The following is a 288,358-nucleotide window of genomic DNA, read 5'->3' as shown; positions in this document are numbered from 1 at the left end:
CTCTTTGCTGGAAAACAACCATTGATAGTATTGCTGCACTTATCTCTTATCGGCGTCTTCTGCTTTTGAACTTTTGCCAAGAGAAGCTTTTGACAGTTTGCCTAATTATACCAAGGTTGGTGATTAGACTGAAGAATTTGTGTTAAGGAGAATTTGCTTTGATTTAGTTTGGACTACACAGAGAATGAGTTAATTCTCAGCTGTTTTAATAAAGTCTGTTTGTTTTGGAACTGTTTGCATCGATTACTACCTACTTGGGCCTGGGTCACAACAGAAATGGTATATGGTTTTCTGCCTCAGCAGTGGGTTGGACTAGAAGGCTTCCCTTCCAACTCAGTTATTCTGTTATTTAATGAACAAATAACTTTCTTAAGAAAAGTTATTTGGGATAATTTTTGATACTGTTGGCAACCATTTTGTTGTTAGGGCGTCTGAAAATAACAAAGAAGGCCCAAACATAAGCAGAGTGCCTTTTAGTTTAGTTTAGTTTAGTTTAGTTTAGTTTAGTTTAGTTTAGTTTAGTTTAGTTTAGTTTAGTTTAGTTTAGTTTAGTTGATTTATATACCGTCCTACTCCCAAAGGACTCAGGGCGGTGAACAGCCACAAGATAAAAACACATAAATACAAAATTTAAAAACAGAATAAAACCGAATTAAACAATTTGGCCAAAGACAAATTTAAAACACCCCAATAAATTAAGAACGAATTAAAATTTGCGTTTTAAAAAGGGGAAAAGGGAAAAATTAGGCCAGGCCAGCCTGATGGAATAAAAAGGTCTTGAGAGTGCGGCAGAAGGTGCGCAGATCCGGGATCCTCTGTATCTCTGGGGGGAGCTCATTCCAGATAGTAGGTGCCCCCACAGAGAAGGCTCTTCCCCTGGGGACCGCCAGTCGACATTGTTTGGCCGACGGCACCCAGAGGAGCCCCTCTCTATGAGAGCATACCAGCCGGTGGGAGGCTACTGGTGGCAGCAGGCGGTCCCATAGATAACCAGGTCCTAAGCCATGGAGCACTCTAAAGGTGGTAACCAAGACCTTGAAGCGCACACAGAAGACCATCAGGAGCCAGTGCAGCTCGCGCAGGAGAGGTGTTACATGGGAATGCCATGTCGCTCCCATAACCACCCGCGCGGCCGCACTCTGCGCCAGTTGGAGCCTCCGGGTGCTCCTCAAGGGGAGCCCCATGTAGAGAGCGTTGCAGTAGTCCAGGCGGGAAGTGACGAGGGCATGAGTGACCGTGCGTAAGGAGTCCCGATCCAGAAAGGGGCGCAACTGGCGAATCAGGCGAACCTGATGAAAAATCCTCCTGGTCACGGCCGTCAAATGCTCTTCAAAAGACAGCCGTGAATCCAGGAGGATGCCCAAGTTGCGAGCCCTCTCTGTGGGGGCCAGCGATTCACCCCCAATAGTCAGTGATGGCACCAACTAACTATATCGGGACGTTGGAAACCACAGCCACTCGGTTTTGGATGGGTTGAGCCTGAGTCTGTTTCTCCCCATCCAGATCTGCATGGCCTCCAGGCACCAGGACATCACTTAAAGGGCATCGTTGGGGTGGTCCGGGGTGGAGATGTACAGCTGAGTATCGTCAGCATACTGATGGTACTTCACCCCAAAACCACAGATGATCTCACCCAGCAGCTTTACATAAATGTTGAACAGAAGGGGCGAGAGGACCGACCCTTGTGGCACCCCACATATGAGGCGCTTCGGGGTCGACCTCTGTCCCCCTGCCAACACAGACTGCAACCGGTTGGAGAGAAAGGAGGAGAACCACTGCAACACAGTGCCCATCCAGCCCTAACTCTTCCAACCGGTGCAGCATGATACCATGGTCGATGGTATCAAAAGCCGCTGAGAGATCTAATAGGACCAGGACAGAGGAGCAACCTCTGTCCCGAGCCCTCCAATGATCATCAACCAACGCGACCAATGCCATTTCCGTGCTGTACCCAGGCCTGAAGCCCGACTGGAACGGATCCAGATACATTTCATTTTTTTCATCTGTTCATTCATTAACAAAAACTACTCCCTTTGATGATGGATTTCCAAGCATATTTGAGCCAGTTTTTATATTAGAAATTAAGCACAATGCGAGAAGCCTAGGAAGAGATAGCAAGAGGAGGGTCGGAGATTACATCACCAATTAGCTAATTAAAGTCATTATGAAGTGGAATTGCACAGTGTTGTTGTTTTTATCAAATCTTCAGCTCCAAATGCATATGCATATAATTATAGCTATTTATATTCCTGCTATTTCCTTTTAATTTTCTCCGGGAGATATTAGTGAACGGCTTAGAAGCTGTGCCAACCCTACTCCGCTATTAGGTTGTACATTTTAATGGGCAGTGACACTAGTAGCAGAAGAACAATTTGAAGTTAGCTGCTAAAAAGCCTGTATTGCACATCAAAGCCAAAATGGCTTTGCCTGCTGAATTTTATTCTGCCATGCAAATATACTGTGTTTCCCCCAAAATAAGACATCCCCTGATAATAAGCCCAATCGGGCTTTTGAGTGCATGCACTAAAATAAGCCCCCCCAAAATACCCCCCTGAAAAATAAGCCCTCCCCCAAAAAAGCCCTCCCCGAAAATATTTAAACACATACGCAGCTGGTCTCCGCCATTTCCTCTGGTTAGGATTAGGGAGACAGAGCTGGAAATCAGGTAAAACAGCAAGAGGAGCCCCATCTTGCTCCACACGCCCCCAAATAATAAGACCTCCCTGAAAATAAGGCCAAGCGCTTATTTCGGGGCCAGTGGTGGGTTTCAAAATTTTTTACTACCGGTTCTGTGGGCGTGGCTTGGTGGGCATGGTGTGGCTTGGTGGGCGTGGCAGGGAAAGGATACTGTAAAATCTCCATTTCCTCCCAATCAGCTGGGACTTGGGAGGCAGAGAAGAGATGGGAGTGGGGCCAGTCAGAATTTTTACTACTGGTTCTCTGAACTACTCAACATTTCCACTACTGGTTCTCCAGAACTGGTCAGAACCTGCTGAAACCCACCTCTGTTCGGGGTTCAAAAAATATAAGACAGGGTCTTATTTTTGGGGAAACATAGGTAGAAGCCCTGTAGAAACCAATTTGATCCAATCTAGCAGCTATGGAGGATGGTGGGGAGGATGAATTTCTCCTCCAAACATAAGATTCCTCTACAAATTTTTAGATTTAATTTGCAAGCTACAGACCGCCTAACAACCCCATCCATTCTTAAAAAAAAATTAAGCAGGATGAAGTGTAGTTAATACGTGGCTGGCAAACTACTGTAGCATTTCAGGTATTAAACTAGATTAAGAAACTGAAAAAAATATTCCAGAAAAAAGAAAGGTTGTTATTATGAAACCTCCATGGTTCTATGCTCTATTTGAAATATATTTTTTTTTAATATGTGAGTTTTAAAAGAACTCTGATATTAATCAGCAGCACAGACAAGGAAGCAGGAGTGGGATTCAGCCGGTTTGGGAAAACCGGTAGTTGTGACTTGAGCTGCGGGTGGATGCACCCGCCCATCCGCCCTGGGGCTAAGCCGCCCTGTTTAGCTGCATTTTTTAAGCCGCACGCATGTGTGCAAGCGCGTATGCGAGCTAAGCGTATGCGCAGAAGGCTGCGTGTATACACGGAAAGTGTGTGAGCGAGTGAAGTGAGCGTGCATGCACATGCGTTCACATTTTTGGTTCTGGGGCGAACCGGTTGTTAAATTATGCGAAGCCCACTCTGCAAGGAAGGCATTGTATTTATGCCCAACCATGCACAATAATTTTTTTACCTCACGTACAGGTATTCCACATCCATATTTCCTTTAAATTTTCCTTGCGACAGTTGATATTCCTTGTCGAATATCATGTGCCCTAAATATTAACATTTCCTTTCTTTTTTTAAACAAATTGTAATTTTATTATAACATATATATAACATTCACAAAACATACAACATATACATATCTTAACTTTTTTAAACATTGTTTCTTCGTGGTCTTCTTTCTATTATTTTATTTTTCCTCCCCTGTATCTTCATTTCTTTCTTTCTTTTTTCTTTTTCCCATTATCCTTTTTTCTTTCCCCCTAACATGTACATGTATTCCACATCCATATTTCCTTTAAATTTTCCTTGCAACGGTTGATATTCCTTGCCGAATATCATGTGCCCTAAATATTAACATTTCCTTTCTTTCTTTCTTTTTTTTAAATTTGTAATTTTATTATAACATATATATGACATTCACATAACATACAACATATAACATATCTTATCTCTTTTAATCTTTGTTTCTTCGTGGTCTTCTTTCTATTATTTTATTTTTCCTCCCCTGTATCTTCATTTCTTTCTTTTTTTTCTTTTTTTCTTTCTCCCATTATCCTTTTTTCTTTCCCCCTAACATGTACATATATTCCACATCCATATTTCCTTTAAATTTTCCTTGCAACGGTTGATATTCCTTGCCGAATATCATGTGCCCTAAATATTAACATTTCCTTTCTTGATTGTGTTCAAAGTTTCTTTATTGTAGTCCATTGTTGGGAGAACTGTTTTATTTCGTACCCATCCAGCCTACAGATATTTAAAGTAATCTTCGACAAATCCAGGTTTCAAAGGGATCTTTTCTCCAGATTGTCATAGCTGTCATTATCCATGCTTCTCCTCTGAACAAAAGAACTAGCAAGACATAATGCCAACAAAATGCTAGTCTTGCAGCCAGATAGTAAACAAATTTACTCATTTGCATTTTTAGTAAATCCTGTTTTGTGTAACTTTAGAAAAATATTGGAGAAAATTGACACACCAAGTTTATCATACAGTGCTGATTTCCTTTTATTGAAATTTGCTTTAGGTAGAGCAAGAAATGGAGATATTAGCTGATTGTCTGAAGTAATCTGGGTATCATAAATTATAAGGAGGCTAAAGTCCTCCTTTAGCTTCATTTAGGTAGTATTTGTAGTTACAATGGTGCTGAAAAAGTACGTTTATACGACCAATCCTCACATTTACATCCTTCGCAGGTCTGTAAAGGAAAGCTGAGGTAAGATTTTAACCACAATTGTGGTTTCACTTTGTGACTGCTTTCCTTAACAACTGAGTTTCTGGTCCCAATTCTGGTTTCTAAATGTAGATCATCTGTTACTGAAAAATTTGGTTAAAATGTTTATCCCTGGTTTATTCATTATTTTTAATATTTCTGCCAAGATACTGTCATATCTCATTACCTTGCCATCCAGCAAGGTAATGTTGCTGGATGTTTGTATTACTATTTCTCTACGTAAGGTCCAATATCTATACTTGTATAATTATGAGGGAAAAAATTATATACTTTCCTTGTTTGTATGTGGTTTTCCATTTGTATCCACTATTCTTCTCAATTCTTCATCTATTAGTACATTGGCAGTTGAGTTCCCTGGGCAGCTATACAGATAGTCCTTGACTTACGACTACAATGTTGCTAGGCGAGAAATTTGTTCGGTGAGTTTTGCCCCGTTTTACGACTTTCCTTGCCGCATTTGTTAAGTGCATCACTGCAGCTGTTAAGTTAGTCACGTGGTTGTTAAGTGAATCTGGCTTCCCCCATTGACTTTGCTTATCGGAAGGTCGCAAAAGGGGGGACCCCGGGACATGTCTTCAAAGAAAAACATCCAGCTGCCTGCAATTACTGCGAGTTCAATTCTTACCAGGCTCAAGGTCGACTCAGCCTTCCATCCTTTCTAAGGTGGGTAAATTGAGGACCCAGTTTGTGGGGGCAATAAATTGACTTTGTATAAATATACAAAAGTATAAAGGCTATTGCTTAACGCATTGTAAGCCGCCCTGAGTCTCCAGAGAAGGGCGGCATATAAATCAAATTTTTTTAAAAAAACCAGAAAGTCCAGTTGCCGCTTGAAAAAGAGTATCTTTTGGGTTAGTCTATTAAAAAAAGAACCAAACTGATAGTGGATTTTTTAAAATTGAAGCCTACTAATGAAAATATTACCAGTGTGAATTTTCTAGAATTGTTTCATAAGCCTCGATTCAGTCACGATTAAAAGAAATGAAGGAGGCACATTTTGATGGTGACACATGAATCAGGGAAGAGTCTGCCACAAGAAGGCAGTCTCTACCAGGTTGAAAACAAAAGGGCACAAAAGTTCACTTATGGCAGAGGGGGAATAAAAAAACCCTCCATCAATGAGAAATGTCTGTTAAAAGTAAAACAGATTCCGTATGTTTGTTTACCCAAATGTCTCTAATCTGTCTCGGATATTAATATCTACATTTGCCAGGCTGACGCTATCTGGTTGTAGAACTGTCATAAAAGAAATCAACATTCAAACACCCCAATCCTGGGGAAGTTCCCTGAAATTAAATTCCATTTAACGGAGTCTTATTTCCAGGAAAATTGCTTTGGGAGGTTTGAGAGAACCTGTGAAAACACGCCTCATTTAGCCATTTTTCCAGAGGCAAAAAAGAGAAATAACCAGATCTTTCTGTGCTATCATGCTGACCTTTAACTGTGTACGGCAAAATAAAGAAATAAATACATTAAAAAATGGAATAAAGCAATCAAAAATGAAATAACGTTGGATGCTTACTCCAAACCCACTTAAAGCTATTTTTATTAGCCTTTCTTGAAGGTTTGTACAACAGAAAGATACCTGGGTCCTGCCCAATGGTGGGATGCAAATATTTTAACAACTGGTCCTCTGCCCTAATGACTGGATGGGTGGGCATGGCCATGGTATGTGACAAGCAGCACTCAGCCTCCTGCACCACTTTGGGAGCAAAAATGGGCCACGAGGGGCCCACGTCGCACCCCCCAGTGCCCCGTTTTGGGCCTAGTAGGCTTCCCTACAACCCCCTGGGAGCAAAAATGGGCCACGGAGGGGGGGGCATGCCACATACCCTCGCACCTTGTTTTTGGCCTAGTAGGCATCCCTGCAGCCTCCTGGGAGTAAAAACGGGCCGGGGGGCAGGCACACACACACCCCACCCTGTTTTGGGCCTAGTAGGCCTCCCTGCACTTACCTGGGAGCCAAAACGGGGCACGTGGGAACTTCTGGAAGGGGCAGGGAGAGGAGGGGTAGGGCCAGCCAGCAATTTCAGAACCGGTTTAGCCAAAGTGGTGCGAACTGGTTGAATCCCAGCACTGGTCCTGTCCCTGTAAAATAAATAAATAATTAAAAGCCAACTCATGTATCCAAGGAGTGGGGGAGGAATTGGTTATAAAAAGAGAAAATGAAAGATTCAGAGTCTTGGATGGTTGACGATGTTCTTTCCATGATTCTGATATACATTCTTGTCTGTGCTCCTGTCTCTGATGGGAGAAAATGTTGGTTTGATCCAGGGGTGAAATCTGCTTACCTGCCTTACCAGTTTGGAAGAACACCTGCCGACCCTCTGCGCATGCACAAACCCTTCCTGGTAATAAACAGGTTACTTCCTGTTAAAACCAGGAAGTAATGATGATTGGGTGGGCGGGTGGAGCCTCAAGCTGTCATCGCTACTGATTTTCCGAACCACCGGCCATCATTTCTACCGGTTTGGTCAAACCGGATTGAACCGGGAGCATTTCACCCCTGGTTTGATCCAGTGGTGGTATTCAGCCAGTTCGGATCGGTTCAGGCGAACCAGTAGTGGTGATCTGCTACAATAGGAATCGCCCAATGCCCCCTCATTGCATCACCCTCAGAAACTTCAATCAAACTTAAGCTCAGACAACCTCTTAGGATTTGTACATGGCCCCATGGAAGTCTGACAACAGCCAATAGAATACACATTCTTGCACAGGAACAGGAAGCTCAAGTGCAAAGCCCAAGAGAAGGTATAAATACCTCCCACTCTCAAGGCCATGTGGTCAGCTATTCAGAATCACACGTGCTTGGTGGTTCTGTTTATCATTAAACCCTCTTTCCAATCATCTTCCAGCTTCCATTTTGTGTCCAATGGCTTTCTCCAAGCTTGGAACTGAACCAGATATATATTTCTCCCAACAGTTAGAATGAAGTATTGTAGGCTAATTCTGCTGACTGCTAGCAGTTCAATTGTTGACCTCCCCCTTCCTTTCTGTGGATTGTCTACCACAATCAGTGTTGTGCTTCTAGTGGAGACCTCCCATTCGTACATACGGTAACATTTGCCAAGAAAACCTGCCCTACCTTCATGCAATCTGTCACTGGACAGATGTAAATGGCACTTGTGTTGATAATTACTTTTCAATTAGGCCTTGAAAAATAACGTTTCAAGCTGATGTTTAGCTGATGCGGTAAAGATCTGTATTTAATGGTTCCCGTTTTCATTTTTTTAAAAAATAAATTTTGCATCGGTCTTTGCTTTATTTTCTGCCGCTGGAAATGTCGAACAGCTTCTCTCGTTTTGTATTTTTAGATTGTGGATTTGTGGAGTGTTGGATAGGATCACGTTTTATCTTTTAATAAGCTCTGACTGCCTTTGGGAGACTTAATCCTGAAAAGTAACCTTAAAATATCACAAGAAATAAATATTAATTAACCTGCTGACCCATCAGCTCAGATCCTAGTGGGATTTCTAAAAGCGTGCCTTTTTAAAAAAGCATGTTAAGAACTGATAAATCTATATAATAAACGTATATTTGGTAGATGTCGAGATGTGTTTCGATGTAAAAGGATTTTGAATTGAATACTAACACAAAAGAAATAATTGAACACTTTTAAGGAAGTTCATACATTATTATTATTATTGTTTAGACTTCTATACCGCTTCATAGTGCTTTACAACCCTCTCTAAGTGGTTTACAAAGTTAGCATATTGCATATTGCATATTAATAATAATAATAATAATAATAATTTTATTTCTATACCGCCCTTCTCCCGAAGGACTCAGGGCGGTGTACAGCCTATTTAAAAACACAGACAAAACAACAATATAAAATTTAAAATAATTAAATAAAGTGGCTCAGATTTAAAACCCCAATAAATTTAAATACCCCAATTTAAAACTATTGTGTTGATAGTCCGGCCTGGCGGAACAACAGGGTCTTCAATGCGCAGCGAAACACCCGGAGGCCAGAGATCTTACGAATTTCCGGGGGCAGTATTAGCATATTGCATTAGCATTAGCATTAGCATATTGCCCCCAACAATCTGGGTCCTCATTTTACCCACCTCGGAAGGATGGAAGCAGTGGTGGGTTCCTCCCAGTTTGGTCCGGTTCGGCCGAGCCAGTAGCGGTGACGATATGAAGTCGCGCATGTGAATGCCGGCCATCTGATTTTCGGGCCTTCCGGACCCACTGGAAGTTGGGAAATGGGCCGTTTCCGACCTCTGGAGAGTCTCGGGGGGGGGGGAATGCCATTTTCACCCTCCTTAGGCTCCAAGAAAGCCTCTGGAGCCTAGGGAGGGTGAAAAACGGGCCCACCAGACCCACTGTGCCATCGCATGCCAAAAGCGGTGTGTGTGGGGGGGGGTCATGGATGCATGCGGGGAGGCACATTGAATTATGGGTGTGGGCATGTGCGACCCTCCCACACTCCCCCCACTTTTGTCATGCGACGCCAAAAAGGTTAGCCATCACTGATCTATATAATAAATGTATGTTTAGTAGATGTTGAGATGTGTTTTGATGTAATAGGAGTTAACGGAAGGAATAATGAGTACCCGTTACCCCATTAAGGGAGTTCATGCAGTTAACTCTAAATTTCTACGAATCTGTATTTTTGCTTTTGCTTTTTCTAAATTCCTAAAGAACAATAATCCATTTTGTGCTTTAGCATCAGAGCGGAAGCTTAAAAGATTGCTAGATAGAAGCGTAATGCCATAGAATGCTACAAGGAAGTAGGATCCAAAGGTTATTTTGCATTCCGTGAAAAATAATTGGTTTCTCATTGGGGAAATAAAGGGGATTTGATCTATAGAAAAATATGCAATATGTGCAAATGTTTATCTGATTATTTTCAAATCATCATCTAACCTGGTCCCCTAAAATTAGGTGAATCGTATTGATTGTAAGACTTAGCAGGAAGTATAATGGATTCCAAAGTTGTCAATTCTCACCCCTCCCAACCTAAATCTCATTTTCATAATATGTTGTAATTACAGATAGTCCTTGACTCACAATCACAACTGAGCCCAAAACTTCCGTTGCTAAGCAAGACATATGTTAAGTGAATTTTGCCCCAATTTACGACCTTTCTTGCCACAGTTGTTAAGTGACTCACTGCAGCTGTTAAGTGAGTCACATGGTTGTTAAGTGAATCTGGCTTCCCCATTGGCTTTGATGGTCGCAAAAGGGGATCACGTCATTCCAGGACACTGCAACCGTCATAACTATGAGTCAGTTGCCAGGTGTCTGAATTTTGATCACAAGACCATGGCGATGCTGCAATGGTCGTAAGTTTGAAAAATGGTCATAAGTCACTTTTTTTTCACTGCCATTGTAACTTCGAACAGTTACTAAATGAAATTTTGTAATTCGAGGATTTCCTGTACTTCCTTGTGATTGTTTTTCTATTTCTTTTTAGTAAGGCTTTTCTATAGCCACGCCCACCTAGCAATCTGGCAGAGAACCCCTTGCTAAAATTTTTGAAGCCCACTCCTAACTAAATCTCTGATCCTGGTGACCGACCCAGATTGGATCCTGCAGGGATCTGGATCTGCTTCAATTCAGACAAGGTTGGCTTTTGGGTTGCCAGTGATGACTATCTTAAGCCAGGAAGCAGAAATATAACCTTGTTAGTTCCCAGTGGCTTTTTGAGGCCACCGGTGATTATGTCCAGGTTAACTTTCTGGATAAGTTGGACTTTAAAGGCGCATGTTGAATTTTATTTGAGCGGGTGATCTCAGGAAATGAAATTGGAGACTTCTTGTTCCTGTTATTTAAAAACAAAATAGTGATCAACCTATTGAAAGTGAAGAAACCAACTAAAATCAAGAAGTGGAAAGCAGAAGTACATATTGTAGAGCCAAAACAGAGCAAGAACAAAAGGCATATAATTTAGCTTTGTAACCTCAATGAAAGGCTCAAATGTTTAAACACCTACAGTCAATATTTTCATCCAGGAAGACACTTGTGCTGATGGAGATAACCACAAAAATAGAGAACCAATGCGAGTAAAAGATATTTTAATTAAAAGTCATCTGAATTTTCTGCTAATCTGTTATTTGTTCAGTCAAGGCTGATTCCCATTCTTTTTAAAAGCCAGTGCCCTGAAGATGTATTTTAATTTTTCAGTGTTTTGCTAACTTCAGTAGCCTGCAACGACCATTGAACTAATTTCTTGCACTGCACATATTTCTTTCTCCTGGAAAAAAAAAAACGCGTAGTGAAACTGTGCCGCTGTCACTTTCACGAAGTTTTCACTCCCCAGCTTTTAAGGGAATTGATTCACATTGGCTTTTGATTGTCCTCCCCAAAATATGAAGATCTCATAAATTGAGCCAAAGCTTTCCCACCTTTTCTACCTTCTTCCTTCAGTTATGGTGGCTTTCCAAGAAATTTTGGAAAATGGTGATAGGTCTGGGAGAATGGCATGGTCAATACTATGAAATACTATGGGAAACAGCCTTGACTAAACAAATAACAGATTACATGAGCCACTGTGGTGCAGTGGTTAGAGTGCAGAACTGCAGGCTACTTCTGCTGAATGCCAGCTGCCTGCAATTTGGCAGTTCGAATCTCACCAGGCTCAAGGTTGTGTTGTGGTCCGCCAGCAGCCTGTGGAGGTGGCAGCGGAGTCGGACAGTGAGGAGACTGGGGAGGAACATGGGCCAGTCCTGGAGTCTGAGGAAGGCCCGGACGAGGGCTCTGCATCAGAGGCAGAGATGGGCCAGGGCCATCTGGAAGTGATGAGTGGGCTCCGGAGCCTCCAGAGTCAGACAGCAGAGAGGCCGAGGAATAGGAGGAGCCTGTTCCTAGTGCGCGCATGCGCAGAGCTGCCAGAAGGCAAGAACAGTTAAAACAAAAGGGACAACTAGGGAGTAAGGCCTGGAGATGATTGGCCCCTCCCATAAGGCTTAAAAGAGGAGCAAAGGCACATAGGCCCTTTGCAGGAAAGCAACGTTGTTAATTCTGTTCCCAGTTGGCATCTCTGTTTGATTCTGGAATCTGTGTGGCTTTGCCAAGTGGGTCTTTGGCAGAGTGTCAAGGGAGATAAAGGTTGGTGATTATCCTGAAAGACTTCTCCCGAAGGACTTTTTGCAATTAATTGGGACTCAGCTGGGAATGAACTTAATTCACAGCTGTTGCAATAAAAGAGGTTTTTGGGACTCTTCGTGTGTTTTAATGATTCAGGAAGCCTAGGTCACAACAGGTTGACTCAGCCCTTCCATTCTTCCGAGGTGGGTAAAATGAGGACCCAGATTGTTGGGAGCAATATGCTGACTCTGTAAACTGCTTAGAGAGGGCTGTAAAGCATTGTAAAGTGGTATATAAGTCTAAGTGCTATTGCTACAAATATTGAAAATCTATTACTAATATATTACAAATATTGAAAACAAATACTGAAGGTCCACTGAGAGGTAATAGCCAAGAAGATAGAACAAAGCAATCCTTTAGCCAAGGTTTGTCAAACTCCTGGCCCATGGACCGGATGCGTTGCCCACGCCTGGTTTAACAAAGGGGGGGGAGAGGAAAAGTCCGGATACATCACGTGACGCTGCCATGATGACGTGAGTTTGAGACCCCTGCTTTAGACTGTCCTTTCTCAACTCTGATGTTAAAGCAGCAAAACTATCTTTTTTCAGCATTTCCTCTTGAGTTTCAGCTGATTTGGAAGTTCATCAGATGAGCTGCAGGAAAGAGATGATGGAACGAAAACAATGCCAGCTTAGATTGATGCAAAGCAGTTATATGGAAGGGCCCTACAATTAACTATTGAAGGCTGTTGCAGGGTTTTCCATCTATCTCAAAATCTTTCATCCAAAATGATTAGCTACATGTGGACTTGCACCAGAAATGGCAACATGAATCGATCTTACAACTCCTCCCCAAATCTAGATTGATATTAATAAATTGCAATTTTAAGGCACAGCAGTGCCATTGATCTTTATTCTCAATTTTTGACTTGCCGGAGTAGTTTTTAAGTGAATTTTATATCCTAAAGAGTTCCAGCTGACTAAGTACAGTATATTCCTATCCCAAGACTTTTTCTCATACTTTTAAAAAGCTTTCAAGAGAATCTGTTTTACTTCATACTGGGGGTTTGTATAATTTTGAAGACATTCTTATTTCTAAATGATGTGGTTATATCTTTAAATGTTGTTAATAATCTTGGTTGAGAAGGTTTCATGAATTTAGGAAAGGATTGCTTGATATGAAACGAATTGAATTGCAGAATATGCTTAGGTTAGAATTAGAATTCTTTATGGGCCAAGTGTGATTGGACACACAAGGAATTTGTCTCTGGTGCATAAGCTCTCAGTGTACATACAAGCAACGAGTGATAAATCACAATCATAAAATACATTCATCATAAATCATAAGATACAACACTCAGTGATAGTCATAGGATACAAAATAAACCATCAACTTAAATCATATGATATAGGTTTCTCATAAATAACTATATATATAACTTTATTTTAGAAAATCGCATTTTTCCCATTCTTGAGCTGATCATACTAATCCTTGTTTAAACCTTGGATGATCAGGAATATGATGATCCAAGCTTTTCAAAAGCTTCCTGAACCTGGAAGAATGTATATGAAGCTCTTTTCTATATACAGTAGTGGCCAAAATTGTGGAAACCTTTTGGGAAAAGTGTGTTTTCTAAAACTAGCTAATAATACCACTCTTTTTTTTTGGAGTAGTACCATAAAATTATATATCAATGGAAAGATAATTTAATCAAGAATGTAATGCAATAACCTCATCAATTTTCCTCACATTGATGGATGTTTCAAGGCTTGCCACATCCCCTCTGAGGCAAGAGCAGCTAAAGCAAAAGGGACAACTTGGGAGTAAGGCCAGGAGATGATTGGCCCCTCCCATAAAGCTTAAAAGAGAAACAAAGGCACTTGTGCCTTTTTGCAGGAAAACAACTTTGCTAACTCGGTTTCCAGTCAGCATCTCTTGTTTGTTTCTGAACTTCATGGGGCTTTGCCAAGTAAGCCTTTGTCAGGGTGTCAAAGAAGATAAAGGTTGGTGATTATCCCAAAGGACTTCTTCCGAAGGACTTGTTTTGCAACTAATTGGGACTCAGCTGGGAATGAACGTAATTCTCAGCTGTTACAATAAAATAGGTTTGTTTGGGACTAATTGTGTCTCCGTAAGGCTAGATCACAACAGAGTGTGCTTCCTCATTGTAGTAGACATAATGAACGTGCTCCTTATATGCTCTAAAAACTTGAACTCTGTCCACCATCCTCAAAATGTCCACCATTCTTGATGTCATCCAATAACTCCTTTATTTCAGTCAATTGCATACACTACACCTCAGCTGCAATCTTGTTGGTGGATCGTAGGAGGAATAGTCAGGGAGGAAACATGAAACTACGACCAGAATTATCAAGCCAAGCTCAACTGTTCTGCCCATTTTTAAGCGTAGGTATGTATCAAAGTTGGAACTTTCTCTTGGTCTACCTATTTTCATCAGCTGACGTGATGCTGCCCCCACATATCTCATTGGCTCTTCCTAGCAAAGGAACTGAAACAACTTGGGTATCATCTGCCACCTTATGCTTGCTGTGCTTCACTGTTATTTGGTGACAGACTGCCAAGAACTGTGGGGAGGGGAAACGAGGAGAGGGCATGAGTGGGGAAATGGAAGTAAAGACTGTGCTACCTTGAGATGCTACTCCAAGGTCATCCAGCTGGAAGAAGAAGGGATCTGCATGCCAAGCTGCGCTGGGACTGACCATTATGAAAACTTCTTGCATGGACTTGATTGGTTACAGTGGAGTGGGTAGCGAGGGGCAGTTAAATGGGGAGGGGGGGGAAGGTAGAACTTAGGGACTTTGGCACACAATTCTCAGTTCTGGCTATGCAATACTGCAATACACTTGATCTCTAGTAGAATTATACCTTTCTCAACAAATGGAGCCCAGGATCATTTCTATTTAGAGGTTTACTTCGAGGCAGGTCTGACAGTGAAGCTAATTGTTGGTCTCGGATTTTTTTTTTTTTAATTTGATTTATATGCCGCCCTTCTCCGAAGACTCAGGGTGGCTTACAATGCGTTAAGCAATAGCCTTCATCCTTTTGTATATTTATACAAAGTCAGCTTATTGCCCCCACAAACTGGGTCCTCAATTTACCTACCTTAGAAAGGATGGAAGGCTGAGTCAACCTTGAGCCTTGGTGAGATTCGAACCCTGCAGTAATTGCAGGCAGCTGGTTTTAATAACCAGCTTAATAACAGGGTGCCTTAAACCACTGTACTACCAAGGCTCAATTAATAACTGCAAATTGGGAGACCAGAAGGAAACCTGAAAGTACAGCATTTTTTTAAAAAAAACTATTGGATCAATCCTAAGCAAAGTATTTTACACTCCCCTAGCTCAGGAACCGATAATTATTTTTAGCCATATATGTCTGATTTCTCGCTTTTAGTGTATTTTTTATTCTGTGGCCCATTTCGTTGCTGACAAATTGAAAAAAAAGTGTCATTTCTATACTGCTTTTGTTCACTTCCTTATCTGCCAAACCCATTTTTCTTATCTGTGGGATATTAGAATTGTTCTATAACAAACAACAAGAGTTGAAGGTTTTTTTTTTTTGTAATGCAAGTACCTGTCAGTGTGTTAAAAAATAGTGCTGGGTAGCATATATCTCCTAGATATTTCCTGTTCAATTTTGTGATTGCGTGATGTAAGAGAAATGCTTTGGATTTAGTTACAAGGTCATGGAGAAAGAGGGGTAATATTCTTTTTTCTATGTAGAATAATCTGTCTGCAAATTCTCCCTGGCTACTGTCTATAGTTATCAGTGGTTTTCAACTTTGGCAACCTTAAGACAAGTGGACTTCAATTCCCAGAATTCTGCAGCCTGCCACGATCTATATTTTAGCATTGTGGAGGAATTTTGTGAGTGAGATTTATTTATTTATTTATTATTTGGACTTATATGCCGCCCTATCTCCAAAAGGACTCAGGGCGGCTCACAACAATAAAACACATACAGTCCAATCCTTCCTTTAAAAGTACCCAATGAAACTATAAAACTATAAAACCATTAAAATCTCCTCTAAAACCCCTTCAGTCCAAGCCGGCCAGGCGGAATAACCATGTTTTAAGGCCACGGCGGAAAGAGCGAAGGTCAGGGGCCACCCGAAGCCACAGGGGGAGCTGTTTCCACAGGGTAGGTGCACCCACAGAGAAGGCCCGCTCCCTAGGGGGCGCCAGCCGACATTGTCTGGCCGACGGCACCCCAAGGAGGTCCTCCCTGTGGGAACGCACCGGGCGATGGGGAGCTGTCGCTGGCCGCAGATGGTCCGCCAAATACCCCGGGCCTAAACCATGGGCAGTCTCTAAACTAAAAATATAAATAAACTCCAATAGATGCTATTTAGATCAGAATGCACTGGGAAGCTCCAGGGCAATGGGGAAAAATTTATTAAGCCATCATATCCAACTAACAGCAGCAGCAGCAACAACCTTGACATCTCACAATAACATATATCAAAATAACTGTTAGGTTACTTAGGTTGTTTGAGATTATCTTCTCCCAGTTTATAAAATGAATTCTCAGTTTTGTGAATAAATCTTCCATATCTCTAGCACACCTGCATCACCTGGGCATGTGTGTGGAGAGAGAGAGATAGGGAAGGTGCATGGAGGTGAGTGGAACTGGTACCCAGTTGGAAAAAAAATCCCATTCCATTCCAGTTTCTAGTTTGCAGTAGGGCTAAAGATAAATTGAGAGCCATATTAACAGATTAACAGAGTTGAAAAGGACCTTATAGGTCATCTGGTCCAACTCTCCACTCAAGCAGGAGACCCTACACCAGTGATGGCTAACCTTTTTGCCATTGTGGGCCAAAAGCGGGGGGGAGCGCGGGAGGGTCATGCGTGAGCGCGCCCACACCCATAATTCTATGCGCCCTGCCCCCTTGCACATGCACGTGTGAAACCCCCTCCCGCGGTCCTCCTGCTTTCGGCACGTAATGGCACAGTTGCCATTTTTTTCGCAGGCCCGTTTTTCGCCCTCCCCAGGCTCCAGAGGCTTTCTAGGAGCCTGGGGAGGGCAAAAACGGCCTCCCCCCCCGAGGCCCTCCAGAGGCCGGAAATGGCCCGTTTGCTGACTTCCAGTGGGACCGGAAGGCCCGAAAATCAGCTGGCCGGTGCACGCATGCGTGCCAGAGCTGATCTCCCGTGCCCACCAATATGGCTCCGTGTGCCACCTGTGGCACGCGTGCCATAGGTTTGCCATCACGGCCCTATACCATTTCAGAAAAATGGCAGTCCAATCTTTTCTTGAATGTCTCAAGTGATGCAGCTCCTACCACTTTCGAAGGCAAAAGCTGTTCCATTGGGTGATTATTCTCGCTGTCAGAAAGTTCCTCCTCATTTCTAGGTTGAATCTCTCCTTGTTCAGTTTCCATCCATTATTCCTTGTCTGGCCTTCAGGTGCTTTGGAAAATAGTTTGCCCCCCCTCCTCTCTGTGGCAACCCCTCAAGTATTGGAAGACTGCTATCATGTCTCCCCTGGTCCTTCTCTTCACTAGACTAGCCACACCCAATTCCTGCAACCCTTCATCGTATGTTTTAGCCTCTGGTCCCCTAATCATCCTGGTTGCTCTTTTCTTCACTCTTTCTAGAGTCTCAACATCTTTTTTATAGTGTGGTGACCAAAACGGGATGCAGTACTCTGTGTAATGGTTAAGGCACCAGGCTAAAGACCAGAAGTTTGTCTGTCTTGGCCACAAAACCAGCTGGGTGACCTAGGGCCAGCCGCTGTCTCTCAGCCCCAGGAAGGAGGCAGTGACAAACTACTTCTGAAAAACCTTGCCGGAAAAACTGCAATGGACTAGTTCATACCGTCACCAGAACTCCAGGACACAAAATAAATAATAAAATAAAGAAAATATCATAAGTGTCCAGGATCAAACCACTATTTCACTCTTTGGCTTTGTGGTCATCCTCCAATTTATAACGAGAGAGGAGCCGTTTCGAGACCACAGGAACACTTTGAGGAATCTCGTCTCTGAAAAATGGCTTGATGAAACCTCGTCTCTACTTTTGGAAAATTATTTTCAACTCACCCGGGCAGCCACAGGGGAAACTGTTCTCGAGACAATGGATGTTCCCTACTTCATGTCTTTCCTCTGCTCCCTCATCAGTTAGAACAGTTAATCAGTGGAACAACTTGCCTCCAGAGGTTGTGAATGCTCCAACATTGGAAGTTTTTAAGAAGAGTTAGATAACCATTAGTCTGAAGTGGTGTAGGGTTTCCTTTCTGAGCAGGGGGTTGGACTAGAAGACCTCAATGGTCCCTTCCAAGTATTCTATTCTATTCTATTCTATTCTATTCTATTCTATTCTATTCTATTCTATTCTATTCTATTCTATTCTATTCTACTCTACTCTACTCTACTCTACTCTACTCTACTCTACATTCTATTCTATTCTATTCTATTCTATTCTATTCTATTCTATTCTACTCTACTCTACTCTACTCTACTCTACTCTACTCTACTCTACATTCTATTCTATTCTATTCTATTCTATTCTATTCTATTCTATTCTATTCTATTCTATTCTATTCTATTCTACCCTGTTTCCCCGAAAATAAGACATCCCCTGATAATAACCCTCCCTCTTTTGAGTGCATGCGCTAAAATAAGCCTCACTCTGAAAATAAGCCCTCCCCAAAAATATTTAAACGCAGAGTTGGAAACCAGGTAAGATAGCAAAAGGAGCCCCATCTTGCTCCATGTGCCCCAAAATAATAAGACCTCCCCGAAAATAAAGCCAAGCGCTTATTTCGGGGTTCAAAAAAATATAGGACAGGGTCTTATTTTCAGGGAAACACGGTATTCTATTCTATTCTATTCTATTCTATTCTATTCTATTCTATTCTATTCTATTCTATTCTATTCTATTCTATTCTATTCTACTCTACTCTACTCTACTCTACCCTACCCTACCCTACCCTACCCTACCCTACCCTACCCTACCCCACCCTATCCTATCCTATTTGGAAAAGGAGAGAATTGGGAGAACTCCTGGTGATTGGCACTCTCTGGTGAGCCAGAAGAATAAAGCTACAACATAGTTAAGCCAAATACGTCCCTCAGAAAGCAAGCATGACTTACTTAAAAAAAAAACAGTTTGAAGTTGAGTTAATCAGCTGCAACAAGAGCATATTGTCGAAAGCTTCCTCTTGGCTTTTCAAAACTTTGCTATTCAGACACCAGCAGGTGAAGCTTTCCATAGCAGTGAGCTGAACATTATTCTCTGCTAATTGCAGCAGAACAAATTGCTACTAAAAGAACATCTGCAGGTTTTTCAACAGTTGGCAACCTTAGCTTTCAAGGTCGAATACAGCCTCTCCCAACCTGGATATTTTCCAAGCATCTGATTTGAATTTCTCAGAATTTTCTCGACAAAACGAGGGCAGAATTCTGAGAATTTCAACTTACGTGCTCACGGAGTCCTCAAATCAGTCCTAGGGTTGGAGAATCCTTGTAGGTAATTTACTCCTACCATTTTGCTGCAAATAGGAAGTTCAGAGGTATTAGCAGGTGGCTGTTCAGTTTTTGCTAGAAGACATCCAGAAAGGGAGAACCTGTTTTCCATTGTCCAAACACTTCTTATAATACAGGTCGCCCTCGACTTACAACAGTTCCTTTAGTGACCCATCAAAGTTACAACAACATTGAAAAAACTGACTTATGACAATTTTTCACACTTAGACCGTTGCAGCACCCCATGGTCACGTGATCGAAATTCAGATGCTTGGCAACTGGTTGGTATTTATGATGGTTGCATCATCTTGGGAATCATGTGATCAGTTTTTGCGACCTTCTGACAGGATAGGTCAAAGGGGAACACCGATTCACTTAACAACCATGTTGTTAACTGAACAACGACAATGATTCACTTCACATATATGAGCCATGGTGGCGCAGTGGTTAGAATTCATACTGCAGGCTAATTCTGTCGACTGCCAGCAGTTCGATTTTGACCGGTTCAAAAGTTGACTCAGCTTTCTGTCCTTCTGTGGTCGGTAAAATGAGGACCCAGATTGTTGGGGACAATATGCTGATACTGTAAATCGATTAGAGGGGGCTATAAAGCACTATGAAGCAGTATATAAGTGTAATTGCTAGTGCTAGTGCTAATAACTCTGGCAAGAAAGATCATAAAACGAGGCAAAACTCACTTAACAAATATCTCACTTAGTAACATGAATTTTGGGCTCAATTGTGGTCGTATGTTTATTTAGACGAACAGCTAATGACTCTTCTGTGCAGCGGTGGGTTGCTCCTGGTTCAGACCGGTTTGCAAGAACCGGTAGTGAATCCGGCAGGAGGCCCCGCCTACTGCCCCGGATGTTGTCATCAGTGAACTGCGCATGCGCAGAAGCAAGGCACCCGCACGGACGAAATGAGCGCATGCACATGCACGCGATCCCATTGCGAACCAGTAGTAAAGGTTAAGTAGAACCCACCCCAGCTTCCATGGCTTCCTTATAGAAATTCTGAGACTCTGAGACGAATGGAGCCGTCTTGAAGTAAAGTGAGCCTGAGTGGCGTAGGAGGCTAATGCCTCCTACTAAGGCAGCATTTAACATCCAGCTGCCTGCAATTACTGCGAGTTCAATTCTCACCAGGCTCAAGGTCGACTCAGCCTTCCATCCTTTCTAAGGTGGGTAAAATGAGGACCCCGTTTTGTGGGGACAATAAGCTGACTTTGTATAAAATATGCAAAAGTATGAAGGCTATTGCTTAACGCATTGTAAGCCGCCCTGAGTCTCCGGAGAAGGGCGGCATATAAAAATAAATAAAAATAAAAAATAAAAATAAAATAAATAAATAATCATTAGGTCAATGGACCAACCAAGTTAGGACGTTATTCCTAATGCTGACTTTTCTCACAGCTGAGTACTAAAAATCAGAGGCTATAATTATTATTTTTGTTTACTTTAAAATGTGGAAAAATAGTGGATTATTTTCCTGGCCTCCGAGTTTATTCATTAATGGCTTGAAACGATGAGTCACCCTGGGCCATTCACAAGGAAAGGAATTCACAAGACTTCCACCTGCAGACTAAGGATTCTATTTTTTTTCCCCCCTTTATCTACACACATGTGCCAATTAAGGTTATTCATTGTTTCAGAATCTACAAGGAACAGTTAGCCTGTTGATGTCCACTGATTTAAAAAAAAAAAAAAAGGAAAGAAGTTAGGTAAATAAAGCCGCATACAAATTATCCCTCTTAGCAAACACCAGCTGCACAGGAAAGGGAAAACTGTTAGCCATTTCATACTGATTTGCTGTGCAGATCCAGTTGAAGCTTCTTAAGGAGCTGCGTTGCGCGGCTGCGACCACAGTAGGCAGCTTTGACAGGAAAGGACCGAGCAGGAAAACAAAGGAGACGAAACAATGGTGTGAAGTTGACCCTCACTTTATAATGCCAACATCTGGTCTCTCTGAGATTCATTCACAATAACACACACACACACACACACACAGATCTTCAACTCTTCAAAATGTGTGTGAGAGAGACGGGGGGACTCCACTAGCAGGTCAACGTCACGGGGTCTATGCAAGTACGCATAGACACCGTGAGGTTGGAGCAGAAGAATTCTAACTAGAGGAAGGAGACGCAAGTGGGATGGTTGATGTTTAAAAGTTGCCGGCCTGTTTTGCTTCTGCCTCGTGCAGGGGTGGGTTCTAATTTTTTTTTACTACCGGTTCTGTGGGCGTGGCTTATTTTGTGGGCATGGCTTGAGGGTCATGTGACAAGTATTTAGGATTTAGCAGAGGTACTGGTCTGCCAGGCTTTTAACTGCTTGCAGAGCTGTACCGATCTATCCATTTATATTTGCAGGCACTGGTCTACTCATGTATTTTTGCAGGCACTGATCTACTCATGTATTTTTGCAGGCACTGGTCTACTCATGTATTTTTGCAAGCACTGATCTACCCATTTATTTTTGCAGGCACTGATCTACTCATGTATTTTTGCAGGCACTGATCTACTCATGTATTTTTGCAGGCACTGGTCTAGCCATTTATTTTTGCAGGCACCGGTCTACTCATATATTTTTGCAGGCACTGATCTACTCATATATTTTTGCAGGCACCGGTCTACCCATTTATTTTTGCAGGCACTGGTCTAGCCATTTATTTTTGCAGGCACTGATCTACTCATGTATTTTTGCAGGCACTGATCTACTCATGTATTTTTGCAGGCACTGATCTACTCATGTATTTTTGCAAGCACTGGTCTACCCATTTATTTTTGCAGGCACTGATCTACTCATGTATTTTTGCAGGCACTGATCTACTCATGTATTTTTGCAGGCACTGGTCTAGCCATTTATTTTTGCAGGCACCGGTCTACTCATATATTTTTGCAGGCACTGATCTACTCATATATTTTTGCAGGCACCGGTCTACCCATTTATTTTTGCAGGCACCGGTCTACTCATTTGTTTTCTTTTAACACTGATCAGCTGTAGGGCGGCCCTTTGAAGCCCCGCGGCAAGAGTTTAAACAGTTTTTTTCCCCTCTAGCCATCAGCTGGGACTCAGGAGGCAGCAATAGATTGGGGGTGGGGCCAAATAAAAGGTAAGAATAACGCGGGGGGTGGGTGGGGGCCCAAGAACCAGTTCGGTGATGTCATATCGTCACCGCTACCGGCTCGACGGAACCGGGAGGAACCCACCGCTGGCCTCGTGCCTTTTTAAAATAATAATAATAATAATAATAATAATAATAATAATAATAATAATAATAATAATAATAATAATAATAATAATAATAATTTAGTCTACAAAAATCAGCAGGTAACAGAGACAAGGAGGCAGTAGAAGTTGTGAAACCAAGATCGGGGATGGTTTTGGAAGGGTAAAAAAAGAAGGGAACAAGCTGAAGTTCAATCTTGAATATGGGACAACCGTTAGTTGTATATTCTGATAGTATGGGACGCCAGCCAGTTTGGGATGGCAGAGGTAAATGAAAGATTATGGGTCTGTGGGCTTACGTGGTCATCTTTTAACTCTTATCTCATTCTGGCTGTTGGCAGAGCCTGGGGTGGCGAGGAAACGATAAAAGTAGCCTTGCACCATTGTGATATAATGTCTGCTCCTTTTGTGTCGTAACATTGCAGGCCCGAGCACTTTCGTTGTGACAGAATGATGCTTCTTGCAATGTTTTAACAAAAGCTTTCACACCCGTGGATGCCCTTGACTGTTGAACACTCTCTGTTAACTTCCATCAGAACAGAGCTGGAAGAGACCTTGGAGGTCTTCTAGTCCAGCCCCATGCTCAAGCAGGAGACCCCATACCATTTCAGACAAGTGGCTGTCCAGTCTGTTCTTAAAAAAAACCTCCAGTGATGGAGCACCCATGATTTCCGGTGGCAAGCTGTTCCACTGGTTAATTGTCCTCACAGTTAGGAAGTTTCTCCTTCATTCCAGGTTGCTTCTCTCCTTGATTAGTTTCCATCCATTGTTTCTTGTCTTCTCTGGTTCTTTGGAAAATAAGTTGACCCCCTCCTCTTTGTGGCAACTTCTCAAATACTGGAATGCTACTATCATGTCCTCCCCGGTCCTCCTTTTCTCTAGACTAGAGAAAACCCAAATCCTGCAACCGTTCTTTATATATATATATTTTTTTTGTCTCCAGGCCTTTCATTGTCTTAGTTCCTCTCCTTTGCACTTTTTCCAAAGTCTCAACATCTTTTTTTTGTAACGTGACGATCAAAACTGGATGCAGTATTCTAGGTGTGGCCTTACTAAGGCTTTTATGAGGAATTATTGTGCACTATACAAACTTCGTAAAGGAGTTTATAGGGCTTGAGTCTTGTTATTATACACCACCAAAGATTGGCTTACTCTGGTAACAAGATCCCCTTACCTTATTTATTTATTTAGCGTACGGCAAATACATGGACTTATAGTGGTTCAAATGTTAATGTCCATTCCACCCAGCCATTCAAGGACAGGATTCAAGGAAAATCCCTTTACCTATTGAACTGGGATAAATTCAACAAAGAATTTAGCTGTCAAGAAAAGAGAATCTGAATCCTAGATTTTTCATAGCTGTGATACAAATGCACATCTTGTTATATCGCATTGCAAAGAATCTTGAGCATTGATTGTTTAAGAATTCATTGATAAAGTTGCTTGGCCTTCATTATGGGCGAAAGAAACTAGTGGTTCTCCAATTAATGTTGAACTCCCAGGATCCAGGTCAGAGGTGGTATTTAGCAGGTTCTGACCAGTTCTGGAGAACCGGTAGCGGAAATTTTGAGTAGTTCGGAGAACCAGTAAATACCACCTCTGACTGGCCCCACCCCCATCTATTCTCTGCATCCCGAGTCCTAGCTGATCGGGAGGAAATGGGGATTTTGCAATAACCTTCTCCTGGAGTGGGGTGGGAATGGAGATTTTGCAGTATCCTTCCCCTGGAGTGGGGTGGGAATGGAGATTTTGCAGTATCCTTCCCCTGGAGTGGGGAAGGGATGGAGATTTTACAGTATCCTTCCCCTGGAGTGGGGAGGGAATGGAGATTTTTTTTTTAAATTTGATTTATATGCCGCCCTTCTCCGGAGACTCAAGGCGGTTTACAATGCGTTAAGCAATATTTTACAGTATCCTTCCCCTGCCACGTCCACCAAGCCATGCCACGCCCACCAAGCCACACCCACAGAACTGGTAGTAAAAAAATTTGAAACCCACCACTGATCCAGGTCTGGCGTTGTAGCCAGTTCCCAGAGTTGATGGAATATGAGATTGGTGGTAGACCAGACGTTTCTCATCTCTAAATAGGGCAAAGACGAATCCTATGATTTCTTGAGAACTGGGAAAGATAAAACGAGTTTATCCTTGTACTGCAATTGTGTTTTTAATCTCAACTTCTTGGGAAACTTAGAGGTTTTTTTAAAAAATTTTTTATAAAACCTGTTCTTTCTGATCGACATATGCTAAAGTTTTCTTCGCTGGAGGGCCAGTCAGCTGACTTCCAGGGGTGGAAAAATGAATCACGTTTTTTTGTAGCTGAGATAACAAAGCCTGGAAATATAATCATATTTTTTTCTCTTAAAAAAAAAAACAAAACCCTTGAAAACTTTTCTCAAACTGATTACGCTACTGAGGCTTAGGAACAACTTTAGTGTATGATTATAAAATGTTTACTGCCACAGATGCCAATGAATGGCTGAAAGTTTATTTTAACGATAAATCAGTTTATGCTTCTGGTAGGGTTTGCTTCCTCTTTGCATAGGGAAGGGATTAAGATCCTCTATTTCTGAGCATGTGGTCAGTTAACCCCTGGATAGCAGCCTTTAGTAAAAGGGTATCAGTCTGCAAAATGGATTTGAAAGCTTGTAAATATTAAAGTCAATGGGCCGCCATTGTATTTCCCTTTATTTGGCTTTAACAGGCCATTTGGGTGAAAGAGACAACAAAACTGTATTGAATTTCACGGGGCTTTAAATATATATATATATAAAGATTAGCTCAGTGTTTGAAGAGTTTCTCCTATTTAATCTTCTCTTCTTTCCAGCTGAGATTTCTTTGAAACTATTGTTTTTACCTACAATGGAAGAACATTTTAAAGCTTCCTTAAAGCTTCAAAACACGATGTGGCGTTTTTATTTTGAATGGCCGATCATCTATTTTTTTTCCATCACAAGCTTATATAGGAGGGATATATTACAATCTGTGGTCCTAAAACAGGGACCCGGTGTTTTCTTTCCCAAAGAAAAGAAAACACCGGGAGCCACAAAACCCTTCCCGTGCCTGACTATTTCTTGAGCGGCCACAAAACTAGCATATGTAGTTGAATTAAACGATCTGTTTTCTTCTGAAATATATCTTTTCTTGGATTTATCCATGGTTGGCCTACCAGGGGTTGAGAACCTCAATAAGTCACGTGCCGGCGGGTGTCGCACTTTGGTGGTTGTGGCGCATATTTTGAGTGACAGGGAGCCACAGCAGAGGAGTGAAAGAGCCACATGCGGCTCCAGAGCTGCAGGTTGCTGACCCCTATCCTAAAAAGTCTTCGTTCTTGCCTATAAAGCACCCCCAAGGCTCATGCTGAATTGTACTTCAAAATGTCAAATGAAGGACAAATTATTATCTGTAAAGGTAAAAAATCCTATCAACTTCATCTAACTCAATTTGATTTTATTAATGTTTACTTAGGCAGAATTAAAACCAATTTTCATCTTGGCATTTCATTTTCTTTGTTCTAATTGCCCACTTTTTGAATGGATGCTTCCAGAATACCTGGAGTATGTGCCACACTGAAGTGATTGAAAAAGACTGGAAACGTGAGTCTGCCCTTAAAACACTGAGCAGCCATGTATGTGTACATGTACGTGTATAGCTACATATATAGATGTTTATGTCTATATCTATCTATATCTATTTATATCTCTGTCTGTCTGTCTGTCTGTATATATATCTCTTATCTATCTCTTATCTATCTACCCTGTTTCCCTGAAAATAAGACATCCCCTGATAATAAGGCCAATTGGGCTTTTGAACACATGCGCTAAAATAAGCCCTCCCCGAAAATAAGCCCTCCCCGAAAATATTTAAATGCATGCACAGCTGGTCCCTGGCATTTTCTCTGGTTAGGGTTAGGGAGACAGAGCTGGAAATCAGATAAGACAGCAAGAGAAGCCCCATATTGCTCCATGCGCCCCAAAATAATAAGACCTCCCTGAAAATAAGGTGCTTATTTTGGGGTTCAAAAAATATAAGACAGGGTGTTATTTTTGGGGAAACACTATCTATCATCTATCTATCTCTTCTATCTTCTATCTTCTATTTCATCTATCATTTATCATCTATCTTTCTATCTGTCTGTCTGTCTATCTATCTATCTATCTATCTATCTATCTATCTATCTATCTATCCATCCATCCATCCATCCATCCATCCATCCATCATCTCTCACTCTCTCATCTCTCTCTCATCTATCTATCTATCTATCTATCTATCTATCTATCTATCTATCTATCTATCTATCTATCTATCTATCTATCTATCATCTATCATCTATCATCTATCTCTTCTATCTTCTATCTTCTATTTCATCTATCATTTATCATCTATCTTTCTATCTATCTATCTATCTATCTATCTATCTATCTATCTATCTATCTATCCATCATCTCTCACTCTCTCATCTATCTATCTATCTATCTATCTATCTATCTATCTATCTATCTATCTATCTATCTATCTATCTATCATCTATCTATCTATCTATCTATCATCTATCTATCCGTGTATATGTATGTCTGTATCTGTATCTGTGAAGCATTTTCTCCTAGATGTTGAATCTGGGCGTTCTTGCCACTCTTGCTGATTTTACGGGTTCAGATAATAATACACAAAAAAAGCAAAACTACGATATTGTAAATATTAATTGCAATTAACTCTCCTGTCCTTTGCATGCTGTTCCTGGGAGTATATATCCCTGTGAAAACAGTGGGCTTTACTTCTGAGAAACATACTCTGCAAATTCCACTAGCTTAATTAGCAACCAAGTCTCTTTTTCTGAATTCCCATCACGTATCTCAGAAAGGAGTACATTTCCAGCAATTTTTAAATATGCAGCACTTTTAGTTGGCATCTAGGGCAATGGAATATTCTTCCAGAACACATTACCACCGAGCATGTTGTATGTCACAGCTTTGCTTTGTTCTCTCAAAACCAATACAAATGACACAAAACACACCTTTTCATATCTCCTCCACCCCTACATGCCATTCACTTCGTAGAAAAAGGAGTGGAGAAAAAAGGAGAATGAAAGAAGAAAAGAATACAAAGGATGTAAGTAAAAAAAAAATAATAACCACAGGGCCAAACTTGTTTGTGTCTAAGCTTTGTCTATTGTATTCCCTTGCCAGCAACAAAATCTTCTTTTCCCAGTATTTCCATTTGGTGTATTATCTACTCCCTATATTAACTGACTCTGAAAATCAAGATGTGTCAGCCAGAGTTTGAGAGAAGCATTCAATTCAATTCAACCCTTTATTGTCAATGCACAACATGTGTACAATGAAATTGAATGAGCCTCCCTTGGTGGAGCCCCCACCCAAAAAACACAGAATACATCTCAATAACTCGATAAATAAAAGAAAAGAAATCCCTAAACCCGAATAAGTAATAACTAGCATACATTCCCATATACATATATGTATCTAATATTATATTACACCGGTATAAACATATTGCATCGTGAGCTGGTCCTGCAAGCCTATTATATAAAACTTGTTGTGGTGTTATGTTGTGTTCAAAAGTCTGACGGCCCATGGATGAAAGCTATTTTTCAGCCTGTTCGTTCGGCTGGCTATACTTCTATATCAGTGGTGGGTTCCTCCCGGTTCCGCCAAGCCGGTAGCGATGACGATATGACGTCACCGAACCGGTTCTGCCCCCCCGCCCCCCGCGTTATTCTTACTTTTTATTTGGCCCCACCCCCAATCTATTGCTGCCTCCCGAGTCCCAGCTGATCGGCTAGAAGTAAAAAGTTGTTTAAACTCTTGCTGTGGGGCTTCAAAGGGCCGCCCTACAGCTGATCAGTGTTAAAAGGCAGTGTGCTGGTAGACCAGTGCCTCCAAAAACAAATGAGTAGACCGGTGCCTGCAAAAATAAAAGGGTAGTGCAAAAATAAATGGGTAGACCAGTGCCTGCAAAAATAAATGGGTAAACCAGTGCCTGCAAAAATACATGAGTAGACCAGTGCCTGCAAAAATAAATGGGTAGACCAGTGCCTGCAAAAATAAATGGGTAGACCAGTGCCTCCAAAAACCAACGAGTAGACCGGTACAGCTCTGCAAGCAGTTAAAAGCCTGGTAGACCAGTACCTCTGCTAAATCCTAAAGAATTGTCACATGACCATCAAGCCATGCCCACAAAATAAGCCACGCCCACAGAACCAGTAGTAAAAAAATTTAGAACCCACCCCTGTTCTATATTTCCTGCCCGATGGTAGGAGAGTAAAGAAGTGCTGACCAGGGTGGGAATCATCCCTGAGGATTTTCCTCACTCTGCTAAGGCAACGGATCCTGGCGATTTCATCCGGGAGGGGTCAAGGGCAGCCCATGATTTTTTGTGCTGTGCTGTGCTGTGCTCATCGCCTTCTGTAATGCCTTTCTGTCCATGACTGTCAAGCCAGCATACCATACCGTAACACAATATGTGAGGACGCTTTCTATCGTAGTCCGATAAAAGGAGGTCATCAATCGTTGTTCCACTTGATTCTTCTGCAAGACTGTAAGGAAATGGAGTCTCTTTTGAGCCTTCCTGACCACCTGGGACATGTTATTTTTCCAGGTGAGATCTTGGCTAAGGTGGACTCCCAGGAATTTGAAAGAGGAGACCCTCCCCACACAGCCCCCCTTGATGTAGAGTGGGGCAGGTTCCTCGCTCTGCTTCCGGAAGTCCAGCACCACCTCCTTTGTCTTGCTGGTGTTTAGATGCAAGTTGCAAACATCTTGATGGCTGCAGCTGTGAAAGTATTCATTCATTAGTTGTCCCGCAGGCAACACAAAGACAGATTTGTGTGCATCGCTTGGGGATGAGAAGAAAGCTAGATGAATGGTGGAGGGTATAATTCAGAGAGGATGATGGACTTGGTGTTTTGTTTGCAGAGGGGCAATCCCTCACTGCTGACACGAAAGATCTTTGTGTGGGATCCTGCCAGGTGGAATAGACAACATTGGATTAGGTAAACCCAGAATCTGATTTGGTTTAAAACAACTTCCTGTATAAATAATGGGTAGATTAACATTTGTTGCCCTGTCTTGGTCAAGACTTCCAGGCCCTGAAATTTATTCTGTTTAATGTTTAGAATTCAGCCAAACTGCTAGATTTTAGGTTAGGACCCACATTTTTATATTTTTCTCAGAGACTAAAGTGTTTTTTCTGTTGAAGCACCTGATCTACCCCAATATGGGAGGGACCATACTGCTTCCCTTTCGCCTTTCAGCTCCAATCCAGGAGCCCTCAGGCAGTCGCTATCGCGACAAACTATTTTGTACCAAATTTATATTTGCTGATAAAGAAATAAAGGGAGACTAGAATAGATCTATTTCAAGCTATTTAGCTCTCATCAGCTAGCCATACCCTTTCTCGGATTCGAACTTGGGCTGCCTGTATATTAGGTAGTTGTATTAACCTCTGAGCCACAAGTTCTCCTCCCTTTATCAGCTGAGCCAGGGGAGAAATTAAGTTTGTCGTGATAGCGACTGCCTGAGGGCTCCTGGATTGGAGCTGAAAGGGGAAAGGGAAGCAATATGCTCCCTCTCATATTGGGGTAGACCAGGTGCTTCGACAGAAAAAACACTTAATCTCTTCCCTGGCTCAGCTGATAAAGGGAGGAGAGCTCTCTCTACTATATATATAGTACCAAATTTATATTTGCTGATAAAGAAATAAAGGGAGACTTATATATCTATATCTATCTATATCTATCTATATCTATCTATATCTATCTATCTATCTATCTATCTATCTATCTATCTATCTATCTATCTATCTATCATCTATCTATCTATCCATCCATCCATCCATCATCTCTCTCTCATCTATCTATCTATCTATCATCTATCTATCTATCTATCTATCTATCTATCTATCTATCTACATATATATATCTTATATAGATATATATCTATATATCTATCTATATCTATATCTATAAATTTATAAGCATTTTTGAATACAGTGTATGAATGCAGGGTATGTCAGTTACACAAACAAATACCAGAATTTTTAAAAAAAGATATTAACACATGAACTCATAACAGTAACTAATAACAGTAACAGTATCTATAATATGATAAGCCTTTTATTACATATAATTGTAATAGTATAGCCAAATAGTTTAAACTGGGGTTTCTTATATCTATTTACATTTTGTAGATTATCATACTTATAGTTGAAAAACCATCTCTGTTTTAATACAGACATTCATAGTCTTTTTTCCTCTAATTCCTACCCATTTTCTCTAGCCACTCATAAAAACTGTTCCATATTTGAGTCTTCTTTATCTACAAACACATTTCTTAATAAGTAAGTAATGGAAGTAGAGAACAGCGGAGAAGAAAATGGTCATTTTGGGCCAGTTTTCCCCCAATATTGGCAATTTCTAATTGTCAACTTCCATAATGGCTGGGTATTTTAGGAACTGAAGTTCACACACCTGGTAGATGTGAGGAAAGGCATATAAAACCATTTAGGGAAAGTCTCCATTCACAAACAGTGCTAAATTACAGTTCACAATCTCCATTAGCCTCCATTGGAGGCACGGCCAATGATTAATTTTCCTAAGAAAATTAGGAACCATCGTCAGGAAATATCAGCAAAGTCACTCGTTGCACACCGTAACTTGGAGAGAAAATAATAACTGACGCATCTCATGTGAGCGTTTTCCCTAAGTTACAAGAAAACAGCTCGATATCGGATTTGTCTGTGGCAACAAGAAGAATCAGATAGAACTTAAGCCTCTCACATGGCAAATCTCGACCAGGAGAAAGAGACACACAAAGTTAACCGATTATTTACTATAAATAGCACTCGCATTTAATACACAGCACTCACTGGAATGTTTTCCTAATGCTTTCTTTGCTTTTCTACAATTTGTATGGATGTTTACCGTATTTTTTGGAGTATAAGACCTTAGTTTTTGGGGAGGAAAATAAGAAAAAAGCTGATTGGTGGGTGGATCGGCCTCCCGGAATACTCCCAATCAGTTGCTCCCAGAGGTGAATTTTAGCAAGAAGTTCCTTGGTTTTGAACTCTGTGCCTTGCTTGTTTTTCAGCCTCTGAAACCTTTGTTCCAGAGGCTTTTTTTCCTGCCTCTGAAACTTCTGAAACAGAGCTTGAGAAAAAAAGGCTTTTTTCCCCTGAAGCTTCATTTCTGAGGCTTTTTTCGGAAGCTCTGTTTGGAGGCTTTTTTTTGGAAGCTTCATTTCTGAGGCTTTTTTTCTGAAGCTTCTTTCAGAGGCTTTTTTCAAATTCTGAAATCTCTGTTTGAGAGGCTGGGCAGGGCTACATTCGAAGTATAAGACGTACCCAGATTTTCATCCTCTTTTTTGGAGGAAAAAGGTGTGTTTTATATTCTGAAAAATATGGTAATTATTTCCAGAGAGAGAAAAGAATGAGCCTCCTTCAGAGTCACGTTCGAAAACGTAGTTCCATCTCAGTTGATTCCATAATAGTCACTGGCTTATAAGAACAACCATTCCTTAATTCCACCATCCTCTAGATTTAGTGAAAGCTTCAGCCCTCTGATGGCGTTTGCTGTTCCTTTACTGAACATTTTTCGAATGGTACAATTGGAACAAATCTTTTCCCTCTTCCACACTAGCCACCCATTTCTGGTAATATAAAAAAAAAATGGATGCAACTCCCCCAAAAGCCATTAGGAGTTTTTCCAAGTCCTTTCAGTAGGACTTGGATTGGACCTGAACTGAACGATTATCATTGGGCACCGAAGAGGATTTTTCGTGCCAAGTTTAGACAGACTAGGAAACAAATACCTGCTGTCAGTACTGGAGAACAATTCTGCACTAATGCGTATGCCTCAAGGAATAGCTTCTCTCCACAGTGGCAAGTGAATGCCAGCACACTTAAGAGCCGAGGTGGCGCAGTGGTTAGAGTACTGTACTGCAGCTAGTTCAGCTGACTGCTAGTTCAGCAGATCAGCGGATCAAATCTCACCGGCTCAAGGTCGACTCAGCCTTCCATCCTTCCGAGGTGGGTAAAATGAGGACCCAGATTGTTGGGGGCAATATGCTATTTAGTATACTGTCTTTGGTGTTCTTTTAGTATGTTGATGAATTGCTCTGGATCCCACATAAGCCTGATAGGCTTCCTTAGAAATGAAAAATGAAAGAGTTGGAGGTAGATGCCAAGGTTGACTCGCAAGGGGCTTCTTTCCACTCGCAACTTGACAAAAAACAATATGGGAGGAGGTATAGGTATGATTGGAATGTGTGGGGAGCTGGGAGTGTGGAGAGGGGGGAGGAATTTACGTGAGCCGTTTGCAGCCTGAGAAAATCTTGCAGCTTCAAGGTCAGGTGATGAAGACTTTCAGAAGGTGCAGACTGTTTCCCAAAACAAAATATTTCACCTGGATTGGTGGACAGTGTAACAATGGGCGGCCCGGGGAAGGAAAAGGGTTTTTTACTATGTTGTGTTTCGCGTCAGAACCTTAGAATTGGCTTTCCTTCTTCTGTGCCTATATGGATCTGTCAATAAAGTTATACTCTTGGTAAACAAAAATGTCTCAGGAGTTTCTTTTGCTATACATGCCAACGGGATGGCTGACAGTAGAGCAGTGTATTGCTTGCTTGGAAATTTATTTATTGTTTATTTATTTATCAGTTCGATTTATATGCCGCCCTTCTCCGGAGACTCAGGGGGGCTTACAATGCGTTAAGCAATAGCCTTCATACTTTTGTATATACCTGCTTAGTAGGGCTTTCGCCCCCCCCAAAGCGGTGTTCTTTTTTATACAAAGTCAGCTTATTGCCCCCACAATCCGGGTCCTCATTTTACCTACCTCGAAAGGATGGAAGGCTGAGTCAACCTTGAGCCTGGTGAGATTTGAACTTGCAGTAATTGCAGGCAGCTGGTGCTACTTAACAGCACTTTAGTCTGCTGCGCCACCAAGGCTCTTATTTAATGCGCTTTGTCTCCTGAAAAAAAAAGCCTTCTCACTTCTCTTCCACTCCCATTTACCATTTATCTCAGAGGACTACAGAAGGAGGCGGGAGGCAGATTGCTTTTGGTGAATGGGTTTTTTGTGAAGAGCAAGTTTCAATTATCTTTCAGTACCTCCAATAATGTTTTCTCTATCAAAGGTTGTTTCTCTCTGAATTAAAAAATGCCGTGCATGGTTCTGACAGTGCATCTGTCCCAAAAGTGGGTTGATCAGAGAGATTTGTTTGTTTCTTTAATAGAGATGGGAGAAATGGATTTTTAGGACAAGACCTTTTATTTATTTGTTTGTTTGTTTGTTTGTTTGTTTATGAGAAAACAAGTATAAGTATGAACATAACATATAAACATATAAGTATAAACAGGTATAAGTATATTCATAAGAAATGAGTACAAATAAATGAGGACAGTAGGACAGGGACGGAAGGCACGCTGGTGCGCTTATGCACACCCCCTTAGAGACCTCTTAGGAATGGGGTGAGGTCCACGGTAGACATTTAAGGTTGAAGTTATGGGGGGTTGAGGATGTAACAACAGAGTCAGGTAGTGCATTCCAGGCATTAACCACTCTGTTGCTGAAGTCGTATTTTCTGCAATTGAGTTTGGAGCGGTTTACTTTGAGTTTGTATCTATTGTTTGCCCGTGTATTATTGCGGTTGAAGCTGAAGTAGTCATTGACAGGTAGTACGTTGTAGCAGACAATTTTGTGTACTAAGCTTAGGTCAGACCGTAGGCGGAGTAGTTCTAAATTGTCTAAGCCCAAAATTTCAAGCCTGGTGGCATAAGATATTCTGTTGTGAGCAGAGGAGTGGAGGACTCTTCTCGTGAAATACCTCTGGACTCACTCAATTGTATTAATGTCCGTTATACAGTGTGGATTCCAGCCAGATGACCTGTATTCAAGAATTGGTCTGGCAAAGGTTTTGTAAGGCCTGGTTTGCAGTACAATGTTACCGGAGAAGAAGCTTCGCAAAATTAGGTTAACAACTCTTAATGCCTTTTTGGCAGTGCTGTTACAGTGAGCTCTGGGGCTTAGATCTTATGAAATGAGTACTCCTAGGACCTTTACCCAGCTTATCTAATTAGTTAGGAAAAATTCAGTGTTCCCAGATTTTATTTTATTTTTTTTTGTAATATTATACTCAAAACACATTTCAGACAATAATTTTGTACATTCATCTTACTTCTTTGTGCACTCATAATTATTGGTGGATTAATAGATGCGAATTAACAACCTATTCATTTCACACAGTGTTCTTTTCTCCTGACTCCTGCATATGACTGAAGTATCAGAAAACTTTGATCAAAATCCAAAGACATTTTTTTGCAAGATAAAAGTCCCACAATCTTAAAAGCATCACCAGTTTCATTGTTGGGAGATTCAGTGGGATTACTGGATGCCTTTTGAGAATGACTTCATGATAAAACCCTTTCCATGGCTTTTCTTACAAAAGTTAACTATATTCTGAATGAAATAAAATTAGGTTTAGGGAGAAGAAGAAATTTATAGAGCCGTGATGGAGAACCAATGGCACGCAGTGCCCTCTCTGATGGCACACGAGCCGTTGACCCAGTTCAGCTCTGCTGTGCATGAGTGCGCCTCCCGCTGGTCAGCTGGTCTTTGGGTCTCTGCCACGCATGCACGGCAGGTGGGGCGCATGTGCGGTGGGCACGTGTGCATTGCATTTTGGGGGTTCGGGTGAGCGCTTTGGGCGCTCGGTCTGGAAAAGGTTAGCCATCACTGTTATAGAGGGAAAAAGACAACAAAAACATTGGTGCACATAAAGGCATTGCATGCCCAAACAACTAGACACAAATATCATTTTTCCCCCTGTTCTGACCCAGGCCCAAGTAAGTGGTAGGAAAATCAGTCAGTGAAAAAATAAACAAGCTTTATTCGAATGAATTACTTCATTCCCTGCTGAACACCTAACTACCACAGCACTGTCTTATGTCTAAGGACATTTACCCTTGTAGTAGGACTATAATACTATCATCCTTCTCATCTTTTCTACTAGCGTCTCCTATTAGTACCTTATGATTATATTACTGTGTTGTTTGTATGTACACTGAGAGCTTATACACCGGAGACAAATTCCTTGTGTGTCCAATCACACTTGGCCAATAAAGTGTCCTATTGTATAAGACTATACAAGTCCAGACAATTGTAATGAAAACATTATAGATATGCACAGCATTGCACATCATAAAACTCCCTTCCTTCCCCCAACACATACACCTCCCCAAATTTACAACAGAGGTAGATGAGCTATATATCTTCCAGGTGTAGTTCACTCAAGCTCCCATCAATCCTTCCTATCAGGAAATGAAGAAGAATGATGGGAGATGCAGTACAAAATACTGACCTATCCATGATCCTCAAAGTATGAGCAAATGTTTGTATGTGCTACTATCTCCATGTTGGAGCTGATGTATATTTGAATAGTCTGGTCCAGTGTGATAAATAAATTCACAGCATTCATAATGTGATGTAGTATAAGAAGTTGGTGGATCAAATACTTATATTTTCCAAGAAAAGAGCATTTGGCTGTGTAGATGAGTTGAGAGATAGGAAAGACATCTGATGACCAAGTCATAACAAACATGACATCCTACATTTCTTTGCCTGACATCTGGTAATTGTCAACCAGCCCAAAACAAGGAAGTCAAAATATATAATATCTAAGTTATTAATTTATGTGTGGTTCCTAGACAGCAGACCTCCAAAATGCGAGTGAATGTTGTAAAAAAAAAGAAGAAGAATAGAAAACAATCAGGTCTCAAAATTCGGAAGTATGATTTTAAAAATATTAATCTACCTTAAAAATATACAGGTTAATAAAAATGTTTGACACGAGAATATTATAGTTTGATCTGAGGAAAAAAAAAAAAGTATTACTCCAGTCTATCTGCCTATGCCTGTCAAACTGAGACATGAATTATTAAGGAAATAATTAGATTTAAGAAAAGGATAAAAGAGAAACCGTTCTAGCTACCTGAAACACGAAAGCTCAATTTCCATCTTTTTTGTGTGGTTTAAATAGATCTGGTAAGCAGTTATTTTTATAAGCCTTGATGTAAAATTGTGTTCGTGATACGATCAGCAGAGTGCTATGCCATTTCATAATTTGGATAACTGCATAGGTTATTTTAATTTGTCTGAGGCTTTTGTTTTAATGAAAGAAACTCTTTGCCTGAAATTATTTCACAATAATAATAATAAAAAAAAGTTTAAGACATCAGGAGGCACAGACTCCAGGCAGATTTGACATATTCTAAATGGGTCCTGTTGTAAAAGTTTGTGTGAACGACCTTGGGAGAAAGGCAGTGGTGGGATTCAAATAATTTAACAACCGGTTCTCTGCTCTAATGACCAGCTGGGTAGGCTGGGCTCAGTGGTCATGTGACCATGTGGGCATGGCCAACTCAACGTCACTCAGGTCGATGGGCGCTTCGCCTTAGCTGTTACAATGTAATAAGGGTTAACCAGAGAGGCAGTTTCTGTAAGCAGGACAATAAAGATTAGGCTAGAAACACCAGCAGAATGTTCCCTTTCTGCCTTCCTTACAGGATTAGCCCTGTAAAGTGGAAAAAAACAAAATAAGATTTCTTCCAACAACCGACTCTCCGAACTGCTTAAAAAGTTAGCAACCGGTTCTCCCGAATAGGTGCGAACTGGCTGAATCCCACTACTGGAGAAAGGATAGGGGGAGTGAACAACAAGCATGAAAAAGATTTCTTCAGAAAGAGGGAGGGTGTGGGAAATGTTTCAGAAGGGACCTTTCCCAGTTCCCCAGAGAGTAAAAGAAAGGAGGGCAGGAATATTGTCAGTCTTGCGAGATTCTGTTAATGTCACAATATAATTAAGATAGATGTCTATGGGGATTCTTAGTCATCCAGGTCATAGCTGTCCCAAAGGTGCTTTTTCAAGAGGCAACTGGGCTTTATTTGTTTTGCTTGAAGCTTCTCATCCAAGGAGGTCCTTCAATATGTCTTCAATATGTGTCAGATTGGTCAAACAAGTGGCAACTTCAAATCTCAACCAACAAATGCTCTGTCTTACACATTGGCAAAAAAATAAATAAATCAGAATATAAAATACAAGCTTGATGGACATGACCTTGTAGATGATCCTCACCTCACTCTGTCAAGGACCTTGGAGTACTCATTTCTAAAGATCTAAGTGCCAGAGCTCACTGTAACAGATTTGCCAAAAAGGCATTAAGAGTTATTAACCTAATCCTGTGTAGCTTCTTCTCTGGTAATATTGTACTACTAACTACAGCATAGAAAACATTTGCTAGGCCAATTCTCGAATACAGCTCATCTGTCTGGAACCTGCATTGCATATCGGACATTAATACAATTGAGAGAGTCCAGAGATATTTCACGAGAAGAGTCCTCCACTTCTCTGCTCACAATAGAATACCTTATGCCACCAGATTTGACATTTTGCGCTTAGACAACTTAGAACTATGCTGCCTTCGGTCTGACCTAAGCATAGTACACACAATTATCCTACCTGTCAATGACTACTTCAGCTTCAACCACAACAATACACGAGCATACAATAGATACAAACTTAAGGTAAACCGCTCCAAACTCGATTGCAGAAAATATGACTTCAGCAACAGAGTGGTCAACGCCTGGAATGCACTACATGACTCTGTAGTTTCTTCCCCAAACCCCCAAAACTTTAACCTTAGACTGTCTACTGTAGACCTCACCCCATTCCTAAGAGGTCTGTAAGGGGCGTGCATAAGTGCACCAGTGTGCCTACTGACCAGGGATGGGTTCTATTTACCTTTACTACCAGTTTGCAATGGGACTGCCTGCTTGCTTCTGAGCATGTGCAGATCGTAATTTATGACATCTGGATGGGTGGGCGGAGCCTCCTGCCACTTTTAGTACCGGTTCTAAAGAACCAGACAGAACCGGGAGCAACCCACCACTGCTACCGTCCCTGTCCTACTGTCCCCATTTACTCATATCCATTTCATGTATTCAGAATCATGTTTATACTTTCATCTGTTCTCTTATATATGCTTGACAAAATAAATAAAATAAAATAAATAAAATGTTGGAAAAACAAACGGGATTCTTTTTTTTTTTTAAAGAAAACAGGAAAGAAGATACGTCATTACAAAACCTACGGGACACAGCGAAAGCATAGATGAGAGGCGTTGCTATATCATTTATAGCAAAGAAAAACAAAAGGAAGAAGCAACAACAACAAAGAACTTTAGAAGAAGAGTGTAGAAGACTCGAAGTAGAGTTACAAAAGGAACCACAGAAAATAAATTTAAAACGGCAAATGGAACTAACCGAACACAAATGGTGCATCCTTGAAAAAGAAGACCTGGCGCAACGTATAAAGAAAATGAAACAAACCCTTTTTGAGAATGCAAAAAATAAAGATGGCAGCTGCAATTGAAGTCCTCTCCATTTTACACGTATCTCACGTAGAAAAAAGGGTGTGGCTTCAATCATGGGTTTGTGCCACTATCTTTACTTTTTGGACATTGTCTCCCCTGCGTAGATGTCTCTAGGGTCCAGTAATTAGTAATCTAATGTTTTATCTAAAACAAAGGCACATTAGCATTTTTTTTCCTGCCAAATACAGTATGGAGCAATAATTCATAATAATAAGTAATGTAGGGCGATTCGCTGTTGAATAAAGGCCCAGTTGGGGCTCATCCAGTAAAAAACAATGAGAGAAAGTGACATTATGGGCTCATGCTTCCACTAAGTGGCTATACAGCATTCATCACCTCCTGTCCATCACCTCAGAGGGGAGAGGAATTTGTCACTTCCTAAAGGGACGCAGTGGCTCAGTGGCTAAGATCTTTTGTCGATCGAAAGGTCGGCAGTTCAGCGGTTCGAATCCCTAGTGCCGCGTAGCGGGGTGAGCTCCCGTTAGGTGCTTTCGAATCTATCAGTTCGAAAGCACGTAAAAATGCAAGTAGAAAAATAGGGACCACCTTTGGTGGGAAGGTAACAGCGTTCTGTGCCCCTTTGGTGTTTAGTCATGCCAGCCACATGACCACAGAGACGTCTTCGGACAGCGTTGGCTCTTCAGCTTTGAAACTGAGATGAGCACCGGCCCCTAGAGTCGGGAACAACTAGCACATATGTGCGAGGGGAACCTTTACCTTTACCTTAAAGCTCAATAATTGTGGGACTCAAATAATAAATTAGCTTTATCTTCTGGGCTCTTGCCATGTATTTCTGATGATAGCTGGTTTGAATTTAAGACACTCCATATAATACAAAGGAAGCCAAGAAGTTGGTTGAGACCATGATGCATCCTTCAGGCCAATCTAGATCATTCTAAACCTGCCCTCTGACGAATGCATCGAGACACTGGCTCTCAATTTTCTACAAGTATTCAGAAACTAACCAGAGGACATTAAATATGGGATAACTGCAGGGGTGGGTTCTAAATTTTTTTACTACCGGTTCTGTGGGTGTGGCTTATTTTGTGGGTGTGGCTTGGAGGTCATGTGACTAGGTGGGCATGGCTAGATGATCAGAGTCATTTCTGGAAGGTCCTCACACTTACGACCAGTCCTCGCACTTACGACCTGACTCATTTGTTTGCTTTGAACACTGATCAGCTGTAGGACGGCCCTTTGAAGCCCCGCGGCAAGAGTTTAAACAGTTTTTTTCCCTCTAGTCATCAGCTGGGACTCAGGAGGCAGCAATAGATCGGGGGTGGGACCAAATAAAAGGTAAGAATAACGTGGGAGGGCGGGGGGTGGGAGGGCGGGGGGGGGAGAACCGGTTCGGTGACGTCATATCGTCACCGCTACCGGCTCGGCCGAACCGGACTGAACCGGGAGGAACCCACCACTGGATAACTGATAGACTAGAACAGCGCCCCCCAACCAGTAGTGGGTTTCAATTTAGTTTACTACCGGTTCGCTTGTGCATGCACGCACTGCTTTTGCACATGCACAGAAGCTTCTACGCATGAGCAGAAATGTCCGGGTGTGTGGGCGGAGCCTCCTGCCACCGCCGCTACCAGTTCGCCCGATCCGGGAAGAACAGGTAGCAACTCACCATTGCCCCCAACCTTTTGAGCACCAGGGACCAGTTCTGTGGAGATAATTTTTTTCCGCACACTGGAGGGGGTGTGGTTTTGTGTCCTGCCTGCATCCCTATGGATAGGCGTTCGCTTGTTTGTGCAGCCCGGTTTCTAGCATGCCACGGACTGCTGCCAGTCCACGGACCAGGGGTTGGGGACCCCTGGTCTAGAAAGTAAGCAACCTGTTGTGGCTCCGTTGCCTGAGCCTGGGCTATCGACAGATGCAGACTCTGAGAGTGAGGGAGAGGAGTTGGCAAGTCCTCCCTCTCCAGGACCCTCCTCTCTGGCAATGCCTCCGGAGGACACCGAAGGCCAAGAGATAGGCCCAGAGCCAAGCACATTCCCGCAGCCACAAGTGGACAGCGACGAAGGAGATAAGTGCTGGCTGGATCCTCGACAGCGGCGCAGGGAGAAGCGTGCGCAGCAGAGGGGAAGGCATGCCAGAGATTAGCTGAGTCACTGGATCACACCCCACAGGGTATAAATGTGGGTGTGGTGGCCGGTTCAGTTTGTGACGTAAGTCTCTTGCTCACATGACGAACCCAGTGGTCTTTTCCTGTACTATTTTCCTGTACCTACCGAACAAGTACATTTTGGACAATAACAAACCATAGTTCACGGGTCTGGAACCTTAAACACTCAAAGAGCCATTTGGACCCATTTCACCACAGAAAAGAAAACACCAGGAGCCACAAAACCCTTCCCGTGCCTGACTATTTCTTGAGCGGTCACCAAACTAACATATGTAGTTGAATTAAACGTTCTGTTTTCTTCTGAAACATTTCTTTTCTTGGATAAATCCGTGGTTGACCTACCGGGGTTGAAAAACTCAATAAATTGCATGTCAGCGGGTGTTACACATTGGCGGTTGTGACATATATTTTGAGTGACAAGGAGCCGTAGCAGAGGGGTGAAAGAGCCACATGCAGCCCCAGAGCCGCAGGTTGCTGACCCATGCCATAGTTGCACTTTGTATACAGGAGTTACGTTTTGGCCATTTGCATGTAGCCAAGGTGGAGAAAAGCAACATGGACTTCCTTTTAACATCTGATCTTAGCCTTCTCTTGCCTCCATAAGATCTCCAAAGCTATAGTTTCAGGGTAGTCCCCAGAGCAAGCTAAAAAGTCCAAAATTGCAGCAATGTCCCCCAACTTGATTTTTATTTTTATTTTTTTTTTATCCTTGCAGATGTCCTGGTTATTCTTACTTTTTTCCCCCACACACTTAGAGGTTCAGAACCAATTTGGTTTTAAGGCACAAAAATAGAGTTTGAGAACTCTTGGCTTAAAGCAATAATACCCAGGAAAACCAATCTCCATGGAGTAAAATTAAGAGCGAAGGGTTTCATTTTTGAACCAACAGCACAATAGCAAACTTGGCTGAACATTCTTACCCTTTGGGAGAAATTAGCAACTTTGCAATTTAGTTGCTTTCTCCCCATTATTATTATTATTTTAATCAGCTTCCCCATTTGCTTGTTCCACCACGCTGGCTTAGGACAAAAGCTCATTTGCTCATTCACCTGGTTAGAAACTCTGGCATGCCTCTTCCAACCACATCAAATGAGGTCTCTTACTTCCCTGGCTGGGTAAGTCTGTTTTCTCCCCACCTCCCCCTCTTCTGAATTCATTGGAAGTCAATGAAAGAAAGTCACGTAGAGACTAATGGTGGGTAAGTACCGAACGACTCCTTGCCTCTGTGTCTTCTGAGGCTTGATGTGTCTTATCTGGGCTGCAAAATCGGAGATCGTCATTAGGGGGCAGCAAAGAGAAATGGAAACCGCAAATGTCTTCCTGCCCTCTGGAGGTTGTCCAATCTTTTGCAGGTCTTATTTGGTAGACTTGCCTCTCCACACAGCTGAAAATAGGACATAATTGGTTCATGTGCTGTTTTTTTCAATGGATGGACTGCTTCCCTCAACACGTGCCTGTGTCCCATAATGCTCTCCAACTCAACCGAGTCTTTGCGGCGCATTGGCAAAGTGCCACAACAAGAATGAAAACCAGTGACTGCCACTTATTTGCTTGGTCAGCAGCCAGTCCTGCGAAGGCTGAAGGGGGATTGAGCTGGCAAGAATCAGGAGCATGTAGAAGCGTTAAATATAGGCCTCCATAATCAGAAATTTGATTCTTTTGTCTTAGGCTCCTAGCATTTTGCTGACACCTGTTATGGACTTTGAGAAGTTTTTACACCAAACAGATAAAGATCGAAACAATCAGGATGTTCCAATGTCACAAACGTTTAATGAACTTGCCGGTATCTGCAGATCTGATAACTGACACTCGGACTCCGTTTTAAAATCTTGGCTTTTCTTTCTCGTTTTTGCAACCTCATGGAATCCTTGCGGCCCCCCCCCCCCAATAAATGCAAAAGCACAAATGAAATAGGCAAAAGTTCTTTCTTGTGTAGTACTAAAATAGGTTGACCAATAGCTTGAACCAGTAAAAGGCTGTGGGTATGCTGGTTAGGAAATCTGGGCACTTTGGAGACCATTCAGACTGACAAAAGGAAAAAATAGTACAACCTACAGTATCATAAGGAGCAGCACAAGAGACAGAACAGGAAGGTCAATGCAGGTCAAGATAGTCAAGGAATTAGTATCCACATTGGACAAGTTCAATCTCCAGGACAAGTTGGTTTACACCTCTGTGTTGTGAAGGAGTGTGTTCTGCCCCAGCTACGGACCCCAAAGAACGCAGCACACACAAAGTCTGTACAAACCTTAGTTTACTAAATTAAATCAGTCTTTTTCAAACAATTAACTTTCTTTACAGCCTACAAAAATCCAAAGCATAAATAATCGTAATCTTACTATGGTTGGCAGAAAGCCCAGAAGCAATTTGCAGGAAACTGATAAGAGAACTAAGATCCAGACGCGAAGGAGAGTGAACGAAGTTGTTCCCTGCAAATTGCCTCAGTCATCGTCCTTCCTTAAATAAGCTAAGGGAATGGCTAATTAGCCCAAGCCTTACTCTCGAGGAGGCCTCCTCCTGAGGAGCCACTCCTGCCTTTTGGCAGCTTTGCGCGCCTGTGCATCGAGAAGAGGCTCCTCCTCTTCTTACTCTTCACTTATGGGAGCTTTTGGAGGTTCTGAAGGCCCTGGCTGAATCCCCGCCTCTGGCACCACATCTTCTCCAGCCTCCTCATTGTCTGACTTGAGTGCCAGCTTCACAGGCTGCTGGCGCAGCACCACACCAGCCTCCTCGCTGTCGGAATCAGCTACTAGCTGCACAGGCCGCTGACGGGCCACAACAGAGTGGCAGATCTAATCTTGGAACCACAAAATGAAATCTTTTATTGCACAGCGGAACTGCCAGAGAATTGGAAAAGAGAGGAGGAGGAGGAGGAGGAGGAGGAGGAGGAGGAGGAGGAGGAGGAGGAGGAGGAGGAGGATAATCCGGGAAACTACCGACTAATCAGTTTGTCATCAATGCCTGCGAAAATCTGGAAAAGATAATCAAGCAGTGGATTTCTAAGTAGCTAAAATGAAGAAGCGATTACTAGAAGTCAGAATGGGCTTCTTAAAAAAAGGATCATGCCAAATGAACTGTACTGCCTCCTTTGATAAATTACTGGATCAAGGAAATGCTACAGCTAGAGTATATTTGGACTTTAGTAAGGTATTTGATCAGGGGTGGGTTCCACTTACCTTTACTACCAGTTTGCAACGGCATGCACATATCATCAGTGATGACGTTGGGGTGGGTGGGCGGAGCCTCCCGCCATTACTACCAGTTCTTGCGAACCGGACTGAACCGGGAGCAACCCATCACTGTATTTGCTACAGTAAATCATAGCCTATCCTTGGTAAAATAGAACAATGTGGGATTGACAGTATCCCTACCAGATGGATTTGTAGTTTGTTGACCAATTGCAATTGAATTAAGCCCCTTCGAGCAAACATATTCTCGGCATATCAGGTATATTTAAAAATATGTAAATATTTTGTGTGTGAGTCTAAAAGAGAAACATCTGTTGATTCTTTAAAAGCCATAGATATCCTTAGGGAACAGGATACGAATAACAATGAGTTATCTTATTTCAATTTCATCGTAAGTCTGTGAACCTCAAATTGAGAAATCACAAAAGCTTCTACATGAACCATCAAAAGGTGATGATTTTCCTGGAATAATCCTAGTTTGTTCATTGAAATTGAGTCCCACTCAGTTTGCACACACATAACCTTTGTGAGCAGATGTGGGTATTGTCCTATATTCTCTGCCTCTTTTTTTCCTTCTGACTCTTAATTCTATGTCTTACATTCCTTTTTTGTTTTTCCCCTAGGACAGCTTTCAAACTCTCAGGATTTCTGGCAAACGCAATGAGTTGTCATGAATGCAAATTCCCTCTGGGGTGTGGGAGGGGAGACAGTTTTTGAATGCCAGCTGACTGTCAGCTCCACCTTAGAAAAATTATTGGATGCCCCTGATTCAGGGGTGAAATCCAGCAGGTTCTGACAGGTTCTGGAGAACCGGTAGCGGAAATTTGGAGCAGTTCGGAGAACCGGCAAATACCACCTCTGGCTGGCTCCAGAGTGGGGTGAGAATGGAGATTTTGCAATATCCTTCCCCCCAGGAGTGGGGTGGGAATGAAGATTTTGCAGTATCCTTCCCCTGCCATGCCCACTAAGCCACGCCCACAGAACCAGTAGTAAAAAAATTGGATTTCACCGCTTCCCTGATTGCATTCAAGTGATTTTTAAAATTGTCCTTAGGAGTTCAGGGAATCCATCAAGTTCTCACCCTAAGGTTCTGTTCGAAAATCCCTGTTCTGATAGCTCAGAATCTTCCTACTGCAGGCAACATAATAAAAGTCTTCAGCCTATTAACACATGCATGTAATTAAAAAAAAACCTGAAATATATATATATATATATTTAAAGGTCCCTTTAATTTGTTGTGAGTCATCCAGAGTTGTTGAGAATTGGGCAGCGTAGAGGTTTAAATTATCGTTATGGTTGGTCGCACAGCCAGCCAGCCAGATGTTTAGACTGGATTTGGCATTTTTATCCATCTCTCTCTCGCACTTGCAAAATTCTGTTTGTGTAACCGACAATAAAGATAGAACCAGTTCTCCTCTTTTCTGGATTACCTCTCAAAATTGGTGTTAGGATGGAGAAAAGGCAAGGGGATAATTTCATCATGTTCCTTTTCCTAGGCCTTTTCAGATAATAAATGGTGACAACACTTAAGGTAGTCAAAAGATGGTAGCTCGAATCTTAGATCTTTGCTTGTGGTTGTTGTTAGTTGCAAAGTCATGTCCGACCCATCGCGAATCCATGGACAATGTTCCTCCAGGCCTTCCTGTCCTCTACCATCCTCTGGAGTCCATTTAAGCTCACGTCAACTACTTCAGTGACTCCATCCAGCCACCTCGTTCTCTGCCGTCCTCGTCTTCTTTTGCCCTCAATCTTTCCCAGCATTAGGCTCTTCTCCAGCGAGTCCTTCCTTATCATTAGGTGGCCAAAATATTTGAGTTTCATCTTCAGGATCTGGCCTTCTAAAGAGCAGTCAGGGTTGATCTCCTCTAGGACTGACCGGTTGGATCGCCTTGCAGTCCAAGGGACTCGCAGGAGTCTTCTCCAGCACCAGAGTTCAAAGGCCTCAATTCTTTGGTGCTCAGCCTTCCTTATGGTCCAACTTTCACAGCCATACATTGCAACTGGGAAAACCATAGCCTTGACTATACGCACTTTTGTTGGCAGGGTAATGTCTCTGCTTTTTAGTACGCTGTCTAGATTTGCCATAGCTTTTCTCCCCAGGATCAAGCATCTTTTAATTTCTTGGCTGCAGTCCCCATCTGTGGTGATCTTGGAGCCCAGGAAAATAAAATCTGTTACTACCTTCATTTCTTCCCCATCTATTTGTCAGGAATTGAGAGGGCCGGATGCCACCGGCCAATACGCTCTCACAGAGAGGGCCTCCTCGGGGTGCTGTCAGTCAGGCAATGTCAGCTGGCGGCCCCCAGGGGGTGAGCCTTCTCTGTGGGGGCACCCGCCCTGTGGAATGAACTGCCTCCTGGAATACGATTGATCCCGGACCTCCGGACCTTCCGTAAAGCCCTGAAGACATTTTTATTTCATCAAGCCGGCCTAGCCTAAATGGTTTTTAATTGAGATTTTAAATTTTATGGATTTGGGGTTTTAAATTGGGTAGCCAGTGATTTAATTCTTTTAATTATCTTAACTTTTGCATTTGTATGTTTTTTAATTTTGGCTGTTCACCGCCCTGAGTCCCTTCTGGGAGAAGGGCGGTATACAAATTAAATAAAATAAATAAAAATAATAAAATCTTAGTTTTCTTAATGTTGAGTTTCGAGCCAACTTTTGCACTCTCCTTCTTCTCCCGTATCAAGGGGCTCTTTAGTTCCTCTTCGCTTTCTGCCATTAGAGTGGTATCATCTGCATATCTGAGGTTGTGGATATTTCTCCCGGCAATCTTAATTCCAACTTTTGATTCATCTAGCCCCGCCTTTCTCATGATGTGCTTTGCATATAAGTTAAATAGGCAGGGCGACGGTATACAGCCTTGCCGGACTCCTTTCCCAATTTTGGACCAATCGGTGGTTCCGTGTCCAGTTTTCACTGTTGCTTCTTGACCCGCGTATAATTTTCTCAAGAGGCAAATAAGATGGTCTGGTACTCCCACCTCTTTAAGAATTTGCCACAATTTGTTGTGATCCACACAAAAGGTTTTTGCTACCTTTTATCAACGCCGGGATTTTTATCGGGTTGGAGGGGGGACCCATATCCTGTGCTTCCCCCGCTCTTCTCTAGCTGTCTTTTTAAAATGCTACCTCCCTTGCAAAAGGGAATATTTATCTGGCTCAAGTGAGAAAGGTTTCGCAGCTCGGAATGCTCTTGGGAGGGTTGAGAGAAACAAGGCAAGCAGAGGGTGGGAGGGAGCTTTCTGGCTGCTGAATGCTGCCTCGCCATGTGATTGAAACTGACTGACATGTGACACGGCATCCCCAAATTGGCAGGCCTGCCATATGCTCTGAAATCTGGTCTTTTCGGCACAAACAGTCCTTTTTTCGAAAAGACAAATTTTTGGCTCTTAGCGATTTCTTTCGCTGACAGTGACATTTGTCACCGTTGGCAACGCACGCGGCTGTGATCGGCTTTAAGTTCATACGTGTCTTGAAAATTGGGGAGGGGGGTGTATATGTGACCGGGATGAGGTTATTTAATTGATTAATTTGACATAGGCACTGCCTGACTCTTGAGAGAATAGAATAAAGCTGGAAGGGACCCTAGAGGTCTTCTAGTCCAGCCCCTTGCTCAAGCAGGAGATCCTATATCCATGATGGCGAACCTATGGCAACCAGTTCAGTGATGTCATATCATCATCGCTACCGGCTTGGTGGAACCGGACCGAGCCGGGAGGAACCCACCACTGCCCTAAATGAAACGAATCTGAATAACCGGCAAGAAAAATGAGATTGCTTAATTGTCCAGGTAAATGATTCAATTTGCTCTCCCTCGAGCCAAGAATAATGACTATGGAACATTATTGGGATTAACGTCAGAGCCGTGGTTGCAAATAAATGTACATTTAGAAAGTCACATGAAATCAATACACCTTTCCAATACGGGCTCAACAATTCTTTATCAAAAATTGCCCTGAGTTTTCGAATTAGATACAGGTGAAAAGGCATTCTTGGTATTCTGAACGCCAAAAACAGTCTCAATAGCCTAACATCTTGTTAGAAATGTGAATGTATAAGCTGGTTTAACATTTAAAAGCAGAAGAATATAGGAAAAATAAATAGGGAAGGAAACCATTTAATCTGAATGATGTAGGAATAGTACAGGGTCAGCTATATGAACACTGAAGGACCCTCTTTATTCACATTATTATAAGAAAGAAATGTGCCTGTTTAGAGATTACACTAAGTCAGCTAAATTCCATTCTTGGTAATATATATCTTCTGAGGGGCCTAGTTGTCAAGAGTGCAAGGACATCCATATGAAACAAAAGTTACTTATTATCCAAAGCAGCCATGAATCTACGCATCAGCGATCACAGAACTGAGGAAGGTTGTTTAGCTAAGATAATCTTATGAACTAGAAAATAATGTAGGAATTTAGTAATTTAGAAAGTATCAATTCTCATGTAACAAATGTATGTTAACCATATATGGAAAACTGCTGTGCTCACAAAATCCTTTGTCTTGGATATGTATAAAAGCAGTTGTATCAGAACTCTTCTTGGTTCAGAATTGCAGATACAAATCTGATTCTGAAACTGCGCAATAAACTGTCTCTGGCTGACCAGGAATGTTGTTTGGTCTCATCATTCCATAACACATTTATAACTTGCATGTACTTTTTGCTTTGTTTTTGTTGTTGTTAATTGCAAAGTCGTGTCCGACCCATCGCGACCCCATGGACAACGTTCCTCCAGGCCTTCCTGTCCTCTACCATTCGCCGGAGTCCATTTAAGCTCACACCGACTCCATGCAGTGACACCATGCAGTCACCTTGTTCTCTTTTTGCCTACATCTGCCAAAGTTAAAAACAAAGAGTCCTGTTTTTAAAAAGAGAATCCAGATTCCATTTGAATTCCTATCACTAAGTAATTAAAATGTCATTTTTAAAAAGTAATTTTTATCCTGCTTTTCTAACAGCTACTATTTCTTCCAAACTTCCTGAATATTAGAATGAAGGTCTACAGACAGTTACATTTTGATGCTAAAATTAGTATCTGTGTAGAGAAGACAAAGAAAGCCAAATTCCTTCAAAAGAGACAGAAGGAATTGGATAATTGTCTTCTCCAAATGCAATTTGTAAATTCCAACCCTGTCATTCCGAGGCCTTCTCGCTGAGTTTGTGAATGATGCTTTCCAGATTTTCTGGTTCACGGCTGCTTAAAATCAACCTTGGATTTTAAAAAGTCCACCTGATATCTCAGACCAGGATTTAGAAATGGAGAAAGGTTAGAAGCATTTCCCCCCTCTTTAAAGAAAAAAAAAATGTGTGTCCATTCTTATGAAACGTGGAAACTCTAAAAACAAAAAAGTCTTTATTTTTAATTTGTAGCATCTCCAAGTATAGCTGGACCACTAGACCTCCACCGAAGGCAAATCTGGAGGAAGCAGGTACCTAAATCAGTGCATGGTTCCATCTCTGGTCCTAACACTGCCAGCTAAAAACAAGGGGAGAATCACTTCCTACTGCCCAATGACCCTTATACTGGTTAGGGATAGAGTAGAGGTGGAGAACTATAGCCCCTTTATCAGCGGTAGGCTGCTGGAAGTTTGCAGGGGTTCTGGAGAACCTCTAGATAAGATTCTGTGCAGTTCAGAGAACCCCCAAATCTCACTCCTGGCTGGCTCCGCCCACCCCGCCGCTCCCAGGAGCCCCCACATGGTCCGTTTTGGATACAGGTAAGTGCAGAGAGTGCACAGAGGCTCAGGGAGGGTGAAAAAAAGCACCTACCGGAAGTTTGAGAAGGCCGGAAACGGGCCTGTTTCTGCCCTCCAGAGGGCCTCTGGAGCCTGGGGAGGCTGTTTTCGCTCACCTGGAGGCTTGAGGAAAGCCTCCGGAGCCCGGGGAGGGCAAACCCCACCCCCATGGTGCAGGAGGCTGACTAGGCCACGCCCACCATGGTCACGCCCACCCAGCAACCAGGCAGAGAACCCCTTGCTAAAATTTTTGAAGACCACTCCTGCCCTTTATAACTGGCTGACTCGGGAATTCTGAGAGTTGAAGTCCACAAGTCATAAAGGGGCCATAGCAAGGGTGAAATCCAGCAGGTTCTGACAGGTTCTGGAGAACCGGTAATGGACATTTTGAATAGTTCGGAGAACCGGTAGTGGAAATTTTGAGTAGTTTGGAGAACTGGCAAATACCACCTCTGGCTAGCCCCAGAATGGGGAGGGAATGGAGATTTTTCAATATCCTTCCCCTGGAGTTGGGGTGGGAATGGAGATTTTGCAGTATCCATCCCTTGCCACACCCACCAAACCAAACCACACCCACCAAGCCACACCCACAGAACCGGTAGTAAAAAAAAATGGATTTCATTACTGGACCATAGTTCTCCACCCCTGGTATAGAGGAAAGCTTAATTTATGGTGGGCTTTTGTTTTCCATGATTGCACTCATTGGAAGGCTGGATTTGGAAATAGCCTGAATATTCTTTGGCAATCATCCTGGAGAAAAATCTATCTGCATGGTCCCTCAGAGCTGATACCACTTTGAATAAATCCATTCGTTTCCAGAAAATGGAGAAGCTCAGGGTTTGCCAAAGTGGCACTACTCCATCTTTTCTTACTTGTCCCAAAGGGCCCCAAAGACCAGAGAAGACTTTGGGTGTGTTCTTAATTAGCTGTCACCAGTTTCCTCAAAATTGATCCGTAATTGCATAGCCCCGTGATGGCGAACCTATGGCACGCGTGCCACAGGTGGCACGCGGAGCCATATTAGTGGGCACTCCAGCTCAGCTTTGGGGCGCATGCGCATGCCGGCCAGCTGATTTTCGGGCCTTCTGGGGCCACCAGAAGTAGGGAAACAGGCTGTTTCCTGCCTCTGGAGGGCCTGGGAGCGGGGTAGGGAAGGCCCATTTTTCTTTCTTACCTGGTTCCAGATCCTCTCTGTGTATCTGGGAAGGGCAAAAACAGCCTTTCCCACTCCCTTGGAGGCCCTACGGAGGCTGAAAGGGCCCATTTCCTGACTCCCAGTGGGACAGGAAGTGACGTTTTTTCCTGTCCCCAGCCTCCAGAGACTCCTAGAGAGGCTCTTAGAGACTCCTAGAGAGGCTCCTAGAGACTCCTAGAGAGGTTCTGGAGGCTGGGGACAGCAAAAAATGTCACTTCCTGTCCCACCGAGAGTTGGGAAATGGGCCCTTTCAGCCTCCGTAGGGCCTCCAAGGGAGTGGGAAAGGCTGTTTTCGCCCTTCCCAGATACACAGAGAGGATCTGGAACCAGGTAAGAAAGAAAAACGGCCCTACCAGGCCATCATGTGCCAGGAGTGGGGGGGAGGGGGGAGGGGTTGCCCACGCATGCACGTGGGTACGTACGCGCGCGACCCTCCCCCCCTCTCCTGGCACGCGATGGCAAAAAGGTTAGCCATCACTGGCATAGCCCATTACTTCTTACCATACTGCTTGCTACTGCTTTGGTGCCAATCCCAGACCTCCTTCCAATGGTTTAGCAGTTGTTTCATTGGTTGCAATGACTTTAACAACCTTCTCTTTGATTGGTGAGTTCGTGATCAACAGTACCCAAATTTACAAAGGCTGGATTCACAGATTGCGCTAGTCGTAAGCCATTGTGGTCAAATTCAATAAATTCTGCAAAGCTAAGCCAAGCCAAGCCACATGATGGCTTAGTTTTAACAGTGAATCCAGCTAATGGCTATTAACTAAGGTTCTACATTTAGGCAAGAAAAACAAAATGCACAGGTACTGTATATGTGGTACCTTGCTCAATAGTAGTGACTGTGAGAGGGATATTGGAGTCCTAGTGGACAATCACTTAAATAGGAGCCAGCCATGTGCTGCAGCTGCCAAAAAAGCCAAGACACTCCTAGGCTGCATCAACAGAGGGATAGAATCAAGATCACGTGAAGTGTTAATACCACTTTATCATGCCTTGGTAAGGCCACACTTGGAATACTGCATTCAGTTTTGGTTTCCACTATGTAAAAAAAGATGTGGAGACTAGAAAGAGCACGGAGAAGAGCAACGAAGATGATTAGGGGACTGGAGGCTAAAAAATATAAAAAAACAGTTGCTGGAACTGGGTATGTCTAGTCTGATGAAAAGGAGGACCAGGGGAGATATGATAGCAGTGTTCCAATATCTCAGGGGCTGCCACAAAGAAGAGGGGATCAAGGTATTCTCCAAAGCACCTGAAAGCAGGACAAGAAGCAATGGGTGGAAACTAATCAAGGAGAGAAGCAACTTAGAACTAAGGAGAAAGTTCCTGATAGTTAGAACAATTAATCAGTGGAACAAGTTGCCTTCAGAAGTTGTGAATGCTCAAATACTGGAAGTTTATAAGAAGAGACTGGACAACCATTTGTCTGGAGTGGTGTAGGGCCTAAGCAGGGGGTTGGACTAGAAGAGCTCCAAGGTCCCTTCCAACTCTGTTATTCTATTCTATTCTATTCTATTCTATTCTATTCTATTCTATTCTATTCTATTCTATTCTATTCTATTCTATTCTATTCTATTCTATTCTAACTGCTACACAGAATAATCAGGACAAATGTTCAGTTGTCCATTTCCTATCCCTCAATCATAGCGTGGTTGGAAGGACTGTAATACTAGGAAGGAGCAGGTTCTTTTGGAGAAAATGTATCCATGTGCTGTTTTAAGAGTTGACCCGATACCAAATAATCAATCTGGGGTAGCTACCGAAATCTGAATGACAGTTAAGTGACAGAAAACAGGTAGCGTTTTCTACAGAATTGAACTCCTGGAGTGAGCAATGAGTTAGCCTGCAGTAGTGCATTCTAACCACTGTGCCACCATAGCCTTATTCTCGCTAAAGGTATAAAGGCAGTGGTGAAATCCAAACCGGTTTGCTATCGGATTGCTGGCTGCACATGCTGCCTGACTCCCGGTAGGCAGTTTACAAATTATTAAAAGTATTAAAAAAAACAAGAAACCAGCAGCGCAAAACAGAAACCAGCAGAGATTGGTAGAGGTAACAAACCAGGGATGGGTTCTAATTTTTTTTAACTATCGGTTCTGTGGGCGTGGCTTATTTTGTGGGCGTGGTTTGATGGTCATGTGACAAACAATTATTTAGGATTTAGCAGAGGTACTGGTCTACCAGGCTTTTGCAGTACCGGTCTACCTATTTGTTTTTGGAGCATGCTGGTCTACCACCACACTGCCTTTTATTGCCGATCAGCTGTAGAGTGGCCCTTTGAAGCGCCGCGGCAAGAGTTTAAACAGTTTTTTGCTGCTCTGCCACCACCGAGAGCATCGGAAACCACTTTCAGGCAGCCTGGCCTCAATTGCCAATCTACCACCACTGAGCGGTTTACAAGGAGCGGATCGGTTCTAGCCGATCAGTTGGGAGGCTTCTTGGCTTCTCAATTTAAAGCTACAGTGTCTTGTTTTTTTTCCCCTCTTCTTTGTCAAGTGAGCCCTGATTTTTTTTCCTTCTAGCCGATCAGCTGGGACTCGGGAGGCAGCAAATAAATTGGGGGCAGGGCCAGGTATTTACCGGTTCTCCGAACTACTCAAAATTTCCACTACCAGTTCGCAAGAACCGGGATAGAACCGGTAGCAACCCACCACTGTAACAAACCCAGATGGGACCAAATAAAAATTAAAAGCAAAACTGCATTTACTTTTACCCAAAGGCATTGTAACTTATAGCAGGCGGAGAAGCTGAATCTACTACCTGTGTGCAACGCCATGAAGCACTGGTATTTTTATGCTTATTAGATTATAATCAATACAAACTTAATACAACATAGAGCAAATGTCCACTGTAATTTTGCTGCAAAATGCTTATGAAATAGTATATAAGTATTTTAGGTAGGTAGGTAGGTAGATGAATGGGTTGTTAGATGATTAATTGATTGATTGATTGATTGGTTGGTTGATAAGTGATATCTGAAAGAAACCTCCAGTTGGGAATCCACATTTTTTACTACAATTCCCAAACCAGCGAAGTTTCCAAGTTGATTAAGGGTTGGGCTAAAATGTAAGTAGAGGATTGTAGAAAGGATTGTTCTATTCCTGTTGAGTGGTTGATATTTAAAAGGACATTGGAGTAGAAGGTGTGGTGTTTTCAAATTTAAAAAATAAAATCAGATCTTCTGGAATCTCATGAAGATGCTCAGTTGCATAAAGAATTTATTTCTAAGCATTGATATTTTCTTTTCAGCTTTGTAGGGCAGACCCGCTGATTAAGTCAAACGACTGCTAAAAGTAGATCATTGACCAGAATTTAGCTATATTTGGTCTCTCATAATTATGGTTCGCTTGGTGTGAAAGCTGTAGGATTTGAATACGTTAGGCAAAATGTTTAAATCGGTCATGGACGATTTGAGGAATGATGTTCTCCCTATCACTTTCCTCATTAAGGGAGGGGGGGAAAAACTGTTTACAACTTCTCTAACTGCATCTCTGACATGGAGAGGCAGTTACGCGCTGTTAATTATTTTATCCTTTCTTAAGATCCTCTGAGGTAAGTGGTTTGTTATGCAACAAAAAATCAACTTGCCGCATGTCACATGAGGGTCTAAGGAAACCAGGCGATGCCTGAGATAAACTGGAATTTTGCTGGGCTACGGTTGTTGTGAGGCACATGAGTAGTGAAACGGCCCACCCTCCTTTGCTGAAAGGACAATATATTAGTTCAGGAGTTCCGTATAAGTAACCCACACATGTGCCACATTTCCTGAGCATCTGTGCTTCATGACACCTCCAAACCTCCTGGATTTCCTTGTGAAGGCCTCTGGCTTCCTCTCTTGTCAATTAAAAACCTAGAAAATGACTTACGTTGTGCAACACTGCAGAGGCCCAGTGTGAAATTGGATGGTTGCTTCAGTTGGACTGCATTTCAATCTTGAGGTAAATAACTAACATTCAAAATGTTAGTCGGTGATAATGGTATAGGACAGTGATGGCTAACCTTTTTACCGTCACGTGCCAAAAGCGGGGGGAGTACGGGGAGGGGGGGTTGCATACCCATACTTCAATGCGCCCCCCCGGCGCATGCCTGCATGACCCTTCCTGCAGTCCCCCCACTTTTGGCATGCGATGGCTCGTTGGGCCTGGTAGGCCCGTTTTTTCACCCTCCCCAGGCTCCAGAGGTTTTCTAGGAGCCTGGGGAGGACAAAAACAGCCTTCCCAAACCCCCGGAGGCCCTCTGGAGGCCGGAAACGGCCCGTTTCCCAACTTCCAGTGGGCCCGGAAGACCAGAAAATCAGCTGGCTGGTGCACACAAATGAACTGGAGGTGAGCTAGGGCAACGCTTGCGTGCCCACAGATATAGCTCCGTGTGCCACCTGTGGCATGCGTGCCATAGGTTCGCCATCACGGGTATAGGAGGAACACTAGTGTTAGTACCGACTCATGAAGCTTGGGCAGTAATCTATGATTTAATCTACGATTAAATAATGTACGATAGAGCCACTTTGGTCTAGTGCAGGGGTCAGCAACCTGCGGCTCTGGAGCCGCATGTGGCTCTTTCACTCCTCTGCTGCGGCTCCCTGTCACTCAAAATATGCATCACAACCGCCAATGTGCGACACCCATCGGCATGCGATTTATTGAGCTTTTCAACCCCCGGTAGGCCAACCATGGATAAATCCAAGAAAAGAAAAGTTTCAGAACATTTAATTCAACTACATATACTAGTTTTGTGGCCACTCAAGAAATAGTCAGGCATGAGAAGGGTTTTGTGGCTCCTGGTGTTTTCTTTTCTGTGGGAAACGGGTCCAAATGGCTCTTTGAGTGTTTAAGGTTGCAGACCCGTGGTCTAGGGCTTTAAGGCATCGAGCTAGAAAACAGGAGATTGTGAGTTCAAGTCCCATCTGAGCCAGGGGTGACCTTGGGATCTCAGCACTCTCTTTCAGCTCAGCTCACTTCATGGGTTTGTTGTTGTGGGGAAAATAGGAGGAGGAAGGTGCATTGGATCCATTTGCTGCCTTGAGCTATATGTAAAAGTAATAAAGATGGAATAGAAATAAATACATAAATACATACGATAAAAGAAATGCCTTCAACTATGTGCAGAAGCAGCCCTACCATTAAATCAATTGATCAATAGCCCTGGAAGAGTAGCTGTTTGGGCCACAAATGGTAACAAGATATTGAAGACCACGTGTGTCTGTCTGTCTGTCTGTCTGTGTATGTGTTGTTGTTTTTTTTTAATTTGATTTATATGCCGCCCTTCTCCAGAGACTCAGGGCGGCTTACAATGCGTTAAGCAATAGCCTTCATACTTTTGTATATTTATTCAAAGTCAGCTTATTGCCCCCACAAATTGGGTCCTCATTTCACCTACCTTAGAAAGGATGGAAGGCTGAGTCAACCTTGAGCCTTGGAGAGATTCGAACCAGCAGTAAATTGCAGGCAGCTGTGTTAATGACAGGGTGCGTAGACCACTGTACTATCAAGGCTCGTCTGTTAGTTTCCCTCAAGTGTCATAGAGAATGCCGTCATTTTACAGAATTGGATTAAGAAATTACTGCCAGTCAATGCATTTGATCCTTATTTGTATGTATTTTATGTATTGTTAACTTACATGAATTCAGGCAGATACAAGTCAGGATTTACAAAGAAATGCCTCACAGGCTCACACCCGATGTGGCACTTTTAACAGGCCGTTGAAAGGCTATTTCTGAAAAATCAAGGAATCATCTCATGTGGCACTCAGCAAGAAGCTGAAGTTGGATCAGACGCCTCCCTGCTCATCATCTCTTAAGTAAACATTAGTTCTTTTGAGCCTGATCAGAGCATCATCTGATGGATGGATTATTGTAGCATGTTTAACTTATAGCAAAGCTGATCACTGAGTGACTTATGGAAAACGCTTTTTGATCGGTAAATGTCTACGGAGATTCTCTGTCATCTAGGTCATGGTTGTCCCAAAGGTGTTTTTTCAAGAGGCAACTGGACTTTCTTGTTCTTCTTTGAAGACTTTTCGCTTCTCATTCAAGAAGCTCCTTCAGCTCTGACTGGGTGGTGGGGAATGGAAGGATTTATACTCCTTGCAGACAGCTGGTCATTTCCATCTTTTTAGAGAGTTGTTGAGGCCACTTGGAGGTTTATCTGTGTCCAGATCCATTTGCACTATTGAGGTGACCGTGGGGACACAGATAAACCTCCAAATGGCCTCAACGACTCTCTAAAAGGATGTGGGCGTGGCTTGGTGGGTGTGGAGTGGCTTCATGGGCGTGGCTTGATGGGCGTGGCAGGGGAAGGATACTGTAAAATCTCCATTCCCTCCCCACCCCAGGGGAAGGATACTGCAAAATCCCCATTTCCTCCCGATCAGCTGGGACTCGGGAGGCAGAGAATAGATGGGGGCGGGGCCAGTCAGAGGCGGTATTTACTGGTTCTCCGAACTACTCAAAATTTCCGCTACCGGTTCTCCAGAACCTGCTGAATACCACCTCTGAACTGTACAGTATTCTTAGGAGCATAGTTTTGCAGCATTCTAGACTGTGGCTCTAGATGTATCGATGTAGAATCAAGAGGCAAAGTTCACATTCCAGATTTCTCACTAGGCCTGCTTGTTAAATGCATCTTCACATGACATAAATGTCATGTGAAGAACGTTAACTGAAGTCCACTTAGTCTTCCTGATGGGGAGGAGGTGGGACCCATGATATTTAAAGTTCTTTAGCCCAGGGGTGAAATGCTCCTGGTTCGGACCGGATCACATGATCCAGTAGCGATGGCTGCGGGTGGTTCCGAGAACCAGTAGCAAAAATCCCTGTCCCGCCCCCCCACATGCCCAGCTAAGCCATGCGATCATCAGAGGCTTTTTTTTAACTTTTAAAAGCATTTTTTCTACAACCTCTTCGACCGAAAAAACGCTTTTAAAAGAAAAAAAAAGCCTCTGATGATCTCGTGGCTCAGCTGGGATCGTCAGAGGCTTTTAAAAGCATTTTTTCTACAACCTCTTCGGCCGAAGTTGTAGAAAAAATGCTTTTAAAAGTAAAAAAAAAAAAAAGTTGGCCACACCCACCCAGTCACATTAACCTCCTCCCCACCAAACCACCCCCACAGAACTGGTAGTAACAAATTTTACATTTCACCACTGCTTTAGCCGGTTTTTTTTTTTTTTTTAATAACTTGAGCTTTCATTACAGATGTACTTTCAGAATTCAGAGACAAACGCAAAATTAAAAAAAGAAGCCCTCCAGCGTTGCATGTTTTTTCTCCTAAAGAAGCTCACCGTCATTTATTATAAAATCGTTTGCGTCACGTACGCGAGATTTCAAAGTAAAGCAAGAAGATAAAAGCCATTCGGCTTTAAGCCTCTGAAATGTTCACTTACAAATGAGACACTGGTAATAGGCAACATGTTACATTAACAGTCTGGTAGGTGTTAATTTTTTTAGACTGTTCTCGAAACAAATCTTGGCTTTCCAATGAAAGAAAAGCCTGGACAAGTATTGGATGTGGGAGATGAAGCAAGACAAGGACAAGTGAACAAATAGTATTTTTTTTTTTATTGAAAAAGTTTTACAAACATCAATTTTTCCCCCATTCCCCCCCCATCCCTCCCTACCGCCCCAAACCCTCCCTCCCCATGACTTCCCCAAGGTGAAATCCATCCACATTATATTATATCATACTTTACCACCCCTCTATCGTCCCCCCTGTGCACTATACATTTCTACATAGTAGTAAGCTATTTTGCCCCCTATAAACTATACATTTCTACACAACATTTAGCTAAAAGCTATTTGATACTTCCTAGTTTGGTATTTATTCTGCACATAATCTATCCATTTCTTCCACTCCCATACATAAGTCTCTTGAGTCCGGTCTTTTAAGTATGCTGATATCTTCGCCATTTCTGCAAAACTGGCCATCTTCAAAGTCCATTCTTGAATTGTAGGCTTTTCCAATATTGACCAATCAATAACCTAGCTGCTGTCACCATATACAATATCAATTTTGTTTCACCCACTGAAAAACCCTTAACTATACCCAGTAAAAACAGATGAGGAGAAAATTGAATTTTTTTCTTTAAAACATTTTGCATAACCCACCAAATTTTTATCCAAAAAGACTTGGCTTTCTTGCATGTCCACCATATATGATAATATGTAGCATCTAAGCAATCACATCTCCAACATTTCGGTTGAACATTAGGATACATGCATGACAATTTCTTAGGATCTAAATGCCACCTATAAAACATTTTATAAAAATTTTCCCTTAAATTCTGCGACTGTGTAAACTTAACATTCTGAACCCATATTTTTTCCCAAGTTTCCATCATAACTGGTTCTCCAAAAGAGAGCAAATAGTATTGACCAGCAGTGGGTTTCACATTTTGTTACCACCGGTTCGCCCCGTACGCACACGCTCGCTTCACATGCGCACCTTCCACACATGTGCCCGGCCTTCCGCACACGGACCCGGCCTCAAAAACGTGTCTAAATAGGACGACATAGCGTCCGGGCGGGTGAGGGGGCCCACCCGCGATCTCTGCTACCGGTTCGCCTGAATCAGTCTGAACCGGCTGAATACTACCTCTGGTATTGACCATCTCTGAAGAACATGGGCATGGTTTGAATAGGGCAGGGCTCTGCAACCTTAAGCACTCAAAGAGCCATTTGGACCCGTTTCCCACAGAAAAGAAAACACCAGGAGCCACAAAACCTGAGTGGGCGTGGCCAACTCGATGTCACTCACTTCCACCAGTCACATGACACCCCCCCAGCCACACCTACCCAGCCAGTCATTAGGGCAGAGAACCAGTTGTTAAAAAACACCAGGAGCCACAAAACCCTTTTGACATCTCTCCCTCCCTCCCTCTCTCTCTCTGTATCTCTCTATGTCTCTCTCTCTCCCCCTCTCTCTGTATCTCTCTGTCTCTGCCCTGGCTGCTTTTCCATCCCCCGCCGTCACCCTTACCTTCTCAGGCCAGGCGAGGAGTGACTGGGAGGGGAGGGTGAGGGGTGAGGTCAGCCAGTGGTGGTATCACCTGACAGGGAGCCACAGCAGAGGGCCCAAAGAGCCGCATGTGGCTCCGGAGCCTCAGGTTGCTGACCCCTGGAATAGGGTATGGGCAGCCTGTTGGCATCTGCTGGGGGGCAAGGTAGGCAAGAGGCATGATGCGCACAATGATGTGACAACTGCAAATATCATGGTGGTTTCTATTGGATGTCAACGCAACAGTTCCTATTAGAACAGCTTTTTTTCTAAAAGTTGGATTATTATTGAATTTCCATTCCCATCAGCCTCAGCTCACCCTAAATTGGTCAATGATTTGAGGATGCTCACAATAATGTTTAGAAAATCATAAATTCCGACCTATAATCTAAATCAGGAAAGACTAACTTTTGTTGGTCACACAAGATTATTTGCTGGGAGGACATCCATAGCAGGCAACATATTGGCACAATAAGTAAGTCTGTATTTTTTTGTTGTCCCCTGAAAAATTTTGGGGTGTGATCTTCTGCCAACCTAGCAGTTCGAAAGCACGTTAAAAAAGGCAAGTAGAAAAATAGGGACCACCTTTGATGGGAAGGTAACAGCGTTCCATGCGCCTTTGGGGTTTAGTCATGCCGGCCACATGACCATGGAGACGTCTTCGGACAGCGCTGGCTCTTCGGCTTTGAAACAGAGATGAACACCACCCCCTAGAGTCTGGAACGACTAACACATATGTGCGAGGGGAACCGTTACCTTTACTTTGGAACTTTCTTTTTAATCATGGCAAACCTATTTGGTCTATGGCAGGTAGGAGTACTTAGCGCTTGAAAAAAGGCCAACTTGATTAGTACTTTGACAGAAGGCCACCAGATAATTCCAAAGGTGTAGACTAGAGTAAGAAGTTGAAAAAGGACATTGGAAGAACACAGTGGCCGCTGATTTCCACCCTGTTGCCAAGAATATCCAGGATATCAGGCATGAAACTCGACTCAAGTGTGTTAGCTTTTAAGGGTTATTTAGGCTTTATACAATAGCTTTCTTGTATATCCAGTTTGAAAAGGAAGGTGGTCACCACCTTTAAAGCGCTCCATGGCTTAGGGCCGGGGTATCTGCGAGACCGCCTTCTGCCGCAAATAGCCTCCCACCGGCCAGTACGCTCGCACAGAGAGGGCCTCCTCAGGGTGCCGTCCGCCAGACAATGTCGGCTGGTGACCTCCAGGGGGAGAACCTTCTCTGTGGCGGCACTCGCCCTCTGGAACGACCTCCCCCTAGAGATACGCGTGATACCAGACCTCCGGACTTTTCGTCGGGCCCTGAAAACTCATTTATTTCACCTAGCCGGGCTGGCTTGATCCCATCGGTTTCGGTTTTAATTTGAAATTGGTTTTAATTGGGTTGTTTTAAATTGTGGGCCGAAATTATTTAATTACCTTTTAAACTGTTTTTTAAATTTTGTATGCTCTGTTTTATCTTGGCTGTTCACCGCCCTGAGTCCTGCTGGAGAAGGGCAGTATACAAATCAAATCAAATAAATAAAATAAATAAATCAGTTTTTAGTAACTAAAGATGGAATTAACAGCATCTGTAACAAATCACAATGAAGTGAAAATGATGACATGCATGTGAGGATGGGAATAGTTATGCAGCTGTTCCTGATGTGCAATGCAATTCCTTCTTTATGGCATTTGTACAATGATGTCATCATGCATGCATCATTATTTGCTCCCTTTCATAGCTGGAAGGGTCTCTGGAGCATCATATAGGTCAGTGTTGGTGAACTTTTTCAGCACCGAGTGCTGAAATGGGGGTGCATACACACACACACGTGCCAGAAACTGGAAGAGCCGCCGCCTGGTGTTCATGCGCATATCAGGAAGAAGATTTTGTGGTTTCTGCACCATCACCTGGTCTTTCTGATCGTCACCGCTCATTCCTGATGCAAAAACATTACTATGTCCATGATGGCGAACCTATGGCACATGTGCCACAGGTGGTACACAGAGCCATATCTGCGGGCACGCGAGCCGTTGCCCTAGCTCAGCTCCAGCGCGTATGCGTACACCAGCCAGCTGATTTTTGGCTGTCCCCTCCCACGCCACCCCTTCCCTCCCAGGAGCCTCCACATGGCCCATTATGGATGCCAGGTAAGTACAGGGCTCATGCAGAGGCTCTGGGAGGGCATTTTTGGCCTTGGAGGGCCTCCAGGGGGCGGTGGAGGCCGTTTTTGCCCTCCCCAGCCTCCAAGAAAGCCTCTGGAGCCAAGGGAGGGTGAAAAACGGGCCTTCTGGGCTCATTGGAAGTCAGGAAACGGGCTGTTTAAAGCTTCCAGAGGGCTTTGGGGGGGGGCAGGGAAGGCTGTTTTTGTCCTCCCCAGGCTCCAAGAAACCCTCTGGAGTCTTTGGAGGGCAAAAACAGGCCTTCCAGGCCCTCTGGAGGTCAGGAAACAAGCCATTTCCGGCCTCCAGAGGCTTCAGGGAGGCCTGCTAGGCCCAAAATGGCTCACGGGGGGGGGAGGTGTTTCGTGTGCGCATGCACGGGGTGTCAGGATTCAAGGTCGTCTCAAATAAATTGCATTTCAAACAAAGTCTTTGAAGAAAACTCCCATTTATTAAGCACGACATTCAAAGCCCGATTCATCGTAGCCAACACTGACTTCCAGACCGAAAACCCTCCCTTTCCGTTCCCCACTCCCCTGCACTCATTGGCCATCTTCCAAGTCACTCTACCCCTATCTACTGCTCCATTCAAAAGAATTTCCCCCTCCCATCCCATCTCCTAGGGGATATTATCTCCAGGGAAAATAAGTAGGTGAAAAGTCAAACGTCTCTTTCCAGACGCCTCCACTCCTCCTTCTTATGTCAGCACTAGAGTAAATGCAGCTTGAAGTGCTGACACGGGGGAGCGCAGGGGTGGGTTGTGGAAGGGCATTGAATTATGGGTGCGGGCACGTGTATGTATGACCCCCCCCGCGCTCCCCCACTTTTGGCATGCAATGGCAAAAAGGTTAGCTATCACTGATCCATGTCATTGAATCAATGGATAACATTTGCAGGAGTTCAACCCAGAGTTCTTCAGCCGTAAGGTTTCATCTAAGAAAAACACAAAGTTAAGATTCTCAAAAGCTTTGCCACTGAAAGAGCCATGTTGTCTATTATAATAATAAAAAAATTATACTAAGAAGCAGCATAAAAGCACTTGTGTGGCTTTCTGTAACCACTTCAAAGCATGATTTAATTGCATTTGACCCAAACCTTTTATTATTATCCTTTTTTCTTCTTCTTCTAGAATTAAGCTGCCTGGTTGGCAACGTTATGAAACTGATCGCCATTAAATCATGAAGTAAAACTTGGGCAGAAAGCTGCAATGCGTGTGAAAATGTATGTGCATTAAAGGGGCCCTTTGAAGATGATACTTAAGACACCCCAATGCTCAACAATGTGTACAGCTTGTGTTCTTCAAAGATCAAAGTCTGTGGTTTGGTTGGGTTTTGATTTTGTTGCCCTGAAGTGGGCATACATAGTCATCTGCCCATTAACTCAATAACCTCATATATCAATAAAGCAATTACACAGTTAAATGATGAAAGGCTAGAATTTACATTCCTGACGTTTCCCAGGCTAATTCAAACTGGTGATCTTCTTCCCATGATTGGAAAAAATGGGAATATGTTTGGTTTATTATTCAAATCGCTTTTCGTTTCTGAGCATGCTAAACAGATTCAGATTAGACCAGTCATGAGGCTGGTACAATGAATCAGATCGGGATGGGCACTCGATCAACAAACACCACAGAATGTAGGATGGGAAACAAATAATGCTAAAGACAAGGAGTGTCTATAGCGGTGATGGCTAACCTTTTTGCCGTCGCATGCCAAAAGCGGGGGGAGCGCGGGGGGGCAGTCTCTCGCGCGTGCCCACACCCATAATTCAATGCGCTCTACCCCGCCGTGCATGTGCGTGCGACCCCCCGGCGCTCCTCCCGCTTTTGGCACGTGATGGCACGGTGGGCCAGGTAGGCCTGTTTTTCACCCTCCCCAGGCTCCAGAGACTTTCTAGGAGCCTGGGGAGGGCAAAAACAGCCTCCCCTCCACCCAAGGTCCTCTGGAGGCTGGAAATGGCTCATTTCCTGACTTCCGGTAGGCCCGGAAGGCCCAAAAATCAGCTGGCTGGTGTGCACATGCCCGCTGGAGCTGAGCTAGGGAAACGCTCACGTGCCCACAGATATGGCTCTGCGTGCCACCTGTGGCATGCATGCCATAGGTTCGCCATCACAGGTGTATAGAGATTCTCAGTTATCCAGGTCATGGTTGTCCCAAAGGTGCTTTTTCAAGAGGCAACTGGACTTTCTTGTTTTTCTTTGAAGAAATTTTGCTTCTCATCCAAGAAGCATTTCAGCTCTGACTGGATGGTGGAGAATGGAAGGATTTATACTCCTTGCAGACAGCTGGTCATTTGCATTCTTTTAGAGAGTCGTTGAGGCCACCTGGAGGTTCATCTGTGTCCTCAGGGTCATCTGAGTAGTGCAAAGGGGTGTGGAACCTTCTTGGAACTATGTTGTAGACTGGAGATAGATGATGTCGTATCCCTCCCCCTCTGTTGAGAGAGGGCTGTTCAATTTTGACCTAGATGGCCTTTTGACTCCTCTTTCAAACCAGGGGTCCTCTCTGTCCAAAAGGTGGACTTTGCTGTCTTCAAAAGAGTGGCCTTTGTCTTTTGAATGCAGATGGACTGCTGAATCTTGTCCTGATGGGTTTGTTCTCCTATGTTGTACCATGTGTTTATGAAGTGGTTGTTTTGTTTCCCCAGTGTACAGATCTGCACGTGGCTCACTGCATTGTACTGCATATGCAAAATCAGAAAGTCCAGTTGCCTCTTGAAAAAGCACCTTTGGGATAAAGACAAGGAGGTGAACCCTGATACCAGTGGTGGGTTTCTACCGGTTCACCCCAGTTCGGGCGAACAGGTAGTGGCTGTGGCAGGAGGCTCTGCCCACCTGCCCAGATGTCATCACGGATGCTCTGGGCATGTGCAGAAGCGCCGTGCGCGAGTGAAGCAAGTGCATGTGCACGCTCCCGGTTCCGAACCATCATCTTGGTCTTCTTGGACCATCCCTGAACTGAGGCAAATATCTGAGCAGATTTTCAAACTATCTGGAACGAGCTCCCCCCGGAGCTCCCCCCGGAGATACGGAGGATCCCGGATCTGCGCACTTTCCGTCGTGCTTTGAAGACACTCCTATTCCAGCAGGCCGGCCTGGCCTAATTTTCTCCCCTTCTTTTAAATTTTTAAATTGAAATTTTAATTCATTTTAAATCATTGGGAGTTTTAAATTGTCTCGGGCAAAAATTATTTAATTGGGTTTTAATCATGTTTTAACTTTTGTATTTATGTGTTTTATTTTGTGCCTGTTCACCGCCCTGAGTCCTTCGGGAGTAGGGCGGTATACAAATTTAATAAAATGAAAATGAAATGAAATGGAACTATTCCCCTTTTTTTTTTGGTGGAAAGAAACAATGTATACAAAAATTAGGACAGATAATGTTATATACATTATATTGAAGTCTTAGAGCAGTGATGGCTAACCTTTTTGCTGTTACGTGCCAGAAGCAGGGGGGAGCACGAGGGAAGCATGCATGCATGCCTACACCCATAATTCAATGCCCCCGTGCACATGCGCACACGACCCCCCCCCATGCTCCCCCAGGTTTTGGCATGTGATAGCCAAAAGGTTACTAGTGGGCCCAGTAGGCCCGTTTTTCACCCTCCCCAGGCTCCAGAAGGTTTCTAGGAGCCTGGGGAGGGTGAAAATGGCCTTCCTCATCGCCCCAGAGGGCCTCCGGAGGCTGGAAACGGCTCGTTTCCCGACTTCTGGTGGGCCCAGAAGGCCCAAAAATCAGCTGCCCGGTGTGCTTATGCGTGCTGGAACTGAGCTAGGGCAACGCTTGCATGCCCACAGATATGGCTCCGTGTGCCACCTATGGCATGCGTGCCATAGGTTTGCCATCACGGTCCTAGAGGAAAGGCAAAATATAAAATCAATAGATCACTACATATTATACATAGAGCCTTGGTAGTACAGTGGTCTAAGGCACCCTGTTATTAAGACCAGCTGCCTGCAATTACTGCAGGTTCGAATCTCGCCAAGGCTCAAGGTTGACTCAGCCTTCCATCCTTTCTAAGGTAGGTAAATTGAGGACCCAGTTTGTGGGGGCAATAAGCTGACTTTGTATAAATATACAAAAGTATGAAGGCTATTGCTTAGCGCATTGTAAGCCGTCCTGAGTCTCCGGAGAAGGGCGGCATATAAATCTAAATTAAAAAAAAAATAGAGAGAGAGAGAGAGAGATTGTGTAACTGTATCTAAATCTATATCTCTCTATATATCATCTGTATCTATGGGGGTTTTTGTGTGTGCAAACATCTTTTCAAACAATGCTTTTAAACGGCTCTTTGTCATGAGAAAAGCTGAATTTAAGAGTGCAAAAAATGGGAAATAGGCCAAAGTAGCATAATCATTCCAATCCTAAGGAGACACGATGTTAGGGTAGAGCATTAGTTTGAGCAGTTGGAAAAAAACAAGGACATTTATACAGGCTCATGGGACATGCTTTCTACAACAATTCTCTATTAAAAAAAGGAAAGAGCGGCTGTTGCAATAAAACACTATAATAATTGGAGATTGGCACCATGGATAGTGACTCTAGCAATGGTATGTAAGAACATGTATAACCCATAAGAGTGTGTGTGTGTGTGTATCAGTATATATATATATATATATATATATATATATATATATATATATATATATATATATATATGTATATGTATATGTATATGTATATGTATATGTATATGTATATGTATATGTATATGTATATGTAATATGTATATGTATATGTATATGTATATGTATATATGCGTGTGTGTGTGTGTGTGTATATGCGTGTGTGTGTGTGTATACATATATATGTATATATATATATATATATGTATATATATATATATATATGCATATATATATATATATATATATATATATATATATATATATATATATATATATATATATATATATATATATATATATATATATATATATATATGTATGTATCAGTGGTGAAATTCTCTGCGGATTGCCACTGGTTCGCTGCCCACGCATACACTGTGCACGCCATGGTCTGATTTTGGACTTTGATAGGCTGGCTGTTGTTGCTGAGGCTTAGACCTTGGCTTTAAGTACTTTCAGTATGATGCACATTAGCTTCAATGTGGTTTGTTCAGATACTATCTGGAATCAGACCATGACTCAGAAATATCTGAACAAACAACACTCACCAATTTGCATCTCATAAAAAGGTATTTAAAGACCTGTGTTCTGACCGACGAGCACAACTCAAAACGCACTGACGACGTCTCCTCGAATGGTGACGAAATGTTTGCAACCAAATTGCCACGCTCTGAGCTCAAACCAACAGCCCATTGACTGCTCTCTTGAGGTAATAATCAGGAAATAGAAACTCACAAGGCTTGGGAATATGAAGCGAGTGCTGATGGACTAGAAAACAAAGTTACTGAACTTAGGCAAGGATGAGAAAAGCAATAGAAGTACAAGAGAAGGATAAGATGGATGGAGGAGTTCAAGGAGATCACTGAAGATCCAAGAATTACATATGATCACAGTGGAGGTGGGCCAGATTCAATGAGACATATGATGGCCAAAGATGGAAACTGACTTAGTAGCCTCTGACTGAATAACAAACTGATATTTCCTGCCCAGCAAACATAATGCTCGGTGAAAAGCTTTGAACTGGAATATTCATAATATACGTAAAGCTGGCCTGGAAATGCATGTAAATCTTGCATTGTGGTTTAATGCAGAGCTGTTCTTTCTCCCACACTTTCTTTCCCTCACATTCAAGGGGATTTTAAAGCCAAATAGGGCAACATGTGGTTCTCATGTAAATTCATATTTGAATCTGGTTTATCATATATGCCAGGAGGAAAAAAAAATGCTCTCAGAGATACTTGCCTCTCTTCCCCAAGGAATGAATATTAATAATGTATAACTATAATTTGAAGATAATGTAATAATTGCTTGCATGATTGTGGAGCCAAAAGAATCATTTCGGTGTAATGTTTGATTTCTACACGGTGACTGCTTTTTGTATAATTTGGCGTATCTGAAAAGTAAAGACTTGGAGAAATAAAAGCAGATGCTCATCTATTTGTAATGGTCCAGAAAGCAATCCTAAATTGAATCAGAATCACTTTAAATCTTCCCAAGCACCTAATTTTACTTTAAAAATAAGCAGCGTAAATAGTCTTATACGACTTGATGAAAATCTATATAATGTAACATTCATGGATGAACGGAACAATTTCCTCTACTTATCATTAAAGAATAACATGGATCAAAAAGGGGAGAAATTTCTAAAGTAACCAATTTCCTCTCTTCAGCACTTCTTTGCGGATCATATTAAATTTGTATTTAGTATAGAAGAAGGAAGAAGGAACCCGCAGCCCCAGAGGTATATAATGTGGCCCATCAAAATTGTAAACTTTTCTCCTAACCATGTTTAGCTAAAAGAGAGCATACCTTGAAGGAATATCCTATGCAAGAGCTGTATTTCCTAACTTAATCCAGTGTCCAGATTCATCCAGATTCATCCAGAATCATCCAGTAATCAAGGTATCCATTAAACCAGATTAATCCAGGGGTGAAATCCAGCAGGTTCTGACAGGTTCTGGAGAACCGGTAGCGGAAATTTTGAGTAGTTCGGAGAACCAGTAGCGGAAATTTTGAGTAGTTTGGAGAACCTGCAAATACCACCTCTGGCTGGCCCCAGAGTAGGGTGGGAATGGAGATTTTGCAATATCCTTCCCCCCAGGAGTGGGGAGGGAATGGGGATTTTGCAGGATCCTTCCTCTGCCACGCCCACCAAGCCACACCACGCCCACCAAGCCACGCCCACAGAACCAGTAGTAAAAATATTTGAATCCCACCACTGATGAGAAGCAAAACGTCTTCAGAGAAAAACAAGAAAAGTCCAGTTGCCTCCTGAAAAAGCACCTTTGGTCCAATTACATGTTGCCTTATGACCTTGGTTTCTATTATCTCCTTTCTCTTAGCAGCAGCAGCAGCATCAAAGTAGAATAAAGAGTTTCTTTTGTCTTTGCAGTCCGTTAGATATGAATTTACTGAACATGTTTTCTTCTAACCCAGCAGTAAAGAGTTTTCTATAGAACGTTCTCATTAAGGTACCTGGATCGGGATCAGTAAAGCTTTCGGTGGAATACCTCACGGCATTTTACCTCACACATTGGTAAAATCTAACGCAGCATTTTTCACACTTAGCAATTTTTTTTTTTTTTAATTTGATTTATATGCCGCCCTTCTCCGAAGACTCAGGGCGGCTTACAATGCGCTCAGCAATAGCCTTCATCCTTTTGTATATTTATACAAAGTCAGCTTATTGCCCCCACAAACTGGGTCCTCATTTCACCTACCTTAGAAAGGATGGAAGGCTGAGTCAACCTTGAGCCTTGGCGAGATTCGAACCCTGCAGTAATTGCAGGCAGCTGGTCTTAATAAGCTTAATAACAGGGTGCCTTAAACCCCTGTTTAAGCAGGGGTTTACATTTTTGCAATGTATGGGCTTCAACTTCCAAAATTCCCCAACCAATATGCTGGGCAATAAGTAATGAATTAATAATGGCGTACCCATTTTTTTTCAGTCTTTTAAAATCAGCTGCTTGGTGTTGGTGGTTCTGGTCTGGAGCCAGGCTTATATTTTCCTTTCTTTTTCCCCACTTCCTGAACCACAGACAAGTCACATTCACACAACCCTTGCCTCCCTTAGAGTCACTTCTGATTACTAACAAAAGAACAAAGGAGTTGGTATCAATTTTGCTACCCAAGGATTGTTCAAACCTCGTAATCCTTTGACTGCTTTTTGGCTGCTGAGAAAAACGAAAGAACGTGAGGGGTAGAAGATTAAAAGCATAATTAAAGATGCATAAAAGCTCTTTAGTAATGAAATTCAGAAACCGGGTGGGGAGGGGGGAGGAATGGCGATGTAAAAGAAAAATTAGTTACAGGAAGTGGCCAATTGAGTTTCGCGAAGGATAGTTTCAAGTCTGTTGCTAAAAAGGGACATGTGCTGGAAATGAGAAGGTAGATAAAGAAACAAGCAATGAATTATTGCTGAAGTTTGCAGGCTAAAGATAACATGTGTCAAAAAAAAAAAAAAGAGAGAGACAGAATTGATGCATCACAACCGAAATGATGTTTTGAAACACTGAAGCATTTCAGGAAGAGATGGTTAAGAGGAAGGCACTCTGATATTTTTATTATTTATTATTTATTATTTTTTTTATTATTTGATTTATATGCCGCCTTTCTCCAGAGACTCAGGGCGGCTTACAGTGCGTTAAGCAATAGCCTTCATACTTTTGTATATTTTATACAAAGTCAGCTTATTGCCCCCACAAACTGGGTCCTCAATTTACCTACCTTTGAAAGGATGGAAGGCTGAGTCAACCTTGAGCCTTGGCGAGATTCGATCTTACTTTAATTGCAGACAGCTGGTGTTAAATTACAGTCTGTTGAGCTAAACCAGGCTTCTGGTTTATTTCCTGGGGTGCTCCAAGTTCTCTTTGGAAACGCACCCACATACCCAGAAAATAGTAATCATTTTCTTGCTCATTTTTTCCTGCTTACGCTTTTTGCAGAATTGAGAGCCACACCAGGCTCTGTTAGAGAGCTGCCTTCCAAAAGAAAATGGCGCCAAGGGCCACTTGGGGAGGAAAGAACAAGTTAGCTACGCTACAAAACCAAGTTCAAAAAAAAACTTGGTTGGCCTCTTTAAGCGCCCCAAAGAAATAAGTCGCATTTTCAGCCCCATCAACTGTAGCCAAAGTTTTGGAGCCATGAAAAGGCTACTGATGGGCCACACTCTTCTGAAGACTTAGGCTACTACTCCTGTAGCCCAGTGGTGGGTTGCTCCCAATTCGGACCGGTTCCCCACTCCAGGGGAAGGATCCTGTAAAATCTTCATTCCCATCCCACTCCAGGGGGAGGATACTGTAAACTCTCAATTCCCACCCCACTCCAGGGGGAGGATACTGTAAACTCTCCATTCCCACCCACTCCAAGGGAAGGATACTGTAAAATCTCCATTCCCACCCCACTCCAGGGGAAGGTTACTGTAAAATCTCCATTCCCACCCCACTCCAGGGGAAGGATACTGTAAAATCTCTATTCCCTCCCCACTCCAGAGCAAGGATACTGTAAAATCTGCATTCCCACCCTATTCCCTGGGGAGGATACTGTAAAATCTCCATTCCCATCCCACTCCAGAGGAAGGAAACTGTAAAATCTTCATTCCCACCCTATTCCAGGGGGAGGATACTGTAAACTCTCCATTCCCACCCACTCCAGAGGAAGGATACTGTAAAATCTGCATTCCCACCCACTCCAGGGGAAGGATACAGTAAAATCTCCATTCCCACCCCATACATGGGGGAAGGATACTGCAAAATCTCCATTCCCACCCCACTCCAGGGGAAGGATACTGTAAAATCTCCATTCCCACCCACTCCAGGGGGAGGATACTGTAAACTCTCCATTCCCACCCCACTCCAGAGGAAGGATACTGTAAAATCTGCATTCCCACCCTATTCCAGGGGGAGGATACTGTAAACTCTCCATTCCCACCCACTCCAGAGGAAGGAAACTGTAAAATCTTCATTCCCACCCTATTCCAGGGGGAGGATACTGTAAAATCTCCATTCCCACCCCACTCCAGAGGAAGGATACTGTAAAATCTGCATTCCCACCCACTCCAGGGGAAGGATACAGTAAAATCTCCATTCCCACCCCATACATGGGGGAAGGATACTGCAAAATCTCCATTCCCACCCCACTCCAGGGGAAGGATACTGTAAAATCTCCATTCCCACCCACTCCAGGGGGAGGATACTGTAAACTCTCCATTCCCACCCCACTCCAGAGGAAGGATACTGTAAAATCTGCATTCCCACCCTATTCCAGGGGGAGGATACTGTAAACTCTCCATTCCCACCCACTCCAGAGGAAGGAAACTGTAAAATCTTCATTCCCACCCTATTCCAGGGGGAGGATACTGTAAAATCTCCATTCCCACCCCACTCCAGGGGAAGAATACTGTAAAATCTCTATTCCCTCCCCACTCCAAGAGAAGGATACAGTAAAATATCCTTTCCCTCCCCACTCCAGGGGGAGGATACTGTAAAATCTTCATTCCCTCCCCACTCCAGAGGAAGGTTACTATAAAATCTCCATTCCCACCCCACTCCAGGGGAAGTATACTGTAAAATCTCTATTCCCTCCCCACTCCAGGGGAAGGTTACTGTAAAATCTCCATTCCCTCCCAGTCAGCTGGGACTCGGGAGGCAGAGAATAGATGGGGGCAGGGCCAGTCAGAGGTGGTATTTACCGGTTCTTCGAACTACTCAAAATTTCCAGTACCGGTTCTCCAGAACTGCTGAATACCACCTTCGATGTAGGTCCTGCGCCAGACAAGCTAATGTCATTGAATAAGCAAGAATGGATGTTTTTGCTTCAGTTAGTTCTTACCTGGCCATGAACTTGTTAATTGGGTATCTTACCTATTTAAAGCAATATGTACTCATAGATCTTTTTCAGTTTGAAACATTCACGTGCTTCTCATTTTAAAAATATCAAAGTGGTTATTTGTTTCCTTTCGGTTTCCATGATGCTGCAGTCAGCAGAAGTAGCCTGTAGTACTTCACTCTAACCACTGCGCCACCACGGCTCTTATGTAGAGTAGAGATGAAGTCTACTCTTCTTAAAAGTCGCTGAGGTTGGGAAACACCGGACAGAATCTTTGACCTGCAAAATGGCAGCTAGTTAAGGGAAAGGGACAATTAAATAATAGAAGTTGGTGCTTGGACACACCATACCGCTTGACTCTTCTCCTAGCATCCCAACCTCTCTTTTGAATATGATCGGTGTCCTAAATCTGTTCCTCCCACTGATCTTATCTTCATCTGTGTTCTCCAAGTCAAATCTTCTTGCACGCTGGTGCTCTTATGCACGCCCCTTACAGACCTCTTAGGAATGGGGTGAGGTCAACAGAAGACAGTCTTAAGGGTAAAGTTTTGCGGGTTTTGGGATGAAACCACAGAGTCAGGTAGTGAGTTCCAGGCGTTGACCATTCTGTTGCTGAAGTCGTATTTTCTGCAGTCAAGTTTGCAGCGGTTTACCTTGAATTTGTATCTATTGTGTGTTTGTGTACTGTTGTCCATGGACTAGGGCTGTGATGGCGAACCGATGGCACATGTGCCACAAGTGGCTCACAGAGCCCTCTCTATGGGCACGCGAGTCGTCACCCCAGTTTGGTTCTGCCACGCATGTGCATGCACCTCCTGCTGGCTAGCTGGTTTTCAGGTCTCTGCTGCACATGCGCAGGGCGCGTACAGGGGTCATGTATGCATGAGGGGGTTGCATGTGCATTTGCATGGAAGCTGCATGTGGGGTCACACATGCATTCATGGGGGTCGCAGATGTTGGGGCTGTGAGGGGGGTCAGACACGCATGCGTGGGACGCATGTGGGGAGCACACGGGGAGGGGTCACATGCACATGCAGTGGGATCGGGGCATGCAGGAGGGTAGCGCGCACATTGCATTATGGGTGTGCACGTATACAGACACGCTTTCGACACTTGGTGCCGAAAAGATTAGCCATCATTGGACTAGGGATTAGAGTACCCTGAGCAAAGGGATCGAGGTATGTTTAGTCTAGGAAGCTTAGGGGAGATCTGATAACAGTCTTCTAATACTTAAAGGGCTATCGCAGGGAAGAGAGGGTCAATGTATTTCTCATAGAATATGTAGATGATGGGACTTCTAATACTTTCCTCACACTGATGTCCTGGGTTGCCTTTTACCTTGAAACCAAAATATATGTCCAGCTGGCATAGAAACGTACCTTGATCCAATCATCTATTTCCATTGGTTGCCAGCAAAACCAACACCATACAGGATTATGACTCTAACACAGGGGTGAAATGCTCCCGGTTCGGACCGGATCGCCCGATCCGGTAGCGATGGCGGCACGTGCTTCAGAGAACCGGTAGCAAAAATCCCTGCGCCCCCCCCACCATGCCCAGCTGAGCCGCACGATCATCAGAGTCTTTTTTTTTTTTTTACTTTTAAAAGCATTTTTTTTACAACTTCTTCCGACAAAAAAATGCTTTTAAAAGTAAAAAAAAAAAAAAAGCCTCTGCTGATCGTGCGGCTCAGCTGGGATCGTCAGAGGCTTTTCAAAGCATTTTTTTCTGCAATCTCTTGGCCGAAGAGGTGGTAAAAAAAATGCTTTGAAAAGTCTCTGACGATCCCAGCTGAGTTGCCTGATTGGCAGAGGCTTTTCAAAGCATTAAAAAAAATGCTTTGAAAAGTTAAAAAAAAAAAAGTTGGCCACGCCCACCCAGTCACATTACCCTCCACTACCAAGCCACGCCCACAAAACCGGTAGTAACAAATTTTACATTTCACCCCTGCTCTAACACAACACCCCCAAGCTTTGAAGTTGCCAAGCTGCAGTTACTTCTTGCACTTTTCCTATTTGCTAGTGCAACAGTTCGTAGAACTGAGCTGCCCGCTAATGGAATTAATCGATTGAACAAGGCTGATGAAAAGCACGGGAGAACTCCATTATTACAGCAACAGCAGCAGCAAAAGGAAGGAGGGAAAAAAAAGCAATTAGGATGGGCGCTATAGAAGAGAGGCAGACAATAATCACCAGATAATTATTTTCCAGTCACCTGTTAAAATTGACTTCACTACCAAATACAATCACAGAACGAATATTAAAATATCAATAAGCACATAGAGGGGAACAAAAAATTGGTTGCAAGGCGCAACATGTTGGACAGCAAACAAAAGGAACGTGATGGCAACAATCGAGCGTGAACTCCGTAGAGATTTTGTGCAGCTGGGCACCAAGGATTTTTATTATTAATGAGCTTAATTTGGTGTGATCTGGAAAAAAGAAAGCCCCCCCACACACATGGCCAGATATTATCGCTAGTAGCAGGAAATCATTTAAAATACACCGAAATATGGGAAATGTGTAAGCGTATTCATGTATCTTTACTCCAGTGGTGAAATCCAATTTTTTTTTTTACTACCGGTTCTGTGGGCATGGCTTGGTGGGTGTGGTGTGGCTTGGTGGCTTCTGCCACCAGTAGCCTCCCACCGGCCAATCCGCTCCCACAGAGAGGGTCTCCTCAGGGCGCCATCGGCCAAATTATGTCGGCTGGCGACACCCAGGGGGAGGGCCTTCTCTGTGGGGGCACCCGCCCTCTGGAATGAACTGCTCCCGGAAATGCGTAAGATCTCTGATCTCCGTGTATTTCGCTGTGCCCTCAAAACCATGTTGTTCCGCCAGGCTGGGCTATCAATGTAAAGATTTTAATTGGTTTTAAATGGGATTTTAAATTTGGGGTTTTATAAATTGGGCCTATTATTTAATAATTTTAATTATTTTTAAATGTTGTCTGTCTTTGTGTTTTTAATTAGGCTGTACACCGCCCTGAGTCCTTCGGGAGAAGGGCGGTATAGAAATAAAATAAATAAATAAATAAATAAATAAATAAATAAATAAATAAATAAATAAATGAATGAATGAATGAATGAATGAATGAACGAATAAATAAATAAATAAATAAATAAATAAATAAATAAATAAATAAATAAATAAAATCTCCATTCCCACCCCACTCCAGGGGAGAGATATTGCAAAATCCCCATTCCCTCCCTACTCCTGGGGGAAGGATACTGCAAAATCTCCATTCCCACCCCACTCTGGGGGCCAGCCAGAGGTGGCATTTGCCGGTTCTCTGAACTACTCAAAATTTCCGCTACCGCTTCTTGGGCCTGAGAACCTTGAAGGCTTCCCCAGAGTTGGAGTCCTTGTGATTAAGAAAGAGCATTTTTTTGGGGGGGGAAGTTGAAATAGAAAGAAGACGGAGTTGAAAGGAGGGTTCCCACAAGTAAGTAAGTTAGTAAGTAAGTAAGTAAGCTTTTATTGCGGTCAGAGACCAAATTAAAATAGGCAAAGAAAGGGAGCATATTTTACAAATATGGATAGATCATGGGACAGTACACCATCTACTGCCTCAAATACAATCTGTACTGTCAATACTAGTGATCCTCTCCCGTCGGGCTTACCCGTCTCTTTTCCCGTTTTTTCCCAGCCACGACTGCAGCAAATTTTTTTGCCACCTTTAGAGTTATATTGGGGTCTGCGTCCTGGAGTAGGAAATAAAGGCTGAACATAAGGCTGAACTCCAGCTGATCCAGAATGCACGGGTTGTTATGGGAGCCCCTCGTTACTCCCATATAACATCCCTCCTGCATGAGCTGCACTGGTTACTAGTGGTTCTCCGGGTCCGCTTCAAGGTGCTAGTCCTCACCTATAAGGCCCTTCATGACTTAGGTCTGGGATATTTGCAGGACCTTCTCCTGCCTGCCTCTCACCGTCCTGTTCGCTCACATAGGGCTGCTCTCCTCAGGGTTCCGACGGCGAGCCAATGTCACTTTGCTGTGCCCAGGGGTAGGGCGTTCTCTGTGGGTGCTCCCACCCTCTGGAATGAATTGCCTACTGAGCTCCGGACGGCTCCTGATCTCCGCTCCTTCCGTCAGGACTTGAAGACTTGGCTTTTCAAACAAATAGGCTGAGACTGATTCCGGGCTTTATTATTTACTACTAATTAATTATTTGGATTAAATTATGATTTTATTGTACTTGTTTCTTAACTTGTGTTCGCCGCCCTGAGTCCTTTGGGAGAATGGCGGCATATAAATACATTTAATAAATAATAAACAAATAATATCAGGTGAACCAGGGAATCTCTGGGAAATAGGAGAAATGAGTTTTAGTTTAGTTTAGTTTAGTTTATTAGATTTGTATACCGCCCTACTCCCGAAGGACTCAGGGCGGTGAACAGCCATGAAATAAAACATATCAATACAAAATTTAAAATAGAAATAAAACAAGTTAGATAAATTTGGCTGAACCATATTTAAAACCCCAATAATTTAAAACCAAATTTAAAATTCCCATTTAAAAGAGGAGAAGTTTAGGTCAGGCCGGCTTGCTGGAATAGGAACGTCTTCAGCGTGCGACGGAAGGTACGCAGATCCGGAATCCTCCGTATCTCGGGGGGGAGCTCGTTCCAGATAGTAGGTGCCCCCACAGAGAAGGCTCTCCCCCTGGGGGCCGCCAGTCGACATTGTTTGGCCGACGGCACCCGGAGGAGCCCCTCTCTATGGGAGCGTACTGGTCGGTGGGAGGCTATTGGTGGTAGCAGGCGGTCCCGTAGATAACCAGGTCCTGAGCCATGGAGCGCTCTAAAGGTGATGACCAAAACCTTGAAGCGCACTCGGAAGACCACCGGGAGCCAGTGCAGCTCGCGCAGGAGAGGCGTTACATGGGAGCGCCACGTCGCTCCCATCACCACCCGCGCGGCCGCACTCTGCGCCAGTTGGAGCCTCCGAGTGCTCCTCAAGCACTCCTCTTATATCCCGGTAGTGGGGGACATACGAATGTAATATGGAACAGGGATTCCGGGGATCGGCCGTCACATGTACAATGGATGGATTTTACACCACCACCCCCCGAGGACATTCGAGGGGATCACATTAAATCGTGCCTTCATAAATGCGAACCTGTGTTTGATAGGGGTTCACACAAGTAGGAATTAGTAAAAAAAAAGAAAAGACAAGCTCCAAGAACCTTTCACTGGGAAAAATCAAACCCGTGTCTGTGTTTGCTGGTTAAGCAAAGCCCTGAAGAGCAATATTTCATTACTTGCAATCATTATTTCTTTCATGTCGGTTTCTCAGCCGTTGCAGCGACAATACAGCTCCTCTCCTCATAGGATAGTCATGGGCATGATTATGAACGGGAGCGCTTTGATCTCCCGAAGCTGTTTTCTGTCCCTTCGTGGTGTCCGTGACTTTCCCTTGAAGCAGCTGGAGGCTGGGGGCTGATCATATGACTAATGGTCTTCTCATTAACCAACCCTTTCAAAGCCAACCATTAGCAAGATGCATTCCAGAAGCAACAGGAGAAGAAGAAGTTAACGAGGGAAGGAACGGAGAAGCGTGAACATGATTTTTAGTGAAAGATTCCATATTTGCTTCTTGCGTTTCTTTTTTATTATTGAAAAAGTTTTACAAACAACAATTTTTCCCCCCATTTTCCCCCCTCCCATCCCTCCCCAGCCCCCCCAAACCCTCCCTCCCCATGACTTCCCCAAGGTGAAATCCATCCACATTATATTATGTCATACTTTACCACCCCTCTATTCCCCTCCCTGTGCACTATAAATCTTTACATCACAATAAACTATTTTGCCCCCTATAAACTATACATTTCTACACAACATTTAGCTAAAAACTATCTGGTACTTCCTGGTTTGATATTTATTCTGCACATAATCTATCCAATTCTTCCACTCCCATACGTAACTCTCTTGAGTCCGGTCTTTTAAGTATGCTGATATCTTCGCCATTTCTGCGAAACTGGCCATCTTCAAGGTCCATTCTTGAATTGTAGGCACATCAACCCTTTTCCAATATTGACCAATCAGTAACCTGGCTGCGCTTCTTGCGTTTCTTGTTCCAAGATTTGAGGGGCTCCTACAAAGACAAAGACAAGGGGGTCAAACCAGTGATGAAATCCAATTTTTTTTTACTACTGGTTCTGTGGGCATGTCTTGGTGGGTGTGACTTCATGGGCATGGCAGGGGAAGGATACTGCAAAATCCCCATTGCCACCCCAATCCAGGGGAAGGATACTGCAAAATCCCCATTCCTGGGAGAAGGATATTGCAAAATCTCTATTCCCACCCCACTGTGGGGCCAGCCAGAGGTGGTATTTGCCGGTTCTCTGAACTACTCAAAATTTCCGCTACCAGTTCTCTGGAACCTGTCAGAACCTGCTGGATTTCACCCCTGGGTCAAACTATTTTCCAAAGCACCAAAAGACAAGGCAAGAAACTAACCAGGGGTGAAATCCAGCAGGTTCTGACAGGTTCTGGAGAACCGGTAGCGGAAATTTTGAGTAGTTCGGAGAAACGGCAAATACCACCTCTGGATGGCTCCAGAGTGGGGTGAGAATGGAGATTTTGCAATATCCTTCTCCCAGGAGTGGGGAAGGAATGGGGATTTTGCAATATCCTTCTCCCACGAGTGGGGACGGAATGGGGATTTTGCAATATCCTTCTCCCAGGAGTGGGGTGGGAATGGGGATTTTGCAATATCCTTCTCCCAGGAGTGGGGAAGGAATGGGGATTTTGCAATATCCTTCTCCCAAGAGTGGGGAAGGAATGGGGATTTTGCAATATCCTTCTCCCAGGAGTGGGGTGCGAATGGAAATTTTGCAATAACCTTCTCCCAGGAGTGGGGAAGGAATGGGGATTTTGCAATATCCTTCTCCCAGGAGTGGGGAGGGAATGGGGATTTTGCAGTATCCTTCCCCTGGAGTGGGGTGGGAATGGAGGTTTTGCAGTATCCTTCCCCTGCCATGCCCACCAAGCCACGCCCACCAAGCCACACAATGGCCACCAAGCCACGCCTACAGAACCGGCAGTAAAAAAAATTGGATTTCACCACTGAAACTAACCAAGGAGAGAAACAAGCTGGAATTAAGGAGAAATTTCCTAACTGTGAGAACAATAAACCAGTGAAACGGCTCATCTTCAGAAGTTTTTAGGTGTTCCATCACTGGTGGGTTTCAAAAAGAGACTGGATGACCCTTTGTCTGAAACGGTAAAGGCAGGGTCTCCTGCTCAAGCAGAAGTTTGGACTAGAAGATCTCCAAGGTGCTTCCAACTCTGTTATTCTATGTTCGATGTTTTCTTCTCCAACAACATATTTTGGGTTTTTTTTATTATTATTATTATTTTTCTAGTCTTTGCAGTATTGTATGCACAAAGATGTGAATCAAAATATATGTGTCGTTTGATGCTGGCTCCATGAGATATGAGCTATCGCCTTCACAAGGATGGGCAATAACATCTTTTGGTGGTCATATGTTAAGATTGGAGGACAGAACTACACACAGATAGAGCAAAGGTTTTCCGTTTTGGTTTGGGATCACTTTGTTCCTCCTTTTTGAACCATTCAAAATATATTTTAAAGCTTGTGACAATTAAAAAAAAAATAGTCTCCATATATGTACATCCACTTCTAGAATTCTCAGCAATCTCCATGTTGGCTCAGTGGTGAAATCTAAAATTTGTTACTACCGGTTCTGTGGGCGTGGCTTGGTTGTGGTGGTGGGGGTAATGTGACTGGGTGGGCGTGGCCATTAAAAAAAAACTTTTAAAACCATTTTTTCTACAACCTCTTCGGCGAAGAGGTTGTAAAAAAAATGCTTTCGAAAGGCTCTGACGATCCCAGCTGAGTTGCCTGATTGTCAGAGGCTTTTTTTCCTTTAAATGCCTCTGCCGATCAGGCAACTCAGCTTGGATCGTCAGGCATCGTCTTGGATCATCAGCTTGGATCGTCAAACTCAGCTTGACGATCAGGCAACTCAGCTTGGATTGTCAGAAGCATAAATGCCTCTGATGATCCCAGCTGAGTTGCTTGATCGTCAGAGGCTTTTTTTCTTTTAAATGCCTCTGAACGATCCAAGCTGAGTTGCCTGATCGTCAGAGGCTTTTTTTCTTTTAAATGCCTCTGCCGATCAGGCAACTCAGCTTGGATTGTCAGAGGCATAAATGCCTCTGATGATCCCAGCTGAGTTGCTTGATCGTCAGAGGCTTTTTTTCTTTTAAATGCCTCTGACGATCCAAGCTGAGTTGCCTGATCGTCAGAGGCTTTTTTTCTTTTAAATGCCTCTGACGATCCAAGCTGAGTTGCCTCTGCCGATCAGGCAACTCAGCTTGGATCGTCAGAGGCATTTAAAAGAAAAAAAGCTTCTGATGATCGCACAGCTCAGCTAGGCATGGGGAGGGGCAGGGATTTTTGCTACCAGTTCTCCGAACCACCCGCCTCCATCGCTACCGGATTGGGTGATCCGGTCCGAACTGGGAGCATTTCACCCCTGTGTTGGCTGGGAAATTCCAGAGTTGAAGTCCCTATATATTGGGATATTGGCCAATTGGGCAGTGGTGGGATCCTTTCGGTTTAACAACCGGTTCGGTGATCGTGCACTTCGCGCGCTGCGTGCGTGTGCACAGTTCAATTAAAAAATCACCTTCCGCGTTAGTGCTAGGGAAGTAAAACAGCTGAGGCATGGCAATCCGCTCTGCCGCACTGCGAAGATAAAGGTAAGTAAAGCACAGGAGTGGGCAGGCGGGACCAGGTGATCGTCGGAGCTACGAGTTCACTCAAACCGGTAGAATCCCACCCCTGCAATTGGGGCATAGGGGCTATGCTATAGTTTTGGGGGGTTTAAAAAAGATAGGAACCATTTTGAAATCTTTCCATTGTCCACCTTGAAAATGTTAAGTACTAGCTTCCGATCTTCACAAAGAGGGAAGAAAGGAACCTGGCACTTCCTATATTAGCTGTTCTCATATTGAATTGGTTTAATAGGAAGCTGACGGAACTTACAAAGATGCAGGTCTACAGAGCCTACGTCTTGAGTACACTCTTGTACTGCAGTGAGTCTTGGATCTTTTATGCACGGCAGGAGAGAAAGTTGAACTCCTTTCATATGCGCTGTCTCCGACGTATTCTTGGCATCACCTGGCAAGACAAAGTTCCAAATAGCGCAGTCTTGGAACGTGCTGGAATTTCTAGCATGTATACACTATCGAAACAGCGACGTCTACGCTGGCTGGGGCATGTCGTGAGAATGGCTGATGGTCGGATTCTGAAAGATCTCCTGTATGGAGAATTAGTGCAGGGAAAGCGCCTCGGAGGGAGACCACAGCTGCGATATAAGGATATCTGCAAGAGGGACCTAAAGGCCCTGGGAATGGACATTAGCAACTGGGAAACGTTGACCTCCGATCGTTCAGCTTGGAGGCTAAAGACGCAGCATGGCCTTCTCCAATTCGAAGAGACATTTATTCGGCAAGCTGAGGCAAAGAGGCCGTCCCGGAACCAGCGAAATCTGGGGGCTGGGCAGGGGACAGAATATATCTGCCCTCAGTGTGGAAGGGATTGCCACTCTCGAATTGGCCTTTTTAGTCACACCAGATGCTGTTTTAGGACCTCTTTCCAGAGCACGATACCATAGTCTTTTGACACTGAAGGATGCCAATGATATTGAAGAAGAGGGGAAATCTGACAAAACTCTTACGGCCTTCCTTACCCCCACCCCCACTCCCCAACTGCACTATTGAAATAATATTCCAATGCTGTCCAATTAGATCTTCCTTTATAGAACCAGACGGCGTCAAGAAAAAGGATGTGGCAAAAATTTCTTCTAATAGAAAAACCAAGCCACAGGCATTCTGGACAAAGGTTGAGATGTTGAGACTCTAGAAAAAGTGCAGAGAAGAGCAACCAAAATGATTAGGGGACTGGAGGCTAAAACATACGATGAACGGTTGCAGGAATTGGGTGTGGCTAGTCTAGTGAAGAGAAGGACCAGGGGAGACATGATAGCAATCTTCCAATATTTGAGGGGCTGCCACAGAGAGGAGGGGGTCAAGCTATTTTCCAAAGCACCTGAAGAACAGACAAGGAATAATGGATGGCAACTGATCAAGGAGAGATTCAACCTAGGAATAAGGAGACATTTTCTGACAGTGAGAACAATCAACCGATGGAACAGAAGTTGCCTTCAGAAGTTGTGGGAGCTTCATCACTGGAAGCTTTGAAGAAGAGACTGGACTGCCATCTATCAGAAATGGTGTAGGCTCTCCTGCTTTGGTGGGGGTGGGGGTTGGGCTAGAAAACCTACAAGGTCCCTTCCAACTTTCTTAATTTGTTAAATAGCTGTCCAATCTCTTCTTGAAAACCTCCACTGATGTAGCACCCACAACTTCTGAAGGCAACTCATTTCACTGATTAATTGTTCTGTTAGGAAATTCCTCCTTAGTTCTAGGTTGCTTATCTCCTTCATTAGTTTCTATCCGTTGCTTCTTCTCCTGCCTTCTGGTGCTTTGGAGAATAGGTTGACCCACTCTTCTTTGTTGCAGCCCGTCAAATATTGGAACTTGGTTCTAATGTCACCCCTAGTCCTTCTTTTCACTGGCCTAGACATACCCAATTCCTGTAATCATTCTTTATATTTATTTTATTTATTTATTTTTATTTTATTAAATTTCTATACCGCCTTTCTCCCGAAGGACTCAGGGCGGTGAACAGCCACAAGATAAAACACATAAATACAAAAATTTAAAATAAATTAAAAACGAATTAAATAATTTGGCTGAATTTAAAATACCCCATAATTTTAAAACAAATTAAAATTTACATTTAAAAAGGGGAGAAGATTTAGGCCAGGCCAGCTTGATGAAATAAAAAAGTCTTAAGCGCGCGACGGAAGGTGCGCAGATCCAGGATCCTCCGTATCTCCGGGGGGAGCTCGTTCCAGATCGTAGGTGCCCCCACAGAGAAGGCTCTCCCCCTAGGGGCCGCCAGTCGACATTGTTTGGCCGACGGCACCCGGAGGAGCCCCTCTCTATGGGAGCGTACTGGCTGGTGGGAGGCTATTGGTGGTAGCAGGCGGTCCCGTAGATAATCAGGTCCTAAGCCATGGAGCGCTTTAAAGGTGATAACCAGATAACCTATGCTTTAGGTGTTTGCTTCTAGGTGTTTGCAGACCTGTTGCTTCATGTCAGTGAAATTTACGAAATAACTTTTTAATGCTTCTCATCTTTAAACCCTCTCCACTCTTTTTTTAAAAAAAATATTATTTTTTTAAAAAAAACTTGTTAAGGAACCAGATATGTGAATCCTCACGGAAACCCCGTATGTTGGTAACAGAACGCAAAATGCAATTTGCAGCAGACAATAGCAACTCATTAGCTTTGTGAATCATTTGGAGTCAGGTTTATTACATTTTGTTTTTCAGAGCTTATGACAGCAACGCGTAACATCTGCGATGAAGAACGTGCAGCTCATAAAATCAGCAGACGAAATTTCAGTGTTGGAGCCGCCCGAACTCCTGCTATGCCTACGCAATCTGCTCTGGTTTTGGAAAGCCGCACAACTGGATGTGTCTTAGCATTCGTTGGACTTCGTTGTTGATTGCCTTGTATTGTACCACGCCTCCGTGGCAGTGAAATATCCACATTTGCTCCCAGAAAGCTCTAGAGGGGACCTTTTCCTCATCTTTCACCATTATTATTATTATTTTTTTTGGTCATTTTTTAAAAACCAAGTGACTGTTAACTACTGGAGATGGACTGGAGAAGTCCCTGCAGTCTTCCTGGCAGTTTTCCGCCCCCAAAAGTAGTTTGTCATTATCCTAGGACTGAGAGTGACTGGCCCCAAGTCTTATCACCCCCACTCACATAGTTTCGTAGCGAAGCACGGGTGTCCAGCTAGTTATTATATATACGCAAGCTTCTGGTAGGCCTTTGGTAATGTAGAAAAACAAGATTTCATTGTGAAGTTTGGCTGTGCTAAGTATTGGCAGTGTCATTAGTATATATAAGCATATATTATTCCACTTACATTTTAGTGAAGCCTAACATCCCTTTAATTATTATTGATATATTATTTAGTAAAGAAATTATTAAGTCCTCTAAAGTGAGAGATATCTTAGTTCTTCTGACATAATTGTAATTACAAGTGCTTGGTAGAAACGTTAGGTCATCACCTGGTATTGTCACACATCCCACAAACTGCACAATTCATGTCATTTGTGAATTATTTGTATGTTATCTATATTCACAATTCAGGGCAGGTATATGTCGACCTTAGCCCTTCCCCAGATACTCTGAAAGAACTGAAGGTTACCATGAAACTTGTAAATTACCACAATCTGTGCCAATAAGTGGCTGTTGATAAGGTTCCCTTATTTATTTATTTTATTTTATTTATTTGTGCAGAATCTGTAGCTTGGATTCTATGTATATTAAAATACCTCACAGAACTTGTCAATGGATATGTCTTATTTACACCTTTATTTAAACTTTTCAACAATACAACTTTCAAACATCCATGTATTTATACATACAGGCACTGTGCATATATTTATATTTATATATATATATATTTATATAAAAATATTTTTAACTCAAGAACCTAAGAGTTGAGAAGACTTTATTGCTACAGTTTAGCATTGACATGAGAATACAACCGAACAAAACAAATTTAAAAATCTGAAGCTGCTGCATAAACTACATTTGAACAAAAACAAAATTATAAAAATATAGCTTCTGAGACTCTTAAAAAGAAGAAAAAAAAATAAATCATCCAAGTGCCAATGAAGTACCGCTGTGCCTATAATTATTACAATTTTCCGAATAACCGCTATAAAAGCCAGAGAGCGTTTTTCTGGTAGCTTTAAAAGCTTTAGGAAGGTAAAAGTTTATGACTCAAGCCCTGTTTTCACCTTCTGTACAGAAATATACATCGAACTTGGGAAGCTCTCTTATCTCCTACCCATTCAACTAAAATGCTACTTCTCCTCAGATTTGCTTTTATGTGTGATGAGTATATCTGGGTAAAAAGAAGGATCTGCTCCTAATCTTTCTGACTTCTGGGAGGATTGTAAGGAAAGATGCATTTGCATCTTGAATAAATGTGGATTTTGCTCTGTATTGTAATTTGGGAATTTCAAGATAGGACTAGATCCTATTCAAATTGCGTAGGGCTCCCCCCCCCTTCCTTCCGATCTGGTCGAACGGGCAAAAGTCAGAGAAATAAGACAGCAGAATTCCATCTGTGCTCCCATTCTCTAGCCCAGGGGTCTCCAACCTTGGCAACTTGAGGACTTCAATTCCCAAAATTCCTCGGCTGGCTGAGGAATTCTGGGAATTGAAGTCCACAAGACCTAAAGTTGCCAAGGTTGGAGACCCTGCTCTAGTCTTACGGAGTGAGGAACATGGATGAAGAAACCTGTGCTGTGGTTCACCGAGGGAATAGGTAGATTCTTCTCATGCAACTGGGAATCTATTTTGCAAGGTTTCCAATCCTACATTTCCAAGCCTACCAGTGCTGATTTACATAAGGAGGAGGATCTCTTTCATACACTCTTGTACAGTGACACCCGTTGTGCCTTTTATGTGTACTGACTGTGAAAACAGGGCTAATGGCAGCCTTCTCCAATGGTGCCACCTAGGTAAGGTAGACCTTCAGCTCTCATAGCCCCCTCAGCTGGAACGGTCGGTCCAACGGCTCCACTGAGCAGGTAAGGTTTGGATGTACGCACAAATACTTTGCAGAATTTTCCCCTTGATCAGAATACGAAGGTATTCTACTGCGTGTTGCAAGGAGAAGATAGTACTCGTGTGAAGTCTGTTCCCTTCACAGAAGAGAATGGGAATCCTCTGCAGATAGGGAGCTTGGACTAAGCCATTCCCCTCCAAACCCTGGCAAAATTTGGAAAGGTGCAACAGTATAACATCTCCAGTGCAAGCGTCTATAAAACTGGCTGGCCCACTTCGGTCGTTTTAACTCTAAACAACGTAGAAGAATGCTAAATTATAGATCAGATTACTGACAAAAGGCTAATGGCACTTAAAATGCACATTAGGAGTGCATTTTAATTATCTTGCATTTGGAGAAGTATTTAATAACATTGCAATAGGTCAAATAATTGCTTTTATCAGAAATATATGTAAATGTAACCATACAGTAAGTGTAAATAACAGGTTGTGAGAGGCCTAGTGCAGTCTAAATGAATCAATACTTTAGAATTTGGTAGGAGGTTTATTCTGAAGTCTTCCCCGGATGTTTTGCACTTTCAGAAAAAACAAACAAACAATGGGTACACATAGCTGCTGTTTACCTGCCAATAACATGATTTTAACATGTTATTAGTTATTTTTCTCAATGCTGACATACCCAGATACCCAGTAACACAGGTAAGTAAGATGCTCCCAGGTGTAACTAAGAAATGCTTTACCTCTAATAATTTTTCAAAGTATAGGCAAATGCCCTCCTGATAAAAAATTTGTGGAGTTTTATCAAATATATTCGACTGGTTTAAATACACGCTGTCACACATATACACAAATTGAACAAGTGAGCCATCTTTTCACTCAATCTACAGGAGCTACACAAAGAATATATGGAGTTTACTTATTTTGAAACACAAGTAGACATGTGTCTTCACCAGGCTGAGAAATCCACCATAATTGATGTTACATTTTTTACACTCTCTTACAAATGAAGATACTTTGTTAATATGGAAACCATCATATGACAGTCTGGTTTTTTTTTTTTTTTTTTTCCTTTTTCTTCCCAATATATGCTGCGGGAAACCATCAGGACTACCGTATCTGAGCTGCAAGTTCTGAACCACCACTCAGTGGCAGCAAAGAGACATGGAAAACTCTTAAAACTCTCTGCTGACACCTAGTGGTTCCATCTGATAGTTGCAGGCCCAGCCCTGAACATAGACAAAAAAAGCAACGAGAAAACGGTACAGAAAATAGGTCTGTTGGAATATGAACCCTGTAGAAGAAATGAGGCAGGTAAATTCTTTTTTGTCCCTCTCATGTTATATATTTTCTGCTTAAGCGGTTTTTTTTCAATCTTGGCAACTTTGAGAGGTATGGATTTCAACTCCCAGAATTCCTCAGACAAGACAGCAAGCTGGCTGGAGAATTCTGAGAGCGGAGTCCACCCCTCTTAAAATTGCCAAGGTTGGGGAACTGGCCTAGAGTGAAACATTTGGAAATATTGAACAAGCAAGCAGTAACTCAAAGCTAGGGAATCTGTGGTTCTCCAAAAAGTTATAATTTTAACATCCATGACTACGAGCTTGCTTCACAGCCATAAGTCCCTCAACTTTCTACTAAAAATAAGTTCTGTTCCATGCTCATTCAAGATTTATTTCTCAACCAAGTGTTACCTCCTTGTTCTTGGAATTGGAATGTCAGTTTTTTTTTTTGTTTTGCTTTCACATCTAACCCTTTAAGATTTGGATAATGGAAATTTCTCAAATATTTCCTCTTCCACACTCAAGACATCAGCATTTTGGGCTCAGGTATTCTGGTGCCTTTTGTACGATGCTCTTTTTAAAACAACAACAACAACAATCCATACATTTTTGAAACTGCTATTTCCCACTCCCAAATCTGATTCTACATTACCATTGCCTATAACATAGCAATTATACAAATCCTAGCAAGCAGTGTTAACAATGGTGTAGCTGTCATGGGGCAGTCTAATTTTGTATGTGATTAAAAAGAAAGCAGCACAGAGCAACTCCTGCAGTACTTCTACTACCATTAGAGCAACAGATTGTCATTTTGAAACAGTACGTTCTCCAGCAAGATGAGTTGAGTCTGTTTTCAAACGTCCTCGTGTGTGAGTAACGGCTGAGTAGACGAAGCGCTGCTACCCACCGAGTTAATTCTTACGGAGTGATCTGTGGCATTTCCTTGACTACAAATGCCGTTTGAAACATTTGAGTAAATCTGGAAAAGACAGAAATTAGAATCAGTCTCTCGGACACAACGCCAAACAACCTATACAATTTTTTTTTTTTTGTATCTCATCCGCCGTCTAGCTTTCTACAATCTGATAAAAGTGTATTTTAAAAGCTCAAGCCACCGTAATTTTAGTGACTGCTTTTTGCTTGCTCGGAATATTGATTCTATTTATGATTTTTTTTTTTGCTTCATATCTACATTTTATGGAGATTTCAATTACCATATCGTGAGAGGCAATCAACAAACATATTCTCATTTTGATGGATGTATGCAATGCTAATCAATAAGTGATGTTGATTCATTCTGACTGTGATAAACTCAACATTGCTTGTTTTTTTTTACGGAGGTAATGATTTTACTTTAAGGATGTGTCCTCTTAGTTTTGAGAGAAGTACAGTTTCCATCTATAAAATTAATAGTGTTTAATTCAACCGTCAATTAAATGATATACAGAGTGAGAGAGAGGGGAGGAGAGAGAGATGCTCAGAGCTGCAGATATTAAAGGAACAGTTTTGTATTCACCTTTAAATACACCTGTTTAGATTTCAATGTCTGGATTGGGATCATGTGACCAGAGAAATGGCACAGTGGCCTGAACTTTGAAGAGCGGTCATTAAGTACCACTTCCTCAGCACTGTTTTAAGCCTGAAAGGTTGCTGAAGAAGTGGTTAAGTAATGACCACCTGCAGCTAAAAGTTGTTTGGAGAAAAAGAAAAATCCTGAATAATGAAGGTAATGTAGGCATCGAAACTGATTAAGTAGAAGAAAAAAAAAAGCAGTTAAGCAGTTGTTTAACTTTGATTTTTATTTTTCCCTTGTAAATTTATCCTTGTTTTTAACCACACTTTTAGGTTTGATTTTATATTCTGTACGTTATCTTGTTTGTTATCTTAGCTGAGATGGAGGGGTGTACAAATTTGATTGACTGATTCATAAATATGAATCAGTCAATTTGGATTGGAGCCGAGGTGGCGCAGTGGTTAGAGTGCAGTACTGCAGCTACTTCAGCTGACTGCTAGTTCAGCAGATCAGCGGATCAAATCTCACCGGCTCAAGGTTGACTCAGCCTTCCATCCTTCCGAGGTGGGTAAAATGAGGACCCAGATTATTGGGGGCAATATGCTATTTAGTATACTGTCTTTGGTGTAAGCCGCCCAGAGTCCTCGGAGAGTGGGCGGCATAGAAATATGACAAATAAATAAATAAATAAATAAATAAATAAATAAATAAATAATGGATAGACAGACAGACGATAGATAGATAGATGGATGGATGGATAGACAGATGATAGATTTGGATGGATGGATGGATGGATGGATGGATAGATAGATGACAGAGTAGATAGGTAGGTAGGTAGATAGATTTGGATGGATGGATGGACCGAGGGATGGGTGGTGGGTGGATGGATGGATGGATGGATAGATGACAGAGCTGATAGATTCAGATGATAGAGATAGCTAGATATAGACAGACAGACAGACAGACATGGATAGATATTGATGGGTGGAGTGGAGTGGAGTTGAATGGAATGGAATGGAATCAAATGGAATCGAAGCACATATTGGAAACAAAGCTGATATGACCAGGACAGTGAGTAACAGGGTAAATTGAGGATTCCCCTAAATGGGCTGTGTCAAATTCCTTAAAAAGTACCAGCAATGTTACAGACAACACGGAATACAGGTAGTCCTCGAGTTACGACCACAATTGAGCCCCAAATTGATGTGAGTTCGCCCCATTTTACGACCTTTCTTGCCACAGTTCTTGAGAGAATCATTGCATTTGTTAAGTTAATGACATGGCTATTAATTGAATTTGGATTTGCCATTGACTTTGCTCGTCAGAAGGTCGCAAAAGCTGATCATGTGACCCCGGAACATAAATATGAACCAGCTGCCGAGCATCTGAATTTTGATCATGTGACCATAGGGATGCTGCAATGGTCGTACGTGTGAAAAACGACCATGAGACTCTTTGTTAAGTCGAGGTCTATCTCTAAATAAAATAAAATCTTAGTGACTTGCAACAGTCTTTCTCATTCCCAAGTAAGTAATGATAGAAATGCTATTGGTCTAGATGTGGCCTATACCAACGGTCCCTAACCAGTGGTGGAATTCAAATTTTTTTACTACCGGTTCTGTGGGTGTGGCTTGGTGGGCATAGCTTGGTGGGTGTGGCAGGGGAAGGATACTGCAAAATCTCCATTCCCATCCCACTCCAGGGGAAGGATACTGCAAAATCCCCATTCCTGGGGGAAGGATATTGCAAAATCTCCATTCCCACCCCACTCTGGGGCCAGCCAGAGATGGTATTTGCTGGTTCTCCGAACTACTCAAAATTTCCGCTACCAGTTCGTCAGAACCTGCTGAATAGCACCCCTGTCCCCAACCTTTTCAGCTCTGCGGACTGACAATGGCGGGGTGTGTGTGTGTGTGGTGGTGGAGCGGGGATGGTTTCATCTTCACATGCACAAATGCAGCTTTGTATGCTTGCCCGTTGCCTGTGCGGCCCAGTTCCAAATGGGCCATAGCCCGGCACTGGGCCACAGACCAGGGGTTTGGGACCCATCAGCCTATACACTGATTGGAATCTACTTCACTGGCCATTTTCAGTCATGTTAAAAAAGCCATGTGACACATTGACACCAAAAGGAACTGTGAACACTGAACCCAAACAAAACAGTCACGATGGGAGCAAAATAACCACACGCTTTCAAAGGGATTCTACTTGTTTTAACACCCAGCTTTCACACTTCCTTCTTCCCTGAGGAACAAAGAGAAGACTTTCAAATGTGAAATGTGAAAAATCACAGATGCATCAAGGCAAAACGAAACAGCTGAACCCAGCTGAAATCTGTGCCTTCAAATGAGAATATGATCCTACCAGCATCAGACAAAACAGGAGCAAAAATAATCCTTGGTAAATCAGAGTATGACACCAATATGGACAATTTAGTATAGGATCCATCAAAAATTTACGTATTTATTAAATTTATATGGCTGTCCATTTCTCAAGAAGTCACTCTGGGTGGTATATGATGAAAAAATATTTTTTTAAAAAAGAACATGTCGGAAACAGTCCTATTAAAAAGCTAAACAAAAACCCAACCACGCAAGAGTTTAAAACAGCAAGGGAGCCACCTCAAGATATCAACGACGTCCTAGGCCGGATGACATAGCCAGATTTTGAGAGACTTCTAGAAAATCTATAGGGACAGAAATGATCTCACTTAGAGCGTGAGGAGAATTTTTCATAAAATGGATGCCGTGGCAGAGAAGGACCACCTTCTGGGCCCCAAATACAGTTCCCTGACAGATGGGACACGTAGCATGCATCTCATGCCAGATCGGATGGGACATTCAAGCCATCCGATTCAGTCACCAAGACTGAAGTAAAGTTGCTCATGGACAAAATTGAGTAGGAAAAGTCAGTACCAATCATGGATGATTAAGTCCCTATATCGCTATGGCCTGCCAAATATTGACAAACCAGAAGTCTGCAGTCAATTGGTGCAATCACTTGGTGGAACAATCCACCAAGTGGCAAAACATCTAGTCAATATACTAAAATTCACATCAGGAAAACACTGACATCTGCCATAAACAACTGCAAAATATTTACGGAAAGGATTAAAAGAAATATGATCAAGACTAGGTTAGTAGAATATCAAAATGCAGTAAGACCCCAATCAGTGGTGGGTTCCTCCCGGTTCCGCCGAGCCGGTAGCGGTGACGATATGACATCACCGAACCGGTTCTGCCCCCCCCCGTCCCATTCTTACCTTTTATTTGGCCCCACCCCCAATCTATTGCTGCCTCCTGAGTCCCAGCTGATTGGCTAGAAGGAAAAAAAACTATTTAAACTCTTGCCGCGGGGCTTCAAAGGGCCGCCCTACAGCTGATCAGTGGTAAAAGGCAGTTTGGTGGTAGACCGGTGCCTCCAAAAACAAATGAGTAGACGGGTGCCTGCAAAAATAAATGGGTAGACCAGTGCCTCCAAAAACAAATAAGTAAACCGGTACAGCTCTGTAAGCAGTTAAAAGCCTGGTAGACCAGTACCTCTGCTAAATCCTAAAGAATGGTCACATGACCATCAAGCCACGCCCACAAAATAAGCCACACCCACAGAACCGGTAGTAAAAAATTTTAGAACCCACCCCTGACCCCAATGTATTTAAAATAATGTATAGAGTAGATGAACGCTGCATAAAGTGCTACTGCACTGGGAAAACCATGACATTCCTAACTTTTGAAGAATATCCAGAAAACAATTTAAGTGGAAACAACTAGTTTCAAAAGGATTGAATTACAAAATTCCTTGGGCAATTAAAAAAAAAAAAAAAAGCAAGCATTAACAAGGATTAATGATATGATCTGTCCATAGGGAAATTAACCATTACTTTTAACTTCCTTGATGACTATTAGTTTATTGCAGAAATGATGCATTGTTCTATACTATTATTTGTGTTGTGCATTAAACAATTGCTTTTTTCGTGTGGCTGAAGTTGGCAATGAAATTAGTTCAAATAGAACAGCCAAGCATTTCATTATGTGAAGCACATTATTCAGTGTGACCCACACTGCGCTGAAACTACTCTAGGGGATAAAAGCTTAGAATTGTAGGTGCACAGTTGTTTTGCTGGAACTTTGCATAAATCATTCAATTTTTAATTCCACCTTTTAATTTGTAAAGTTCTATGTAGCTTATTGAAATTTGGCTGAAAATTGATTCCAGAATCCTTAGCATCTCACAATACTAGACTACACAGTATCAACAGTAGAGACCTTCACATTTCTAGGTTCTACCATACGCAAGATCTAAAATGGACAGCTAACATCAAAAGCGTCATCAAAAAAGCACAACAAAGAATGTTCTTTCTGAGCCAACTCAGAAAGCTCAAACTGCGCAAGGAGCTGCTGATCCAGTTCTCCAGAGGAATTATTGGCACACGATGGCAAAAAGGTTAGCCATCCCTGCCCTATGTCGACACCCTAGTCTCCCTTCGGAAGCTAAGCTGAAATACTCAATACTTACATGACTTGTGGTGTCGGAGATCTGCTGTTCAATCAGTTGTACAATTTGCTTAAAAGTTGGCCTCTTCACAGGATCAGAATCCCAGCAGCTCTTCATGATGTTAAAGCTACAGACAGTTAGAATGAGCCAAATGAAAAACATCCACCGTAATTTTGAAAACGTTTTTAGAAACTTTTAGAAAATTCACAGGCATGCAGTTTGGTTCATTTTTTCCCCAAAACAAACCATTAGTTTAATTGCCGAAAGCATGAAAATGCCTTCTCAAAAGAACTCTGAAAAATACAATGGGTGTCTAAAATCCCAGACTCCCCCATTTGTCATACAGCAGTAGATAAAGGATAATCGTTGTGCTTTTATATTACACTTCTTGGAAACTGAAAGAATTCTGCTATGGAGCATGCTGGAATTGTATATGCGTTTCTTTTTCTTTTTTAATTCTCAATGCAAATGAATGCTAGTATCACAGTCTGCATGGGTCTTGAAGTAAACTGTGAGGAACTCTGGAAGAGCTGAACTTATTTTATTACCATATTTTTCGGAGTATAAGACGTACCGGAGTATAAGACGCACCTCAGTTTTTGGGGAGGAAAATAAGAAAAAAGCTGATTGGCAGGTGGATCTGCCTCCCGGGATACCCCCAATCAGCTGTTCTCAGAGGTGAATTTTGGCAACAGGTTCCTTGGTTGTGAGCTCTGTGCCTTGCTTTTTTTTTCTGCCTTTGAAAGCCTCTGAAACTCCGTTTCAGAAAAAACCTTTTCCTGCCTCTGAAACAGAGCTTCAGAATAAAAGCATCTGAAGTTCTGTTTGGAGGCTTTTTTTCTGAAGCTCTGTTTGGAGGCTTTTTTTTTTCTGAAGCTCTGTTTGGAGGCTTTTTTTTTTTTTTTGTAACTCCATTTCTTTTCCCCGGTATCAATTCAAACGGAATTCTACAAAATTGGCAAATATATAAAAACGCGAGACGGGACCTACGGTTGAGTCTGCTACTGAAAGTTTTTGAAAAAACAGCATAAAATAAAACCAGTATTTCCACCAATATTGGATAATCGTGATCTGTCCCCGTCCACACACACACACACAAACACAGCCAGCTGAGGGTTAAGAAAGTGCTTGGCACGCACACAGGTTGTTATCTCAAACTTGGCAGCAATATAATCACCGTCTGCCAAGAGCTTTTACTGCAACAGATAACATAAAATTACATACGCATTGCAAATAGTCCAGCAAAACAATATCCCTTTCGGCAGCTTCAGATGTTGTTCAAGTGACTAGCCAAAGTTCGTTTTTGTTCGTCACGGAGTTTTACCAGCCACCACCCTCTCTTATATAGTCTCTGGGGTGTGGTCCAGTGACTCAGTTCTAATCCCTAGCACGCCTCCTTAACTGCTGCAACCGTTTATCACGCCTTCGTTGGCATGCATCCAGGAACGAGGGCTCTCCTTCCTCGCTCTCATCCGAGACACCTGGCTCCTGGCTAATCTCCTCTCCCTCGGCCGGCACCTGAGACAGTGCCAGAGGGGAGGGGCCTGGAGAGGGAGGCCTGGCTGACTCCACTTCCTCATGTTCGGAGCTTTCTTCCTCCGATGAGATAGGCTCAGAGGGCGGGGCCACAACAAATCGGCGTTTTTAAATTTTAAATAAATTTAGACTCACATTTCTGGAGGTGCATATTCTGGACTAAACATTCTGTATCCTTCCTTGATGTTTTTATAGAACTTGGAATCCACAGGCATTCCAGGATAGGGACTGCTTCCTGTTAAAAAAAGATGCTATTAATTAGTATATAATTTTAATTCCATGTTTACTTGTGTTTATTAACCACCCGTTCCAGCGGACTCTATTTTAAACGGATTTATGTTTTAAAAATGAGAGTGGTAAAACATCCAGGAAACGAATGCAGGTAATCCTTGATTTACGACCACAACTGAGCCCAAAATTTCTGTTGCTAAGTGAGACATTTGTTAAGTGAATTTTTCCCATTTTACCTTTCTTGCCACAGGTGTTAAGTGAATCATTGCAACTGTTAAGTTAGTAACACGGTTTGTTAAATGAATCTCACTTCCCCATGGACTTTACTTGTCAGAAGGGAACAAAAGAGGATCTCGTGACCCCAGGACACTGACCGTCATAAATAGGAATCAGTTGCCTAATGTCTCAATTTTGATCACGTGACCATGGGGATGCTACAACAGTCGTATGTGTGAAAAATGGTCGTAAGTCAGTTTTTCAGTGCTGTTGTAACTTAGCATGGTCACTAAGCAAACTGTTGTAAGTCAAGGACTACCTGTATAGGGATTGAGAATGGTCGCCATTTGTTTCTTTCCCCTTGACCTTCTTGAAGGATTAAAGCTGGAATTTTCTTGCCAACAGGACATGATAATATATGTATATATGCGTATACAGGTAGTCTTTGACTTAAAACCACAATTGAGCCCAAACATTTCTGTTGTTAAGTGAGTTTTTCCTCATTCTACGGCCTCAGTTGTTAAGTGAATCACTGCAATCGTTAGATTAGTAACCTGGTTGTTAAGTGAATCTTGCTTCCCCATTGAGTTGGCTTGTCAGTAGGGTGCAAAAGGGGAAATCACATGACCCTGGGACACTGAAACCATCAGTAACAGTCGTAAGTGTGAAAAACAGTCACGTCACTTCTTTCACAGTTGTAACTATGAATGGTCACTAAATGAACTGTTGTAAGTCGAGGTCTACCTGTTCTAACCCGGCTCCCAAATATGACAAATCCTCTGTAGTTAAATAAATGTTTCCTTTATTAGGAGCGCCAGCAGCCCTGGCAAAAAGTCTCTCTCACACAGCAGGCTATCAAGTCTATCCAACAGCGAGATGAATAGTTGTCCGCCACATCTATTCATCTCCGCCCCCTGCCTTTTATCCCCAGAGCTAGGGTGGGGCTTCGCTAGCAGCGGTGGCTCTTCCATTCCAAGGACCAGCCCATAGATTTCCACTCCTCTCCTCTCCTCTCCTCTCCTCTCCCTTCTGCGCATCAGGCATCGGATTCAGCTGTTCCTCCTCTTCCTCATCAGCCACCTCCAGACCTGGGGGCTGTTGACTCTCCATCTGAGGGCTGATGGACAGCCCCCCCCTCTCTCTCTCTCCCTCCTTCCCTCTCTCTCTCTCTGACAGCTCCATTCCCTCTTCCCCCTTGAAGCTCTCAGGTTGCCTTGATGCTGGCCTTGACTGACTCCCACACCTCTTCCTTCTCTGATTCGGCTGCTGGAGGGGCCGGTGGCCAACAGGCCACAACACTACCTGTATAAAGGACATACGTGATCACCAGGTGTATGTTACCTAAAGAGAAGAGTTCCCAAAGTAGAATTCCATAAGACCAAACATCGCTCTCAAAGGTGTACACACATTCAAAAATACTCTCAGGGGCCATCCACTTCACAGGAAGCCGTGCCTGGGGAGACGAAGGAAGAACTTGTTACAAAAAAAAATAAAAAAATAATCGATAAAAGATCTTATCCTGCGCAAGGTGAAAATCAAGAGTGATTTGATAGAGCTTTCAACGGATTAAACATTTAATCGAATGCCTCAGTTAGCTTTCAGTACATTAATTGTTAATTAATCTTGTTGTTATAAATTTGCATGTAATCACATATATCATAAAAACAGTCCCTCGTTGCCGGAAGGAAAATGACAAGAATACTAAAAATTAAACTGGATAGATTAACACTTAAAATAAAGGAGAAGGAAGGAACAGAATATTTTTTAACGTGGGATTTTGTTTTAACAATGGTTAGCTAATAGAAACAGAAGTTAGAAACTCAAAAGTTTAAGAGAATGATCAACTATACAATGAAGGTTTATTGGTATGGATAAGCAAATATTATCATTATGTGATTATCATTAATGCTATGAATATTAGTATTATTACTATTACTATTTTTCAAAATTAATTATACCCAAACAACTCACTGTTCATGTAGATATTGAGTTTCTATTTATTTTAAAGAATACAGTAGAACCTCTGGTCACGAACGCTTCTGAGCACGACCAAATCGGGTTCCGACCAAAAAATTCACAAGAATTTTTTTTTTTTTGCGACCGATTTCCCCTTCTGCACCATTTTTTTATGTAAGCGCCAAATTTCCAAAATTAGGTTTGGGTCACGACTGAATCGGGTTGCGACCAAAGTTATGGAACGAATTATGGGCATGACCAGAGGTTCTACTGTATATAACAAAGACTAAAAAGGAAGAATACTAAAAATTAAACTTTTTGTTGTTGTTGTTCCCATTCAACAATTAAAGAGACCAAATGCCCCTGAGAACTTATATTTGTTTTCCTTTGGGGAAGAGTATCAGCAATGGGTAGAACAGATTGAAACCATCTGTTGCGATACAAGAAATGGAAATTACTGTCTCTTTTTTACCCCCCTCCCCCTTTTCAGAACAAGCACATTTGATCCTGGACAGAAGGTCAGTAAATTAGTAAATTAAGGATAGTGTCTGAACTGTATAAATACTTTTAAACACGCTGTTAACTTCAAGCCCAGTGAATTAAAATTTAGCTTATTGGTTCGTCAGCTAAAGCTTCTACTGATGAGTAAGAAAAGTTATTTAATAAATTATGCAGTAAATTGATTCCTATCAGAGTGGAAAGTACAATAGAAACGGGCACTGATTGGCCATATAATACTAAATAATCCCACCAAGATACTAAAAGAAATGTTATTTCAAAGATTTTATGAAACTTCAATCTGTCTAATAGAAGTGACTAACAATCTGCTTTTCACGAATGAATGAATGAATGAATGAATGAATGAATGAATGAATGAATGAATGAATGAATTCCTTTCCTGGCTACTCTTGCAAATAATTTCCTTCGACTTGGACAATGTGATACCATCTCATTTGACCCCGATTGCAGTTGTATCTGAGCTACAATTCCCAATTGCGTGGCCTTGAATACATTGGATTTAATTTGCCACAATTCTCCAGTTAAACTGACCAAAGACTTTAAGGAAAACAACTTTCCTGTATCCTATGGTTATTGTTTTCATGAATCTCATACATTCTGTATCTTTATTCATTTAAAATTCATGTCTTCGTCCATTTGCAATTCCTTTCAAGTCAAAATCTTGTAAACTCAGCTTTACATTACTACCCAAGGAACCATGTAACCAGTTTTAAATAACCCAGCAAAAGTTGGATCTTGGATAGAAATTCTTTGGACTACATTAAAAAAAAAAAAAAACTCTGGAATTTGGATTGGTCTAATATAGATCCATGTTTTTTAATCGCTACTAACGATACAATTCATGTTCTTTGTTACAACTTCTATAGCAAAGCATTGATTATTATTGTAGACTTTGTTGCTGAAGTTAACACTTAGTTAAATCAGACTACTGTAATGGATCTCATACATTTCATCCAATGATAACCACTGCATGGTGCAAGAATCATAAATTTATTTTGAAGTTTCAGAAAGTAATCTGCATTACTGTTTCAATTAATCCTACGAAGTAAAGCCTGTAAATTAGAGTGGTAAATTCTATATCAAGAATGAATGGAATCATTATTGCTAAAAGCCAAATGAAATGTGACTCCTGTCACTTCAAAGAAGGATCAGTATTTCCTTAACATGTGCTTTAGGTTAGCCCAGATAGAGTGAAGGAACATCTTCTACCTTCTTGGGTCCAGTTACAAATACCCATTTTTCTAAATTATTCTGACCACAGGCAACTCAAATAGCAAAAACTCTTCATCCAGACAAATGGAATGCAATTTACCTATTGCCCACCTGCAAGCTTTTATCCTGCAATTTAAAACAACCGAGTTGTGGATAATTAGCCAGAGGCTAGAAGTTATATCTGATCTCACCATTCATTTCGTCAAGCACACACAGTCCCTATTAAGGGGCCTTCAGACACAAGTTTCTTGCTTGTGTAATAATATTTGTTTTATAAATATATAAAATATTTTATTTTATATATTTATAGATATAGAGAGAGAGATATTATATTTTATATATTTTATATTTTATATTATTTTATTAAAATAGATGGCGATGAAATGGAGATAGTGACAGATTTTATTTTCTTGGGCTCCAAGATCACCGCAGATGGGGACTGCAGCCAAGAAATTAAAAGACGTTTGCTCCTGGGGAGGAAAGCTATGGCAAATCTAGACAGCATACTAAAAAAGCAGAGACCTCACCGTGCCAACCAAGGTGCATATAGTTAAGGCTATGGTTTTCCCAGTTGCAATGTATGGCTGGGAAAGTTGGACCATAAGGAAGGCTGAGCGCCAAAGAATTGAGGACTTTGAACTCTGGTGCTGGAGAAGACTCCCGCGAGTCCCTTGGACTGCAAGGCCATCAAATCGGTCAGTCCTAGAGGAGATCAACCCTGACTGCTCTTTAGAAGGCCAGATCCTGAAGAGGAAACTCAAATGCTTTGGCCACCTAATGAGAAGGAAGGACTCACTGGAGAAGAGCCTAATGCTGGGAAAGATTGAGGGCAAAAGAAGAAGGGGACGACAGAGAACTAGGTGGCTGGATGGAGTCACTGAAGCAGTCGGTGTGAGCTTAAATGGTCTCCGGGGGATGGTAGAGGACAGGAAGGCCTGGAGGAACGTTGTCCATGGGTCGCGATGGATCGGACACGACTTCTCAACTAACAACAACAACAAACCGTGAAATGCCTACATCCCACTTCTAATTTAATAGGAAAAGCAGTGGCAGTAAAAATCTGTGCTAAAAGAAAGAAACACAAGCTTTTGTGTTCCAGCCTTAGATGAACTGAATCTTCATTATCATAGAAGTCTGCTTCAACTGCATCACCAATACACAGGAAGAGATTACAAGTTTAGAATAATAATAAGAATAACTAGAATAATAACTTTATTGTCATTCTGAATGTACACTAATCGGCATACATTAAAATGAAATTTCATTACATACAGCTCTCAAAGGGTCACCACTTCCAATATACACTACATAACCATGACATAATAAATAAATATACAATTATGCATATACCCACATATATTACATGACACAGCGAAACAACACAGTCTAGTTTGGATGTATACCTGTACATGGCGAGGAAAACTAATCTTGTGAGTTTACCAGATGGATGGCACAGGGAACAAAGCTGTTATAGAATCTGGTAGTCCGGCTAGAAATACTTCAAAACCTCATCCCAGAGGGGAGCAACAGAAACAGGCTGTAAAGTGGGTGTGTGGGGTCTCTAACAATGCTTCACACTCTAAGCACATAGCGCCTAGAAGCAGCATCCTGAACAATGGGAAGCGAGCTTCCTGTAATCTTCTCAGTTGTCCTTACCACTCTCTGTATGGACTTTCTATCTGAGGCACTATTGCCACCAAACCAAACAGTGATGGTTTTAACAGTTTGTTAAACAGTTCAAAGAAGAGATGAAGAAGTTTCTATCAAGGAAACTATATGAGAATAAGTTTCTATCAGGGAAGCCATTTGTAAAAACAGCTAATTTTGGGTGTTCCCTTTCCAAACTTTCGATCTTTAGAGAGAAGTATCACTTACTACGGAGCTAATTGGTATGATTTATGGTCCATAAACTGGAGTCTGATGCTACCACCGAGAGAGACATAGGTTGGATCAAACATACTTACATTTCCTTTGACCACATAATTTGAATCATTCCTGATGTCTCTTGCAAGGCCGAAATCACAGATTTTTGTTATCCGTCCATGCGTAAGTAATATATTCCTTGCTGCCAGGTCTCTGTGAATGCACTGAAAGAATACAATTGCAGAACGTACATGTAAGGTAAGTAAACCAAAATAATCATCAGCACTGCAAATGACTACATAGAGAATATGATGAGAGTTTCAATGATTTATAGCAGAAGTCAGGTTTTTGAAGATTAAGGGTATAAGAATCTAAGAAAATGCAAAGCAGCTACGTGTTGTCGCTATATATGCAAGATGATCCTATATCCGTGGTGAACCTATGGCCCGCGTGCCACAGGTGGCACGCATAGCCATATCACTGGGCATGTGAGCTCAGCTCTGGCGTACACTAGCTGATTTTCGGGCCTTCTGGGTCCACCAGAAGTAGAGAAACAGGCTGTTTCCTGCCTCCAGAGGGCTTTGGGGAGTGGTGGGGAAGGCCTGTTTTTTGCTGTCCTAGCCTCCAGAGCCTCTCTAGGAGGCACGCCCCTCCCCCCCCCGAGGCACTCCGGAGGCCAGAAACGGCCCGTTTGCCAACTTCCGGTGGGACCGGAAGGTCTGTTTTTTGTTGTCCCCAGCTTCCAGAGCCTCTCTAGGAGTCTGGAGAGAGCAAAAACAGCCTTTCCCCCCCACTCCCCAGGCCCTTGGTAGCCCATTTGCCAACTTCTGGTGGGAAGCCCCCCCCCTTTTTCCTGGCACGCGATGGCAAAAAAGTTAGCCATCACTGTCGTATATTAACGCAAAAAATACGAGTTTCAACCTTGTACAAATTTCCATTCACAAGTCATATCTATCAGCATTCTGAGTAATGCACACTAAGAAATCAGAACTCCGAGGCAGGACGGTTCCTCAGAGAACATGTTTATTGGATACATCATATCGGCACTATTAGTGAAAACCAACTCTAAAAAGTTCCCACGGTTACAGTATAATTAAAAGAGCAAACGTTTCCCTCCCCAAATGTCACAGGTTACACTGTCCAATCAAAACAGTTGGCGGGCTCCTTGGTCACTTCTGTTCCTCCTCCAACTGCCACCTGTTGGGATGACCTTGGTTCCCACGGGAGAACTCTTTATTATGTCTACGAGACGGTCTAGCTATTTCCCCTTCATCCTTCCTCCCATAGTACGTGGCAACTATGAAGCAGCAAAGGATGGCTTCAGCCAGGTTCGATTCAGAGTTGACAATATCATTAAGATTGCAACTGGTTATTTCCTTTCTTAACCCTCTTATAGGTCAAAACATGCTTCGGAAGAATATTCTGTAGAAACCAATGGCATATGCTTCTATGTAAACTTCAGGTTAGGAATGTGTTTGTTCACTCTTTCTAAATTAAAGTACAATCTTATTGCTTCTGGGACAGAAACTGTGGACCACAGTACTGGTGGTTTCTTCTTTCGGAGTCTGAAGAGAGGATTCTGTGTCACTGCGTTATTTTATTTCCCAGCTGAGCTTCATTATTTCTGGACTGTCAGACTCTCCGTAGCTTTGCCAACTTCTTATCAGTAAGCTACGTGTTTCCATATCCACCCACATTCCTTCACTTGCTCTTCACACTCTCTTTCCTTTGTTCTCTTTCCAGCAAGGTCCGGCTGAAAGATAGCCGGCCCGAATTACTTTCAAAAATGTAACAATTAACTTTTCTTAGTTAGTGAGGTGTTTTATTTTCTTTATAACAAATAAATGAGTTTTATTAGAAACCTTCCTTCGCGTTTCTTTTCGGAATATTGCAAACAAGGATAAGCCTCGATTCATCTCCTCTTCTAAACCAGGGTAATTAGTCCCAGAGCCAAACATGGTTTAGGTTTAGGTTTATTTGATTTGTATACCGCCCTACTCCCGAAGGACTCAGGGCGGTGAACAGCCAACAATAAAATACATAAATACACAAAATTTAAAAACCCGATAAAATCAAATTAAATTATTTGGCCCAGACAAATTAAAATGCCCCAATAATTTAAAAACAGATTAAAATTTACGTATTTAAAAAGGGAAGAGATGGGATTAATAAATGCCCTGACATTCTGACGTTGGAGAAGTTGGAGAAGTTACATCTGATTTCCCCCTTCTTTGTACACCAACCCACAAAGCTGGATCTTATTTAGATTTGGGCATTCTTAATTCAGAAACCATCACAGATGTCGGAGGAGGAGGAATAGAAGAAGCCATTCTCCAGGCGCCAATCCAAGACTATTGATATCGACAATTTTTGCTTATTTATTTCAAGTGACATAAGGGCTCTCACAGCAAAACATTGTATATTTGAGGCCAAACATGCAATATGTTATATAACTTGTTATATAACAGAGAACTGAATAACGTGCAGATTTCCTACCTATCTGCAATTGGAGATGCCTTACCCAAAAATTGATGCTACACACTGCCTATCTAATATAAAGGCAAAGACTAAAAAAAAGTGGGACCAGAGTTTCTTACTGATTGTACAGGATAATTCAGAGATTGTACTTCTCTAAAAGGTTTACTAACACTGAAAATGCAGAGAAGAACAGAATTCTTATATGAAAGGCTTCCCTCGGAGAATATATGTCAATCTAATATCATTCTGTACATATATTTTTAAAAAATCAATTTTCTTGATTTTCTACTTACATTTTTAGCTGAAAGAAAGCTCATCCCCTTTGCTACCTGGTAAGAAAAACTTAACAGATCTTCAACATCCAGAGCTAGTTCATCATCTTCTAAAATGGCAACAGTGACATCCTGATTAGCCAATGACCCTAAGCAGAACATGTGGGAACAATAAATGGAGAAATGATGTCACTTGGAAACAGAGCAGACATTTTATTAACAGAGCATGGCACCAAGGTTCCTACAGAAATGCTCTTCAAATAAATGCTATTTATTTGATGCTATTTAATGTTATTAAAGTATAAGACGCTCCGGAGTATAAGATGCACATTAGTTTTTGGAGAGGAAAACAAGAAAAAACAATTCTGCCTCTGCCTACCAGCATCCATCGATATTCATCTGGCTAGCCACCTGGAACTGGCCGAAAATGCGACACGCAGAGGCCAAAAATGGGGTATGCAGAGGCCAAAAACACAATGCACGGAGGCTGAAAATGTGACGTGCGGAGGCAGCGATATGCTATGGGGATCCCTGCAGCCTGGAACAGGTCTAAAACAGAGTGTGCGGAGGCTGAAAACATAACACGCGGAAGCCAAAAATGCGATGCGCGGAGGCAGCGATCGGTGGCGATGTGCTGTAGTGATCCCTGCATCCTGGAACGGGTCTAAAATGGAGCGTGCGGAGGCCAAAAACATGACACGCGGAGGCCGAAAATGGCCAAAGGGTGGGGGCTGGCAGGTGGGAGGGGCTTTGGCAAGATGTATAAGATGCACAGACATTTCCACTCACTTTTTTTGGGGAGGAAAGTACGTTTTATACTCCGAAAAGTACAGTAAATTCCCCCAGCCAACATAACATTGTAAAATTTTTACCTCTTTTTAACCTAACTTTTATTTTAAGTGGCTACGTTTAAACAAATACCAACAATTTCAGAACAAAAGTTCCCCCCCCCCTTTTTTTTTGCCAAATTACCTAGTCTTTTAGTGGTCTTGGCGTGGACGACTTGAGAAACTCCTGGTTTCATATCCATGTACTCATTGGTGGCATCACTGTGTGGAAAGAAGAGGGAATATGAGACTAATTCAAAATGGAGTTCAAAGAAAGAACATTTTTTACAAGAACAAAAGAAGCATGTAAAATCTCCGATTGCTAAATAACCACATTTCTTGAAAAGAAATGGAAATCTATTATTAATCTGATGAAAGGTGATGATACCTAACTACGGGACGGAAGATACCACTGTGAGTGTTATATTTGAATTCTGACGTTTTATGGGAAAGGATCTTAGAATTAATCATGAAAAGACAGTTTAAATAATAAGTTATTTGGGCTGAAGAAGGTTAATCTCCTTTACGGAGCCAAAAAGCTTTCCCCTTTGCCTAAAGCTATCTTGTTGTAGGAAATTCCCTTTGTTAATTGACTGACCTCCTGAGAAATGACTTATCACTGATTCTGTTTGAATAACACAAAGTAAATAAGAAAGCAGCAAGTTGTAATGTTAGAGGTCTTTTTGTGTGCAGATAATTTCTTGTTAGAAGGAATAGTTTATCTTGACCTGATAAATGTTTTATCTGATTATTTAAACCTCCTGAAAGAATTTCTACTTCATATTATATATACTTTGGGCAAAAATAATTTAAAAATTAAAAAGTTCTGTTCTCTTTTAGCTTGGAGCAGCTGACCATAGCTATCTGCATCTTGTCTAACTAGTTGACAGATCCAAGCCAAATATTAGTTGGAAGAGATGCCCAAAGGAAATGAACTGGACTATGATTCCTAAATAAATTTGTAAGTCTCAAGCTAAGCGGATTTGTCACAACGATCCACCTCAACAAGCTGCTTTGCTTTTAACCCATACAAGTTGCTTTGTTTTAATACAAGGCACCTGGCCATCACCAACACATCAAAGCTCATCTTCCTTGAATGACTGTTTCATTTTGCAAACTGGGGCTCTTTACAGGCACAGAAGTTCTTCTTCGCAAGCAAAGTAAAACACTGGGGCTTCTTTTCCACTTAGAAAGGATCTGTAGGACGCGGCCCCAACCTCTTGGGCAAGAGGGACCAGTTCCATGGAGAGGTTTTTCCACGGACTGGAGGGGGCGTGGTTTCATGTACTGCCATGGATGGGGCTACGCTTGTTTGCGCAGCCTGATTTCTGGCATAGCACGGACCGGGGGTTGGGTACTATAGCAGATGACCAGGTTGAGCCCAAGGGAGGAGTCAAATGCATCATCAGTCATGAGTCTTTTGTGCCCCCAAGAGATGTTAGGTCCAGCCCACCTTGAATTCCTGTGACTCTTATCTACCGCTAATTTGCTTGGGCCATTAGTAGTTCAGATTCTTGTAGAGAACTTGAGCTTGCAATACATCTTTATACCCATTTGAACTGCCTGGATCTCCCGATTTCCCTGGCGCTTCCAGAATCATTCTGAAAAAATGCTCCCCTGTAATTCCTGAGGATACTAAATGTCTTTAGAATCCCTATGTATTGCTATTAAACTCTGATTACTGTGCCCATTGTGTTAAAAATATAAATACTCCATGTCTGTATTACAAATATCTTAAATCAGTACTTTGTATGAAAAACTGATGCTTTCCTAGAAAGTTAACTTTCTACTCCAGAGCTTCTGTTTGCCCTATAATGCAGACATATCAGGAAACCAACTCCACAGGACTCTATAGGTTATACAACAGGAGTGGGCAATTTTTTCATGACAAAATAAAGACAAAAAACTGGTGTGTAAGTTTCCATTCAAGCTTAACACATCAAAGTTACTCAAAAATACATTCCACTCTCAATCCAGCTATTCAGAAGAAACCATTTATACAAGTATCTTGACCAGGGGTGAAATCCAGCAGGTTCTGACAGGTTCTGGAGAACCGGCAGCGGAAATTTTGAGTAGTGCAGAGAACCGGCAAACACTACCTCTGGCTGGCCCCAGAGTGGGGTGGGAATGGAGATTTTGCAGTATCTTTCCCCTGCCATGCCCACCAAGCCATGCCCACAGAACCGGTAGTAAAAAAATTTGGATTTCACCACTGATCTTGACCTACTGCCATTAGCTGGGCACTGTGGCTCTCTACCATTCTACCTCTCTTTTTGAAATATATAGCATGTAGACAACGAAATGTTGTCCAGCTCAAAATGAATGTATAGAAAACTTAACGATAACATCAAAAGAATAATTGAAACTCCCTCTTCAATAGAAGGTTGACTCAGCCTTCCATCCTTTCGAGGTAGGTAAAATGAGGACCCGGATTGTGGGGGCAATAAGCTGACTTTGTATAAAAAAGAACACCGCTTAGGGGAGGGGCAAAAGCCCTACTAAGCAGGTATATACAAAAGTATGAAGGCTATTGCTTAACGCATTGTAAGCCGCCCTGAGTCTTTGGAGAAGGGCGGCATATAAATCGAACCAATAGATAGATAGATAGATAGATAGATAGATAGATAGATAGATAGATAGATAGATAGATAGATAGATAGATAGATAGAAGACTACGTGCTGAAAACTTGCGCACCATTAATCCAGAATTTGCATCCTTGCATGGAAAGCAGCTTTTTGGGTGGATATGGACCCAGACTATTTAAAAAGCTTACATGAAAGACACACAGAGTATATACTGTACTGGACACAATTCTGAAGAATAGTGAATTGATAAATAAATAGAGTCAAAAAAAACCCTGCCACCTGTACACCGCTTGTAAAACAGGGACAAATTTCTAAAACCCAAAAGCATACAAAAATGCACTGTAATTTCCTGGGAATAACTGCCAATTCTGGCAACACAGCCTTACTACATGTGTTCTTTCTGATAGAGGAGGTTCTTGTAAACAGCAGTTTCTTCAGGCCTCTGGCAAATAAAGGAATCCCGTTTCCTCCTGAGGAAATTCAAAAGGTCGCCATAACAGCAATATTCAGTGATGACCAGAGTAGGACCTGCAGATGTAAAGGAAGTGTGAAGAGTGGGTGAATTCTGCATTCTGTCTGAGACTTTTTTTTTAACTAAATAAATAAAAAAAAAGATTATTTGTCTACGCGTACAAAAATGGGCCTTTTCAAGACGCACTATAGATTAGTGTTTTGGCTTGAAAAGTCAGAGCAAAATTACGTCAGCAACATCTCCATTCAGAAGCTGGGTTTTCATCCCGATTAAAATGCTGTCATTTCCAATTAATTATTCCCGCACATCAATAGGGCTGCAGTGCAGAAAGATACACACTAAGTAAATCCTGTGTTAATGGCGCAAACCAGATACATCTGCTTCATTTTAAAGACTCCTTCCTGAAGGAACATCTCCGTTCCAAATACAAGCTTTTAACATTTATTCTTTTGATTTAGCCCATTTATTATTCATATAGTAATGTTAGAAACAACATTAAATATTATAGTTCTTCGTGTAATAGGGGGGGTGGGGGGAAGCCAGATGCTTATGACTTTTAAAAAATATATAAAAAATGGCCGAATCAGATTGTCTATAGTACAAAATATTTTTATATCAAAGATGCGTGTTCCCAATGCTTGTCAGCTAATTAAAAAAAAATTGGAATATATATAATAATATTGTCTGGAATTTCAATTATTGAATGCTGGGCTGATGCGAGTAGATCATAATAATTCTCTTCACTATCCTAAAGCGCATTTTGCTAACTTAGCCTTCTAGAAGGTTTGTCAAAGTAAAATTATTACTTGTTTATGTTGCGATGGATATCATAAAAAGAACTTTTAACCACAAGTTGGAGCAGAAAGACAGACAGAGGCACAGATAAAGCCTTATTTACTATATAGTACAGTAGATAATCAACGAAATACGCAGTTTGAAGGCTCCTGATCGGTATTCTTGTAAGTCAAATGGATTCACTCTAAGAATACTCCACCCACAAAAGATAAGACTGTATTATATGTCTATTGGGAGCCTGTGGACTGTTTTCCCACAGAGTTTGCTCTAATTAGCATTTGAAGCTTTGCAAACTTTTGTGTTACCTGAACCGCTGATGGCCTCTTTTATATTTGGATTATGTCCATTCTGTCTTTATGACACTTCCCAGCCTTGGAGTAAGATGACCATCAGTACAGTATGCCGACTGGGTTCAAACGAAAAGATTATTTATTTATGAGATACACAGACATTATGAATTCCTCAGGGTGCCAGAACAACGAGTCCCAGAAGAAATAAAACAGCTTTCCGTCACTGCTTGGCTTCAAATACATAGCCAGCCCTTATTCTTAGAAACTCTGAAGTGTGAATGGCTATCCTTCCTTCTCTTCTGAATGCACTCAACAAATGCCGTCAGCATCTTACCTCCAATAGTACAGGCTCCGAGTAGGTTCACAATATTGATGTGATTGCCAAGGTAACTCAGCACCTTCAGTTCGGACATCAAGGCTTCTTTTTCGGTGAAATGAGCACTGGCTAGAAAAAGAAAAGATGGAACTCAGCAAATGGAAGTGAATTAAAAAAAAAAAAAGGAAGGAGGAAGAAGGAATATTAGATAGGTTTCCCGTTTTTGAGTTTACAGTATAAAAAACAGTAAAGATAGGATAAAAACCAACAACCTTATTACTTAGTGGCAATAGCAATTAGATTTATATACCGCTTTACAGTGCTTTACAGCCTTCTCTAAGCAGTTTACAGAGTCAGCATATTGGCCCCAATAATCTGGGTCCTCCTTTTACCCACTTCGGAAGGATGGAAGGCTGAGTCAACCTTGAGCCTGGTGAGATTTGAACTGCAAATTGCAGGCAGCCGGCAGCCAGCAGGAGTAGCCTGCAGTACTGCACTCTAACCACTGCGCCACCTCGGCTCTTAATATTCCAATATCAAACGACACTCAAGACACTTTCTGGTCCCATATTGCCTGTTAGCTGCTAAAAGTCCTACCTATATAATGTTAGGCTTGTTTTTTTTAATTTAAATAAATGATCGGGAAGCTAGGTTAATATACATGAATTCTTCTGAGCAAATAGAGGCCAGGAACATTCTTAGGAAATAAAATGGAGGGTCTAGCAGTATTTCATGTATTTCCTGGTATGAAGGTGGGAGGAGGGAAAGCAACCAGCTACAGCCACCAGTGTGAGTATTTTGTGAACGGCTCTAAGGTTGCTGTTGTGCCTGCCCTTTGGAACAACAAACCCCTGCAGATTTGTTTGGCCTCGACCCCTGCATCTGTTTCCTACCTCTTCAAAGGACATGGAGCCCGTAGGTTGGACGAGCCTATCACTGTGTTCTTTATTGACATGATGGTGATGGGTTCAGGTTTTTATTACACTTGAGTGCCATTATGTGCCATTATGCATTATTAATGCATCAGAGTTATTATTTTCGTGCTGTTGATTTGAATCTTATTTCTCTGTCCAGAGTTGCAATTGCAAGTTGGGTGGCTATATAAGATAATAAAGACATATACCAAGCTCTTAAAGAGCCGTAAGTGCCAGTAGGGACACCTGGTGCGTTGTATCAGATTCTTTCCTTCCATGATACAATGGTCTGTGGGAATATCCGAGAGAGAGAGAGAGAGAGAGAGAGAGAGAGAGGGAGGGAGAGAAAGAGGGAGAGAGAGAGGGAGAGAGAGAGATGGGGGGAGGGGGAGGGAGAGAGGAAGAGGAAGATTTGCAGCCAGGGTGACGGTTAGGTAAGAGGCATCTCAGCCCGCAAAGAGAATAGGGACATGCAGACATCTCAGGAGGAAACCTCCCTACTTCTCTGGAAAGTAAAGGCAAAGGGGGAGGGAGATGTCCTTTGAGACTTGCAAGATTGATGTCCGGCTTTCAAGTCAGCCCAGACAAGAAATCAAAGTCATAACACTAACTTTATTGTAAAGTTACAATAACAGAAAGGGACGCGGTGGCTCAGTGGCTAAGACGCTGACCTTGTCGATCGGGTCAGCAGTTCAGCGGTTCGAATCCCTAGCACCGCGTAACGGGGTGAGCTCCTGTTATTTGTCCCAGCTTCTGCCAACCTAGTAGTTTGAAAGCACATAAAAAATGCAAGTAGAAAAATAGGGACCACCTTTGGTGGGAAGGTAACAGTGTTCCATGCGCCTTTGGTGTTTAGTCATGCCGGCCACATGACCATGGAGACGTCTTCGGACAGTGCTGGCTCTTCGGCTTTGAAACGGAGATGAGCACCGCTCCCTAGAGTCTGGAATGACTAGCACATATGTGCGAGGGGAACCTTTACCTTACAGTAACAGAATCTTGCCGCCTCCTTTTGTAGAAGCTCAAAAACACCACAGACTGACCTTTATGTACCTTGAGAGGCATCACAACTTCAAAAAGCAACTTCACTTTGATATGTTAAGTATATTTGCTGGTTTTGAAAATGTCTTACTATATATTTTGATTTTGAAGCTTTTAAGGGTCAAACCCAATTCACTCCAACTGTCCCTCCAAAATAAGGCAATGTTACTAGGGTATTGTTGTGGCCCGCCAGCGGCCTGCGCGGATCGTGGCTGATCCTGACGATGAGGAGGCTGGTGTGGTGTCGTGGCAGCAGCCTGCGCAGCCGGCGCTCGCGTAGGACAGCGAGGAGGCTGAAGAGGATGTGGTGCCAGAGGCAGAGACTCAGTCAGGGCCTTCAGAACCTCCAGAGGCTCCTTCCAGTGGAGAGAGTGAAGTGGAGGAGCCTCTCCTCAATGCTCCAGCACGCAGGGCTGCCAAAAGGCAGGAGTGGCTACTCAGGAGGAGGAGGTCTCCTCGAGAGTAAGTCTTGAGGATAATTGGCCACTCCCTTAGCCTATTTACGTCACACGCAGTTAGTAAGTTTCTTGCTAGAAACAACTTGTAATTATCAACAGAGCATTTTTGGAAAAGTCTTATCTTGCTTTCTGGGCTGGTTGCCAACCTTTGCCAGACTTTGGTTTATTCTTGCTACTTAATAAATTTGATAAGGACCGTTGGTGTGTGTCTATATCCTCGGGAATCTGGAGCTGGGGCAGAACAGGTATTGACCTTACTGGGAAGACAATTTGGTTGTGCAAATTCGTCTCCAAAGAAGGTCTCCTCCTCTACTTTGTAATTTTACAGAATATTAATCGAGACCATCGTGATACTCAAGGTAAACTTCAGAGTTTTTTTTTTTTTAAAGGAACCTGAGTTTCAAATGGTTTCAAGAACAGTTGATATTTTACAGTAAATGCTGAGGGATGGTGGCAACTTTACTGTTTTCCCTTTCACAGGAAACGGAACATGAAAAAATTCTGGAAAATCTCTTTCCTCCTCAAAAAAATAAAAAGAACAATAAGGGTTTTAAATTAAATTTCTTTATTCTCTTAATGTAGAGCTTAAACACTCTACATTCAAACCACCCCAGTTTTGGCTTACTCATGCTTTCAATTTGGTTACCTGTGTCCAGACACGGCCACATATCATAGTAGACCACAATTTAGGGAATGAAACAGGTTTCATGTTTGTTTTCAGACTTCTATTAATTGGGAACTGTCAGAACTTTAACTGGCAAGAAAGGAATTCTCCATCCAAGAACAGGCTAGCTATTTCCTCAGGGAATTTTATTTCTGAACTCCAGCTGACCAGAATGGGAAAGTTTAGAGAAGCAACCTTCTTCCAATAGGGCCAATCTCTGGCCTACTTTCAGTCTGCTGTCATGATTTCCTATTTTTCTCTATTTTTTTCCTTGCCATCCAAGCTAGAGCCAGATGTTGTGGCCCACCAGCAGCCAGCAGAGCTGGCAGCAGATTCGGATAGTAAGGGAGTTGGGGAGGAACGTGGGCCAGTCCTGGAGTCTGGGGAAGGCTCGGACGAGAGCTCTGAGTCGGAGGCAGAGAGGGGGCCAAGGCCATCTGGTAGTTCTTTGCTGCCTCCGGAGTTTGACATCAGTGAGGCAGAAGAACAGTGTGAGACTGTTCCCGGTGTGCACATCCGCAGAACTGCCAAGAGACAGGAACAATTAAAGAAACAGGGTCGACTTGGGAGTAAGGCTTGGAGATGATTGGCCCCTCCCATAAGACATAAAAGAGAAGCGAACGGGACGTGAGCTTTTGCAGGGAGCAATTAGTTCATCTGGCCGATTCAAGAGTTGAAAATTCTGTTTGTGACTCTGTGCCAAGTTTGGCCTTGCCCTGCGTCTGGCAATTAGCTCTTCCCAGCGTTCCACGTGAGATAGGTGGGTGTTGATAACCTTCCCCTGAAAGACTGTTTATCAAGCCTTGCGGATTGTAAATGAAAGTAATTTACAGCCGTATGAATTAAAGGGGTTTGCCGGGACTAAATTTGTGCTGTTTACTTTCTAAGGAAGCTTAGATCAGAACACCAGATACCTCTCTTCATACGGCTGCCAAGTTCATCTTCAGTCTCTAAAATGAAGGTTCTAGATCAGGGGGCTGCGTCGGGATTTTGTTTGCCCTTGAGGGGCCGGCATAGGTCTGGCATGGCCGTCACAGCTGACTGGATGGCCATGGTCAGGACCAGGGTGGCAGGGGCTTTGCTGTCTCCGGGACAGCCTCGCAGGCAAACTCTGTGGCCTATCGCGGGCCGGATCCAGCCCGCATGTTTGAGCCCCATTCTAGTTTGCTGCTAGCAAGCAGACATCTATCTCTGATGTTGTCTGCAGTCAGAACTGAAGAAACTTCTTTGTGTCAGCACTTCAAGCTGCATTTACTCTAGTGCAATTTATTTGAGACGACCTCGAACCTGACACTTTGATAAGAAGTGAAATGTTTTCAAGGAAAAGCAAAGGAAGTCCAGTGGCCCCTTGAAAAAGCACTTTTGGGGACAACCACGACCTGGATGACTGAGAATCTCCATAGACAAATCTCTGATGTTGGTATCTGACTCAGTTGCTGATAATATGTCTGCTTTGGTTCAGATGGCAACCCCCCCTAAGAATACAGGGTTATATGAAGCTTTGGAAGCCCAAAGGAAGAAATTTTAAACCAAAAGGAATTCCAAGGAACTTACGCTTGAGCATTTTCACTGCCACTCTCGTTGCCCCATCAGGTTTGAAGAGACCATAGGCAGTAGCTTCAACGACTTTCCCGAAAGCTCCAGCTCCTAGAACCTTACCTAGAAATGTCCCAAAACACGTGAAAGGTAAGCACAAATCTTCCTCCAAACAGATTGTCAATAAAGTTAACCATGTATAAAATTGGGTGATTTGAAAGCAATCAGAGAGCTCTCTGGATTCCAAAGCAAATCACTAAGATTGGGTCTCACCATATCTGCACTAGAAAAGAGTCAGAAACCACTAGATAGCAGGAAAGTTTTTTGGGCAGCTCAGAATCAGTATGCCTAGCCTCTCTCCTCATTCCTTCATTAGTAGGAGCACAGTGGCCAGTAGTGATCTATGGGGACATCCTCCACCCCAGGCTTCTTAAGGGTTATTGTTTCTGCTGCTGAAGTTACAACTGACTTGCAAGCAGCAATGGAAAAGGAGTAAGCGGGAGGAGTAGCAATGCTTCTCCTTCTGCTACTATTTCTAGCAGCATAAAGTTTATTAATATTATTGTTACAAATTATGCAAAGAGTAGACATTCAGAAATCAACCAGATGTTTGTGCTGTTTTCACTATATTTATCCATTCATGTACCTTACTTTACTATGATAATAACTTTGTCTTTATTGTCATTGTACGTGTATACATAGTATACCCATACAACGAAATTCACTCAGCACCCAAAGACCATGTCAACACACATAACAATCCCCAAACACACTCCCAACCACCACAATTCTCCACCCCTAAGCCACCCAAACATCCACACAACAGACCAAGTAATCCTGTCCAACAGCTCACTGATGGTGGCCCTTTAGTTCATTGTTGAGTGCAATTATAGCTCTGGGATAAAAACTATTCAGAAATCGTGTGGTCCGAGTTTTAATTGTTCTGTATCTTCTGCCAGAAGGGAACAGTCCAAAAAGATAATACTAGTTATGATTCATGATGAATGTATTGATGATGACTATGAGCATGATTTATCACTTACACCTTTTATGCACGCTGAGAGCTTATGCACCGAAGACAAATTCCTTATGTGTCCAATCACACTTGGCCAAGAAAGAACTCTATTATAAAGAATTCTAGTTACTATCTAAAGCAAGGGTGTCCAACCTTGGCAACTTTAAGACTTGAGGACTTCAACTCCCAGAATTCACCAGCCAGCCATGGAAACATGGACAGTGTCCAGAATATTTATAGGGCCATATTTAACTTATTCCATAAGGGTGGGGGGAAGAAGGGCAGCAAATTTAGAGCAATCTTCCTCTAAATCCTTTATTTTTCACCGAACGTTTCATCTGCTTGAATCTAGGACCATGCACGAAATATAAACAAGCTGCCTATGATTCATTAAAAAGTGTGTCTTTTTCCAGGATCGCAGAGCTACAGTATGTCACAGAAGTGAGTACACGCCCTCACAATTTGTAAATATTTTAAGTATATCTTTTCATGGGACAACATTAAAGAAATGACACTTGGCTACAATGTAAAGTAGTGAGTATATACGGCTTGTACTCATTTTTGTTGCCAGCAGTTTAGACATTAATGGCTGTGTGTAGCATTATTTTGAGGGGACAGCACATTTACACTGTTATACAAGCTGTATACTCACTACTTTACATTGTAGCCAGGTGTCATTTCTTCAGTGTTGTCCCATGAAAAGATATACTTAAATAGTTGCAAAATGTGAAAGGGTTTACTCACTTCTGTGACATACTGTACATTGAGAGGCCCCATGACTCTGAAAAAAATATGACTCCTTATTGTAATAGAATTCTCTCTTAGAAGCAACTGTGATAGGAGCAGGAATACCCACAGACTGCAGTGCTTCCATCAAAATGACAGCTTCGCTCAAACACCTTTGCTGATTTCATACGTGCATACAACACTCAAGGTACAGCTACAGAAAGAAAGGAGCTGGCATTGTGTTGGCCCAATGGTGCCCTTGATCTAGGGGTGAAATGCTCCCGGTTCGGACTGGATCGGCCGATCCGTTAGCGATGGCAGCGAGTAGTTCGGAGAACCGGTAGCAAAAATCCCTGCCCCCCCACACCCGCCCATGCCCACTCAATCGCCCGGTCCCCATTTGGCAGTCTGCTGGTTCTTTCGGGCTCACTCGCTTTTCCTGCCTTCTTGTGGCTGCTGCAATCCATTGCATCGGCTAGCAAGTCAATCTGCCTGCCTGCAATCAATCCAATCGGTGAGCAAGTCAATCTGCCTACCTGCCTGCCTTGTGCCTTCAATTTGGTAAGTAACTGGGTTTTTAGTTTTTTTGAGGGGGAGCTTAAAAAAAATAGTTAATTGTGGGTTTTTTTAGGAGTTTTATTATTTTTTTTTAGACATAGCAATTTAAAGTTAAGGAAGTTTTAAATTTAGCTGCTTTTATCTAAAAATATAAATAAAATAATAAAATAAAATAAAATATTTGTGCAGCTTTCTGAGATTTGGTGTGTTTCTGTAGTGTTTGACTCTAACTACACAAACGCACAAAATCTCACAAAGCTGTATGTAGCATTTTGTGTGGAAAAAATGTGAAAGTTGATTTTTGAGCTTTTTGTGGCTGTGTGAGGTTCCTGCTTGTTGCAGGGACCAATTTGGGTGAAGTATGAGTCTGTTGTGTTGTGTTGTGTATGTGTAAAGTGTAAAAGTTGGTTTTTGATACTTCTTATTGTTTTGTGTATTTTGTTTATTATTTATTATTAATGGCCACGCCCTCCGGGTCACCTGACCACCAAGCCATGCCCACCAATTAAGCCACGCCCACAGAACCGGTAGGGAAAATTTTTTAGATTTCACCCCTGCCTTGAGCCTACCCCCTTGATCCTGCCTTTGTATTGATATACCGTAGTATGGATGCTCTTCTCTGGAATGAACTGGTAAATCAAAATCATAATCAAAATTAGGCTAGGAAGAGAAAATATTTTTAAACCACGTCATCACTGATGTAAGAAGGGTAGTAGAAGCATTATTGGATTGCCAGCGAGATTAAATATCTGCAAACTAACCGAAACTGAGGCAGTTTCTTGGAAACTCCCATTTCTCATCATATGGAAGCTGTGTTGGATCTATGTAGATATAGTTGTTTCCATTTATTTCATCAACTACCTTCCATTGTACCTCGTATTTGGGTTTCTGGAATACAAGACACAACTTTTTTAAGTACTTCAACTGGTAAAGCAGTGGCAGGAAAAAAAAAACTGGCATTCTAACGAGACACAATTACACACAATTCTTACCTGGAGGTATTTATAAACAAGGATTATGACTATAACACACATCAGTCCTGCTGCTACACCAAAGCCAATTAACAACGGAGTGAAAAGGCTGCGGTTATTTTCTTGTTCTAGAGAGACAGACACATGTAAAAACATGAAAACTTATTAGCAACTTGGTTTTTTAAAATTTTGATACACTTATTTATAAATTGCCTTCATTCCGGCAAGTCTACAAGACAGCTGGCAAACTTTAAAAACAAAAACAAAAGTAGAATATGAAAATTAGTCATATTAATTAAAGCTTACACTAAAATTGATATTCAAATACTTCAAAAGGCTGGTGAAAAAAGATGGGTCTTTACAGATTTATAAATGTTGAGGCAGCAGATGTCAAACAAAGGTACTGAAGGATTCTGTAGCAGGCATTCTCTATTTCAGCATTTTTAAGAGGCATCGACTTCAACCTCCCAGCCAGTATATACATTCTGGAAGCTGAAGTCCATGCATCTTAACACAGCTGAGGTTGAGAAACACTATTCTATAGTCTGGGGGTAACCTGCAGGAAAGACTCTCTCCAGTATCCAAAAAAATGTTAATGTTTCTTAGAATACTTAATATAACAAGCAAAAAACCCCCAAAAAACAAGTATTATGGAGAAAGTTGTGACAAAAATATATGCCTTTGGTTAACATCATCATGAAGGAACTTGGTGACTTTAAGTTTACAGATTTACAGATTAACAGAGTTGGAAGGGACCATTTCTGACAAAGTCCTTAGTGCTATTCCAAAAGCTTGCAGAATAAATACTGTATTCTGTTTCTGAAATACCGTATTTTTTGGGGTGTAAGATGCACCGGAGTATAAGACACACCTTAGTTTTTGGGGAGGAAAATAAGAAAAAAAGCTGATTGGCAGGTGGATCGGACTCCCGGAATACCCCCAATCAGCTGTTCCCAAAAGTGAATTTTAGCAACAGGTTCCTTGGTTGTGAGCTCTATGCCTTGCTTTTTTTTCTGCCTCTGAAACTCCGTTTCAGAAAAAACTTTTTTTCCTGCCTCTGAAAGCCTCCAAAACAAAGCTTCAGAAAAAAAGCCTCTGAAGCTCTGTTTGGGGGCTTCTTTTCTGAAGCTTCGTTTCTGATGCTTTTTTCAGCCTCTGAAACCTCCGTTTGAGAAGCTGGGTGGGGCTACATTTGGAGTATAAGACGCACCCAGATTTTCACCCTCTTTTTGGGGGGGGAAAGGTGTGTCTTATACTCCGAAAAATACAGTAAGTTACATAATTTACCTTTAATAGCAAAGTTAAAGAAAGCTGAACGTCTATCAATGGTATTGGAAGCCTCACAGGTGATTGTACTATTGCTCTTGAACATGCTGGTATCAATAGTACTCTCCACAATTATCTTTCCAAAGGAAGAAAATGTTGAATCTTTATATTTGGTTTTTACATTCACTGGAGAAACATTTGGTGAATCTGGACACCTGGGGGGGAAAAAAAACCCAATCATCTGGATGAAAAACAAAAGAAGAAATACTATTGGACGAGCATCCTAGGGCTAATAATTTGACATTTTACATCAAGCCTTTTCTCCTAACCAATGTCCAGTTATCCAGCCATTCTTGCTGACAAGAGAAGGCAAGTGACATGGTTAAGATACATCAACATTCCTGCTTGGAAATTCTTGGCAATTCTAATTTTAATGCTTATCCTAACGAAGCCACTGGAGATTTGGTTGCTTTTAATTCAGATTCACCGAAATAGTTTTATGTTAATCATAGCAATCTTAAATCTGATTAATTTCATTGAGTTTGCACTAATTATAATTAGATCTGGATCCAACTCGGTATACCTCAAAAGTCAACAAATCTGCTAACTTTTTTCATTTATATCTTGTGAATCTAACCTAATTTCTTTTCATTAATTTTCAAAATACAAAGTCCACTGCCTGTCAGAAATTGCTTAGGGCAGGGGTCTCCAACCTTGGCAACTTTAAGACTTGTGGACTTCAACTCCCAAAGTTCCTCGGCCAGCTTTGCTGGGAATTGAAGTCCACAAGTCTTAAAGTTGCGAAGGTTGGAGACTCCTGGTTTAAGGCATGTTGGTGAAAGTGAGATTAGAACTCCAGAATAACAGAGCTGGAAAAGACGTTGGAGATCATCTGGTCCAACTCCGTTCTCAGGCAACCTGCAGTTCCACTGCTCAGGAAACCTTGTAATATTTCAGACAAATGGTTATCCAATCTCTTCTTAAAAACGTCCAGTGTTGGAGCATTCACAACTTCTGGAGGCAAGTTGTTCCACTGATTAATTAGTTGTTCCACTGATTAGAGCCCTTCAAAGTGTACATTCGGTACCCCAAAGTATATATTAGCAAAATCTATTGTGGGGCCGAAAGACAGAAGACTCAGTGTTAGGCAATTATCTGATAAAAGGTCACAGTTGTATAACTGGTACAATTATTACGAACAGAATTGGGATCTTCTTAAAAACTGTTGTTTCTGGTGTAAACAGAATTTTGGTCAACATAGGCACAGAAGGGTCTTTATGGTACTCTGGATTATATACTACAAATATCACAACCAGAGATATTTACAACTAACTTGAGATAGATTTTTTTATTAATTAAAAAAAAAAAGGCATACTGTATTAAAATAACTTCTGAAAAATGTTTTGGATAGGAAAAACACTGTAAATTAGCAATAATGTTCAAAACATCATCAAAAATAGCAAGTATTTTGCAAATGAATTACCTGCAATGAAAATACAGGCAATCTTGTTAGAAAAGTGGATAATTACTTTGTAGTTAACTCTTTTCTTTCTTCCAATCCTACAAGTCGCACTTGCTATATAACAGCGATGGCTAACCTTTTTGCCGTTGTGTGCCAGAAGTGAGGGGCGGGAGTGCGAGGGTCATGCGCGCGTGCCCACACCCGTAATTCAATCCCCCCATGCCCTGCCCCCTGCACATGCATGTGTGACCCCCCTCGTGCCCTATTTTGGGCCTAGCAGGCCTCCCTGAAGCCTCTGGAAGCCGGAAACGGCCCGTTTCCTGACTTCCGGTGGAACCGGAAGGCCCGTTTTTTGCCGTCCCCAGGCTCCAGAAGCTTTCTTGGAGCCTGGGGAGGGCAAAGATGGCCTCCCCCACCCCCCAGAGGCCGATTCCTGGGAGGGGAGGCCGGCGCGCACATATATGCTGGAGCTGAACTAGGGCAACAGCTCGCGTGCCCACAGATATGGCTCCACATGCCACCTGTGGCACGTGTAGCATAGGTTCGCCATCACGGCTATATAATCTACTGTGTGTAGATGGAAACCTAATTAACCCATGTTGCCTAAAATTGTGTTACATTAGATGTTACACAATTATTAGAGTTTGATCTAGCGGTTAAGCACCAGTCTAGAAACCAGGAGACGGTGAGTTCTAGTTCTACTTTAGGCCTAGAGGCCAGCTGGTGACTTTGGGCCGCTCTCTCTCAGCCGAACCCACCTCACAGGGTTTTTGTTGTGGAGAAAATAGGAGTACAAGTAGTCTTCAATTTACATCAGTTCATTTAGTGACCGTTCAAAGTTACAACAGCACTGAAAAAAGGTGACCATTTTTTCACAGTTATGACCATTTCGGCATCCCCATGGTCATCTGATTTATATTCAGATGCTTGACAGCTGACTCACATTTATGACGGCTGCGGTGTCCCGAGGTCATGGGATCCCCTTTTGTGACCTTCTGACAAAGTCAATGGGGGGACCAGATTCACTTAAGGACCGTGTGACTAATTTAACAACTGCAGTGATTCAGTAAACAAGTGTAACAAGAAAAATCGTAAAATGGGGCAAAACTCACTTAACAAATTCCTATTAAAAAGTTTTGGGGCTCAATTGTGGTCGTAAGCTGAAGTGACCACAATGTAAGTACAGGATGCTGCAATCATTGTAAACGAGGACCAGTTGCTAAGAGCTCAAATGGCCATCAGGGGACACCCCCCCACCCCCATGGGTGGTACGATGGATCTAGTTTAGAAGACGGTTATAAATCACTTTTCTCAGTGCTATCGTAACTCTGAACTGTTGTTAAACAAATGGTCTCTAAGTCAAGGACTGCCTGTCCATACATTTAATGAACCACAAGCAGAACCACACTTTCTACTCCTGTATAGATTGTTTTTATTGATGTGTCTCCAATTCCCATGAATGCAATGCACATTTAAAAGGTCCTTCCTGTGTACGGTTTGCACCTGTTAAGCTTCTTCTGTTCTGACCTAGGCTTCCCAAGAGCACGAAGCAGACTCCTTGTCCCGACAAAAAACCCTTTTTATTAAGTTACTGTGAATTCCTCTCATTCACATCCAGCAAAGTCTTTCAAGGGAGAATTTACAGGCACAGACTTTATCTGGCTTGGACAGCTGCCAGGCCGATATCTTCAAAACAAGAAATCTCTGAGAGTCACGAACCAATAAGTGAACTAATTGTCTCCTGCAAACTCCACTCCCCTTTCGCTCCTTTTTTATTCCATCTGGGAGGGGCCATTCATCGTCCACCTGTGGTCTTACTCCCAAGTCGACCCTTGTTCTTCAGCTGTTCCCTTCATCTTGCAACTCTGTGCACACCAGGAACAGGCTCCAGCTGTTCATCTGCCTCACTGATGTCTGACTCCGAAGGCAACTGACAACTGGCATACGGCCCTGGCCCCCTCTCTACCTCCGACGCAGAGCCTTCCCCAGACTCCAGGACTGGCCCATGTTCCTCCCCAACCTCCTCACTGTCTGAATCTGCTAACCACTGGCGGGCCACAACATCTTCTTTCCAAATAGGTGTATAGTTATCAAGCAGGATTAGTGAACAGAAGTTCAGCCTTTTCTTCTATCTGCCGAACCTGTTTCTTTCATCCCATGAGGGGTGGAAATTATTTCTATGAAAACAGAATTTGCTGACCATGTGGCGTAGGGTGAATTTAGGCACTTCCTTCTCATCTCACTTCCAATGGAAACCCAAGAAATGTACTTTCTCATGAGGTTTAAGGCCATGAAAAGAACACACAATGGAACATTAGAGTGGATTGTATTGACTTCTCATCCTTTAATCCAAAATCAAAACAAATGTTTAGAATCTCTCACCTTTGCTCAGTGGCTGGGCAAACATACCAGCTAATAGTAGGAGCAGGATATCCACTTGCCACACAAAGTAGCATGCCATTGCTCAGTCTTTCTGAAGTGACAATCTCTGGTTTGGCTAGAGGATGAATGAATGAATAAAAAAAAGATAAAGAAAATAAATAAAGAGGACAGTTTATGAGAAGTAATTTCTATTTTGCCTACATTTCAGCACAATCCTATTAAAAATACTAGTATACCGTATCTATACCTGCAAAAGCTCTCAATTTATAAATCTGTTTTTAAATCTTTACTCCCACAATCTTTTCATCTCATTTTATGTCTCTATTCAGTGTTTCAAGAAGCAAAATCATCAGCAGAAGGGACAATGGGCAGCCTTGTCTCGTTCCTTTTTTATTTTTCTTTAACATGTTTCTGTTAGATCTCCACTAACAATTATTTATGCTTTCTGTGAAGTGTAAGTCAATTTTACCCATTATAAAATTCTCTCCAAAATTAATGTCTTCCAAAACTGTAAACAGGAAAGTCCAGCTCAAATTGTCAAAACCTTCTATGCATCTAAAAAAAATAATAATTAATGCACCTTCTTCTTCGTTATGTTGATTTAAATATTCCGAAATATCAACACAGTTGTTGATATTAAACATTAGTCTTTAACTATCTTATAGGTAAAAACACACATTGATCTCCATGAATAACATCTTGCAAAACTCCTGGAAGAACGTGTTCCTACTGGATTTTGGAATTAAACTAACACATGAAATCTTGGCTTTTGATCTGGTTTTGAGTCAGCAGAAATATCAAATAATATGATTCTATACAGATTATGTGCATATTGTTTAAACATAGAATTGCGATTTGTCTAAATTTTTTTTGATATGGTAGAAAACAATGAAATTATTCAAATACATATTCAATCATATTGCAATTATAGTGTATGATAAGATTTTTTTCTCTTGCATTCCCATTTCGACTTTTTTATTTGTATGATTTAGCTAACCCTATAGCTTTTCTTGTAAAATTTAAATCTATAACCTTTGTTCTCAATTGTTATTACACGCACTTAAAAAAAACATAATAAAATTATAATTAAAGAATTAAGGAACTGATGTTAGCCTAAACATGCATAATCATGCAAGCTGAGACTTAATCTTTTGCTTATCAAATTCACATTTTTCCCAGGGACTCAATGTGTTTGATACCCTTTTCCCCTCAGAAGCCTTCTTAATAGCACTTGAAAGACACAGTAACTTAATGCTGTGCAAAGTCACCTTGTGCACTGAAATCTTGTATGCTGCTCTCTATTATGTTGCAACAAAGAGAACCACTGAATCTCTCTTCCCTGCTCAGCATCAGAGGTTTTTACCTTAACTGGGGACCAGATACAAGTTTTCGGGATGTTTAGCATCCCGACAAAGGGAAATATGACTTGCAAAAGGGAATTACAGGATGGACAGAAGGATGAAGTGCACCCTATTGCCTTTTTCTTGCAAAACATCCCTTCTTGATCTCAACAGACTTTTAGCTATACAAATTTGGGATGAACACCCTTTGAATGGGGTGGGAATAGAAATGGATTTTGGATTTCCAGAGAAAAAAAAATTGCAAGTTATAGGAACCAGGAACATTCCTCAGGTGACCCTGAGGACACAGATAAACCTCCAAGTGCTTCAATGACCCTCTAAAACAGGGGTGGGCAACTGTGGCCCTTTTACAACCTGTGGACTTCAACTCCCAGAATTCCTGAGACTGGCTCAGGAATTCTGGGAGTTGAAGTCCACAGGTCATAAAGGGGCCATGTTTGTCCAACCCTGCTCTAAAAGGATGCAAATGACCAGCTGTCTGCAAGGAGTATAAATCCTTCCATTCCCCACTATCCTGTCAGAGCTGAAGAAGCTTCTTGGATGAGAAGCGAAACCTCTTCAAATAAAAAACAAGAAAATCCAGTTGCCTCCTGAAAAAAAACACCACTTTTGGTATCCCCTCTTGATATTACTTTCCAATGTAGAAGCTGCTGGGCTCCAGGACACAAGGCATTTATGAAACATATAGTCCAAGTCTAAAACGGGCTGATTTTATTTTCCCCATTTTAGAGTGTGTGGCTGAAAGACAAAAATCTTTCTAAGGTAGGATAGCAACATTCTCACAGCCCCTTTCCAAAATCCACTTCAACTTCAAGGATTTTTTTTTTCTAAACTCAAGATTTGCAATTACTGCAGTAAACCTTGCATGAAAATACTAAATTTTCAAGACTCCTAAAAGCTTTAAAAAGATTTAGTGATCTCACAATTTTTGAGACCTTACAATAATAATAAGCTCAGAATTTAATTTGATGCAGTTGCTGCTGGGACAGGAACAAATACTCTGACATCCTCAGCTACCAACCCAGTGGTGAAATCCAATTTTTTTTTTTGCTACTGGTTCTGTGGGTGTGGCTTGGTGGGCGTGGTGTGGCTTGGTGGGCATGGCAGGGGAAGGATACTGCAAAATCCCCATTCCCTCCCCACTCCTGGGGGAAGGATATTGCAAAATCTCCATTCCCACCCCACTCTGGGGCCAGCCAGAGGTGGTATTTGCCGGTTCTCTGAACTACTCAAAATTTCCGCTACCGGTTCTCTAGAACCTGTCAGAACCTGCTGGATTTCACCCCTGTACCAACCTGTTAGACTTCTGTCTTGAGGCCACTGAGCAGATCAAAATTCAGGTGGCTTTTGGGGCTCCCCCAACAATGGCATTGTGCTGGCTGTTTCTTCTCCGACTAAAGGGATCTGGGATCAGGTTGACATCTAAGCCGGCTAGCTCTGCTTACGCTTTAGCTTAAGTGGAGTTAAGGTTATTTAAAAGATTCCAGGACCATCATTCATTGTGCTGTTTTATTTAAAAGATGCTTCCCTTTAAATGGTAGGAAGACTGATGACTTATTATGCCGTTACATAGCTAAAACATATAACCGGATTTATTAAAGTTTATGCTATATTTTATTTCCGCCCCAAGACATGACACTTTCTTCTATTACATTTAAGAAACCCCAAACACTGTTGCATTTAGAAGATTATTATCTGAGCCCCCTGAGAAGACAGAGGCAATAAATAGGATTTGCAGACATCTACATCACCTGTCTTGAAACAGTGTTCAAAAAGAAACAGGTACGGCAAGAAAGGCTTTTGACAAATTTTGCCATAACATCCTGTGAGGATTTATTTAATGGAGCAGTTGGACAGCTGTAACAGGAATCAGGGCCAATAGAATTTATAAGTATCTAGGGCTATGCCTTGATATTCGGTGCCAAATCTCCTCAGGTGCAGAAAAACAAGCTTTTAACTGTAATTCCTGCACAGAACTACGTGATGAATGTTCTGTTATCTGCCTGAAAAGGCTTCAACGTCTTGTGGCTATCCCAGGGCAACAAGCCACGAATGCTGGCCTCTCAGGAATCACGACACCATATGGCCACAGTCTCTAGTGGAAGGTTTCTCAAACTGTGAGGGGTACCTGCCTTGAGAAGATATAGAGCAGTGATGGCTAACTTTTTTGCCATCACGTGCCAAAAGCGGAGGGAGGGCGGGAGGTCGCATGTGCACGTGCCCACATCCATAATTCTATGCGCCCCGCCTCCCCGCGCATGCAACCCCCCCACGATCCCCCCGCTTTTGACACGTGATGGCACGGTGGGCCTGTTGGCCCGTTTTTCGGTTTCCTCAGGCTCCAGAGCCTTTCTAGGAGCCTGGGGAGGGCGAAAACAGCCCCGCCCGCCGAGGCACTGCAGAGGCTGGAAACAGCGTGTTTCCTGACTTCCGATGGGCCCAGAAGGCCCGAAAATCAGCTGGCGCGCGCTGGAGCTGAGCTCGTGTGCCCACAGATATGGCTCCACAGGCCACCTGTGGCACGCATGCCATCATGGGTATAGAGTGTCTACAGGGGAGTTGCGAAGAACCTTTTACAGGTTCTTATAAGAGTTCATTTAGTGATCATTCAGTTACAACTTCAATGAAAAAGAGACTTATGACCATTTTCCACAGTTATGATGTGGCAGCATCCCCGTGAAGTGATTTACATTGGATACTTGACAACTGACTCACATTTATTGCAATGTTCCGGGGTCATATGATCATATTTTGCAACCTTCTGACAAGCCAAGTCAATGGGGAAGTCAGATTCACTTAACAACCGGCTTACTAACTTAACAACTGCAGTGATTCACTGAACATATGTGACAAGAAAAGTCTTAAAATGGGGCAACACACACTTAACCCATTTCTCACTTAGTAACATAAATGCTGGGCTCAATGGTGGTTGTAAGTTGAGAACCACTGGTAGTTGTATGCATCTGAATTAAAAATAAAGTTTTATTGCTTTGTTTTCATTGTTCATTTGTGTTCATTTTGGTGTGTGGATTTTTAAGGGATGTACATTAAGATTAGACTGAAGGGTGGTGTGATGGCAAAAGCTTTAGGAACTCCTCTTGTAGTGGAAGATTTTCTCTCATTAAGTAAACCAAAACTTCTAAGCAGAAAACATCCAAATATTGTACTCAAATAATTAATATTTGAGTTTCCTGAAGCAAAGCAACTAGATCCGGTGTCTCTTCTCTTTTCCTTTACCGGACATAACTGCTTATCTAGTAGGAACTGGGGAAAAAAACCATTCCTTTCTTTCTGCATCTATTATTTCTGTCAAAGCATCCAACTCTACAATCCAACCTTTTGCAAAATTGCCAGGACTGATTTGCAACATGACTCCACCGAGTGAAAAGGTCACACAGATCCTAGACAAGGGAGTGTCAGGTAAAACTGCCCCGGGCAAGTTTGACATCTTTTTATTTCACTCTCAAACAATCACAGTCCAAAACAAGTCACTCTCCCATTGCATATTTCCAGAGTTCTACTTTGACAGTCAAGTGTCTCTTGCAGCTGAATATGTTGATGCTACTTCAAAAGTAAGAAAAAAAGTAATATGGACCAGGAGTGTCAAACTGAATTTCTTCGAGGGCCAGATCAGCATTGCAGTTCTCTGTGGGCCGACCGGCCGGGGGGGGGGGGGGGCAGGGCAGGAGAGGGGGCAGATGGGACGGACGCCTCCTGCAGCACCCTGCCAGCCAAAACGGGGCGGGGGAGGGGCCGTGTGAGGGCCCCCCCCGTGCCTGTTTTGGCCAGCAAAGTGCTGCAAGAGGACCCCCGCACCCCATTTTGGCCAGCAGAGTGCTGCAGGAGGCCGTCCAGGCAAAAAACAGGGCTCGTTTTGGCTTCCAGAGGCATCGTTGGCCAGTCCTTTGCTATTTCCAGATTCAAGAACCCCATGGGGCAGATCCGGCCCGTGGGACTTGAGTTTGACACCCCTGATATAGACCGTGCTCAACATGGCATTATAAAACAGAATTCTACAATGTATAAGATGCGAAAAGTTGGAGTGATGGGTTGCATGCTTGTTGATAAGCCAACATTCTCCAAAATTATTTGATGTGAACATGACCACAATCGTTGTTTGTAAAAAAACAATGTCATGATGGGATGATCAACGTCTGTGGAGATTCTCAATCATCCAGGTCATGGTTGTCCCAAAAGACAATTGGACTTTCTTGATTTTTTTTCCCTGGAAAAATATTTCACTACTCATCCAAGAAGCTAAACGTTTTCAAGGGGGAAAAAACCCCCAAGAAAGTCCAGTTACCTTTTGGAAAAACACCCTTGGGATATTCTGTTCAATCTTTTCCTGCGTTTTTAAATATTTGAGGCAAGTCCTATTCTGCCCTCCAGGCCTGTTTCATAGATAAACACTCTTTGTTATTACCGAAACCAAACTGACCAACTGATCATTGACAACGTGCAAAATTCTGACAAGAGGCATCACATCAAATTTTACACACCAGTGTAATAATTCTGGACTATAACAATGCAAATACGGCAAGCATTTCTGCCTAAATTCAGAGTAAGCTGAATCCCTCCTTTGCTCTGCCTGCCTCTTAAATATTGGATCAAACCTTTTTCAAAAGTAAATACGTGATTTGCTATTAAATCCTGAGCCAGTCCAGAATCAGAGGTCTCATCCCTACACCTCATTATTACCCCACCGCAGCTCCAAACATTGAGAAATAAGTCTGAAAAAAATGGCAGGTCCAACGTAATGAGCTAAGATGGCGCAGTGGTTAGAGTGCAGTACTGCAACTACTTCAGCTGACTGCTAGTTCAGCAGATCAGCGGATCAAATCTCACCGACTCAAGGTTGACTCAGCCTTCCATCCTTCCGAGGTGGGTAAAATGAGGACCCAGATTGTTCGGGGGCAATATGCTATTTAGTATACTGTCAATTGTTGTAAGCTGCCCAGAGTCCTCAGAGAGTGGGCGGCATAGAAATATGAATAATGAAAAATAATAAATAATAAATTTGCTTTGAAAACTCTGCCTTAGACACAGAACAGATTTTAAAAGCCCATTTTAAAACTGCCGGCATTGTTACTGACCAATAATATTTACATGATCAATCATTCCTACATTGAAACATAAAATAGTGACCATCAAGAACAGACAAAAGAGACCTTGTTGGGTATTTCTGTAACTGTGGCCCAAGTCATGATATGCTGGAAAGAGATTGCCTCTCTATGTAATAGTCCAGCTGCCTAAACATTTCACGTTGAGGTGGAGGGGAATTTTGTTTAACGCCACTTTCAACTTCAGCCCATGTCTCTGGATCAATAATACCACAAACTGAAGTCATGTTGGAACCATTAGCCTTTTCATCAAACATTAATGGGCATCTTCATCTTTGAAAATAGATAAGTGGAGAGGGGAATTCCTTAATTAAAGGCTGCCGGAGAAGTTTAAGGTAAAGGTAAAGGTTATCCTCGCACATATTTGCTAGTCGTTCCAGACTCTAGGGGGCGGTGCTCATCTCTGTTTCAAAGCCAAAGAGCCAGCGCTGTCCAAAGACGTCTCTGTGGTCATGTGGCTGGCATGACTAAACGCCAAAGGCACACGGAACGCTGTTATCTTCCCACCAAAGATGGTCCCTATTTTTCTACTTGCATTTTTTACGTGCTTTCGAACTGCTAGGTTGGCAGAAGCTGGGACAAGTAACGGGAGCTCACCCCGTTACGCGGCAGTACTAGGGACTTGAACCGCTGAACTGCCGACCTTTCGATCGACAAGATCAACGTCTTAGCCACTGGGCCACCGCGTCCCACCTTTTTCTCTTTTTTCTCTAAAAAAAGCCTCCTTTTTCTCTAAACCAGACTGAAGTTCTTGTGGTGATTCTTGTTGGGGTGGAATAGCAATAGCAATAAGAAATAGAGAGCCTTGGTGGCCCAGCAGACTAAAGTGCTGTTAAGTAACACCAGCTGCCTGCAATTACTGCAAGTTCAAATCTCACCAGGCTCAAGGTTGACTCAGCCTTCCATCCTTTCGAGGTAGGTAAAATGAGGACCCGGATTGTGGGGGCAATAAGCTGACTTTGTATAAAAAAAGAACACCGCTTAAGGGAGGCCAAAAGCCCTACTAAGCAGGTATATACAAAAGTATGAAGGCTATTGCTTAACGCATTGTAAGCCACCCTGAGTCTCCAGAGAAGGGTGGCATATAAATCAAATCAATCAATCAATCAATCAATCAATCAATACCATTTCACAGTGCTTTACAGCCCTCTCTAAGTGGTTTACAGAGTCAGCATATTGTCCCCAACAATCTGGATCCTCATTGACTCTATTCATGGTCAAAGTAATATAATATATATTGTTGGCTCTCTATTCATAGCTAACCCTGGGAACAAATTCCCTCCGGTAGGCAATGATGATAAAATACATACTGCCTCCATATTTATTCGTTCTACTAATTAGCAAAAAAAGAAAAAAAGAAAAAAAGAAAAAAAAAGAATTAGGTAATAAACTAAATGCAAATCAACTCAATGACACGAAACTTGCAACTCCTAAGACAGAGAAATGCTAAAGCAATTAAAACCAAAAACCAAAAACTCCATTTAACCATGCTTCGAATCTGTCTCAGCGGCCTTTAATAAAACTAATGAAATTAGAAAATTTAAAGCATTTAATGGCAAATTATTGATAAGAGGATGGGAGTATGCAAAAGAGCTTAATGAAACCTTCAATAATGAGTTTGTTGTAGTCGAAGCAGGGTGCAATATATGGCCATTAGCATTTCTTTTTTCTCTCGACATAATAGAGATAATTAAAGACAATGGAGTGTATCAAGCCCACCCTTGCAAAATAGCTCCCAGGATGAGGGTTTGGGGGCTTCTGTTTACACTGTCTGGATCAGGTTGTATCGCATTCCTTTGTCTACAGTACAGATGAAGATGTCAACAGAGAAACAAAAAGTTGTAGGAAATAGCAGGTGAGAAGCATTCCCATTCAAAACATTGCTCATACCAAACTCTCATTGTGCACATCAGTGTATCTATCCTAGCCAAGCCTACCTCTCAGTGTCTTAAAACAGAATAACCTAGTTCTGGAAGGAAACGCAGTGGGGCAGCAGCTGAACAGAAATGGTCTAAATCAGGGGTGTCAAACTCAAGGCCCGCGGGATGCTTGGATCTGCCCTGCTGGACCGCCCTGGAAACAGCAAAGGACTGGCCTGTGGTGCCTCTGCCAGTAAAAGCAGAGCTCGTGAGGGCTGCGTGAGGCCTTCCTGAGCTCTGTTTTCGCTGGCAGAGGGTTGCAGGAAGCCGTCGCAGCCGAAAACGGAATTTGAGAGCCCGTTTTCAGTGGCAGAATCAGTGGTGGGTTGCCCCCGGTTCGGACCAGTTCACAAGAACCGATAGTAAAACCAGCAGGAGGCTCCGCCTACCGACCCGAACGTTATCAGGAAGTTTATGCATATGTGCAGAAGCGCGCATGTGTGAGCAAAGTGCAAGCGTGTGTGATCCCATTGCAAACCAGTAGTAAAGGTAAGTAGAACCCACCCCTAGGCAGAATGCTCGGGTCATGACAATTGCCCCTGACATGAGTGATGTCAAGCTGGCCACACCCACCCCAGCCCCCCAAAGTCAAACACAACCCTGATGTGGCCCTCAATGAAATCAAGTTTGACATCCCTAGTCTAAATGGTAGAAGGTGGTTTGAGTAGTCATAACACCATGGAATGGGACAAGTTCCCGTCATTCGCCTCTCGCTCCTGCCCTGTGTACCCAGCAATTCAAAAACATCATTGCGAGTAGATAAATGGGTACCACTCTGGGAGAAAGGTTAGCTAGGTGACAAAAAGAGGAGCTGGCTCTGGACCTGCCTGGAAAATGAGGTGAGATTGGTGGAAGAGGCCACAGAAAATGTCATCAATCCAAACACCGCTAGCCAGATGGTGCAAATTGGTTTGTCCCCTGTGGCGCACCGTAGATAAGTTCACAGGCGCGAAACTGAACAAACTAGCAATTAAGTTGTCAGGACTACTCTGTAAGCATAGCTCTCCCTGACAAATGTATGCCATATGAAATAAATAGATAAACCAAACACTTGCAAGAAACTGGAAATATAAAGGCAGCAATGAATTATAAATATATGAAGTTGGACATATTTTAAAGAATTATAAGGGGATGCAATTCTTTCATTTTTAAATATACCAAGCAATTTTTTTTCTTAATTGGAAAAAAAAAATCACCTTGTAATTGACAATCAGAGAAAATATTCTGAAAACACTGTAATTATGCAGTAATTCCAATTTATCACATATTTTATGTCAGGCACACTGGCACTGAGTATATAGTATATTTTCAGAAACTAAATAATATGATTGACATGTGAGTTAAAGTTTACAGTTTAAGGCCAAAATATACAACATAATATAATACAGTCAGCTAAAAAAATAACAGCAGGGGAGAGAAGTTGAAGAAATATTAAAATCAAAGTATGTTTTGAAATTATGATTATAGGATAAAGCATGGGAAACAAAACCAAGATACTGTTGTGTTAAAACAATCAGACAGTATTCTGTTTCAGTGTGAATACCGTACATTCCGTAAATGTAGGATTTTTTTTTATTATTGGAATTTTAAATAAGCAATATAGCTACTCAGTAGTAGCTTAATGGCTTAACCACTCATAATCTTGTCTTTCAAAGTGAGACATACAGTATACCTTCAGAGGTGGATATCAGCAGGTTCTGACCAGTTCTGGAGAACCGGTAGCGGAAATTTTGAGTAGTTCGGAGAACCGGTAGTAAAAATTCTGACTTGCCCTGCCCCCCTCTATTTTCTGCCTCCCAAGCTGATCGGGAGGAAATGGGGATTCTGCAGTAATCTTCCCCTGGAATGGGGCGGGAATGGAGATTTTACAGTATCCTTCCCCTGGAGTGGGGTGGGAATGGAGATTTTACAGTATCCTTCCCCTGCCATGCCCACCAAGCCATGCCATGCCACGCCCACCAAGCCACACCCACAGAACCAGTAGTAAAAAAATTTGAGCCCCACCACTGTATACCTTACATACAGTGCCACACAACTTATATAGAAAAATGTTTTTGTATGTTAAATTTTAACATTTAGTTCAAATTTAGTTCAAATGTTTAATTCAACCTGGCAAGTGCAGATTTAAGAGTGACTTTAGTATTTACAAACTAAATTATGTATGTGCTTTATTATTTACTCCCGATTTTTTGGGGGTGAGGGTATATTTGAAATAACAATTTAACTGCAAGTAACCTTGTTGAAACAAGAGATTGTCACAACATAAAGCAAGACTAATAATGACAAAAGAGGAGAGAGATTTTGGCAAACTTTGTTTTCTAATAATACAATTAACATGTCATTTATGTGCTAGCATATAACATTAAGACCTGGTTGATGCTAAGAAAGGAAAACATGAACTGAAAACCAATTTATGAAATTAAATACATAGCATTAAAAGTGAGCAGCTATTTTAGTATTTAATTAGGATCAGGGACAAAAAGTTGTCCCTGATCAGGGATATTTCCTGTATACGGTAACATTTCAGTGGCATAATATTGGGCTATTTCAGGGGCTGTAAGAAAGGAACTGGGGGTCACATCCATTTGAATGATGTTGAAGGCATCTGCATTCAAAGGAGTTGTCTTGGTGCAGCAGTTCGATTCTCATTGGCTCAAGATTGACTCAGCCTTCCATCCTTCCAAGGTCGGTAAAATGAGGACCTAGATTGCTGGGGGCAATAGGCTGACTGTAAACAGCTTAGAGAGAGCTATAAAACACTGTGAAGCGATACATAAAATCTAAGTACTATTCTTATTGCTATTCAGACACGAGGGGCTATCTCCTAATTTGCAAATCTAGCCACAATAGAAATAGCTCTTAGACTTATATACCACTCCACAGTGCTTTTACAGCCTCCTCTAAGCTCTTATGTGGCCTCCAACAATCTGGGTCCTTGTTTTACTGACCTCGGGAGGATGGGAGGCTGAGTCAACCTTGATATCAGTGTTCCGAGTAACACATCCAAGGAAATCAGAACTCCAAGGCAGGAAACGTTCCTCAGAGAACATGTTTATTGGACACATCATATCGGCACCGCTAGTGACAACCAACTCTGAAGTTTCCCGTGTTAATGGCATAAGTGTCCCAAGTCACATTGTCCAATTAAAACAGTTGGCAGGCTCCTCGGTCACTCCTTCCTCCTTCAACTGCAACCTGTTCGGGTGACCTTCGTTCCCATGGGAAGGCTTGTTGTTGTGTTTGAAGACAGTCTATCTATTCGCACCCCCTTAGAGTGTGTAGCAACTACGAAGCAGCAAAAGATGGCTTCAGCCAGGTTCGATTCAGAGTTGAAACTTGAGTCGATGAGAATCGAACTGCCAAACTGCTGGCAGCCAGCAGCCGGCAGAAGTAGCCTGCAGTACTGCATTCTAACCACTGCGCCACCGTGGCTCTATAATCTTACTTTATAGAATGCCCTTCATTTCAGCCATTAAATCCGTAGACGTGCAATTTGCTTTAGTTAAACGCAAGGCTTTGCGGCAAGGAAATGTCATAGGGGTTGTTACTTACTGTTTACATAGACATTAAATGTTATAGAGGAGTTGGCATCTGAGTTGGAGACGAAAAATGTATAAAGACCTCCTTCTGTTTCCTTTAGCCGTGTAAGGTGAAGCTCACTGGAATAGCTACGGGAGAAATAAAACAGCAACCTTCATTACTCACCTCATGACTGTCTAGGTCAGTGATGGCTAACCTTTTTGCTGTCACGTGCCAAAAGTAGCGGGAGCATGGGGGAAATTGTGCGTGCATGTGCCCATACCCATAATTCAATGTGCCCCACCCCCCATACATGCGTGCATGACCTGCGCTCCCGCAGCTTTTGCACAGGATAGTATGGTGGGCCCGGTAGGCCCATTTTTCGCCCTCCCCAGGCTCCAGAGCCTTTCTAGGGACCTGGGGAGGGCGAAAACAGCCTCGCCCCCCCCCCCCCCGCCGAGGCCCTCCGGAGGCCGGAAACTGCTGGTTTTCCGACTTCCAGTCCCACCGGAGCTGAGCTAGGGCAACGCTCGCGTGCCCACCGATATGACTTCGTGTGCCACCTGTGGCACGCGTGCCATAGGTTCCCCATCACGGGTCTAGGTGCTTTTTTATAATATACTACCGTGTTCCTCCAAAAAGACAACCCACCTTGAAAAGAAGCCCTATCACGTTTTTGAGTGCATGCAATCAAATTAAGCCCCACCCACAAAATTAGCCCTAATTAAGATCCCGCCTATCCAAGGGTGTAGGGGGTGGGGCGAGGCACACAGGTAAAAAAATAAAGCTAGAGTGGGGATGGGGGTGGTGGAACCGCCTTACTTACCAGGCCTTGCACACCCCGACACCTGCCTCACCTTCTGTGTCTGCTTCTTCTGCGGCCGCTTGCCGCAACTCGCATGCATTGCCTCGGCTTCCGTTCCATGTTCAGATAGGCATCTGAAGGCAAAACAGAGGCCGGGGCGGTGCGTGCGAGTAGTGGCAAGTGGCCGCAGAAGAAGTGAGCCAGCAGTGGGCTCCTGCTGGGCGGGGCTATCAGTACCACCACCGCGAGGTAAGTCAATAACGACAACCCTCCAAAAAGAAGACCTAGCCATTTTTTCGGGGAGCAAAAGAAAATAAGACCCGGCCTTCTTTTTGGAGAAACACGGAACAAAAATTAAACAGACAGCTTATGGGTTTAGACCAGGGGTTAGCAACCTGCAGCTCTGGAGCCACATGTGGCTCTTTCACCCCTCTGCTGCGGCTCCCTGTCACTCAAAATATGCGTCCCAACCGCCAATGCGTGACACGCAATTTATTTAGCTTTTTCAAGCCCTGGTAGGCCAACCATGGATAAATCCAAGAAAAGAAAAGTTTCAGAAGAAAACAGAATGTTAAATTCAACTACATAAGAAATAGTCAGGCACAGGAAGGGTTTTGTGGCTCCAGGTGTTTTCTTTTCTGTGGGAAACGGGTCCAAATGGCTCTTTGAATGTTTAAGGTTGCAGATACAGTGAGAGGTTCAGTTAGGGAAGGGAATGTTGGCAACCATTAGATTCCAAGAAAAGCAGGAAGATCTCATCCAAGCCAAGTCTGTACAGGTAGTTCTCGATTTATGACAGTTCATTTAGTGACCATTCAAAGTTACAATGGCACTGAAAATAGTGACTTATGACCATTTCCCACACTTACAACCACTGCAAGCATCTCAATGGCCAGGCGATGTACATTCAGATGCTTGACAACTGACTCATATTGACGACAGTTGCAGAGTTCAGGAGTCATTGTGCGACCTCCTGAAGAGCAAAGTCAATGGAGGACCTAGATTCACTTAACAACCGGGTTACTAATTTAACAACTGAAGTTCGCTTAAGTAATGTGGCAAGAAAAGTCGTAAAATGAGACAAGTTCAGTTAACAAGTTCACTTCACAACGTAAATTTGGGGCTCAATTGGAGTTGTACGTTGGGGACAACCTGTACAGCATATTCCTACAGAAAATTAACAGAATTATTCTGTGGTATTTGCCCTCCATCTCCATATATTGATACTTCCGATTCCGTGCCTTGCATTACCTGTTTTTGTCTATATTTGTGACTCTCACATAATGATCAGATGAATTCTGCAGTGTTTTATTCATGTATAGCCACAGTTCCTCTTCTGGTTTTGGATAGGCTTCATACGTTACTACCAAGCCCAGATTTTCCCCGTCATTGACGTAGAGTGTTGTATTTGTTGAAGTCGATAAGCTGACATATCCTTTACCTGGTGGAAAAATTTTAAGACCTCTCTTTAGAATCTTTGTATATTGACACTCATAAAATGCTAAAAACCAAGGTCAATGAATACAGAAGCCCAACTAAATTGCAACTTGCAGAAAAGCAAGCCTTATTAGCTAATGAGGGCTAATGACATTTTACTGAATGAAGTGAACAAAATAATGTTTTGCACACAGACCACGACTTTAGATACCATCTACACCAACAGGGTCACTACTGACTTCAAATCAATGTGTATTTATTTATTTTTTTCACCCCATTAAATACAGCCTACTATTTCCTTAGATCAGGGGTCAGCAACCTGCGGCTCTCGAGCTGCATGTGGCTCTTTCACCCCTCTGCTGCGGCTCCCTGTCACTCAAAATATGCATGACAACTGCCAATGTGTGACACCCGTCAGCACGTGATTTATTGAGCTTTTCAACCCCTGGTAGGCCAACCATGGATAAATCCAAGAAAAGAAAAGTTTCAGAAGAAAACAGAACGTTTAATTCAACTACATATGCTAGTTTTGTGGCCGCTCAAGAAATAGTCAGGCATGGGAAGGGTTTTGTGGCTCCCGGTGTTTTCTTTTCTGTGGGAAACAGGCCCAAATGGCTCTTTGAATGTTTAAGGTTGCAGACCCCTGCCCTAGATGGACTCCCAACAAAGTCGGCAGTGCAAAATGACCAATAAACATAAAACATAAGCCAGCAAAAACTACCATGTTTCCCTGAAAATAAGATCCTGTCTTATATTTTTTTGAACCCTGAAATAAGCGCTTGGTCTTATTGCCATGCACTCAAAAGCCCGATTGGGCTTATTATCAGGGGATGTCTTATTTTGGGGGAAACAAAGTAGTTACCAATTATAAAGATATATTAATATCCAAGAACAGTAAGTCATACTAGCTCCAGAACACCAGAAATTTCCCCATTGTTTCTTAAATAATACATGTCTACAGCAGATATTTCAAAACAAGTGACTCTGATTAATCTTCTCAAGCAAATCATAACAATGGGAACAATCACTCCGAAAGTATCTCCTTGTTTTAGTTACCAGCCTAGTTTTGAAGATTTTTAACGATGACGCATCTCTTTGTAGAAATGTGCCCATCATATTCACCATTGATAATGGCAAATATTATATCTTCATCGTCAGGAAGTTCTACAATATGACATCTAGGTTTTATTCATTTCCTATGTAAAATAATAGCATTTAAGCAGCAGAGCAAATGGGAGTGGGGAAAAGAAACCCCTTTTTGCCAATTACAGATAAAGACATGTTCAGAATACTCCTGCTAATTACACTACATGAATATGCTCCTAATCAGTTTAGCACTTATGGTAATTTTAATATTTAAAAAGTATTATGTGTCACAGCAATCTGAAACTCTAGGGTAGCTTTTCAGGAAAGCATGTTAATAAACAGCAGAGTGTAAGCATTTTTGATGGCTTCTGCAAGACACAGTGGACCCAGCTTTTTAGTGAGCTCTGGCAATCAAACCTTTCACACTAAAATGGAACTCTTTGGGGCATAATCCAGTATTGTTTGTAGAGCAGTTTCTCTGCTCAATTACCAGATGAGGCTTTATTTCACATGCTTGCCATTATGAAAGCATGTAAGAATATATGTTTTCACAGTAACCACCATTACAGTCCCTTCTCTCTCTCTCGTCTTCTCAAAAAATTGGTCCTTTCAAGTTGGGGAAATAGAAATTATAAATTAACAATGTCTACTGCATACAAAGAAAACGTATACAAAATGTTTTGCAGATGGCACTTCCCACCAGCAAGATTAGCTAAGATGTTTAAAGGTATGTCTGCTTAAATGTTCGGAGTGTAATCGTATTCTGGGCTCGTACTACTATATGTAGTACTGGACATGTAGTACTACAGTCAAGCATACTGGACAAAAATCCATACTTGGATAGAAAAAATGATAAAGGAACATACATAGATCTAAAACTAAAAATATTTCTGTTGGGTATCATACCAGAAAAATATAATAAAGGGACTATGTATCTAAATATTACATGTGTTAACAGCGGCTAGAATTGTATTTGCACAAATACAGGTATGTTTGTGGAAAGGTGTAGAGATCCCTACAGAAGAGAAGATAATTAAAATAAAATTATAGAATGTGCAGAAATGGGATAGATTAATACTTGAAATTAAAGAGAAGGAAGATACGCAATTTTTTGAAATGTGGGATTCGTTTTATCAACGGTAACTAACAGAAACAGAAGTTAGAATGGTTAAAATTATAAGAGGAGGGCTACCGTATTTTTCGGAATATAAGATGCACCGGAGTATAAGACGCAACTTAGTTTTTGGGGAGGAAAATAAGAAAAAAGGTTATTGGCAGGTGGATCGGCTTCCCGGAATACCCCCAATCAGCTGTTCCCAGAGGTGAATTTTAGCAAAAGGTTCCTTGGTTGTGAGTTCTGTGCCTTGCTTTTTTTTCTGCCTCTGAAACTTCTGAAACTCTGTTTCAGAAAAAACTTTTTCCTGCCTCTGATAGCCTCTGAAACAGATCTTCAGAAAAAAAGCCTCTGAAGCTCTGTTTGGAGGCTTCTTTTCTGAAGCTCTGTTTGGGGCCTTTTTTCTGAAGCTCTGTTTGGAGGTTTCTTTTCTGAAGCTCTGTTTGGGGGCTTCTTTTCTGAAGCTCTGTTTGGAGGCTTCTTTTCTGAAGCTCTGTTTGGAGGCTTCTTTTCTGAAGCTCTGTTTGGAAGCTTCTTTTCTGAAGCTCTGTTTGGAAGCTTCTTTTCTGAAGCTCTGTTTGGGGGCTTCTTTTCTGAAGCTTCGTTTCTGATGCTTTTTTCAGCCTCTGAAACCTCCATTTGAGAAGCCGGGTGGGGCTACATTCGGAGTATAAGAGGCACCCAGATTTTTACCCTCTTTTTGGGGGGAAAAAGGTGCGTCTTATACTCCGAAAAATACAGTAATTTTACTATGAGGGCTTATTACAATATGTTTATTATTAATATGAATTAGTTTCAACTCCCAGAACTCCTCAGCCAGCAGGATCTATAGTCTTGCCCCCAACCTTTTGGGTACAAGGACCGGTTCCAACCAGAAGGAGCGTGGTTTCGCATGCTGCCTGCATCCCACGGATGGGGCCTCGTTTGTTTCCGTGGCCGGGTTTCTGACATGCCGTGGCCTGGTGCCAGTCCACGGACTGGGGTTGGGGACCCCTGCTTTAGTTAGTATCATCTTCTTTTTTTTTTTTTTAATTCTTTTTTTCAATTCAAGGATTACACGATTATTATTAATTTTTTTGGAGTGATCTCATGCTTTAATGACAAGGCAGAATCCGGACAAAAGCAGTACTAGGGGTATGCCAAGGTCTGGATTTGAAGGGCAAAATGTGATTAAGTGCACATGTAGCATCTGTTGAGAATATGTGATACGTTTGATCTTGTTGAGAAAATATGTTTGATCTTCTTCTGGAGTCCCTTGTCCATTGCAGAAGGGAGCCACATGAGCCCAGGAAAAGGAACAGCTGGTTTCAGGCATTTATTATCGGGGCTACATGCAATACGCTACATGCTCCTAATCCCATTTTGCCTTTCAAATCTAATTCTTTGCACAACCTAAAAACTGTATTTAATATAGTATCTTAAGTATTTTAGAAGTATTTAACACTTCCTAACAATGAGAACAATTAACCAGTGGAAGAACTGGCCTTCAGAAGTTGTGGGTACTTCATCACTGGAGGTTTTTAAGAAGAGACTGGACAACCATTTGTCTGAAACGGTATAAGGCAGTGATGGCTAACCTTTTTGCCATCGCGTGCCAAAAGCGGGGGTAGCGCGGGGAGGCGTGCACGTGCATGCCCACACCCATAATTCTCTGCGCCCCAGCTCCGCGCATGCACGTGCACCCCTGCGCTCCCCCCACTTTTGGCACGCGATGGCCCGGTAGGCCCGTAAGCCAGAGGCTTTCTTGGAGCCTGGGGAGGGTAAAAACGGCCTTCCCCATCCCATCCCTGGAGGCCCTCCGAAGGCAGGAAACAGCCTGTTTCCCTACTTCCAGTGGGCCCAGAAGACCCGAAAATCAGCTGAGCTCACGTGCCCACCCATATGACTATGTGTGCCACCTGTGGCACGCATGCCATAGGTTCGCCATCATGGGTATAAGGTCTCCTGCTTGAGCAGGGGGTTGGACTAGAAGACCTCCAAGCTCCCTTCCAACTCTCTATTCTATTCTATTCTATTCTATTCTATTCTATTCTATTCTATTCTATTCTATTCTATTCTATTCTATTCTATTCTATTCTACCCTACCCTACCCTACCCTACCCTACCCTACCCTACCCTACCCTACCCTATTCTATATTCTCTATAAATTTAAATTTTACCAGCAAGATTTCTTTTCAGGTACTTTATATATTACAACAACTACTACTACTGCTACTACTGCTACTGCTACTGCTGCTACTACTACTACTACTTCTCCTTCTCCTTCTGCCATATCCGTCATCGGACATCGGTGATCATGTTGGCAATCCTATTTTTATCAGCAACTACACGAAAAAGTGCTGCTGATTTTTGTCCAAACCAGTCCCTTAGATTTCCCCCCCAACACATTCAAAATTTAATAACAACTTTTAGGGGGACTCGGGGCCTACTGGGATTAGATGCTATTTTGGAACAGTAAGGCAGTGATTCTTCAAAAAAAATTTTTAATAAATCTGTCTCAGTTTTAAACCTACTTCTTATGTCACACCACATTCTTCTTTTGTTGTGGAAACACAATGATACAGACATTAAGAGATACATAAGCAAACACCCAGGAGAAATTTCTTCACACAACCTGTTGTTCTGACACAGCTCACATTCATCTTAAGGTGAGTTTGAGATGTAAACATTCTTGACTGTACTCCACGACCAAATAAATAACAGGAAACTTTCATAATTTCACAGAAGACACAGTATGTTTCTAACATAATTACAGGTATTACTTTAGACAATACAAATTGGATGCCAAAGCCTGAAACAGTAAATAAACCTCGTGCTATCTCTGTGTCTATACTAGCATTTTATTGTATATTTACAGTGTTCCATCTAAGGATCTTTTTATTAAAGTAAAGTAGGCTTTGAATTTTCATGAGTCTTCATGCTTACCAAGTATCGTACAACACTGGAGAAACATTGGAGATGCACCACCCAAAGTCCTATTCTGCCAGCAGACTAACGGGGTGCTTTTGTGGATTACAATCAGACTCTTTATTTTTGATCTGCCAAGTCTGTTTTTGGTACATCCATGAGGCTAGCAATAATGTGATGAATTTTCACAGTGCACAAAGGTAAAGGCAATTGCCCAATGTCGCATCATTCTAGAAGTATTGATTAGGCCTTCAAAGGGACTTCAGCTAAAGGAATGCTTCTTTATGGACTTCAAAACCTTCAACTAGGTACAGGTAGGAGCACCTCTCAGAAGATCTGCAATGAACGGGGGCATGTCGTTCCTACTTCTCACTTTTCCATAATAGTGTTCTGTCCCCATTCCACTCACGCACCCCCACAGACGGCCCGGAGTTAATAAGCCACACGACAAAATTCTTTGAAAATAAAGCTGGCAGCAACCCAGTGGCTAGCTGCCAATTCAGACTTTACTCACACAAAACAAAGATTAGACTGCCAGCATTCCGATAAAACAGGCAGAGTTTTCAACAATACAAGGATTAATCCAAATGCAGTCCGATAAAGCAGGCAAAGTCCAGTAACGCAGAGATCATGGATTATTTCTAGTTTTTGCTCGTCAGAAACTGAACCGGCCACCACACCCACATTTATACCCTGTGGGATGTGGTCCAGTGACTCAGCTAATCTCTGGCCCGCCTTCCCCTCTGCTGCACACGCTTCTCCCTGCGCCTCTGGCGAGGGTCCAGCCAGCACTTATCTCCTTCGTCACTGTCCACCTGTGGCTGCGGGGACGTGCTTGGCTCTGAGCCTATCTTTTGGCCTTCGGTGTCCTCCGGAGGCATTGCCAGAGAGGAGGGTCCTGGAGAGGGAGGCCTTGCCAACTCCTCTTCCTCACTCTCAGAGTCTGCATCTGTCGATAGCCCAGGCTCAGGCAACGGAGCCACAACAAATAGAGTAAGAGTTGAAAGGCACCTTGGAGATGCTCTGCTCAAGCAGAAGACCCTATTCCACACAAATGGTTACCCAATCTCTTCTTTAAAACCTCCAGAAGTTGTAGGTGTACAACCTCCAGTTGTACACCTACAACTTCTGAAGGAAAGCCACTGATTCCATTGATGAATTTTTTTCACTACCGAGAAACTTCTCTTAATTGTAGGTCAGATCTCTCCTTGATATGTTTCCATTCATTACTTCTTGTCCTGCCCTCAGATGCTCGGGAGAATAGGTCAAACCCTTCTTCTCTGTAACAGTCCTATCAGAAGGTAAGTAAGATCACCTCTATTTAGACATTTGGGATGTGAACTTCCACTAGTCCCTATCAAAGGTTTGTGACAATGGCAGTCAAAACCATTTGGAAATCATAATCCTGGCCAATATGACCAAATTACTCTCAATTTCCCAAGAGTATGTATATGTAATTGGCACTGTCACATATTCATTTATAATTATGGCACCATGGAAATACAACTATTACTACCCTAGGACTACACACATGCACAAACTCAAGGAAATGTTCTTTTTACATGGACTTTTGTTTTTACAAAGAACTATCTCGGTATTGCAAAATAGGAAGTGGGAGGGTTAGAGTTAAAAACATATTGAAACATACATTTCAACATAGATTCCAACAATATACAGCGTGTAGCTTTTGCTCTAACCCTGGCATTATGTATATATGTCTGCGATATTAATATTTACCTATTACATTCAAGGTTAGCGTGACATTAGATGTTCCAAAAGCATTGGTTGCTTGGCATGTGAATGCTCCAGAATCATTAACTCCCACTGAACGGATGCTCAGCCTTAATTTTTTTTCATATTCATAATCACGCACATTCTTGCTTTTGCTGGAAAGGCTCTGTCGGCAAAGGAGGGGGGAAAAAATTAACATCTAAGATACAGTGTACATAGCATCATTCTCAAATAAATTAAAAATAGATGCAATTATAACTTCACCGTATTAATATTCATAGCTTAAAACCTGAATAATAACCCATCATGACAAACCTGTCACTGGCATCTATCCATAGAAAACATCTATATTCTTAAAGCTGTCTTGAGGGGACAAAAAAATGAAAGAACAAAAATGAAGAAGTCCTCCTTAGGATTGTTCTTTACTCCATTAGCTTTGCTCTACATCTTGCATTTTTGGTATTTGATGGTCTTTTTAGGTCAGGGGTCAGCAACCTGCAGCTCTGGAGCCGCATGTGGCTCTTTCCTCCCTCTGCTGCGGCTCCCTATCGCTGGTCGGCTCCACAATTGATAGGGCTTTCGGTTAGGGCAGGTAGAGGAAAAAGGATGCTGCGCTAGGAGGAGACTCTATGTTGGGGGAATTGGACTTCCGGTCAGTTCCAGAACTGAATGTGGGGCTTCCGGTTACGACCTTTGTGGCGCTTTGAGTGTTTAAGGTTGCCGACACCTGCTTTAGGTAATACACTCAGAATGAAATTTGCCCTAAAAACATTCACTATCACGAAGTGCTTTACAAATTAAGTTTGCATCATGGCAGTCGTCATAAGCTTTGTGTGTGTGAATGTGTCTGAATTTTAATACTGGTATGTGAGCTTCTTATAATTGATAATAAGTGGTATGGGAGAAAAACAGAGAAAGTCTAGTAGCTCCTACAACATTCCTGAGGTAAAAATTGAAGGAATTTCAGATTCTTGGGATTCCTGGTCAAGAAATCACAGCTGTCAAACAACTGTGATTATTTATTTTTTTAAAACTTGACGTGGACCAGGGAACCCCTGCTGTGGAGATAACAAAAGAAGGATGTTCTATTCAAGGAAGGAAAGATCCTATTGAGTTGGAATATCTATTTACAAACTAAGCCTTTTACTTCCTAACTGCATTTAGCAGGGAATCAGACGGTTACCAACATCGTGCTGAACGTAATTCTACTTTTTTTTTTTTTACACAATGCAAATTTCAACTGTCCAAATATTATGATAGCTTTTTTATTAACATGTGCTAAAGCAAATTTAGTTTTAAACAAAGCTAAAACTGAAAACTGTTTTTTGAATGTAATATTTAAAATGATATTGGAACTGCTTCAGAACTCCAGGAGTTCTTATCCAGTGGTGGGATTCAGCCGGTTTGCACCACTTCGGGAGAACCGGTTGTTAACTTTCTGAGCAGTTTGGCAAACTGGTTGTTGGAAGAAATCATTAGGGCAGAGAATCGGTTGTTAAATTACTTGAATCCCACCACTGATGTAAGCCCTGTATGGGCCACATACATTATATGTCTGCTTTACTTCAGAACGGGTGTTAGGATCAGTCAATAAATAAGCACTTAAAACACAAGAATTATGCCAGCACCAGAGGATTAGTAGAGAATGGCCGGTAACACTCCAGGGACATATTATCCAAATTGTACTTTCTTGAGACTGTATAATTTCTCCAACATTGCAACACTGCAACAGTCTTCCTATTTACATGAGCTCCTGATTACATATTTTAATCAGCGCCATTAACAGTTATCAATTAAGACTGAAATGGTTGTATTCAGCAACATTAGCTGAACTCTTTGGGGAAGTATTCCTATACAGTGAAATGTAACTATTTACATATTTTTAAGCTATATGAGTGATTTGAGTCTAATTCAATCCAGTCTTATTAATTTTAATTCATTTCTATGAAAATTGGAAACTAGAAAACTAGAAATTAACTGATTTCTAATTAAATCATTTCTATGCGCCCATATCGCTAATGCAGCGATTGTGGGCAACTTGCAATATAATAAAAAAAAAATTAGAAGTGTTTTTTTAAAAAAAACAATTAAAATTAGAATAAAAAGATTTTTAAAAGTGAGCAACCAAGATGGATGGGGGTGTGAGAGTCAAACAGGAGAGCCAAGTTTTTAGATTTTTCCAGAAGGCCAGGAATATGGGACACAGCTCAACCTCTGATAGGAGAATATTCCAGAAGGTGGAGGCCACAGCAGAAAGTTGTGGTTAAAATTTAGTAGCAAGAATGGCTGCTATTAAAAGTATTAAAAGTATTTATTCAAAAATGTATGCCTTTCATAGGTGCCATATTGAAACTGAACTCCTTATATAGGAGCCAAGAGCCTTGGTAGTACAGTGGTCTAAAGCACCCTGTTATTAAGACCAGCTGCCTGCAATTACTGCAGGTTCGAATCTCGCCAGGCTCAAGGTTGACTCAGCCTTCCATCCTTTCTAAGGTAGGTAAATTGAAGACCCAGTTGTGGGGGCAATAAGCTGACTTTGTATAAATATACAAAAGGATGAAGGCTATTGTTTAGCGTATTGTAAGCCGCCCTGAGTCTCCGGAGAAGGGCGGCATATAAATCAAAATTAAAAAATAAAATAAAATAAATTATACATAATTGACCTAAGCCAAAAGGCCAAGCAGCCTCATTCCCTTCTGAACCAACTCCAACCTAACCCACGTTTGACTTGAGCTTGGTTTAGATAACCAAATCTTTTCATTAAGAACTAGAAACGTACACATATAGACACACTACGTTTCAGTTGCCCACCCTAAGGTATTCAACAATCCAAAACAGCTTGTGTTTGTTTCTCTTGATCCACTCAACTCTCACTTCCAAACAACAACTGGACAGAATGCCCTCTATTATTTTCATTTAATTGAAACTGACCATATCCTTCTCAAAATTTATATCTTTGCTCTACTTTTCTGTCATTTATCATTTGGGTCCACAACATGACATTCACATATGTTCACATCCTCCCAAAGACACCTCTAATGTCACTTCAAACATTCCTTACCCATACATTCCTTATCCATAAATACAGAATACAGTGTGGGGGACATGGCATACCCTAATCTTACACCACATTCGCTGTTGAACCAATCACTAAGCAGGCCATTTATTTTTAATCATGCTTTACTTCCACTATATCTGGTCACTTATCCCATTCAGCAATCAACTTCCAACTCCCTCTTCACACAAAACATTCCATACTTCAAGCTTGCTAACTATATTGTATACTTTCTGTAACACACGCATGGTAAGCTTCCATTCTCATATTCATTGCACTTCCCAGTGACCTGGTGATGAGCAAAAATTTATGCTAAACAATTTGAGAATGGTATTTCTATACTCTTCTCAAATTGTGCTCGTTCTCATTTCTTGTACTCTTTCAATCATAATTCTATCAAATGCTATCTTAGGAACAGTTAGGAAAGTTATCCTTTCTTAGGCAGCCGAGAATCGTATCAGTGATGTGGGCAACATAGAACTTTAATTTCCCCCCCCCTCTTTTAACGATCCTTTAATCCCTTGAATCAGGGTGGAGTCGGGACAATGAAATGGAGCTGAGCATTTACTGGCCGGATGCCCTTCCTGACACCTACATGGAGCTCACAGCAGATATTTTTTCATTGCACCCAGAGAAATATCTGCCGCTACCTAGGCTCGAACTCACAACCTCCTGATTGTGGGGCAAGAGCAGCATCCCCAGGCCACCAGGCCATTCTCAGCATGGAACTTTAATAACAACAATAAATATTTCTTTTTAAAAATGCTGCTGCTGCTTTTGAATTCATTCTTGTTATCTTTCTCTTAACACAGGGAAACAAAAACATTCTTTCACTCACCAGGCACAGCTGCAATCTTCACATGCATTAAACACGTTGACAGCAACTCCACATAAACTACACCCAATGTTAACACTTCTTCAGTTGTACCAACTCTACCTGCATCTTTACAATTATTCAACATTCTCACAGTATTTAGGACTACATTTGTATTGTTTTTTTTCTTGAATGTTAACATGTGTAGCATTTGTTACAGTTCTACTCTTTGACATCAAATATCACTGACATTACATAAAAATTTCAACCATACTTTTCCACCAATCTGTTTGTTTCATTCAAAATCATTTTGAGCCTTAAAAAAAACTTATATATTTAATTCCACTTATTATGCCATAGATTCCTGCTATTAATTTCCATCAATACTTTTTCCCCCCGTTTTCTCTGTCTCTTTTAATCTTGATTATTCCCTGCTTTCTTGGATTACATTTTTTGTGATTGTATACCTTTGAGAATTGTATACCCATTATATTTTCTGCTCATCGTTTATTGCACCAATTGTTTTCTTAAATGCAGCTTTTTCACATTCATATCCTCTTTCATTTCCTCACTGTACCAAAACGTTTTTCGATTTCTTACTTCCCATTACCTTTTCTTTGTGCAGCTGTTTTACTTTCACTTCTATTCAAAATTTGTCAATGCTATCATTCCAACAATGATGCCTTCCATGAATATTACTTTATCACAGCTAATAATTTATATCTCAGACCTGTTCTTAAGTTATCTTTTCAGAAAGACTATTCTTTCAAGTACATTGGTACATATTAGGTATAATGAACTCACCGCATTGCCTTGAAAAATCCAATTAGCTTGAAGAGAACTATCTATATCCCTGATTGTACATGTAACTTCAAATTCTTCACCTTCTTTGAGAAGTTGGATTGTTTCGGACAAGGTGATGGATGGTAAGGACTTGTGAACTAAAAAACAATCCAGATGCACATTATTGTCATTATATGCAAAAAGGGGGCTGGAATTGAGTTCTTAATCTTCCAATAACGTATCAGATTTGCTAAACGTATTTTAAACATCAGGACATATCACAGTTGTATTTTATCCAAATAAAAATGTAAAAACATTTATAGGCACTACGTAACAAACACAGATAACAAGCCTGCCTTGTATTTAATCTTGCAAAAAGACTGAAAGTCAATTAGGAATCTTGTCTAATACCATTTTATAAGGTTACAATTCACATTTTTGAATCCATTGATGGGATATGAGAATATCTATTAGCATGAAAAAAATTTTCCTAATTATCTTGCCACAAAGAAGAAGGAGTCAAGCTATTCTCCAAAGCACCTGTGGGTAGAAAAAGAAGCAATGGGTGGAAACTAATCAAGGAGAGAAGCAACTTAGAACTAAGGAGAACTTTCCTGACAATTGAGGACTTTTCTTGACCCAGTTGTTAAGGGAATCACTGGAGTTGTTAAGTTAGTAACTCAGTTGTTAAGTCAATCTGGCTTCCCCATTGACTCTGCTTGTCCGAAGGTCACAAAAGGACCTTCGGAAGGTCGCAAAAAAACACTGCAACTGTCATAAATATGAGTCAATTTTTTTTTAATTTTTTTTTTTTATTTGATTTATATGCCGCCCTTCTCCGGAGACTCAGGGCGGCTTACAATGCGTTAAGCAATAGCCTTCATCCTTTTGTATATTTATACAAAGTCATCTTATTGCCCCCATAATCTAGGTCCTCATTTCACCTACCTTAGAAAGGATGGAAGGCTAAGTCAACCTTGAGCCTTGGAGAGATTCGAACCAGCAGAAATTGCAGGCAGCTGTGTTAATAACAGGGTGCACTAAACCACTGTACTATCAAGGCTCAATTGCCAAGCGTCTGACATTTGAACCATGGGGATGCTGCAACGAATGTGTGAAAATGGTCATAAGTCACTTTTTTCAGTGCTATTGTAACCTTGAAGTGGTCACTAAGCCAACTGTCAAATCGAGAACTACCTGTAAACTAGATACCGTCAGGGTTCCAAGAGCCTTGGTGGCGCAGCAGACTAAAGTGCTGTTAAGTAGCACCAGCTGCCTGCAATTACTGCAAGTTCAAATCCCACCAGGCTCAAGGTTGACTCAGCCTTCCATCCTTTCGAGGTAGGTAAAATGAGGACCTGGTTTGTGGGGGCAATAAACTGACTTTGTATAAAAGAGAACACCGCTGGGGGGGAGGGGCGAAAGCCCTACTAAGCAGGTATATACAAAAGTATGAAGGCTATTGCTTAACACATTGTAAGCCGCCCTGAGTCTCCGGAGAAGGGCGGCATATAAATCAAACCAATAAATAAATAAACACCCCTAACGAAAGAAGACTCCGAGGCCGACAGTTCCTCAAAGTTCCATTTTATTAGACATGTCATATTGGCACATCTGGGAAAACCCGAATCTGAAAGCTTCCAGGTTTTCCCCACCTAGAAGAAAGTCCAAGTCCCTGCCCCAGCACCCATATATCCATCACATGGTCCAATCAAGGCACCATCCCAACTGGAGATGCCTCCCAGTCACGCCACTCCAGGTGCAGGCAGGCAGAACGTCCTTGACTCTCAGAGAAAGGAATGTTATTATGGCTAGATATCTCTCCACTCCATACAATACCCCCTCCCAGTTTCCCACAGCATTAAATGTGGCAGCCCAGAAGATCCGAAGTAAAAGATGTCTTCTAGGACTGAGAGATACACTGTTTGCCTAGCTGTACAAGAAAAGGGATTGTACACATTATATGTACGGCTGTAACAGATATTTGAGTTCAGCTGAATGTATTTTTTTACCTGCTCTCACCATAAGTGTTATATCTTTTGATTGTTTTTCAACTCCATCTTGTTCTGCCACACACCAGTAACAACCTAGAAATGATCTCTGTACATGTTTTATGGTGATGCCCTTCTGAGGATCAGGAACCAATGTCATATTCTCAGGCAGAGGTTTGTGATGACATCTTTTCAAAGTGAAATTGGAAACATCTGGATCTGTCACTGGGCAGACAATGAGAGCATCGCTGTCTTCCCTTCCAAAGATTGTGGGTCTGTGAAAGAACAGAACCGTTGGATCTGTAATGAAAATTAAAAAGAAAAAGACATTAAAACAGAGGAATACCTACAAAGGTGTAACGAGCCACGTTTAAATTCGTGGGATATCTTGAATAGCATCTAACTTGGATCCGATATTGTTGTACACTTTCATGTTTCTTTTTTTCATCATGCAGTGATATTTGCATTAGAAGCTATTTTTTTATATGCACATATTTAATGTTTCCTCCATATGGAGCATCAATGAAATGTCAGAATTTTCTGGAAATTCTTCATTGACTCTGGTCTTGCTAAAAACATCTCCCAACTGGAAGTAATTCCAAGGAAGAGATAACTAAGTTTACCTTTGGCAGATGAGGAGAAATTAGGAAAGTCAGTATTTCAACAAAGGTAGCTATTAAAATTTAAAACAGTATGGCTAATGATGCTCCATCCAACTATCCACTCCTTTCATCCAGCAAGTATTATATCTTCCTCTTAGCCAGGCAGCCAGGACGTTCTTGAAGTTGAATCCCAAGGATATGTGAAATTGTCATAGAGTGATTCCTCAGCAAATTACTAAAAGCTTCCAGGAGCACATTTTGTTTCTAGAATTCATCAGAATTTTCCATCAGAATCTACCACTTGCAGTTTGAACCATCTGGTCTTTCCTGTGTCGCATCTTCACTGCAAAGCAGCATAGAATATTCTGATTTATAACTGAGATCACAAAGTGCCATTTCAACCATTCTTCGATTTCGAAGAAGTAACAGTCTATCAGGTGCTGCTTTGAGGTTAGATCGGATTCCCTTTTGGCACTTTGAAATACCACAGTTGTATACACTGTACAAATGTTAACCCCACTTGTTTCAACAGTGCTAATGGGACGTGCGTTGGTTAAGGCTGTTACAGCAGGGGTGAAAAAATATTTTTTTTTACATAGACAATAGGTAGGCAATTCAAATCTTTGCACACATACTTAACCAGTTGCACAATCCTTAACTAGTTTTTAATCCCAGTTAAGATGCTTCGTTTTCTACTTGGAAAATTAATAAGAAACAAAAATAACATGCTTTTTCTTACTCGGTCACCAATCTAGTGTAAGTGTAACGTAAGAATGTAGTGTCTGGGAGAAAATCTACAAATTATTTAAGAGCATGCTTCCCTAGTTCCCATAATCGCATACTCATTGGTAGTTGCACTGTCGCTGAGCAGACCTGGAGGCCTTAAGATGGAGAAGATCAAGAGGTTGTTAAGATCTTTAGAAAGAAGGCTCTGGATATCTTCTCCAACCCAACGCCTGCCCGTATAGGTAATAAACAACACAAATACGAATGAGAAAGCTGGCTGGAACTAAAGAATTTTATGGGTTTGTCTGATCCTAAAATATTTTGTTCTTTTAAAGTTATTGACTGATAAGTTTTGTTACAAAGGGCTCACATGTATGTATTTATTTATTTGTTTATTTGTTTATTTATTTAACTAATTAATGTATATTGCCACCCATCCCACCCTGGCAACAACACACATTCATACCTGCCATTTAATGGGCTCCATCCCGCTCTGGGTTCCCCAGGCCCGCTGGCAGGACCACTTCAGGGCCTTCTGAAAGAGTGCTAGAGTGGGGGCCATTCTAATCTCTGGGGGGATGATGTTCCAGAGAGAGGGAGCCACCACAGAAAAGGCTCTTCTTCTGAGTCCTGCCAGATATATCTCCTTAGCGGATGGGGACCCACAACATTCCTTGCCTCCCCACTCTAGTGGGTTGGGTAGATGTGACCTGCAAGAGATGGTCCCTTAACCAGATACATATATATGCTATGCATACTGTGTTTCCTCGAAAATAAGACCCTGTCTTACATTTTTTTTAACCCCAAAATGAGCGCTTGGCCTTATTTTTGGGGAGGACTTATTATTTTGGGGCGTGTGGACCAAGATGGGGCTCCTTTTGCCGTCTTATCTAATTTCCAACTCTGTGTTTAAATATTTTCGGGGAGGGCTTAATTTAGCACATGTGCACAAAAGCCTAATTGAGCTTATTATCAGGGGATGTGTTCTGTCCCCCTTCCACACACAGGCAAACGTAATACCAAGCACGCCTGCCAATATTTTATTAGATAAACAGATTAGAATTCTTGGCAGACCAAGAATGTCTGCCAAGACCGTATTCACTCCCATAAAGCAGAAGAGGACTTATCTTCAGTCCGTTCCAAGAGCAACACATTATCCACGAGACAAGAGTTCAGTCAATGTTCAGTCCAAAATATATCCAAGCCGAATTTCAGAGATCACGATTTGACTTTCAGGGTTTAACTTTGTCCATCACAAAGCCTGAAGAGCAATCCCACCCACTTTTATTCCTGGTGGGGCGTGGCTCCGTGACTCAGCTCAATCTCTGGCCCTCCCACGCCTCTTCCGTTGCTGCACACGCTTCTCCCTCCGACGCTGCCTGGGATCAAGCCAGGATTCATCATCCTCGCTCCCTATCAATTGGTGCTCCGATATGCCTTCCTCCTGGCACATCCCAGGCTGTTCCTCCTGGCCTTCGGATGGAACCTGAGGTTCCATCCATTGCCAGAAAGGAGGGTCCTGGAGAGGGAGGCCTTGTCAGTTCCTCCCCATCACCTTCTGAGTCCTCTTCCTCTGTTAGGACAGGCTCGGGAGTCGGGGTCACAACAGGATATCTTATTTTTGGGGAAACAGGGTATATGCCAGCATGGAAGGGAGAATGATACAAACAGCACTGAAATGTTGAGATGCAAACCTCACTCCTTTTCTACACATGCGCTAATGTCACAGCTGGCTTCCGAAGGGCGCTGCTCGTAGTACGATGCTGCCATGCTAGCAGCTATCATGATTCTAATAAAGCAGAAACACCCAGTAGAATACTACAGTGCACTGTCTCATAAATAAGTCAGCTCCCTTGTCTTAAGTCTGACAGTGTAATGATGAAAAGTCTCATGCAAATCTTTCAGTCACAATCAATCTTAAGCTCCATTCAGACATTAGACAAGGGATTAAAAGTCACCTGGGACTAGAGAAAATGTACCCTGTCCTACTGTGTTGAGCTGGTGATCTTTGATCATCAAAAGCATCCCTACTTTGAGCAGTGATGTCCGTCACAAGGAGACCCCATTCTGAACTCCTTTGCACGCACAGTTTTACACACAAAGGCTTCCTTGGGTCAGGTACTGAAGTTGAAAGGAAAGATGGTTTAGAAGGTGAGATCTCGTCTGTGTGACTTTCAAAGGATTAGGCTTATCACTGCTCTCCAAATCATGGCATTCACTCTATCTAATGCCTCAGTTCTCTCTCTCTCTCTCTCTCTCTCTCTCTCTCTCTCTTTCTCTCTTTTGTAGTCTGACAAGGGCTCTTCTTTCTCAAACCAGAGATCTGTCCACGTTTAGCAAAATGGGAGGAACTGAATGACGGCTTGTCCAGGTTCTGAGAAAGATTCCTACTAATGTTTTTTTTTTTTAAAAAAATCTATTAACGATTATGATCTCCGCTTTTGGATTTCAACAGAAATAAAAGTTTTAAGTAGAGAATGTCTTACGTTGTTGCTCATGCTACGCAAGATCAGAAGAAATATTACAACAGTAGACTTTCCTCTACTAGAAATCAATGAGCTGCTTTTAATTTCTGCAGGGACAAATATCACAGATGAAACGGTGTAGATCTGATACACATTCACGATCACAACAATTAATTTTTTTTGCTCCCGTTTTTCGTATCATCCTAACCTGTCTGGTAAGTGGTGGAAAATAAGGGCAGCATTTCCTACAAGGTTCAATTTCCTCCTGTTTGTTTAGACATTGGTTAGAAATGTACCTTACATGATAAAATTCACATTTCAGTAGATTGCTATGAATAGATTTTTCCATTTCCCAGATGTTTAATCCCTTCTTAATTGAGCAGAACATTAACAGAACTTAATTGGTAACAAAGTTGTATTCTATTTGCCAAATCACTCTCTTCCCAACTCACATCCTCAACTTTTTGATAAAGTGCTGAGATATCTTTCTTGTTTGCTTGTTTGTTTATTTGCCAGGAGATGGTACACATATGTGTGTTTGCTCCTCTTTTATTTTTTCCATCTAATTTACATGATGGGATTGTGGGATTTGTGGACAAGCAGTATAGAAATACTGTTAATAAATTTTTAAAAAATAGAATCCAGAATGGTAGCAAAATTCTTATACTCCTACATTTGTTTGGTGCAGGGATGAAATCCAGCAGATTCTGGAGAACCGGTAGTGGAAATTTTGAGTAGTTCAGAGAACAGGCAAATACCACCTCTGGCTGGCCCCAGAGTGCAGTGGGAATGGAAATTTTGCAATATCCTTCCCCCAGGAGTGGGGAGGGAATGGAGATTTTGCAGTATCCTTCCCCTGGAGTGGGGTGGGAATGGAGATTTTGCAGTATCCTTCTCCTGCCATGCCCACCAAGACACGCCCACAGAAACTGTAGTAAAAAAAAATTGGATTTCACCACTGGTTTGGTGGTAAAGTCTATAGACTCAGCATCACAGAAAAGAGTTTTCCCCCCTAGATTTTAAATTATTCAGTAAACTGAATGCTATACCCAAGGGCATTTTCCAATAGTGGTTTTTTTTTTTTTAAGGTAAAAAGCAGCATCAAAAAATATGGATTTCCAAGCAAAATATCATCAGGTTCCCATACCTAGGCCCTGCTAAACGATGTATTTACTTGTGAGGAAAAAAAGTCATCGATTGAAGTCTCCTAATAATTGTTCCAGATTATTTCATATCGGCAAAACAACTTTTTTTCAGTGCAATCCATTCATTCATTCAAATGCCAATTACTGGCTGATGAAGAAATGTAAAACTACACACACTTGTGTAGACCGGTCCTTAAAATATGCCAGCAGAAGATTATGGATGTTCTGGCAAAACACAGAACTTACTTTGGTTGATGCTTCCAAAAATCCCTTTAGAACTATAAAAGCCCACAGAACAGCTGCCCACTACCCCAGAGGACTCATCAGAAACCCATAATCTAAATCTTCTCATCTTTTATTTTCATTCTAGTCTCAAAAGCCTTTGGCTTCAACTGGGGCATAGTTCCAATCTGCATATATAGACAGACACAGTCTGAATATCAACAAGAAGAACAAGTCTCAACAGGATCTTTCTGGAGCCACACTGCTCAAGGCAAATTTCGAATAAAATTCTATGGACTGAATTCTTTACGGATGCTGCATCTCGTTTTCGCATGTATGGTAACAAATGGTAGCTATGTAGTAGTAGAAGACGTGCTACAGTGGGCATCTGTGGTACTTTTCTGTGGCCAAAACCCTTTTAGCCTTCTAGAAGGCCATCAAAACCTGTTTTGTTTTGTTTTTTACCCAGGGACTGGAACGGAGTGAGGAAGTTTGGGCTTGGTTGTTGGGGCTCCCAAGGGGTGAAGTTTTGGTTCTGTTTTATAGATTTGTGGTTTGTGGTTTTTATAGTACGGGAGTTTATTATTGTGGGCTGCCCAGACTTGGGTTTTAAAACAGGCAGCCATGCAAATATTTTAAAAGAAAGAAAGAAAGAAAAACACAGATCCCAGGATTCGGTCCTAAAATTTAACATCAAAATAACATCTTTCAACATTGATGTCAGAAAAGGATTGGGGGTGGGGTGGGGAATTGTGGAGACATTTTTCAGCTTTATTCTTCAACTGAATAAAGTTGCCTCACTAGACAGTCGGTACATGTGAGTCAGCCGTAAAAGATCTGCAGGATAAACCCATAATTATATTCAGCATCCTCTTGGCTTCAAATGCCATGCTATCCAACATGCCAGTTGAAAGGGATAGAGAAATCAAGTATTGCTGAGCATATTGTAAGCCGCCCTGAGTCTCCGGAGAAGGGCGGCATATAAATCAAATTAAAAATAAAAAATAAAAAAAAGTAGTAATCAGTTATCTAAATATTCCAAAATAATAATAAAAAAACAGTAGATATTTCTTCATTAATACAATGAGAAAAACTAGGCCTATTAATCTCCTAGTTCTCTGATCTCACAACAGAAGGCAGAAACGCCCTGCCCATATCTAACTGGAGTGGCTACAGGGCCAATTACGCTCACTCATTTTTTGACTAAATCAGAATAGAATGGAAACTCACCCAGCTAATGTCTGACCATTATCTATGCTCTCATTTTCCTGGCTAGTCTAGATAAACCATTAAATGCCAGTCAAGCATATCTTATGCCCTCATTTATTTATCGTCTATCGGGCATTGTCAGAAGCTGTAAGACAATCAGTTTTGCCACTCTGGGTAGAAAACAATCTGGAGCAGTGGCTATGTTGGGCTGAAGGAGAATAGAATAGAATAGAATAGAACAGAACAGAACAGAACAGAACAGAACAGAACAGAACAGAACAGAACAGAACAGAACAGAACAGAACAGAACAGAACAGAATAGAATAGAATAGAATAGAATAGAATAGAATAGAATTCTTTATTGGCCAAGTGTGATTGGACACACAAGGAATTTGTCTTTGGTGCATACGCTCTCAGTGTACATAAAAGAAAAGATAGATTTGTATCTTATCATAAGGTACAACACTTAATGATAGTCATAGGGAACAAATAAGCAATCAAATCATATTAGGAAACAGTCAATATAAATCTTAAGGATAAATCTTAAGTCTTCTGCAGGTTTAATCAGGAGTCATACTGGAGTCAATCAGGCTTACACCTTAGTAAATGGGTTTAGGTTTACTCTCTAGAAGCACCCTTTGATTATGGTTTTTGAAGCCAAAGTAATAAACAAGGCCTGTTCTAAAGACATCGTGTGATTTCCTGCCACAAACTTCCCTTTGAAGGGATGTGTCCTGAAAAAAAACAAGGACTCCTTATTTCAGAATAAACGAATTCTTGTCCTTTTTACATAATGCATCAGTCCATTTTGTTATTAATTGGGATAATACTACTACACATTTGGTAGGGTAGATATCAGGGGTGGGTTTTAATTTCTTTTACTACCGGTTCTGTGGGCGTGGCTTATTTTGTGGGCGTGGTTTGATGAACATGTGACAATTCTTTAGGATTTAGCAGAGGTACTGGTCGACCAGGCTTTTAACTGCTTGCAGTGCTGTACCGGTCTACCCATTTGTTCTTGGAGCGTTCCGGTCTACCCATTTGTTTTTGGAGGCACCGGTCTACCCATTTGTCTTTGGAGGCACCGGTCTACCCATTTGTCTTTGGAGGCACCGGTCTACCCATTTGCTTTTGGAGGCACCAGTCTATCCATTTGTCTTTGGAGGCACCGGTCTACCCATTTGTTTTTCGAGCACACTGGTCTACCACCACACTGCCTTTTAACACTGATCAGCTGTAGGGCGGCCCTTTGAAGCCCCGCAGCAAGAGTTTAAACAGTTTTTTTCCTTCTAGCCGATCAGCTGGGACTCAGGAGGCAGCGAATAGATTGGGGGCGGGGCTAAATAAAAGGTAAGAATAATGTGGGGCCCAGCTCCTGAACAAAGAGAACCGGTTCGGTGACGTCACCGCTATTTGCTCGGCCGAACCGGGCCAAACCAGGAGGAACCCACCACTGGTAGATATGTTCCAGGTCGTTTCTCTGACATAATGTTATCTTAGTAGGTGTGCCTTCTATATCAGGAGACCTGCCCCCTAATTTGGATGGCCCTGACTCTGTTGGCATTTTGGAACACCTTAAAAACTCTAGCTCTTTCCTGCAGGCTTTAGAATCAGGATATCAGTGCAATATAGTTTGACTAAGCGTTTAAATTGAGTTCAGCATTTTGCCTGGCATCTTGTATTGTTCAATTGTTTGCACGTCTGGTTTTTATAGCTTCGTTAGCTGCCTCAGAGTTCTTTGCTTAAGATGGGTGGCTATATAAATTTGCACAATCAATCAATCATTTGCAGAATCATCACCAGAATATCTTCGGTGCCTTTGTGTAGTTGCCTGCCCGAGAGGGGTTAGTGAGGACACAAATTGTTTACACCTGTATCATTTTATATTGTGCAAAATGGTAAAATACATGACTTGTGTGACGCTATCGTGCTTGCTCACGTGTCTGTTTTGAAATCGTCACGGCTCGCAAGATGTTTCATCTATGGTATGAACTTGCCTGGAGGACGGTAATCTTTCTCTAAGAATCTTTGAAACTTAAAAACAAGGCTGACTTGTGAGGCAGACTGAGAGCCTTATCTGAGATGGCAGATTCAGATTTGCAGACTGACTCACTTGTCACTGTTTACGTCCCTGGGCCCTCTCCCTAACATCAAGTGGCAGTTTCAGAAAAAGAAGATGTTTTCATTTTGTGCTAGGGTGCAGAGGGGAAAAAAATGAATCCGCTTTTCTTATGATCCTGAATACAGTCAGAACTCTTGGCTTCTAGAGTACATAAACATACGAAGAAGGGTTGCAGGAATTGGGTATGTCTAGTTTAATGAAAAGAAGGACTAGGGGTGATATGATAGCAGTCTTCCAATATCTCAGGGGCAGGGTGGATTTGATTTAAATCGAGTTGATTTAAATCACGATTTAAATCATGATTTAAATCACTAGTAAAAAGGCTTGATTTAAATCAACTCGATTTAAATCATAATTTTTAAAGAGCAACTGTCATCTCTGCTACTCCTTTGACCCACTGTTGACTCACCGATAGTCCCAGTGTTGCAGAATATACAGCCTCCTGCTACATAACTAAGCTCCATTTCACGCTGAATAAACTAAGTTATTTATGTATCTTAAATAGAAAACTGTTTTACGATAGATTTTTACCCCAAAAGTTTTTTATTAAAATAAATCCGATAAAAATCAAAAAAATCCGATTTAAATCAAAAAAATCCGATTTAAAATCTGATTTTTTTGATTTTTTTAAAAAAATCATTGATTTTTATCCACCCTGCTCAGGGGCTGCCACAAAGAAGAGGGAGTCAAGCTATTCTCCAAAGCACCTGAAGGCAGGACAAAAAGCAATGGATGGAAACTCATCAAGGAGAGAAGCAACCTAAAACTAAAGAGATAGTTAGAACAATTAATCATTGGAGTTGTGGACAACCATTTGTCTGAAACGTTATACGGTTTCCTGCCTAAGCAGAGGGTTAGAAGACTTCCAAGGTCCATTCCATTCCATAAGTTGGTGTCAGGATATTTAAAATAAATATTTAGTGTCAATCTATAATTTTCAACGTTATCTGTCTTTAATATCCAGAAAGAAGTCTGGTGATTATACCACATACAAAAATACTTTCCTCCAAACAGTACTTGGAAACTGATACCAACTTAGATCAACATTTTGCCAGTGACTTGCAGCTGTGCGAGAAGGCACGTATTGTGTTTTTAGAAGGGGGAGCTTCCACCAGAAGTAATGGCTTTCTATCTTTACCAACTCAGTGCTGTCCAAATGGATTGAACTGCTACGGCTGTATTCACTAGACCAGTGATGGCTAACCTTTTTGCCATTGCGTGCCAAAAGCGGGGGAGCGCTGGGGGTCGTGCGCATGCGTGCCCACATGCATAATTTAATGCCCCCCCCCTTGTGCATGCGACCCCCTCCCCCCGCGTTCCTCCCACTTTTGGTATGCGTTACCAGTGGGCCCAAGTAGGCCCATTTTTTGCCCTCCCCAGGCTCCAGAGGCTTCCTAAGAGCCTAGGGAAGGTGAAAACAGCCTTTCCCATCCCCCCAAAGGCCAGAAACAGGCCATTTCCCGACTTTCGGTAGGCCCAGAAGGCCCATTTTTTGCTCTCTCCAGGCTCCAGAGGCTTTCTTGGAGCCTGGGGAGGGTGAAACCGGCCTTCCCCACCCCTCCGGAGGCTGGAAACAGCTTGTTTCCTGACTTCTGGTGGGCCCGGAAGGCCCGTTTTTCACTTTCCCCAGGCTCCAGAGGCTTTCTTGGAGCCTGGGGAGGGTGAAAATGGCCTTCCCCACCCCCAGGAGGCCCTCTGGAGGCTGGAAACAACTCGTTTCCTGACTTCCAGAAGGCCCGAAAATCAACTGGCCAGTGCGCACATCCGTGTTGGAGCTGAGCTAGGGCAATGCTCGTGTGCCCACAGACATGGCTCCATGTGCCACCTCTGGCACACGTGCCATAGGTTTGCCATCACGGCACTAGACCATGATTAAAAACAAGTGGAATTGCAATCATGACCATGACTTGAATTTTTTGAGCATAACCTGTGCACCCCCCCCCAGGGGGGTATATATTAAAAAGGTAAAGGGGTCCCTGTGGATTTTATTCTGCTAATTGTTGCTGACTCTAGGAGGTGGTGCTCATTTCTATTTCAAGGCCATTGAGCTGGCTCTGTCCAAAGACATTTTCTGTGGTCACGTGGCCAGCATGACATCACAGACCGCTGTTACCCTCCCAGTGAAGTGGTACTTATTTATCTACTTGCATTTGCATGCTTTCGAACTGCTAGGTTGGCAGGAGCTGGAGCAAGGAACCCGTCATGTAGTGCTCGGGTCTCAAACCTGAGCTGCCGGTTTTCCAGCCCAGTGTCTTAACCGCTGAGCCACCGCACTGCCTGTAAGTGTAAATGAGTACTTACGAGACCACCTACTGCAACCGATAACCTCCCACCAACCAATACGCTCTCACAGAGTAGGCCTACTCATAGTACCATCATTAAAACAATGTCGTCTAGTAGTTCCAAGGGAGAGAGCCTTCTCTGTGGGGGCACCTACTCTTTGGAACAAAATACCCCCTGGAATACGAATAATCCCAGATCTTTGCACTTTCCGATGTGCCCTGAAGACCTTTCTGTTTCAACAAGCAGGGCTAGCATAAACACCTAAATTCTATGCCAAGGTCTTAGCAGATACACCAAGTTGACTCAATTTATTATTTACTGTTATATATAATATTATATGTATATGAAATCTTAATCTGTTCACCGCCCTGAGTCCTTCGGGAGAAGGGCGGTATAGAAATTAATTAATTAAATAAATAAATAAATAAATAAATAAATAAATAAATAAATAAATAAATAAATGGGATGGCCATAAATGCACACCGAATCTAGCCTTCATACGTAGTGCATTTTAGAAAATGTGTTATTTGTGACGGAGAAAGGAAAAGCGAAGAGATCAACATGAAATTACCTTTAACGAAAACATAAACGGAGCTGTTGGAGTTTCTTCTGTTCTTGCACAGATAGGTTCCTGTGTCTGTTGGTCTTGCCTGAATAACATGCACTTCTTTAGTTTTGAAATTCTTTAACTTCACGGATGGGTCAGCACTGTAAAAGACCCAGGTCACTGGGCCATCATCGGTACAGGCCAGCTTAAATTCTTGCCCGCTATTCACAACCAAAGGAGATCCTGATGGGGAAATGGATGGTGAACCACCTGCCCAAAAATAAATGAGATGGTTAGTGTTTTGTTATTCTCCACTGATTTTTTTTTTAAAAAAGATTGCAGATTTATGTACATTTAATCTCTTTACTTATTTTCTTGATTGTTCCAATACAGGTAGTCCTCAACTTACCCAAATTTATGTTGCTAAGTGAGACATATGCTAAGTGAGTTTTGTCCCATTTTATGACCTTTCTTGCCACAATTGTTAAATGAATCATTGCAGTTGTTAAGTTAATAACAGAATAGAATAGAATAGAATAGAATAGAATAGAATAGAATAGAATAGAATAGAATAGAATGGAATGGAATGGAATGGAATGGAATGGAATGGAATGGAATGGAATGGAATGGAATAGAATAACAGAGTTGGAAGGGATCTTGGAGGTCTTCTAGTCCAACCCCCTGCTTAGACAGGAAACCCTACACCACTTCAGACAAATGCTTATCCAATCTCTTCTTAAAAACTTCCAGTGTTGGAGCACTTGCAACTTCTGGAGGCAAGTTGTTCCACTGATTAATTGTTCTAGCTGTCAGGAAATTTCTCCTTAGTTCTAGGTTGCTTCTCTCCTTGATTAGTTTCCACTCGTTGCTTCATGTCCTGCCCTCAGGTGCTTTGGAGAATAGCTTGACTCCCTCTTCTTTGTGGCAGGTTGTTAATAAGTGAATCTGGCTTCCCCGTTAGCTCTGCATGTCAGAAGGTCACGAAACATGACCCTGAGACACAGCAGCCATTATAAATATGAGCCAATTGCCAAACATCTGAATTTACCAAGGGGATGCTGCAACAGTCATAAGTGTGAAAAACGGTCATAAGTCTCTTTTTTTCAGTGCCGTTGTAACTTTGAATGGTTCGCTTAAGCAAACTGTTGTAAGTCAAGGACTACCTGTATTTTTATTCTACCTGCTACTTTTCAGCCCAAACTGAAAAAGCACTATGCCTTTATGTGTGACACACTGACATACCATTATTGCTCTTATACAGATCTCTGAACTTCCTTCCACCACCTCAGCAGAATTCCAAAGCACATTATCACTTTTATTATTAATCCCATTTGCTCAATTAGAGAGAGCTTTTTTTACCTGTTCACCAATTTCAAAACATTTTGTTCTCTGTCTCTTTTAATATTAACTGTGCCTTCTTCTCTTTGACTATATTTTTCTTTACCCTGTGTGCAAAAACTTTCAACTTCTTTTTTTTTTGAAGCAATTGTTTTCTTGTATGCATTTTTTCTTATCCACAGACCCTTTCGATTCATCATTTGATCTAGCATCCTATTTTATAATTCAATTAGGATATAATGCAATTGTGTCATAGGATGCTATGACACAATTTCCATAGCCTTTTTTCATTCACCTGCTTTCCATTCAATGAGAGAATAATCTATCATCTAATGTTTTTGTACAGGATTCTGGTCCTGCTTTCACTTTCATTTCTTTCCCCTTTTTTATCTATTATGTTTCTTTCTCTTTCCCACTCTCTGAAACTATTATCTACCATATCTCACGACCTAAAATGGACACCCAAAACGTCATCAAAAAAGCACAACAAAGAATGTTCTTTCTGTACCAACTCAGGAAGCTCAAACTGCCCAAGGAGCTGCTGATCCAGTTCTACAGAGGAATTATTGACTCTGTCATCTGCACCTCCATAACTGTCTGATTTGGTTCTGCAACCCAACAAGACAGATACAGACTTCAGAGGATAATTAGAACTGCAGAAAAAAACAATGGCTACCAACCTGTCTTCCATGGAGGACCTGTATACTGCACGAGTCAAAAAGAGGGCTGTGAAAATATTTACAGACCCCTCGCATCCTGGACATAAACTGTTTCAACTCCTAGCCTCAAAACGACGCTATAGAGCACTGCACACCAGAACAACTAGACACAAGAACAGTTTTTTCCCAAACGCCATCACTCTGCTAAACAAGTATTTCCCTCAACACTGTCAAACTAGTTACTAAGTCTGCACTACTATTAATCTTCTCATCATTCCTATCACTCATCTCCTCCCACTTATGACTGTAACCTTGTTGCTGGTATCCTTAAGATTTATATTGACTGTTTCCCTATGACTATCATTAAGTGTTGTACCTTATGATTCTAGACGAATGTATCTTTTATTTTATGTACACCGAGAGTATATGCACCAAGACAAATTCCTTGTGTGTCCAATCACACTTGGCCAATAAAGAATTTTATTCTATTCTATTAAGAATTGTGCCATGTTCCAAAAACTAACAAAAACACATTGTGATTCTTCCTGGGGTTTTTTTATTGTTTGTCATCTAAACAGAATGTCCACACCCTCAACCAATGAAGACTTCAAGGCCGACAGTTCCTCAAAGTTCCATTTTATTAGAGATGTCATATTGGCACATCTGGGAAAACCCGAATCTGAAAGCTCTCGAGTTTTCCCCACCCAAAAGAAAGTCGAAGTCCCTTCCCCTGAACCCACATGTCCATCATATAGTCCAATCAATCCACCGTCCCAACTGGGGATGCCTGCCAGTCACACCACTCCAGGTGCAGGCTGAACGTCCTTGACTCTCAGAGAAAAGAATGTTGTTATGGCTAAATACTTCTACCAACTCCATACAACTCCCCCCTCCCAGTTTACCACAGACTAAGTGTGGCAGCCTTGAAGATCCAAAAGAAAAGTTGGACTCCAGGGCTGACACAGAATACTTTCAAAGTAAAGCATGCTGCCTCCCTCATAAAACCTACACTTAGGGAACTATTAGGGAAGGGACATCCCCATCCCTTTTCTCTCACACCATCCTGGGAATCCAGACAACGTTCCATCACATGATATGTCTCATGCTGGGAGCCTCAAGTACCGTACTTGAGGGTGGAAATGTTGGTGCATCTTATACACCGAATACAGCCATTTTTGGCATCCCAAAGCCCCACCCCACGCGTCCTGTTTTTGGCCTCCAAAACCCCTCATGCATTGCATTTTTGCCCTCCCCAGCCCCCAGGACCACTCTGCAGGCCTCCCAAAGCCTCTGCTCGCACCGTTTTTGTGAAAAACGGGATGCACAGAAGGTTTGGGAGGCCTGCAGAGTGCTCCTGGGGGCTGGAGAGGGCAAAAACTTTTTTTTCTTCTTACCTCTTCAAAATCTTGGTCTGTCTTAATACACCGGTGCGACTTATAGTCCCAAAAATACAGTACCCCTTTCATGAACACATCTTTCATCATAAACAATCAAATAAATCCTGGCTTTTATATACATTATTACATTGTTTGTCGTGTACACAGGTGGTCTTCAATGTAGGACCACAATCGAGCCCAACATTTCTGTTGCTAAGTGAGACCTACGTTAAGCAAACTTTGTCCCCATTTTATGACCTTCTTTGCCACACCCGTTAAGCGAATCACTGCCGTTGTTAAGTTTGTAACACGGTTGTTAAATGAATCTGGCTTGCCAGAAGGTCGCCAAAGGGCATCACATGACCCCAGGACTCTGCAACTGTCATAAATATGAGTCAGTCACCAAGCATCTGTATTGTGATCACAGGACCATGGGGATGCTGAAATGGTTGTAAGTGTGAAAAACGGTCATAAGCCTTCCATCCTTCCGGTAAAATGAGGACCCAGATTGTTGGAGGCAAGACGCTGACTCTGTTAATCGCTTACAGAGTGCTATAAAACATTATGAAGCATTATATAAGTCTAAGTGTTCAAAGTTACAAGACATTGGAATAAGTGACTTATAGTAATAGCAGTAAGTCACTTTTCCCAATGCAGTTGTAACTTTGAATTGTCATTAAATGAACTGTTGTAAGTCAAGGACTACCTGTATTGACACTTAAACCACAAATCTGAAAGAAAAAATACTTTTTTTTTTTAACTGAACACTCACCAAACACTCCGAATTCTGATTTATTGTTAGGCCTCTGAGTAGCTAGATCATTTTTTCCCTACCTTCTCCTCTGATTTCGAGCCATCCGTCCATCCATCCATCCATCCATGTATACATGCATGGGAGACACCTAACAGAATAACTTTTCCTCCTGGATCCCATTCATTTCGAAAGCTGTACAATTATTCCCAAACTCAGTTTTTGTTCTTCCATTACCACATTCACTGCAGCACAATATATAATTCTCACTAATCTATGAATTCTTCATTTCTATAGATTTCCCCAAGGGCCAAAGTGATGCCAATTCATACTTACTGACAGGGTGGATTAGATTTAAATTAAGTTGATTTAAATCACAGTTTAAATCGTGATTTAAATCACTAATAAAAAGGCTTGATTTAAATCAACTCGATTTAAATCATAATTTTTAAAGAGCAACTGTTATCTCTGCCCCACAGCAGTTCCTCCTCTGACCTGCTGTTGACTCAACCAACCGTCCCAATCTTGCAGAATATACAGCCTCATGCTATATAACTAAGCTCCATTTCATGCTGAATAAACTAAATTATTAATGTATCTTAAATAGAAAACTATCTTTAGATAGATTTTTACTCCAAAAGCATTTTATTAAAATAAATTTGATAAAAATAAAAAAAATCCTATTTAAATAAAAAAAATCTGATTTAAATTTTTAAAAAATCCTATTTTTTTTTAAAAAAGCATCGATTTTTATCCACCCTGCTTACTGAGGTACGTACACCTTAGCTTTTTCATTCATAGTTAATGCTTTCCTTTCCATGCAAATATTTCCATGCAAATAATGCTTTCCTTTCCATGCAAATTTCCATGTAAAGCGCAAACTGGTTATATATCATCAAACATCATTTAACCTGCTTATGTGTTATGTATTCGTAGTTACTTCCTACAAACACCAAACACCTATCAGCACAAACTCAATTATGCACATCCCAACTTTCTTTATTCCAACTGTCTGTGACTCAATATTTTTCGAAGTCTGTTGTTGTTAGTTGCGAAGTCGTGACCCTATGGACAACGTTCCTCCAGGCCTTCCTGTCCTCTACCAACCTCTGGAGTCCATTTAAGCTCACGCCGACTGCTTCAGTGACTCCATCCAGCCGCCTCATTCTCTGTTGTCTCTTCTTCTTTTGCCCTCAATCTTTCCCAGCATTAGGCTCTTCTCCAGTGAGTCCTTCCTTCTCATTAGCTGGCCAAAGTATTTGAGTTTCATCTTCAGGATCTGGCCTTCTAAAGAACAGTCAGGGTTGATCTCCTCTAGGACTGACTGGATGGATCGTCTTGCAGTCCAAGGGACTCACAGGAATCTTCTCCAGCACCACAGTTCAAAGGCCTCAATTCTTTGGTGCTCAGCCTTTCTTACGGTCTAGATATTTCTTATGGTCTAGATATACCATATTCCTCCTTGGTTACAATGAAGACAATAGAGAAGCAGCATAATCCAATAACTGCTTACCATTTACTGACATCCAGTGAGAACAGATATTTCTCAATGAATAATAGCTTAACTACTAGCTAGTGTATGAGTCACATTGACAAACCAATCCATTTCAAGTAAACAAACCCAACATTAAAGGAAATACCATGTAGGGCTTTTATTTCCCTGCAATGATAGGCTGCCATTATGGCATGTATGATATTATCTCCCCTTTCCTTAGCAGGATAAAAGAACATGGGAGGTGGGCAGGCCAGGCAGCTTCTCTATTGATAGACTGCAAAGACCACCTTGTATGAAACACTGTGGAAATTTATTTCCACGTCTGCAACAACATTGCGCCAGCCATGTGCAGCGGCAGCCGAAAAAGCCAATGCAATCCCAAATTGCATTAAAAGTGGGATACAATCAAGATCAAGTGAGGTACTAATACTACTCTATAAAGCCTTAGTAGGACCACACCTAGAGTACTGCATCCAGTTTTAGTCACCACACTATAAAAAAGATGTTGAGACTCTAGAAAAAGTGCAGAAGAGAGCAACCAGGATGATTAGGGGACTGGAGACTAAAACATATGAAGAACGGTTACAGGAACTGAGCATTTTCCAAAGCACCGGAAGGCCAGACAAGGAATAATGGATGGAAACTGACCAAGGAGAGATTCAACCTAGAAATGAGGAGGAACTTTTCTGACAGTGAGAACAATCAACCAATGGAACAGAAGTTGCCTTCGGAAGTGGTGGGAGCTTCATCACTTGAGACTTTCATGAAAAGTTTGGACTGCCATTTGTCAAAAATTGTGTGTGGGGGGGGTTGGACTAGATGACCTATAAGGTCCCTTCCAACTCTTGTTAATTTGACCAATATTCAAAACCTCACAACAGCAGGAAGAGGAAGCTAGGCCCAAGCCTCACTGGAAGTCCCTAACAAAATGCCCACTGGGGGAATTGAGTAGCTTTATAAATGGATTTTAGCTCGTGTCCAATCATTTGTTTGTCCAGCACAGACAGAACACGTCGATTAATTATTTCTTTCCAGAGATGATTTTTCTCACAATGGGAGACAATGTCTACAAATGGAATTTGTAGAGACAATAACCCGGAGACAATAACTCCGATGCATTCGCTTACCATCTCGGCAGATCTTAAATGACCAGAAGTATTAAAAGGATGTCAGGTAAATATTTTGGATGGTGGGAAATCCAATGAAAGTAAATTACAGTAAGTCTCAGCGGGAGGATCAGATTCTTAAAGCAATTTAATCAACCCAGTCAATAAAGAGCTTTTCAAATCAACAATCGAGCATGGCAGCGTAATATTGATTGAATTTGGGAGGTCAGAATTTAAATTCCAGTACAGACATGAAATGCAAGAAGGCCCGTAATGTATCAGGTCCAAATGGAAAAATACCCACTGCGAGAAAAAGATTACAAATAATGCCATTTCAGTAAGCAAACCAATGTAAGACCTGGTTAGTACTTGGACACGAATCAATCAAGAAATGCAGTGTGTTGTTGTTGTTGTTGTTGTTGTTGTTATTATTATATTTAAATTTGTATACCGCCCTTCTCCCGAAGGACTCAGGGCAGTGCACAGCCAGATTAAAATACATACAATACAAAATTTAAAATAATTTAAAACAGAATTAAATCCAATTGGATTTAATGCATGCAGCATTGGATAATAGAATAATTTAAAAAAAGATAGAAATATAGCTATTTAGGTCTGTAGGCTAGACAGAGAAGTAGAAAAAAAAAACAAGAACCTTGAAGGTAAGCAATGACAGTTATGTTTATTTATTTGTTTATTTATTTATTATATTTCTATACCGCCTTTCTCCTGTAGGATTCAAGGCGGTGTACAGTCAAGAAAATTATAGATACACAAACATCATAAAATTGCTAATTAAAATTATTATAACAACATAGTTTGGCCCAATTAAATAGAACCTAAAATTAGATAACATTTTAGATAACATATCATTATTCTAATTTTTATCATCGACATTGGTAGTCTATTTCTTGCTTGAAATACCATCTTCTCAGCAACATTATGGAAGTGAATTCTTCCAGGAATTTTTTTTCAACTTTCCATTCTATCCTACAATTCTTTTATTATCTTGAAGTCTGCACCAAGTCAGGCCCAACTTTTCTCAACGGCCCAGCCAGTCGTGAGATTCAATTTTTTTTTACTACCGATTCTGTGGGTGTGGCTTGGTGGACATGGCTTGGTGGGCGTGGCAGGGGAAGGATACTGTAAAATCTCCATTCCCTCCCCACTCCAGGGGAAGGTGACTGTAAAATCCTCATTTCCTCCCAATCAGCTGGGACTCAGGAAGCAGAGAATAGATGGGGGCGGGGCCAGTCAGAGGTGATATTTACCGGTTCTCTGAACTACTCAAAATTTCCGCTACCGGTTCTCCAGAACTGGTCAGAACCTGCTGAAACCCACCTCTGCGCCCAGGTACTCCCAGCTACCGTAACTGAGATAAATGCACCAGAGAAATACATTAAAACAAAATTACTACACTGTTTTATAGTTTCAAGTTGGTGTCACTCAAGCATGTCCCTCGCTTGTGACGTCTCCATTAATATTAAAAAACTTCTTCTAAAGAACTGAGTAGTTTGCCTGAAATGTGCCACTGACTTCTCGATAAGCAGTACAGGCAGTCCTCGTCTTACAACAGTTCACTTACTGACCATTCGAAGTTACAACAGCTACTTCTGCTGAATGCCAGCTGCCAATAGTTCGGCAGATCGATACTCGCCAGTTTAAGGTTGACTCATCCTTCCGAGGTCAGTAAAATGAGGAGCCAGATTGTTGCGGGCAACAGGCTGACTCTGTAAACCACTTAGAAAGGGCTGTAAAGCACTGTGAAGCGGCATATAAGTCTAAGTGCTATTGCTATTTACATTTGGATACTTGGCAACCGGTTCACATTTATGACGGTTGCAGAGTCCTGGGGTCACGCGATCCCCTTTTGCAACCTTCTGACAAGCAAAGTCAAGGGGGAAGCCAGATTCAGTTAACAACTAGGTTAGTAACTTATCAATTATAGTGACTCGCTTAACAAACTGTGGCAAGAAAAGTCGTAAAATGGACCAAAACCCACTTAGCAGATTTTTCGCTTAGCAACAGTTGGGCTCAGTTGTGGTCGTACATTGAGGGCTACCTGTACAAACTATTCAATTCCATTGGGTTTTTCATACTGCTTATATTGTTCAATATTTTAATGCCCCTCTTGGATTTTACTTAATGGAGTCTGTTTTGTTTTGCTTTGTTGGGGAGAAGTTATAATACTGTGCTTTGCCCTTAGTCCATGGAAAGGCTGCAATAAAAGAAATAATGTATTTTTCGGAGTATAAGACGCACCTACCTTTTTTGGTAGGGCAAACAAGAAAAAGAAATCTGCCTCTGCCTCCCAGCAATTTTGCCTCGTTGCAGCAAACAGCAAATAGCCTGCTTTACTTTCATTTTCGTTTTCAGCATAGCTTGATTAGCACAAGGAAAAAAAAAAAATCTGCTCCAGCAATTTACCTCCTTGCAGCAAGCAGCAGAGCCCTGCGCAAAACAGCTGAGAGTCGGGAGGCCGATCCAACAGACAATCAACTTGTGCTAATTAGGCTGTGCTGAAGCTGAAACGGGCTGTTTCTTCTTGCTGTTTGCTGCAAGGAGGTAAATTGCTGGGAGGCAGAGGCCAAAGGGTGGGGGCCAGCGGGTGAGCGGGACTACATTTGGTGTATAAGACGCACCTAAATTTTCGGGGGGGAGGGGGAAGGTGCATCTTACACTCCGAAAAATACGGTAAATGCGTGGATGAAACACCACACTGTTTTCTCCTATTTCTACATATTTATTATATCTGATGCTTTAAAAACTCACATGGAACCAGAGTCTTTTTTTACTGTCTAATTTTCAACTGACACATTCAAAGATTACTGTTTTGTCGACAACAAATCCTCTCCTCCAAGTGAAAGTGTATTTCTAACAAGCTGCTCAATATAAACAACATTCTCCTAGCAATTGTGAATCACAAGAATGGTCTTTGTGTCTGCTACAAATCATGAATACATTTATATTGCTTAAAAGAAATACTTTTAAACCACTTAAAGTAACTGTGGAAAATTGCCCTGTTGAAACAGATTTTTGCAATCTGTGATTTAACAGGAATAACCTATTTGCTAGGCATGCAACATGCTACTTCAAGCAACTCCCCAAAACCAGAAAGAAATTAATTCCTTGTTCTGAATTAGCAGGATCAGACCTAAGCAGACACGTGTTACAGGGAGTCCTCGACTTACAACAGTTCATTTAGTGACCGTTACAACAGCACTGAAAAAAGGGACTCGTGACCCTTTTTCACTCTTACGACCTTCATCCCCATAAATCAGGTGAACAAAATTCAGATGCTTGGCAACTGGTTCGTACTTATGACCGTTGCTGTGTCCCAAAGGTCACGTGATTGGTTTTTGCAACCTTTTGACCAATGGATAAGCCAGATCCACTTAACAACCATGTCACTTAACGGCTGCAGTCATTCACTTAACAACTGTGGCAGGAGAGGTCGTAAAATGGGGCAAAACTTGCTCAACAAATGTCTCACGTAACAACAGAATTCTGGGGCTCAATTGTGATCGTAAGTCGAGAACTACCTGTACTAGTGTTGAGTAGATAACCAAATTCACCTGACATTCGTTGTAGTGTGTCACAGCTGGTTGCTGGACCTCAAAATATAGACTTCCCTCTTTTTTTTCCCTTTAAGTATTTTTCAATTTTCTGCTAAGGGCTAACCAGCATCAGGGTGGGTAAGTTTGCAAGGATGAACATCTTCCATTGATTTAAAAGACTACATCATGCTTGGTGTAGCATGTTGACAATTACATTTCAGCTCACTGGATGCAATTTAAAGATGATTTGATAGTCTCTGGATCAAATTGATTTTCTGAATTTTTAATTTGGATCAAATCATGTCTAAAATATCCCATCATTAGACGGCTTCATGTGCATTTGCAAAATGTTTTTTTTTTTTATCGTATCTGAATTTAATCACTGCAATCATCCGAAACAAAATTTAAATTGAACTGATTTGCGAAGCCAAATCAATAATCTGAAATTGGGGCCAATCTAATCAATGGTGAAAAAAAGTAAACTTCTACATTTAGGCAACAAAAAAAATCAAATGCACAGGTGTAAGAGGTATATGAGCCGAGGTGGCGCAGTGGTTAGGGTGCAGTACTGCAGCTACTTCAGCTGACTGCTAGTTCAGCAGATCAGCGGATCAAATCTCACCGGCTCAAGGTTGACTCAGCCTTCCATCCTTCCGAGGTGGGTAAAATGAGGACACAGATTGTTGGGGGCAATATGCTATTTAGTATACTGTCTTTGGTGTAAGCCGCCCAGAGTCCTCGGAGAGTGGGCAGCATAGAAATATGAATAATAAAAATAATTTAAAAAATAATATAATATAGGTCGTACCAGGCTCAGTAGTAGTAACTGCAAGAGGGATCTTAGAGTCCTATTGGACAATCATACTTAAAAAACCAAAAAAAACCCAAGTATGCAGTCCTAGGCTGCATCAATAGAGGGATAGAATCAAGATTGCATGAAGTGTTAATACCACTTTATCATGCCTTGATAAGGCCACACTTGGAATACTGCATCCAGTTTTGGTCACCACAAGGTAAAGAAGATGTTGAGACTCTAGAAAGAGTACAGAGAAAAGCAACAAAGATGATTAGGGGACTGGAGGCTAAAACATATAAAGAACGGTTGCTAGAATTGGGTATGTCTAGTTTAATGAAAAGAAGGTTTACGGGTGACATGATAGCAGTGTCCCAACATCTAAGGGGCTGCCACAAAGAAGAGGGAGTCAAGCTATTCTCCAAAGCACTTGAAGGCAAGACAAGAAGCAATGGATGGAAACCAATCAAGGAGAGGACCAACCTAGAACTAAAGAGAAATTTCTTGACAGTGAGAAATTAATTTGTTCTAACGACTTGTCTCCCGAAGTTTTAGGTGCAGCAATACTGGAAGTTTTTAACAAGAGATTGGACAACCATTTGTCTGAAATGGTACAGGGCAGGGGTGCTATTCAGCAGGTTCTAACAGGTTCTGGAGAACCGGTAGCAGAAATTTTGAATAGTACAGAGATGCAGCAAATACCACCTCTGGCTGGTAGTGGGGTGGGAATGGAATAGAATAAATACTTTATTACGGTCATCGGCCAGCAATAGACATACAATAAATTAAAAATAATACTTACATTAATCGTCAATAATAACTTCCCTGTTATAAAAATACATGATCTCAAACCATTAGGGTTACTCCCTAATTTACATGAATGGAGAGCCGATAAGTATGTGAGTAAATGTATTTTGCCAATCATTGTTATAGATATCTCCCAAAAATTGGCACCAGTTGACATCTATAATTCTGTAACCAATTTTTTTCTTGTGGACATTGCCGCGACACAGAATTTTGCCACTGCACGCGTGGTAGCCGGGTTTGAGTCTTGGAGGAGAAAGCCTACATAAAAGTCGTCTGTCCTCCCTGGCAATCCCTCTAGTGGGGTGGGAATGGAGATTTTGCAATATCCTCCCCCCAGGAGTGAGTGGGTAGGGAATGGGGATTTTGCAGTATCCTTCCCCCAGGAGTGGGGTGGGAATGGAGATTTTGCAGTATCCTTCCCCCAGGAGTGGGTAGGGGGAATGGGGATTTTGCAGTATCCTTCCCCTGGAGTGGGGTGGGAATGGAGATTTTGCAGTATCCTTCCCCCAGGAGTGGGTAGGGGGAATGGGGATTTTGCAGTATCCTTCCCCCTGGAGTGGGGTGGGAATGGAGATTTTGCAGTATCCTTCCTACATGCCCACCAAGCCACACCATGCCCACCAAGCCAGGCCCACAGAACCGGTAGTAAAAAAAATTCGATTCCACTACTGGTATAGGGTTTCCTGCCTGAACAAGGAGGTGGACTAGAAGACCTCCAAGATCCCTTCCAATTCTGTTATTCTGTTAATCTGTGCATCCCTAATGACTACTGTTTAGTTTTAAAGTGGGGGGGGAGAGGGAAGGAGGTGAATCATCAATTGTGATGCAGCAAGAGACATACCAGAGAAATATTCATTTACACAATAATGCTACTAGTAGGAGTGGGCTTACAACTCAACCAAAGATATCTAAATCTAGAATATATTTTCTCACTCACAACTAACTCAAAGAAGAGAAGAATGGAATTCTTTATTGGCCAAGTCTGATTGGACACACAAGGAATTTGTCTCGGTGCATAAGTTCTCCGTGTACATAAAAGAAAAGATACATTTGTCAAGAATCATAAGGTACAACACTTAATGATAGTCATAGGGAACAAATAAGCAATCAAATCCTATTAGGAAACAGTCAATATCAATCGTAAGGATACCAGCAACAAGGTTACAGTCATAGAGTCATAAGTGGGAGGAGATGGGCGATAGGAACGATGAGAAGATTAATAGTAGTGCAGACTTAGTGAATAGTTTGACAGTGTTGAGGGAATTATTTGTTTAGCAGAATGATGGCGTTGGGGAAAAAATTGTCCTTGTGTCTAGATGTTCTGGTGTGCAGTGCTCTATAGTGTCGCTTTGAGGAGTTGAAGCAGTTTGTGTCCAGGATGTCTGTAAATATTTTCACAGCCCTCTTTTTGACTCGTGTAGTATACAGGTCCTCAAAGGGAGGCATTGTTTTTTCTCCGAGTGTTGTCTTTCCAGACCGCAAGAAGAAAGGGAAGGTCACCAGAACTGGCAAAGGTATTTTAAGGCTGGGAATGAGCAATGAACGGTCTTGACAGTTTCCAAAAATAATGTCCAAATTTATGTTCAACACTAAAATGAACTAAGTGGAGCCCAGCATTTGTTCTCATACTTTCAACTTGGAGATGACCAAAAATTAAGCCATCAACACTTTGGCTCTTCTTAAAAGAAAAAAAAAAAAGGAAACAAAGAAACAAACACCTGAGCCCATAGTACCTAATACCTGCAGAAAAGTTGCCCACAGCGATTATTAACTGAATCCTGCGGTTAGAAATCTACAAAACTGCAATATATGCAAAACAGCGGTAACGTTTGTTGCAACTTTGATTGAGGCATTATTCCTTTAAAACAGGGAGGATTTGATTTAAATCGAGTTGATTTAAATCACTAGTAAAAAGGCTTGATTTAAATCAACTCGATTTAAATCATAATTTTTAAAGAGCAACTGTCATCTCTGCTACTCCTTTGACCCACTGTTGACTCACCGATAGTCCCAGTGTTGCAGAATATACAGCCTCCTGCTACATAACTAAGCTCCATTTCATGCTGAATAAACTAAGTTATTTATGTATCTTAAATAGAAAACTATCTGACGATAGATTTTTACCCCAAAAGTTTTTTATTAAAATAAATTCGATAAAAATCAAAAAAATCCGATTTAAATCAAAAAAATCCGATTTAAATAAAAAAATCTGATTTTTTTGATTTTTTTAAAAAAATCATTGATTTTTATCCACCCTGCTTTAAAAGTATATGTTCTATTGCATCATAGAAATAAGAGGCACTCCATCTCTGATGGGGCTAAGATAGTGAGTCATAAATGCACACGCTCTCGTGCCAACGTAAACATAGTCCTCTATCGATCAAATAACACGGGGACTTCCACGAAACCAACTCCTCAATGCCACATGTTGGCCCAGTTCTCCTTTCCTCTGTTGTAGTGTTTGTTGCACCTGTGCTGCATTTTGCACATGACTAACCAAACACAATGTTATCAGAGAGCGATTGTCGCCCATATTTCTCTCTTGAGCCAACCGAGGGGAGCTCCAAAGATCTGAGCTTTGATAGCCCTTCATACATTCTCCATCCTGATGAAGGGGGTACAACAAAGACCACAATACCTCTTCACTGTTTATTGGGACATGCACTCTACAAAGTCTTCCCTGAGAACAAAGCACTCTGTTGCTGACGGTAAATAAGTCAGGTAAATTATCCTTCACAACTACTGTCCCTAACTATCCTAACATTTGCAGATCAATAGTGCTTTCTTTGGCAATTCTTCAGCAGGAAGAAGATAAAGAGACGGAATCAACAAAAGCTCCCTTGTTTACCAGATGGGGATGTTTACACCATTTGTGAAGTTAATGTGATCATAATTTCTGTTCCCCCCCCCCCGTTCTTTTAACGAACCCCTTTATCTTTAAAACCCCCGAAGCACAAAACTACCCTATAGCAAACTACAAAGAGCTGAAGAGACAAATGGAAAATCGCCATGCTTTTAGAATGCCGATTTTGCCGACGAAGCTAAATAAAAATGAAGACAACCTAAAGTGAAATCATCTTTTTTTTTTTTTTTTTTTGGAGAACTTTTTCAGCCCTCCTAATGTGTTGGATTAAATATCTCATCATGCGCCTTGGTGGCGCAGCGGACTAAAACGGCTGTTAAAGTAGCACTTAGCTGCCAGCTGCCTGCAATTTCTGCGAGTTCAATTCTAACCAGGCTCAAGGTTGACTCAGCCTTCCATCCTTCCGAGGTAGGTAAAATGAGGACCCGGTTTGTGGCGGCAATAAGCTGACTTTGTATAAAAAAGAACACCGCTTGGGGGGGCCAAAAAGCCCTACTAAGCAGGTATATACAAAAGTATGAAGGCTATTGCTTAATGCATTGTAAGCCGCCCGGAGTCTCCGGAGAAGGGCGGCATATAAATCGAACTAATAAATAAATAAATAAACAAACAAATAAATAAATGTTTGATTGGTGTGCCAGGTTGTTGCCTTCATTATCTTGCTTGAGGTAAAGGTTTCCCTCACACATATGTGCTAGTCGTTCCTGACTCTAGGGGGCGGTGCTCAACTACGTTTCAAAGCCGAAGAGCCAGCGCTGTCCGAAGATGTCTCCGTGGTCATGTGGCTGGCATGACTAAATGCCAAAGGCGTACGGAGTGCTGTTACCTTCCCACCAAAGGTGGTCCCTATTTTTCTACTTGCATTTTTTTACGTGCTTTCGAACTGCTAGGTTGGCAGAAGCTGGGATAGGTAACGGGAGCTCACCCCATTACGCGGCACTAGGGATTTGAACCACTGAACTGCCGACCTTCCTGATCAGCAAGCTCAGTGTCTTAGCCACTGAGCCACTGCGTCCCGTTACTCACTTTACTACTCATTACTTAACACACTAACTTAACTCTAAGACGGAAGCTCAGCGTCTTAGCCACCGAGCCACCACATCCCTGTTATTTGCTTAGATGGTGGCATAAGAGACTTTTCGTGTAACCACGCACATGTAGAGATAGGAACAGGAGGCAGGCAGGACCAAGCAGCATGAAGAGGTAAAAGGGTTAGGTAGCCAAAAATGCTACAGAACAGGAGGAGGAATGACAAAATGATAGGAGCTGGGGTCTCAATCCCTCAGACTGGCTCTGATGAAAACAGCTGTCTAAAGTCATGGACCCCCTATAAATTAAATAAAACTCCCAAGTAACTAATCAACGAACTAAAAAGAGAACTGATTTTACTATGTCTTGGAGATTCTCAATCATCCAGGTCATGGTTGTCCCAAAGATGCTTTTTTAAAAGACAACTGAACTTTGTTTTTCCTTGAAGACGTTTCGCTTCTCCTCCAAGAAGCTTCTTTAGTTCTTCGTAAAGCTTCTTCAGCTTCTTGGAGGAGAAGCGAAACGTCTTCAAGGAAAAACAAAGCCCAGTGGCCTTTTGAAATAACACTTTGTGACTACTACTATGTCAACAGCTGAGATGACCGATATATACACAATGTAGATTCTAGTTAAGAGTATTTCTGCTGAACGGAAAGCCTCCCCATCTGTAGAGAAGGAACAGTTTCAGACTGATCACTGCCTTAAGATTTCATTATATCAATCTCCATCTCTTCCACATTTTGAAAGCACGCTACCACATTTATACAGTTGAGAAGTTAAAAAAAGAACTGCAGATAGTTAATAAAGTGGATAGTTAATAAACTGATGGGTGTCCAGGAATCCTTTGTATCCTACGATTAGTTCAGCATCTCTTAAATTGTATAAAATGGCAGCATGTGATTTGATCAATTTAAGGGACATTCAGACATTATGTGATACCTTCCGTCGCGCGCTTAAGACTTTTTTATTTCATCAAGCTGGCCTGGCCTAAATCTTCTCCCCTTTTTAAATGTAGATTTTAATTTGTTTTAAATTATGGGGTATTTTAAATTCAGCCAAATTATTTAATTCGTTTTTAATTTATTTTAAATTTTTTGTATTTATGTGTTTTATCTTGTGGCTGTTCACCGCCCTGAGTCCTTCGGGAGAAGGGCGGTATAGATATTTAATAAAATAAATAAAATAAATAAATATAATAGCAACAGCACTTATATACCGCTTCACAGCCCTCTCTAAGCGGTTTACAGAGTCAGCCTGTGGCCCCCAACAATCTGGGTCCTCATTTTACCCACCTCGGAAGGATGGAAGGTTGAGTCAACCTTGAGCCTGGTGAGATTTGAACTGCCAAGCTGCAGGCAGCTGGCAGTCAGCAAAAGTAGCCTGCAGTACTGCATTATAACCACTGCGCCACCACATCATAATATAAAGCAGTGATGGCTAACCTTTTTGCCATCGTGTGCCAAAAGCGGGTGGAGCGTAGGGGGGTTGCGCCCACGCATGCCCACACCCATAATTCAGTGCATCCCGCCCCCCACGCATGCACGCACGACACCCCTGCGCTCCCCCCGCTTTTGGCACAGTGGTCCCAGTAGGCCCGTTTTTTGCCCTCCCCAGGCTCCAGAGCCTTTCTAGGAGCCTGGGGAGGGTGAAAACGGCCTTCCCCACCCCCCTGGAGGCCTGAAATAGCCTGTTTCCCAACTTCCGGTGGGCCCGGAAGGCCCGAAAATCAGCTGGCCGGCGCTGAGCTAGGGCAACACTCACGTGGCAACCGATATGGCTCCATGTGGCACGTGTGCCATAGGTTCGCCATCACAGATATAAAGGTTCTAACCTGGTACATTGTTTAAAAACCAGATGCAGCCTCTGGTCTCACCAAATCTACACATTTGGCATTACACAGAGGTTTACTGCAGATATATAACATCTGGTTGAAAATTTTTGTTTATTTTAATGAGAGGAGCTGTGCGCTGGCATGAAACCAGAGCTTTATTTTATTAAAAGAAGCCCAAATTTAGAAATGCAGATTTGTTGCAGGGATATCTTAATAAACACCGTGTATTTAACACTGTGGCATGGAACGGACTGCCATTTGTCAGAAATGGTACAGGATCTCCTGCTTGGGCAGGAGGTTGGACTAGATGTCCTATAAAGTCCCTTCCAACTCTGTTAATCTGATAAAGAATAGAATAGAATAGAATAGAATAGAATAGAATAGAATAGAATAGAATAGAATAGAATAGAATAGAATAGAATAGAATAGAATAGAATAGAATAGAATAGAATAGAATAGAATAATTGGAAGGGATCTTGGAGGTCTTCTAGTCCAACCCCCTGCTTAGGCAGGAAACCTACACCACGTCAGACAAATGGTTATCCAACATCTTCTTAAAAACTTCCAGTGTTGGAGCATTCACAACTTCTGGAGGCAAGTTGTTCCACGGACTGATTCTTTTAACTGTCAGGAAATTTCTCCTTAGTTTTAGGTTGCTTCTCTCCTTGATTAGTTTCCATCCATTGCTTCTTGTCCTACCTTCAGGTGCTTTGGAGAATAGGTTGACCCCATCTTCTTTCTGGAAACCCCTTTCTGGAAACCCCTGTCACCCCTAGTCCTTCTTTTCATTAAACTAGACATACCCAATTCCAGTAAAATTAAAAGAAAAGAACACCCTAATCTGTTTTAGAAAGCAGCCTGAACTTCTACCCAGGCAGTTATCTATATATAGGTTTTCTATATTTAAATATATAATATAAAAATAATTCTGTTATATTTATATTCTGTATTTAAGCATAGAAAGCCTCAAGTAATTAAAGTAGAACAAATAAAATAGGCACACGAATGCAAAGTTCAATAAGCAAATATATTTGCTTTTTTTCCATTCATTGTAATCTTTACTGGACATTTTGATTAACATTTCTTTATTCCCTACCCTCTTCTTAGGAAGCGCTTTTCAAAGTGCTTTTTTTTTTAATTTGGTTTTTATTTATTTCAGTGAATGCACCAGGTGGAAATGAAGTTAAATTTGTTACGTTTTTATAAGAAACCTGGCATTTTGCCAGCAATGCCACCATTTGAATCCCAAGCCCTTAAAAAACATGGAACCAAAAAATGAAATGCGGCTTTTTTAGTAATATGAATGCTAATTATTTCACGGGCTGGCAGCAATTTAACCGAGATATTGAAGTTTCATTAAAGATGGTCTGATAAGTCTCCTAGATAAAGCCTTTATAAGAAGGAAAAATAGCAATAACTACATAATTATTGTACTGTTGCTATTTTGCTATCTCTTGGATTTTTTTCCCTTCCCGCGGCAGTATCTCATTTTGAGAAAAACGGGACAATGAATAATACATGCAGATTAAAATAATCTACACAGCTAAATTGGGGACAAAAGAACACTAATATTGGATCCCAAGTAAAATTGACAATGGGCGGCCTCAGAGGAGGCAACTATATCATTCAGGCTTTCACCGCAGTAAGAATTCAGAAGTGGGAGAGCTATTAATGGCTGAACGGTGCTTCAGATTTAATTCCTGGCAGAGTTCAGGGGGCCGTGAACGTAAGACCTGCCCCTAGCACCTGAAAGCTGAGCATACGCGGTCCTGAAAAAAGGATACAGCTGCTCTAAACAGCTGTACACAGGTGGTGTGTTGGTGCTGCCCATTTTGGGAGCCCATTTTCTCTGGCAGAGTGTTTGGCCCACCACAGGTGCCCCCGACACGAGTGACGTCGAGCTGACCATGCCCCCCTGGCCACGCCCCCTCTGTCCCTCCAAGGTTAAACACAACCCTGATGTCGCCCTCAATGAAATTGAGTTTGTCACCCCTGCTTTAGAAGTATGTTTCCGGCTAGGAATATTGGACATAATATCGAACTAGAGGATTGGAAAATAATTTGGAACAAAAATTATAAATTAATCAGATTGGCAAAATATAAAGAAAATCAATATAAAATGTTTTACCGTTGGTACTTGGCACCCTCTAGACTGGCAAAAATATATCCAAATTTAAACCCCAATTGTTGGAAATGTAGACAAAAGCAAGGTACCTTCTTTCACACATGGTGGTTATGCTCCGAAACAAAAAAAAAATATTGGATGAAAATACATAGTCGGATACAGGAAGTAACAGGTTTCCAGATAGAATATACAACAGAATTGTTTCTTCTAGGAATAATGAAAAAGAAATATGAAAAAATGACAACATATATTATTCTACATATGACAACGGCAGCAAGATTGGCATTTGCACAATGTTGGAGAAGTTCAAACATACCGTCCGAAGTTTTAATGATTAGAAAGATATTAGATTGCGCTGAGATGGATAAAATGACATTGGAACTGAAAGGACTGATGGATTCGGACTTTTACGTAATATGGGAGAAATGGTATAATTGGATTGAAGCTAGAAAAAAAGGGAAATTAACAGATAGTAGATTTTGTAAAATTATATAGAGTATAGCAGAACATTAGTGTGATGATATGTAAATGGTCACAGTCATGCACAAGAGTTGAATAAGAATTGTTTAATTGTTAAAACCCAATTAAAAAAAAAAGAAGTATGTTTCCAACTATCTTTCTGAAATATCAAACCACTTCAGTTCTTTCTACATTCAAGAGGTACTTTTATTTATAGTAGTATTGGCTTCAATTTCATTTGGGATTCACCAAAACATACAATCCAAGCAGGGACACCTTAAGTTATGCATGCAACTGAACTATATTCAGGATTTAACATGGCTTCATGGTTATCATTTAGTTAAAAAAACATTATTTTTTCAGAGACCTATATTCAAATGGGAGGCATGTTAAAAAATGCATAATGCTTTTCTTCTGCTCTTACTCAATCTCTTTTAGCAGGGAAAAAAAACCTTTTGTAAAAAAAAAAAATTGCAATATTTACAACCTAAACTGGAACATGGAATTTGGCATAGCTGATTTCAAGTTTTGAAAGCCTAATTACTGAGAATTAAGCACGCCGAAGATGAATTTGACTCCTTCGATATGAAAGCCTCTATAAACAGTTTAAGACTAATTTATAACATTTTTTTAAAAAAAATAGGCCGTTGTAAGTCAATTGATCAAAGTGGGAAAAAAAAGTTGGAGTTCATAGTTTGTTTTACAAAATAAATATAACCTGTTTTTCACTGATTTCCTCACTGAAGTAACTAATGAAGCAGGTGATTTTGTGCCAATCTATAAAGCACTTAACATGCACAGGAACCATTTTTTTCACCCCTATTTTCCCTGGAACAGCCAAAAACTTTTTGTGTCTATGAAGACCCAAGGAAACACAATTAATTGAAATAGTATTTCAGCCAATCCCTGAGAACATTTCTCCTCATCTGATCGGCTTTTGTCACATAGTCAAAGGCTCTACTCTTATTTTGGGAAACTGACAAGCCATTATTTCTAGACACAGCCAAGATAGTTCATGGCTCATTCCCAACTTCGCTGCACATCTGCAAGCTCCAACACTACTTCACACAATATATATATTGTGGGCCGTTTCCTAGACACAAACTAGAATAAATCTGGAGATCTCCAGAGATGAGTAGCTTACTTGAGGCACCAGGATCAAATGGGCTTTGAGACAGAATGGCAGCGACCGAAAGCAATTTCCAAGCTTGTATTTTTATGGAAATCCCAAATTACCTTCTCTGTCTTCCGGCCGAAGACAGACACCCCCATTAATGTAACAGCCTCAATTAAGAATAAATAGCACTCCTCTCTTCCTCTCAAAAACCTTGGCCAGAAACACAATCACTCTGTTCCATTTGCCCCGAGTCTGCCATGAATTCTGAAATCTGCAGATTTCTTTTTGCAGAGGTTGTTTTGTAAGGTAAAAGCTTAATGAAGTATGGGATTGGCAGTCCAGTCTCTTTTTATTTTTTTTATTTTTTTTATTTTATATTAAATTTGTATACCGCCCTACTCCCGAAGGACTCAGGGCGGTGAACAGCCATGAAATAAAACATATAAATACAAAATTTAAAATAGAAATAAAACAAGTTAGATAAATTTGGCTGAACCATATTTAAAACCCCAATAATTTAAAACCAAATTTAAAATTCCCATTTAAAAGAGGAGAAGTTTAGGTCAGGCCGGCTTGCTGGAATAGGAACGTCTTCAGCGTGCGACGGAAGGTACGCAGATCCGGAATCCTCCGTATCTCGGGGGGGAGCTCGTTCCAGATAGTAGGTGCCCCCACAGAGAAGGCTCTCCCCCTGGGGGCCGCCAGTCGACATTGTTTGGCCGACGGCACCCGGAGGAGCCCCTCTCTATGGGAGCGTACTGGTCGGTGGGAGGCTATTGGTGGTAGCAGGCGGTCCCGTAGATAACCAGGTCCTAAGCCATGGAGCGCTCTAAAGGTGATGACCAAAACCTTGAAGCGCACTCGGAAGACCACCGGGAGCCAGTGCAGCTCGCGCAGGAGAGGCGTTACATGGGAGCACCACGTTGCTCCCATCACCACCCGCGCGGCCGCACTCTGCGCCAGTTGGAGCCTCCGAGTGCTCCTCAAGGGGAGCCCCATGTAGAGAGCGTTACAATAGTCCAGACGGGAGGTGACGAGGGCATGAGTGACTGTGCGTAACGAGTCCCGATCCAGAAAGGGACGCAACTGGCGAATCAGGCGAACCTGATGAAAAATCCTCCCGGTCACGGCCGTCAAGTGCTCTTCTAAAGACAGCCGTGAATCCAGGAGGACACCCAAGTTGCGAGCCCTCTCCGTGGGGGCCAATACTTCGCCCCCAATAGTCAGCGATGGCACCAGCTGACTATATCGGGATGTCGGAAACCACAGCCACTCGGTCTTGGATGGGTTGAGTCTGAGCCTCTTCTTGAAAGCCTCGAGTGATGAAGCTCCCACAACTTCCGAAGGCAACTTCTGTTCCGTTGGTTGATTGTTCTCACTGTCAGAAAATTTCTCCTTATTTCCAGGTTTATTATTTATTTATTTTATTTATTATATTTCTATACCGCCTTTCTCCCGTAGGACTCAAGGCGGTGTACAGTCAAGAAAAATATAGACACACAAACATCATAAAATTGCTAATTAAAATTATTACTTAGTTTGGTCAATTAAATAAAACCCAGAATTAGATAACATTTAAAAAAATCATTCGCATGTTCATATGTTTAGCCCTGCCTGTTGGAACATCAGGGTCTTGAGGGCACGGCGGAAAGCACGGAGATCAGGGATATTCCGTATCTCCGGGGGCAGTTCATTCCAAAGGGTTGGAGCCCTCACAGAGAAGGCCCTCCCCCTCGGAGTCGCCAGTCGGCATAATTTGACTGACGGTACCCTGAGTAGTCCCTCCCTGTGAGAACAAACTGGTCGGTGGGAGGCTATTGGTGGCAAAAGACGGTCTCATAGGTTGAATTTCTCCTTGTTCAGTTTCCATCCATTATTCCTTGTCTGGCCTTCAGGTGCTTTGGAAAATAACTTGACCCCTTCCTCTCTGTGGCAGCCCCTCAAATATTGGAAGACTGCTATCATGTCTCCCCTGGTCCTTCTCTTCACTAGACTAGCCATGCCAATGACTAGACTAGACTAGCCATTCAGGTCCAGGATGCATTAGGAGCATCTCCCATTGCCATAACCTCACAGCTCAACAGGTAAAGCTGTGGTAAGCTATAGTGCTGCTGAGTCAAGATAGTTCTCACCTTTGGGCCATTTATGAGAAAAGCCCAGAATTTACCAACTAATTCAGAAAGAATATAGGAAGACAAAAATAAGCATTAAATGCAAAGTTAGCAACATAATATATCAATAGCATTTAGACATATACTGCTTCATAGCGCTTTACAGCAGGGATCCCCAACCTGTGGGCTGTGGCCCATTATCGGTTCACTGCCTATTTGCAACCATGCCACGCAAGTGGACGGCTCGTGCACCACATGCATCCATGTGCAACTATTCGTGCAAGCGCTCAGGGCCTCACTTCTGTGAGCGTCACCAGTGTTTGGGACCTCACTTGCGCGAGTGTCGCGGGCACTCAGGCCCCCACTTATGAGAGGGTTGTGGGCGCTTGCGGCCCCACTCCTGCAAGCAATAGTTGCTCATGTGCACACACGCCTGCTCCTCCCACAAAACCATCCCAGTTCCCTCCTCCTCCCCCCCCCCCCGGTTCTGGGCCACCAACTCAGGAAGGTTGGGGAACTCTGCCTTATAGCCCTCTCTAAGCAGTTTACAGAGTCAGCCTCTTGCCTCCCAATAATCTGGGTCCTCATTTTATTTATTTATTATTTATTAGTTAGACTTCTATACCGCTTCAAAGTGCTTTACAAAGCGGTTTACAAAGTTAGCATATAGCATATTGCATATTAACATATTGCATTAGCATATTGCCCCTAACAATCTGGGTCCTCATTTTCCCCACCTCGGAAGGATGGAAGGCTGAGTCAACCTTGAGCCGGTGAGATTTGATCTGCTGATCTGCTGAACTAGCAGTCAGCTGAAGTAGCTGCAGTACTGCACTCTAAGCACTGCGCCACCTCGGCTCATTTTACCGACCTCGGAAGGATGGAAAGCTGAGTCAACCTTTGAGGCAGTCAGAATCAAACTGCTGGCAATGAGCAGAGTTAGCCTGCAATGCTGCATTCTAACCACTGCGCCACACCGCATGTAGGTCACTTTCAAGGAGGGGCATCGAATTTTAATTTAGATCATTATTATTTCACTGTCAGAAAGAAACAGGGTGCCTTATACTTAATTTGATCACTGGTGGTCCATCTAGTTCAGTGCTGTTAAAACTAACCAGTAATGGTTGTTCTGGACTCCAGATAATGGCTTTACCAAGCCCACCAGTAGACGGATCCTGTTTGTCAATACACCGCACCTACCTCCTAGTTCAGGGGTGTCAAACTGGATTTCTTTGAGGGCCAGATCAGCATTGTAATTCTCCTCAGCAAGCCAGGCAGTGGGGAAGTGACTGGACGGACGCCTCCTGCAGCAGCCTTCCAGCCAAAACAGGACGTGGGAAGGGGGGTTTGCAGAGAAGCTTATAGGGCCTAAATTACACAGATTAGTACAAACGTACTTTGAGTAAAATTGGGCTCTAGTTGTACATGTGGCAAATGTGTCCCAAACTGTCCTCAGTGTAAGCAATTGCAAGCGATTGTGTGGAAATGAACAGCACACAATCACAAGCTGTCAAAGAGATAATGGGTTGAGTCCGTTGACCGCTTATCTCACGAACGGGAACTCGGTACAGGTGAAGAGAAAGCTGAAAAGAAGCCTTTCAAAGCATTCAGAGAGAATCTGCCTCAATTAATCCTTTATAAATGAGGTTGGGAAATACCCATTACAGTTTCCAAAAGTTTGCATTCACCCCAAACTAATGGTAAAGATAATGAAAACGATATAGTTTGTGCTTCCTTGACTTTACCTAATAACGTAAGTTTTACTATCAGTAAGGAATGCGGCATATGTACAATATAGTCTACACCAGACTGTAGGGCAGTGATGGCTAACCTTTTTGCCATCGCGTGCCAGGAACGGGGGGAGGGCAGTCACGCGCACATGTGCCCACACCCATAATTCTATGCGCCCCACCCCCACACATGTGACCCCCCCCCGCTCCCGGCACGCGAATACACAGTGGGCTCGTTTCTTTCTCTCCCAAGGCTCCAGAGCCTTTCTAGGAGCTTGGGGAGGGTGAAAACGGCCTTCCCCACCCCCCTGGAGGCCCTCCGGAGGCCGGAAACGGCCCATTTGCCAACTTCCGGTGGGACCGGAAGGCCCGTTTTTTGCTCTTCCCCAGGCCCCAGAGCCTTTCTAGGAGCTTGGGGAGGGCAAAAATGGCCTTCCCCACCATCACCCGAGGCCCTCCGGAGGCAGGAAACATCCTGTTTCCCTACTTCCAGTGGACTCTTCTCTATCTTAGTAAAAAGCATGATGTGACAGCAATTAGCTGATCCCATTCCCTTGATCTGAAAGCCATCCCGTCTCCAATTTGTGAGCAACATCTTTGACAGCTATACACAGCCTGTAATCTGACATATCCATTTACAGAACTGCTCTGACTAATCAATCAATCTGATTCAACATTTGGAAATGATTGCCTTATTTAATTATCCTTTAGCTTTCTTTCTTTTTTTTTTTTAAAGTCAAATCATGTTGTGACTGGCACCGTTCATGGTAGTTATTTACACTCCCATGGGTTCCTCATGAGCATCCTTTCGTAATTTTGTTCTGAAATAACAATAACTTAGGCAGGAGGGTAGTAGGCATGCCTTTTCATGAGGAAATGTTCTTTGATTCATAAATGCTGCCCAAACGGATGGAAAACCTCAGCACCAGTTTTTTTACATTAAAAGCAAAGCTTTATTCCACCTGTTACTAATATGCAGAAATTTCAAAAGCAGAAATCTTAAAAGAGACTGAGAGAGCTATTAGAAGGAAAGCATTGATTTTTGGCAAAACATGTAACAAATCCATGACTGAAAATTTCATTTCAACCATGCAAGAGTGACAACAACCTTTGTTCTATACAAAATTTAAACTCCAGCAATTTTTTCGCCAATATTCTTTTTTTTTTTTCCAGTTCCTATTTTCACATACGTATGAAAACAGTATGGGTCCAAAACAACTATTATTCAGCTTTTGGCTGTTATTTTGTTTATTTGTATCCCGTCTTTTATTATTTTTACAGATAACTCAAGGTGGCAAAAATATTCAATACAACTTCCTCTTAGTTTTCTCTCACAAAAGCTCTGTGAGGTGGGCTGGACTGAGAGAAAGGGATTGGCCCAAAATCACTCAAATTGGATTTTAAGGCAGCATTTGAACTCATGGTTTCCTCCTTTTCTAGCCTGGTGCCTTAATCAGTAGACCCAACTGGCTGTTTGTAAAAAACAGAAAACAAAGTGGTTTTTAGATATGACAGTCAAACTTGGTTTTATGCCTTCAGCTCTGTGTTTCCATTGAGTCTTTGTTTGCAATAGTATCAAGCCAGCTATGAGGAACATCCGTTCTCAGTCACAAGTTGAAGTGCCAAGTTGCAATTACTACCCACAGGAAAGAAAAAGGCCCAGCACATCCGAATACCTTTGTTATCTCCCCTTCCAAACAGCACAATCAATCTGTCATGTTTCCAAATCGAAATGTTTAATAGAAAGGAAGAAAAAAAAAAGCCTTGAAGTTACTAAGACGCAAAGCTAAATTCTTTTATCAGAGAACTCTAAATGCCTAATAAAATTGTAAAACTAAGTACAACAAAGAAACGATCCATGAATAGTGCGTTCATCACAGCTTTATTCTTCAAAAGTAAACTCCAGATGTATCTATGAGATCAACGGAAGGACATTGTCCTCCTGTCAAGTACGTAGTTCAAACAAAGGCTCAAGTGAAGAAACGGAATAGACAGGACATTTGTCCAGTCTCATCGGACCAAGTTCCTGTTGCATTCTAAACAATCACACTGATTATATTACAATTCAGAGATGGAAACGCCAACCTTGTTTTTAATGACATAAACGCAATCACAATTATGTTCACAATCAGTTCCCGTTACTAAAAGAATCCAATAAAATCGCCATATCGATTTTAGATTTACATCTAAATAAAAGTTCTCTAAAAAAAATATTCTCTATCCTTCCTCTCCTTTACAAAAAGTCGCCACCAAAATCACTTTAGAAAAAGAGGAATAATTCCTTGGTGTTTATCGTGCAACCATATTTTGTGTAACCAGAAAGGATAAACCTACAATCTTTCTTAAGACTTGGATTCAAATCCTAACCACATTTATAAAATAGTCCTATTGAGTTCAGAAAATCCCTCTTTCAAGTTAAAGCTCAAAAATCACAGCACACTAGAATAGGCAAGTGTCTTAAAAGCCATCCATCCATCCATCCATCCATCCATCCATCCATCCATCCATCCATCCATCCATCATCTATCTATCAAATTTATTGCCTGCCCATCTTACTACAGGCTTTAGTTAACTCCTATTCAGTGTAACATTTAACAGAACATCCCTGTCCAGGCCTTGTTTGAAGACTTCTGGCGAAAGAGATCCCATCCCTACATGTGGGAGCCTGTTCCACTGGCTGACAGGTCATACAGTCAGGAGAGTCCTTATGAGCTCCAGCCTCATCCTCTAACTGCGTTGTAGTTTTAAGCCAATAGTTCTGCTCCTGCCTCTGGGACAACAGAGACTGTCCAGGTCTTCTTCTAAGTGGCATCCCCTCCAGTTCTTTATGTAGGCTAAACACGCCCAGATAATTTAACCGTTCCTCATAGGGCTTGGTTTCCAGATCCTTCACCATTTTGGTAGCCCTGTTTTTGTCACTATCTTTTTGGAACTGTAGTACCCAAGAAGGAACCATTTGCACTTCAGTTGGAGACACAGACAACACAGACTCATCCAGGGGTGGGATTCAAAATTTTTAGCAACCTGTTCTCTGCCTGGTTGCTGGGTCGCCATGGCCATAGTGGGTGTGGTCTACTCAGCCTCCTGCACCACAGTGGGGGCGGTGGCGTTTTCACCAGGGGTGAAATCCAGCAGGTTCTGGAAAACCGGTAGCGGAAATTTTGAGCAGATCGGAGAACCGGTAAATACCACCTCTGGCTGGCCCCCGAGTGGGGTGGGAATGGGGATTTTGAAGTATCCTTCCCCTGGAGTGGGGTGGGAATGGAGATTTGGCAGTATCCTTCCCCTGCCACGCCCACTAAGCCACGCCCAAAGAACTGGTAGTAAAGAAATTTGGATTTCACCCCTGATTTTCGCCCTCCCCAAGCTCCAGAGCTTTCTTCAAGCCTCCGGGAGGGCAAAAACAGCCCCCCCTGGGCTCCAGAAGCCCTCCGGAGGCCAGAAACAGGCCCATTTCCAGGCTTCCAGAACTTCTGGTAGGCCCGTTTTTCGCCCTCCCAGAGCCTCTGCACGGATGCTGCCCTCACCTGGCATCCAAAACGGGCCATGTGAAGCTCTGGGAGGAGCAGGGTGTGGTGGGCGGGGCCAGCCAGTCCTTGCAACTACTGGTTCGGCGAATCAGATGTAAAATTAGCATCCGATTCGCCCAAACTGGTCCAAACCGGCTGAATCCCATCCCTGGACTCATCCCCAACAGCCTGCGCTTGTCTTCAACAGTGAAGGGACACAGGGCAGAAAACATCCTGCAGCCAAGAAGGTTCCACACCCATTTCCACTACTCAGGCGACCCTGAGGAAACAGACAAACTTCCAAGTGGCCTCAACGACTCTCTAAAAGAGGGGTGTCGAACTCAAGGCCCACAGGCCGCATCCGGTCTACAGGGTGTTTAAATCTGGCCTGTAGGGCCAGGCTGGAAATAGCAAAGGATTGGCCTGCAGTGCCTCTGCCAGCCAAAATGGAGTGTGGGAGGAGTGGCGTGCCCCATTTTCAGCCTGGATGGCCCCCTGCAGCGCTTTGCTGGCCAAAACAGGGGGGGGTTAGATGCCCCGTTTTGCCCGGCAGGGCACTGCAGGAGATGTCCGTCCTATTTCCCACACACACACACACACTCCTGGCCAGCCTGCGGAGAACTATAATGCTGATCCGGCCTTCGGAGAAATCCAGTTTGACACCCCTGCTCTAAAAGGATGCAAATGACCAGCTGTCTGCAAGGAGTATCAATCTTTCCGTTCCCCACCATTCTGTCAGAGCTGAAGAAGCTTCTTGGATGAGAAGCGAAACATCTTCAAAGAAAAAAACAAGAATGTCCAATTGCCTCCTGAAAAAGCACCTTTGGGACAACCACGACCTGGATGATTGAGAATCTCCGATTCTGAGATTCTGAGATTCTGAGACTGAGAAATGGACACCACGTTCTAAGTATGTTTCATTTGTGCTCAGCTAAAATACCCAGATCCTTTTCCATCTACACTGCTGCTAAAACCGGATCTCTCTCTTCTTCCACTTGTGTCTTTCAGACGAAGAACTTTACATTTTACTTACTAAATGACATTCTATTCATTTCAGCTTAGTGACCAATTTTTCTGAATTTTCTATTTTTCTAAAGCTTTACCTAAACCTCTCAGTTTTGGGTCATCTGCAACCTCTTCAAGTTAAACTCAAATCTTGGCAATTTCAATTCTATATCATTTTCTTGGCTTCTCATCACCTTCCTCCAGGATATTTGTTTTGTTTTATTCCCGGTCTATCATATAAACCTAGGACTCCTTACTGTAATCATCACATTTCGAAAGCCAGACAGATGCTGCTACCCATTAAATATGAAGGATCATTTTTTTTATATTGTCAGCCTGTAATAATCCTCCTTGTGTGTTTTCTACAGACTTGACAAGTCTTTCAAAAGACATGTTTCCGCGCACAAGTATTCTCAATAGTCAAGTGATTTGGGTACTTCTGAGAAAGCGTACACAAAAGATAAATATTATTGGCAGATTATGTTAAAGGAAAGCATAACACAGATAACTCTGTTATCAGTGACACAACCGCAGAGTTTGTAACGTAAGAGTTTGCCAGAAGATATGGTACAGGATCATATGACATCTGTATCCTAGATTCAGTGGTCTAATTCTGCAACCGTGGAAAAAAAACTCGGATATGTGCAATTAATGTTTGTGTTGCTGCAGAGAGTCTCCCCCTTCTGGGTCTTTTTGTGCGGGTCGGAGGGGGGGCAGAAATTCTGACTTGGGGTCTGCTTCAGCCTCCTGGTGTGGGGCTTTGGGCGAAGGCTGGAGAGAAGTGCCGCTGGTGGCAAAGAGGACCATGTTCCAGTGGGACAGCATCATGGTTGGAACTGGCCGACCATCTCAGCCTGCTGAGCCTCCAGGTGCCGATACCTGGCCTTGCACTCCTGCAGGTCTTCCCTCTGCTTGGAAAGCCTATGCTCCTAGTCCTCAGTGAGGTGCTTCTGCTGGAGCCTCCTTCGCAGTCAGATCCAATTTTAACTGAGCCAGCTGTTTTGCCAACTCTTTCTCATGGTGGCTGCTTAACTCCAGCAACGGCTTCCTGTTGGGGCCCTAGGAAGCCCAGGCAGGCAGGCAGGCAAGGAGTGGCAAGTAGAGGCTGGCAAGGCGCCCCTCGATATGACATTGAGTTGGCCACACCCACCCAGTCACATGACCACCTTGCCACGCCCACCCAGGCGGTCATTAGGCAGATCATATTAGTGGTCAGCAGGATTTAAAATTATGAATTAAGTGGTCCCTGAGGTCCAAAAAGTTGGTGACCCCTGTTCTGGAGAAGGACAAAATCATCCCAGCATGACAAGAAGCTCTATTGAATAGAGAAGATATGCAGTATATTGGAGGAGCACATGGGTCCATTCCCGTCTGAAATTCTGAAGAACTGACATATCATGCAGAATAGAGAGGGATGATCTGATGCCCTTGTTTTGCATTTTATCTCACATCAGCAAGCCTAAAGGCGGAAGATTGTGAAGTTATGAGGTAAAACATCTGGAGAACATCCCATTACATATATAAGCAACACTGATGTAGACGGATCAATGTTTCTCACATGCACTGCGGTACTGACAGGATCTCAAGAAGCTATCTAAATCTACGTGATTCATATAAAGGACTCCCATTTCAGACAAACAAAAACGAGAGGAATAAAACTTTTTAGACTCCAAAAACCAGGTTGTTTCATAGCTTTCACTTGAGGAAACAAGTCAAGGGAAATGCTTTTGAGGTCACGTATCTCTGTATCAATCAGAGTAGAGAGATTTCACCACAGTCATTCATGTAGGATGATTTTGTATCCATTTTGTGTCATTCCCCAGTCAGAAGAAAATAAAAATACAACATAAAAGTAGTAACATGAATTTGGGGTAGCTCTTAAGTCTATCATAAGAGTCATAGCAGCACGGTGGTTAGAATGCAGTATTGGAATCAGGGTGGATAAAAATCAATGGTTTTTTTAAAAAAAATCAAAAAAATCAGATTTTTTTGATTTAAATCGGATTTTTTTTTTATTTTTATTGAATTTATTTTAATAAAAAACTTTTGGGGTAAAAATCTATCGTAAGATAGTTTTCTATTTAAGATACATAAATAATTTAGTTTATTCAGCATGAAATGGAGCTTAGTTATGTAGCAGGAGGCTGTATATTCTGCAACACTGGGACTATCGGTGAGTCAACAGTGGGTCAAAGGAGTAGCAGAGATGACAGTTGCTCTTTAAAAATTATGATTTAAATCGGGTTGATTTAAATCAAGCCTTTTTACTAGTGATTTAAATCATGATTTAAATTGTGATTTAAATCAACTCGATTTAAATCAAATCCACCCGGATTGCAATCAAATTCTGCCGACTGCCAGCAGTTCGACTCTCCCAGGCTCAAGGTTGACTCAGCCTTCCATCCTTCCGAGGTGGGTAAAATGAGGATCCAGATTGTTGGGAGCAATATGCTGACTCTGTAAACTGCTTAGAGAGGGCTGTAAAAGCACTGTGGATATACACCTAGGTCCGTGATGGCGAACCTCTGGCACGTGTGCCCGAAAAGGCGCACAGAGCCATGTTGTCTGGCACATGTGGCGTCGCTCGTTCCTCTTCCAGGTTTCTAGCGCGCATGCACGGATTACGATCTACTGGCCTTTATGCGTGTGGCAGTGCTGGAAACCGGAAGAGCTGGTCTTCCGTTATCCAGCGTGAGCATGTGTGCCGGCCAGCTGATCGGGGCGCGATCATGTGCGGCAGTAACTGGAAGACTTGCTGGCCGGAACCCAGAAGCACCTTATCCAGTGTGCGCATGCCCCTTGGGAAGCTCTTCTTCCTGGTCGCGGCCGACTGGTTCGCCATCACTGGTCTAAGTGATATTGCTATTGCTATCATTTTATGACAATGAACTATTTAGAAAGTTGTGAATGATTACACTCTTCCAGGGGTGGGATCTACTTACTTTTACTACCGGTTTGCAATGGGAGCGCGCATGCTTCTGCGCATGCACAGATCACCCATGATGACATCATGGTGGGTGGGCGGAGCCCCCCACCGGTTTTATTACCGGTTCTATAGAACCGGACCGAACCGGGACCAACTCACCACTGCACTCTTCGATTACAATTCTACAATTCTAGTACTACCACAGTTCTACAGGACATCCATTTACCACTGTTAAGATAGCAGAACAAAAACACAGAGAGAAATTGTATTTACATTTTTAAAAATTTGTAATTAAACTTCAATGCAACATAAAGTAGATCAAATGTATGGTTTCTTTTCAATTCACTTGTGTCTCAGTTTTATACACAAGACCCAAATATAATATGGCCCTAGAATCAAAACGGATTGCGTCTTCTTTTTTTTCAAAAATACCAGTTTTTTAATCCAATTCTCAGCAGAATCAGAAACGTAAACTGAGTAGAATTCAGAGGATTAAAAAGTGGGAAACATCATTTTGGAAAAAAAGAAAACCTTGACAATGATGTGAGAATAACTTCGTTTCAATAAACCATGAACTGCATATTTTGTGTGTGTGTGTGTATGTGTATGTTTTTTTTTTTTTAAAAAAGAAAGGTTCCTTTCAGGATATTGGAGATAATTTCCTCTTGTCCTTTCAGAATTGCTAAAAGAGACTTGAGGAAGTGAGTCAAAGTCCTGGAAGATGTTTGTACTATATTATAAAGAAAAACAACATCTGTAAAATGGTATGCAAATATAAAGAATCAAGCTGCATGGGATGGAGAACTGAAAATTACAAAAGTAGAAGGAAAAGATCTACTTTAAGTAGTTTATCACACAATATTAATCACAGCTATCTGAAAAAAAAATTCAGGGGAGCTCTGAATTTGTAGACAGATTCTTCACTCTTGAGATATGAACATTTCCATTTATAAAATGTTTTCTGCGAATAGTCCTTTGATCTATAAATTAATATTCCAGTATGAAATTACCTGGAATGTAATCTCCTTGACTTAGAGCTGGAAGCCAAAAGAGAAGAATGTAAACTTCATTTTTCAATAAAAGGGATGAAAAATGCCAGATTTGATTTAAATGATTCCAAGTATTTTGGTACAGCTGAAGCTTTTACTATTTATTTCTGAAAGTACTTGTGCTGTGATTTCTGATTCTACATCTGCACAGATCTTAATAAATTGCACTGAATTCAGTAGCACTGACTTTTGAGCTGGGCAAGATAATATAGCAGTTTTTAATCACACACACACATAAATGGAGGAAGGAGAGAGTGCGTGTCCATGCTTTTATAGGACTCACAAGAAAAGCAGACTCTACAGATCAGCGATAGCCAACCATTTTTTGTCAATGTGACAAAATGTCACATTGTCACAAAATGTCAATGTGAAACCACATTGCTTTGCTTCTTCAGGTGTCTTGACTCTGATCACTGAACTGAAGCGGTGTCAGGATGTAGAAATGTGTACAGGTGTAGGGATAGACACCGTGTTTTCCCCAAAATAAGACCCTGTCTTATATTTTTTTGAACCCTGAAATAAGCGCTTGGCCTTATTGCCATGCGCTCAAAAGCCCGATTGGACTTATTATCAGGGGATGTCTTATTTTGGGGAAAACAGGCTATCTATCTATCTATCTATCTATCTATCTATCTATCTATCATCTATCTATCTATCTATCTCTACCGTGTTTCCCTGAAAATAAGACCCTGTCTTATATTTTTTTGAACCCTGAAATAAGCCCTCGGCCTTATTGCCATGCGCTCAAACGCCCGATTGGGCTTATTATCAGGCGATGTCTTATTTTGGGGGAAACAGGCTATCTATCTATCTATCTATCTATCTATCTATCTATCTATCTATCTATCTATCTATCTATCTATCTATCTATCTCTACCGTGTTTCCCTGAAAATAAGACCCTGTCTTATATTTTTTTGAACCCTGAAATAAGTGCTCGGCTTTATTGCCATGTGCTCAAAAATCCGATTGGGCTTATTATCAGGGGATGTCTTATTTTGGGGGAAACAGGGTCTCTCTCTCTCTCTCTCTCTCTCTCTCTCTCTCTACCGTGTTTCCCTGAAAATAAGACCCTGTCTTATATTTTTTTGAACCCTGAAATAAGTGCTTGGCCTTATTGCCATGCGCTCAAAAACCCGATTGGGCTTATTATCAGGGGATCTTTTATTTTGGGGAAAACAAGGTAGATTAGATAGATGGATAGATGGATAGATGGATGGATGGATGGATGGATGGATGGATGGATGGACGGACGGGTGGGTGGATGGATGGATAGACGGGTGGGTGGGTGGGTGGGTGGATGGATGGATGGACCGGCGGATGGACGGACAGACAAACAGAGAGAGAGACATGTCTTCTAAGACACTTGCCTATTCTAGTGTTCTGTGGTTCAGATTTATTTATTTATTTATTTATTTATTTATTTATTTATTTATTTATTTATTTTTATGTAATTTATATGCCACCCTTCTCCCGAAGGACTCAGGGCAGCTTACAAAGAAAACATTCAACAATTTGAAAATTACATAAAAATTAAAATCCAATTTAAATTTATTAAAACTATTTCAATGTAAAAATCCCCCAACGGATCAGCCCATTTGATAAAAGAGCCACGTCTTCAGTTCGCGGGGGAAGGAGAGGAGGTCGGGCGCTGTCCTAAGCCCGGTGGGCAAACTGTTCCAGAGGGTCGGTGCTCCCACAGAGAACGCTCTCCCCCTGGGGTCCGCCAGCCGACATTGTCTGGCTGACGGCACCCTGAGGAGGCCCGCTCTGTGGGAGCGCACGGGACGATGGCAGGATGGCAGGAGATGATCCTGCAAGTACCCCGGGCCTAAGCCATGAAGGGCTTTATAGGTGAGCACCTGCACCTTGAAACGGACCCGTAACCTGAAAGAGGACTTTTCTGAGATCAATAGGATTATTGGATGGATGGATGGATGGATGGATGGATATAGCATGTGTATATATCTGTTATGTATGTGTACAGGTAGAATATATACTTTCTTCTGAGATCAGCCAACATAATTTCATTTTTAATGCGTGCCAGTGTGCTCACAGTAAAAAATGACAATAAAGGTTATCTTATCTTAACTGTTCAGCCGCTTCATATCAGCAGAAATGGCTTTGGTATGGAAGCCAACAAAGAAGGCACTCTTGAGGCCATAGCTACAAAGGAGAGCATCGTTTTGCGTGGCATCGCCGCAGCATCTTGTTAAGGATCAATGAAGCGTCAACTTTCCTAGAGAGTTTAAGATGCACCTGAAAGTCAGTAGCACTTTATTCCGCAGAATTGTACTGGAGGGGTGATCGATGAAAGCAAAGGTCCCCTTGGACAGGCTTCTCACAGGCTTACTATAGGTGTAACCACATTTTAAAAACACTGACTTGAAACAATCGCATCCATCATTTCTCTGCTAAGAAGACCTTGACTTCTCTCAGTTCTGAATTTTGGATTGTTTAGCCCCTTGATCAAGACTCTTGTATTCTATAACATGCCATGCACTTACTTGCTCAAACTTTGTATAAATACAGGTCATCAACTTAACCACCACAATTGAGCCAAAATATATGTGGCTAAACGAGGACGGTTGTTAAGTGAATTCTGCCCCATTTTATGATCTTTCTTGCCACGGTTGTTAACTGAATTATTGTAGCTGTTAAATTGGTAACTTCCCCGTTGACTTTACTTGTAAGAAGTTTGCAAAAGGAGGTCGTGTGACCCTGGATCAGTTGCCAAGCATTTGAATTTTAATCACATAACCATGGAGATACTGCAATGGTCATAAGTGTGAAAAAGTGGTCATAAGTCCCTTTTTTCAGTGTCATTGTAACGTTGAATGGTCACTAAATGCTGGCAGGTTAACAGTAACAGAGTTGGAAGGGACCTTGGAGGTCATCAAGTCCAACCCCCTGCTCACGCAGGAGACCTGTACTAGGGATTCGAACCGCTGAACTGCCGACCTTTCTGATCAACAAGCTCAGTGTCTTAGCCACTGAGCCACCTAGTCAGGTAAGAGGTGAGAGGTGGGAAGGAAGAAATAGTGCCAGGAAGATAAGATGATTTGAGGGGAGTATGCCACACTGTGAACTATGTGGGACAGAGAAGGTACAATGTACATCCATATCTATCCCACCTGGATTTTGGTTCTGGCAACCATACTGTGTTTCCCCTAAAATAAGACCCTGTCTTATATTTTTTTGAACCCTAAAATAAGCTCTTGGCCTTATTTTCGGGGAGGTCTTACTATTTTGAGGCACGTGGAACAAGACGGGGCTTCTCTTGCCATCTTACCTGATTGCCAGCTCTGTCTCCCTAACCCTAACTAGAGAAAATGGCGGGGACAGGCTGCACATGCGTTTAAATATTTTCAGGGAGGGCTTATTTTCAGGGTGGGATTATTTTAGCGCATGCGCTCAAAAGCCCGATTGGTCTTATTATCAGAGGATGTCTTATTTTAGGGGAAACAGGGTAGCTACCTGAAATGAGCCTGGTAGCGCAGCAGACTAATAGCCTGTTATTATCATTCAGCTGCCTGCAATTACTGCTAGTTCGAATCTCCCCAGGCTCAAGGTTGACTCAGCCTTCCATCCTTTCTAAGGTAGGTAAATTGAGGACCCAGTTTGTGGGGGCAATAAGCTGACTTTGTATAAATATACAAAAGTATGAAAGCTATTGCTTAACGCATTGTAAGCCGTCCTGAGTCTCCGGAGAAGGGCGGCATTTAAATCAAATTTTTAAAAAAAATGGTTCAGCAGAATATATGAAATAGAATGATTTATTATGAGTTGGGTATTCTCCCATTTCGCACATACCTTAACCAAAGCTAGGCTAACTACTTAGGCAATAATTACAGAGTTTGCGCTTTGTTGTGCATTCTATCAGATGCCAATTCTCCTCTATTAGCAAGAGTGAAGCCAAACAGTAAACCAAGAACCTAAACTTCACGTAAATGTCTGCCTTATATGTGCTTAGGTAGAGATCTATTAGAGCAGTGCATTTCTCTCAAATCCACGCTTCCCAGTATTCACAAATTAATCCCATGTGTCTCTCTCAGCAAAAACAAACAGTGGTACTCAAAAGTCATCCAATGTCGATATGCAAGTAAACAAAGAATAGAAGGGCAGGAATAACCACCCCAATAATCTCCAGTATAGTACAATAATGAGTACATTAATGAGTTTTGATCTTCCAAAGAAGCTATTAAGTCTGGACATGGTTTCCCAAGTTTTCCTTAGATATTATTCTATCAAGAAATTATCAGGCAGCTAATCTTCCTCTGGAAAATAAATCAGATGTCTCTAACGTGTCCAAACTAAAAGACTCGATTCAATCTTTCTAATAGGCTATTATCAGTGGACATAGCAGTAATAATGTTCTTAAGAGAAAATATTCTGAAACGCATTAAAAACAGATTTCAGGAGAACCTCTGGAGGTTTCACCATAAAGAAGGAATGAAAGACCAAATTGAAAGAATCATCTATATATCTCATTTTCTTTCATAAATAGGCACAAAATGTTGCAAGTATAGACAAAGAAACACTGGGCTAAAGGAATCAATGAATAAGAAACACAACATAAACAGGATGTTTTGATTGCATGTGTAAACAGAAGAAAAATAATGTGGATTTAGATTTGCCTAAATCATGGAAATTGCCTCAGTCTGTTACATCACCAGCAAATTTAATTTATTTTTTTATTCTTTCTTTCTTTCTTTCTTTCTTTCTTTCTTTCTTTCTTTCTTTCTTTATTTATTTATTTATTTATTTATTTATTTTATTCAATTTGTATCCCGCCCTTCTCCTAGTGGACTCAGGGCGGTGCACAGCCAGAACTAAAACACATACCAATACAAAATTTAATTTTTTTAAAAAGAATTATATGACTTTGGTCCAAAATTTAAAACATTCAAACTAAAACCCATTGACAATTTAAAAGGCTAAAAAAAGTCGGAGGGGGGGGGTCACGCCAGTCCTGCTTGATGGAAAAGAAAAGTTTTTAGGGCACGGAGAAAGACCTGGAGATCCGATATCCTTCGTATCTCTGGGGGCAAATCGTTCCAGAGGGCAGGAGCTGCCACAGAGAAGGCCCTCCCCCTGGGGATCACCAGCCTACATTGCCTGGCTGACGGCACCCTGAGGAGTCCCTCTCTGTGGGAGCGTACTGGTCGGTGGGTGGCTATTGGCGGCGGAAGGCGGTCCCGCAAATACCCAGATCCTATGCCATGGAGCGCTTTAAAGGTGGTAACCAACACCTTGAAGCGCACCCGGAAGACCACTGGAAGCCAATGCAGCTCACGCAGGAGAGGTGTCACATGGGAGCCCCCCCTCGCTCCCATAATCCCCCGCGCGGCCGCATTCTGCACCAGTTGGAGCCTCCGGGTGCAGATATATTTATATCATCAGCATGCTTAAAATAAACTCCTGGACAAGAAACGTTATCGTTTTCCCCTAGTTTGCATTTGAAAGACAGAAAGGGGGATTTATCCTACATGTTTACAACAGGAAGCTGCACAGCTACTGGATATGATATCCCAAAAAGGGCTTTTTGGTTAGGTCCCAATGAAAGTTGTGTAACAGTTCAATGTTGTTGGACTTCGCCACTTTAGAAACAAAAAGTGGGGTTGCGTGTCCTTTCCTTGCTCAGTTTTCAGAGGTGCTAAGATAGGAAAGGATCCTCATGGATTGCATTCTATACTTTTTATCCTAACCTTTTGTATTTGACATATTGTTATACTGGATGCTGTCAAACGCTTTTGGGTTTCTATTTTCTTTCTCAGCATGTACCAAGGACTTTACCATGAAAGCTATTTTGCACTAAAAAAAAAAAAGGAAGAGACTGGACAGCCATTTGTCTGAAATGGAATAGGGCAGTGATGCCATCGTGTGCCAAAAGCGGGGGGGAGCGCGGGAGGGTCGTGCGTGCGCGTGCCCATACCCATAATTCTTTGCGCCCTGCCCCCCCCGCACATGCACGCGTGACCCACCCACCCCGCACTCCCCCTGCTTTTGGCACGCAATAGCACAGTGGGCCCGGTAGGCCGGTTTTTCACCCTCCCCAGGCTCCAGAGGTGTTTCTAGGAGCCTCGGGAGGGCAAAAACGGCCTTCCCCACTCCCTCGGAGGCCCTCCGGAGGCCGGAAATGGCCCATATGCTGACTTCCGGTGGGACCGGAAGGCCCAAAAATCAGCTGGCTGGTGCACGCATGCGTGCCAGAGCTGAGTCCTGTGCCCACCAATATAGCTCCACATGCCATAGGTTTGCCATCACGGGAATAGGGTCTCCTGCTTGTGCAGGGGGCTGGACTAGAACACTGTTGGCGAGCCTTTTCAGCACCGAGTGCCGAAACGGGAGCGGGCAGGCATGTATGTGCATGTCTCAGAAACTGGAAGAGCAACTGCCTCACGCGCATGTGTGCACCGGGAAAATGATCTTCCGGTTTACAGCACACGCATGTGCACTGGCCACCTGCTCTTCATGTGCCCATGCGTGCCAGAAACCGGAAAACCAGGTGGACAGAGCGCATGCGCTTACCGGAAACAAGATCATCATTTTCCCAGTGCGTGCTTGCGCACCGGGTGACTACTCTTCTGGTTTCCAGTGCTCCCATGTACGTGAAGACCAGCTGGAACCCAGAAGGGCAAAGGGCAATGGCTCGCGTGCCCAGAGAGATGGCTCTACGTGCCACATCTGGCATGTGTGCCATAGGTTCGCCATTACGGGACTAGAAGATCTCTAAAATCCCTTCCAGCTCTCTTATTCTGTTCTGTTATTATGTCAACATCAGGACTCTTAGACAAAGGCCATGGAAGGATTCCAGAAATTTTAGTCCGAACACACCCTGAAAGGCTTAAGTTGGAGAAGTGGAATCTAAGTCCTAATTGATATAATTTCATGCATGTCTCTCAAACAATATCCAAGCTTTCAAACAGGGTGGATAAAAATCAATGATTTTTTTTAAAAAAAAATCAAAAAAATCAGATTTTTTAAAATTTAAATCGGATTTTTTTTATTTTTATCGAATTTATTTTAATAAAAAACTTTTGGGGTAAAAATCTATCGTAAGATAGTTTTCTATTTAAGATACATAAATAATTTAGTTTATTCAGCATGAAACGGAGCTTAGTTATGTAGCAGGAGGCTGTATATTCTGCAACACTGGGACTATCGGTGAGTCAACAGTGGGTCAAAGGAGTAGCAGAGATGACAGTTGCTCTTTAAAAATTACGATTTAAATCGAGTTGATTTAAATCAAGCCTTTTTACTAGTGATTTAAATCATGATTTAAATTGTGATTTAAATCAACTCGATTTAAATCAAATCCACCCTGCTTTCAAATAACCCTAAACCATAATTTGGTATGCTGTTTTAACACAAATACATGAATTCCACTATTGTGGCTTATTAAACAAATGCACTCTGAGTTAGTACTGTGTATGAACTCAGCTACTCAGGTAGTACTAGACCTGAATCAAAATTTGGTACAACTTGTTGCACTGAGGAGCCTGCAGATCAGAGGTGGGTTTCAGCAGGTTCTGACCAGTTCTGGAGAACCAGTAGCAGAAATTTTGAGGAGAACCGGTAGTAAAAATTCTGACTGGCTCCGATCTATTCCCCCATCTCTTCTCTGCCTCCCAAGTCCCAGCTGATTGGGAGGAAATGGGGATTTTGCAGTATCCTTCCCCTGCCACGCCCACCAAGCCACGCCCACAGAACCGGTAGTAAAAAATTTTGAAACCCACCCCTGCTGCAGATGTAAAAGGAGACCTAGAGACACACACACAGAGACACAGAGAAATTATGTACAATAGGAAGATTTTCAGAGCTTCTATTGTTCAAGGCGAGGAAAACATTGCACTCCAAGCTCAGAAAAGTGCAAATGTCTTTAAAAATACCTAGGTGATTAACTATGTTTTGATGAACGCCTGACTTCAACTGGACTTAACGTAGGTTTAACCCCTTCAGGTTCTTATTCTCGTTTTGACTTCCACCAGCAGTTGCTATAGCAGCCTCCTTTGAAAGACCAGATGTCAATTGTAATCTAGTAATAGCAGCTTGCTCTAGTACACCAGATTTTCACGGCTCACCTAACTGGGGAAAAAAAAAAACCCTGTTTCTAAAGACTTTCAAGATGCAACCTAGGGATGATGTTCACTTTATCTGTGGACTCCATTATCACTAACCCCACATTTCTCCAGCTACTCTGGATGTCACAGATACTTTGTTCGTTGCCATTTTTTTTTTTCTAAAGGAGCATAACACTTGTCTTCGGTTGCACCCTGGAAGCTAATAGCAGAGCATGATTGAGATTGTCTTCTGCCCCACAGAGATAGAATGGCTCATAAAGTTATTTGGACTCCATCCAAACAATGGCTGCTGTTGTTGTTAGTTGTGAAGTCGTGTCCGACCCATTGCGACCCCATGGACAACGTTCCTCCAGGCCTTCCTGTCCTCTACCATCCTCCGGAGTCCATTTAAGCTCACGCCGACTGCTTCAGTGACTCCATCCAGCCACCTCGTTCTCTGCCGTCCCCTTCTTCTTTTGCCCTCGATCGTTCCCAGCATTAGGCTCTTCTCCAGTGAGTCCTTCCTTCTCATTAGGTGGCCAAAGTGTTTGAGTTGCATCTTCAGGATCTGGCCTTCTAAAGAGCAGTCAGGGTTGATCTCCTCTAGAATTGATCGGTTTGATTAACTTGCAGTCCAAGGGAGATCAAACAATGTTTAGCACTGCTCAATACACCTTTGCCTGCAACTAGTATCAATCTCAAGATATCCTTACACAGATCCGAAAGGTTTCCACTAACAGGCACAAGAATCAAGGTTCTTGACAAAGATTCTCTCTCCATTGTAGACCCAATGTGTGTATAATTTACACCTACTGAGGATCCTTTGATTCAATCTTGGATCAAATGAGGGCGTGAGTAATACTTTTTTTTCTTCAAATCTGAAGCACCGGGCAAGCCCTGATTTTCTTCAGATTTGAAGGAAAAAAGCACTTTAGAACATGTGGAGCTCTCAGGAAGCACCTGCCTGCAATTCCTTCAAGCAGCTGCAACTATTCCTGTCCCCCCTCCGATGATGCGGCACAATCCTGGGAAAGGATGCATTTGGCTTAAAGAGTTGGAGACGTTTAGCATATCCACATCCTATCACTCCAAAACCTTTTGACCAAAAGCCATTGTGCGTATCAATGCATTCACTGCCTTAACAAGTATCTTGATACTTTCTGTAGCTCGAACTTTGTGATACCACAATTGCTAAAACGATAAATGAATTGGTGTGATCCCCCGACATCAGGGGTTCCCAATCCCCTGGTCCGTGGACTGGTCCCAGGCCACGACATGCCAGAAACTGGACCACACAAACAAACAAAACCCCATCCGTGGGATGCAGGCAGCACACAAAACTATGCCCCCCTCCAGTCCGCAGGAAAACCTCTGTCCACGGAACCGGTCCCTGGTACCCCAAAGGTTGGGGGACGCTTCCCTACATGAATTAAATTAACAATGTTACTGTTGCAAAAGTTAGGCAGTAAATAAGTACACCGCTTCCATTTAATAATTACATTTTAATCTATTTAATCCTCAAAACTTTGCACTACAGCAACTACTCACAACTATTCTGCCCAAGCAAAATGAAGTGCAAAGCCCTGGACAAGTTTTGGCAGTGTTCTTATTTTCTCTGCGCAAGCCAGTTTTAAAAAGTTGTGGCCCAAGTCATCCCAACTCTCATTTGTAAGCCCTGTTATAATGGAATGGAAGCAAGTTTAATTCTGGAAGAAAAATGATCCTTGTCCCAAAGGTGCTTTTTCAAGAGGACTTTCTGGTTTTTCGTTGAAGATGTTTCGCTTCTCATCCAAGAAGCTTCTTCAGCTCTCTTGGATGAGAAGCGAAATGTCTTCAAAGAAAAACCAGAAAGTCCAGTTGCCTCTTGAAAAAGCACCTTTGGGATAACCATGACCTGCATGACTGAACATCTCCATAGACAATAATGATCATTACTGCTAATTTAATTGATTGATTGATCTTTGAAACTGCTTGCACTAATGCTGCAATTAGGCAAACAGTGGTGTTGTACTAGGGCAGTGGTCTCTGCACCCAGAGCTATCATAAATTACTTTCAAACTAATATCCCATAATTCTATCTGTACTCTAGAACATAGTTGTCCAACCTTTTGGCTTGCTGGGCTGCACTGAATGAAGGAAAATCGCTTTCAGCTACATATTTATTTTATTTATTGAAGAAAATTTATATGGCTGCCCAACGCATTCTCAATTATTCCGGTCACCTTACAAAGATAAAATATATAATATAGTTATTTATTTATTTATTTATTTATTCAATTTATATACCGCCCTTCTCCTATTGGACTCAGGGCGGTGCACAGCCAAGGATAAAAACATACCAATACAAAATTTAAAATCAATTAAAAGAATTATACAGCTTTGGCCCACAATTTAAAACAATCCAATTAAAACCCAATTTACACTTAAAAAGCTAAAAAGCGCTAAAAAGGGGGGGGGGTTTCACGCCAGCCCTGCTTGATGGAAAAGTTTTAGGGCACGGCGAAAGGCCCGGAGATCTGGTATCCTTCGTATCTCCGGGGGCAAATCATTCCAGAGGGCGGGAGCTGCCACAGAGAAGGCCCTCCCCCTGGGGGTCGCCAGCCGACATTGCCTGGCTGACGGCACCCTGAGGAGTCCCTCTCTGTGGGACCGTACTGGTTGGTGGGAGGCAATTGGCGGCAGAAGGCGGTCTCGCAAATACCCAGGTCCGATGCCATGGAGCGCTTTAAAGGTGGTGACCAACACCTTGAAGCGCATCCGGAAGACCACTGGAAGCCAATGCAGCTCACGCAGGATAGACATCACATGGGAGCGCCCTCTTGCTCCTATAATCCCCCGCGCGGCCACATTCTGCACTAATTGGAGCCTCCGGGTGCTCCTCAAGGGGAGCCCCATGTAGAGAGCATTGCAGTAGTCCATACATTGCAGTTAATGTATATAAAAAACAAACTTCCTTGACTCTTTTTATATTTAAAAAAGCCAATGCATTTTTGTGCTAAAAATCAGTTCTAACCCAAATAATGAAATAATAACATTTGGCTAGTAGAACACAAAATGACATCTCCATAAAGGCAAGTTTGACTTTTGACTCAAAGTTGTTCTTAAATTATGTATACATAAATTAAATATAGAACAATAATAGCGTTAGAATGAACCTCTTCTAGTCCAACCCCTTGGTCAACCAGTAGGCCTTCTACCATTTCAGACAAATGTCTGTCCAGTCTCTTCTTAAAAGCCACAACTTCTGAAGGCAAGCCATTCCACTGTTAACTGTTCTCACTGTCAGGAAACATCTTAGTTCTAAGTTGCTTCTCTCCTTGATTAATTTCCATCCATTCCTTCTCGTCCTGCCCTCAGGTGCTTTGGAGAATAGGTTGACTTCCTCTTCTTTGTGGGAGCTCCTCAAACATTGGAACTATGCTATCATGTCACCCCTAATCCTTCTTTTCACTAGACCAGACATACCCGATTCCTGCAGCCATTCTTCATATGTTTTAGCCTCCAGTCCCGTAATCATCTTTGTTGCTCTTCTCTGCACTCTTTTTTGCACTGTGGTGACTCATAATAAATAGCAGTTTTAGTATCTCTTCCCAACCTACATAAAGAAAGCATCATGCAAACTAGCTTCATGTAAGGTTTCCAAAAGTGGGTACTCAATTCACTGCTCCAAATGAACTGAGCAGAAAAGTCTTTGTAAGCCGAGACCAACCTGAGGCCAGGTAAATCCCCAGAACCATTAATGCATCTTTCAATATTGGAAATGCAGAATGAAGAAAATCAGTTACAAATAGCCTCCATTATGTGCGTTTTCATGGCTGTTAAAAACTGTTTTTGCACTCACTTAGACCACAAAAATTTGATGTAATGATATGTGGGCCACAAGCACAGTCCTGGGCAAAGAGATTGGTACTTCTGCCATCTGAAGACGCATAAATCAGCCCACCAAGCGGAAAAGGAGAAAGAGAACTTGCAAAGGCTTATTAGCATAAGCAACTTTACAACAGCATAGGAGAGGCAAATGAGAATAATTATGATTAACATCTCCTCTCAGTGGCAAATTCTGAAACTGCAGTTACATATCCTATAACCCACTCACCGTCCATGAAAAACTATACAATTTTTTGCAGCTACAAATTTTCAGAATTTCAGTCACAAATTGACTTCCGTGGACCTTACATCATATTTAAATGGTCAGTAGAGGGGGCATGCATAAGTGCACTACACTGAGTGCGCCTAGGAGTTGTTGCTATGTTGCATATATGTCCAAAGCCATTCCGATTATTTTTTTTATTATTTCTATCACTGAATTTTATTTGCAGTGATTGTTGAAGGAAGTTAATTACTGGAGGGGAAAAAACCCCAATAATTTGACTGCACTGCAACTAAAATATTTGTGCTTTGTGGGGCTTGTGCCAACATACAGCACAGTTTTTTTTTAAAAAAAAAAAGTTAGATTGGATATGGTTAAAGAGCAACATAGATAACCAATCTATCAAATATGATTTTAAAAATAACTGAGAGGAAGAGTGGTCTAATCTATCAAGCCAGGGAGCAGTAAAAACGATTTAAACATATTGCGCTTTGGCCCCCAGCAGTGAGTAGCACACAACTATTGTCCTATGTAGGGGTTCCCTTTCAGCCTACACTGGAAATAAGTTTGAGACAAGCTCTTCTCGTGTGAAACAGTTAATGTGCAGGATTAATTGTGCATGGTGCGAACAAGATTTTTAAACAGCAGCCAGAAGGGTAGTGTAAATCCACTCAAATTACTACCTCCATTCCCTAAAGACAGTGTCAGTGTAACTGATCATTTTGCAAAGGTTAATACAAAAAAAACTTGCAAAAATCAAGAGAGATGGAGTAGCCCACCTCAATTTTTCACGGCGGTCTCTCTGGAACTTTTAAAGCAAAGTTTTTTTTTCCCTGCATCCATTCTCTCTTAAATAATGCCATCCCATTTTCCAGCTGGGACTACCCAACAGACTTTGGAAATATTGCTGCTTATTTCAAACCATCTCAGCTTAAAATTGTGCAGTGCAATCCTATACAAGTCTCAAGAATTCAGTTTTACTGAATTACACGGAGCACGCTCCCCATTAAGGGAGGACCAGATTGCAAAAATAAAGGCTTGTGTATTTGAAAGAGAGTTTTAGCAGGGCAGTCAAGCTATGCACTTTATATTTGGGTGAAAATAGCACAAAATTCAGCTGCAGCTAAACTTCTGATCGTCAATGAAATAAAGGGAACGTGGAGTTTAATAGACACGCATAGATTGAAGGGACAGGATGGAACTACGCAATCCCTACACATTTTCCGTGTAAATTGTGTGTGTTTATGGGGGGGGGATTCCTCCTCGTTTTCAGATCACTGGGAAACAGCGATTCAAGGAGGCGCCGATTTCACTCCTCCAAACACCGACTACGCCTATCCAATCTCCCTCGAAGCCGGTGGTGGAAATTCACTTTTAAAAAGTAACGCACTAGCGGCGGATCGTGAGAGAACGCAAACTTCCACCTCTGGGCAATCGCAATCGCTTAAGGGATTTTTGGGGAGCGGAACGTAAAAAGCAACGCGCATCCCGAGAGTGGAGCTGGGAACTTCGCTTCCTAGTTAAGACCTAGCTTAAAAGCACTGCATTTGTGAATGGAGGGGAGGGGGGGAGAGGGAGGGAGGGAGAGAAAAAAAGGGGAGAGAGAGAAAGAAAGAGGGGGAAAGAGAGGGAGAGAGAAAAAAAGGAATGGGGGGAGAGGAAAAGCGAGAAAGAAAGAGGGGAAGAGAGAAAGGGAGAGCGAGAAAGAGGGAGGGAGAGAGAAAGGGGGAGAGAGAGGAGAGAGAGAGAGAAAGGGGGAGAGGGAAAGGGGGAGAGGGAAAGAGGGAGAGGAGGGAAAGAGGGAGAGAGAAGAGAAAGAGGGAGAGAGGGAAAGAGAGAAAGAAAGGGAAAGAGAGAAAGGGAGAGACAGAAAGAGGGAGGGAGAGAGAAAGAAAGGGGGAGAGAGGGAGAGAGGGAGAGAGAGAAAGAAATGGGGGGAGAGGAAAAGCGAGAAAGAAAGAGGGGAAGAGAGAAAGAGGGAGGGAGAGAAAAAGAAAGGGGGAGAGAGAGAGGAGAGAGAGAAAGAAATGGGGAGAGAGGAAAAGCGAGAAAGAAAGAGGAGAAGAGAGAGAGGGAGGGAGAGAGAAAGAAAGGGGGAGAGAGAGAGGAGAGAGAGAGAAAGGGGGAGGGAGAGAGAAAGGGGGAGAGGAAGAGAGAGGGAAAGAGGGAGAGAGAGGGAAAGGGAGAGGAGAGAAATAGGGAGAGAGGGAGAGAGAAAGAAAGGGGAAGAGAGAAAGAGGGAGGGGGAGAGAGAGAGGAGAGAGAGAGAAAGAAACGGGAGAAAGAGGGAGAAAGGGAGAGAGGAGAGAAAGAGGGAGAAAGGGAGAGAGGAGAGAAAGAGGGAGAGAGGGAAAGAGAAAGAAAGGGGAAGAGAGAAAGGGAGAGAGAGAAAGAAAGGGGGAGAGAGAGAGGAGAGAGAGAGAAAGAAAGAGGGGAGAAAGAGGGAGAGAGGAGAGAAAGAGGGAAAGGGAGAGAGGAAAGAAAGAGGGAGAGAGGGAAAGAGAAAAAGGGGGAGAGAGAAAGGGAGAGAGTAGAGAGAAAGAAAGAGGGAGAGAGGAGAAAGAGAGAAAGAGGGTAGGAGAGAAAATGGGGAGAGAAAGGAAGAGGGGGAGAAAGAGGGGGAGAGACAGAAAGAGAGAGATAGAGAACAGCTACGCAACGGCGAATCCACCGAAATCCCGCAGAAGAACCGACCGATTTCCAGCTTAAACTCGCGCGGAAAAATTCGCCGTTTTCCCAGCCGCACTGCCCCCGCCTCTCTCCAATTCCCCCTCTACCTCCGCCGCCCCCCTTTCCCCCCCCCTTTTTTTTCCATTGCTCCTCAGGCTGGCTGTTCCCGGGGTCGTTCCGTTCATCCCTCCGGGGAGAAGCGCCAAACCGTGCGCGGGTCTCTCTCCTCCCGGTTCGCCGGTTCCCAGGTAGCGCCTTCTCCGCCCGCCCGAGAAAGGAGACGCCGCGCCGCCGCTCCGTGCCCACCTGTTGATGCGCCCAGAAGCGCCAGCAAAGCCAGTCTGAGCGCCCAGCGGCTTCCCATAGCGGGGCTGTCCGAGCGGGGAGTGGGGTCCCTCCGCGCTGACCTCCTCAGGCGAAGCCTCCCGCCTCACCTAAAGGAGCCCAGGCGCAACACGCGCGTCTCAGCCCCGCGCGCGAAGAGTTCCCACTCCCGCCCCCCTCCTCCTCCTCCTCCTCCTCCGGCCACGCCTCTGCCCCTCCCTCACCGGCAGCCCACTGGCTCCGCCAGACCAGATTCACGCCGTGGGGGGTGTAGAGAGGAGGGGGAGGCTTTGCGCGCGCGGGAGGGGGAGGCTTTGGGGAGGGGGGAGGGGTTTCCCGGGAACCCACCCATCCCCCCCCGGAGGTGCCGCTTTGAGCTTCGATTGTCTGAAACGGGTTAAGCGAACTTCCCTCGTTTTGTTTCCTCGGGGCGAGTATTGGGGGGGGGCGGCGAGGGGGGAGCAAGAAATAAGAGTTGTATTCCACATGGTCCTCGACTGACAACCGTTCATTTAGTGACCGTTCGAAGCAGTTACCACATCCCTTGGGAAAAAGGGGGACTTCTGGAAAATTTTTCACACTTAATGGCCAACATTCCTCAAAAAAAGGGACTTTTGGAAATTTTTTCACACTTAATGGCCAACGTCCCTCAAAAAAGGGACTTTTGGAAATTTTTTCACACTTAATGGCCAATATTCCTCGGAAAAAAGGGACTTCTGGACATTTTTTTCACACCTAATGGCCAACATCCCTCAAAAAAAGGGACTTTTGGAAATTTTTTCACCCTTAATGGCCAACATCCTTCGGAAAAAGTCACTTCTGGACATTTTTTCACCCTTAATGGCCAACATCCTTCGGAAAAAGTCACTTCTGGCCATTTTTTTCACACTTAATGGCCAACATCCCTTGGAAAAAGTCACTTCTGGGCATTTTTTTCACACTTAATGGCCAACATCCCTCGAAAAAAGGGACTTCTGGCCATTTTTTTCACACTTAATGGCCAACATCCCTCGAAAAAAGGGACTTCTGGCCATTTTTTCACCCTTAATGGCCAACATCCTTCGGAAAAAGTCACTTCTGGCCATTTTTTTCACACTTAATGGCCAACATCCCTTGGAAAAAGTCACTTCTGGCCATTTTTTTCACACTTAATGGCCAACATCCCTTGGAAAAAGTCACTTCTGGCCATTTTTTTCACACTTAATGGCCAACATCCCTTGGAAAAAAGGGACTTCTGGTCATTTTTCCCCACTTAATGGACATTTTAGACACATTTTCTACAACCTTTGATGCTCACCGTTGGTGATCACTGTTCTGATCACCTTTGGTGATCGAAGTTCAGATGCTTGGCATCTGACTTATGTTTATGACGGTCACAGTGTCCCGGGCAGTGGTGGGTTGCTACCGGTTCGGTCCGGATCTTGCGAACCGGTAGTAACGGCGGCAGGAGGCTCCGCCCACCCGCCCGGATGTTATCGCAGATGCTCTGCACGCGGAGAAGCACTGCGAGTGAAGCGAGAGCACACGGACTCCCATTGCGAACCGGTAGCAAAGGTAACTGGAACCCACCCTTGGGGTAAATCGTGATCCCCTTTTGACAAACAAAGTCGATGGGGAAGCCAGATTCACTTCACAACTGTGCTAATGTCACAACTGCAGTGATTCACTTAACAATCGGGGCGAAAAAGGTCGTAAAATGGGGCAAAGCTACCCTTAACAAATGCCTTGCTTAGCAACATAAATTTTGGGCTCACTTGTGGTCGTACGTCGAGAACTAGTCGTCCTAGTTATTGTTGTTTTTAATGGGGAGGCCGAAAGAGCCATAACGTTCAAGGGCTTCTACAGGTAGTCCTCGACTTACAACAGTTCGTTTAGTGACGGTTCGAAGTGACAACAAAGTAATTCATGATCGTTTTCCACACTTACGACCCTTGTAGCATCTCCGTGGTCACAGACAATCAAAATTCAGAATGCTTGGCAATTGACTCATATTTATGACTGTTGCAGTGTCCCGGGGTCACGTGTTCCCATTTTGCGACCTTCCGACAAGCCAAGTCAGTGGGGGGGAGGGGGGAAAGCCAGATTGACTTAACAACCATGTTACTAATTTAGCAATCGTGGTGATTCACTTAACAACTTTGGCGAGAAAGGTCATAAAATGAGGCAAAACTCACTTAAACATCTCCCTTAGCAACAGGAATTTGGCACTCAGCTGTGGTCATAAGTCAAGGACTACCTCTACTGTATTACAGCCTTTTAATGGAAAAAAAAAAACCTACCTGTGCTTAAGACTACCACGTCAATTTGCCAATAATGCCTGGGAAACAGCGAAGTGGATATTTATTTATTTATTTATTTATTATATTTCTATACCGCCTTTCTCCCGTAGGACTCAAGGCGGTGTACAGTCAAGAAAAATATAGACACACAAACATCATAAAATTGCTAATTAAAATTATTACTTAGTTTGGTCAATTAGTTTGGTTGTGGGTTGCAGTTTTCCTCTTGGAGTCTTTTTTTCTCCTTGCCAACGAAATGCAAGCAAGACCAAAATTTGACCTCACCTTCTCTTCCGCAGGCGGTTTGAGCAAGGAAACATCAAGGAAAACCAAGAGAATCCATGGCTCTCTTTTTTGCAGGATTGTTTATGAAATTCGGCTAATTTGGCTCTTTGGCAGGATTCACCCAACATGAATTGCACTAAAATTTGCATTGACTAATTTGTGGCTTGATGCCCAGAGTATGGAAACTCCACTTAAAGACTATATGAAAATTTATAATAATCCAAAGTGCTTATTAATAAAACAAATCTGAGTGTGGGCAACTAAGGCTTATTGTACACCTAAATACGGTCTACTTAATTGTATCCCGGTGTAATTTCATAATGTACATCATCATTTCAGTGTGGACACTTCAGGCTACACTTTCATTGTCCTTGAGTTCTGAGCTTTGCTTCCAAAATAAAATAATGAAAAGGAAGTTGGAGAAAGAGTAACAGAAGCGGGCAAGATTAAACCTTTTTTTTATCGTTACTGGTTTTTAAAACTTATAGATTTGTAGGTGGTAAACAGGCAGCACAATTTTACATTTACCAGCCCTGTGATTCTATGATTTCATGCTTCTGTTTTTTCCTCCCTAACTGTTCTGTACAGAAGTAGGCTTCTTAGAAGGTTGCAGCCATAATCAATTATAATGTGGTTTTCAAACTGTATGTCTAGGAATAGTAAAGGAAATATGACAGATTAGCTGACATGATTGTGGATCTTCCCTTCCCAACTTGTTGCTGTTTCCTTACAATTTATATTGTTTCCCAGTATGATTCGATTGCTTATTTGTACCCTATGACTATCATTAAGTGTTGTACCTTATGATTCTTAACGAATGTATCTTGTCTTTTTATGTACACTGAGAGCGTATGCACCAAAGACAAATTCTTGTGTGTCTAATCACACTTGGCCAATAAAGAATTCTGTTCTGTTCTGTTCTGTTCTGTTCTATTCTATTCTATTCTATTCTATTCTATTCTATTCTATTCTATTCTATTCTATTCTATTCTATTCTATTCTATGACTGTCTTTAAGTGTTGTACCTTATGATTCTTAACGAATGTATCTTGTCTTTTTATGTACACTGAGAGCGTATGCACCAAAGACAAATTCCTTGTGTGTCCAATCACACTTGGCCAATAAAGAATTCTATTCTATTCTGTTCTGTTCTGTTCTGTTCTGTTCTATTCTACGACTGTCATTAAGTGTTGTACCTTATGATTCTTAACGAATGTATCTTGTCTTTTTATGTACACTGAGAGCGTATGCACCAAAGACAAATTCCTTGTGTGTCCAATCACACTTGGCCAATAAAAATTCTATTTGTCTGTCTCTGCCTGTCTGTCTCTCTGTCTGTCTATCACGTGCAGTACAGCAGGATTGTGTAGTCACACTGCTATATGATTCACTTTTCAATAAAAGGAGGCTCAACGCCACTAAAACTGATGCACCATGTGATTGCAAGCTAGGGTGAGTATTCTAAGCCCCTGGGCCTAATTTTATACGGCTGTCAGCGTGTGAATGGTTCACTTTTCTAACGAGAACAATCTGTCACTCCCACAGCAGCGTGCTGGTAAGGAGGAAGAAGGAATGAGAAAACAGATGGCCCAATGCAGGGAGAAGTGGAAGAGCATGGCTCATATCACGGATGGGCCACCTTTGTTCTGTGGATAAGTGCAACCCTTCAGGCATAATCTTATTTTGGGAGGGTCACGTAATGGATAAGCCTGAAACCGGATCCAAAAGTTGATGAGGACGTTTATTGTCTTGTCTGACCTACTCCTTTTCCTCTTTCTAACATCCTCTTTTAAGAGAGAGCTGACTTCCTTTAAGGTGTTTCAAAATTGTATCAAGGAGGCCCACGTGAAGCCAACTTGAGAACTTCTCATGGCCCACTCTCTAGGCGTACTTTCTTTTTCCCCTTTCGAGATGGCACAAATTGTGAGATGGGCCAAGATTTTTGGCAGCGTTCCAGTTTTTGAGGGAATGGGTGTTCCAAGTTTGTAATGTTAGGAATCAGAACTAAAGGATGAAGTAACATTGCTAATTAAAAGACGGCTGTGGCTCCCTCAATCAAAATGCAACTCCTGACACCCCTAAGCGGTGTTCTTTTTTATACAAAGTCAGTTTATTGCCCCCACAACCCGGATGTCAGCGTCTCACCGCTGACATAGAAAGGAAGATTGTACAATTGCAATTACAAGATAAGCCCTGGACTTTTGCCTGCTAAATCCCTTTGAAGCTCGGTCACCGTGGAAATGAAGGGAGTGTGGACATTCCTGTGAAATGACGGGACAAGAAGTCAGGAGAGTGACTTGGAAGATAGCCAATGAGAAGCAGATAATTGGGGATCGGAAAGGGAGGGATTGGGGGGCAAAAGGTCAGTCTTGTCCGCATCGAGTCATGATCCGGTTGCTGTGCTCGAATAAAGAAAAGATTTCCTTAAAGATTGGCAGTTTGGAAATTCATTTATTTTGAGATAGCATCGAAGTCTGACACCGGGTCCTCATTTTACCTACCTCAAAAGGATGGAAGGCTGAGTCAACCTTGAGCCTGGTGAGATTTGAACTTGCAGTAATTGCAGGCAGCTGGTGCTATTTAACAGTACTTTAGTCTGCTGCACCACCAAGGCTCTGTTATATATCCCTGTTTCCCCAAAAATAAGACATCCCCTGATAATAAGCCCAATCGGGCTTTTAAGTCCATGCGTTAAAATAAGACCACCCCCTGAAAATAAGCTCTCCCCCAAAAATAAGCCCTCCCAAAAATATTCAGTTGCATGTGCAGCTGGTCCCCCTCATTTCCTCTTCTTATGGTTAGAGAGACAGAGCTGGAAATCAGGTAAGACGGCAAGAGGAGCCCCGTCTTGCTCCACGTGCCCCATAATAATAAGACCTCCCCGAAAATAAGGCCAAGCACTTATTTCGGGGTTCAAAAAAATAAAAAACAGGGTCTTATTTTCGGGGAAACACGGTACTGCTGCCAGGATGTTTTCGGGGTGGGGGAGAATTGGGTGAGCTTGTCACCTGGCTTTCTTCTTTTTTTTAACAGAGTTGGAAGGGACCTTGGAGGTCATATAGTCCAACCCCCTGCTCACGCAGGAGACCTGTACTAGGGATTCGAACTGCCGAACTGCCGACCTTTCCGATCGGCAAGCTCAGTGTCTTAGCCACTGAGCCACCTAGTCAGGCACATGATGGTGACCTCTGACTTCCTGCCGCTTCTCCACTGACTTTGCTTGTGGGAAGCCAGCTGAGAATGTCAGAACTCATAATCCCGTGACTGCATGTTGCTGGGACATTGTAATGTGCGTGCCAAGTGCCCAGATGGCAATCTTGGTTACAACCACAGGTACATCTGGAGCTCCAAGGACTGGCTGTAAGTACTATTGATTCTTCTTGTGCCATATCCATCATTGGAAGTCGGCGATCATGTTGGCGATCCTATTTTTATCAACAACCTCACGAAAAAGGGCTGCTGAGTTTTGTCCAAACCAGTCCCTTAGATTTTGAAGCCATGTTCTTCCTCTTCTGCCTGAACCTTGTTTGCTGTTGTGGGCTGTCAGCGGCCTGTGCAGCTAGTAGCTGATTCCAACAGCGAGGAGGCTGGTGTGGTGCTGCGCCAGCAGCCTGTGCAGCTGGCACTCGAGTCAGACAATGAGGAGGCTGGAGAAGATGTGGTGTCAGGCGGAGATTCAGCCAGGGCCTTCAGAACCTCCAGAAGCTCCCATAAGTGAAGAGGAAGAAGAGGAGGAGCCTCTTCTTGATGCACGGGCGTGCAGAGCTGCCAAAAGGCAGGAGTGGCTCCTCAGGAGGAGGTCTCCTCGAGAGTAAGGCTTGGGGCTAATTGGCCACTCCCTTAGCCTATTTAAGGAAGGACGACGACTGAGGCAATTTGCAGGGAACAACTTCGTTCACTCTCCTTCGTGTCTTGATCTTAGTTCTCTTATCAGTTTCCTGCAAATTGCTTCTGGGATTTCTGCCAACCATAGTAAGATTACGATTATTTATTCTTTGGATTCTTGTAGGCTGTTAAGAAAGTTAATTAACAGCCTTTGTTTGAAAAAGACTGATTTAATTTAGTAAACTAAGGTTTGTACAGACTTTGTGTGTGCTGCGGTCTTTTGGGTCCGTAGCTGGGGCAGAACATTTGCCTTGTTTCCCTTTACAGCAGAGCTGGTATTCAGCAGTTCTGACCACTTCTCCAGTAGCAGAAATTTTGATTAGCTTGGAGAACCAGTAAATACCACCTCTGATTGGCCCTGCCCCCATCTATTCTCTGCCTCCCGAACCCCAGCTGATCAGGAGGAAATGGGGATTTTGCAGTAACCTTCCCCAGGAGTGGGGAGGGAATGGAGATTTTACAATATCTTTCCCCTGGAGGGGGGAGGGAATGGAGATTTTGCAGTATCCTTCCCCTGCCATGCCCACCAAGCCATGCCCACAGAACCAGTAGTAAAAAAATTTGAATCCCCCGACTGCTTTACAGCCACTATATTTGGGTAATATCATGCATTCAGTTTGTGACTGACAGGTGACACTCTGAGTAATTTAGTATAGGGTAATGAGTTAAGTTAGTGAGTTAAGTAGTGAGTAGTAAAGTGAGTAACGGGACGCGGTGGCTCAGTGGCTAAGACGCTGGGCTTGCTGATCAGGAAGGTCGGCAGTTCAGCGGTTCGAATCCCTAGTGCCGCGTAACGGGGTGAGCTCCCGTTACCTATCCCAGCTTCTGCCAACCTAGCAGTTCGAAAGCACGTAAAAAAGGCAAGTAGAAAAATAGGGATCACCTTTGGTGGGAAAGTAACAGCGTTTCGTGCACCTTTGGCATTGAGTCATGCCGGCCACATGACCACAGAGACGTCTTCAGACAGCGCTGGCTCTTCGGCTTTGAAACAAAGATGAGCACCACCCCCTAGAGTTGGGAACAATTAGCACATATGTGCGAGGGGAACCTTTACCTTTACCTTAGTAAAGTGAGTAGGATCACTTAAGGCCATGAAGAGCAAAGTAAATCAAACCAATCTGATGTCTAAGTTAAGTAGGCTTTTTAAATATAAAGTGTAAGTTAATACAAATATTGTTCATTCATTCATTCGTTTGTTCGACTGGAAGATCTCTTCCCTAAGGATTTTCTTCCCATTCCTTAATAGAATTCATTATTATTATTATTATTATTATTATTATTATTATTATTATTATTATTATTATTATTATTATTATTGACCAAGTGTGATAGGACACACAAGGAATTTGTCTCTGGTGCATATGCTCTCAGGGTACATAAAGAAAAAATAAAATATATTTGTCAAGAATCATAAGCTACAACACTTAGTGATAGTCATAGGATACTAATAAGCAATCAAATCATACTAGGAAACAATAAAAACAATATAAGTTGTAAAGATACAAGCAGCATGGTTATAGTTATAAGTGGGAAGAGATAGGTACTAGTAAAGATGAGAAGAAGAATAGTAATACAGTAATAATATTTTATATATAGGAAAAAGCCCAAGTTAATTAAATGTAATGGAAGAGTTGGGAGAAGGAGAAACAAACTCAACTTGTTTTGATACAGCACAGAAATTACATTTATCCCAAAATGAGAGCTGATTTTTTAAAATTGTGGTTTCCTTTTTCTAGATATTCTTTCATAATGCATTCATATTTTTCTTACTTCTTTATTCAGACTGATAGCCAACAACTAACTTAATTGGGAATGATTATGAACAAGCATATGCCAGGGCACCTTCCATTGGCTGAAGTGGATTTATAATAACTTAATCATATTTGTCACCGAGCCACGGGGCACCATGTTAGATAGAGCTGCCATATGCAAGGGGTCCTCGAGTTACGACCGCAACTGAGCCCGAAATTTATGTTGCTAAGTGAAACATTTGTTAAGTGAGTTTGCCCCATTTTAGGACTTTCCTTGCCAGCGTTGTTAAGGGAATCATTGTATTTGTTAAGTTAGGAGCACGGTTGTAAAAGGGAATCTGACTTCCCCGTTGATTTTGCTCGTCAGATGGTCGCAAGAGCGGATCACATGACCCCCTGGGATCACATGACCCCCCCGGGACACTGCAACCGTCCTAAATATAGACCACTTGCCATCTGAATTTTAATCACATACGTGTGGAAAACAGTCATAAGACACATTTTTCAGTGCCGTTGTAACTCGGAACGGACACTAAATGACCTGTAGTAAACAAATAAATCCATAATTTCCCCAGTTCGTGGAGAATCCCAGTTATCACTTTTGTTTCTGAGATTTCGTGTGAGCAGTCCTAATTAAACTGCTTCAGTTATTCATCTAAACATACCCTGTTTCCCTGAAAATAAGGCATCCCCTGATAATAAGCCCAATCGGGCTTTTGAGCGCATTTATTATTTATTTATTTATTATATTTCTATACCGCCTTTTTCCCGAAGGACTCAAGGCGGTGTACAGCCAAGAAAAATATAGACACACAAACATCATAAAATTGCTAATTAAAATTATTACTTAGTTTGGCCAATTAAATAAAACCCAGAATTAGATAACATTTAAAAAATCATTCACATGTTCATATGTTTAGCCCCGCCTGTTGGAACATCAGGGTCTTGAGGGCACGGCGGAAAGCACGGAGATCAGGGATATTCCGTATCTCCGGGGACAGTTCATTCCAAAGGGTTGGAGCCCTCACAGAGAAGGCCCTCCCCCTGGGAGTCGCCAGTCGGCATAATTTGACTGACGGTACCCTGAGTAGTCCCTCCCTGTGAGAGCGAACTGTTCGGTGGGAGGCTATTGGTGGCAAAAGACGGTCTTGTAGGTACCCAGGTCCTAAGCCATGGAGCGCTTTAAAGGTGATGACTAACACCTTGAATCATACCCGGAAGACCACCGGGAGCCAGTGCAGCTCGCACAGGAGAGGTGTTACATGGGCGCAACGAGCTGCGCCCATAATCACCCGCGCGGCTACATTCTGGACCAGCTGGAGCCTCCGGGTGCTCTTCAAGGGGAGCCCCATGTAGAGAGCATTACAGTAGTCCATACGGGAGGTGACTAGGGCATGAGTGACTGTGCGCAAGGCGTCCCGATCCAGAAAGGGACATAACTGGCGGATCAGGCAAACCTGATAAAAGGCCCCCCTGGGCACGGCCGTCATGCATGCGCTATAATAAGCCTCCCCCTGAAAATAAGCCCTCCCCGAAAATATTTAAACGCAGAGCTGGAAATAAGGTAAGACAGCAAGAGGAGCCCCATTTTACTCCACGCGCCCCAAAATAATAAGACCTCCCCGAAAATAAGGCCAAGCGCTTATTTTGGGGTTCAAAAAAATATAAGACAGGGTCTTATTTTCGGGGAAACACGGTATATAAAGCTCAAATTCAGGTAGGAATAAATTCTATATGTTATGCTGCCCCTTTCTCTTTCCAATTTCTATAAACTTCATCAGGAGGCCTGCTCTCCTGCTTTATTGGGGTCTCATAAGATGGACAGATGTTCCCACATACAAGGCCTGGTGAGTACAGGTAGTCCTCCTCTTACAACCATTCGTTTAGTGACGCTTTGAAGTTACAACCGCACTGAAAAAAGTGACTTAGGAGCATTTTTCACACTTACGACCGTGGCAGCATCCCCATGTACATTCAGATGCTTGACAGTTGGCTCACATTTATGACGGTTGCCGTATCCCCCGGGGTCACGGGGTCCCCTTTTGGCAAGCAAAGTCAATGAGGAAGCCAGATTCGCTGAATGGCCCTGTTATTAAATTAATAACGGAAGCCATTCGCTTAAGAAACGGGGCAAGAAAAGTCGTAAAGCGGGGGCAAAACTCACTTAACAAATGTCTCGCGTAGCAACACAAAACGTGTGCCACAGGTTCGCCATCACGGCCCTACATCATTTCTGACAAACGGCAGCCCAGTCTCTTCTTGAAAGCTTCCAGTGATGAATTTGATTCCCACAATTTCCGAAGGCAACTTCTGTTCCATCGATTGATTGTTCTCACTGTCAGAAAATTTCTCCTTATTTCTAAGTTGAATCTCTCCGTGATCAATTTCCATCCATTATTCCTTGTCTGGCCTTCAGGTGCTTTGAAAAATAGCTTGACCCCCTTCCTCTCTGTGGCAGCCCCTCAAATATTGAAACACTGCTATCCTGTCTCCCCTGGTCCTTCTCTTCACTAGACTAGCCATTCCCAGTTCCTGTAACTATTCTTCATATGTTTTAGTCTCCAGTCCCCTAATCATCTTGGTTGCTCTTCTCTGCACTTTTTCTAGTGTCTCAACATCTTTTTTATAGTGTGACCAAAACTGGATGCAGTATTCTAGGTGTGGTCTTACTAAGGCTTTATAGAGTGGTATTAGTACCTCATGTGATCTTGATTGTATCCCTCTGTTGATGCAATTTAGGATTGCATTGGCTTTTTTGACTGATGCCACACACTGTTGGCTCATATTTAATTGGTTGGTCCACTAAGACTCCAAGATCCCTCTCTCAGTTACTGCTATTAAGCCTGGTTTCACCCAGTCTATACGTGTAACTTTTGGTTTTTCTTGCCTAAGTGTAAGAATTTATTTTTCTCTAAAGCTTTTTAGTAGTATATGGATACCTAAAGTTATGGAGCAAGAAGAAAATGAAGTTAAGATTAAACTGACAACAACACTTGATCTTAGCCAAAAAGCCGAGAAATGTATATAAGTGTATATTAAGACCCCAGGTGCAAAGGATCATAACTCTGTATGCTGCTTGCAGACACTAATCCTGCTACTACAATCCAGAAACTGTGCCTCAAATCAGCTTTAACGAGCATTTAATTTGTAGTTAAGAGTGCTTTGTATAGTGATAGATTTAGTTAGCTATATATATTAACTTTTATGTTCCCCTGCATTCCTCTAGATTTTTTTTAGACTTGTGCTTTGTCACACACACACAACACACACACACACACACACACACACAAACACATAAATACCAGAGGTGAAATCCAGCAGGTTCTGACAGGTTCTGGAGAACCGGTAGCAGAAATTTTGAGTAGTTCGGAGAACCGGCAAATACCACCTCTGGCTGGCCCCAGAGTGGAGTGGGAATGGGGATTTTGCAATATCCTTCTCCTGGAGTGGGGTGGGAATGGAGATTTTGCAGTATCCTTCCCCTGCCATTCCCACCAAGCCACACCATGCCCACCAAGCCACGCCCACAGAACTGGTAGTAAAAAAAATTGGATTTCACCACTGTATGTATGTATGATACATACATCATCATCATTTTAGCCATTGTCTATTGACTTCAGGATGAAAGGCCTCTTCCTTCCACATGTTTCCAGTCCGTATGGTCCTGAACTTTCTTTTGCCAATTGGGCCCACAATACTTGTTGATGTAGCTAGAAACAACACCAGAATGTTGTAATTCCTTACAGGATTAGCCTTGTTAAGTGGAAAAAAACAAAATAAGATTTCTTCCAACAACCAGTTCTCCAAACTGCTTAGAAAGTTAGCAACCGGTTCTCCCGAATAGGTGCAAACTGGCTGAATCCCACCTCTGAGGTTGTTCTTGAAAATTATGCTTAGCTTGCCAAATGCCTGCCAACCACATTTAACATGCCATTCAATTTTCTAACTAATATATATATCAGGGGTGGGTTCTACTTACCTTTCGTACCAATTCACATCGTGCCCCCGCGCACACTTGCTTTGCTCGCTTGTGCACACGCTCTCTCCTGCACATGCACAGAAGCTTCTGCACATGCGCAGATCGCCTATGTTGATGTCCGGGTCAGTAGGCGGAGCCTCCCACTGGTTTTACTACCAGTTCCTGCGAACCGGTCTGAACCAGGAGCAACCCACCACATAGATAGATAGATAGATAGTTAGATAGATAGATAGATAGATAGATAGATAGATAGATAGATAGATAGATAGATAGATATTAGTTTTATAAAATTTATTTTTATGCTTTCTGACCTTGTGTGACTTTTGTTTTTATATCTTTTAGCTTTTTAAAAGTGAATCATTGTTTGCGTCCTATTTTCCTTATGCTGGTCTATGACCATAATAAAGATTTGATTGGAATTAAGTTTAGCATCACTTTGTCTATTAAACTAAGACATTCGCATGTAGATGAGTGCACGAAGCTAATTACTAGTTCTTCTCTAAACAGGAAATTTCCAAACAGATTGAACTTCTAGTGACTTCCTGGATATTTTGATATAGTTTTCTTGGTGAGAAAACAGAAGTTTGCTTTCTTCCGAACTTGTGTTTTGCCAACACAGCCTAGAATTCTGTTTTGTTTTTTTCTGGTGATCTCTCTTCCATTTATTAATCTGCTTATGTTTTTTAAAACAGTCAAAGTAGACAAAATTTTGGGCATATATTCAGCAAACTTTAAAACAGATCATCCTATCCCCATAGGAAAATTGTAGGATATTTCCACTGCAAACAGAAAAACTGCGATGAGCAAAGTTTTTGTTTTGTTTTTTACTCTGGTGTAGCCACTAATGGAAAAATGGGGGAAAAAATATTCTCAAATCTATTGTTTTGCACTTGTTTCTGCTTAACATAAAGTGTGAAATCAGCATGATAGCTCTCTTGGAATTTGCAGACAAAAGTAAATTTATAAGAACTGTAGAAAGGATTCTTGTAAATTGATTCACGTATGCATGTAAGTCACTGGTAACTTTTGCTCATGATAAAACAAGCTTTCCTCATAAGCAGAAAGAAAAAGAATGAAAAAGAATTTTTGGCTGCTTATTTGCTTAGCTAAATGACACTGGTAACTGCAACTGTGAGGAAGCAACATCACAGTCCTAATATCAATTAAAGCAAATAGAAGGGACAATCACAGAACAATTGATTTAAAAACCCACTGAGAGAGTGCTATAAAGCCCAGAGAGTGCCATAAAGCATTATGGAGCGGTATATAAATCTAAGTACTATTGCTATGGCTAAGTGCTATTAAAAAACTATTGTTATTCAGCTGCAAAGATGCATCAGACTAGTTTTCATGAATGCACAAACTTGTGTGCTTGTTTGTTTGCAAGCTGTCCTGCAATCTGAAAACAACTGTAGGAAGCACTCCCCTCCCCAGATTAAAATATTCTTTATTCTTAATATTAGAAAGAGGCAGGATAGAATATTTCCCCAAAGGAGAAACAGAGAAACATGTTCTTAAAGGCAGAAAGCAGCCCCAGCCTTCCTGCCATAGGAAAACAGCCTCAAGCAGAAGAGACTGGTCTTTTGGAATGGAGATTTGGTATCCATTCAGAAAAACTGGGCCCATCTTTTTTATTGTTATTATTTGTCAAGAACATATTAGGTAATAAGTATAAACATAGATTGGATACATAAAATAGATACAAATAGAGGAAACATTAGGACAGGGACTGTAGGCACGCTGGTGCTCTTATGCACATCCCTTACAGACCTCTTAGGAATGGGGTGAGATCTTTTTATAAATAAAAAAATTATCTATTCATAAACAAAATGCCTTGAGCCACAAGCTCCCACAGAAGGCTGGAGCTGATGGGATTAAGAATTTATATTCCCCCACTCAAATTCTAAGGATAGCACAGGACCTTTAGGACATAATAGGATTTACCTACCACCATTAGAATAGCAAAAGGCACAAGGCTCACTACATTGCACAACCCCCTGGAGCATCTCAAACACAAAACCCCAGAACCCTATAAAAATCCATCCACTCACTCAGCCATTTTTTCAGTCACCCTAGAATAGAATAGAATAGAATAGAATAGAATAGAATAGAATAGAATAGAATAGAATAGAATAGAATAGAATAGAATAGAATAGAATAACAGAGTTGGAAGGGACCTTGAAGGTCTTCTAGTCCAACCCACTGCGTAGGCAGGAAACCCTAGACCACTTCAGACAAATGGTTATCCAATCTCTTTTTAAAAACTTCCAGTGTAGGAGCATTCACAACTTCTGGAGACAACTTGTTCCACTGATCAATTGTTCTAACTATCAGGAAATTTCTCCTAAGTTCTAAATTGCTTCTCTCCTTGATTAGTTTCCACCCATTACTTCTTGTCCTGCCTTTAGATGCCTTGGAGAATAGCTTGACTCCCTCTTTTTCGTGGCAGCCCCTGAGATATTGGAACACTGCTATCATGTCTCCCCTAGTCCTTCTTTTCATCAAACTAGACATACCCAGTTCCTGCAACCGCTCTTTATATGCTTTAGCCCCCTAATCATCTTTGTTGCTCTTCTCTTTCTAACATGCTGCTAACATGCAGAAACACGCTGCTGTCGCTAAAATTTCTGGAAACCAAATAAACCTTCTTTTCTTGTAGCCAGCCTCCATTTTATTTCCAGAATTTTTTTTTTTCATCTGGCTTGGAACCAGACTGGATTTTTCTTCCAACACAACTAAGATTCCAGGAAGCCAAAAATGCCGAGACCACTGGCGCTTGCAGACGGAGGAAAAGAAAAAATCAAATGATATGATGGAAGTTTGCAATATGACATTATGCAATGCTTTTCAATTTTGCCATTTGGATTTGCTGAGGATTTTTGGTGTATACCAAGGGGTGAAATCCAGCAGGTTCCGACAGTGGAAATTTTAAGTAGTCCGGAGAACCGGCAAATACCACCTCTGGCTGGCCCCAGAGTGGGGTGGGAATGGGGATTTTGCAGTAACCTTCCCCTGACATGCCCACCAAGCCACACCCACCGAGCCACGCCCACAGAACCGGTAGTAAAAAAATTTGGATTTCACCACTGGTGTATACATTTAAATTGTCCCTCCCTCCCTCCCTCCCTCCCTCCCTCCCTCTCTCTCTCTCTCTCTCTCTCTCTCTCTCTCGTTAATAGTAGCTCTTTGGTTGGAATAAGTAATCATTTAACCTTGAGCTTCTAATTTTTTTTCCAGTTGCTAAATGTTGGCAGAATAATCACCCTAGAACAGCCTACTACAGCTAGACCACGCAAAGGAATTATCTTGAGAAAGTCTTTTCTGTAGTCTCTTAATCACATTTCCCTTTATGATACTGGTACACACAATGAAGCTATAATGAGTAGTTGGTACCAGATCTGGTCAGACTGAAATGAGGAAATACCTGCAGTTCCCAAACAGCAGTTTGTATATATAATTTTCTGGAAGCTGTGATTCCTGAAAACTACAACATGCATTTTGAGACAGGAAACCATAAAAATGGTACAGTAATGTTGCCTACGGTACAGCAGTTTTAGCAAAAGAAAGAAACCAATGGACCTTTTTCTCTAAAACCCAGGAGAAACTAGGCAATTCTGGAGCTACCTGCAGGATGAATTGTGCTCCATACTCTTGTCTCAAGTTTGTGCTAGCCTGATCTGTCCCCGTCCACACACACACACAAACACAGCCAGCCGAGGGTTAAGAAAGTACTTGGCACGCACACAGGTCGTTATCTCAAACTTGGCAGCAATATAATCACCATCTGCCCAGAGCTTTTACTGCAACAGATAACATAAAATTACATACGCATTGCAAATAGTCCAGCAAAACAATATCCCTTTCGGCAGCTTCAGACGTTGTTCAAGTGACTAGCCAGAGTTCGTTTTTGTTCGTCACGGAGTTTTACCAGCCACCACCCTCTCTTATATAGTCTCTGGGGTGTGGTCCAGTGACTCAGTTCTAATCCCTAGCACGCCTCCTTAACTGCTGCAACCGTTTATCACGCCTTCGTTGGCGTGCATCCAGGAATGACGGCTCTCCTTCGCTCTCATCCGAGACACCTGGCTCCTGGCTAATCTCCTCTCCCTCGGCCGGCACCTGAGACAGTGCCAGAGGGGAGGGGCCTGGAGAGGGAGGCCTGGCTGACTCCTCTTCCTCATGTTCGGAGCTTTCTTCCTCTGATGAGATAGGCTCAGAGGGCGGGGCCACAACATAGCCAGAATGTCAACTTGCAAAGCATCCTTGGCCTGCTCTCGAGTTGCCATAGGCAAGGGAAATGGGAAACTGACGAAACAGCACAGCATCCAAAGACAGATGCACATTCCAGACATATCTCTCTCAAGGCTGTCTCCCAGGTTTACCCACAGTGGCCGGAGGGGAGTGATCTCTACAACCCGTGAAATTGCTCTGTTGGCAAATGTGATTGATGACACATCCTGGGGGAGGGGGGAGGGAGAAAACAGGGTCATGATTGGGATGTAAATTTACGTGAGGTCAGAGCTGGCTTCACTTGGGAACATGCGGACATGAAGCTCCTAATAAATAACTGGATTTCTTTTGAAGCTTGGCTCAAGGCTCATGATTTAATTAGGGCATTCGTCGGAACCCTGACATAGAACAGAAAAGGCTCCCAACAAATTTTTTGTCTGAAGGGTGCTTGTTCTTGGTGCCACTGAGAAAGAGTTTTTGATAAGTTGGGCTTTGCAGTCTGCTAAATCAGATTAGTCCTTTGTTTCATCCTCTTTCTTAGAGGATGAAAGCCACTTCTGTGGGACTTCTTCCCAGGTCCTTTTAGTACCTTGTCCCATCTCAGAACTATGTGGATAAGAGAAATAATATTACCAGGTTGATCAGTATAAAAAAATGTTATAGCAATAGCAACAGCACTTAGACTTATATACTGCTTCATAATGCTTTATGGACCTCTCTAAGCGATTTACAGAGTCAGTGTGATGCCGCCCAACAATCTGGCTCCTCATTTTACCAACCTCGGAAGGATGGAAGGCTGAGTCAATCTTGAATTGGTGAGATTCGAACTGCTGGCAGCCGGCAGTCAGTAGAAGTAGCCTGAAGTATTGCATTCTAACTACTGCGCCACCACAGTTATAAGGTTGACACAAAGGGGTCACCACATAGATTATTCATACGTGATTTAATTAATTAAATTTATGTGAATGAAGTCAAATAAAACTAAAAATGACATTAAATACGAAAGGATCATATGGGTCAAGTTATTGTCAATTCTATGTATGATATTCTAAGGAAGGAAACATGGCAAAATCTATTGGCCAGAATCTAGAACTCATTGACTCATTAGACAACCATCATGCGTTATATCAAATTTCTTTGGTCAAATTCAGTCAATTTAATGCTACCTTGGTCTTCACTTTTCACTGTATTGTATAACAAATTTGGTTTATGGTGCTTGGTAGCTTGCTTTACAAATAACTTAATTCAAGATATGATTTGAATTGTATGATTTGCTGGGATCTCATAAAAAACAAATATGTACCATAAAATGCTTACCCCTATACTGAACGGAGATTTCATTAATGTCTAAGGAGAGGAAACCAAAATACGTTTGTGATAAAAATGTTTATCGCTAATATCAAAATGGCTCTCAGCTTTTCATATTGCTTGGTTTGGTTAAATAGCAGAAATAATTTGCAGTTCATGGCTAAGACTTAAAGGTTCAAAGGAGATAAGTATTTTTATGGTGTGACATCCACACTGAATGGCTTTTTTAATTATCCCAAGAAGCAGTTTAAAAACATTTTAAGAAATCTTGATGCGTCTAATTCCTGTGTCCAATCAAACCAGACAGCACTGGAGATTTTATGCCTTTAAAATAAAAGAACACTCCATGTGATCATGCCCATGAAAACAACACAGACTCTTAAGATAGAGCTCTGAAAAATCAGATTACTGCAAGACATGAACGCACAATCCAGGAAATTCAGCTATATGCTTCTTTCAACAACTGCTAGGTCCATTTTTATATTTTATGTGCTTGTAAATATTAGCTGTGCTTACTTATTAGGTAGAGGGAAGGGATCCATACTGAAAAACATCACTTTTTTTTTTAATTTCCTGACTTTGGTGATATTAAATGTTCAATTTTTATATTTCAGATACACCATGTTCCCTTGCAGTAATCTGGAATTTAAAAGCAACTAGGAGCCTGAGTGGCGTAGGAGGCTAATGCCTCCTAAGGCAGCATTTAACATCCAGCTGCCTGCAATTACTGCGAGTTCAATTCTCCCCAGGCTCAAGGTCGACTCAGCCTTCCATCCTTTCTAAGGTGGGTAAATTGAGGACCCAGTTGTGGGGGCAATAAGATGACTTTGTATAAATATACAAAAGGATGAAGGCTATTGCTTAGCACATTGTAAGTCGTCCTGAGTCTCCGGAGAAGGGCGGCATATAAATCAAATTTAAAAAAAAAAACCTTGCAAAAGGGTATATCAGCCATCTTTAGAGTCATTCTATGTATTTGTGTAAGGGCTGGGCCAGTGAATTTACTCAGTCACGTCTGAGTAACCGGTAAAGTCAGGATATACATTAATCAGAGAAAAAGCAAGACTTTGGCTTGATGTAAAAAATACTACTTGGTTTCTTCTACTCCTCCTCCTTCCAATCTACCTTTCTTGGTGTTTTCCACTCATGAACAAATATCGGACCTGCAAAAGTGATTATTATGTCTGTCTGTCTGTCCATCTGATGCAGCCGTAGCAATGAACACAAAGAACAATTTCACAAAAAGCATGTTTTGAATGACACCAAGGCATTTTCTGATATCAGGCACAGACTTAGTGGATTTTGAATAAATTAGAAGCAGAGCAAGACATTTTATCCAAAGTCAGAATAACCAGAGAATGCTCTCGTGCAATATATTTTAAAGGCAGATGCACTGTGCTAATTTAGAGACTTGAAGTCAAAGTACGCATATTAAATAAAGTTCCGATGGACATTATTTTGGTTTTGATCCTTAGGGCAAGGTAACATGGTGTCATCACCTTCTCTTCCTTGATAGCATCAACGCCAAGGTGTTGTTGACAAGTACTACTAATGATAAACAGAAGGGGATCATCCTGTTCTTCCAACTTCTTTTGTTTTTGTTTAAGAAACTTGTATCCAGTGGCTTCGGGGAAAATTAAATGGTCTTATTTCTTCCTTTTGACCTGCCTGGAAAAAAACAGTTTCTTAAAAGAAACCTGTTGGAAAGGACAAGGAGGTTTATCGGATCTTAAGTTTACTTTGAATGATGTAAGGAATAAAAAGATCCTTACACAAATACTAAATAAAGGTAGATCTTCTTACTTCTGAGCTCAAGATATTTAGCAAACTAAGGCTGTCCTTTTTTTAAAGAAACTTCATGACCAGTCCTTTCTGTGGAAACTAAAGTTGTTCAGGTGTTGGAGGGATGTGGTGGCTCAGTGGCTAAGACGCCGAGCTTGTCGATCGAAAGGTCGGCAGTTCAGCGGTTCGAATCCCTAGTGCCGCGTAATGGGGTGAACTGTTAGTTGTTCCAGCTTCTGACAACCTAGCAGTTCAAAAGCACGTAAAAAATGCAAGTAGAAAAATAGGGACCACCTTTGGTGGGAAGGTAACAGCGTTCCGTGTGCCTTTGGCGTTGAGTCATGCCAGACACATGACTACAGAGACATCTTCGGACAGCGCTGGCTCTTCGGCTTTGAAACGGAGATGAGCACCGCCCCCTAGAGTCAGGAACGACTAGCACATATGTGCGAGGGGAACCTTTACATTTTAGACAGACTCAAATTTACTCTTCACCTTGGAAGTTCACTAAGTGATTTTGAACAAGTCATTATCTCTCAATCCATTTACCTCATCATATTTGGTGGGGAGAAAAAAATGGGAGGACGGCTACCTGTGGAAATCTGAGGAGAGGCAAGATATAAATTTAGCAAATAAATAAGAAGTAATTAAAATGCGATGTAGAGTTATTTCATTGAGATCAACAGATTTACTGGTTTTCTTGCTAACTTTTTTTTTTTTTAAACCCATCACATTGTTTCTAAAATAAATTTGTTATGTTTATATTTGCTGGAGGTGAAAAAAGTTAAACGTATTATAGGCTTCCATCCATTGTTTCTTGTGTTGCCTTCTGGTGCTTTGGAAAGTAGGTTGACCCCCTCTTCTTTGTGGCAGCCCCCCCAAATACTGGATTACCGCTCTCATGTCCCCCCTAGTCCTTCTTTTCTCTAGATTAGCCATACCCAAATTTGCAACCGTTCTTCATATGTCCCTAATAATTTTTGTTGATAGGTATAATATAAGAAAATATAATATGGTCAGATGATTCTTTACATGATGGTAAAAGAATTTTAAGTATATTGTTATTCCTCAGCTTTTATCAGAACGTGTTTGGATCTGGTATTCTACCAGCTTCTCCAAGCTTCTAATGTGGTCATTTCTAAACCAGATAAAAGTTTATACATGCTGTGCTCATTATACTTATTTCACTAATGAAAGTCAATGTTAAAATAACATCTGGGATTCTTGCTAACCTATTCCAGAAGCAGTAATAAATTCACTAATTACATGATCCTACAGGATTTATTCACCATAAGTAAGCAGGTGAGAATGTGAGATTATGAATACATTTTGCAGCTTAAATAACAGTAAGGTAAATCTTGCTAATATCATTTCACCGGCTACAGAGAAGGCCTTTGATAAAATCTATTGGCAATGATTTATTCTGTATTTATTTTCTCTTCAGAAATGTTTTAAAGGAGTACAATTTTATTCTTCTCCAAAAAGACAAGAAAGAGCAAATGGGACTTGATCGAAACCTTTTTTTTTTTTTACTGAATCTACAGTATATTTATTGTCAAAATGATTGGGATCTAATTGTGGGATTGATGTCACACTGCACATGTGTCATCCTTTTTGCTGTCATGGAGATTTGCTGCATATCTTGCTGGATTGTCTTCTCCCACCCTTTCATTTGGGTTTGGATCTTTAGCCTCAATATTAGGAAAAGTAATCAGGTTCATGGTTTGGTATAAAATATAATCCTGTTTGTAGATGACATGTTTGGCATTTCTTGATAAACCTGAATCTTCTACATTAATTATATTAATTGAAGGGTTTAGAGGCCTCGTTAACCTCTAATGTTAATTGTATTATTTGTGTCTATGTCATCCTCAGCCTGAGGATATATGAGATTGCTTTACGAAAATTTCGGTCTTATTACTCATCTTCTTAATGCCAAGAAGTCTGTTGTGATCTAATCTCAAACCCAGTTTTTGTGCCTTTAGATCCATCTGCGCTCATATATTTACAAATATCATATATTCTGCCACTTGCTAGACAGAAAACACAGATCTACAATTAGAATGCTAATGGATGGAGAATTTAGCAGGGTGCCCTGGCTGAGAAACTGCTGAGGAATTTATTTATTATAATAAATAAAAATAAATAAACTCGCGTCTGAATAGCAAGTCCATTTGGAGTCGTGTTTGGTCATGAGTTCACTAGATGCCTGTGAAATGAAGTACAGCCTCTCGTTCTCAATTTCTCCATCTACAGGAGGGTGAAAACACTGGCAGGATTGTTATAAAGATTACATCTGTTGAGTATTATTGGAGGTGTTATTTTTTTTCTCAAATATGTTGGGTGGGGGGCAGAAGAGAGATTAAGGTAAGAATATAAATGCAAACATTTTCTTGGAAGATACTTCGAACCTATTAGCATAAAAGAAAAAAACCAGGAAAATAAGACTAGAGACTTTTCCAAATGGCAGCCTTAATTAAGCTCCTTGTCTGTAGCACCAAAATTGGTTGGAAATGAAGCTGGCTTAAGAGATTGCTGTCCTCTTTGAAATACATTCTTCAGCTTTGGAAGCAACGCTGACCAGGACTTCTGTCCAGATGGCACTTCTGGTTTGTGAACAAGCTTGTAAAAAAGCAAGCAACAATAAGAGCCTTGGTAGTACAGGGGTTTAAGGCACCCTGTTATTAAGCTGATTATTAAGACCAGCTGCCTGCAATTACTGCAGGGTTCGAATCTCGCCAAGGCTCAAGGTTGACTCAGCCTTCCATCCTTTCTAAGGTAGGTAAATTGAGGACCCAGTTTGTGGGGGCAATAAGCTGACTTTGTATAAATATACAAAAGGATGAAGGCTATTGCTGAGCACATTGTAAGCTGCCCTGAGTCTTCGGAGAAGGGCGGCATATAAATCAAATTAAAAAACAAAACAAAACCAACAACCATGGATGGATCTTTGAATGGACAGACTTTCCATGGACAGACAGTTGTGTGAGGCCTACTTTTGAAACCTTCTTGACTTGATATCTTTCTGTCTGGCACGTCTATCCATAGACCAGCAGAGAGAGAAAGAAAAAAAAAATCATTCCGGAGAAGAAAATTATATTAAACAGATTCTTCAGCTGACACACAGATTAGAAAAATGCGAGTTTTTCAAAGCTGGTATCAACGTAAGGACCACATTTTTCTTATCTAAAAATGATGTGGAGATCAGAATGTTCTAGTGAAATCTGCATAGCGAGTATCCAAGCTGGGTACTAAAAATTGTGAAGATCCTGAAAAAGATTTAGGTGAATAATGCGTCGCTCTTCGCAGCTTAATATTTCGGCTGCCCTTTTTCATTATTTCTGCCCATTTCTTATATATATGAAGGTGTTCCGTTTCATAATAACTGTAGCAAATATTGTACAGAAATATTCATTTGTTCCTGTATCATTTATAAGCGGCATTGCAACTATTAAAGCTGTTTCAGATTGTGTACATTTCAAAATATGGTTGATCATCTCACGGAACTGGGTTTGACCCCAGAAAAACAAAAACAAGCTTAAGAAACAGACAAATAAAGAGCCTCGGTGGTGCAGCGGACTAAAGTGCTGTTAAGTGCTAGCACTTAGCCTCCAGCTGCCTGCAATTAGTGCAAGTTCGAATCTCACCAGGCTCAAGGTTGACTCAGCCTTCCATCCTTTCGAGGTAGGTAAATTGAGGACCTGGATTGTGGGGGCAATAAGCCAACTTTGTATAGAACAACACCGCTTGGGGGTGTCGAAAGCCCTAATAAGCAGGTATATACAAAAAAAGTATGCAGGCTATTGCTATAATGCATTGTAAGCCGCCCTGAGTCTACGGAGAAGGGTGGCATATAAATTGGACTAATAATAATAATAATAATAATAATAATAATAATAATAATAATAATAATAATAATAATAATAATAATAATAATTTCACTGGAAATTGTGCCAGAAGTTTGGATTTGAGTACAGCAAAAACCACTGGGAACATTAGATTGAGAAAGTTTTAGAGAATGAGAAACTCAAGATCTTGTGGGACTTTAGGATTCAGTCTGACAGGCACTTGGTCCACAACACACCTGACATAACAATAGTTGAAAAGAAAAAAAGTATGGTTCATTGACATTGCAATACCTGGTGATGCACGGATTGAAGATAAGCAGCAAGAAAAAATCACAAAGTACCGGGACTTACAAATTGAAGTTGAGCGACTGTGGAAAAAGAAATCGTGTGTTGTCCTGATTGTAATTGGAGCCCTTGGAGCAATACCCAAAGGGCTACCCCACTATTTAGAAATTCTAAAATTGCCGGACTTGAACATTTTGACTCTACAAAAAACCACCTTACTCGGAACAGCTTACATCCTCCGACGATACCTTAACAGTTCCTAGATCCTTGGTTAGGACTCGAGCTGCTGAGCTATTAACCAGCCTCAAAGGCTGTGAATCTCACTAAAGATTAAATAATAATAATAATAATAATAATAATAATAATAATAATAATAATAATAATAATAATAATAATAATAATAATATAAAATAAGAATATTGGAGGTTGTAGTGAATTTTAGGACATCCTTAGACCTTCAACTTTGAAAGAAAAATAGGCGATGAAGAACTGTTTCCTCTCCTTAAAACACTGGTGGCTCGTTTAAATTTACACATTATATGTACTCAAATGAGTCCAGATCCCAGATCAAATTTGCAAAATTTCCCCTCAAAATCCATATATCTGCAACACTGGTATCCATTTTGATCAAGTTTAAAGCCAGCACCGGCTGCCATTTGTGTTCTGGCATAATTAACAAATGTATGTATCACTTGAGCCATTAGGACACAGATGGATTATCTCTATGGCATATTTGTGAGTGTGATTACATGAATGGCATTCACGATGCTGAGCAAAAATCAAAGTTACTTTTTTTATTTCCATGTGAGATGCATGACTTTCCAAAGTATGACCCTCCAGATCAGCGGTGACCAACTGGTGGTCCGTGGACCACTGGTTGTCTGTGAGAAAATTTTGGTGGTCCGCAGAAAAATTATTTGCATTTTTTATATTGCACTAAATCAGGGGTCCTCAAACTACGGACCTTGGGCTGGATACATGCAATGAATGCTTGTGTTGCTGCAGAGAGTCTCCCCCTTTGGGGTCTTTTTGTGTGGGTCGGAAGGGGGCAGAAATTCCGACTTGGGGTCTGCTTTAGCCTCCTGGTGTGGGGCTTTGGATGAAGGCTGGAGGGAAGCGTCACTGGTGGCGAAAAACCGGAGGGCCTCGTTCCAGTGGGACTGCATCATGGCCTGGAACTGGCTGACCATCTCAGCCCGCTGAGCCTCCAGTTGCTGGTATTTGGCCTAGCACCCCCGCAGGTCTTCCCTCTGCTTGGAAAGCCTATGCTCGTAGTCCTCAGTGAGGTGCTTCTGCTGAGCCTCCTTCTCGGTCAGATCCAATTTGAACTGAGCTGTTTTGCCAACTCTTTCTCATGGTGGCTGCTTAGCGTCAACAACTGCTTCCTGTTGGGGCCCTAAGGAGCCCGGACGGGGAGGCAAGGAGTGGCTGGGAGGGGAGGGGCGAGTAGAGACCAGCAAGGCGCTCCTCGATGTGAGTGACATCGAGCTGACCATGCCCACCCAGTCACATGACCACCTAGCCACGCCCACCCAGCCGGTCATTAGGGAGATCGTATTAGTGGTCCATGGGATTTAAAATTATGAATTTAGGGGTCCCTGAGGTCCGAAAGGTTGATGACCCCTGCTCCAAATGATATTAAACTACAGCTCCCAGCATTCATGCTACCTGAATCTAGAGGGCCTATGCGGAATGAGAAGCCCTCGGCCACCACCATTGCTCTGCGTTTTGCCCTCCCTTCTTTCACTCATCCACCCAGCTCGCCCTCCGGTAGGAAGCCCCCTGATCACCACCGTTGCTCCATGCTCTGCCCACCTGCTCGCTTGCCCACCCACCAGTGGTGGGTTGCTCCCGGTTTGGTCCGGTTCTTGCGAACCGGTAGTAATGGCGACGGGAGGCTCCGCCCACCCGCCCGAATGTCATCACTGACGATCTGCACATGCGCAGAAGCGCGCACGCGTGCTCCCGTTGCGAACCGATAGTAAAGGTAAGTGGAACCCACCCCTGCCACCCACCCACTCAGCTTTCCCTCCAGCTGACCACAGTGAGTTTTCCCCATGGCCAATTGGCCATGTTGAGTTGTCCTACGGTGACTTGGCAGTGGCAAGCTAACCACAGTGACCTGGCCATGCCAAGTTGTCCCATTCTGAGGTTCATGGTTTCTAGGTCAATGGATTTATGAACACGTTCTCACTCCAGAACATGTAATTTGCATACGACTTTATTTCCCTTGTTCCTCACAAAATATCCATCATTAATTCCTCCCCAAATGTTCATTGTTAACAGCTACTTTTGTTCCTCTTCTTGTTTGAAACTTAGGAAGCAAAAATCCATGGGTGGTTCCACAAATTACCCAAAGGTTCTGAAACTACCTTCTGTCCACTTCTGGTGTATTACTGAACTGCATTATAATAAGTGCCTTCAAAATTAAAGCGTTAATTGTCAACAGATGTTTTTAGTAAGATATCAGGAAGTCATAGAAATGAAATTGCTCTAAATTCCAAATGGAGGCATTATTAGCCATTAATAGTCTTTTTTCTTCATTAGGCATGATGTCATATAATTTGATGCAAGATTTGCTCTGTTTCCTACAATATCTTCGGTTCCTGTGGAATTGTAGTCCATACTGCAGTCCATATTTCCATGACTTATTTCGCCAAGATGGCTTCCTGCCTATCACTGTAAGAAATAATACACAAATGTACTAAGCGTAAAGCATGTTAAAGATAATGTTTCATAACATAATGTTGTATTGTGGAGTCTTTGGTGCTCTCTGAGCTTGGCTGTTTTCTTACAGATGTTTCATTACTCAACCATGTTGTATTCTCATTTCTATTCTAATTATCCAACTAAGTTGTATTCTCTGAAAATCTATTTGGTTCTAAAAACAAATTAACCAAGAGGCATAACCTGACTTCCATTATCTTTGGATGCTCAGTGGATCATATGAATAAATCTTGCTCCTGCTTGCCTCATTTACCATAGAACATGTTTTCTTCAATCTATTCAGTTCATTTTTAATAACATAGAAAATATTTTACTGGAAAATGGTTGAAACATATGGAGAAGCGAGAGGGGCATCCATCTCAATTAGAATCCTGGTGTTCTTGTATTTTATGGTCCCATTTCCTAAGATCCAGGGAATTTCCAAATATCTAGCTCATTCTATTTCCAAGATTTGGAAGAGAAAAACGATTAGTTATTAGATGCCCTTTTTGCTAAAACTGTCTTATTTCCACAGGAATGGAGGCTGTTTCTGGAGGAAGAGAAGGAGGACGAGTCTGCCCATCCACACATCTCTTTGTCTTATAAATTCGGCACAGGCTCTTTGGAAACTATCGAGCTAAGCATCTTGAAATCATGGAATCCTGTATGAACTACTCCATCTACAACTGACTTGTCCCATCCAGGCCCCATTGATAACTCTGCACTGAGGAGAAGGCAATCACTATTGGATCTAGAGGACTTAGAGCAGTGGTGAAATCCAAATTTTTTTACTACCGGTTCTGTGGGCATGGCTTGGTGGGCGTGGCAGGGGAAAGATACTGCAAAATCCCCATTCCCTCTCCACTCCTGGGGGAAGGATATTGCAAAATCTCCATTCCCACCCCACTCTGGGACCAGCCAGAGGCGGTATTTGCCAGTTCTCCGGACTGCTCAAAATATCCACTACCAGTTCTCCAGAACCTGCTGGATTTCACCCCTGACTTAGAGGGATCTTGGTGTCCCAGTGGATCATCACTTAAGTATGAGTCAGCTGTGTGCTGCAGTTGCCAAAAAAGCCAATGAAGTCCTACCCTGCATCAACAGAGGGCTAGCATCAAGATCATGGGAAGTGATAGTACCACTCTATACTATACTAGTGAGGCCACACCTGGAACACTCCATCCATCTGGTCACAACCATGAAAAGAAGATGTTGAGACCCTATAAAGAGTGCTCTCTAGCAACAAAGATGATAAGGGGTTTGGAAGCTAACTCACAAAATTAACAGCTAAGGCACCTAGGTATGTTTAGCCTAACAAAGAGATGGATTAGGGGGTAAAATTATTATTATTATTATTATTACATGTATTTATATGCCGCCATTCTCCCGAAGGACCCAGGGCGGCGAACACAAGTTAAGAAACAAGTACAATAAAATCCCATTTTAAACTAAATAACTAATTAATAGTAAATAAAAAAAAAATCAGAATCAGGATCAGCTTATTTGTTTGAACAGCCAAGTCTTCAGGTCCTGACGGAAGGAACGGAGATCAGGAGCCGTCCGGAGCTCGGTAGGTAATTCATTCCAGAGGGTGGGAGCACCCACAGAGAACGCCCTACCCCTGGGTATAGCAAGACGGCATTGGTTCGCCGTCGGAACCCTGAGGAGAGCAGCCCTATGTGAGCGAACAGGACGGTGAGAGGCAGGCAGGAGAAGGTCCTGCAAATATCCCAGACCTAAGTCATGTAGGGCTTTATAGGTGAGGACTAGCACCTTGAAGCGGACCCAGAGAACCACTGGTAACCAGTGCAGCTCACGCAGGAGGGGTGTTATATGGGAGTAATGAGGGGCTTCCGTAACAACCCGTGCAGCTGCATTCTGGATCAGCTGGAGTCTCCGGGTGCATCTCAGGGGCAGGCCCATGTAGAGGGAATTGCAGTAATCCAAGCGGGAAGTAACCAGGGCATGAGTGACTGTGCGAATGTCATCTCGGTCCAGGAAAGGGCGCAACTGGCGCACCAGGCGAACCTGTGCGAAGGCCCCCCCTGGTCACGGCCGTTAGATGGTCTTCTAGGGACAGCCGAGCATCCAGGAGGACACCCAAGTTGCGAGCCCTATCAACGGGGGCACGTTTTTCCCCATCCATCAAAAGTGATGGGGCCTCTGAAACCCGAGATGCCGGCATCCACAGCCACTCAATCTTGGAGGAGTAACATGATAGCTGTCTTCCAATACTTGGAAGAAGCAGGGGGGTTGATTTATTCTCCATAGCACCTGAGGGCAGGACAAGAAGCAATGGGTGGAAGTTTATCAAGGGAGATCCACTCTAGAACTAAGGAGAGATTTCCTGACAGTGAGAACAATCAATCAGTGGAACAGCTTGCCTCCAGAAGTTATGGGTCCTCCATCACTGGAGTTTTCAGAAAAGATTTGACAACCAGTTGTCTAGGACAGTGGTGGGTTTCCAAAAAATTTACTACCAGTTCTGTGAGCGTGGCTTGGTGGTCGTGGCATGGCTTGGTGGGTGTGGCAGGGGAGGGATACTGTAAAATCTCCACTCCCACTCCAGTCCAGGGGAAGGTTACTGCAAAATCCCCATTTCCTCCCAATCAGCTGGGACTTGGGAGGCAAAGAAGAGATGGAGGCGGGCCCAGTCAGAATTTACTACCGGTTCTCTGAACTACTCAAGATTTCGGCTACCGGTTCTCCATGTTTCTATGGTTCTAAGCACACTAAGCACACACACCTATCCATGGCATAGGACCCGGGTACCTTCAGGACCGACTTCTGCCACCAATAGCCTCCCACCGGCCAGTTCGCTCCCACAGAGAGGGTCTCCTCAGGGTGCCATCAACCAAGTTATGTCGGCTGGTGACACCCAGGGGGAGGGCCTTCTCTGTGGGAGCCCCAGCCCTGTGGAATGAACTGCCCCCGGAAATGCGTAAAATCTCCGACCTCCGGGTATTTCGCTGCGCACTGAAGACCCTGTTGTTCTTCCAGGCCGGGCTATCAACATAATAATTTTAAATTGGGGTATTTGAAATTTCTGGGGTTTTAAATTGAGCCGAATTTATTTAATAATTTTTAATTTTTAATTGATGTTTGTCTTGTGTTTTTAAATAGGCTGTACACTGCCCTGAGTCCTTCGGGAGAAGGGCGGTATAGAAATAAAATTATACTTATAATTAATATGCAGCCCCAATCAACTTTTGTTCCATCCCAATGCATTATCTTTGGTTTGAACAGAGAACAAATCAATATGTCTTACCCACGAGAGCCTTTTAGATACCTGTCGACCTCTACTTGATCAACCTTCTCTTTGGTACCTTAAACGGGCTCATCCCTTTAACCATTCTTCACAGGGCTGAGTTTCTACATCTCTTTGCTCCCTGGTAAACCTGCTCTAACTTCTCCATACGGCCTGTTTGGTATCCAGAAACATTTGTTCTCGATGATGCAGGGAAAGAGTAGATTTCTGAGGGAAAAAGCAGCAGAGAAATACTCAAAGGATGGCTTCATAAAATAGTCATCCAGAAAAGTTCTCAAACTTTCTTGGAGAGCCCTGTGATTGCATTCAGCTAAATATCACAAACCTGCCCCCCCCCACCCATTTTTCCTTGGAAATTTTCAGAATATGAGACAGGACACACACAGAGACATATAATATGCTACAAAAAAAGAAAAAAATCCTTTAAAAACCCAAATAGAATCTTCTACTGCTGGGTGTGACCATTTCTTAATGTTATTCAAATTATTAGCATGTTTTATGCACATATTAAATAAACTGCTTTATTCGGACATGTTTTAACTAAATTCATTTTTCAGCAAACCTCCATAATGTAAGGTTTATTAGAGTGGCTTGGCTTAAACCTTTGATATGTCAAAGAGGATTTGATAATTCTACCTTTATAATACGTAGGAAAACAAAGGTCAAATGGTTACTTCTTTTGAATTCCATACTGTAATTTTAATCTCCAAATACTTTTTTCCAAAGAGAGCAAACCAGGTAGACAGGGGGGAAAACCAAGCTAATAGGGGAAAATCTTACCAATGTTTTTTTTTTTTTAATTTGATTTATATGCCGCCCTTCTCCGGAGACTCAGGGCAGCTTACAATGCGCTAAGCAATAGCCTTCATCCTTTTGTATATTTATACAAAGTCAGCTTATTGCCCCCACGAACTGGGTCCTCAATTTACCTACCTTAGAAAGGATGGAAGGCTGAGTCAACCTTGAGCCTGGCGAGATTCGAACCTGCAGTAATTGCAGGCAGCTGGTCTTAATAACAGGGTGCTTTAGACCACTGTACTACCAAGGCTCTTTTAAAGCCAGCCTCAGAATAGAAGGAAATATTATTTTTTTCTCCTCTAGGCAAGCTGCTTTAACACTGTACGATTGTGATATCCTATTGAATGCACATTATCCCAAGTACTGACAAATTTACACATGCTTACGGTTCTGTTCATATAAAATTACGATTATTATGCCCATTAGCATATGAACCAAAAGATCATCAAAAAAGATCATCAAAAAAGATCATCAAACATCTGAAGAAACAGATGTTTGCCAGGCTACAAATTTCGTGGCATAATCAGTTCAAGTCCAATTTAAAGGTAACCCGCGTGAAAAAAAAGCATATTTTTTTCCCATTGTTTTGTCTTCCTTGTCAAATATATTCTCAATGGATTGTAACTGCATCATATTTCTATTGTAACTGTACAAATTGCAGGTTGCCTGTAATCCTAGGAATGATCATATGGTATTTATATACTCTTTAAAAGAAGGGAAGCTTATAAATAAAATGAATCTTTCCCTGTAATGTTAGAAAAATATTCCCAATCCGGTTCCGTGCTTACCGTAACCCTCAGCCTATAATATTACGTTATTCAGCATGGTTGAGAAAGCACTAAACAGGGTTAATCACTGGCCCAGTTGTATATACAAGGATTCCTAACACATAGCATTTAATCTCCTTTGAGGCAACGTACTTCATAGCAACAAACATGAATCCTCAACTGAAGTTGTGATCGCTCTCTAAAAAAATGTATGTTTTTAGCTGTTTGGTGCTGATAGCAATAGCACTTAGACTTATATACCGCTTCACAGGGCTTTTACAGCCCTCTCTAAGCGGTTTACAGAGTCAGCATCTTGCCCCCCCAACAATCTGGGTCCTCATTTTACCCACCTCAGAAAGATGGAAGGCTGAGTCAACCTTGAGCCTGGTGAGATTTGAACTGCCAAATTGCAGGCAGCCATCAGTCAGCAGAAGTAGCCTGCAAATTGTTTGGGGCAATATGCTGACTCTGTAAACCGCTTAGAGAGGGCTGTAAAGCAGTATATAAGTCTAAGCGCTATTGCTATAGCTACTGGATTAAGTTGGGGTGGCATTACTAGAAACTTATTTCGAGGCCTAATTCATGTATACATCAGTGGTGGGTTTCAAAATTTTTTTACTACTGGTTCTGTGGGTGTGGCATGGCATGGCTTGGTGGGTGTGGCTTGGTGGGCGTGGCATGGGAAGGCTACTGTAAAATCTCCATTCCCTCCCCACTCCAGGGGAAGGATACTGCAAAATCCCCATTTCCTCCTGATCAGCTGGGACTTGGGAGGCAGAGAATAGATGAGGGCGGGGCCAGTCAGAATTTTTACTACTGGTTCTCCGAACTACTCAAAATTTCCGCTACCGGTTCTCCAGAACTGGTCAGAACCTGCTGAAAACCCACCTCTGGTATACATGTGTTATGCCTGTGACAACAAAATAATTTTTCTCTTCCCACTCCTATTGGCCACCTGGCCTCTTTCCCCATAGAAAAATTACTCAGCCTTGCAAACTCATATGTGCTGAGCCAATTGAGGGGGAATCACACAGGTATGCTAAACTTTCCCAGCCAACAGGTTGTGCAGAGAAAGCTGGAACTGTGTGAAAACGCCGTTTCTCTCTGCCTGGTTATGTTGGCACAGTGACCTTGTGATCATCCAGTTTCATGAAGCGAATGCGCCCCAAATCGTAACCCTCCCTCCCGTTTGTTTTCAGTCATTCCCATGCTTGCAGTTATCCTCATTTAAGAAGCTCCGGTTTTAAGGCAGGAGAAATAACAATAGCATTGTGGATAATGTTGTCTCGAGATCAGTTTGTGCCGGATAATATTTGCATAAGTCAGGTAGGGTTTAAAGACAGCAGGATACTGTTGGATATCGGCGGTTTGCAAAACCAGCTATGCAAATATAGTTAGGTCCTGTCAACAGTTAAATGAGGGCCAGTAACGGGTAAGTCTTTGTTTAACCTTTCTTTTCTTGGCATAGTTTCTGTTAAGATGTCACCTGTGGCATTGTGCTCCAAAACAAATAGATTTGTGTTCATCTGTTGCATTTCTGCGATACGTTTCAGCTGCAGTAAAATTATTACAAATGCAGTTCTTTATTATTTATTGGGTGGGATAAAAACCTTACGTTGCGAGTGGGAAAATAAAAGGATTGTCTTTCTTACTGCCTATTCTGAGATCGATTAATCTCCAAAAAATGAGAGAGAGAGGGGGGAGGGAGGAGGGAGGGAGGGGGGAGAGAGAGACAGAGGGAGGGAGAGTCAGAGGGAGGGAGGGAGAGAGAGACAGAGGGAAGGAGGAAGAGACAGAGGGAGGGAGGGAGGGAGGGAGGGAGAGACAGAGGGAGGGAGGGAGAGACAGGGAAGTAGGGAGAGAGAGACAAAGGGAGGGAGAGACGGAGGGAGGGAGGGAGAAACAGAGGGAGGGAGGAAGAGACAGAGGGAGGAAGAGATAGGGAGGGAGAGACGGAGGGAGAGAGAGACAGAGGGAGGGAGAGACAGAGGGAGGGAGGGAGAGACAGAGGGAGGGAGGGAGAGACAGGGAGGGAGAGACAGGGAGGGAGAGATGGAGGGAGAGAGAGACAGAGGGAAGGAGAGACAGAGGGAGGGAGAGAGAGACGGAGGGAGGGAGAGAGAGAGAGGGAGGGAGGGAGAGACAGAAGGAGGGAGAGACAGAGGGAAGGAGAGACAGAGGGAGGGAGAGAGAGACGGAGGGAGGGAGAGAGAGAGAGGGAGGGAGGGAGAGACAGAAGGAGGGAGAGACAGAGGGAAGGAGAGACAGAGGGAGGGAGGGAGAGACAGAGGGAGGGAGAGACGGAGGGAGGGAGGGAGAGACAGAAGGAGGGAGAGACAGAGGGAAGGAGAGACAGAGGGAGGGAGGGAGAGACAGAGGGAGGGAGAGACGGAGGGAGGGAGGGAGAGACAGAAGGAGGGAGAGACAGAGGGAAGGAGAGACAGAGGGAGGGAGGGAGAGACAGAGGGAGGGAGAGACGGAGGGAGGGAGAGAGAGACAGAGGGAGGGAGGGAGGGAGAGACAGAAGGAGGGAGGGAGGGAGAGACAGGGAGGGAGGGAGAGACAGAGGGAGGGAGGGAGGGAGAGACAGAAGGAGGGAGGGAGGGAGAGACAGAGGGAGGGAGGGAGGGAGAGACAGAGGGAGGGAGAGACGGAGGGAGGGAGAGAGAGACAGAGGGAGGGAGGGAGGGAGAGACAGAAGGAGGGAGGGAGGGAGAGACAGGGAGGGAGGGAGAGACAGAGGGAGGGAGGGAGGGAGAGACAGAAGGAGGGAGAGACAGAGGGAAGGAGAGACAGAGGGAGGGAGGGAGAGACAGAGGGAGGGAGAGACGAAGGGAGGGAGGGAGAGACAGAGGGAGGGAGAGACGGAGGGAGGGAGAGAGAGACAGAGGGAGGGAGGGAGAGAGAGACAGAGGGAGGGAGGGAGGGAGAGACAGGGAGGGAGGGAGAGACAGAGGGAGGGAGGGAGGGAGAGAAAGAAAGATTACACCCCCACACACCTATATTTATGTTTGTATGTATAATGTGTTTTATTAATGTTGCACATCAGTGATTGCATGACCTCTGTAGATGCCGTAGGCTAAATAACTAAAACAAATAAAAGCATGCCAGAAATCAAAACCTCCTTTTAAAAGGAAGGCTCCCCGGATAGAAAATTTGCTCTGCGTTTAAGTGACTCCTCCAGCAAACAAAAAAGCCACTCATTTTCACTGTTGTAAGCCGAGGACTACCTGTATTAAATTATTACTTATTTTTAAACTCCCACATCACTCTGGCATCCCTAAACAGCGTGTCCTGTTAGGAATGGTTTTTTTTTTCCGTCTGTCTGTCTGTCTGTCTTCTGCCTTCCTTCCTGCTGATGCCAAAGCCATCTTAAATGATTTTAAATTCGTTTGTCTTTTTAAATTTTGGGCCAAATTGAGATATTTCCTTTTAATCTGTTCTTAATCTATGTATGATGTATTTATGTGTTTTTACTTGGCTGTACACACCGCCCTGAGTCCCTAGGGAGAAGGGCGGTATATAAATCTAAAGTAAAATAAAAAAATAAAATAAAAAAATCTTCATCCAAGTACTAACCATCCTTTTGTTTGCCAGATCAGGCAAGATTGCTTCAGTGCTGCCCCCTGCTGGGGCAAAAAAAAATCACATTTTATTTATTTAATTTTATTTTATGTACTCTACAGCCCCTCTAAATCAATATTCTGCCTTGCTTCATTTTCTTTCCTATGGAAACAAACTGTCCATTTTCTATTTGACCTAAGGACTGTGGGGGGAAAACCCCCCATAAATTCTAAACAATTTCTGCATTTCCTTGAAAATGGGATCTTGCGTATCTCAATCCTCTTCCATGGTCTATAAAATTGGCTTCAAAGCAGTGGTGAAATCCAATTTTTTTTACTACCGGTTCTGTGAGAGTGGCTTGGTGGGCATGGCAGGGGAAGGATACTGCAAAATCCCCACTCCCTCCCCACTCCTGGGGGAAGGATATTGCAAAATCCCCATTCCCTCCCCACTCCTGGGGGAAGGATATTGCAAAATCCCCATTCCCTTCCCACTCCTGGGGGAAGGATATTGCAAAATCTCCTTTCCCACCCCACTCCTGGGGGAAGGATATTGCAAAATCCCCATTCCCTCCCCACTCCTGGGGGAAGGATATTGCAAAATCCCCATTCCCTCCCCGCTCCTGGGGGAAGGATATTGCAAAATCTCCATTCCCTCCCCACTCCTAGGGGAAGGATACTGCAAAATCTCCTTTCCCACCCCGCTCCTGGGGGAAGGATATTGCAAAATCCCCATTCCCTTCCCACTCCTGGGGGAAGGATATTGCAAAATCTCCTTTCCCACCCCGCTCCTGGGGGAAGGCTATTGCAAAATCCCCATTCCCTCCCCACTCCTGGGGGAAGGATATTGCAAAATCCCCATTCCCTCCCCGCTCCTGGGGGAAGGATATTGCAAAATCTCCATTCCCTCCCCACTCCTGGGAGAAGGATATCACAAAATCCCCATTCCCTCCCCGCTCCTGGGGGAAGGATATTGCAAAATCTCCACTCCCACCCCACTCTGGGGCCAGCCAGAAGTGGTATTTGCCGGTTCTCTGAACTGCTCAAAATTTCCGCTACCTGTTCGCCAGAACCTGTCAGAACCTGCTGGATTTCACCCCTGCTTCAAACTTCTGATAATTAAAGAACTGAATCTATGGGTCGACTTACCATACCAAGCATGTCAGGGTGATGTGGAAGTTAACAGATAATTTAATACAGGTAGTCCTTGACTTACAACAGTTGGTTTAGTGACCGCTGAAAGCTACAACAACATTGAAAAAAGTGACATTACTATTTTTCACGCTTACGATCATTGCGGCATTCCCATGGTCACGTGATTAAAATTCAGAGGCATGGCAACTGGCTCATATTTATGACTGGTTGCTGTATCCCAAGTTGTAGTGAATTTTAGGACATCCTTAGACCTTCAGCTTTGGAAAAAAATAGGTGATGAAGAATCAGAAACTGTTTCCTCTCCTTAAAACACTGGTGGTTCGTTTAAATTTACACATTATATGGGTGTAATCAATGAGTCCAGATCCCAGATCAAATTTGCAAAAATCTCCACTTAAAATCCATATATCTGCAACATTCGTATCAATTTTGATCAAGCTTTGAGGAGCCTGAGTGGCGTAGGAGGCTAATGCCTTCCACTAAGGCAGTATTTAACATCCAGCTGCCTGCAATTACTGCGAGTTCAATTCTCACCAGTCTCAAGGTTGACTCAGCCTTCCATCCTTTCAAATAGCCTTGGTAGTACAGTGGTTTAAAGCACCCTGTTATTAACACAGTTGCCTGCAATTACTGCAGGTTCGAATCTCGCCAAGGCTCAAGGTTGACTCAGCCTTCCATCCTTTCTAAGGTAGGTAAATTGAGGACCCAGTTGTGGGGGCAATAAGCTGACTTTGTATAAATATACAAAAGGATGAAGGCTATTGCTTAACGCATTGTAAGCCGCCCTGAGTCTCCGGAGAAAGGCGGCATATAAAAATAAATAAATAAATGAATAAATAAATAAATAAAGCTTAAAGCCAGCAGCTACTACCATTAGTGCTCTGAAATAATTAACAAATGGAAGAATGTATGCATCTCTCTTGGGCCAATGTTGACCATTTTTCACACTTAATGACCGTTGTGGCAACTGGCTCATATTAATGACAGTCGCAATGACTCAGAGTCATTTGATTCCCCATTTGTGACCTTCTGACAAACAAAGTCAATTGGGAAGCCAGATTCACTTAACAACTGGGTTACTAACTTAACTGCAGTTATTCCCTTAATTGTGTCAAAGTAAGGTTGCAAAATTCACTTAACAAATGTCTCATTTAGCAATTGGGCTCAATTATGGTCGTAATTTGAGGACTACCTGTATATGATTCAAATAACAATGAAACATTAATGGTCATAGTCAGTAGTGGGATTCAAATAATTTAACAACCGGTTCTCTGCCCTAATGACCAGCTGGGGAGGCGTGGCTTGGTGGACATGTGACCGTGTGGGCGTGGCCAAGTCAACATCACTCACGCCGATGGGCGCTTCACCTTAGCTGTTACAATGTAACAAGGCTTAACCAGAGAGGCAGTTTCTGTAAGCAGGACAATAAAGATTAGGCTAGAAATAACACCAGAATGTTTCCTTCCTGCCTTCCTTACAGGATTAGCCCTGTAAAGTGGAAAAAAAATGAAATAAGATTTCTTCCAAACGCCGGTTCTCCGAACTGCTTAGAAAGTTAACAACCGGTTCTCCCGAATAGGTGCAAACTGGCTGAATCCCACCACTAGTCATAGTGCAATCCTAGACTTCACCTACCTTTAGAGCTCATGGGGAACTTCTTCCCACTAAATAAAAATCCCATTGCAAGAGGTCTTTGGGGCGGGAGGGGGAGAGAAATTGCAGTGGGGCTTTCATTCCCTTTCCTATTAGCTATGATACAGATCGTTTTCTACTTGCAACTGCTGATTAGCTACATTTTACATTCTACATTTTTTTTTAAAAAAAAATCCCCATTATAACACACATACTTTTTTCCACTGTATTAAAACCTAACCTGTTTCGCTCTGTCTCCTTTTCTTCAATAGGCCATTTGTCTCCTGATTATATATATATTTAAGATGCAGACTCTTATATTGCAAAACAACCCAATTTTTCAGTTTTCTGTGGCCGTAATCAAAAGTGTTTTTCTCAACTGCAATACAAGATAAAGGCTGGCAGTTATTAATTACCAGAACATATTAAACAATACAGAAGTGCCACATTTACTATCGCCCCGTGGCGCATTGCGCATCTCAAGAAGCGTTGGGAATAACTGGAAGAACATGATGTTTTCAATCAAAAGAAATTTAGGTGGCCAAATGAATGTTGTTGTTTTGACTAGGGCACTGACGGGGTTCTTTTGGGGGGGGGCTTGCCAATGGTGGGCTGCCGCTGGTTCCGACCAATTCGGGCGAACCGGTAGTTCCAACGTGGACTGGCGCCGCCCACCCACCCTGGTGCTATCACGTCCTATATAATCGCCGGTTTTTCGATGCCACGCACATGCACATATTTTCTGTTCCGGGCGAACCGGTTGTTACAAAACTGGCAACAGCCCACCCCCTGGGCCTTGCCCTACAATGGGCCCTCTGATAAGTATTGGGCTGAAGCATCGTTTCAGCCCCTAAAGCAGAGGTCTTCAAACTTGACAGCTTTAAGACTTGTGGACTTCAACTCCCAGAAGTCCACAAGTCTTAAAGCTGCCAAGTTTGAGGACCCCTGCCCTAAAGATTAGGGTTTCAGATCTAGGCTGCAAAGCTCTGAACAACTACTAGATGGCGCCAAAGAGGTATTGTGAGCTTTTGAGAAGGTCCAGGGAAAAAACAGTAACCATGATTATTAACGACATCTTTCCGAGATCCAAGATTCTGCCTGGAAGCTTAGGCAATGGAATGTTGTCCAATACCAAGAGAAAATGTTACCCACCCATTATTCCAAAGAACATTAGACCAGGGGTGGGTAGTAAAATTTTTTTACTACCAGTTCTGTGGGCGTGGCTTATTTTGTGGGCGTGGCTTGATGGTCATGTGACAATTCTTTAGGATTTAGCAGGTCTACCAGGCTTTTAACTGCTTGCAGAGCTGTAACGGTCTACCCATTTATTCTTGGAGGCACCGGTCTACCCATTTGTTTTTGGAGGCACCGGTCTACCCATTTGTTTTTTGAGTGCACTGGTCTACCACCACACTGCCTTTTAACACTGATCAGCTGTAGGGCGGCCCTTTGAAGCCCCGCGGCAAGAGTTTAAACAGTTTTTTTCCTTCTAGCCGATCAGCTGGGACTCGGGAGGCAGCGAATAGATTGTGGGCAGGGCCAAATAAAAGGTAAGAATAACGCGGGGGCGGGCAGCTCCCGAACAAAGAGAACCGGTTTGGTAACGTCATATCGTCACCGCTACCGGTTCGGCCAAACCGGGCTGAACCGGGAGGAACCCACCACTGCATTAGACCCATGTAGAGAAGGAGCAATGAAGAACAACATAGGTTCCTCATTATCCATTCACTGCTTCATCACTGGAGGCTTTTAAGAAGACATTGGACAGACATTTGTCCGAAATGATATGAAGTCTCCTGTCTGAGCAAGAGATTGGACTAGGAAACCTCCAAGGCCCCTTCTAACTCTGTCAATCTGTTATTCTAAAATATTAACATTTAAGAATAGAAATGTTTAGTTTCAATTTTTTTTAAAAAGAATTCTTCTAAATTTTTGGGAATTTTGGGAATTTCCGAAGATTTTTATTTTTAAAGGAATTATAATTATTTTTTTTTAAAAAAAAACTTTTAAAAAATCCTTTTCAATTCTTTTTCAAACATTTTAATTCTGAAATTTTGAAATGATCTAGACATTTGAAAATTTTCATTTAAAGTTCTTCTAAAATTAAGTTTTCTAACCTTCTGAAAATTTGAAATGGTTTAGGAATTTGAAGTTTTTCACTTTTTTTTTTATTTTTGGGGGGAAAAAAACCTTTTACCTTTTTGAACATTTTGAAAACGTTTGAAATTTTTAATTTTTAAGTGAACTAGTCGTGAAAAGAAACACAGTCACGGAAAAAAGAGACTGATGTTAGAAGTAGCTAGCACTTTTGTGTGCTCTGGAACTAAGCAGCGGAATCATTGGTGCAAGTACTTCCGACTCTGTTACAATCCTGTAGAACCGCCAATTTACAATGGCCCAAAGGGAACCACTGAAGAACATGAATACGAGCCCAGAAACTCTGAAATAAGACAAATAAAAAGTTGCTGGAACAGATAAAATCACAGCCAAAGCCCTAAGGGCTATTAATGATTTGCTAAGCTATCAGGAACGCGGTGTGGCTCAGTGGCTAAGACGCTGAGCTTGCTGATCAGGAAGGTCGGCAGTTCAGCGGTTCGAATCCCTAGTGCCGCGTAACGGGGTGAGGTCCCGTTACTTGTCCCAGCTTCTGCCAACCTAGCAGTTCGAAAGCACGTAAAAAATGCAAGTAGAAAAATAGGGACCCCCTTTGGTGGGAAGGTAACAGCGTTCCGTGCGCCTTTGGCGTTTAGTCATGCCGACCACATGACCACAGAGACATCTTTGGACAGTGCTGGTTCTTCGGCTTTGAAACGGAGATGAGCACCGCCCCCTAGAGTCGGGAACAACTAGCACATATGTGCGAGGGGAACCTTTACCTTTACCTCTATCTATCTATCTATCTATCTATCTATCTATCTATCTATCTATCTATCTATCTATCTATCTATCTATCTATCTATCTATCTATCCATCTATCCATCTATCCATCTATCTATCTGTCAGCAATAGTCACTCCTTCAAATGATTTGGAAGTCTGAGGAAATACCAAATTCATGGGAATAGGCAACAACAGTGCTGATTTTCAAGGAAGGAGATAAATCAGAAATGCAAAATCTATAGTATAATTAGACTGTCATTAAGCCCGAACAAGGCATTTAAGAACGCAATCCAAGAGAATAGCTGGTTTCTGGGCCTGGAATAGGATACTATGACCAAATATTTGTACTGCGACAATTGGCTCAAGGAACTAATCAGGTGCTGAAAGAAACGTCTCACTGTGTTCGTTGACTTTGCAGTAGCATGAAGGTTTGCCTGCGAAAAATTACAATAGGCCTCCTGCAGCGGGTACATGAGGGATCATGAAGTTTTGTTTGAGTTAAAGATGAAATGCTCAAAGATTTCCCTACGCGTACTAGCGTGAGTCAAGATTAAACTGCATCGTTCCCTTGCAGAGGTGGGTTTCAGCAGGTTCTGATCAGTTCTGGAGAACCGGTAGAGGAAATTTTGAGTAGTTCAGAGAACCGGTAGTAAAAATTCTGACTGGCCGCGCCTCCATCTATTCTCTGCCTCCCGAGTCCCAGCTGATCGGGAGGAAATGGGGATTTTGCAGTAACCTTCCCCTGGATTTGGAAGGGAATGGAGATTTTACAGTATCCTTCCCCTGCCATGCCCACCAAGCCACGCCCACCAAGCCAAACCATGCCCACCAAGCCACGCCCACAGAGAAGGTTAGAAGGGAGGAAGAAGGGAGGTGAGGGGGAGGGGAAGGGGAAGGAGAGAAGGAGAAGGAGAGGAGGAAAGAAGAAAGTAGAAGAGTAGATGGAAGAAGGGAGGGAAAGGAAAGAGAGGAGAGGAGAGGGAGAAGAAGGATTTTTGTAAAACAAGGGAGATGAAATGGTGGAAGAGCAACCCCGAATATACTTAAATTGTTTAGGATGAAGATTGTATTAGTATGAAAGCTAAAAGAAAATATGTATGTTAGATAAGAAACTGTACATTTAAGATATGTTTATGGGGGGGGGAAATAAAAAACCTTTTTTTTAAAAAAAACTTTGATCAAGCTCAGCTTATTTGCTCAAATTCAATTATTCAAGGAAGAAAATAGCTGCCACAGCCAATGACCATAGTTGAATTAGCCAGAGAGGAGGTGGTCAAGCTATTTTCCAAGGCATCTGAAGGCCAGACAAAGAATAATGGATGGGAATTGATCAAGGAGAGATTCAACCTAGAAATAAGGAGGAATTTTCCGACAGTGAGAGCTATGAACCCATGGAACAGAAGTTGCCTTCAGTAGTTGTGGGAGCTTCATCACTGGAGGCTTTCAAGAAGAGATTGGACTGCCATTTGTCCGAAATGGTGTAGGGTCTCCTGTTTGGGTGGGAGGTTGGACTAGATGACCTACAAGGTCCCTTCCAACTCTCTTAATCTGTTAAAGCCTTTGGAGCATTGAAATGGCACCGATGGCAAAATTCACAGGAGTTGATCACTATCTGACACTGATATATGATATGGAATTTTGCAGCTTGCTTCAAAGTGACATGGATAAGCTCAAAGATTTTGTTTTTAAAAAAATGTGCTGAATATTTAAACGAAAATTTAAATATTCATGGAAAATGCTGAATATTAGAGATTTCGATAAATTAAAGAATGGTGTCAATGGAATTAAGAAGCGTCAAATACAGCTGTTCGGATTTTCTTATTGATTGCAAAGAAAACACGCTGAAGCAGGTGGATCTGGTAAAATCAGATTCAGGCAAACCAACTGGCCCACGTCCAACAAAATGGGAGCATATATTACATGATGCAGGAGAAAGGATAGTGAAAATAGTGAAGACATGCAGAGAGCAAAGAGTCTTGTTCGTTTTAGCCTCTGATCCAGTGGTGGGTTCCTCCTGGTTCGGCCCGGTTCTCCCGAGCCGGTAGCAGTGACAATATGACATCGCCGAACCGGTTCTGCCCCCCCCGCATCACCCGTCCCCCCGCTCCCCGCTCCCCCCTATGTTATTCTTACCTTTTATTTGGCCCCACCCCCAATCTATTGCTGCCTCCTGAGTCCCAGCTGATGGCTAGAGGGAAAAAAACTGTTTAAACTCTTGCCGTGGGGCTTCAAAGGGCCGCCCTACAGCTGATCAGTGTTAAAAGCAAACAAATGAGTAGACCAGTGCCTGCAAAAATACATGGATAGACCAGTGCCTACAAAAAATAAATGGGTAGATCGGTACAGCTCTGCAAGCAGTTAAAAGCCTAGTAGACCAGTACCTCTGCTAAATCCTAAAGAATTGTCACATGACCATCAAGCCACACCCACAAAATAAGCCACGCCCACAGAACTGGTAGTAAAAAAATTTAGAACCCACCCCTGGTCCGAAGGCAAACCAAATTCCATTGGTTGATTGTTCTCACTGTCAGAAAATTTCTCCTTATTTCCAGGTTGAATCTCTCCTTGTTCAGTTTCCACCCATTGTTCCTTGTCTGGCCTTTGGGTGCCTTGGAAAATAGCTTGACCCCCTTCCTCTCTGTGGCAGCCCCTCAAATATTGGAACCAGGGGTGGGCTTCAAAAATTTGAGCAAGGGGTTCTCTGCCCGGTTGCTGGGTGGGTGTGGCCATGGTGGGCGTGGGCTCCTGCACCATGGTGGGGGAGTGCATTTTTGCCCTCCCCGGGCTTCGGAGGATTTTCTCAAGCCTCCAGGAGGGTGAAAACGGCCTCCCCAGGCTCCAGAGGTTCTTCGTTTCTGGCCTTCCCGAACTTCCGGTAGGCCCGTTTTTCTCCCTCCCTGAGCCTCCGTGCCAGGGTTGGGTTCTAAATTTTTTTACTACCGGTTCTGTGGGCGTGGCTTATTTTGTGGGTGTGGCTTGGAGGTCATGTGACTAGGTGGGCGTGGCTAGCTGGTCAGAGTCATTGTTGGAAGGTCCTCGCACTTACGACGAGTCCTCGCACTTACGACCCAACTCATTTGTTGCTTTTAACACTGATCAGCTGTAGGACGGCCCTTTGAAGCCCCGCGGCAAGAGTTTAAACAGTTTTTTTCCCTCTAGTCATCAGCTGGGACTCAGGAGGCAGCAATAGATTGGGGGTGGGATCAAATAAAAGGTAAGAATAACGTGGATGGGTGGGGGGTGGGAAGGCGGGGGGGAGAACAGGTTCGATGACATCATATCGTCACCGCTACCGGCTCGGCCGAACTGGACTGAATCGGGAGGAACGCACCACTGCTCCGCGCACGCCCTGCACTTACCTGCATCCAAAACGGGCCATGTGGGGACTCCTGGGAGAGAGGGTGGGAGGAGCCAGCCAGGAGTGGGATTTGGGGGGTTCTCCGAACTGCACAGAATCTTAGCTAGGGATTCTCCCGAACCCCTGCGAACCCCCAGCAGCCCACCAGCAGCAGAAGTTTTCTGGAGGTTTCCAAGAAAAAATTGGACAGCCATTGTTCCAGGGTGGAATAAAGTCTCCTGCCTTGGGCCGGGAGTCGGAGTAGATGATCTCCAAGGTCCCTTCTAGGCGAATGATTCTATGATTCTATTCTAGGTTTTGATGCCAGGATTTAAAAAAAACAAACCCTAAAAGGAAAACAATCAACATGGAGTCTACTGCAAGCAAGGGTTATTATGGCTGTAGAAGACAATGGATTTTGCTCTGGATTAATCTGTCTGAACATTTACGATGTGAGGGCTATTATTTTATTCAATATAACATCCAGAATCACAGGAAACATACACGTTGAGCCCCTCTTAAACGATTATTTGTGCATTTATCCAGCAGCCAGAGAACAGCCACTGCTTTACAGAAGTGTCTGTTTGCTTTTCATTCCGCCAGAGGATTCTAAATTTTAATTTATTTTTTTTTAATTTTAATTTGATTTATATGCCGCCCTTCTCCGAAGACTCAGGGCAGCTTACAATGTGCTCAGCAATAGCCTTCATCCTTTTGTATATTTATACAAAGTCAGCTTATTGCCCCCACAAACTGGGTCCTCATTTCACCTACCTTAGAAAGGATGGAAGGCTGAGTCAACCTTGAGCCTTGGCGAGATTTGAACCCTGCAGTAATTGCAGGCAGCTGGTCTTAATAACCAGCTTAATAACAGGGTGCCTTAAACCCCGGTACTACCAAGGCTCTTTTAAATGCAGTATAAACACTACAATATGGCTTCAGGAAATGTGTAAAAAGACTAGACTTGTCAATTACTTAAAACTTGTCTGTAGAAAAGAATTCAGCCCTATTGGCCCGGAAAATCAAAAGTCCCACCACTCTCATTTCACAAGACTTTAAGTGTTTAGTCCTTTCTCCTGATTGAGTCATCTTTTTTATTTATTTATTTATTTTTCCAATTTGTATCCCGCCCTTCTCCTAGTGGACTCAGGGCGGTGCACAGCCAGAACTAAAACACATATCAATACAAAATTTTAAATTATTAAAAGAATTACATACTTTGGCCGAAATTTAAAACAATTCGAATTAAAACCCATTGACAAATTAAAAGCTAAAAAAAATAAAAAACTAAAAAAAGGGGGGGGGGGTTTCATGCCAGCCCTGCTTGACGGAAAAGAAAAGTTTTCAGGGCACGTCGAAAGACCCGGAGATCCGATATCCTTCGTATCTCCGGGGGCAAATTGTTCCAGAGGGCAGGAGCTGCCACAGAGAAGGCCCTCCCCCTGGGGGTCGCCAGTTGACATTGCCTGGCTGACGGCACCCTGAGGAGTCCCTCTCGGTGGGAGCGTACTGGTTGGTGGGAGGCTATCGGCGGCAGAAGGCGGTCCCGCAAATACCCAGGTATATTGCATATAAAGATTCTCCCACACCGAAACCTACCATTGATATGATCCTTCCTGGTTGTATCCTCACAACTTCAGCCTAAAAGCTTGGAACCCAGGACCTTCCCAGTTGAAGATGCCCTACCTTAGTTGAAAAGGCTCTGGAACAGTGGTGAAATCTAAAATTTGTTACTACCGGTTCTGTGGGCGTGGCTTGGTGAAGGGGGAGTGTAATGTGACTGCGGGGGGGGGGGGATGGCCAATTTTATTTTTTTACTTTTAAAACCATTTTTTCTACAACCTCTTCGGTGAAGAGGTTGTAAAAAAAATCTTTCAAAAGGCTCTGACGATCCCAGCTGAGTTGCCTGATCAGCAGAGGCTTTTTTTGTTTGTTTTAAATGCCTCTGACGATCAGGCAACTCAGCTTGGATCGTCAGAGGGATTTAAAAGAAAAAAAGGGGTTTTTTTTCTTTTAAATGCCTCTGACGATCCAAGCTGAGTTGCCTGATCACCAGAGGCTTTTTTTTCTTTTAAAAGCCTTTGACGATCCCAGCTGAGCCGCACAATCATCAGAGGCTTTTTTTTTTTTTTTTACTTTTAAAAGAATTTTTTCGGCCGAAGAGGTTGTAGAAAAAATGCTTTTAAAAGTTAAAAAAAAAAAGCCTCTGATGATCGTGTGGCTCAGCTGGGCATGGGGTGGAGGGGGGCAGGGATTTTTGCTACCAGTTCTCTGAGCCACCCACCTCCATCGCTACCGGATCGGGTGATCCGGTCTGAACCGGGAGCATTTCACCCCTGCTCTGGAACATTGTTATCAGAATTGCTTAACTGAAATGCAATTCTCTCTCTCTCTCTTTTTTTAATTCAAAGGAATCTGTTTATAAACCTTGATATTTGCTGGCCTGATCTGCTGTTGTTTCTTGCAGGTTATTTTTTGCAGGTGGACAACACCTGCAAAATAAAGCAATCTTCGGGGAGGCTCCTTTCATTTCCCCAGGTCTACCTGTAATAGGAATACAGGTAGTCCTCAATTTACAACAGTTCATTTAGTGACCGTACAAAGTTATACACTGAATGGCACTGAAAAAAGAGACTTAGGACCAGTGGTAAAATTGAGCCGGTTCTATCTGGCTCGGGCAAACCGGTAGTGCCGGCGGCAGGAGGCTCCGCCCACCCTCCCTGATGTCATCACGTCCCATTTTTTTACCCTCTGCACATGCACAGAGATGTCACGTGTGAGCATAGCACACACCAGTGGTGGGTTGCTCCCGGTTCTATAGAACAGGTAGTAAAACCGGCGGGAGGCTCCACCCACTGACCCCGATGTCATCAAAACGCTTCTGCGCTTGTGCAGAAGAGCGAGAGAGAGAGAGAGCGAAGCAAGCGCGCGTACGCGGCCCTGCTGCAAACCGGTAGTAAAGGTAAGTAGAACCCACCCCTGGCGCATGCTCACGCTCACATTTGCGAACCAGTAGCGAAGGTAAGTAAATTTCACCCCTGCATAAGATCGTTTTTCACAGTTACGACCTTTCCAGCATCTCCATGATCATGTGATCAAAATTCAGATACTTGACAACTGGTTCATATTTATGACCGTTGCTGTTTGTGGAGAATCACGTAATCCCTTTTTGCAACCTTCTGACAAGCAAAGTCAATGGGGATTCACTTAACAACCGGGTTACTGATGTTGGAAGTCAGCATCCCACCCCCCCCCCCAGAAAGAAGGCTTTCCTAGGATCAAATAATCCCCTTCTCTCCACCACCAGGAAAACACTTCAGGCAAATTCCTCCAACAGTTAAGTTTTATGAATGAGATGCTTTTGTATCTATTGAGGAAACTGGAGTATTCCATTCAGTATCCATTTACAAAAATCCAGGCCCGCCTATTTATAAACAAAATGCCTTCAGCCACAAGCTACCACAGAAGGCTGCAGCTGATGGGATTAAGAATGTACATTCCCCCCTAAATTCTAAGGACAGGACATGACTTTTAGGACATAATAGGATTTACTCACCTCCATTAGAATAGCAAAAGACACAAGACTCATTACATTGCACAACCCCTGAAGCATCTCAAACACAAAATCCCAGAGCCCTATAAAAATCCATCCACTCACTCGGCCATTTTGTCAGACACCCCAGAAACATTTGCTGCTGTCACTGGAAAACCAAATAAAAAGAGACCTTTCCTTCTAGCCAGCCTCCATTTTATTTCCAGTGTTTATTTTTGTTTTTTTCTCCCGACTTGGAACCGGACTGGATTTTTCTTCCAACGCTGACTTATCAACTGCAGTTGATTTAAGTTAAGTTGACTTATCAACTTAACGGCGGCAAGAAAGGTCATAAAAATGGGGCAAAACTCACTTAACAAGAGTCTCACTTAAGAACAGAAATTTTGGGCTCAATTGTCGAGGACTCCCTGATGAATAGAATATAGATGATAAAAGTTTCACATTTCACTTCTGGATCTTGGTTTTTTTCAAATCACTCGTCCATCCCTCCCATCCCTTACAGGGAGATGTTTTTTTAAAAAAATACTTGATCAGGGTCCAGTGCTTTTGTGGCTCCCCTGAGTCTAATTGGATGTGGTTTTTAAAATAAAGAACCCATGATAGTCACTAACTGAAAATATAAGTTGTGATCATGAAGTCATCAGTTATCAAGCAGAACCTGTGGGAATCTTTACTGCTACCCTTTTAAAAAAAAAGTTAATACAGTTTAAAACCATGGAGAAAGCTTGCCCATTCAACAACCCCCTGAAAAATCTCAATTATGTAAATCAGTGTGGCAAAACCCATCCCTTGTGATTTTCTTCCTTTTTTCTCCAAAACGAAATCTTTACCCTCGTGCTTCATGAGACTGCAAAGAAGAGAGAGGCAGTGTTCTCGTGTTTTTTTTAGTGTTACTTTTTCTCACGTGATTTAAATACTGTTTAAACGCGGTCTTAAAATCAGTGTGTCTTTGTGTGTGTCCCTCAGTCAGAGGGACATGGTTGTTAGACCATCCAAATGAGTTAGAAATTCATTATCTCTGACCGACTGAAACAGAGTCTGTCTTGTCCTTTTCAACTGAAAGCACACAAAGTTTCTTTAACTGCTGGACTTAAATCGCTGAAAAATATTCTAATTTTGTAACGATAACATCTCTTGTTATACTTCTTGCTTGGTTTTTTTGGTTTTGTTTTGTTTTTTACCTCACGCAAAACTGTTAAATACTGGCAGTCCTCGGCTTACAACCACAATTGAGCCCCAAATTTCTGTTGTTCAGTGAGACATTGGTTAAGTGAATTTTGCCCCTGATCTTTCTTGCCTCAATTGTGAAGTGAATCACTGCAGGTGATAAGTTAGTAAACTGGTCCTTAAGTGAATCTGGCTTCCCTGTTGACTTGGCTGGTCAGAAGGTCGCAAAAAGGGATCACATGATCTTGGAGACATAACAACGGTCGTAAGTATGAACCAGTTGCCAAGGATCTGAATTTTGATCACGCGATCATGGGGGATGCTGGGAAAGTCGTAAGTGTGAAAAACTAAGTCACTTTTTTTCAGTGCCACTGTATCTTTGAATGGCCATTAAACTACCTGTACATAGAAGTCTGCTGAATTAACATGTGTCTGAATAAAATCAAGGAAAGATATTGTGTTTCCCCGAAAATAAGACCCTGTCTTATATTTTTTTGAACCCCGAAATAAGCGCTTGGTCTTATATTCGGGGAGGTCTTATTATTTTGGGACGCATGGAGCAAGATGGGGCTCCTCTTGCCATCTTACCTGATTTCCAGCTCTGCGTTTAAATATTTTCGGGGAGGGCTTATTTTTGGGGGAGGCTTATTTTAGCTCTCAAAAGCCCGATTGGGCTTATTATCAGGAGATGTCTTATTTTCGGGGAAACAGGGTAGCTTGATAGCAGATATTTTGTGAATACATATGATTCTTTCCTTTTGTTTTGCGGGATGAATGACCCAGCTAAGAGAGGGGAAAAAAATGTCCCGTTGAATAAAGAGAAATGAATTATTGTATTTTTATATCATTCCAAGGTTCTGTGGTTTACTTTACAACTGTAAAAGGTAGGTTCCAACTAGGGAGAAAAAGTAATGCAGCTGAATCTTCAGAGGGATCTTCCCTATGTAAGTTGAGACCTAGTCAACTTTAGCTTTGCAATTGTGGTTATTGTTTTAAGGATGACACCATCTCAGACTTTCCTAATGGAATTTGTGTGCCAATGTAGTTTCGTGGAGGGCTTTTAGACGACGCTTTAATTTTGTGATTCTCCTGCTGATTCTCCTTCAAAAAATTTTACAGAGGGCAAAGTTTCAGGCAGGTGTCGTTAACTTTTATTTCCAATGCTTCTTTTGGCTTTTGTCATTTTACACACAAATACACATACGCACCCACATGAATGCAAATAACAGAATCAATCCCCTATGTTCTGTCCCCTCCCACGAGTGGCCTTGCAAAGGCTCAAATAGCCCAGCAGTAACAAACGCAGGCTAGAGTGACTGAAGCTGGCCCTTTAATAAATAGTTCTCTTCCAAAGCGTATTTCAGTCCAATAATTACCAGGCAATGTTCCAAAGGTCTTGGCAGACGGCCAGCAGGCTAATGCAGGAATGCAGACTCTTGTCAAAAAACTCCAAACTAACAGTTGTAACTCCACTGCGTCCAAAATGCCAACAAATTGTTCACCACGCCTTTCCAGCCCAGTCACACCCCTTTTATACTTTGTAGGGTGTGGCCCTACGTCTCCTGACCACACCTCTTGGGACGTGGCAATAGCTGTTCTCTACAACGTCTCCTACGTCTCTCTCTTGCATCCAATAGGGGCTCCCCCTCATCGTTACCGGCCTCTGTTTTCTCCTCAATTTGGCTGGGGTCCATAGGCATGTCAGCAACTGTCAGGTCTTGCTGACTCACCAGTGAAGATGGCCCCTCCGGCACATAGCTCGTGGCAGCTTCCTCCTCCTCCATATCATCCTCCGAATCAGCATGCGAAGATAAATCAGCCTCCGGGGCCGGGCTCACAACACCCTAATTTCCTTTGATGAATACGTTCAGGGCAGGGGTGGGTTCTACTTACCTTTACTACCGGTTCACTATGGGAGTGCCTACGCTTCTGTGCATGCACAGATCATACCTTATGACATCCGGGTGGATGGGCGGAGCCTCCCACTGCTTTTACTACCGGTTCGCAAGAACCGGACAGAACCTGGAGCAACCCACCACTGGTTCAGGACACTTCACTTGACACTTATCTCCTGTAAATGTAAAGCTCATTTTACAAGAAAAAAGGAATATCTTCCTGTTTCTAATTTTGATGCTGGGCATTCATTTCCCTGGCCTCCTTCATAGACATGACAGACGCAAACCAGTTTACTAGCTTGCAGTTATCCATTCTCCATCTGATGCTGCATATAATTAAAAAGTGTCAAGATTTAGAAGCTGTAGTCGGGGCAATCCATTATATCACCTGGGCAAATACATGATTTTATCTAACTTGTTTGACGTTTTAATGTTTCTCTGGGTTTTGCTGCCTTTTGTGGGGAAAAAATTGAAGATACCTCTTCCATTTGTCTGTTAGATGCCCGACTTCAGATTTTAAATCTTTACTTTCCTAGAAAGTCAAACCACATTCTGAAACTTTAAGTAGCCAATACCTCAAAATATAGTACATTCTTCACTGTAGGCAAGAAACGGGTCGTGTAAATGCAGAATATTTTGCCTCCCACAGAACAAAGAAATTAAGAAGTATGGATGTATGAGTGCCAGGGTTTAAAATCCAAACCTTGGCAACTTTAAGACTTGTGGACTTCGACTCCTAGAATTCCCCAGCCAGCCATTCTGGGAGTTGAAGTTCACTAGTCTTAAAGATGCCAAAGTTAGACACACCTGGATTAATTGTTAACACATTTGTTTCTGTCCTTTCAAGCCAATTAATTCTTGGCTGTACTTTTCCCGGCCTGAGTGCACTTACTCCTTGTTTATATAACAGTTCTACCCCGCCTGAGTACCATTGATTCCCTCCTCATTAGCTTTAAAAAAAAGACATAGAAGCCTCTCTTAGAAGTATCTGGTTAATATTATCAGTGTCTCACCAAGAAGGATTGTTATATTCCCGTGATGGCAAACCTATGGCACAGGTGCCACAGTGGCACACGGAGCCATATCTGTGGGCACGCGAGCATTGCCTTATCTCAGTTCAGGATGGATGTGCGTACTGTCCAGCTGATTTTCAGGCCTTCCGGATGTCGGGTAATGGGCTGTTTCTGGGCCTCCGGAGGGCCTCCGGTGTCAGGTTTTCAGGCCGTCTTCAAATAAATTGCATCTCAAACAAAGTCTTTTTTGAAACAAACTTCCATTTTATTTAGCACGGCAACTTTTACACTGACTCCAGGCAGCCAGCACTGAGATGCTGACCCAAAATCCCTCCTCTTCCTTCCCCCACTCCTCTGCATTCATTGGCCATCTTCCCAATCATTCACCCCTAATCTACTGCTCCAACTCAAAGAATTTCCCCCCTCCCATCCATCTCCTAGGGGACATTATCTCCAGCTAAAATAAGTAGGTGAAAGGCAACCGTCCCGTTGCAGACGCTTGCGTTCTCCTTCTCATGTCAGCACTAGGATATATGCATCTTGACGTGCTGACATCTGGGGGGTGGGGGTGGGGAAGGCCATTATCGCCCTCCCCAGGCTCCTAAAAGCCTCTGGAGCCTGGGGAGGGCAAAAAATGGGCCTACTGGGCCCATCATGCCATCGCGTGCCAAAAGCGAGGGGTGGGGAGGTCAAGTGCGCATGGGGGGATGGGGCACATAGAATTATGGGTGTGGGCACACGCACGCGCAATCCCCCCCCCATTTCCCCCGCTTTTGGCATGCGACGGCAAAAAGGTTAGCCATCTCTGTTATATTCCTATGCCGGCAAATCATGTATTCAGCACATCTCGATGGCAGGTTCTGTAAGTACCCTGTTGAACAACATCTCTATCCTTGAGATGTTGGTTAAGTAGAGGACATTATGGTGGACGCAGCAGTTAGAATAAAATATTGCAGAGGTTGACTCTGCCCACAGTCTGGAGTTTGTTTGTTTATTTTTTTAATTTGAGCTTTATTGGGTTTTAACAATTCTTATTCAACTCTTGTGAATGACCATTTACATATCATCACACTAATATTCTCCTAACACAGTCTGGAGTTTGATCCTGATGGACTCAAGGTTAGCCTTCCGAGGTTCAGTGAAATGATTGTTGGGAGCATATGCAGGCTCTGTAAATCTCTTAGAGAGTGTGGTTAAGCATTATGAAGCGGTATATGAATCTAAGTGCTATTGCTATTGCTGTTATCCATTGTATCATTCACCGACGACATTAGGGCCATAATTGTTGTTCTGGGGACTCTAGGGCTTGGACCTTGAAAAATTGAATTATCTTCTTGCAAAAGTGTTCCCAACTATTGGCAATAGAATGGAATGGAATGGAATGGAATGGAATGGAATAGAATAGAATAGAATAGAATAGAATAGAATAGAATAGAATAGAATAGAATAGAATAGAATAGAATAGAATAGAATAACTTTTTTATTAAAAATTTATAAATTTTATTAAAACACAAATTAGACATTTACACAACATACAACATATAAATAAAAATAGCTTATCCTTTTTAAGCATTGTTTCATAGTGGTTTTCCATCTGAAACTTTATATTTCTTCCCCTTTTTCTTAATCTAATACTTTTTTTCTCCCCTCCTCCTATTCAAATAACAAAACTGCAAATAGAAAAGAAACCAGAAACATTCCTGTTAGGAATCTTTACAAAACCATACCCCAAAGAAATAACATATTTGATGATACATATGTTAACTGCAGCACGAATAATATATGCAAAAAACTGGAAACAGGAAAAAATCCCAACCGAAGAAGAACTAATAGATAAAATCTTAGAATGTGCTGAAATGGACAGATTAACAAAAGAAATCAAAGAAAAAGAAGAGACAGACTACTACAGAATAGGGAACAAATGGTATAATTGGCTTAACACCATCAATAAAGAAACATAAATACAAGAAGAAAAGAATAAAAATGTAAATATGTATATAAATAATGTTTATAGGTATATAATATGAATATAGAAATGTAAAAAAGTAAAGATATAATCAAAATATATAGATCTCTATAGGGGGAAAGACAAGGAGGGGGGGGAAGAATAGAGTAACTTTATTGTCACTTTGAATGTATACTAATCAGCATACATTAAACTGAAATTTCGTTGCGTACGGCTCTCAAAGGGTCACCACCTCCAATAGACGCTACGTAAACATGACAAAATAAATACAAAATTGTGTCTTACCCACATATATTACGACTCAGAGAAACAACACAGTCTATTTCAGATGTACACATGTACATGGCGAGAGAAACTACTCTTGCGAGTTTACCAGACGGATGGAACAGGGAACAAAGCCGTCACAGAAACCGGTAGTCCTACTAGAAAATACAATCAAGTTGCTATTTTTGTTCTGCTGTCATTTAACTTAGAACATAGAATCATCGGGATGGAAGGGACTTTAGAGGCTATCTAGTCCAACACCCTGCTCAAGGCTGGAGACCTTATACTATCCCAATCAAATGGCTGCCCAGTCTATTTTTTTTTTTTTTTTTGAAAACCTCCAGTGATGGAGTACCACAACTCCAGGAAGGAAGCTATTCCATTGATTAATTGTTCTCACTGTTAGAAAATTTCTCCTTATTTCTGGCTTTCCCTTGTTAACCTAATCGTGCCTAGTTTCTTCTCTGGTAATATTGTACCGCTAACTAGAGCATACAAAACATTTGCTAGACCAATTCTCGAATACAGCTTATCTGTCTGAAACACGCACTGCATATCGGATATTAATACAATTGAGAGTGTCCAAAGATATTTCATGACAAGAGTCCTCCACTCCTCTGCTCACAACAGAATATCTTATGCCACCAGGCCTTGAAATTTTGGGCTTAGACAACTTAGAACTACGCCGCCTTCGGTCTGACCTAAGTGTAGTACATAAAATTATCTGCTACAACGTCCTACCTGTCAATGACTACTTCAGCTTCAACCACAGCAATATACGAGCACACAATAGATACAAACTTAAAGTGAACCGCTCCAAACTCGATTACAGAAAATACGACTTCAGCTACAGAGTGGTCAATGCCTGGAATGCACTACCTCACTCTCTGGTTACATCCCCAAACCCCCATAACTTTAACCTTAGACTGTCTACTGTAGACCTCACCCCATTCCTAAGCGGTCTGTAAGGGGCATGCATAAGTGTAACAATATGCTTACCGTCTCTGTTCTGCTGTTTCCCTTTTATTCGTATCCATTTCATGTATTCACTTCATGTATTTATACTTTTATCTGTTCTCTTATATATGCTTGACAAACAAACAAACAAACAAACAAATAAATAACAAGCTTCCACCCATAACTTCTTGTCCTGCCCTTTGGTGCCTTAGAGCAGTGATGGCTAACCTTTTTGCCATCGCGTGTCAAAAGCGGGAGGAGCGCAGGGGTGTCGCGCGTGCATGTGCCCACACCCATAATTCAGTGCACCCTGCCCTACCGTGCATGTGCGTGCGACACCCCCCCCCCGCGCTCTCCCTGCTATTGGCACGCGATGGCACAGTGGGACCGGAAGGCCTGTTTTTCACCCTCCCCAGGCTCCAGAGCCTTTCTAGGAGCCTGGGAGAGCCTTTCTAGGAGCCTGGGGAGGGCAAAAACAGCCTTCCCCAACCCCCCCCCCCCCAGAGGCCCTCTGGAGGCCAGAAATGGCCCATTTCCCAACTTCTGGTGGGCCTGGAAGGCCCGAAAATCAGCTGGCCTGCATGTGCATGTGCGCTGGAGCTGAGCCAGGGCAACCATCACGTGCCCACAGATATGGCTCCGCGTGCCACCTGTGGCACGTGTGCCATAGGTTCGCCATCATGGCCTTAGAGAATAAGTCAATCCCCTCTTCTTTGGGACAGCCGACCCAAGTACCGGAAGACAGTTGTTTTTTTTAAATAGAATTTGTATACCGCCCTTCTCCCAAAAGGGACTCAGGACGGTGGACAGCCAAAATTAAAATACATACAATACAAAAGTTAAGATAGCTAAAATAAATTAAATCAATCGGCCTCCCAATTTAAAACCCCAAGTCTATAAAATTTAAAAATTCCCATTAAAAACCATTTAGGCTAGGCCGGCTTGCTGGAATAAACAAGTCTTCAGGGCCTTACGGAAAGTACGGAGGTCTGGGATCAGTCGTATTCCAGGAGGTAGCTCATTCCACAGGGCGGGTGCCCCCACAGAGAAGGCTCTCCCCCTGGGGGCCGCCAGCCGACATTGCTTGACCAACGGCACCCTGAGGAGGCCCTCTCTGTGAGAGCGTATTGGCTGGTGGGAGGTTATCGGTAGCAGCAGGCGGTCTCGTAGGTACCCTGGCCCTAAGCCATGGAGCACTTTAAAGGTGAGAACCAATACCTTAAAGCACACCCGGAAGACCACTGGGAGCCAGTGCAGCTCGCGCAGGAGAGGTGTTACATGGGAGCGCCATGCCGCGCCCGCGCGGCTGCATTTTGGACCAGTTGGAACCTCCGGGTGCCTCCAAGCCCTCTCTTCAATTGGCTAGACATACCTAATTCCCTCAACCATTCATCATATGGTTCAGCCTTCAGATCCTTAGAAAGAATTCTTAGAAATTTCTTAGAAAGAAATATACTGTTCAAAAAAATAAAGGGAACACAAGCAGAAGACATCCGAGATCTGAATGAATGAAATAGCCATATTAAATACTTTGTTCTTTACATACAGTAGTTTATACACTGCTCAAACAACTAAAGGGAACACAAAACTACGGTATGTAACGAACAAAGTATTTAATAAGGCTATTCATTCATTCAGATCTCGGATGTCTTCTGCTTGTGTTCCCCTTATTTTTTTGAGCAGTGTATATAAGTTCTTATTGTTCCTTATTCCTTCTTTGAGCCCTAGTGGTACAGTGGCTAAAGTGCAGTTTTGCAAGCTACCGTATTTTTCGGAGTATAAGACGCTCCGGACTATAAGACGCACCTACCTTTTTTGGTGAGGAAAACAAGAAAAAGAAATCTGCCTCTGCCTCTGAGCAATTTTGCCTCGCTGCAGCAAACAGCAAATAGCCTGCTTTACTTTCATCTTCATTTTCAGCATAGCTTGATTAGCACAAGGGAAAAAAAAATCTCCTCCCAGCAATTTACCTCCTTGCAGCAAACAGCAGAGGCTCACGCAACAATAGGCAATGGCAATCCCTGCAGCCTGAAACAGCTAAGAGTCGAGAGGCCAATCCATGGGACTATCAACTTGTGCTAATTAGGCTGTGCTGAAGCTGAAATGGGCTGTTTCCTCTTACTGATTGCTGCAAGGAGGTAAATTGCTGGGAGGCAGAGGCCAAAGGGTGGGGAACAGTGGGTGGGCGGGGCTACATTCGGTGTATAAGACACACCCAATTTTTCACCCCCTTTTAGGGGGGGGAAAGGTGTGTCTTATACTCCAAAAAATATGGTAATTCTGCCCACAACCTGGAGTTCGATCCTGACTGGCCCAAGGCTGACCCAGCCTTCCATCCTTGCGAGGTCACTAAAATGAGGACCCAGATTGTTGGGGGCAATATGCTGACTTTCTAAACTGCCCAGAGAGTATATGAGCCAAGTTTCTATTGCTATTGCTATTGTAGCTCTGGCTTTATCTTATTTTAGCCTTCTTACCTCAAATATTCTTTCTTTTTTATGATTTCATCTTACTATTTACTGATACTTTATTTTACTTTAGAGACAGTTTGGTCTAGTGGTTACAGCACCAGGATAGAAAGCGAGTTCTAGTCCCACCTTAGCCATGAAAACCAACTGAGTAGCTGATTTTCTTTGCTCGCAGAAGCTTTTGATACCAATAATGCTGGTATTCTTCTACAGGACTGGAAGGAACAGGATGTGGTGCTTCTCCTCCTTCCTACAGGGTGGTTCAGTCATCCATTAGCTGGGAGAGATTCAAACTGCCTCAGGACTCAGTTCTTGCTCTTCCTGTCTAATATTTACACAAAACTACTGAATGAGGTCATTCATTGACACGGAGGCCTGTACGTTGATGAAATCCAACTCGATATCTCAATTTCTGCTTCGCTAAGAGTTGTGGCTGAGACCTTGTCTCCTTGCCTGGAAGCTATTCAGGTCTGGATTGGGTGCGTGACAAGACCAAGTGGTTATAGGCGCATGGTTACTCCAGTGCCAGAAGTTCTCCACCTTTGGATCTGAATGGGATGACTCTTCCACTTAGAGGTCAAACTCAAGGCCCATGGGCCGGATCTGACTTGCAGGGTTGTCCTGGAAACAGCAAAGGACCGGCCTATGGTGCCTCTGCCGCGGCTCTCCCACACCTCCCTGTGGTGGACCGAGAGCTCTGCCAGCGAAAACGGGCTCTCTAGCTTCGTTTTCAGCTGCTACTCCCTCCTGCAATCCCTACAGCTACTTTGAAGTGATCCTTTCTTACTATTTACATCTATTCACACATATTTTAAATTTATCTTATTCAACAATTTATTTTACATCATTTTTTCTTTCGTCTAGATTGTACTTTGATCCTCAACATTTTTTCTCCCCTCTGTCCTTTATTCCTCTTTCTCATTTTTCCTATTCTCCAATTTTGCCTCATTGCAGCAAACAGCAAACAGCCTGCTTTACTTTCATTTTCGTTTTCAGCATAGCTTGATTAGCACAAGGGGAAAAAAAAAATCTGGTCCCAGCAATTTACCTTGTTGCAGCAAGCAGCAGAGGCCTGTGCAAAACAGCTGAGAGCAAAACAGCTGAGAGTCGGGAGGCCGATCCAATCAACTTGTGCTAATTAGGCTGTGCTGAAGCTGAAATGGGCTGTTTCTTCTTGCTGCTTGCTGCAAGGAGGTAAACTTCTGGGAGGCAGGGGCCAAAGGGTGGGGGCCAGTGGGTGGGTGGGGCTACATTTGGTGTATAAGACGCACCTAAATTTTCACCCCCTTTTAAGGGGCGGAAGGTGCATCTTATACTCTGAAAAATACGGTATATTACTTTGTTGATTGTATGTGCATTGAGACTTTGTCCACTAGAGACAAATTCCTTGTGTGTCCAATCACACTTGGCCAATAAAGAATATTCTATATCCGTGATGGTGAACCTATGGCATGTGTGCCAGAGGTGGCACACAGAGCCCTCTCTGTCGGCGCACATGGGAGGCCCCGCCCACCGCCCCGGATGTCATCATCGGCGATCTGCGCATGTGCAGAAGCTTCCCGTTGCAAACTGGTAGTAAAGGTAAATAGAACCCGCCCCTGCTCTGTGCATCATGCGTTGAATTAGTCCACAGGGAAGTGGAAAGTGCTTTATATATTTGATAATCTCTTCTCTCCAGATGTCCCAGAAGTTCTCCTCTCTCTTCAGCCTCAACTTCCATTATTGGTTTTCTTTTATGTCCAGTAACTCATGCATGTTTTCCTAGCTGCGACATTTGCATCTGCTCGCTTTTACTGTGCCTATTCAAGCTAAGCAAGCATATCAGTTACAAATACATTAGCATGGATTTATTTTTCATGGCTGAACTTTGATTCCCCCCCCCCCCTCAGGTCAGTAGCTGTTTCTCTTGTACACTCTTCTGGCTCTCCCATCTTTGATGATTTTGTTTCCCAGATATTTGAATACATAGACATGTTCAGGTTTTTTTGAAAAACAGTGGTTAACTTGTCACTGACATTGCTTTATTCTCAATTCATTTCTTGGCCGTCATCGTGAAAAATGAGAAACTGTTGAGGAAGATCTATTTTTTTCCTAGCTAAAAGGTGGATTATTATTTTTTTCCTTTAAAAAAAAAAGACAAAAAAATTGTCACTGTCTACTTCACAATATTTTTTTTCATTTGCAAAACATACAGCCAGTGGTGGGATTCAAATAATTTAACAACCGGTTCTCTGCCCTAATGACCAGCTGTGTAGGCTCGGCTTGGTGGTCATGTGACCATGTGGGTCAGAGGTGGGTTTCAGCAGGTTCTGACGAGTTCTGGAGAACCGGTAGCAGAAATTTTGAGTAGTTCGGAGAACCGGTAGTAAAAATTCTGACTGGCCCTGCACCCATCTATTCTCTGTTTTCCAAGTCCCAGCTGATCGGGAGGCAATGGGGATTTTGTAGTAATGGAGTGGGGTGAGAATGGAGATTTTACAGTAACCTTCCCCTGCCACGCCCACCAAGCCACACCCACAAAACCGGTAGTAAAAAAAATTTGAAACCCACCACTGATGTGGGTATGGCCTACTCAACGTCACTCACGGCGATGGGCGCTTCACCTTAGCTGTTACAATGTAATAAGGGTTAACCAGAGAGGCAATTTCTGTAAGCAGGGCAATAAAGATTGGGCTAGAAACAACACCAGAATGTTTCCTTCCTGCCTTCCTTACAGGATTAGCCCTGTAAAGTGGAAAGATAGCAACTGGTTCTTCTGAATAAGTGCGAACTGGCTGAATCCCACCACTGCATACAGCACAATCCTGCGTAGTCCTCTCAGGAGTAAATCTCCCGAGCCAACACTGACTTCCTGACCCCAAAACCTTCCCTTTCCGTTCCCCAATTCTCTGCGTCTCATTGGCCCTCTTCCCAAATCACTCTCCCCATATCTTCCACTTCAGCTCCCAGGAATGTCCCCCCTCCCATCTCATCTCCTCGGAAACATTATCTCCAGGGAAAATAAGTAGGTGAGAAGTCAAGCGTCCTCTTGCCAGCTGCCCCCTCTTCTCCTTCTTATGTCAGCACTAGAGTAAATTCAGGTTGAAGTGCTGACATCTAGCTGAAAATATAAGATAAATACATTTAACTAAACCTAATTCCAGGTAAATACCATAAAGGGTTGCAGCCATAATTTATTTACTGTTAAATTATATTTCCAATATGTAACTTCAACCAGGGCATTAATAACCATTTTGGATTTTTTTTTAAAAAAAAAATAATTTTGACTAGGCATGTCAATAAAGTTCATATTCCAGACAGGAATATGAACCTCAGTCATCGATAATGCTTGTTTTCAATATGAATTACAGTTCCACAATTGATTCTATAATTACGATTCTGTTCTATTCAGTATGAATTACGATTCTGTAATTGTTCGTAATTTCTATAATTGTGAACATTATACATTATAATCACATTATAATCACAATCATATAATTAATGATTCTCTTCTACTCAATATGAATTACGATTCTATAATTGTTCATAACTTCAAGCAGAGCCAAACAAGGAATCATATTGTGTCTAAAACCTCTCTTTTCCTACATCAGGAGTGTTCACTTAAGCCTAGCTACAGGGTTCTGAACCATGATTGTGTAGATCACGTCATCTCAGAATGACAGTTGCCTTAGCCGTGTAAGACATCATGCATGTTCCATCTATTCTCTTTTTTAAAAACATGGGTATTCCCCCACCCCATTTTTTTCTGATTTGAGACTTTTACGCATTCACAGCTTTTGTGTGCTGCAGAAGTTAGAGTGCTGTTAGTTGTACATGTGTGTTGTGGCCCACCAGCAGCCTGCGTGGATTGTAGCTGATCCTGATGAGGAGGAGGCTGGTGTGGTGTCGCGCCAGCAGCCTGTGCAGCCGGTGCTCGAGTCGGACAGCGTGGAGGCTGTGGTGCCAGAGGCAGAGATTCAGCCAGGGCCTTCAGATCCTCCAGAGGCTCCTTCGAGTGAATGCACGAGCATTCACTCAATGCACGAGCACGCAGAGCTGCCAAAAGGTAGGAGTGGTTACTTAGGAGGAGGCCTCCTTGAGAGTAAGGCTTGAGGATAATTGGCCACTCCCTTAGCCTATTTAAGTTTGCACACAGCTGGCAAACGTTGCAGGAAACAACGTATGTTCGTCCGGTCGTTCGTTGAGCATTTGAGAGTGAATTTTCCTTGCAAACCTGGTTTCTGGGCTCATTGCCAACTCTTGTAAGCCTTTATCTAATCATTGGAATTTCTGGCAGGCTGTTAAGGACATTTTTAGTAATAGCCTGCATTTGAAAAAGACTGTTTGTAGTAAACGGAGTTGTTCGGAGTTTTGTGTGTGCTACATTTCTTGGGTTCCGTAGCTGGGGCAGAACAATGTGAGACTCTGCCATGGAAGAGCGCGTGCAAAGCCTGGGAGGAACAAAGATGATTTAGGAGGCTGGAAGCTAAAACATAGGAAGAATGGTTGCAGGAATTGGATATGAAAAGAAGGACTAGGGGCAGTGGTGGGTTGCCCCCAGTTCGCACTGGTTCTATAGAACCAATAGTAAAACCAGCGGGAGGCTCCGCCCACCAATCCCAACGTCATCAAAATGCTTCTGCGCATCCCCGCTGCGAACCGGTAGTAAAGGTAAGTAGAACCCACCCCTGACTAGAACAGTGGTGGGTTCCTCCCGGTTCGGCCCAGTTCTGCCGAAGCGGTAGCGGTGACAATATGATGTCACTGAACCGGTTCTCCAAAGCACCTAAAGGCAGGACAAGAAGCAATGGGTGGAAACTAATTACGGACAGAAACAACCTAGACAGTGGTGAAATCCAAATTTTTTACTACTGGTTCTGTGGGCGTGGCTTGGTGGGTGTGGCAGGAGAATGATACTGCAAAATCTCCATTTCCACCCCACTCTGGGGCCAGCCAGAAATGGTATTTGCTGGTTCTCCGAACTGCTCAAAATTTCCGCTACCGGTTCTCCAGAACCTGTCAGAACCTGCTGGATTTCACCCCTGAAGCTAGAACTTTCCTGACAGTGAGAACAATTAACCAATTGCCCTCAGAAGTTGTGGGTACTCCCTCACCGAGACTTTTAAAAAGAGACTGAACAACTACTTGTCTGAAATGGTATAGGGCCATGATGGCGAACCTATGACACGCGTGCCAGAAGTGGCACGCAGAGCCATCTCTCCGGACACACCAGCTGTCGCTGTTGCTCTTCTGGGTTCCGGCATGCACATATGCACTGGTCAGCTGTTCTTCATGCGGGCAGGAGTGCTGGAAACCGGAAGAGCAGCTCCCTGGCATGCATGCGCGCACCAGGAAGCTGAGGTTCCAGTTTCATGACCAGCTGGGCTTCACATGCACATGTGGGCCAAAAACAGAAAGATCAGATGACTGCTGAGCAGTCACATCCACGCGTGTGCATGTGCGCTCTCATTTTGGCACTCGGTGCCGAAAAGGTTCGCCTGGTATAGGGTCTCCTGCTTGTTCAGGGGGTTGGACTAGAAGACCTTTAAGATCCCTTCTAACTGTATTATTCTGTTCTGTTATTCTGTCAACACCAGGACTCTTAGACAAAGGCCATGGAAGGATTCCAGAAATTTTAGTCCCAACACACCCTGAAAGGCGTAAGTTGGGGAATTGTTGGGGAACAATTAACCAGTGGAACCACTTGGCTCCAGAGATTGTGAATCAGGGGTGGGTTCTAAATTTTTTTACTACCGGTTCTGTGGGCGTGGCTTATTTTGTGGGCGTGGTTTGATGGTCATGTGAGAATTCTTTAGGATTTAGCAGAGGTACTGGTCTACTAGGCTTTTAACTGATTCCAGAGCTGTACTGGTCTACTCATTTGTTTTTGGAGGCACCGGTCTACCACCACACTGCCTTTTAACACTGATCAGCTGTAGGGCGGCCCTTTGAAGCCCCGCGGCAAGAGTTTAAACAGTTTTTTTCCTTCTAGCCGATCAGCTGGGACTCGGGAGGCAGCGAATAGATTGGGGGTGGGGCCAAATAAAAGGGAAGAATAACATGGGGGGCGGGGGCGGGAGGGCCCAGCTCCCGAACAAAGAGAACCGATTAGGTGATGTCATATCGTCACCACTACCGGCTTGGCCGAACCGGGCCGAACCAGGAGGAACCCACTACTGTTGTGAATGTTCCAACACCGGAGGTTTTTAAGAAGAGTTTGGACAAACATTTGTCTGACGTGGTACAGGGTCTCCTGTTTGAGCAGGGGCTTGGATTAGAAGACCTCCAAGGTCCCTTCCAACTCTGTTATTCTATCCTTTCACAGCATTATAGCAGAGACGGAGAGGTAGGGAGTTCACAGTTAGACAGGATCCCCCTTTCTTCTCAAAATCTCCTGCTCTTGTTATAAAGAATAACTTTTTAATGTCTCAGGGAGGAGTTTTAAGAGAGCAGGAAAGAATCAATTACACTTGGAGGAAAACGTTAATTCTTCTTTCCCCACTGTAAACTCTGCGAAGGCCACCCCATACCTAGACATTGGGATCCCCAAGAACGTTTCCAGAAAACTCTGCAATAAGGTTGAGATCACAGCGTGTGCCGATACAACAGATGCAAACACATTTACACACCGCATTTCCTGTGTGCGTGCTATTGGGCGTTTTTGGATAATGCCACTCCTTTGCCTCAATTTGAAAACTTCACATGATTTGTTTGCTTTTCCCCCTCCCCAAAAAATGAACATGAGAAACTGCTTGTACTGAATCAGATCTTTGTTAATGCAATGTCAGTTCTCAAAGAGTTATTGGCACCTCAAAATATTTTCAGGAAACAGTAAAACATCAATGAGGTTTCTTATGCTCACTCTGCTAAACAAATAATTCCCTCAACACTGTCAAACTATTCACTAAGGCTGCATTGCTATTACTATTAGTCTTCTCATTGTTCCTAACACCCATCTCCTCCCACTTGTGACTGCATGACTGTAACTTTGTTGCTTGTATCCTTACGATTTATATTAAAACTGATTATTTCCTAGTATGATTTGATTGCTTATTTGTACCCTATGGCTATCATGAAGTGTTGTACCTTATGATTCTTGATGAACATATCTTTTCTTTTATGTACACTGAGAGCATATGAACCGGAGACAAATTCCTTGTGTGTCCAATCACATTTGGCCAATAAAGAATTCTATTCTATTCTATTCTATTCTATTCTATTCTATTCTATTCTATTCTATTCTATTCTATGACTATCATGAAGTGTTGTACCTTATGATTCTTGACGAACGTATCTTTTCTTTTATGTACACTGAGAGCATATGCACCAGAGACAAATTCCTTGTGTGTCCAATCACATTTGGCCAATAAAGAATTCTATTCTATTCTATTCTATTCTATTCTATTCTATTCTATTCTATTCTATTCTATTCTATTCTATTCTATTCTACTCTACTCTACTCTACTTTACTCTATTCTATTCTATTCTATTCTATTCTATTCATCTATTGGGTGTTTTGGAGCAGTATCACTGCTTTTGGTTAATCTGAAAATCCGGAAGTAAATTTTATACTGCATCAAAACACCTGGAATTGTATGCTTGTTCCTACAACTGCATCATTTATTTATTAGTCTATTTATTTTATTATTCATATTTCTATGCCGCCCACTCTCCAAGGACTCTGGGCGGCTTACAGTATACTAAATAGCATATTGCCCCCAACAATCTGGGTCCTCATTTTACCCACCTCGGAAGGATGGAAGGCTGAGTCAACCGGAGATCTGCTGATCTGCTGAACTGCCAGTCAGCTGAAGTAGCTGCAGTACTGCACTCTAACCACTGTGCCACCTCGGCTCTTTATTTATGTCTGGTTGCAGCTTATTCTTTTTTCTTTAAAGGCCCAATGTCATAAGAGAACAAATCTTCAGTTCTGGGGAAGCTGGACCTGACAGTGGAAGGTGACCATGCATCAGGCAGGGTATCTATAGGACAACTCACCACGGCCAATTTGCCATTGCCAACTCACTACTACGGCCCACTTACCATGGGACAACTCGCCCCTGCCGTCTTGACGCAAGACAACTCCTCCACAGGAGAAGAGTTACACTAATATCAAACAAATGGTGGAACAGAATCATTAAAGAAAGAAGGAAAAAGGAGGGACACAATGAAACGTGAATGACAACAATTAAAATAAGTTTTAAATTATTTTAAATAAGTGAATTATTGAATTATCCATGGTGAGTTGTCCCATGGTGACTTAGCCATAGTGAATTGGCCATGGTCAGTTGGCCATGGTCAGTTGGCCATGGTGAGTTGGCCGTGATGAGTTGGCCATGGTGAGTTGGCCATAGTGAGTTGGCCGTGGTGAGTTGGCCATGGTGAGTTAGCCATGGTGAGTTCGCCATGGACTTAGCCATGGTGAGTTGGCCATGGTGAATTGGCCATGGTGAATTGGCCATGATGAGTTGGCCATGGTGAGTTGGCCATAGTGAGTTGGCCGTGGTGAGTTGGCCATGGTGAGTTAGCCATGGTGAGTTCGCCATGGATTTAGCCATGGTGAGTTGGCCATGGTGAGTTGGCCATGGTGAATTGGCCATGGTGAATTGGCCATGATGAGTTGGCCATGGTGAGTTGGCCATAGTGAGTTGGCCATGGTGAGTTGGCCATGGAGTTAGCCATGGTGAGTTGGCCATGGACTTAGCCATGGTGAGTTAGCCATGGTGAGTTCGCCATGGACTTAGCCATGGTGAGTTGGCCATGGTGAGTTAGCCATGGTGAGTTGGCCATGGACTTAGCCATGGTGAGCTGGCCATAGTGAGTTGGCCATGGTGAGTTAGCCATGGTGAGTTAGCCATGGTGAGTTGGCCGTGGTGAGTTGGCTGTGGTGAGTTGGCCATGGAGTTAGCCATGGTGAGTTAGCCATGGTGAGTTGGCCATGGTGAATTGGCCATAGTGAGTTGGCCATGGTGAGTTGGCCATGGTGAGTTGGCCATGGTGAGTTGGCCGTGGTGAGTTGGCCATGGAGTTAGCCATGGTGAGTTAGCCATGGTGAGTTGGCCATGGTGAGTTGGCCATGACGAGTTGGCCAATTTGAGTTGTTCCATTCCATCAAGCAGGACAACATGTAGATACCAACCAGATGCCAACAGAAAGGCAGCATGAGAACTGGACTACAATCAGGCCATCAGAAAAAGAATCTTAGGATTTAAATCTTGGGATAGTATGCATATAGAGAATCAGATTCATAAAATGCTATTCATCTTACCCAGGTTGCTTAAATCTACAATACTCCATCTTTTCTACTTAATGAAATGTTGATATATGTTGCTAGTCTGTGTGTGATACGGACCATACTCTAAACAAATAAATCTTCTTTATTCTTATGTACTTGGACATCCATGTAAATTTTGAGTTCCAGAAACAGAACTGCTACTGGTATTCGGCAACAACTTTCTACATGAGACAGAAGAAGCTACTGCATCTGTGGCATTTACGGTAATACATGATCTGTAGGCAAACACCACAGGAGTATCCCAACTGTGGAAGAAGCAGAAAGTGATAGAAACATTATAGGAATTTATGATCTTTTGCAAAGCGATTCCTTTCTTTCCCCCTGTATTTGTTTTGGCTGCTGTGTTTGTATTTTTGTATGGTATTTGTTTTTTGCTTTTTGTTTTTAATTTTCAAAAAAACCTTTATTAAAATTTAAAATATTAAAATACTAATACAAATACATCTGTAACAAAAATACGATAGTTGTACAATTCAACGTCGTTCCAACGGTGCACAAATCTTAACTCTATTCATATATTCTCAGATATTCCTTCCTGATCAAATATATATATAAACACAATTTATGTCTTATTTTGATCTATATATTTCCTATTTTTATTTTCTGTCCATTGATACCAGTTTTCCCCAGGTTGAGTAATATTCTGAGTCTTCCTTGTTATTTAATTCTATAGTAAGTTTATCCATTCCTGCACACTCAAAAATTTTCCGGATTATTACACAATCTGTCGGTGTAGTGGACATTTTCCAGGCTTGTGCGAGTACAATTCTCGCTGCTGTAATAATATGAATGATCAAATATTTAATCTTTTTAGGATATTTTTCCTTAATGATCCCCAGAAGAAACAGTTCAGGCTTCAATTCTATTTGGCAATGTGTAATTTCATTTAACCATTTTTGTATTTTGATCCCGTATGTTTTGATTTCTGGGCAAAGCCACCATACATGAAAAAAGGTATTATATTTGTATTACGATAGGCTGTATTGTATTTGGCAGCTGCATTTGTTTCTGATCCAGTTGTTTCTGTGCAATTAAAATATTTCAGGTAAATCAGCTGCGTGGTTGAATATATTTTGAACTCGGCTTCTCCATATTCTAAGTTCTTTTTTTCACATTTCTCTCTCCTTCCCTTCTTGTCCCTCAATCCAGGGGTGGGTTCTACTTACCTTTACTTCCAGTTCTACTCACTTCGCTCGCACATGTGCGCATGCGCAGATCGCCTATGATGACGTCTGGGTCAGTGGGCGGAGCCTCCCGCTGGTTTTACTACCGGTTCTTGTGAACCGGTCTGAACCGGTTCCAATCGCACTAAGTCCCAATCGCACTAAGAATCGTGTTTTCATTGTGTTAGTCCCTTCTCAGCACTCAGGGACAACTTTTTCTCAAGGCAATTCTGTCCCTCCAGTCGTGTTCATCGGAGAAACGGTTCCTACCAGGCAGTTAAAATTCCACAGACTGGGGAAAAAAAACTTTCTCCAAGCAGCACATGGGAGCTGAAAATGCTTCAGAGAGAATCATCCTAAAAGCAGGCAAAGAAACAAATGTTCTCGCCGGAGAAATAGTGCCAGAATGACAGGTTGGAGAATGCGTCATAGGAATCGAGAATGAGAGAATGAGAGAGAGAGAGAGAATGAGAGGCATCTCCATGCCAGCGGAGAACACTTTTGTAGCTCTACCAACAGGCACAGAAGTTGTACTCCCACCATTTCCAAGTCCTCATATTCGGTTTTTCAATCTTCTTAATGTAAGAAAAAAAAAATCATAAGGTTGAGCTGCTATTTATTATTCAGTTTGGTCTGCAGTTGAAATGACATTTCAGATCACACACACACCGAGCTTGGTCCGTGCCATCCTTTCTACTTAGGCGCTTGCCTTCCATTGTCTAACTCTTGAGTGGGCACCTTGACAATCACACATTGTCAAGGTGCCCAATCATTCCATTGGAATGGAATGGAATAGAGGAATAAAGAATGGAATGGAATGGAATGGAATGTAAAATTGAATAGAATAGAATAGAATAGAATAGAATAGAATAGAATAGAACAGAACAGAATATAGTAGAGTAGAGTAGAGTAGAGTAGAGTAGAGTAGAGTAGAGTAGAGTAGAGTAGAGTAGAACAGAACAGAACAGAACAGAACAGAACAGAACAGAACAGAACAGAATAGAATAGAATAGAACATAATACTTTAATGGCCAAGTGTGATAGACACACAAGGAATTTGTCTCCAGAAGGTCTTAGTGCAGTGGTGGGATTCAGCCGCTTTGGGCCGGTTCGAGCAAACCGGTACTTAAATTGCTGGCTGGCCCTGCTCCTCCCCGCCCCTTCCAGGAGTCCCCATATGCCTCATTTTGGCACCCAGGTAAGTGCAGGGAGGCCCCCAAAACAAGGCACGGGGGAGTGGTGCCCCCCCCGTGGTCCATTTTCACTCCCAGAAGGCTTCAGAGGGGCCTACTGGGCCCAAAATGGGGCATGTGTGTGTGTGGCGCCCTGCCCCCCCATGGCCCGTTTTTGCTCCCAGAAGGCTGCAGGGAAGCCTACTAGGCCCAAAACAGGGCATGGGGGGGGGTAGCACGTTCCCCTCCCCCATGGCCCGTTTTTTCTCCCAGGGGGTTGTAGGAGGCCAAGTTCTGCCTGTCACATCCTCTGGCTACGCCCACCATGGCCACACCCATTATTAGGGCAGAGAACCGGTTGTTAAATTATTTGAATCCCACCACTGTCTTAGCGTGCATGCAAAACAACAAAATCATCATCATCATCATCATCATCATGATACCAAGAAGAGAAAGTGGTGGAACAGATGAGAAGGATAAATTGCATTCTCTCCTTCAGGAAGCAGTTGAAAAAGCAGAGTGCCAAATTTATTTCCTCTTTCTGGGCCTCAGAAATCCTAGAACTAGCCGGAGGGAAGTGAGGGCCCTTCCCAAATCCCTCAAAGACATCAAGAGGTCAGACAAATCGCTCCGAGGCTGAGACTCCGTTTCGAGGCACTTCAGCCTAATTGCATTCCAGGAAAGCACTTATACCTCACGCTTCACCTTAAGTTTAAAGAGATGACATAATCTCAGGCCTGAACTTCAACGCAAGCTTCCTTCTGGTTCCCCGAGCAAACAAGCCTCTTTATGTTACTGTGGTGGCTAAATGTTTTGTTACCAAGGAGTTTGGCTCTGCTGCCTTTGAAGAGCACTCTTTCACACTTTGACTATGAAGTCCCTCTGTGCTCAAGTGAGTCAACTCCAGAAGAGTCTGGAGATGCCAAAGGTTCAGAGATCAGCATAACGTGATGATTTGTCAGCAACAGCACACTTCAGCTGTTCTTGGATTACAGCTCAGAGAAAAGCCTTAGTTATTTATTTTATTTTATTTATTTTATTATTCATATTTCTATGCCGCCCACTCTCCGAGGACTCTGGGCGGCTTACACCAAAGACAGTATACTAAATAGCATATTGCCCCCCAACAATCTGGGTCCTCATTTTACCCACCTCGGAAGGAGGGAAGGCTGAGTCAACCTTGAGCCGGTGAGATTTGATCCGCTGATCTGCTGAACTAGCAGTCAGCTGAAGTAGCTGCAGTACTGCACCCTAACCACTGTGCCACCTCGGCTCATTGTTGTTGTCTTTGCACACCACTACTGGAGAGGACTTGGAATTGGTGAATAATAATCCCGGCAAGTGAAAACACTCTTCATCCAGAGCCCTGATGGCCAGTGGTGGGTTGCTATCATTTCGCTCCAGATCGGGCGAACTGGTAGCAGCAGCAGCGGTAGGAGGCTCCGCCCACCCACCCGGACGCTTCTGCGAACTGGTAGCAGCAGGTTTTGAAACCTACCCCAGCTGGTGGAGTGATGGTTACAGATACAGAGTTGGAAGGTGTTCTGAATTGAGAACGGCGGATAAGAGACCAAGATAAGCACCCCAATTAGCTCAGGTCACATTGTCCAATACAGTTTCCGGATATTGTAAAATATCCTTTTGGCTTTTGTAAACACCTGCCAAGTTTTCCTTGGTTCTCACGCCAACATCTCAATGTCTGGCCCATGTTCTATCCCTCCCTTCACTCTCCTCATAGTTCATTAGCAAGCTGAGATATGAAAATAGTTGCAACAGCAAGACATCTTTTGAAGCTTGACAGAAATGCTATATTAGGGGACACTATAAAAAAGATGTTGAGACTCTAGAAAGAGTGCAGAGAAGAGCAACCAAGATGATTAAGGGACTGGAAGCTAAAACATATGAAGAACAGCTGCAGGAACTGGGCATGGCTAGTCTAGTGAAGAGAAGGATCAGGGGAGACATGGTAGCCGTCTTCCAATACTTGAGGGGCTGCTACAGAGAGGAGGCGGTCAAGCTATTTTTCAAAGCACCTGAAGGCCAGACAAGGAATAATGGATGGAAACTGACCAAGGAGAGATTCAACCTAGAAATAAGGAGAGGTTTTCTGACAGTGAGAACAATCAACCAGTGGAACAGAAGTTGCCTTGGGAAGTTGTGGGAGCTTCATCACTGGAAGCTTTCAAGAAGAGATTGAACTGCTATCTGTGAGAAATGGTGTTGGATCTGCTTGGGCGTGGGGTTAGACTACAAGACCTCCAAGGTCCCTTCCAATTCTGTTTTGCTGTTATGTGAAGACCTAACTCTTTGGAGAAAGCCCTAATGCTAGGAAAGGAGGAAAAAAAGAGTAGCATGTTGAATGGATTCAGAGTAAGAATCTCAGAATAACGGACTTGGAAGGGACCTTGTAGGTCATCTAGTCCAACCTCCTGCCCAAACAGAGACCCTACTTCAATTACAGTGGTGATGGGGGCCCCATTGGAAGACTTGAAGGACCAAGTTAGAGACAGATGATTATGCAGAACATGTGATAATTAAGACTGACACTGACTTGATAGCACATAATCCATCAGTTCTTATTCATTAGCCGATGGTAAATTGCTAACCCATTAGATCATGTTACCATGTTATCTAGCATGTTCCGGAACACAACCTTGAGTTAAAACTCCCCACTAAAATACTCTTTTAAACATCCTTGAACTTGCCAGTGAACAAAGACGGTGCTTGCTTTCAACTTTATGTTTCCTTCCATCAATGGGAAAGGCAGAAGATCCATCCAGAGTATTTCTAGCACTTCCTTGGGATTGCATACTCTGTTGATCCAAGATACAGGAAGAACAAAAAAAAAACCTGGAGCCCAACTGTACATGGAAGTGAGTCAGTCCAGAACTGAATTAATTATATTTATTAATGAGACAGTGGTGAGATAATGAATTTTCAGAGAGAAGATAATCCATGAAATGTTCTCATTGTCTGACTGAGAGAGGCTGATAACAACAAAAAGTTACCTAATGTGTTAATGGTTGTTTTGTGACAATGCAAATACTAAGAACCAAGCTCAGCTAGCAAGGACATAAAACATATCTGATATGAACCTAATGATGGTAGCTAAGACATCTAATTGTTTGATGCTAATAATTACCGTATTTTTCAGAGTATAAGACGCACCTTAGTTTTGGGGGAGGAAAATAAGAAAAAAGCTGATTGGTGGGTGGATCAGCCTCCCGGAATGCCCCCCAATCAGCTGTTCCCAGAGATGAATTTTAGCAACAGGTTCATTGGTTGTGAGCTCTGTGCCTTGCTTTTTTTTCAGCCTCTGAAAGCCTCCGAAACAGAGGCTTTTTTTTTCTGAAGCTCTGTTTCGGAGGCTTTTTTTCCTGAAGCTTTTTTTCTGAGGCTTTTTTCTGAAGCTTCATTTCAGAGGCTTTTTTTCTGAAGCTTTGTTTCTGAGGCTTTTTTCTGAACCTCTGTTTGGAGGCTTTTTTTCTGAAGCTTTTTTTCTGAGGCTTTTTTTCTGAAGCTCTATTTGGAGGCTTTTTTTCTGAGGCTTCATTTCTGATGCTTTTTTCAGCCTCTGAAACCTCCATTTGAGAAGATGGGCGGGGCTACATTCGGAGTATAAGGCGCACCCAGATTTTCACCCTCTTTTTGGGGTGAAAAAGGTGCATCTTACACGGTACAAAAAATACGGTATAGTGTTAATGAGAGGTAATAAATATAAAGATACTGTGTTTTACCGAAAATAAGACCCTGTCTTATTTTTTTTTTGCCACGAAAAAAGGCACCAGGTCTTATTTGGGGGGGGGCGTGTCATCCACTGATTCACCTCACTTGCGCATGTCGGCTCTGGCCTCCTTTTCGCTGTCAGAGGCTTTCAAGAATTTTTTCTGAGGCCGGCAAGGCTTTTCTGAAGGCCTCTGCAGCTGATAACAGAACTTCAGATCAATCCGGAGCTGCAGAGGCCTTCAGGAAAGCCTTGCCAGCTGCAGAAGAAATGGCCAGCAAGGTAGGTATCGGGGTGTGCGAGGCCTGGCTGCAACTGTCCGAAGGTAAGTAGTAGGGCAGCTCCATCCCCCGTCCACACCCTAGTTTAATTTTTACCCTGGAGTGCACCTTGGAGTGCACCCTGGAGTGGGTGGGGTCTTAATTGGGGTTTATTTTGGGTGTAGGACTTATATTGGGTGCACGTGTAAAAATCAAACTTTGACTTACTTTCGGAGTAGATTGTATTTTCGAGGAAATACGGTAGTAATAACAAAATCCATCCGATATAAATTTAACAATGCTATGTCACGTATTAAATGGTGAAGAGGAAGCAGAAGGAGAAAATAGTAACTATTATAGCACTAAACTCTAACTCTTTTTTCTCCCAAGACCCATTCACATATCCTCACTTACTCCATCCTGCATTTTATGCAGTGAAATCTTAATTTTCTGAGATGATCAGAATATTCAATAGGGAGCATGGATTGAAGAACAACAAAAAGAGATCCCCTCTGTGCTAAGTCATTTCTTAAAAACTCTTAACGAACTCCAGGTCTTCCCTTTATCTTTATTGCTATACTAGCACGATGATTGGTAATTGACAATGCAAAATGGCGCAGGTTAAAAATTAGAGAATCAGTTTGGGGTATTGGTTAAGATACTTACCTAAAAACAAGGAGACCGTGACTTCTAGTCCCACATTAGGCATGAAAAACTGTGCGACTCACTCACTCACTCTCAGCCCAAGCAGCATGGTAGCCGAGAGGGGAAGACACTCACTTCATCTTGGAAGTTGAGAGTTCAATCCTAAACAGAGGCAGATGTTTCTCTATCAGGATGCGAAGAGAAAATATCTACTGCGAACTCCGCGTAGGCATCAGGAAGGGCATCCGGACAATAAATGCTCAGTTCTGTTCAGTTGCCCTGACTCCACCCTGAATAAGGGATTAAAGGGTCGAAGAGAGAGAGGGGGAGACTATATATTCTTTCTTTTTTCTTACAATCAGCTATACAATAGTCAGCTTTTTTTTTTTAATGCTATTTCAAATTGTGGGTGAAACGGTGAAGTACCCTGCACTTACTAAACAACATAGATAATGTATATGCTATGCATATAACTCTCAGCTAGCAAAAAAGGAAGCTAGCTAGATGAAAGGAAAGCTCTTAATATCTTAAAAACAGCCATTTGTATAATGTAGTTTAGTGGATACTAATGTCAAACCATTTTCATTCAATGTTCACTTCTAGAGTTTCACAGAGTAGCAGCTAACAATGGACAGACTATTTCTGTTCAGGAGCACCCATATTATTTTTTATTTTTAATGTGTTTGTGTGGAATTGGGATCGTAGAAACACCCAGGAGCATAGAAGAGTTCAGAGGCAGATGCATAAATAAATGTCTTAAACGTATTTATTCATATGATAAATCATATTAACTATGTACAACAGAGATCAAGTCTCATGAGGAACAAACATGAAAAGAGAGAGATGGAGAGAGCGTGGTGGAAAAGGTTGGAGGGGGTTTTATACTCAGGGTAAGCCCCTCCTTTCCACATAGGGGTGGAAACACTCTCTGCCTCCTCTGGTGTCTATATGACACATATGCCAATGGCTTGCAAATACTTGACAGTTTGGTTTACCAAACTTCCCTGTTGTGGGGAATAATTTACAAAGCAAACCCTAATAATAGGTGATAACCCGTTTTTAAATTTCCCCACCATTGAAATAAACAGAATTTTCTTGTCTACTCATTTGTTTGTCGAGTGTGTACACGTGCTTTTAACTATGTTTCATATTGATTTAGAACCAAAAATATTTCTCCTGGGAATTCTGAAAACAGAATATGCAAAAAAGAAGAGGTACTTAATTACACATATAATAACAGCTGCAAGAATCTCCTTCGCCCAGTATTGGAAAGAAAAAAAGTTACCACCTGAAGAACACGTAATCAGGAAAATATTGGAGTGCGCCGAAATGAACAAACTAACATTAGAAATCAATGATAGAGAGGATACGGATTATTGTATCGTGTGGGATATGTGGTATGAGTGGTTAGAGAAAAGAAAACAAAAGTGAAGCTCGAGAGAGCTTAAAGTTTAATTCAATAATTGATTTATAATGGTTATATAGAAATGAGTAGTACTACCTGTAGTACCAACTGCAATTGAGTATAGAGGTAAGAATATGTAAATTACATGTGAATAATATGGATATATGTCTACAAAGAATCATGCATTACTATGGGTAATACCCCTCAAATTAAGATAATGTAACGAGGTAATATTATGTAAATAACAAGTAAATAATATGTATATATGTATTAACACCATGGAACCGGAAATGTTGGAATTGTATTATAATACTTTCACAATAAAAAATTTAAAAAATTATTTTAAAAAATGAAATAAACAGAATTTTCTTGTCTACTCATTTGTTTGTCGAGTGTGTACATGTGCTTTTAACTATGTTTAATTTGCCATGATAATTTTACCAAAAGGCAGAGACAGTTTCACTTTAACTTCATGCTCGTTTTGACATTAGAACAAACTTAATAAAGTCCTTTTGAAATTGGTTTGATAGCTAATGTAAATAAAACAGCACTTTTAATCCCTCTGAAGCTGATGAACCAGACTCCCTCCCCAAATATGGCTTTGGTGCTTTTGACGAACACGGTTGTCTAATTAGAGCTTGTAAATAAGATTAGGGGGCTTTGAAAAGGGTAATTTACAAGTTTTGCATCTGGGAAAAACAGCTTTTCTTAACTGCTGATTGTGCTGTCTCCCAGCTATCTCAGAGATCCTTACTCTCAGAATATGCATGCAAGCTTTGGAAAAGAAAAACATGTCAAACTATCATAGATGCATAAAATATTTTAAAGATTTCTATCTGAGATTTAACGAAGCCAAAATAGTATACATGCCTGGTTTTGTTTTAATGACCGGTTTGTTAATCGCTGATTGGCACTGATATATTATTAATCAATTTAAAAAGATGATAATGACGATACTAATACTGGTACGACTTCTAATAAGATGCTATTGTAGAGCTTTGCATATATAAGATTGAAATCAAACACCAAACTACTGATAAATGGAAAAAAGGCACCTTCAGCATTTATTTATTTATTTATTTATTCAATTTATATGTCACCTCTCTCCGAAGACCCAGGGCGGCTCACAATATCGAACACTGGTAAGGTCGCATATTAAGGCCTACCTAGTGGCGATAGAGACGGCAAAGTCTAACTACTTTTCCGCCTCTATTGCGTCATCAGGGAATCGTCCGGCTGCCCTGTTTAGGGTGACCCGCGCCCTGCTCCATCCAGGAGTGCGGGAGGATCCCTTAGAAGGCAGGGCGGAGGATTTCGGACAATACCTGTATGACAAAATCGCCCAGATCCGGGGGGATTTGGACTCTGACTGGGTAGATCAGGGCAGGGTGACGAGGAATAGTCTTGAGAATGTTATCTGGGAGGAGTTTGATGCTGTGACTCCTGATGATGTGGACAGGATTTTGGGGAGACTTAGTGCGGCCACATGTTTACTGGACCCGTGTCCCTCCTGGTTGGTACTGGCTTCCCGGGAGGTTACACGAGGCTGGCTCCAGGGTGTTATCAATGCTTCGTTGAGTGAGGGTTACTTCCCCACCGCCTTGAAAGAGGCGGTGGTGAGGCCTCTCCTCAAGAAGCCGTCCCTGGATCCGGCAATATTGGCCAACTATCGTCCTGTCTCCAACCTTCGCTTTATGGCGAAGGTTGTTGAGAGTGTGGTCGCACGACAGTTTCCGCAATTCCTGGAGGAAACATCTTATCTAGATCCGTTCCAGTCGGGTTTCAGGTCTGGGCACAGCACAGAAACGGCATTGGTCGCGTTGGTTGATGATCTCTGGAGGGCTCGGGACAGGGGTTGTTCCTCTGTTCTGGTCCTGTTAGACCTCTCAGCGGCTTTTGATACCATCGACCATGGTATCATGCTGCACCGGCTGGAAGAGTTGGGGGTGGGAGGCACCGTGTTGCGGTGGTTCTCCTCCTTTCTCTCCGACCGGTCGCAGTTTGTGTTGGCAGGGGGGCAGAGGTCGACCTCGAGGCCTCTCATTTGTGGAGTGCCGCAGGGATCGGTCCTCTCGCCCCTTCTGTTCAACATTTATGTGAAGCCGCTGGGTGAGATCATCCGTGGCTTTGGGGTGAGATACCACCAGTACGCTGATGACACCCAGCTGTACATCTCCACCCCAGGCCACCCCAACGATGCCCTTAAAGTGATGTCCCAGTGCCTGGAGGCTGTACGGGTCTGGATGGGGAGGAACAGGCTCAAGCTCAACCCTTCCAAGACTGAGTGGCTGTGGCTCCCGGCATCCCGATATAGTCAGTTGACTCCATCACTGACTATTGGGGGCGAGTCATTGGCCCCCACAGAGAGGGCTCGCAATCTGGGAGTCCTCCTGGATATGCAGCTGTCCTTGGAGGAACATCTGACGGCTGTAACCAGGGGGACCTTTTGTCAGGTTCGCCTGATTCGCCAGTTGCGGCCCTTTCTTGATCGGAATTCCCTGTGCACAGTCACTCACGCCCTCGTCACCTCTCGCCTTGACTATTGCAACGCTCTCTACATGGGGCTCCCCTTGAGGAGCACCCGGAGGCTCCAGCTGGTCCAGAACGCAGCAGCGCAGGTAGTGACGGGAGCAGCATGGCGCTCCCATGTAACACCGCTCCTGCGCGAGCTGCACTGGCTCCCAGTTGTCTTCCGGGTGCGCTTCAAGGTGTTGGTTATCACCTTTAAAGCGCTCCATGGCATAGGGCCTAGCTATCTTCGAGACCGCCTGCTGCTACCAACGACCTCCCATCGACCCGTGCGCTCCCACAGAGAGGGCCTCCTCGGGGTGCCATCAGCCAGACAATGTAGGCTGGTGACCCCCAGGGGGAGAGCCTTCTCTGTGGGGGCACCTACCCTCTGGAATCAGCTCCCCCCAGAGATAAGGAGAATCCAAGACCTCAGTGCCTTCCGTCGCGCCCTTAAAACCCATTTATTTAAACAAGCCGGGCTGGTTTAAGATGAAATTTTTAACTGTTTTTAAATGTTTTAAACGTTTTTAATTGGTAAATGAGTTTTAATTGGGCCAAATTTATATATCTTTTAATTGTTTTTAATATTTGTTCTGCATGTTTTTTAATCTGGCTGTACACCGCCCTGAGTCCTTAGGGAGAAGGGCGGTATAGAAATCCAATATAAAATAAAATAAAATAAATACACTCAAAAAATCACTATAAAAACACTTAAAAATTAAAAACATTAAAGACATTAAAACCCATTCACACCACTCATGGCCGGATCTCGTCAGATCGCAAAGCGAGATCAACGGCCCCAGGCCTGCCGG

At 42.5% G+C, this 288,358-nt stretch overlaps 1 protein-coding gene and 1 long non-coding RNA gene across 2 annotated transcripts; both read right to left on the bottom strand.

Annotated features, from left to right (window-relative positions):
* Positions 1 to 85,557: 85,557 nt before the first annotated feature.
* KIT (KIT proto-oncogene, receptor tyrosine kinase) lies at positions 85,558 to 210,590 on the bottom strand. The gene is made up of 21 exons (XM_060690820.2): positions 210,356 to 210,590; positions 161,617 to 161,862; positions 150,293 to 150,571; positions 148,302 to 148,438; positions 143,635 to 143,794; positions 136,605 to 136,794; positions 134,582 to 134,697; positions 122,630 to 122,744; positions 118,807 to 119,000; positions 117,541 to 117,647; positions 117,310 to 117,436; positions 114,268 to 114,372; positions 109,655 to 109,765; positions 108,150 to 108,291; positions 105,323 to 105,399; positions 104,372 to 104,499; positions 101,702 to 101,824; positions 97,392 to 97,503; positions 95,739 to 95,838; positions 94,089 to 94,194; positions 85,558 to 89,039 (listed from the first exon to the last, which is right to left on the bottom strand). The coding sequence occupies exons 1-21, from the start codon at positions 210,411 to 210,413 to the stop codon at positions 88,914 to 88,916; spliced, it is 2,859 nt and encodes a 952-aa protein (XP_060546803.2). The 5' UTR covers positions 210,414 to 210,590; the 3' UTR covers positions 85,558 to 88,913.
* Positions 210,591 to 236,210: 25,620 nt separating this feature from the next.
* On the bottom strand, positions 236,211 to 278,032 carry LOC148112713 (uncharacterized). Its single transcript, XR_015729068.1, has 2 exons — positions 277,833 to 278,032; positions 236,211 to 236,684 (listed from the first exon to the last, which is right to left on the bottom strand). It is a non-coding gene; the product is annotated as an uncharacterized LOC148112713 (long non-coding RNA).
* Between the last annotated feature and the right edge of the window lie 10,326 nt (positions 278,033 to 288,358).

Source organism: Pantherophis guttatus, chromosome 8 (genome assembly GCF_059756535.1).
Source record: "Pantherophis guttatus breed Tessera chromosome 8, ASM5975653v1, whole genome shotgun sequence".
In the NCBI taxonomy this organism is placed as follows: Eukaryota; Metazoa; Chordata; class Lepidosauria; order Squamata; family Colubridae; genus Pantherophis; species Pantherophis guttatus.
Note: the sequence above shows the minus strand (reverse complement) of the source record. Positions and strands in the feature narration are given on the sequence as shown.

Coding starts and splice junctions, on each gene's coding strand:
- KIT (XM_060690820.2), bottom strand. CDS start 210,413: ATGGGAAGCCGCTGGGCGCTCAGACTGGCTTTGCTGGCGCTTCTGGGC. Junction 122,745..134,581: donor ATTTAATGTCTATGTAAACA/GTAAGTAACAAC, acceptor TTCATCCTCTAG/CCAAACCAGAGATTGTCACT. Junction 94,195..95,738: donor GAATATGCACCTCCAGAAAT/GTGAGTCTAAAT, acceptor AACTGTCTGTAG/CTTTAACATCATGAAGAGCT.